The sequence below is a fragment of the Polypterus senegalus genome, chromosome 6 (assembly GCF_016835505.1).
Source record: "Polypterus senegalus isolate Bchr_013 chromosome 6, ASM1683550v1, whole genome shotgun sequence".
Classification (NCBI taxonomy): domain Eukaryota; kingdom Metazoa; phylum Chordata; class Cladistia; order Polypteriformes; family Polypteridae; genus Polypterus; species Polypterus senegalus.
The window spans coordinates 17,865,852-18,076,241 of record NC_053159.1 but is presented as its reverse complement, the minus strand read 5'-3'; the positions used below and the strand labels follow the sequence as shown (position 1 = coordinate 18,076,241).

At 41.3% G+C, this 210,390-nt stretch overlaps 3 protein-coding genes across 9 annotated transcripts in view; 1 reads left to right on the top strand and 2 right to left on the bottom strand.

Annotated features, from left to right (window-relative positions):
* Positions 1-9,914: 9,914 nt before the first annotated feature.
* On the top strand, positions 9,915-59,620 carry mfap2 (microfibril associated protein 2). The gene is made up of 9 exons (XM_039755449.1): positions 9,915-10,024; positions 40,601-40,694; positions 45,307-45,381; positions 45,599-45,634; positions 48,251-48,358; positions 51,986-52,024; positions 55,859-55,946; positions 56,535-56,608; positions 58,496-59,620. The coding sequence occupies exons 2-9, from the start codon at positions 40,658-40,660 to the stop codon at positions 58,597-58,599; spliced, it is 561 nt and encodes a 186-aa protein (XP_039611383.1). The 5' UTR covers positions 9,915-10,024; positions 40,601-40,657; the 3' UTR covers positions 58,600-59,620.
* An 8,172-nt stretch (positions 59,621-67,792) lies between these two features.
* On the bottom strand, positions 67,793-201,259 carry LOC120530814 (rootletin-like). Of its 7 annotated transcripts, none has more exons than XM_039755448.1 (37): positions 201,233-201,259; positions 174,464-174,605; positions 167,575-167,720; positions 139,317-139,508; positions 137,777-137,860; positions 136,835-136,935; positions 132,836-133,001; positions 127,716-127,822; positions 127,221-127,448; positions 126,988-127,084; positions 125,140-125,244; positions 123,303-123,524; positions 122,303-122,502; positions 121,751-121,933; positions 119,491-119,635; positions 118,786-118,932; positions 115,292-115,522; positions 115,022-115,215; positions 113,731-113,858; positions 110,533-110,702; positions 107,124-107,303; positions 105,951-106,085; positions 105,495-105,638; positions 103,707-103,945; positions 103,367-103,526; positions 98,309-98,476; positions 97,824-98,208; positions 97,044-97,222; positions 91,705-91,825; positions 88,847-89,010; positions 84,438-84,653; positions 82,842-83,066; positions 79,773-79,922; positions 79,248-79,448; positions 76,524-76,655; positions 72,055-72,234; positions 67,793-70,280 (listed from the first exon to the last, which is right to left on the bottom strand). In XM_039755448.1, exons 3-37 carry the CDS (start codon positions 167,707-167,709, stop codon positions 70,194-70,196), a joined length of 5,901 nt encoding a protein of 1,966 aa, XP_039611382.1. In that variant the 5' UTR covers positions 167,710-167,720; positions 174,464-174,605; positions 201,233-201,259; the 3' UTR covers positions 67,793-70,193. The 7 variants fall into 7 exon arrangements, with proteins under 7 accessions (XP_039611382.1, XP_039611376.1, XP_039611381.1 ...); XM_039755442.1 differs by lacking the exon at positions 201,233-201,259 and adding an exon at positions 185,984-187,152; XM_039755447.1 differs by lacking the exon at positions 201,233-201,259 and adding an exon at positions 187,058-187,152.
* A 6,436-nt stretch (positions 201,260-207,695) lies between these two features.
* Positions 207,696-210,390, bottom strand: part of necap2 (NECAP endocytosis associated 2) — a 15,339-nt gene continuing 12,644 nt past the window's right edge. The window contains exon 7 of the mRNA XM_039755440.1: positions 207,696-210,270. Coding sequence (XP_039611374.1) covers positions 210,225-210,270 — 46 coding nt within the window. The 3' untranslated portion in view covers positions 207,696-210,224. The remainder of the gene's footprint in view (positions 210,271-210,390) is intronic.

Below are 210,390 nucleotides of genomic sequence, written 5' to 3'. Positions count from 1 at the left end.
TTTTCTAAATATAAAAAACTGAAATACGACATTGACATAAGTATTCAGACCCATTACTCTGTAGCTCGCTGATGAACCTTTGACAGCAATCACAACTTGGAGTCTTCTTGGGTTAAACGTGACATGCTCCACAAACCTGGATCTGGTGGTTCTCTGGGATTCTTCTCTACAGATGCCCTCAAGCTCTGTCAGGTTGGATGGAGACCATCAGTGGACAGCTGTTTTTAGGTCTCTCTAGAGATGTTCAATTGGATCCAAGTCCAGGCTGTGGCTGTGCATCTCATCAACATGTCCCTAAGCCACTCCTGTGTTGTCTTATCTTTGTGCTTAGAGTCATTCTTCAGTTGGAAGGTGAACCTTTGGCCCATTTTGAGGTCCAGAGCAAACTAGAGCAGGTTTTCATTGAGGTAACCTCTGTATTTTGCTCCGTTCACTTTACTATTTATCCAGTCACTAATTCTTACAGCATGATTTTGCTACCAATATATTTCATTGTTGGAATGGTATTGCACAGGTGCCTGGTTTCTTCCACAGATGATGCTAATCTTGGATTCACCAGACCTGTTCTGATAAAGTAGGAGTCTACGGTGACCAATCCTGGACAGCAGTAAACAATTTTAAAGAATCTCACGTTATTCGTGTCATATAATCCATAGGTCAAGTCATCCATTCGTATGCTTACAATGTTCCAAGCACATGTATTTTTGCTAAAATATTGTTAAGATAAAACACTTCTGAAAAATACCCTCCTAAACAAAAAATAGATCGTGCAGAGATGTGAAGGGCCATTTGAACCGAAGACCTGTGTCCTATCGTTACATTTTATATATTAATAGTAGTGAGCCACAACTAAATTATTTAGCCGCAGTCTATGAAACTGCACGAATGAATTGAGCTTCTGCTTGTCGAAGCAGCTCAGTTGTACACAAGTATGAAGAGTAGTCTCTTCCTGATGATGTTTTCACTCGCATTTATGAAACTCATTTCTCACTGCACTTTGCAATTCTGCCACAACAAAAAGAACAACAATGTATTTCTTGTATAGACCAAATTCACACAAAGAATGCCTCCATTGGCTTTAACGGCTCAAATCCTTGACTCCCTAAGAAGAGAAGAAAAAACTAAGAAGAAAAACTCTGGTTAGGGGGATAAGGAAATAGAAGAAATCTTGGGGAAAGCAGCTCACAGAGAGACCCCATTGCAGGTAGATTGGGCATGCAGTGGTTGCCAAAAAATGGGGTAAATACAAAACACAAACAGAGCGCAATTAATCCTCTTCACAGAGGAAGATGGCCAATCTTATCGTGGCCAGCTTAGAAATGCAATACAATAATACAAACCACTTTGTTCTTGCAGAGCACTCCACACCACGTGCAGACACAGAGCATCATGACATCTCTCAAGGCAAGATGCAAGAATAGATTACACCAATCACTACATACAGAACTATCACATACATGGTTACAGATTTTGTTAAAATTCATCAAAAACAAAGTAGAAACTAATTAACATACAAACAAAATCTGTCCATTAGCTAATTGTGGAATCACTGACAGATTGTAGAAAAGGAGTCGCAGATACCACATGAAGTAGAAAGTTAACCAATGAATAAGCTGAAACTGGGCATGACTCCTGACCAATGAATGGGGTGAGGAGGCGGATCTATTCAAATTCTCGCCTGTGTTTGAGCTTGTTTCACTTTTCTTTGTTGAGAGCATTTTCTGGAAGTGGTTTATTTAACAATATTTTAGTAAAAATGCATTTGTTTGGGACATTGGGAGCTGACGACTGGATCACTTTAAATATGGATTACACTACACGAGTAATTTGAGATTTTTTTTTTTCTTCATTGACGTTTTGGTATTTCTGTTGTTTGGAATTGGTCACCGTAGATGCTGTTATCTCCAGTCTTCATGAAAACATGAGATTCATTTTTTTCTTGACCATCACTGCAAACTACATTGGTTAAGTGACATTTCTGGGAATAACGTTCCTTTAACATCCAGGTCTTTTGCTTCAGATCAGATCAGGTTGGGGAGCATGCACTGGCATAGCGCATTGCTGCCCCCACCACACAACGAAATAGCTCGGGATCCTGGTTAGTAACCCCCAAGGCAGACACGTAGTCCAGTACCACTCCCTAGAAATGGCCATCTGTCTGCTTCAGCTAGGTGTTGTGTGGGTGTCCCTTTGGCCTGGTTCAGCCACTTAGGTCCTCAGCAGTGGGGGTCCTTTGAGCTGTATCACCCTCAGGGAATCGCACCTCATAGTTGTACTGATGCTCCCTCGCAATGCAGGTAATGTGCCTCATTCGGGAATCCATGAGTAACCGCTCATTCGACACAAAGTCAAACCCAAGGATTCTCCAAAGAGACACAGCACTGAAGGAGTCCAGTTTTCATCTCCAGTCACTGGATAGCATCCAGGTCTCGCAACCATGTAGCAAGACAGGAAGCACCAGGATTCTAAAGACTTCGTCCTTTTGCAGAGATATCAAGAGCGCCACACACCCCTTTCCAGTGACCTCATGACCCAATTGCTCTCCCAATCTGTCTACTGACTTCATTGGAAGAGTCACCAGAGACATGACTGTCACTGCCGAGGTAAGTAAGCCTCTCGACGAGGTCGACACGCTCTCCACAAATAGACACACTGCTGATGGCTGTGCCCAAGAGATCATTAAAGGCCTGGATCTTGGTTTTTATCAGAACACTCACAAGCCCAGACACTCAGACTTCTCTCTCGAGAGCCCAGATCAGAGCCTCCATTGACTCCGCGAAGATCACAGCATCGCCCGCAAAGTCAGGATCGGTAAATCTTTCTTCTCCGCCTTTTAGCTAAGATATATAGCAGTGTCTGTTGCTTCGGGTGACATCATAAAATTCTAATTCCGTGAACGTACAAAATTTCATATTGGAATTCCCCTTTTGTATCTTCTTGCACAGTAAAAAAAATACATTTTCCAAGTCCCATTTGTGGCTCATTATAGCTTACATTTTAAACACGATTGTTGCAACTTTTAAAAATATTGACTTCTTTTCATGTTGCCTATTGCTAAATGTTTTCAGAACGATCAATATTTTTAAATATCAAATTTATCTTAATTCAAATAATTATTTTTTTCCTAATAACAGCACCCCCTTTTTTTGGCAGCTGTTTTCACGTAAACGGTGACTGCAATATAGATTGTATTATTTTATAGAGTGGAGATTATAAATTATCCTAATTCTCCAAACTGTCCTAAAGTTTGTGAAATCACCAGTTTTGTGATGGAAACTGATGTTTTGAACGAGAACACCTCAAATTATCACACCTGACGCTGGTTCTACTTGAAAGTGCCCATTTCTGTTTTACATGTGTGTTGTATTCGTTGATTAATTGTGGACTGCATAGTGCGTTTGGTGAAAAATACGATGTGAAGATTCGGGAAGTGCTAATGTTAAGAAAACATTCAGAACGAGTATTTATGTGCAAGAGCATTAAGTGCATGTCCATGCATAACGTGTGTGGAAGGGAGTGCGTTTTCCTGTATTGTTGCTTATGTGATTACATACAGTGTGAGCAACATTTCATTTGTATGTGACCTTGTGAGTGTCTAGGAGTGTTTGGTATTCATGCGGCATTGAGTGAGACGCTGTGCACACACAGTAAGTGCGTAAGTGATGTACGTCCTTGTGCACAAATGAAGAGGGCAATTAATTGTTTCATGTTTTTTGAAAATGCTTTTATTCGGATATTGGAATCAATTAATTGTGGTCATCTTATGAGCAAAGTGGGCCAATGACATCTACTAGGAAAGGCTGAGAGGCTCTCATGTCCAGTATTGGGGCCCAGGGAGACAATTTCAGTTCAATGTGTTCTTGTGTAGTATTCTTCTGAGAAGACAGAACTTGTCTGTATCTATCTTTCCTGACACTATTTATCTATTTCCTCTGTAGAAACATTTATATTCTCTTCAATTTTCAATCCCTGGATTTATTTGTGTGAGAAATTAATTAAGCCTATACAATAAATAAAAGTATTTTTCCAAAACCATATAGTCACCTGAATTATTTTTGTGCTGTCAAAGATGCATTTTCTTTGTTCAATGAGAAGGAGTATTGCGTGGTAGCACAGCGGCTGATGGTGCTGATTGCTGATTCCACAATGTCTGAAGTATCACAATGTTTTGTTCTCTGGGTATACTAGTGTCCTGCTAAGAACGTGCGTGGTAGGCTGACAGGTGACTGCTTAGTGGCGCGGTATTGTGTGTAATTACAGAGAAGGAAACATCAAGCCAGCAAGCAGCCACTGATGCCGTGAACCCATGCAGACATCACCATCATCCATACAGTAGATGGAGCTGAGCAGCCTGCTAGTGCCTTTAAAACAAGTAGTGCTGCAGTGGGTGAAGGTTTTTATTTCTGGGTAGTTTTTGATACCTACTACTTTAATCCCTACTATGAAGTAATCATCTGATTTCATTGAAAGGCTTGGCCTGTCTGTTACTTAGATGACCGGCAATGCAAGATTTTGCTTCCCTGCATACTGTCCTAACTATGTGTGAATTCAGACGAACAAGCAGATGATTGAGAACTGGCCCAGCCGTGCATCAACATTATGAGCAGTTGGTCCACTGGATGCATTTACATTTCAGCAGATTCATTGGTGGTTTGCTGCTATTCCTTTTTTTTCCCCTAAAATTGATCTTGACAATTAATATGAGGCTCCTTTTCAAAATTCATTACCTGCCCCCATCTTATTTCAATGGTTAAAGGACAAGTGTGGCATTTATCAGGTCAAAGTTATTTCTTCATGTACATGGTATATATGAATTTGCCATGTGAAATTCTGTTCTAGAGTAAAATGTTTTCTATAAATTAAAAAAAAAAAAATCTGCCCTGGAATTTTATAATGAAATGCATTGTGCACTAAGCACCACCAGAAAAATAAAGTTGAAAAACGTAACCATTTTCCAAGCCAAGAAAGTTATCAAATATTGATCTGTGTCTTGAGGTTACTTGTCGTTTTCAAAAGTTTGAAAGTTTGAAATTTTATTTTTAAACCTTCTTGGAGTGCCTCTTAGAGGGCTGGGACCACCAGAAATAAATATAAAAAATGTTATCATTACGAGGTGGTTGAAGCTCACTTCGCTTTTCCACGTCGTGTCTCTGCCGCTCACATTGAGAAGTGGGGGGCTTAACGCACCCCAAGGAGACGCAGCCACTCCTCCGAAACCCCCTCTTAAACGGTGATACAATGGGATACAGTTATTTATTTTTCACCTCCTCTTTGCTCGATCAGCTGCTGTCTTGCTGCTGTGCTGAGTGATCTGCGTCTCATACGGCGCTTTGAACATTTAAATGTCTGTACAGCAGCTGTCCTACTCTTTGTATTTTATTTCCGGCCGTGATCAAATCTTTTGGCACAAAGTCTCATCTCGCGAGACGTGAGTTCTTGATATTTTTTACTTTATAATTTAAAAACGGAATAAGAATCTGAAAATCTAGCAAATCACATTAAAGTTTGATTAAACCCTGAAAAGAATGATACCAAACATATATATGTAATTTTTAAAATAAGCCCGATTTAAAGTGTGACATAAAAATGTCACCGTTACCCTTTTAGAATTAGGATTTTATATATATACTAGCAAAATACCTGCGCTTCGCAACGGAGAAGAAGTGTGTTAAAGAAGTTATGAAAAAGAAAAGGAAACATTTTAAAAATAACGTAACATTTGCTTTCTATTCGCTTGCATAAGCACAGTCCTTCACCAGCAATTATTTAATGTTAGCTCATAACCGGCACTTAACAGTTTCTGTCGCACTTTTGCTGAGTTTGTGCCATACACGTCCTCTCATTAAACTTTTATCTTGCGAATATCGTATTCGTCGTAGGCATGACAAACGCCAGTGGCAGCGTGTCTATAAACTTAATTTAAACTTTAGGTTTACACCGTGCTTTGTTTCCGCAGTAGCTGCACTTATGAATATACTTGTATGCGTCACTCGCTTCATATTCTTTTGCTGCCTTCTCAATTGTGTAATGCGTTTTTTCTTCATCGCTCTTTGGAGCTCTTCCTTGTTCTCTGCGTACTGCATACAGTCAGTTCACGTGAGCCGCTCGGAGTACATGCATCGAAGGGTCTCAACTGTGCTTGTGCTATCTCGTGCGATGTCCATGGCATTATTTAATGTTAGCTAAGACCTGGCACTTAAACGTTTGTCTCGCACTTTCGCAGAGTTTGTGCCAAACACCACCCTGACCATCTCATCTTCTGCTGCATAAGCACAGTCCTTCACTCGCGAATATTTAGCGGCAGAGTGTTCCTATTGGATTGCCGCTAAAGACAGGCCTTATATGGGCAGGCACTCAATCACATGGAACGTGTGACGATGAGGGACGCAACTCCGCCTCACATGGCGACCGAGTTGCAGGCTATGGCCATATATATGTACGTAATTAGGTTCCAGTAATGACCGTTACGTGTAGAATTTCGAAATGAAACCTGCCAAACTTTTGTAAGTAAGCTGTAAGGAATGAGCCTGCCAAATTTCAGCCATCCACCTACACGGGAAGTTGGAGAATTAGTGATGAATCAGTCAGTGAGTCAGTGAGGGCTTTGCCTTTTATTAGTATAGCTATAAAGAGAGTAGATATTCATGATCAGCAGCCTCAAAATATAAAATGACACTCCACAAGCTTTTTTATTACTGACACCTATTTTTCCTATGTTTTACTGTTTTACTTTGACTGTTTGTATCAAAACTTCAGGTCCTTGTGATCATTTTTGGAGAAAACACCTACAGTACGAGTTTACTGTTTATCATAAGTGTGTAGTTTCCTTCACAAAATATGGTCCAAAAATAGGGGGGTGTTCAGGTCTATAGGGTGTGAGATAATCAGCCCTGACACAACCAGACGGACACCGGCAGTTCTTAAAAAACACACACGTTAATTACAATTTGTCCCCAAAGTCCAAATCCCGCACACACACACAGTGCTTCCAACACCACAACACCCTTCCTCGGGCCTTTTAATGGCCGTGGGCCACCTTTCCTCTCCTCATTGGAGCTCCGTCCTCCTCCAGCTCTTCGACTGTAGGAAGGCGGGCCCTTTTATGTTCACCCAGATGTGCTCCAGGTGCTTGTTGATGACCTTCCGGTGGCACTTCCTAGTGTGGCGAAAGTGCCGCACGAGCACCCGGAAGCACTCCGGGCATCCCTGGAAGGTCCTTCCTCCACCTGCCCAGGTGTGGCGGAAGTGCAGATCTCCCGGGCTCCACAATGCTCGGGGTGCTCCCTGGTGGCGGTCACGGGCCCCATTGAGTTTGAGCCTCCTTGCTCTGTCCCCGTGGTCCCCTCCTTATCCAGAGTGGTTGCACTGTCGCGGCCCGGGGGACATACAAAATGCCTCCCGGTCCTTCCAGGCATCCCTGCTGGGTCTGGCCCCCAGCCTCCTGCCACAAGATCCATGATGGGAAAACACAAAAAACTTGATGTCTTGCATAACTACACATCAAGATGAGTTGAACGGTATAGATATGTGGCAGTTTTCTCGTGTTCCCTCCCAAGTGAGGACACGCCGCAGGTAAAAACTGAAGTGATTTCAAAGCACTCAGAAGTACTAGGGTGATACTGTGTTAGCCATTATGGATGCAATGAGACGTCAAGCGAAATAATACCTTTTTATTGGCTAACTGAACAGATTACAACATGCAAGCTCATTCTTCAGGCAAGATGAAGAAAGCTTGCATATATTGCATATAATCTGTTCAGTTAGCCAATAAAATTAGTCATTTTTCTTGACTTCTTATTGCAAAGCATTCATAAGTAATTCTTATGGGGGGAAAAAAAGAGAAATAAGCATAAGGGTGGCTTGGTGCCAGGGGACTAGGCCTAACACTCTCATCAGGCCACTGTCTGTGTGGAGTTTACACGTTCACCCTGTGTCTGCATTTTTTTTTTTTTGGGTGCCCCCCCCCATAATGCAGATGTGTGGTTTTGGTTAATTGTGTGTGTGAGTGGGCTGGTGACCCATCCAGGGTTTGCTCTTTCTTTTTCTTACTCAAATAAGTCTGAGGGCATCACAGGTTTCTGTATCGTGACAGCCCCTAGACAGGAAACCTGACCATCACAGGGCTCATTTTTACACACACCTCCACCCGCACTCGCTTATTAGCCAAAGGTGCTTCATTTGGTACATTTGGACCAAAAAAAAACAAGCAGCCACAGGTAGAAAATGCAAACTCTACACATGAATGGCTGCCATGGGATGTGAGCCTACAGTAGAGTCGTCAGAACAGTAAGACGATTTGGCCATTCGGCCTAACATGCTTCACCAACTATTGAACTCATTTCTCCAACATAACACCAAGTCGAGATCTGAAGGTTCTCCAAGTCCTTCTCTCCACCACACTTTTAATTTATTCCAAGTTACCGTCGTTCTCTGTGTGAGGAAAAACTTTCTAAAAGTTTTGCAAAATTTGCCTTTAACAAGTCCTCATCTCTGCCCATGAGTTTTAGTTGAACAACTTATTTTATAAAGCCAACAGCTGAGATCCACTGCACTAATTTCTTTCATAATTTTAACAGCTTTAGTCTCGGCCCTAGATTTCTGAAGCAGCAGCTGTACTGCAACATACTATGTTAGGTTGGGTGAGGTTAGGTTATGAGCTGGAGATGTTGCAATCTGGATGAAGGAGCACAATCTCCATCTCATCCTGGCAAAGACAGACACCTTGTTGTTAATCTCAGCTCGTGAGTCTGTTCAGCACACCACCTCTCTTCAGCTCGGCTCATTACCATTAAGTCTGCAACTTCTGGGCAGTGACCGACGACCAGCTGTCCTTCAATGACTATGTTGCAATGGTTTCTTGGACTTGTTGGTTCACTCTATACAACATTCGCAAGATCAGAACATATCTGACCAAACATGCAGCACAACTCCTGGTCCAGGCTTTGGTCTTGTTACGTTTGGATCACTGCAGCTCTTTATTAGCAGGACTACTGTCATGTCCTACCAAGCCACTGCCAATAATTCAAAATGCAGCGGCCTTGTCTGTGTTCCACCAGCAGAGACGGGCACACGTCAACTCCTGTTTTCAGATCACTACACTGGCTCCCTCTAAAAGCATGTATTGAGTTCAAATCCTTCATGTTTGCTTAAAGAGTAGTCGATGGATCAGCTCCTATGTACAGTATACTGTATATGGAGGCACTATGCTGCTTTTCACGTGCCATACTCAGGTCTGTGGATGAAGGGCGTCTGCTGACACCACAACTGAGTAACATCAAATCTCAATTCAGACTCTCCTTGTGTGTAACTCAGCTGCAGGAATGAGCTGCCCACCTCGATCTGAACTTCCCACTTTCTCAATGTGTTTAAAAATGGAAGAGTCTCCAGTTCTTTTAATATCTAATTCATAATAACTGTGTTAGATTCCTGTAACCAAAGAAGTGCAACTCGATCACATTTTGTTCTGAAGTTTTCACTTATGATGGTCAAATTGTAACGGGTCCTGTAACTGTTGTTCTTATACAGTCCCCCAGACTAATATTTATTTGATTAATTTATTTGGGTTAAAGCGTCTGCCAAGCAAATACATGTACATGTTACGTGTTATACATGTTAGATGTGTGCCCAACAATACAATGGCACTCTTTCAGTACAATGTGCGCAATGCCCGTCTCAGTGACTCTGAAGTGGATTAATCGGGCTTGAAAACAGATGAATGGACTGAAGTTAACGGCTGGGAACATCTCGGGCAACTCATGCGAGGCTAACGCGGCACAGCGCATCCGCACGCATCGTTCTAGACTCGAAGGCGCGTACGTGCGCTAGGACCCAGAGGAACAGCTGCGGAGCAGAACTGCGAGAGGGATCCGTCGGTAGAAGTCCTCTCTCTCTCTCTCTCGCTCACTCTCGCTCGCTCTTTCGCTCTCTCTCTCTCTCTCTTCCCCTTCACTTTAACATTTTGATTTTCTACCGGCCCAGGAGTTCGCATCGAAGTGTCGGAAGGCGCAACCTTAGCTAAAGTCAGGTAAGAAAATTTGCTTGCTTATTAAGATAAATGAAATCCTGAAATAGAGGATGCCGGGGAAACATTTAAAAGTAACAAAAGTTAGTAATCAGTTTGATTTTTTCAAGTAAGTTCAACTCGCATTTTTTCAATATTTAAATATATTATAAATAAATATAATAAAAAGCATGGATCGAGCTACCCACTGTTGCGATCTGTTATCTATCTATCTATCAGAATGATATGTCGATCACATGGCTGATTGATTGGTTTATTGATTGATTGATTGACACATATCCACAGGATCGATTAGATGTTTTCACTGGGAATCAAAAGATAAACCAATCTCATTGACTACCATCATATTGTATCCATTCTAAGGTAATTTTAAGCGTCCCTCATATAGAGTAAATATGCAAGTTTACAATTGTGTCATGATACAAAAAGTATAAAAGCAAGCAATAATTAAATGCATAAGCAAACATCTATTTTTATATACGAGAAGTAAGAAGACCACCCCAATTTTTTTTAGGAAATATGCAATTATTAAAATAGGGTAAATTAAGTAATAATCGATTTTTCTAAGTCAAGAATGTTTGGAGTCATAAAAATGTACAATTTCACTTTTTTAGATTTGTGTATTTTCCGTTGATGATCTGCTTCTGCCCCTAATCGTTTACTTATCTTATTACTAGAGTCGCGAGTGGCGCAAACTCACTCGTGGTCTTATCTGCTTTCCTGCAGGGTGCCTTTACAAGGTTTGTATGAGAACTCATAGAAAGAGTCCTGAGAGCAAAATTGAATAGTTAAAAGTCACGACAATTAAATTTATTTGAGCAGTGTAGTTTCACAGTATCGGACCGTTAGCAGCAGTGAATTAAATGCAACTCGTGTGAAGTGTGAAGAGCCGTACAGCGTTTGCGAACGGTGATGTAGCGAATATAAACGAATAGCGCGATGAGACAGCATGGGGATATGAAAACTACATATAAACAATTATATGAATAAGTAATCTTTTTTAATATGTGTGTAGCGCACCTTTTGCACGGACACTTTCCGTGTTCTAAAGGGTCGACTTGGCCTCGGTGGCTTCTGTTACGTGTAGCTGCACGTCTCAGAGTTCCAGATATTAACGATCCTGGCTTGGGGTTAGCGGGGGAGTCCTAAGTTCTGAGATGACAGACAAAAAGTAGTAAATTCTGTGATGCAACAGGCATTCCTTCGAAAAAAAAAAAAAAAAGTTTTTTAAGTAAAGTCCCGGCTGGGAATGGGGGTATCGCTGCCCGTGCTTACTTTCGGGAAGGTGCCCCTTTAAATTCTTTGTCCTGCTGCAACACCCAGACAGGATGATTGTCCAGATGAAGTGGGGGGGGGAGGGGTAATGACTCCCAGATGTGTATTGTAAAAACATATGGTTGCCTATAGCGTTGCACGCATGCGCAGAGTGGGATGTCTGTTCTACATTACACTCCCCAGGAGCGGAAATAGACTGCAGGGGCAACATTTATGAGAGATGATTGCGGATTATTTTAATTGTGAGCTCAACTTTATTTCATACTTTTTTCCATGCCAAATGTTCAAATGAGCAGGTTTTCCTTCGAGGGTCTTGCGCCTCCCACCACTGGTGGATTGTGCCCAGGAGTCTTATTATCTCCACATTATTTCCTGTAACTCACAGCAGACAAGTGGAGATCAGTAACAGATAGAGATACGATCTGACGGATGAGTGGGTGGCTTCTTGTGTGCTTTGTCTGCGTCTCCGGGATCTGCAAGTACCTATGACTGAAGTGTAAAAAAAATCATATGACGAAAGGGAGGATTTGATATGTGGACTCCACAGCTCCAGGTATCTTGCCAAAAAAAAAGTCAAGTCAGGGTACACCCAAAAGTAAAATACAATGCCTTGAGGCGCTTGGGTATAAATGTGTTACTGTATGCGTATTTAATGCTAAAGAATCAGAAATAGGTAACTGAAGAAAATCAAAATGTTACTTAAAAGTGCACCCATGTTGTAGGTTAAAATGGCCAGCGAGTAAATAAGCTTTCCCTTTACAAAGTATTCTCATATATACTGGTTCTTTAAGGGCACTTTAATGGGTTGTGAGGTTCCATTGCTTGATAAAGAACCATTCCCTTCTTTCTAGGAAGAGATGTTTGCATATGAAATCCTTTCTTTGGACTTTGAAAACGTTCCTAATATGGGGGTGAAATAGAAATCTTTAATGGCCACTTAGCAGGCCACAGCAGAGCTAGAAAACCTGAGCTTAGATGATGTTATTGTATGCAGCAAAATCCTTTATAGTCCGTTATTATCTGTTCATGGCTATTACTGGAGCTCGTTACAAAATTAAATAAAGACATTTTTTTTCTGGAATGTTCATGTGGATGGTTGCTTTGGTAACCAAAAATGGTCCCCCACCTCCATGGCAGCGTTTCCCGATCTGTGAGCCGTAGCAGCATTACAGGTGGACCACGGCCGACCCTGGGAAAAATCGCCACCCCGACGACTGCACTCAATTCACAGCGCCAGCATTGCAGGTGGTTTGCGGAGGTCGTCGACCACGGTTCTGATGATCGTGCTGGAGTCACCAAGGAGGAGAAGCATTGAGGAGCGCACTCAGTTCATCTCACACTCCAGCGATCAAGCGGGAATCGCACGCTTTGATGATTGCGCTCGATTCACTGACTGAGGGGACCACCTCACTCACTCTCCTCGCTCAGACGATTGCGTTAAATTCACAGTAGGTGAACAAGAGCGGCGTTTGGGGGGTGGCAAGTGGGGCGACCAACCCAGACCCCGCGCCTAAGGGGGCCCGCTTTTGAGGTCTGCATGTCCCGTTCGAGCTGATCTGTCGAGTTATATTCTCCAGTGTGTGTGTATATAATATAATATAGAAGCAGTGGAACTTCGGTTTGCGAGTAACTTGGTTTACGAGTGTTTTGCAAGACGAGCTAAATTTTTTTTATAAATTTTGACTTGATAAACGAGCGATGTCTTGCAGTACAAGTATGGATACACTTTGTCTGCTGAGCGTCATGTGATCACAACTGAGCTGATGGTTCTTCTCTCTCGGGCTCTTTCTCTCCTTATCTTTCCTTATCTTGCTCGCGTCTCTCTCTCTCTCTCTCTCTCTTTATCACGCTCGCTCGCGTCTCTCTCTCTCTCTCTCTCTCTCTCTCTCTCTCTCTCTCTCTCTCTCTCTCTCTCTCTCTCTCTCTCTCTCTCTCTCTCTTGAGGGCAATCGTCTCCTATTCTCCGTCTGAGTCTGTGTGCCTCACTCACAGTCAACATCCATACGAGCGTATACTGTTTACTACAGCATTGTGACTGTGTGTGTGTGTGCGCGCACGCGCGCATGTGTGTGCTGTGAAGTGCGAGTCCCCGTCTTGCACCCCAAAACACGAAGCTGAGTCTCAGTACTTTAACTACACCTGCACGCTCCTGTCGTCCTTTTGGGTGGAATCCCACAAGAGTTTAGAAACTCACTCACACCAGCCATGATTCTTTTTAAAGGTAAAGTGCAGGTTAATTTGTTTTATGTAGTTTTACTTTATATTTTGTATTCATCATTTTTATATGAATAGTTTTGGGTTGTGGAACGAATCATCCTAGTTTCCATTAATTGTTATGGGGAAATTCACTTTGATATACAGTACGAGTGCTTTGGACTGTGAGCACGTTTCCGGAACGAATTATGCTCGCAAACCGAGGTTCCACTGTATATATAATATTTGAGATGCTTCTATGAGTAACCCTTTTAAAATCCCCCTTCAAGGTCAAATTCCGTACATCTTCGTCTTTTGAAAACATTCCATAATCCACCGTCATCGCTCGAAAAGGGTCGCCAGTATAATCCCTACCAAAAATAGGTATACTGTAGCCCATTGGTCACTGGTTTCCTGAATATCGAGACTCAGAGTATACTTGCAATTTGGGTACGTTTTCTAGAAGAGGCCCTGCTAATTTCTGCATGATACCGCATCGCATTTCGTAATGTCATGGTACTGTCCTGAATTATGAATTGCACTTTTTTTTTTTTTATAGATTATATTGGTATATTTTGATAAAGTCTGCGTGTTATCTTGCAAAAATTTAGCTGAATACTGTAATGAGAAATTATTAAATTTGCGGGCAAGTTTATACAGTCCACACGTATACCGGTAACACCACTAAGGCCGCCTGTGGCCGTGAACACACTGGCATTTGAGAAACTGGGTGAGGACACCACAGAGGTAGGGAAACACTGTCTTGTGGCATCGCTCTGAAAGTCCACTTTGGCACCTTTATTTTTAAGAATGTAAGTAAATATAAAACCCGCGTAATTTAATAAAAAAAAAAAAATTAATAAAAATAGTAAATAAGAGGGATACAAAAATATCTGTGCATGTCCTGAAACCATTTTGTCAAATTCAAAGTTGCCAAGAACCAACCCTGGACATGATGGCAATCCAGCACATGGCACAGTCTCAGTTTACTGGGATGGTAAACTTTGAGTGCTGGTGTTTGGGATGTTGAAGTAAAATAAAAGCTGAGTTGTTCTTCTGTGTCACATCACACTGCAGCCACACGCCTGGAGTTGTTTGTAGCATGTAACAAAGGTGAGCAAATTATTATAATACGGCTAGTTTACCGCTCTTCTTGCTACACATTTTCGTCCACATTTGTCCCTCACATTTTCTGCTTTTTTGCCGACTTCCAAATCGGAAAGTGAATTGAAATGCGCCAATCAGAGATGCTGGGGTCTTCGTAGGGTTTGTGTTGGCGTGATGTCTAGTTATATTTTTTGAGGAAATTCATGTCAGGCTACACCATAAGCGACATAAATGAGTGCACACCTACAGCATAAGCTCGAAACAGAAGTATAAATCAGCCATTTGATCTTAAAGACAGTGACCAGGACATGAACCCAGAATTCTAAGTGTGGGTGTGAAGTCAGTCAGGTGTAAAAACTCTTTAATTAAGGCAAACCGAAACAAAAAAATGTACCTCCAAAGTAACAACATTTTAAAAATTATAGGTTGGGTGTTATGCGTCTGCGTTCTAATAGCTAATTTCATATAAAGGTTCAGTCTTTGCCAATGAGTCATAAATGTGACCTGAAGAAGCTGCCAAATGTGCAAGTATTCTGAATGATTAGCTATGGCTGCAATTTACCCATAAAGCCCCCTGAAAGAGTAGGAGAAGGTGTTATTATTTTAATTACAAAGGCTGTTTCCTGCCCGTGACTCACAATGTGAGTGTAATATCGTGTAAAATAATAATAATGACTTTATTTACAGTATATAGCACAAAGTGCTTCACATTGAACGTTCATACCAGAACAATTAAAATAAGTCAACATAACCTCAGAGGTTTGTAACAATGCTTTGGTAAAATAAAACATACAAAAGATTTATAGTTAAGAACCTAAAACCTCTTCTTCCTCTTCATCTTTTCCCATGGCTCTGTTGGTGTTGATGCGCTTCATCAGCCTTCTCCAAACAGCTCAGTCCTGCACCTCTTCGCCAGTCAAGCCCTCTTCATTCAGATCTTCTTTGCCTTTTTCCATCCACCTTTGCTTTGGCCTCCATTGCTTCTTCTTCTTCCCATGGACTTCCATTCCCATCAGTCATTTGCCGACATATTCCTTGTCTCTCCTCCCTCAGATGTCCATACCACTTCAACTTACTTTCCTGCATTTTCTTAGATATCTATCTCACTGTTTTTCAGTCTCTCTTTGAAACTTCTCAACATTTGCATCTCCGCCATATCTAATTTCTTCTCCTGCGCTCCCCTTACTGCCCAGATCTCAGTTCCATACATCATTGCAGATCTTACCAGTGTCTTATAAAACTTAACATTAACCCTTTCCTTGATTCTTCAGTCACACAATACTGCGCTTGCATCTAATTCTCCATCTTGGGCTACCATTTTTTCTTCTTCTTCCACTTCTCTGTAGGATTGATGTGCCAGATCAACCTTCTCCAAACAGCTCGGTCCTGCATCTCCTCCCCAGTCAAGTACTTTTCCTTCAAATCTTCTATGACTTTATCCATCCACCTCTGCTTTGGCCTCCCTCATTTCCTCTTCCCCTGGACTTCCATTCCTATCAGTCATTTGCCGACATACAGTGGTGTGAAAAACTATTTGCCCCCTTCCTGATTTCTTATTCTTTTGCATGTTTGTCACACAAAATGTTTCTGATCATCAAACACATTTAACCATTAGTCAAATATAACAAAAGTAAACACAAAATGCAGCTTTTAAATGATGGTTTTTATTATTTAGGGAGAAAAAATCCAAACCTACATGGCCCTGTGTGAAAAAGTAATTGCCCCCTTATTAAAAAATAACCTAACTGTGGTGTATCACACCTGAGTTCAATTTCCTGATTACTGCCACACCTGTTTCAATCAAGAAATCACTTAAATAGGAGCTGCCTGACACAGAGAAGTAGACCAAAAGCACCTCAAAAGCTAGACATCATGCCAAGATCCAAAGAAATTCAGGAACAAATGAGAACAGAAGTTATTGAGATCTATCAGTCTGGTAAAGGTTATAAAGCCATTTCTAAAGCTTTGGGACTCCAGCGAACCACAGTGAGAGCCATTATCCACAAATGGCAAAAACATGGAACAGTGGTGAACCTTCCCAGGAGTGGCCGGCCGACCAAAATTACCCCAAGAGTGCAGAGACGACTCATCCGAGAGGTCACAAAAGACCCCAGGACAACGTCTAAAGAACTGCAGGCCTCACTTGCCTCAATTAAGGTCAGTGTTCACGACTCCACCATAAGAAAGAGACTGGGCAAAAATGGCCTGCATGGCAGATTTCCAAGACCCAAACCACTGTTAAGCAAAAGAACATTAGGGCTCGTCTCAATTTTGCTAAGAAACATCTCAATGATTGCCAAGACTTTGGGAAAATACCTTGTGGACTGATGAGACAAAAGTTGAACTTTTGGAAGGCAAATGTCCCGTTACATCTGGCGTAAAAGGAACACAGCATTTCAGAAAAAGAACATCATACCAACAGTAAAATATGGTGGTGGTAGTGTGATGGTCTGGGGTTGTTTTGCTGCTTCAGGGCCTGGAAGGCTTGCTGTGATAGATGGAACCATGAATTCTAATGTCTACCAAAAAATCCTGAAGGAGAATGTCCGGCCATCTGTTCGTCAACTCAAGCTGAAGCAATCTTGGGTGCTGCAACAGGACAATGACCCAAAACACACCAGCAAATCCACCTCTGAATGGCTGAAGAAAAACAAAATGAAGACTTTGGAGTGGCCTAGTCAAAGTCCTGACCTGAATCCAATTGAGATGCTATGGCATGACCTTAAAAAGTCGGTTCATGCTAGAAAACCCTCAAATAAAGCTGAATTACAACAATTCTGCAAAGATGAGTGGGCCAAAATTCCTCCAGAGCGCTGTAAAAGACTCATTGCAAGTTATCGCAAACGCTTGATTGCAGCTATTGCTGCTAAGGGTGGCCCAAAAAGTTATTAGGTTCAGGGGGCAATTACTTTTTCGCACAGGGCCATGTAGGTTTGGATTTTTTTTTTCTCCCTAAATAATAAAAACCATCATTTAAAAACTGCATTTTGTGTTTACTTGTGTTATATTTGACTAATGGTTAAATGTGTTTGATGATCAGAAACATTTTGTGTGACAAACATGCAAAAGAATAAGAAATCAGGAAGGGGGCAAATAGTTTTTCACACCACTGTATTCCTTGTCTCTCCTCCCTCACATGTCCATACCACTTCAACTTACTTTACTGCATTTTCTTAGATACCTATCTCACTTTTGTTGTACCTCTGATGGTCTCATTTCTTACTCTGTCTCTCTTTGTAACTTCTCAACATTTGCATCTCTGCCATATCTAATTTCTTCTCCTGCACTCCCTTTACTGTCCAGATCTCAGCTCCATACATCATTGCAGGTCTTACCAGTGTCTTAAAAAGCTTACCTTTAACCCTTGCCTTGATTCTTCAGTCACACAATATTGCGCTTGCATCTAATTCTTCATCTTGGACTACCATTTTTTCTTCTTCTTCTTCTTCCACTTCTATGTAGGATTGATGTTCCTGATCAACCTTCTCCAAACAGCTCGGTCCTGCATCTCCTCCCCAGTCAAGTACTTTTCCTTCAAACCTTCTATGACTTTATCCATCCACCTCTGCTTTGGCCTCCCTCACTTCCTCTTCCCCTGGACTTCCATTCCCATCACTCTACTGCCCACATATTCCTTGTCTCTCCTCGTCACATGTCCACTCCACTTCCTGTACTTTCTTAGATGTCTCTTGCACTTTTGTTGTTCCCCTGATTGTCTCATTTCTTCTTCCGTCCTTTTTTTGTAATTTCACAGATCCATCTCCACATTCTCATGTCTGCCATAACCAACTTCTTCTCCTGCACTCCCTTTACTGCTCAGATCTCAGCTCCATCCATCATTGCTGGCCTTATCCCTGTCTTAAAAACCTGACCCTTTAACCTTCACCTTAATTCTTCAATCACTCAATACTCCTGATACCTTCTTCCAATTGTTTCATCCACACTGCACTCTGTCAGTTATCTCTGCATCTATGAACCAAAGGCTAAATCAGTGGTTCTCAAACTGTGGGGTGGGACCCCCTAGGGGGACGCAAAGTAACAAAAAGGGGGCGCGAAGATGTGGAAAAAAAAGAAAACAAGAATCAAAAATATGAAAAATACATCTATTGAAACCAATACAAATGAACTTAAACTACATTCTGATACTAGAAAAATAAATATAGAGTTAGATAAATATCGATAAAAGTTAAGTAGGTATAATAATATGCATCTATGCTATATCATTAACTAAAAAAGAACAAATTGGTATTAGTGGGCTCCTTTCAAAAAAACATTAGGGGGCGCGATTAAAAGTGTTATGAAAACTCGGGTCACAAATACGTAAAGGTTGAGAAACGCTGGGCTAAATGATAAAAGTTTGTCTTTAAATAGGATGTAAAAGTTGCTTCTGACTCAGCTGATCTAATGCCCAGTGGTAAGCTGTTCCAAAGTCACAGAAAACGCTTTATCACCTTTCGTCTTTTATCCGGACTTTGGAACAGCCAATAGAGCTGGACTAGGCCATCTTAGTGGTCTCGTTGCTTAATAAGGTATTATAAATGCTAAATCATGCAAAGCCTTAAAAGTAATCAATAAAATTTGAAAATGCATTCTAAGTTGAACTGGAAGCCAGTGGAGTGACGCCAATACTGAAGTAAAGTGATCACTGAACCCACGCAAGAGAAGAACAGTTTAACGTAGCAGACGAAGCATTTTAGTAATCAAGACGAGATGTTAAGGGTCGGTGTCTGAATCAGAGGTTTTTTGCTCTGTACAGATGTTGACAAATTTGTTTGTACCCTTAGAGCTCATTGAAAATGTGATGCTTGCCCCCCAAAAAAGTGATTAAATGAAACACAGTTGTCCCCTGTAGACCTGCATGCCATTGATATGTCTCTCTATTATAAAAAAAAAATCTTGGGGGGGGCAGACTAGGGAGACGAGACGTGATCTTCTCAGAAGACAATTTGAATTCCCGTGAGAGACACTTCAACTTGCTCCCAGCCCTTAAAATAATGACAAGTGACAAGCAAAACACGCAGCTCACAGCAGATGATCTGACCACTTCTCCTTGCATGCGTTCAGCCACCATAACCCTCTTTTATAGCAACGCGAGCAGCAAAGACATGAAGTGGCAAAAAGGACAGCAGCTGTACAGGCTTAAAAATGATCGATGGGCAGTGCGACAGCAACTGCCCCCCCCTTCACAACGCGAGCAGCGTAATACATCCTGCAAGAAAGAGATTTAACCACACCTGGGGCCGGAAATAAAGGACAAGTATTGTTTTTACAACTTCACGGGAGACAAGGCAGTGAGCCATCATTTCAAACAAGTCCACGGACATCTAATCTAGCAGTTGTTGGATTGCTTTTGGCAGAAACGCATCATGTGCTCCCAGCTCTTAAAACAACGACATGCGACAAGCAGAACAGGCAGCTCACCAGCAGCAGAAAGACAGCAGATGATCCGACGGTATCTCCTTAGCATGCGTTCAGCCACCCTAACCCCCTTCACAACGCGAGCAGCAGAGACACGAAGTGGCAAAAAGGACAGCGGCTGTACAGGCTTTAAAATGATTGACGCTGCCCCCCCTTCACAACGCGAGCAGCGTTATATGTCCAGCAAGAAACCGGTGTAACCATGCCCGGGGCCAGAAATAAAGGACAAGTATTGTTTTTACAACGTCACGCGAGACAAGGCAGTGAGCTATCATTTCAAACAAGTCCACGGACATCTAATCTAGCAGTTGTTGGATTGCTTTTGGCAGAAACGCATCATGTGCTCCCAGCTCTTAAAACAACGACATGCGACAAGCAGAACAGGCAGCTCACCAGCAGCAGAAAGGCAGCACATGATCCAACAGCATCTCCTTAGCATGCGTTCAGCCTTCCACCCTTTCACAACGCGAGCAGCGTTATGCGTCCTGCGAGATAGAGATGTAACCACGCACGGGGCCGGAAGTAAAGGACAAATATTGTTTTTACATAAGTTTTTAAAGTAAAAGTGAAAATAATGCATTTGTAACAATTTCCATGAAAATAACAATCTCTTTAAATTGTACATCCGGTAAACCAAACACGGAGGTGGGCGAGCGAAGCGAGCAGGTGACGGAGCCCCCTAGTCATCAAGTAAAATAAAGCCAGTGTGAATAGAGGTGAAGTGCTGCTTATTTTACAAAGATATTCTAAAATGGCCTGGACACACTTGTTGGTACCCCAAGAAAAGACCCTAAATAATTGGATCCAAGTGATTTTTTTTAAACTAACCATTTTCTTGAAATCAATCAATCAATCAATCAACATTTATTTATATAGCACATATTCATACAAAAAAATGTAGCTCAAAGTGCTTTACAAAATGAATAGAAAAATAAAAGACACAATAAAAGATAAACATAAGTCAACATTAATTAACATAGAATAAGAGTAAGGTCCGATGGCCAGGGTGGACAGAAAAAACAAAAAAAAACTCCAAAGGCTGGAGAAAAAAATAAATCTGTAGGGGTTCCAGACCAAGAGACCGACCAGTCCCCTCTGAGCAATCTACCTAACATAAATGAAACAGTCCTCTTTGTATTTAGCGTTTTCATGGAAGGACCTGATGATGATGGTCACATAGACTTCTGGCTTTCAGTCCATCAATGTTGGAGCATCATGATGCTTTGAGTAGGTGGTGGTGGCGCAGGCCTCCACCACAAAGAAACCGGAAAAAGAAACAGAAGAGAGAGTAGGGGTCAGTACGGATTTTAGAGCCACCATGAATAGTTATTATAAGGAAATTGAACATATAGAGTATCAGGATTAAGTTAAAGTGATGTTATAAAAAGGCCATGTTAAAGTAATGTGTTTTCAGCAGTGTTTTAAAGTGCTCTACTGTATTTGCCTGGCGAATTCCTATTGGCAGGCTATTCCAGATTTTGGGTGCATAACAGCAGAAGGCCGCCTCACCACTTCTTTTAAGTTTAGCTTTTGGAATTATAAGGAGACACTCATTTGAAGATCTAAGGTTACGATTTGGAATATAACGTGTCAGGCATTCCGATATATAAGATGGAGCGAGATTATTTAAGGCTTTATAAACCATAAGCAGTATTTTAAAGTCAATCCTGAATGACATAGGTAACCAGTGTAGTGACATCAAAACTCAAAACATCAAAACTGAAATAGAATCACAAATGTTTCCACTAATGTCATCACTCTGCTGTTCGGTATCGTCATGGGTCCTACACCGAACATGGACCAGGGAAAGCAAAGGAGAGAGTTTGTCTGAGGAGATCAGAAAGAAAATGACAGTCAAGCATGTGAAAGGCAAAAGATAGAAGACCACCTCCAAGTAGCTTGATGTTCCTGTGACGACAGTTGCAAATATTATGAAGAGGTTTAAGATCCACGGGACTGTAGACAACTTCCCTGGACTTGGCTGCAACAGGAAAATCAACCTCGGAACGGGCAGAAGGATACTGAGAATGGCAGGCAAAAAGCCAAGGACAACTTCCAAAGAGATGCAAGCTGAACTCCGTAGGTCAAGGTTCACAAGCATCTGATCACTTTTTGAGTGACAGTGGGCTCAATAGAAGAAGACCCAGGATGACTCCACTGTTGAAAGAAAAACATAAAAAAAAGCCAGATTGGAATTTGCTAAAATGTATATTGACAAACCACAGGGCTTCTGAGGGGAATGTCCTTTGGACAGAGGAGACAAATCTGTGCCAAGTCACATCAGCTCCATGTCCACAGATGAAAAAAATGAAGCTTTCAAAGAAAAGAACACCATAGCTACCGAGAAACATGGAGGAGGCTCAGTTATGTTTATGGGGCCACTTTGCTGCGTCAGGCAAGGGGTGGCTCGAGTCTGTGCAGAGAACAATGAAATCTCAAGACCATCGAGAAATCCTGATACCACGTTTGCTCAGTTTGCCCAGGTGGCCAGTTCACAGAAGACATCTTCCATTTAAAAGTTATGGGGGCTGCTCTGCCCTTGGGAACCTTCAGTGCTGCAGGAATTTCTTCCAGCCTTCCCCAGATCAGTGGCTTGACTCAATACTGTCTCTAAGTTCTGCAGGAAGTTCTTTCAACCTCATTACTTGTTTTTTGCTCACCTGTGGGAACGTCTATAGGTAGCTGTGTGCCTTAATTAATCAGCTCAATCAGCTGAGAGTGCAACCCCAGCAGGGCCAGTCTGAGGACCTCACTAAGTCATCCAGTCGATAGCAGTGACAGGCATTGTGTACAAAGGGCAGGGACTTTATCAGGGTGAGCTTATGATCTGCACTCACTGGGAATTCCTTGTTCCTTGTTCGGTCCCCATCACTAGCGGGGTTCAATGGCTTAGCTATGCCTCTCGATGTTGGTGGGCATTGCCCATTCTGCTAGGCTTTAGTAGCAGCTCCAGGTTATGGCCTGTTAACACACGTTGATCCATTCAGTGTAACACACATGCAGCCCCAGACGTGTAAGGGCATCACAGACCTGTCATTGGTCAAGCTTACGTTTCACTGCTGCTCAATTGGACACTTGGAATTTCTTTTTCAGTTGCACGTGGCCACAAATACAACCCCCCTGATGCCCGTCCCTAACCCATCTCACGGCCTGCAGTGAGGTCCTTATCTTCAAATGGATAAGATTAAACCATAGGTGTTGCAAAACGATGTTACACTTTTATAATAGTGGATAAGCGACTCTGTGGAAATTGAATCATCGGATAGCAAGGATTTACTTTAAGAATCTCACTGTGACAGTGATGGCGTTATACACCTGTACTTGATGTTTGACAGTCCAGGGCCTCATCCACTAGGTGACACTACCATAAGTAGATAGATACAATTATTAATTTATTAGACTTATAGATACTTTATTAATTTATTATACTTATAGATACTTTATTAATCCCAATGGGAAATTCACATATAAAATATTAAATATTTAATATAAATAGCCTTTTTAGATTACTTTGTTACTTTTATCCAAGTTAACTTACAAATTATAGACACAGACTACAACTGTTTCTCTATTTCGATGCCAGTAAGCTGAACATGCATCACAGGTAAATTAGTCAGTCAATCAGTCAGTCAGTCTTTGTCCAACCCGCTATATCCCAACACAGGGTCACAGGGACAGGTAAATTAATGGAAGGAATTATTAAGGATAAGACTGAGCAACACATGCAAGAAGTTTTACTCAACGGTCAGCATGGGGTCAGAAGAGGGAGGTCGTGTTTTATTAAATTGCTGGGATTTTATGAGGAAGCAACAAGAGGATACAATCAGAGTGGAGATTATGATTATTTATCTGTATTTTCATAAAGCATTTGATGAGGTGCCACATGAGAAGTTGGGGATCAAACTAAAAGAAGTGAGAGTTCAGGGTGTGGTGGGTAGGTGGGTGCAGAATTGGCTCAGACACAGAAAACAGATGATGTGAGGAACCTTATTAGTATTGGCTAACTCAAAGAGTGGGGTCCAGCAGGGGTCAGTAGTGGGGGTACTATTATTTTTAATCTACTGTATATAAATAATTTAGGTAGGAATATACGTATAAAAAAAGGTGGTAAAGTTTGCAGATGATACTAAACTGGGTGGGCTTTCAAATAATTGAGAATCAGTTGAATTATCACAGAGAGATTTGGACAGAAGACAGACTTGGGCAGATTTGTGGCCAATGACATTTAATGTTAGTAAAGGTAAAGTATTATAGTTAGAGAGTAAAAATGTGAGGTTTGAATACACAGTGAGAGGTCTGAAAATCAAAAGTACACCTCATGAAAAGGATTTAGGAGTCGTAGAGGACTCAACACGATCAACTGCCAGACAGTGTTCAGAAGCCATGAAGAAGGCTAACAGAATTTTAGGATATATAGCACCTTGATGTGTGGAGTACAAGTCACAGGAGGTTCTGCTCATGCTTTATAACACACTGGTGAGGCCTCATCTGGAGTACTGGGTGCAGTTTGGGTCTCCAGGCTACAAAAAGGACATAACAACACTAGAAGAAGGTCCAGAGAAGAGCAACGAGGGCTGATTTAGGACTAAGATGTATAAACTATGAGGAGAAATTGAAGGAGCTGAGCCTGTTCAGTTTAAGCAAAAGAAGATGAAGAAGTTACCTACCTCCATCCAACCATCCATCCATTTTCTAACCCGCTGAATCCGAATACAGGGTCACGGGGGTCTGCTGGAGCCAATCCCAGCCAACACAGGGCACAAGGCAGGAACCAATCCTGGGCAGGGTGCCAACCCACCGCAGGACACACACAAACACACCAAGCACACACTAGGGCCAATTTAGAATCGCCAATCCACCTAACCTGCATGTCTTTGGATTGTGGGAGGAAACCGGAGCGCCCAGAGGTAACCCACGCAGACACGGGGAGAACATGCAAACTCCACGCAGGGAGGACCCAGGAAGTGAACCCGGGTCTCCTAACTGCGAGGCAGCAGCGCTACCACTGTGCCACCGTGCCGCCCAGTTACCTACCTGAAGTGTTTAAAATTATGAAGGGAATTAGTCCAGTGGGCCGAGACTGTGATTTTAAATGAGTTCATCAAGAACATGGAGACACAGTTGGAAACTTGTGAAGGGTAAATTTCACACAAACATTAGGAAGTTTTTCTTCACTCAGAGAACCACAGACACATGGAATAAGTGACCAAGTAGCGCGGTAGGCAGGATTACTTTAGGGACTTTCAAAACTCGTCTTGATGTTATTTTAGAATAATTAAGTGGATAGTGGTGGGCTTTGTCAGGCTGAATGGCCTCTTCTTGTCTAATGCTTTAATGTTCTAAAGTCATCTGATTGGCAGTTTAAGTGACTCACTTGGGCCACCACAGAAAACTGAACTGGTGACCGTGTGTTTTACAGTCTCTGTAATATTGCACTGCAGTGATCCCTCCTCGATCGCGGGAGTTGCGTTCCAGAACCCCCCACGAAAGGTGAAAATCCTCAAAGTAAAAACCGTATGTTCATATGGTTATTTTTATATATTTTAAGCCCTTATAAACTCTCCCACACTCTTATGAACCTTTCCAGCACAGTTATACAGTATAAACCCTTTGTATTCTCTTAGATATTAGGTAAGATTCGTTGAAATTATGTATGTAAACTCACTGTTTATATACAGTAAAACCTAAATATTATTTTAAAATATATCGAGCGTCTCCGATATCACATATGTTCCAGCCATTACGATAGACAGGCCACCAGCAATAAATATGTGCAATGCAAGAAAAATTGTATACAGTAAAATGTGTGTACAGTGACACTAGGCGTACGTAAATGTACTAAGTACGTAGAAAATTAGTTATGGGTACTCACCAACTATGACACAATGACTTTTCCGATAACGATGAGTTTAATTTTAACAAAGGAGAGTGTTACAGCTCTTCTAAAGGAGCCTCTTCAGGGGACTGTGTAGCACTGCCGTTATCTTCTGGAGTTTTTATTTTCTCCACTGAAGGCGTACTAGGCGGTGTTTTACAGGTAAGGAACATCGTGATGAGCAGTTGCTGGCGCGGCTTTTTCATTTGTGTAAAAAGGTTTTTATACACTTCTGTGGCATCGTCAAGAGCATTTCAAAATTCCAAAGAACGAATCATTTGCGGGTCCCATTCTTCAACCGATATCTGGAGATCCTTTACTATTTGTAGAATGGTCACGAGACGCTTGAGAGTTAGGCTGGCATCTTCTTCCTGTGCTGGGTCCTCTTGTTCCTTATCTTCCTCGCTCGCTGACTTGGTCATTTCGGCCAAATCTTCATTGCTCAGCTTCTCGGAGTGGGCATCGAGCAGCTCATTGACGAAACTTAACTCTTTACACAGTGAGACGAGAATTCCTGGTTAATGCAAAGCAGAATTGAATTCTGCGTTCCGTCGCTGAGCCAATCAGCACCCAGGAACTTAACCGCGTGCTCTGATTGGGTAGCTTCTCGCTTCTTAGCCATCCGCTAATAGCGTCCTTTGTATGAAATCAACTGAGGAAGCTTGTAACAGAAGTAAAAAGATCCATTGTCCACAGAAACCCGCGAACCAGCGAAAAATCTGCGATATATATTTAAATATGCTGTGGTAGATAGGGGGCGCTCTCGCTCCCTTGAACCCCTGTCCACGACTCCAGACACCAGGTAAAAGTCCAAATATTGACTTTATTAAATCTCCACAGTGCACCAAGCACCCTCTCCTCCACAATACTCATATACTAATCACAATAATAAATCACAATCCTCCAGCTCCCAGACGCATTGCCACCCTTCCACCCGTCTGGGAGCTCCCACAGTCCTTTTATCTCTCCTGACCCGGAAGTGTTCCTAATCCCCAGTCCATGTGACTCTCAACCACTTCCGGATCAGGTACAAGTTCTTTTCTTCACCCCGGAAGCACGTCATTCCTCTTGTCCACGTGTGCTTCCAGGGCGTAGGGAAAATATCCATTGCTCCTCCCTGCAGCGTCCCCTAGTGGCCCCCATGGCATCCAGCAGGGCTGTGCATAAAAACTCCATTGTCCATGATGCCCTACTGGTCTTCTGGGGACCTCCATGCTGCAAGGAGGGCTCCACCTGGCAGCTTGGGGGTATTGGCCGGGATAAACGGCCGGCCATCCTCCACAATGCTTACATATAAAATCCACGATAGAGTGAAGCCAGGAAAGTCGAAGAGCGATATAGCGGGGGATTACTGCATATTTAAATGGTTGTCGCACCTTTTATCCAAAGTGACTTATAAATCACAATCCTGTGGGCCCATTCTTTCCCTTTTGTACAGTGGTAGCCCTAACTGGTTAAAGCAGCTTGCTCAGTGTCTTGCGGGGAATCATTGGTGGGAGCTGAATCAGCATCCTTTTGCTTTACAGTCCAACTCCATATCTATTACATTTATTTAATACCACAGTGACTTACAAGTCACAAGCACTAAGAATGATTCTTTGTACATCTCCACCATGATCACTGTCAAGCTCAGTAGCTCCCTTAGGGACTGGATGATGGGACTGAACATTCTTTTTCTTTACCGTTCAATGCCACTAGGGGGCCACACTTGCCCGAAAAAGTGCCATTGAATAGCATGAACCTCGGTAGTGAGGGGGGTCACCTCAGTGTTGCTCCTAGCAGCAGCACAGTGGTGTGTGGAAGTGTGGCACGGTGCCATCTGTCAGATGCTGCCTCACGTCTCAGAGCCTCACTGCACTTTGGTTCCTCCGTGAAAACCTGAAGGGAGATTTTTCATGACATTTATGTTTGTATCATAGGTGGGTATTTTATTTAGTTTTTTAGAAGATGTTTTCAAGCAAATCTCAAGTGCATGGCATGTTAGTGCAAACCTTTAAGTGGTATCAAAAGCTACAGTGATGATTATTCCTTATTACTGTCCTTAAAAAGTAAAGCATGGTAGCTAACACTCAGTTGAACGTGGCACTGCTGTCAATTTATTTATATTTTTCTGTTTTTCTTCAGGACAGCCATATAATTCCACTTCACACTGTAGAAATTCAAAGAACTGGAAAATGGCAAATATTATCCCGTTATTATAAAAAAAGGTGATCAGGCAGATCCAAGTGACTATAGGCCAGTAAGCTTAACGTGCATCACGGGAAAATTTAATGGAAGGAATTATTAAGAATAAGATTGAGCAACGCATGGAGTTTTACTGAACAGTCAATATGGGTTCAAATGAGGGAGGTCGAGTATTTTACTAACATGCTGGAATTCTATGAGGAAGCAACAAAAGGATGTGATCAAAGTGATGTGTGTGAGATTATTTATTTTGATTTTCAGAAGGTTTTTGATAAAGAACCACTTAAAAAGATTAGTAATCAAAAGTGGCAGTTCAGGGAGTTCAGTCTGCAGGTAGGTACAAAAAAAGCAAAGAACATTTGTAAAGATCCAACGCACCCCAGCCATAGCATTTGTACTCCTCTGCCCTGTGCCAGGCACGCCAGATCCTTGCATGCCCACACTACCAGGCTGAAGAACAGTGTTTACCCCAAAGCAATCTGCCTATTAAATGAACAACGATCACTGCCCCTTCCTATAACAGAGACCACCAGTGATTGAACTGAACATCTGCATCAACCACATATAGTCACACACTTACACGTCACCCATGTGGAGCTCAGGACCATTACATTGACTGTAATCTTCACTGTGACTTCATTTATCTAGTTATGCTTACATATTTACCTTTAGTTTTACTCTTTGTATGTTTGGAACTGTTAATAGTAACTCTCTGTGGTGGGCTGGCGCCCTGCCCGAGGTTTGTTTCCTGCCTTGTGCCCTGTGTTGGCTCCAGCAGACCCCCGTGACCCTGTAGTTAGGATATAGCGGGTTGGATAATGGATGGATGGATGTAACTGTGCTTCTCATAGTTTAATGATTGCTAGTTTACTGTCTACGCTTATATACTTTCATCTAAGCCATCTATAGGCTTGCTCTAAACGATACTTCATGGTATTGTACAGTGGCAATTAAGGCATCTTGCATCTTCCATCATGCAATTGGCTCAGACACAGGGAGAAGAGGGTGATGGTGTGAGGAACCTCATCAGAATTGTCTGATAAGTGTGGTGTCCAGCAAGGGTCAGTGCTGGGTCCGCTGCGATTTTTAATATATATAAATGATTTGGATAGGAATAGAAATAACGAGCTGGTTAAGTTTGCAGATGATTTCAGGCTCCGTTGAATCATCACAGAGGGACTTGGACAGCAGACAGGCTTGGGCAGATTTGGTGGACGATGAAATTTAATGTCAGGAAATGTAATGACGGAAGTAAAAATGGAAGGTCTGAAACTTATGACTGGGAGTTATAAGGCACCTTCCCACCACAGGAGCTATTTACTGGAACCAGAGACTTTTCAGAAACTCAGGAACATTTCTAGCATTCCCACCACAGGTACTTGGGCCATTTATAGTATTTTTTGTTCAGCTAGGAACTATTGTGGGTGAAGCTCGAGCGATGAATTGTGTTGATTGGTTGACCACAAACACTTGCACCATCTTACAAATCAGTTAGTAGTTTGGACTTTGGAGAGTTATCAGTAAAGAGGGAGCACCACACTCTTCATAGTGGGCAGTACCACACACATCAATAATCTCCACATTGAAGTCACAATCACTTTAAAGCAATAAGGTGGGGAGGACCACCTGTGATCTCACTTTGCATGTCACGTATTTTGCGTAAAGGTTACAATCCCTGTTGTGGGAATGCAACCCATGAAGGTGGCCAGGGACCATAAGTGGCCTAAGCACTACAGCGTATAGGAACTCATTGGTTCCTGAAAAAAAAGTTCCTGTGTTGGGAAAGTGCCTGTAGTCAACTTATCCAGATAATTCATAGGAGCCATTAACAAGACTAATAGGATGTTGGGTTATCTATCACGATGTGTGGAGCACAAGTCCAAGGAGGTTCTGCTGAAGCTTTATAATGCATTGGTGAGGCCCCATCTGGAGTACTGAGTGCAGTTTTCATCTCCAGACTACAAAAAAGACATAGCAGCACTAGAGAAAGTCCAGAGAAAAGTGAAGAGGCTTATTTTAGGACGGAGATACGTGAGCTACAAGGGAAAACTGAAGGAGCTGAGCCTTTTCAGTTAAAAAGGGGACATGATTGAAGTGTTGAAATAATTATGATGAGAATCTGTCCAATGGATCCAGGCTGTTACTTTAAAATGAGTTCATCGAGAACACGGGGGGCACACTTAGAAACTTGCTAAGAGTAAATTTTGCCGAAATGTTAGAAAGCTTTTCTTCACACAGAGAATCACAGGCACATGGAATAAATGAGCAAATTGAGTAAATGACTTTAGGAACCTTCAGCTTAATATTGTTTTAGTGAAATGTGGTGGATCGGATTGGCAGGCTTTGTTGGGTTGAATGGTCTTTTTCTTGTCAAAATGTTTTTATTCTCATCTTGGGATTATTATGGGTGTTTGTACCTTAAACCTAAATAAAATATTGACTGATTCCATTCACTTTCACCAGAGCGAGTTGTGCATGTTTATGAAACCTTCAAGACACTCAGCTCCTTCTACTGCAGTATGGTATCATCTCCTTGTCCTCCGCCCCAGTGCCTTCACCCACATTATGCCAATTCTTATGTTTCTTTGCTTGGCATTGATGGAGAGCTGCATCTTTCATGTCCGCTTCATCCTTTTGCCCTTATGTATTGTGTCCTATCATCCCTGTAACCACAAAATAAGCCAGTAAGAGTGCAGTGCACCTGAGGGTGTTGACCTGCCGGTTTTAAAGCAAGTTTAGGAAATGGATGGGTGGATAGAAATGGGACTGCTGTGAAGCAACTGTTGCACATATGGACTATGCAGGTCATATATGGGTTTGGGTTTATCTAACGTAGAATAGTGTGGGCTCTATAGCCCACCTTTCTATGAGGTGCCCCAAGTGACAGATTCTTGCATGGAAAATATAGCCCCCTAGTGGCTAAAGCATGGGGCTTTAAACCATGACTGACTTTTATTTCCAAAATATATCACTTGTCACTTGCATGATCACATCAACTGCCAGAACTCTAGTTTTACTTACAAGGAAGCAGTTGTCCTGGGAGCTTGGGATTTATTAAGTGGCTTTAGATAACAAAAAACATAAGCTAAATAAATGTCAGCCTTCAGGTTGATGATGTTGGGTGAATCTATCATCTTTAGCTGTACTGTATATAGCAAGGCATTGATTCTATCCAGTGTCTTTAAAAAGGTGCAATTAAGGGTCAAGCCACTTGGGGGCAGCATTGAAAAAGCAGCATCAATGACCGTATTTATCAAATGTCTCGGATAGAAAAATGGTCTTAGCCAGCTCAAATATATAGTGATGCAAATTCGGCCCTTCTCTTAGCAGTAAGAGTTATGGCATTTTATCAATTTTGCTAATTTAGCAAACTCCTCATAACTTCACCAGGACTTAGGAGAACTCGTGAACTGCCTGAAGTTGCTAGGATCTGCCAGACGATGGCGTTCAGGAAGAGATCGGCATGCAAATGTTTTGGAAAAGCTGGTCAATGATGAACTTATAAAAAGATACCAATCTGACAAGAGATGGAATAACATTCAAAACAAATCTTGTAAGTCATGTGATTGCTCTGTCTACACAGACAAGCCATGAGCTGTGAGACGGAGTGAAATTAAAGTTGGTAATGTTACTTTTTTTCGCCACAGGGAAAATGAAGTTTTGCAATTGCAATAATTTGGGTGAGTGACAATGAACTGTTTCTCGAATTTTGCCCCAGACTTTGAACGCCCTTACAACGTGTGAGGTAATATGCAGATTTACACATTTCTCCACCACTCCGTGTAAGGTAACGGTGTAGCAGTCACACCTGTCAGAGTCTGCGATTTATGTTTTTTATGGTGGGGACTCCAGGAACACACTCAGCCTCGACTCGGCGTGTACACACTCACTCACAGAGACACAGTTAGAGGCCCAATGAATCGATAAATAATACTGAAATGTAGTAATCAAATGAAGGAATAAAGAACATTCAATATAACAAAAAACACAAATGTAAGAACCCTCCCCACGTTCCCCGATGGCGATAACAAATCAAAAGACAACACAACAAATAAAAAATGATGTCCCAACCAGTCCAATGTGTCAGAGGCAGACGATGGAAGACGAGTGAAAAGTCCTGTGAACGGTTCACTGTAATCAATGTGAAGTTTGTCCTAACGGTTTCCTGATGTGGCGTGGGATGAAGTTATTGGGAGCGCTCCCTCTGATGAAGACGTATTCACACATCCAGACAGGAACAGTCATCCAAGATAATCAACCAGTAATCCAAATGGGTGTGAACAGCGTCTGAATAGACGGACGGATGATCGTGATCTCAATCTTCTTCCCAGCAGCCCCTGCGCCCTCCGAAGCCGTCCAATAGTGTTATACCGCAGGGGACACTTAGAAGTGTAGTACCCTCTAAAGTAGTGCTGCTATAATGGTAAAGCAAGCTGCCTTCATGCAAATCATTGATTTTTCTGGAGTTGTTAGTGTGATTGATGACATGCATATTGTCAAGATGGGGTCACAAAGTTGCACAGGAAACTGGAAAAGGGGTCAGGGTTCCAAGGTACACAATTTTTATTGCTGTACTGGCAGGTACAAACACAATACCTTTTTCAGAAGGGGATTAACAACAGCAGAAAAGCACACCGGTTACAGCTTTCAAAAGTGGCGGTCCAGCTCCCCTCTTCAGGTCAAAAGAACACAAAGTCCCCCTAATCAAGTGGGTTCAATGGCTTGGAGGCAGCGACTGGAGCAGACGCAGTCTGAGGGATGGAGGATAGGAGAGTGAGCTGTTAGGTTGCCTGGGGCTGGTCTTTAAAATGTTCAAAACCTGGTGCTACCTGCAGCTGACCCTGCAAAGGGGACGGGTAAGAGTGTGTTTGTTTCTCATTGAATACTGTGTAAGAGGGAGTTTCTGAAGGGCAGCTGTATTTCTTTGCCTTAGGTTTACTGTTTAACAGAGAGACAGCTCTCAGTTAAGAGCGTAAGAGTGTGCAGCTGGTGGCGCTAAGCAGGAGAAAAAACGGATCAGGGGAGCTACTGAACTGCACAAGAACGACGGTTGCCATCATTATGGCCAGCTTAACCGTCGGTGACACTGGCCACAATATAAAGTTCAATGCCTCAAGTGCAGATGAGCATGCACATGTCAATTGCAAATGATATTATAGTATCAAAACGCAGCTGGTCATGGGTGCACACTATTATTCTTGATTTTGTTGTGAAGTGGCAAGAATTATGTGCCATGTAGCGCAATATCCTGCCTTAGTTTTCTTCTTCCTTTTCTCCTACTGTGAATATTATTATTATGGTCAAGTGTGGAACAACAAGTAAAGGTGATCAATATTAGGGTGCCAATCTTGTCATCCCCGTTTAATCATCCGTAAACCTAAAGCATTATAGATGCTCTGTGGCGTGAAATATAAATCAAATGGGCCAAAATAAAGGGCCATTAGGCTTTGTTACAGTGTTCCTTCTGTTAGTCACAATATAGGAGCTCCATCTTGCGGTGTGCTTTGCTCACAGAGTGACGCCTCCTTCTGGCGACCCTGTGATTTATTGGTAGGAGACCAGAAGGGGTGGAGTCAGTTGCCCTTACTGGGTGTCTGCTCTGCACTGTGGAGGGAATGGAAGAGGACATGATTAGTGCCAGCACCCCCTCTCTACCCTGAGTGGCATTACGTAACTCAGAGGAGCCTGGAGGGTGATCCACTGATGCTTTGAAAACCTTGTGGTGCAACCTTGCAGAAAAATGTAAAATATCATCATGAGTGCCATTTTGTGGCTTGGGGTTCCGTGAAATCATGACGTCTTTGTTTCTCAAATGTGAACTCTTACTCCTAGTGGGTACAGGACTCTACATATCTCTCTCATATCCTACTCTGTGGTACAACAAATTCTAGTCAGACTTTACGTGTAGTTCCTAGGAGTAATTCTGAGATTACTGATAAGATATGGGAGCTCTGGTCAATTACAGCAAAGTCATTGAGTTGTGTAACTTGGTAGAGGTAAAAGGGGTATTAGGGAAGTGGTGTATGCCACTTTAATTTGGACAGATCCCATGTAGGTGATGACGAGATGGTGGTCAGGGTGCGGCTGTGGTGCCCTGTTCTTTGCTCTACCCTAGTGTGTGCTAATGAGAAATTCCACAATGGACAGTTAAGTGAGGGATGCCATCGTAACCTGTTGATGCCAGGCTTATGAAGCCTGCTAGGATCTCTCCTTCATAATGAAGTCGAGTCTGTCCTTGACTGACCCTTCAGTGACCTCTGTTTATGTCTTCACAAATAGTCTGGTCACTTTTATGTCATTCCCTTCTCTCATTCAGTCCATTCACACTTTAGTAAAGGAAGCGAAAGATGAATTTTCAGCCCTCCCTTGGAGTTGCTTTGTTTCTGGGTGAATGGGGAGGGGCATTTGGAAGAATTGAGGGCCATTTGTGAGATGCTTTCTAGGAAATGTTGGCTGCTTCTATTGTTCACATGTGAGGGCACACAAAGCCTGGCCAGCCAGGCACAGATTTTAAAGAATAAACTGTAAAAAAGACAAGTGTCTGGCAATTCTTGCTCCTCGGACTTCCTGGCTGGGTAGACACTTCAGGACACTGCCATCCTCTTGACCCTTCTAACACAAAAGCTCTAAAATGCTGTGCCGCTGGAATACCATCATCGCCCCCCACCACTTCCTTTTCACGCACCCAGCCCTTTTTTTGGGCCTCAGCCGAGATCTTGTCCGAGCCAGACTGTGGGCCAGTCTGCCATTCCCCTCTCTGACTTTGTAGATGCCAAGATCAACAGGACCCGCCCTAGCCTTAGCAGCACTTGCTCGCCACGCAATAACCGTGCACTTTGGCAGCTGGAAAGCTGACAGGGGTTGGCGGGGGTCTGTCTCGGAATGTGGTCTCTCACTGTCTGCTTTTTACATTTAAATTAAAGAAAAGCAGGGAGGCGGGCCGAGGGGGAACACGTCTGAGGACTGCGGGCCTGTCGCATTCTTTCTAACAAGCACTTGTCCCAGCTGATGGCTTGGTGCAGGTGGGCAGACTTCTCTGTCAGTGAAATACTTGAGAGAGTTCAGTCCAATCTGAGGGGCTGACTTAGTGGAGTTGGGGTTCAGTTTGGTGTGCTGGGATCCAGACAGTTGTGTCCTCTGTGCCCCATGGAAACCAAGGAAAAGAAAAGTCAGCAGGTATGGAAAATGAGAGTAGGAGTTTAGCTTGACTCTGGGCATCAGAAGAAAATGTTTTAAAGAAAATCTGCTTCTTCTTCTTCTTCTTCTTGGCTGCTCCCATTTAGGAATCATCCGTCTCCATCTATTCCTCTCTTTGACGTAATTTTCTGCCACACCGACTGACTTCATGTTCTCCCTCACCACATCCATAAATCTCCTCTTTTGGCCTTCCTCTTTTCGTCTTGCCTGGCAGTTCCATCCTCAACATTCTTTTCTTGTTGTACCCGTCATCTCTCCTCTGCACGTGCTCAAACCATCTCAGTCACACCTCTCTCACTTGGTCACCATACTGTCATACCTGTGTTGACCCTCTAATACACTCATTCCTAATCTTGTCTACCCTTGTTACTCTGAATGAAAATCGGATCATCTTCAACTCTGCCTTTTCCAGCTCTTCCTCCTGTCTTTTCGTCAGTGCCACCATCTCCAAACCATACAACATAGCTGGTCTCACTACCATTTTATAGACCTTTCCTTTCATTTTTGCAAGTATTCTTCTATTGTAAACCACTCCTGTCACTCTTCTCCACCCAGTGCACCCTGCTGCACTCTCTTCTTCACCTCTCTGCTGCACTCTCCATTGCTTTAAACTGTCGAACCCAAGTATTTGAATTTGTCCACCTTCAGCACCTCTGCTCCTTGCACCACATTCCCTCTCATTCACACTCAGGTACTCCATCTTACTCCTACTGACCCTCATTCCCCTTCTCTCCAATGCATATCTCCACCTCTCCAGGTTCACCTCAACCTGCTGTTCGCTCTCACTACAGATCACAATGTCATTCATGAACATCATAGTACACTGACAATGAGAGAAAATAAAAAGCCAATTTGGCTGTGATCCATTCAGGAGCTCAGTAATGCAATGCAACTGAAGCTTAATGATTCATCTGCACGTTGTAATGGGTGTGTCGGCAGTGGAGACAGACAGACAGACAGAAACACACATAGAACATTGCAGCTACTGGGCTCCACACATTTGAGAAGTGCCGATGTTTGCTATGATATCTTTCTGTCATTTTTAAGTATTTCATCACAATATGAAATAATAACATCACAAATTGTTTAGATAAGCATTGTGGTCTATGGATATATGACATGTTTAAATGCTGTGGCTGTGTTTGCATATCCGATTACACACTAATGTTACATTTCTTCAGTTATTCATTCAGACTTGCAGTCAGAAGGTGGGTGTTGTGCTTTACTGGTGTTGTTGGGCAGATTTGTTCATTCAGGTGTTTTGAGCACTGAAATCTGCATCTCCTGTAGCTCTCCATTATCAGCTCTCTTAACGGGAGTCCTTCTGAGGGACTGTGACACACCGTTTACTTCAAATGCATAGTCTGTAGTTCATATTTTCACAAGCATAGCTGCCGATTCTTTCAAGCTTACATCGAGTCCTTCATTATTGTCGTAATGGTGAACAACAGAGAGCGCACATGGCACCTATGACAACGCATCATTCACGTCTACCAATTGTCCATTAAAGCCGTTGAATGCCAATATATAATCTGATGCTACAGAAAGGTTTATCCCTTGCATCAGGTTATGTTTATTTTTAAATAGTGCAAAGTGCTCTCCACACTCGCGGCACATTTATATTCCTAACAGGTTTTAGGAGACTTTTCAACTGTTCATTGTAATCAGAAGCTCGCTGTCTGTCGGACCAGAGCACTGCTGATCATTTCAGTTCAAAATCCCCACCCCTACTTTGAGCTCCGCCTTCAGGAGGCATTCGATTGGTTTAGAAATGTGTCACTCAGAGAGCCGTCTGAGTGTTCCTACCCACTTTTAAGCAAAATTTACTCATGGTTGCCTCCAGAGGTACAGTGGAACCTCGGGTCATGAACACGTACAAATCGAGTTACGACCAAAAAGTTCGCCAAACTTTTGCATCTGTTCACGACCACACACTCGGGTGACGAACAAGCCTTCGGTTTGTACGCACCAATGATTTCCGCACGTGTTCAGTCTCTCCCTGTACATTGTTCTCGGTCAGATGTGCGTGCATTCGCTGTGAACTCTTTGTGCTCTATTTCGTGTGCTTTCACATTCATTTTGCAATTAACCATGGCTTCTAAGCAAGTGAAGAGTGGTACTGTTGGTGAGAAGAAAGGTTAGAAGAGAACTGAAATCGAATTAAACAAAGAAATCATTGAATAGTATGAGTGTGGTGTTTGTGTTACTGATCTTGCCGCCGAGTACAAGAAGTCAAAATCTACAATTTCGACTATTCTAAATCAGAAAGAGGCCATTAAAGCAGCTGATGTTGCAAAAGGAGTTACAGTGTTAACCAAGCAGAGGCCTCAAGTGCCGGAAGAGGTGGAAAAACTGTTGCTAGTGCGGTTGAAGAAGAAGCAACTTGCAGGGGATAGCGTAAGCGAGGCAATTTTATGTGAGAAAGCCAGGAAGATTTATGGCGATTTGCTGCAAGGTTAGTTTTCTTGGTTGTTTATGGTTAGTTTTTGTATAAATTAAGGATTTTTCAAATTTTCATTTTTTTCCCTGTGCTTAAAACTCATTAAAAAAAAGAAGTGTTTACAGCGAGCGGTTCGTAAGTCTGTAGCGTGAACTCTTGCAATGTTAGTTTTCTCTGTTGTTCAAGGTTTTCTCAGTGTTATTCAATGTTTTTACATTTAGTTTACTATTACACTGTGCGTTCTATGGTATAATTAACTATTATTTTTGTGCTTAAAAATCTTTAAAAAAATATATTTACATACAGTTCGTATTGTCTGGAATGGATTAATTATATTTACATACAATCCTATGGGGGAAATTAGTTCAGGTCGCGACCAAATCGGGTTGCGACCAGAGTTTTGGAACGAATTACAGTTGTGACCCGAGGTTCCACTGTATAATATATTATGTCTAGCTTCAGCAAGACTAGAACAAGCCAGGCTTTAGATGTGCACTTCACTGAATGGACCAATGTGTGTCTATCTGGCGCTGACAAGTGGGAGTAAGCAATTGCACTGGGGCTTGTAACCGTTTCCCACAAACAAGCAATTCCCAGTAAGTACAGGTCATAAGCTCATACTGATTACGTCCCGGCACTTTGTGCACACCACCTGCTCCTGCTATGGATTGGATGGTTTAGTGAGGTCCTTAGATCGGCCCCAAGCAGTTACTTGAGGCCGTAAGCGGAGCACCTAGAAGTTGATTGAACTTGACAGTAGAGGACGTAAAATTCGTAACAAGGGGCAAATGTTGGATGGCTGGTGCATCTGCCTGACTCTACCTCTCCCCTTGCCTGTTCCCCCGCCCGAGCCAGTGTCTCAGCAGAACCTAACCCCATTATCCCCGTACAATCAATGCTTTGGTTATCTGTCATTTTTGTATCATCGGGTTTTTCAGGACCGTAGCATCCACAGATAATAAGAATTGACTGTATCTGTAATTCATTTTAAGATATCTTAAATGCACTCTGAGATATCTCTAAATACCACAGTGTCATCATAAAGAGGGTGAATGCTTATGAGATCAGTTATTTAGTGTTATACACTTGCAGTTAATTTAGTGCGCTTTGCTGAGATCTGTATTCAGCTTGATATAAAAGGTCTTTTTTGTTGATCAGTGTCAAAAAAGACAAATTCAATCCACTCTAATTCAGTGTTGTTTAAAAATAAAATGTGAAAACTGCCAAGAGAGTGAAGACTTCTGTATGCCCTGTATATATATATGAAGGCCAGTCCGGTGGCACATCGTTAAGGCCTGGGCATATTGTGCATGTGTTTTATTTAAGTTATGTTTTATGGTTGAGACAGCAGTTAGCACCATGCCTACACTCTGTGGAAGTACAAACTCCAGCCTGGCCACTAAATCCTATTGACAAGCATATTATTTTAGCTTGGCGGTCTAAATTGACCGGGAGGGCAGCACAGTGGCTTAATGGTTAGCTGCACTCCAGGGGTCTCATCCTGGACCCTCTCTCTGTAGGGAGTTTGCTTGTTCTCCGTGTGTTTCTGTGATTTTCTTCAGGTGCTCCATTTCCTGACCTCTCACATATATACAATTTACATTAAATAGAGTGGTATGTGCATAAAAGTGGTCCGCAATGGACTGGTGTCCCATCTCTGGCTAACTCATGTCTTGCACCCATTAAGTTCTTTATAATAGAATTAACTTACAATAGAACTAGCTGTGTAAGCTCGTGCTGTAAAAAGCCGGGACTCCTAGAAACTATTGAAATGGTCAGAAAAAAAAACTGAAATGCAGAGCTGGAGGTTTCATTCTGCAGACGTGCTCGTCCCCCCTTGTCTATTAGTGGCTAAGCGAGTTTCTCTCTCGTTTGTCTTTCCTCGGCGGTTTCACTTTGGCAATGAAGTCGCTTTCTTTCAGCTTCATGCTGTAGCCTTGTACTTTTTTCGTCTTCCGACTCGTTAACTTGGGGCCAGCTTGCCGGCTCTTTGAGCTTCAGGCTGTAGCCTTGCTCTTCCAGGCCAGACAGACAGACAGACTTCCACGCGTAGACGTTTATATTTGAGATGGGCAGGTGGTATTAGAAAATGGATGGAAGGAATCCTAATTTACAGCAAATGTTACACTAGACTGCAGACAATTATCTCAAATGGATGTTAATATCAGGGAGGCATGGTGCTGAAGTGGTAGTAATGTTACTGTAAGGAGAATGGGGTTTATGTCCTGGGTGCTCCCAGTGTGGAGTTTGCATGTTCTCTCTGTGTTATCGTGGGTTTTTTCTGAGTCCTCCAGTTTCCTCCCACAGTCCAAAGACAGGCATATTAGGTGAACTGGTGATGTTAAGTTGGCTCTAGTGTGTGCAACCGTACTGTTGTGGACTGGTGCCCTGTCCTGGGATTGTTTCTCCCTTCTGCCAGGTGCTTGCTGGGATATGAGCAGGATAAGCAGGTTTCAAAATGGATAGATGGATATTAACAGCAATTGTAAGGTGACAATTTGGCTCAAATAGTGTCATTGAAGGAAACGCAACCAATGAAAATATCTTATGCCACAAACTCTCAGGATGTTTCAGGGATGTAAGCCACAAACTCCAGGAAAGCCTTCTAGTAGTCTCAAGGGAGCAGCCAAAGGGTACCAAACCAATAGAGAAGATAGGACCATGAAGAGAAAGAGATTTGTGGCCTTCACCCCAAATGAATGCTTTTCTTAAATGTAACAGTTACTGCCAGCTAGCAGTCGTGCTGACGGAGGCCTCACTGAACCTCACAGTGAACACCTCCAGCTCTGTTAGGCTATGTGGATGAGGGCACCAATGTTGTAGATTCACCCATTTAGGTGGTCGTGGAATTGAGAGGTCCCCACACAAAATCTCTTGTCTGTCTATGCAGAGAAACAGAAGAGCTCTCCTCGCCTACCTCCACCGAGACCCAGCTGAAGCCAGCGCCATGGTCTCTCTCTGCATCTTCCTGCTCTCCTTCCCTGGTGAGTAACACATTGTTATGTTTAGAGATTGGACTTGTCTGCAGTGTTTGGAAGATGTTTTTTCATGCTGGGCTTTCTTTACGCTGGGTCTGAGTTTGATCATTTCATCTTCAGGTGTCTTAGTGCAAATGGCCGTGGCTTACTGCATAGTTACTGATACATTTCAACCAGGGTTTGTTCCCAGACTTATGTTTATTTTCTTTTTATTATTATTTCTGTTATTTTTGAATAATTATTTTTCATGTGTTTATTGTTGTTAGTTAAGATTGTTTTATTTATTCAATATGTACATTTCATTTTCATCTCATTTCTGAAACCACTTTTCTTCATGAGGGTCACAGTCATGTAAGCTGAACCCAGTCTTCCCTGTCTCCAGGTGCACACATTTTCTAGCTCTGCCAGACCAGAGATGTAATCCCTCCAGCATGTCCTGGGTCTGCTGCTGGGTCTCTGCCCAGTGGGACCTGCCTGGAGCAACTGTGGGTGGGAGCCTTCCAGCACAGTTTCATTATGCCAAGCTCAGACAACCTCAGTTGGCTCTACCTGATCCAGAGGAACAGCAACTCTACGCTGAGACCCTCCAAAATTGCAGAACTGGCACTTCTATTTGCTGTCTCAATTCCCCAGGTCACAGGTGTCGAACTCCAGGCCTGGAGGGCCGCAGTGGCTGCAGGTTTTCATTGTTACCCTTTTCCTAATCAGTGGCCAGTTTTCAATACTAATTAACTCCTTTTCCATCCATCTGTCCATTATCCAACCCGCTATATACTAGCTACAGGGTCACAGGGGTCTGCTGGAGCCAATCCCAGCCAACACAGGGCGCAAGGCAGGAAACAAACCCCGGGCAGGGTGCCAGCCCAACTGCAGTAACTCCTTTTCCCTTCATTTTAATATCCCTGTTTTTAAGGATTCGGTCCTCTGAATTAAATATTTTCATAATTAAATGTTAACCAAACAGAAATGAGACATGAAACGAGCTGACAGATGAACAGCTAAACAGGGGCTTCAAACTCCATTCAATTTCACTCCAACCAGTTTCTTAATGAGAAGGCAATTTTTGCTGTTAATTAAACCCATTATTTAATTCCACAGCCTGTTTTTGCTCTCGTTCTGCCCCAACAGGCATTTCCAAAACTGTTGATTTTTCTCTTTTTTGTAAGAACAACGTCAAAATGTTTTGGTGACTTGAGAGTTCAACTTTACTGAGACCTTCACCCTTCTTTATTTCCACATATTGTGTGATGGGTGCAGGTTAGCTGGTCGTGTGGCAGCTCGTTTTGTGTCTCATTATTGTTTGGCTGCTACATAAGGAAAAAGAAACAAAGGGCCCTGAGTCAAGTTCATTAAAATTAAGGCAAGGGTTAGAATGAAAACCTGCAGCCACTGCGGCCCTCCAGGACTGGAGTTCGACACCCCTGCCCTAGGTGATGAGGGGATGTGGGGCGGCACGGTGGCGCAGTGGTAGCGCTGCTGCCTCGCAGTTAGGAGAACTGGGTTAGCTTCCCAGGTCCTGCCTGCATGGAGTTTGCATGTTCTCCCCCGTGTCTCCGTGGGTTTCCTCCCACAGTCCAAAGACAGTCAGGTTAGGTGCATTGGCGATCCTAAATTGTCCCTAGTGTGTGCTTGGTGTATGGGTGGATGTGTGTGTGCGCCCTGCCCGGGGTTTGTTCCTGCCTTGCTCCCTGTGCTGGCTGGGATTGGATCCAACAGACCCCCGTGACCCTGTAGTTAGGATATAGTGGGTTGGACAATGAATGGATGGGTGGATGACAGGATGTAGATTGACCAGTAAAATGTGAAATTTTATCTTTAGACTCAACTCCTGCTTCATCACCATGGACAGGTGCAGCACCCACAGAACAGCTGGCACCACTCTAACCCAATACAATTTAATCCACTTGTGCATTTTTGTTTGCCTATGTACTTTGTGTTCTGTGGGTGGAACCCTAAGAGGCTGGGCCAACGTGACATCACAGTTAAAGAACCTCCCTCCACCTGTATAATTCATCTTAGGAAGCAAGTCTCACAGAGGTTCATTGATTTTCTGGTTTTGTGAATTTTTGCTTTCTCTTTGAATCTTGCCACATTGCCTTGTTAGCCTTCAGTTGTCTTTTTAGAAAAAAATCCCTTTTTGCCTATTATATGACAGTTCACTTGGCGACTAGGATAGGGTTTAATGTGGATGGGTGGACTGTAGTGGCCATGCTATGCAGAAAAAGTTGGGGCTGCCACAGGGAGAGATCAGCTGACGTCACCATGAAAAGCTCCACTCACTGCATTCACTAGTGTATTGCTGCGTTTCAAAGATTTGCATTGTGGTGTATTGCAAACCCGGAGCATCTGGCTCAGAAGCGATTTCCTTGTAGTGTGAACTAAAAGAGTAACTTCATTAGTGAGCCGTGCAGAGGCCATACTTGAATACTATGAGCGGAGCACTTTCTCGTGAGGTCACCTGATCTCTCTCTGTGTCATCTCCCAACTTTTCTGCACCGGCGTCACCACTACACTTTTGTTATTCTTTGTTGGATTTTCTGATTATTTTACATTTGCTTTTATTTATTTTACATTCATATTTTATTTTAAATTAACATTTATTTAGAAATAGTAATGTTTTTTCTCCATTTTTTTCATAAAGTGATATAGGTTTTGAGATATGTTACTGTAATGTATGTAAGTTCTAATAATAATAATAATGCATTTTTATAATTTATATTCTCTATTTATTGAACTTAGGGGCGGGTTTTCCCAATGCTACAGCTGTAGTCCCGCCCCATTGCTGTTTAATAACCGACATTCTAAGTAATGGCTGTCTTGACTTTGTGGTTATTCCTTTCTTTTTTGGCTCTTCTTTAGATTTTAAATTTTGCTTACTGCAAGTGCTTTTTTGATTATTCTTTGGTTAATGGGCTTTATTTTTTAATATTAATTTCTGGATTATGGATTAAATTTGTTTGATTTCAGATTTGTCTTTTGGGTATACTGTTTTTTTTTTTTACTTCTCTGCCATTGCTTTAGTTCATACTTTTTAAATTTTGTTAATAAATATATACATGAAAAGGAACACTGCTTTTGTTATTTTGAGCCATAGGCTTTACTATTCCTCTCAGGAAGCTCTGAGATTTTCAAACTTTAAAAGCCTTAGCCTCCTTGGGGTCTAGATAACGTGTACCCATTATAAGGACACTATGATTAGGAGCCTCTTTGGTACTCCCAGCAAGTGTTTAATTTCTACAAGATGATCCTTGATAACCTATGGTCAGAAATTGCACCTGAAAGCTATAGGAGAGAAGTGCTTCTTAAGATCTGCTTCTCAAATCCTGCTTCTGACTCACTAAGGGATTCCCAGGTGACCCCTGGAAGGCAACAATGGCAAAAGATCCACATGAGAACTTCTTGCAAGTCGTTGATGAGGCTTGGGTGAGGATTTCATCCATGGCTTGCTAGATAGAATCATGTAGAGAAAAACTCTGACTAGCCTTGATCTGCCATGTGCATAGACTGGAGGCATTCACTGTTATACTGTAGTGTACTTATATATAAAGGAGATAAACATTGTCCACTAGATTGTAGAATACTGTAAGGTAATAAAGCTTCATACTTCACGTGTGAGTTCCAAACAACAGTGTGTGAACACTCCACTCCAGAAGGTGGCAGTAGATTTAGTTTACATTTGTCACAGTTTATGCCAACTGCCAAGTTTAATTAATGAGAACAACAGCGACAATGGTAGAACTGAACACAGAGGAAGAGAAAGAAGAAATGGCAATGATTTTTGATGCTCTTCAGCAAGTCTGTCATCAAAGGACCTAATGACAACACACTTGAGACTGAGTGTATTTAGCAGGACCCCATAACTCTGCCACTTAATTAATGTGAACAATCATTAGCAGAACTGGCAGCAAGTCCACATAGGAGGGCTGAACGGCGCACAGTTTTCCTTCCTGTTTTGTCATTTTGCTCATTCAAGCCAATGGTGTCTCATGCAAACGTATTGAAGATGATGTGCTGGAGAAGTCAATTAAAACCTCAATGAAGGTATCTTGGTGGTGTTTCATAATTTCCACTAGGGCTTTTCTATGGTGTCTGGCCAAGGGCTTCCAGTGGTCTTTTCTAAATGTCTAGGTGGTAGGTCTCCTGTGCACTTTTTTTGTTTGGATGAAGAGCAACTGAGGTATGTATTTGGATGTCCAGGTGGGCTCCTCTTGTGACATATTAATATTTTCCATCCAGTGTCCTCTTTTGATGCATTTATAATATCCAGCTGGGAGACTCCTGTGGCATTTTAAGAATGTCCAGATGGAGATATCTTGTGGCTTTAGTACAGGACCACGAAGACCCCAGGACTTCTAATTCAGTTCCATCCTCTGCTCACTGTGTGTTACTTGGCAGGCCATTTGACCTGTCTGGGCTCCATTTGTGGAATATCAATGTAAAAATAACCTATGATGTCAGACATTTCTAGTTGCTCTTCATGTCATATTTACACCAACAAGACCATGTCTGTGTGTCTTCTCTGTACATTTTGGGCAATGGAAAGTAAATTCTACTGAGATTTGACTCTGGTGATAATAATTAAAACCTGATTTTCATTTTTTCCACCCTTTCTTCATAGCCCTGATCATAGCTCAGCAATATGGAGTGGGTGATGAATTCTATAGCACCCTGAATGGCTACGGACAGTTTGGAGGTGGGTATTCATCTTAGTGTGTTTCTGGTTGTGAGTTGACAATGTAGGGTAGAAAGTGATCAGGCTGGGTTGATTTCCATTAACTTCTGTGTGGTGTGGTGGGTTCATCTTAGGTCCTTTTCAAATTGTGCTGATTTTTCAACTGTTTGATGAGATTTCTCATTAGCTCTCAAGAAATTCTGCTTATTCACTTTGCTCATCCATTTTGTTTTCATAGGTGAAGACGAATACAGTCCAGAGCCTGATTATCAAGGTAATGTGAAATTGACATTTGAACTTAAAGATACAGAGTTGCGATTGTCACTATAAGATGGAGGGCTGTGGGCCAAAATGTGTGTGTGAGTGCTGTGAATTAAACCCAAAAACGAGAGAAAAACCATCAGAATCCCTGGCCACACAACACTTCAATTTATTAAGATTTTAAGAGAAATGAAACTAAACAATAATTCAAAATGAAAAAATTAAAGAATCTAAATTCGAAAATAATAAATCAAAATGAAAATTGAAGCAATTCAAAACCAGAAATTGGTAACAGTCCAAATGTGAAGATCTATGGGTATATTCACACTAGGCCCGTTTGTTGTGTACCGTGCCAAAGTGTGATTGTCGCCCCCTCCCTACTCCCCCGCTGGCCTGCACTCACACTGCGCGTTAAGTCTTCTGGGCCCGGGCACACTTTCGTCATGACCATGCGACTTCGTGTTAAGCCAAAACAAGATCAGAACACGGAGTGATAGCATGCATGTCAAAATGATTTTCCTTATTTTGTGGTTGTTTTGGAGTTGTGTAGGGCAGCATAATGTTCTACCTTCTTACAAATTTATTGAGTGTGCAGTGTAGAGTTTTATTTTTAATCAAGCTGCATGTACGAGAAGATGTTTACCTTGAAAAATGATGTTAAGGGAGGAATTTGCAGCTTTTCTTCACAACTACAATCCACGTTCGTATGTAAGGTGAGAATAAAAACTTGTTTTTAACTCAAAATATATTGAATGAAATGAGAATTGCACTGTCTGACTTGTCGTATCATTTTATGTCATTTCTGTTTTCCGTGCTTGGGCACATTTAGCAATCACACTATTCCTGAATGCTACTGAACCGTGCTCGGGCCCAACTCTTTCAAGCAGGCCGGGGCACAGTATGGTTGGCTCAGCATGGAGAGATCCCACTATTCAAATGAACTAGACTTTGCGGGGTTACTGTCCATGTGGACAGACATACTCAGGCATGGAATGCGTGAATACACCCTTAAATTACAAGCTGGAATTCCAAGAAAAGGAAGAAAAGCTGAAATCAAATGATCAAAAGACCACTAAATTCATAACAGGGATAAAAACACAGAAAGGGGGCAGAGAAGACTCTTAGAGAAAACTGAAATCAACACACTCAGTCAGTAGCCGCCGGGGGCTTAAAGGTACTGAAGCCAAGGACGATTAGAGCAATGAGGACCGGGACCTAAGTACAGTTTTCATCCACGAACGAAACAATAGAAAATCACACAATAAAGGGATTAAGGGGGAATTAACAAAACTAATAATCAAATAAATGATTAAACATTAAAAAACAATTAACAGAAGCAGTTATGATGTATCCACTAATATGCCTATGCTCAGTGTAAACAAAAGGCAATGTCATATGTGTTTTTGGCCATTTTAGTGTGGACAGAGATACATTAGTAAATGATCTGAAAACACATTGAGTGATGGAAGAGATTGTTTTTGTTCAAAAATGCTGTAGTAGTTTGCACATAATAATAGTTTGACAAGACAGTGGAATAAGCCTCCACTTAATAAGCTCAAAAAGAGGCGGCGTCTTCCAAAAACCCACACAGAAGGCCAGACCAACCCCATTTCTGGTTTGGGCCCCAGGAACAGGCCTCACCCTAGGCAGCCTAACTCCAAACTTAACAGGCAGGCTTTCCAGCCTGCACAAGCCTAAAATTGAGCTTAGCGTTATTAAACTGAAATTGATTTTTGTAATTGGAAACAGGGAAAACTGTAAATTGTCAGACTCATAAATCAAAGCAAAGTTTTTTTTTTTAATATTTTATGATTTATTATGAATATTTTATAGGATTGCAAAAATTAAGACAGCAGCAAAATACGAAAGAAAGTAAGAAACCTTAAAGCAAACAAAAATAAATAATCACTAAACTAAGACAGTACCTTTTAAACAAGAGCCAGGGTCAAAAATCCAGGAAATCTAAAAACCAAAAAAGATGAGCAAACAAGAAAACATGAGTGCTGAAGCTGCTGTGAGAATTGCACCTTCTTCATTTATCCTGCTGGAGCAGCTGCCTAAATCAGGTGGCCCCTCCTCCTTGGGGTTCAACATTCAGGAGACAGGTCAGATGACATAAATGAATACATATAATGTTAACATAGTACAGAGAGAGAGCGAGAGAGAGTTTAGGAGCCCACGCTGATACAGCGCATTGCCGCACCCACCACATGACGAACCAACTCAGGATCCCAGATTAGGACCAGAGTGCAGCCATACAACGGGTGGCACCTCAGCCCCACACTAGTTCAGATGGAGTGGAACCAGTGTGAGGCCAGGATTATAAATTAATTAACAAAATATCAATAAAATTATAATATTACATAAATATAACAAAGACAGAGCAAGACCAAAAACCAAATGAAAAACAAATATTTAAATGATAGCTAAAAGATTAAATCAACTTGAGCCAGGTCAACAACTCTGCCTGTACCGTGCCAAAGACAAGATTTAGTCAGCTGTGTGCATCATGTGCTGCTTGTAGGGCACTTCATGTCATGGCTGTCTTTGAAGGAGCCAGACTGGCATTATCTCAAAACCACCAGCTCACTGTTTAGTTTCTTTTTTCTTTCCTAATGTTTTTGGACAGAGCAATTCCATGCTACCGAGTTGCAAGAAACCCTTAAACACGCTGAGCAGAGCCAGGTCCGCGCGGAGGAGCAACAGCAGCAACAGGAGACGGTCTTTCCAGTGGAAGGTCAGTTTGATGTTTTCCTTTTCTAAGACTTTTTGAAGTTTTTGGTAGCACTAATGTGTGTAAGTTTATACACTACTGTACTGGCCAAAAGTTTTAGAACACCTTAATTTTTCCAGTTTTTCTTCAAATGTAATCAGTTGAAATGCTATGAATGACCTAAAATGGCAAAAGGGTAAGCAGTAAATTGCCAGAGGTTTAAATTTAAAGTATAGCAAATTTAGGTTAGCAAAAACTGAAAAAAGTATATTTCAGAATATTACAAATGGGCCTTTTTCAGGCAATTAAATAAATGAAGCCCAGCAAATTGAAGCAAGCAATTTGTACAGGTGTCCCAACTTCTGTTGATTACTTAAAAGCCCTCTGTCTGTCTTAAAACAGAGTTGGGTCAGTCTGTGTTACTGCACCCTCTGAAGTCCTACTTGAACAATATTCCAGTAATAATGGCAAGAAAACAACAATTAACAAATTAAATGAGACAGAGCATTGCTACCCTTAGAAGTGTAGGGCTTTCATTTACAGAAATTGCCAAAAAAAATCAAAGTGTCTGTGAATCCAGCGGTGTGTCCTACACAATCCAAAGGCAATTGGAAACTAGAAAAACTCTGATAGGACGAGATCTGACCGAGTCAGAGTCACAAGCCAATCAGATGACATGTTTCTGAGGGTCACCAGCTGGTATGATCACAGGCGCCTCACAGCACAACAACTTCAAGCACAGCTTAACAGTGCAGGTCGACAAAAGGAAATGTCAGCGTCTACTGTGAAGAGGTGACTTGCAGGTTTGACAGGGCGAGCGTCAGGAAGAAAGTCATTCTGTAAAGGACACGATATGGCCTGGAAATACCAGCTGTGGACTACAGCAGACTGGAGAAAAATCTTATGGACCATGTGGTATAGCGGGTCCGCGGCTTGAAAAAAATAAGTGCCAAGCTTTAAATCCATAGAGCCGTGTTGCTCTCCATGGGTACGATTGCACAACCGCGGGGAGTTAATGAGGTAATTGGAGTGAGTCACACCTGCACGTGTAGGTGCGATCATTCTCAATTGCTTCATTGGCTTTCTGCATCGTGTGATTAAGGCGCTGCGCCCACGGAGACGTTGGGTGTATATATACAGGCCGGCACAAAGGAAAGGGGATAGATGGATGGATTGAGAAATCTGGATGGACAGAGGAAAAGAAGAAAGCAGGAGGTTAAAGGGCATGAATGGTAGTTTTGAAGTTGCGATCTGGCCACCTGGAAGGAGGAAATAGCACAAGCTGGGGCCCCGCGCAGGAGTGTTAGTTGGTTGTGCCCTAGAGGCTAGTTCGTTCCACCGAATGTTTGGGTGGAATGGGGAGAGCAAGGCAGGTGTCCTCCTGATGGATATGAGTAGCGACTATGAGAGCGCGAAGGAAGAAGGGAGGAGTGCCGACCTCGGACGGTCTGACTGTGATGCCGGTAGGCAGCCAAGAAGGAGGTTGGCCGAAAGGATCTTGTGGCTGTTGGGTCTCTGCCGGCTACTCGAGAAATGGGAATGGGTGAGCCGGGGAGAATGATGAGATGGAGATGTGCTGAGATCAGGAGGAGAGAGACTGCATTTTAACTTCTGATTTTAACCTTGGATTTTTAAGAATCATTTATTTATTGATTTATCCCGACTGTTTGGACACAGCTGTTTGTTTGTAATAAAAGCACTTTGGCACTTTTTGGAAATATCCCCTGGCTTCATTTGAGAATTGTCCTCATATGACAGCTCATCTCGGTGACATTACCGACGGTATTGGGTTCAAGAGCTCCCAGAAGTCGGAACCCGCATTGTCACAGACCATCCATCCATCCATATTACAACCCGCTTCCTAACTATGGGGTCATGGGGGTCTGCTGGAGCCAATCCCAGCCAACACAGGGCACAAGGCAGGAAACAAACCCTGGGCAGGGCGCCAGCCCACCGCAGCCGTCACAGACCAGTGAATCCAAATTTAAAATCTTCGGTTCATCACTCTGGGTGTTTGTACACCGTCAAGTTGGTGAAAGAATGGTCCCTCAGTGTGCGACACTAACTGTCAACCACGGTGGAGGAAGAGTGATGGTCTGAGGTTCTTCTGATGGAGGCAGAGTTGGTGACTGGCACAAAGTGACTGGCATTCTGAATCAAAAGAGTTACCACAGTTTGTTATATCAGCAAAAGGTGCAGGCTACTTTAATTAGTCAAAAATTTGAATAAAGGTTTGTACACTTAATGATTCTTTGACTTATTTTTTTTATTTGCTATTCTTTATTTGCTCTATGCTTCGATTTCATGAAACATTAAGACACTGAACTGCATGCATTTGCATAAATAGTGAAAAAACTGAGGCGTTCTAAAACCAGTTGTGCACTGGGGGAGTAGGAGAGGGGGCCAAAAATTCCCATAATCTGTCAATAACACAGGAGTAAGGTGTAGATCTCGAATTTGCCTCTGGACATTGTATGCCTCAAATCTGGTTAATCAGTCCACAAAGTGGCATCGTGTTGAGTTGTTTGAGTGCGTATTTGTAGCATTTATTCTACAATTGTGTGCGTCACTTGGGCGATTTAAATTTTTTTCTTCAAGCCTCCATGGCTGGATTCAAGAGAGAATGGACAAACTCGCTCATAAAAGAGTTTGTTCCCTGTTAATCAGAGACTTTACATTGAACAAGTGAGGCAATGATGGAAAAGCATCCAGAAAAAATGTCTGCAGAAATGACGTATCCAAAACTCGGTTTTACATCACGACAGCACACATGCACATACCACATTGTCGAAGAGTTTTTGCTTTGCACACTCTGTATTCTCCAGATCTTGCTCCCTGTTAATTAAATTAAAAAAATAAAAATTGAGACTGAAAGGAAGAAGATTTGCTGTTGTGGAAAGAATACTGGAAATTCTGCAGGTTTGAGACACGGTAACAAAAAGTGAGTACGGGCAATATTAACAGGAATGGGAGAAACTCTGGAACAAGTGGATTGCATCTCAAGGAGAGGATTTTGTTTTATAATAAAGCTCTTTTTTAACAGCTCTGGCAATTGCTGCCTCACTCCCTTGTGTATATATACATATACATTTTATGTATGTTAATATAGTATATTTAATCCAAAAATTAATGAGTGTAAGCCTCTAAAAAGGTAAGCGGACTTACCTGAAATGGAATTCACGTGTCTGCCATGTATTGATTCCAGCACCTGCTGAGCTCGCTGCTCCTAATTCATGTTTGGCTCTTTTTAGTGGTGACGATCTCATGATAAACTGAGGTTTTGTGTTTCAACCCTATGGCTTTTCTGTTTGATTTAACTCCATAAGCCCTCCTTAGTATGGGTGGCTTTAACTTTTCTCATCATGAATGAAATCAAAAATGATGTCCTACTGCCCATGAACCCTGCTTCTCCTCACGACTCATGCCTTCCTCAGGAAAACCTGCAGTCAACACATCACCTGCTCCTCCTACCCTTGAAAGTGAAATCGCCACTTGAGAAGTCCTTTGACCGCCTTCCCTAAACATTTTGTACCCGGCTCCTCTACGTAAAGGGCTGTTGTGAAAAGCAGCTGAGGACTGTTTGGCCTTGTGATTGTTTCATTTGAAGTAACTTTTTTCTCTTTTTAATTCTCTTCTTTTCATGTCCTTCAGATGACCATACAACAGAACCTACTGAGCCAGGACCTTTGGGTAAGTGGCCTTGATGTGTTCACAGAAATAAAACAAGCGGAGGGTGGGTTGCAATGGTATCCACTACTGCAGACTGGGTGTTTGCAGGAGAAAATCAGGGATTTCGTTGTTTTCATTTCTCCAACATATTGTAAGCTTCACACACTGCTTCCCTTCACCCTTACTTGGTCTATCCCAGAATATCACAAATGTGTTTAAGTTAAAAAAAATGTTTTGATATTGACTTTCCAGTGGTCGAAGTGGGGACAAAAAACAAGACATACTGAACTGTCAGCTCTGGTTAGTCCATACTTGTGTGTGTGTATAAATTTTATATATATATATATATATATATATATATATATATATATATATATACACACTCACCTAAAGGATTATTAGGAATACCTGTTCAATTTGTCATTAATGCAATTATCTAATCAACCAATCACATGGCAGTTGCTTCAATTCATTTAGGGGTGTGGTCCTGGTCAAGACAATCTCCTGAACTCCAAACTGAATGTCAGAATGGGAAAGAAAGGTGATTTAAGCAATTTTGAGCGTGGCATGGTTGTTGGTGCCAGATGGGCCGGTCTGAGTATTTCACAATCTGCTCAGTTACTGGGATTTTCACGCACAACCATTTCTAGGGTTTACAAAGAATGGTGTGAAAAGGGAAAAACATCCAGTATGCGGCAGTCCTGTGGGCAAAAATGCCTTGTTAATGCTAGAGGTCAGAGGAGAATGGGCCGACTGATTCAAGCTGATAGAAGAGCAACTTTTACTGAAATAACCTCTCGTTACAACCGAGGTATGCAGCAAAGCATTTGTGAAGCCACAACACGCACACCCTTGAGGCAGACGGGTACCACTCATCTCCACTACAAATAGGAAAAAGAGGCTACAATTTGCACGAGCTCACCAAAATTGGACAGTTGAAGACTGGAAAAATGTTGCCTGGTCTGATGAGTCTCCATTTCTGTTGAGACATTCAAATGGTAGAGTCAGAATTTGGCGTAAACAGAATGAGAACATGGATCCATCATGCTTTGTTACCACTGCACTGTGCAGGCTGGTGGTGGTGGTATAATGGTGTGGGGGATGTTTTCTTGGCACACTTTAGGCCCCTTAGTGCCAATTGGGCATCGTTGAAATGCCACGGGCTACCTGAGCATTGTTTCTGACCGTGTCCATCCCTTCATGACCACCATGTACCCATCCTCTGATGGCTACTTCCAGCAGGATAATGCACCATGTCACAAAGCTCGAATCATTTCAAATTGGTTTCTTGAACATGACAATGAGTTCACTGTACTAAAATGGCCCCCACAGTCACCAGATCTCAACCCAATAGAGCATCTTTGGGATGTGGTGGAACGGGAGCTTCGTGCCCTGGATGTGCATCCCACAAATCTCCATCAACTGCAAGATGCTATCCTATCAATATGGGCCAACATTTCTAAAGAATGCTTTCAGCACCTTGTTGAATCAATGCCACGTAGAATTAAGGCAGTTCTGAAGGCAAAAGGGGGTCAAACACCGTATTAGTATGGTGTTCCTAATAATCCTTACAAACAAAGGAGATTTCTGAGGACCTCACAAAAAGAGTTGTTGATGCTCATCAGGCTGGAAAAGGTTACAAAACCATCTCTAAAGAGTTTGGACTCCTCCAACCCACAGTCAGACAGATTGTGTACAAATGGAGGAAATTCAAGACCATTCTTACCCTCCCCAGGAGTGGTCGACCAACAAAGATCACTCCAAGAGCAAGGCGTGTAATAGTCGGCGAGGTCACAAAGAACCCCAGGGTAACTTCTAAGCAACTGAAGGCCTCTCTCACATTGGCTAATGTTCATGTTCATGAGTCCACCATCAGGAGAACACCGAACAACAATGGTGTGCATGGCAGGGTTGCAAGGAGAACGCCACTGCTCTCCAAAAAAAAACATAGCTGCTTGTCTGCAGTTTGCTAAAGATAACGTGGACAAACCAGAAAGCTATTGGAAGAATTTTTTTTTGGACGGATGAGACCAAAATAGAACTTTTTGGTTTAAATGAAAAGCGTTATGTTTGGAGAAAGGAAAACACTGCATTCCAGAATAAGAACCTTATCCCATCTGTGAATCGTGGTGGTGGTAGTGTCATGGTTTGGGCCAGTTTTGCTGCATCAGGGCCAGGATGGCTTGCTTTCATTGATGGAACAATGAATTCTGAATTATATCATAGAATTCTAAAGGAAAATGTCAGGACATCTGTCCATGAACTGAATCTCAAGAGAAGGTGGGTCATGCAGCAAGACAACAACCCTAAGCACACAAGTCGTTCTACCAAAGAATGGCTAAAGAAGAATAAAGTTAAAGTTTTGGAATGGCCAAGTCAAAGTCCTGACCTTAATCCAATGGAAATGTTGTGGAAGGACCTGAAGCGAGCAGTTCATGTGAGGAAACCCACCAACATCCCAGAGTTGAAGCTCTTCTGTACGGAGGAATGGGCTACAATTCCTCCAAGCCGGTGTGCAGGAATGATCAAAAATTACCAGAAACGTTTAGTTGCAGTTATTACTGCAGAGGGGGGATCACACCAGATACTGAAAGCAAAGGTTCACATACTTGTAATATGTAATATTCGTTCATTTTCATTAATAAATAAATGACCAAGTATGATATTTTGGTCTCATTTGTTTAACTGGTTTCTCTTTATCTACTTTTAGAACTTGAGTGAAAATCTGATGATGTTTTAGGTCATATTTATGCAGAAATATAGAAAATTCTAAAGGGTTCACAAACTTTCAAGCACAACTGTATGTATGTATTTATACTGTATATATACACACACAGAGTGTCTTCTATAATGTTTGGGACAAACGTTCATTGTGTTTATAAGCACAAATCAGGCATGATTAAAGTGCACATTGTAGATTTTCATTTAAAGGGCTTTGCATACATTTTAGTCACACCATATAGACATGACAACACTTTTTCTACAGGGTCCCCCATTTTAGGGCACAAAGATGTTTGGGACACACCAATATCATGTCTTTTATGGCATCTGTGGCTCCATTAAGCTATCAGACACTGAAAGGAAAAGGGAAAGATTGTAGAAAGATGCATTTTAACATGAACCATGAATGGCAGCCTTATTGGGAATGGTTACTGCACTGAGTGACACAAAAGGAGGCTTTGGCTGAATGGGAAGTCTCATATTCTTGGATTCTGTACCCAGTGGCGTCTCCAGCATAGCACAAAGTTGTGAGGTGATTTGACTTAGGCACACACACGAAGCACAAAGACAAGACACACCTGGGCTGAGGGACTTTAAACGAGTAGTTGGCTGTATTTGTTGTGGCAGTGAATTGTGGAGAGCACTCACACTCAAGGCCCATTTGGAGTATAGAGTCACACAGCCTTGCCTGAATGTTCGCTGTATGACTACAGCAATACCACATGAACTGCACGCTGGAGAGTAAATGCTAACATTAATTTTATTTTAATTTTTTTCATTTTTATTACTATTTAATTTAATATTGTTTCTTTGTATCAGTATACTGCTGCTGGATTATGTGAATTTCCCCTTGGGATTAATAAAGTATCTATCTATCTATCTATCTATCTATCTATCTATCTATCTATCTATCTATCTATCTATCTATCTATTATATAGTGCCTTTCATATCTATATCTATCTATCTATCTATCTATCTATCTATCTATCTATCTATCTATCTATCTATCTATCTATCTATCTATCTGCTGTTCTTTTCATATAATACATTCTTTCTTTCCTCAAGGTGGGCTTTTGCCTGCACACCAACATTTTTGTATTTTTTGTTGACACAAGATTTGCTCTTTGTTTCAGATTGCAGAGAGGAGCAGTACCCATGCACTCGTCTGTATTCTGTCCACAAGCCTTGCCGTCAGTGTATTAAGAGCCTTTGCTTTTACAAGTAAGTGACTCTGATAAGGGACAATGTGTTGGCATAGCTGTCGGTGGTTGGGGGTTTCACTTGACAGCATGCCCATGTTCAGGTCTGAATGTAAATACTGTATCTCAATCATAATATTCTCTGAACAGAACATATTACTTAGTCAGTATGCTTCAGTGTATTTGTACTACTGAACTCTGGAATGGATAATTTTAGCTTTTCATTTTCTCTCAGGATCAAGTCTTTTGCTCAGTTCCTTTTGCTATCACTCCAAATTTCCGTACTTATTTTACAGAACTGTCAAATATACGAGGAGAGTTGGGACACTGCAACCCCAAACGTTTAGGATTGCAGGAATTTTTATGTTTATAGGAGGAAGTCCTGTGAGCGGAGCCTTTTCAGTGGCAGATTTTGCTGTTTTTACTGAGTTGTCCCCAGAAATGTGTTCTCATTTGAGAATCAAGTCTGATCCTGCGAGACCATCAAAATAGGGAGAATTCAAAATGGATGAAAATGATTCCAAGGTGTTAAATATCTCAGATTCATAACATTAAATGTAAAACAGCGTACTGTATTCCTGTCTCAGTCATGCCTCTTTTTACTTGATAGCTTGCGGAGAGTCTACGTGATCAACAAGGAGGTGTGTGTCCGCACGGTCTGCGCCCACGAGGAGCTGCTCAGAGGTAAAGTCCTGCTTGTAAATGAAGACTGTAGCATTAGAAGGTTGACTACAGAGAATTTCACATACCGTATATACTCTCGCATAAGTCGGAAACTTGAAAAATTGATCATAAAATCAGACCCGACTTACTGTATATGCCTGTTCAGAAATACGACACATTTTTTTTTTTACATCTTTTTGCTTCCTCCAATCTCACCATCAGTTTCTCAGACACGTCGAATTTTGTTGCAGCAGCGCAGTTACCAATTTCTTTCGCCACTTCAATGACTTTTAATTTAAACCAGCTTCATATTGTCTTCTGATCAAACGCTCCATCGTAGATAAGGGAATGCTCTTACAATAAAGGTTCATGAGGGTGTGAAATACAAAAACACAAAATAGTTCAAACATCGCTTCAGAATTGTTCTGGTATTACCTTGTGGGCACGTATGCACAATACATACTGGTGGTTAATATACGTGGTTACTCTCTCAGGTGGGCGTTAGCTTATCATTATCTCTTGGACCAATAGCGTGAGGTTTGCACATTCAACTTATACAACCGACATTATAAAATACCAGAAATTATAAAATCAAGCCTCGACTTATCCGCGGGAGAACTTAAATATACTGTAGTGACCCGGCAGCCAGCGCTGGCGGTGTGATGCATTGTGGGTAATTTATGTAAAAGCATTGTGGGTAATTTATGTAAAAGCTTATTGTTGTGTTAAATTAACAAGGTAATCGAATTGTTTGTCCTGATGTAATTGTTGTATGTGTTTGTGCTCAACTGGTGGGGTGGGTTTGGGTTATTGCCGTCCGGGGTTGTTAAATTGTAAATAGTTACCATCAATGAGAAAGATGGCTTCGTTAATGACCTTGGCAATGGCTATGCAATGAGTTTGAGCTTTGTTTTCTGACTATCTGCTCTAATAAAGAGATACAACAGGACAGAGCTGTGTATTGCTAAGATTTCATCTAAGCAATTATTGCCGAGACACTCGGAGTCGTGCGGTGTATGGGACACGAGTGCTCGCTACTTAACTCTTTGAGGGCTGAATATTTTCTCCAAAAAACTCGGTTTTCTGAAAGCACCCAATGCACTGGTTTCACACACAAATCAACATAAAACATCTGTTGCTGTTGGCACCTGTTTGGCATCTCTGGCAGCAGTGGCTGTGCAGGAATGCACGGTGGGCCGGCTACCTCTCTGTCTTTGCACAGCAGGCGGATGACGATGGCAGTCGCAGTGTGGTCCTCCTAGGCGAACACTGCTGTAGGCGTATCTGCTACACGAACGTGTCCAGCACCACAATTAGCTGGGGGCCGATAGGCTGATGCTGGTACCTCACTTTTGTTTTCCATCTCCAGATCACTTGCATCAAACTCAGAGTCCAAAAAGTCAGAGCAATAATACATAAAACGTCCATGGAGTATTTTGTGTTAGTCTTGCCAGATGTCGCTGCCATTTTCGAGGCTGTTTGCTCTTCACTACTCTTGGACGTGCAGGGAGTTGAGGTCAAATCAACAAGGCTACATAACTTTCTTTCAAGCAAAGAGAGTGGAACTAAAACATAAGGGAGAGTTTTGTCGCAGTTTACAGCCGATTACCGTCCTCTACCCCTGAAATTAGACAAAAGTCAACATCAGCCCTGAAAGAGTTAAAGAGCTGGGTACAGCTGCGTGCATAACGCTGGCAGTCCGCTAGCCGACAGCTTGGGAGAAGTGCACGGCAGAATTCGGCTCTAAAAACTTTAAGACTCAACCACGGGTCGCTACCATACGATACATGAAATTAGGAAAGATTTAAATTTTCAGACAAGTCCAAGACCGGGGGAGTAAAGTTCTTTAATATTAAGATGACCGTTACGACAGCCCTGACTGACAACTCTCTTTTTTTTATTTTACAGCTGATTTATGCCGTGACCAGTTCTCTAAGTGCAGTGTAATGGCGCACACCGGCATGTGTGGAGCTCTGGGGTCCTCCTGCGCCAAGAGCTGTGGTGGTTGCTGAGTGAGACAACACACAACTCCTCTTCTCTAAGGCTGGTCCCCTCACATCCTCCTTTATCGTGTGTCTGGATTCCACCCCTGGAACCCATCTCAAGATAGCATTGTTTAGTCATTTTAGGAGAAATTTGTAACTCTCATAATGTTAGCTTTCATCTTTGTTTCAACTCTTCTGCTTCAGGATCTTGCAGAGTCACAAATTCAGGGGCTTCAAATATTGTTCCATAATCTAAGAACACTCTTAGATGTAAATTCTTGAAACTTCTTTCCATAATGCACTGCAATTTAAATCCATGCTAATGTTGGTCCAACTTGATTTTTCTTGCTTTCCTACATGGAAATTTCCTCTCTTCCACTATATAGCTGTATCAGGTTACGGTTGGGTGAACCTATTTTATATAGAATTTTATATATACTGTATGAATATACAAATTCAATGTCAGTGGTGCTAAAAATATTCGTACGAAAGTACGTTTCGTTTGGAAAAATGCACATAATTTTTTTTTTCTACTTTATTCTGTATGGTAACATTTTTATATCTTCTTCCTTGGAGCTGAGCCTCCAGTTGGTACGGTGAAGATATTTTTAAAATTGTTTTTAGATTTGAGTAGCGCTTTGGAGATTTGTTTTTTGTATAACTACTGCTTTGTAAAATCTTTGGTTGTGCACATATAGGTGTGAGTGTGTGAGAGTGTGTTTTTGTATGTCTGCAAATGTATATATTTTAAGACCAATTTAAAATGCTTTTTGCTTCTTTCTTTATGCTAAGAATGATGACCCAGTAGAGCTAGACCAAACGGCATTAGTTTGAAGTCGGCATTCATTTACGTGCCTTCAAGGAATTTCAGTTTGGAAAATGCAATTCTGGTAAATAAATATGAGCCAAGGCTGAACACGGCTGTTCGCTCAGAGTGCATGTGTGCCTGTTTTTTTACTCTTCAACAGCTTGCCCACCATGGCACTTAGAACAGTATCCTTTCCCATGTTGTACTTAGCCAATTTATTAAATTTCTCTTTTAACTCCTTTGGGTTTCTTGCTGTTTCAGTTTATTCTGCTCGAAGGATATTCCACGTTTTGGCTTTTTATTTTCAAACAGGCCATTTGCTGTATTTGGCGTCACAGCCGTTTCCTGCCTAATCTTTAGGGCTCTGGTTGCTGAAGACCCGGAATTGAATTAAAGAAAATGTTGTGTTCTGCTATGATATACTATATCTTTATATTCATTTTTTTAAAAGCAATTAGCTTTCTTAATGAGTCTTCCAACAACAAATTAATTCAAAACCTTGAGTGATTTGGCCTGCTTTCTCAATATTCTGTTGTTGAGTGTTTTTTTTATTTTTCCCTTAGTGAGAAGTCAAGCAAAATGACACCTTTTATTGACTAACTAAAAATATGCAAGCTTTCGAGTTAACTCGGGTCCCTTCTTCAGGCAAGTTGTAATATAGAAACTATAGTAACCTGTGCTTATATAGACACCAGGACAAATAAAAACATTAGAAAACCTTTAAGTGAGACATCTTAAATGTAAAAAATGAATAGACCTCTTCAGGCTAAGATTCATTAAGAAAGAGAGGAGAACAATGTGTAGTCAAGATCTTTGGATAAGATAACTGTCCAACAAAGACCTTTGAAGTTTCTGATGAGTTTTTCCATACAATGCGGGTCTGTAGATTGTCTATGTCAGTCAGAGAGATGCAAACAATCCTCATATCTGCCGTAAAACTCTTGTCTCTATTCAAACCATGTTGTCTTCTTCTTCTTTCAGCTGCTTCTGTTAGGGGTCGCCACAGTGGATCATCTTCTTGCATATCTTTCTGTCCTCTGCATCTTGTTCTGTTATACTCATCCTCTGCATGTCCTCTCTCACCACATCCATAAACCTTCTCTTAGGCCTTCCTCTTCTCCTCTGATCTGGCAGCTCTATCCTTAGCATCCTTCTCCCAATATACCCAGCATCTCACCTCTGCACCTGTCCATACCAACACAATCTCGCCTCTCTGACTTTGTCTCCCAACCGTCCAACTTGAGCTGACCCTCTATTGTCCTCGTTTCTAATTCTGTCCACCGTCGTCACACCCAATGCAAATCTTAGCATCTTTAACTCTGCCACCTCCAGTTCTGTCTCCTACTTTCTGGTCAGTGCCACCGTCTCCAAACCATATAACATAGCTGGTCTCACTGCTGTCCTGTAGACCTTCCTGTTCACTCTTGCTGATACACATTTGTCACAAATCACTCCTGACACTCTTCTCCACCCATTCCACCCTGCCTGCACTCTCTTCTGCACTTCTCTTCACAATCCCCATTACTCTGTACTGTTGATCCCAAGTATTTAAACTCACAAAACTCTATTCCAACCGTGTAAAATTTTAGCATGAACTGAACAATGAACTACACAGTGGATTCTCAAAGCTTTCAGCACCCTCCACTTTTTTCACATTTCGTTATATTGCAGCCTTGTGCTAAAATCATTTAAATTCATTTTTTCCTAATCAAACTCAGTACCCCCAGAATGAGAAGCAAAAACTGGATTTTAGAATTATTTTCAAATTTATTAAAAATCGAAAACTGAACTTTCTTATTGACACAAGTTTTCCGACTCTTTGTTATGATGTTTGATGTTTCTCATTCTATTGGTCGCTTAGATGTTTCTACACCTTGTTTGAAGTCCACCTGTGGTCAATTCAATTGAGTGGACATGATTAGGAAAGACGCACATGTATCTGTCTATAGAAGGTCCTACATTTCAGTAAAAAGCAAGCCATTAGGCCGAAGGAACTGTCTGCAGAGCTTAGAGACAGGATTGTGTCGAGGCCTGTGATGGTGTGGGATGGCTCCACTATCCCTGTTGTTTTCAGGGATCCTCTTGAACCCGTCACTGTCGATAACATAACCGCGATGAGCTGGGCAAATGAGGTCACATACATAGCAAGGGGTAGGTGTAACATTGCTTTTATGTAAAATCCAACAGTCAAAAACAGTGTTCAAAGAAATAGTACAGTCATTAAATAAATATTCCAATAAAAAATAGTGATTGTGGAGATTAAAAATTAGTCCAATAAATGAAACGAAAATTAAAACCTGGCAAGGATCTTCTCTTTAAAGTCACAGCCCCCAGTGCTTTCCTTTAAAACGGACATCTCCTCAGCTTACCCCCAAATGGGACCTTGCATCCAAGAAGATGCCTAACTGACAGATCAGCCAACCTTCTCCGCCAGGTTAGAGTCCCTGTAGTCCATGGCTTCCAGCAGGACAACACGCCAAGCCACGTTGGTCCCAGGCTCTGGCCCCTACAGCCATCTGCGGCCTCGGCAGGACACCACACTGAGCCTCTGAGTCCTGCTGTCAGACTTGTGTCTCTGTGGTCCATGGCTGCCATGTAGGATGTCTCATTGAGCCTTCTGTTACCCTTGCAGCACCAGCTGCATTTCTCCCAGACTTATACAATGGAACAATGCGTCACTGCAGTTCCCTGATCGCTCAGATGGAATGGCCTCCTTCAGCTGTTGAGTGTCGACCACACGCTCCCCTAGGGACTTTCTGCAGGCTGTCTGCCATCTCTCTCGCTTGCACCAGCTCTTTCCACATCCTGCTTTCGTCCCTATCTTCTTTAACGTCCATCTCCATTCTTTTCTTGTTCTTTCATTCTCCTTTGTTTTGACCGTCTTCTTAAATGCCTCTGTGGACTCAACACTCTCATGTGCCGGTGTGCTCCGTCTCAAATGCTCCACCAACCTCCTGTAGCCGCATGAGCACACACACCCCCACAGAGTTAGAGCCGGCTATTTAATTAATTATTTATTTATTTAAAGGCTGACTTCTACTGCTTAGCTGCAGACCCTCTGTTCCACAAAGGCCAGATTGGGGGACATCTGCAGAAAAATCCTGCAGCATTGAAGATTCCCAGAGTGGACAATTGCTTACATGATTCTTTAATGGAAGAAGTTTGGAACAACCAAGCCTGACCAAACTAAGCAATCGTAGGGGAAAGGCCATGGATAAGAGAGACATAGGGAACATGCAGGCAGACAGACATTCGAATTTGTTCCTCCACCTGTGGTCATCATGATTAGGAAGGGCACACACCTGCCTATAGAAGGTCCTAAAACTGAGCAAAAACCAAGCCATGAGGTTGAAGGAATTGCCCGCATAACTTAGAGCAGCGTTTCTCAACCTTTAAGTATTTGCAACCCGAGTTTTCATAACAGTTTTAATCGCACCCCCCCCAACATTTTTTTGAAATGTAGATGCATATTTTATTATAACTACTTAACTTTTATCGACATTTATCTAACTCTATATTTATTGTTCTAGTATGAGAATGTAATTTAAGTTGTTAAGTTAAGTTGTTTTGGTTTCAGCAGAAGTTTTTCTTCATATTTTTGATTCTTGTTTTCTTTTTTTCACATCTTCATGCCCCCCTTTTTGTTACTTTGCGCCCCCCTAGGGGGGCACCGCCCCACAGGTTGAGAACCACTGACTTAGAGACAGGATTGTGTGGAGGTTCAGATCTGGGGACAGCTACAGAAAAATCCTGCAGCACTGAAGGTTACCAAGAGCTACAGTGGCCTTTCTATAAAGATACAGATGTGAAAAAATTTGTTGGTACCCATCCATGAAGAAGAACCCACAATCGTCTTTGAATAACTTGAAACTGACTAAAGTAATTGACACACATTGTGTATTGTGTATTTAACAAAAATCACACTTTGCTTTAGAAATTTGATTCAACAGAATATTTCAAATAATAACATAAATGAAAATGGCCTGGACTTAAATCAGGGGTCCCAAACTCCGGTCCTGGAGGGCCCCAGTGGCTGTAGATTTTCATTTTAACCCTTTTTCCTAATTAGTGCACTGTTTTGTTGCTAATTAACTTTTTTTGAATTCATTTTAATTGACATGTTTTTTTAAAATTTGTTCCTCTGAATTGCTTCATTTCTTTCCTTAAATGGCACCCAAACAAAAATGAAATGTGTAATGAGTGAGCCAACAGAAGACCAACTAAGTCAGCGTCTCAAACTCCAGTTGCTTAATTAGGCGCTGAGTTTTGTTAATTAAACCCGTTCTTTAATTCCATGGCTTGTTGCTACTCTCATTGTGCAATGGCAGACATTTCCGAAATTGTTGATTTTCTCTTTTCTAAGTGCACTGTTAAAATGTTTTGTCAACCTGAGCAGATCAACATTCCTGACACCTTCACCTTTTATTTTCAGATATTGTATGATGGACACCAGCTATTTTGGCTCATGTTGTATGTCATTATTGTTTGGCTGCTAATTAAGAAGAAAAAAAACAATTAAGAGGTCTTCAAGAGCAAGTCAAATAAAATGAACTCAGAAGAAGTTAATTAGGAGCAAAAACAGGTCACTAATTAAGCAAAGGGTTAGAATGAAAACCTGCTGCCACTGGGGCCCTCCAGAACCGGAGTTGGGGCCCCTGACCTTTATAATGGGACCCTTAAACTACTGTTTTGTTGCACAACCCTTAGAGTTTGTAATCACTGCAAACAAGCAACTTCTGGGGCTCTCCATGAGACTTCTGCACCTGTCGACAGGTCGTGTGGCCCACCCGTCATGAGCAAACTGCTCCAGCTGTGTCAGCTTTGGAGGGAGTCTTCTCCAGACTTCATGTTTCAGTTCTTTCCATAGGTGTTTGGTTGGATTCACAGAAGGCCACTTCAGAACAGTCCCTTGTTTTGTTCTCAGCCATTCTTGGGTGCTTTTCACTGTGTGCTTTGGCTCCTTATCCTGTTGGAGGATCCACGACCTGCGACTGAGACAGAGCTTTCTGACACTCGGCAGGACAGTTCGCTCCAGAATGTCTTGATGGTGTTGAGATTTCATTGTTCACTGCAGAGAATCAAGACCCCCCCATGCCAGACACAGCAAAGGTTCCCCAAAACATAATCAAGCCTCCTCCATGTTTCTCAGTAGCTATGGTATTCTTTTCTTTGAAAACTTTATTGTTTCATCTGTTGACATAGAGTTGATGTGACTTGCCAAGAAGCTTCAGTTGTGTCCCGTCCGTCTAAAAGACAGTCTCCCAGAAGCATTGTGGCTTGTCAATATGCAGTTTATGAAATTCCAGTCTGGCTTTTCTATGTTTGTGTTTCCACAGTGGAGACCTCCTGAGCCCAGTGTTACTCAAAAAGTGACAGAGTATGTAGTCAGACACTGATGGACCTTGACCTTGGAGTTCAGCCTGTATATTTTTGGAAGTAGTCCTTGGCTTTTTGTCTACCATTCTCTCTATCCTTCTGCCTGTTCTGGGGTTAATTTTCCACTTCATGACCATGTCCATGGAGGTTGTCTAAAGTTCCATGGACCTTAAATATCTTTGTAATATTTGCAACTGTTGTCAAAGGAACATCAAGCTGCTTGGAGATGGCCTTCTAGCAATTACCTTTCACATGTTTGTCTATCATTTTTTTTCTGATCTCCTCAGACAAACTCTTTCGTTTGCTTTCTCTGGTCCATGTTCAGTGTGGGACCCATGATGATGCCAAACAGCAGAGTGATGACTTTCCTCCATTGAAATCAGTGGAATGACTGATTGCACGAATGGAGAAATGTGTGATACTAATTCAAGAAAACAACTAGTTTGAAAAATCACTCAAATCTAATTATCTATTCTTGGGGTCCCAACAAATGTGTCAAGGCCATTTTAGAATATATCTGTAGAAGAAGCAACACAATCTCTTTTCAGACTGGCTTTGCTTTATTCAGTGACATCTCAGAGGCATGCAGGTATACAGGGGACAAATGTGTTTCATTTAATCACTTTTCAGGGGACACCAAATTTGTCCAAGTCTGTAAATAAAAAAAGTCATATTTGACCAGATAAAGTCCATTTCATGTCATATTATCGTTAATAATATTATTTTCCAACCCTGTTTGACCACACCTATGATCCTCTTAGCAGCTTAAAAAAAAAAAAGGACAACGCAAAAATGGTTCAGATCTGAAAGTTAGGATTTATTTTTTATATTAAGATCAGCAGAGTAAATAGAAAAGTAAAAAAGCACACATTTCTATGTAGAAAGAAAGAGAAGAGGGACATTCACATACTTTTAGACATGATTGTGTTTAAGACGCTATTAAAAAAGACAAGCGAGTCACCGGGTGAGCAAATGAATACAGTGAAAGAGTGCGGTCTCATCGATATAAGGATGGCAAAAAAAGAACAATGCCCTGAAGCCCCAAAAGTACAGCAGCACCACAGGGGCTTTGATAGAAACGGCCGCCACTTTTTGAAATGTCAGCAGTTGTTTCCTTGTCAGTTAGACATAAATTCTGCAAATTATTTCATTCATTTTTGAACTGTTTGTACTTACTGTCCTTTTCATTTTACAAGCTGGCTGTGAGACAGCCCAGCCGTCACCTTTCAGCTTACTTACGTTCTCTGGTTGTGATGTGTAAACATAATTAAACACATATATCTTTAAAAATGTAGTGATCCCTTACTGGTATATTTTCCAAGACAAAATAGCAGTTTGGTGACAGTGACACTGTTAGTAAGCGTTTAGATGATTGGTTAGCAAAGCTATATGTTCTGATTCAAATTGTATTTTAGTTCTTATATGTACACACACAAATATTCATTCTAATAATTGCTTGTATTACAGCAAATTTCTCATCCCAAACTTTATCCCATAAAACATTTAAATTTTGGTCCAAACAGCAATTTTCTATTGCCTCTAATAAATGACTACAGCACATGTGACATAATATATCCTCTTAACATTTGTTGCTGACAATTCACAACTAGAGCTACAATAATATGAGTAAGCTTTTGGTATTCAGTTGTCATTTTGGGCCATCTGTTCATCCATTCATCCATCTCTTGAATTCAGTTTCTCAATGAATGGCTTGATGAAGAGTTATGGCCTCTCTCATTGAGGGCGTGACAGGAGCTAACCCTGACATGGGATGCACAATTTTAAAAAGCTGAATTGAATCGGTCATTCTCTATGTTCTTCTATTGGTTATCAGAATCCACTTATTTAAATACACAACTGCTAGAGTCGGGAGCCTTTCTTGGCAGCCCTGGGTACAAGACATTCACATTCACTGAGTTTAGAGTCTCCAATAAATTTAACGTGCACATCTGTGGGATGAGGGGGAGACCGGCTGCACCAGGAGACACACCTGTGCAGGAACACAAGGAGAATCAAAGTCCACACAGTCAGTGACCGGACTGGGATTTGAAATCGGGACTTTTTGGCTAAGAGGTCGTGGCATTACACAATGCATTGCCTCAATTATTTAAACCTTATTTCATTTTTTGACTAAATAAGGTGTCTTTAATCAGTGTGCAGTGACAACACAGAAAAACAAGCTGTGTGAATATCATTTGGGGTATTGTTAGAAAATATAAATCTATTTATCTAGAATTAATTTACATCAAGAAAAATAAACATTGTATTGTCTTCTTTTACCAAAAATATTTTACAATTTCCCCATTAGTAACTAATTACTAAAAGGCAATGAATGGCACATGCAAATGTTTCTCAACCACTGGGTCATAGTGTGCCAGCGGTGGGTCGTGAGTCGCATTGGGTTGTGAAGTTGGTTACAGTAGGTCGGCACACACACGATTGCTTTCAATCATAAGACCCCCCTTCCTGCAGCCTGGTCTGACAATCATACTCAATCCCCCCAACCCCACTATGACACTTATGATCAATTCATTCATTGGGAAAACCCCCTCCCTCCTTGGTATCAGTTGTCTTTAGTTCAGTAGTTTGTAAGGAAAAGACAGAAAGTAAACACATTCATGGCGCTAAGTGGGTTTACTAAGAAAGGTGAGCTGGCATTCTCTCTTCCTAAATATACTATATTCTGCATCAACAGTATGTGCACACACACATCTCTATATATAAATATATATATAGTGTGCATACTGTATATACATACATAAGCTTATAAATGTATACATATATACCGTATATATACATACACTTATACATTCATACATATACATCTGTGCATGTATATATACACTGTGAATATATATATATATATATATATATATATATATATATATACACACACAAACAAAATATATGTACTGTATGTTTATCTATATATATATATATTTAAATATATATATATATTTATATATATATTTTATATATATATTTATATATAGATATATATATAGATAAACATACAGTACAGTACATATATTTTGTTTGTCTGTGTATCTATCTATCTATCTAAATATATATATATATATATATATATATGGAGGAGACACTGGATTGATGTCCTGGCTGGAATGGGGGTCACTTCCTTTCCCAGATAGAACTATAAAATAGACAGACTGGAGAGACAACCTTCCTGGACTGAATGCAGGGCATACAGTAGTTATTCTCAGTGGGTTAACTAGCCTGACACATCAGATGGAGTGCCTGTTAGAAACCCACCCAAGCATGGGAAAAAAATACAAACTGCACACAGCTGTGCATGAATTTGGCCCATTGTCAGCGGTATTTCTAAATTTTGCTTTTTGGAATACCGGGAGTATTGGCATGAGTATTTGAAGACAGCTGGCACATACCAAGTGTTCTCACAACCTCTTAATGGTTAGTTTAGTAGGGGGGCCCAAAAAGAGAACTTTTATATGTTCAAGGGGAACACCACCCCAATCCTTCATGATCTTCATGCTTTCAGTTTATCCATCTCTAAAATTCTTTTGAGCTTAAGTAGCTTAAACACCTGGAGTATCCCCTCTTCCACTTCAAGCACTGGCACACATCACACCTACCTGGGGTCCAAGTGAAATGTGGCCAGAATGCCAACTCCCACCATGCACTGCTGTATCTTTGTTTCCCTGTTGTTCTCTCTTGGCTGCTCTCCCTCATTCACAATCATTTTACAGTGTATAGGTTGATATCACCTAATTAATCAGATTTTTGGAATTTAGGAATATAGTGGCAAAAGCCCATTGTAGGGCACTACAAAACAAGTCAGATTTTTGAACCAGTCTCCAGAGAAAAGCACTACATACGTGGACACTAAATCTTCCTTTTATATAGCACCTTTCACAAAATGCAACACCACATGGGACTTTAAAAAGAAGTGCTTGAATTGAATAACACCATACGAAAGGAAGTATTTTAAAAGAGACAAGTGAATGTAGACCTGTCCCAAATTTCATTTCTCAAGTGGGTGCAAAAGCATTTTAAAGCTGCAAAAGCAGCAGCTGACACATTGGACGCGAGATGTGACACTCATAGAGTCACGTGCTAAGGTGACAGCAGAATCAACACCTTTGTCACATTTCTAAATGCTCATATATATCTTATCGATCAGATATCACTCCCTATTGGGAGACATTTTAATAAAATACGACCGTTTTTTTGAATCTAACAATTTGTGCTAAAATTATTTTTGAGTTAAAAATTCTCCAAACAAAGCCACTTTTACATTAGTCAGAGTTTAAAAAAGAAAGTCACGGTCTTCATGATGGCTGTAAATATAAAAACATCTAATACTAAAAAAATTTATAAAACCCCTAAAAATGATTTAAAACGTTAGAAATAGCTGCTCAAAATGGACGGTGTTCTTGCTGGTTTTCACAGTTTAGGTAAACTTTAGCACCAAAGACTAAAATATTTAACTTTTTATGATATTGTTGTTCTATAAATAATGGTAAAAATATTCTATTTTTGTTTAAAGCACACACACACCAGATTAGTGATCATAAACCCCATTAATTTAGACCACCACACACCCCCTGCCCATTTAGTTTAAAGTTCTAATCCGCTGCCTTTTGTCCTCTTCATGGTGTACGTCACCTTGTACCTCCATTGCTCCATTTTCCTGAGGTGTATTCCAGATGTGTTTGGGGTGGGCACTGGGGGGTGGTTATCGCCAAAGTCTTCACTTGCGGCCAAAGATCGTCTTCGGTGTTGCTGGCCAGTGCACCCCATGGAATTATTCAGAGTTTGTTCATAATGCTGGCCACAGAGTTTATAATTAGAAGGACAAATAATTTATAAAATATTTCAACAGATGATCCATCACTCAGTGCTTACTAATGCCACATAAAAGGCACTATATGAAAGAGATCGAGCAATTGGCATGCCTGCTGCAGGTCACTGTCCTTCTACATTGAAAATCCAATATAAAACCAGCAGGCTGCTTCTTTCTTCCTCTTATGCATCAATAAGAACTGACAAGCCAATAGCATGAGAGCCTCGTCAGTGAGGCCACACCCACATTATAATGTAAGCCTGCCATGCCTCTTGCCATTAGCTCTCATGGACTTGACTTGATTTTGGTAATAGGGAGCACTTCAAAAAGGGGCCATTCTAAGCTGATCTTAATGTTGCACAAAATCACAGGGTAGCAGAACATAGAGGTGCTTGAGGAGGTGGGCACAACAAAAGAAACAGAAGGCTACAGTGATATGAGGCAAGCAGATGGGGGCTTGTGGATATTGAGGGGAGTACTGGAGGACCTCATGAAAAGAAGCAGGAAGAAGAGAAAGAGGCAGCAGCAGCATGAGGCACCTGAGAGTTACTGCTGTGGTCTGCAATGCTTGGAAGTCTTTCGCCTTACTCGCGAGCAACAGTTGGCACTGTGGGCTCAATTACCGGACAAGATGGAGGAGTGAGAGTAAAGAGGCTGGCGCCGTCGCAGTTCCTGTTGAAGCTGCTCCTTCAATGTAGAGACCTGCAGACACAAAGAAAAAAAGAATGAGAGGAAAACACAGAACGCTTGGAGTGCGAGCAACATCTGCAGCCCACGGGGTTTAGTCTGTACGTAAACTTCTTGTGGTGGTAGATGACCAGCTGTCCTTCAAATACCACGTTGCTATGGTCTCTCTGACTTGTAGATCCACTTTACACAACATCCAAAACATCTGACTGAATCTGACAGCGTATACAGCACAACTCCTGGTTTAGGCTTTGGTCTTGCCCTGTCTGGACTAATGTCAGCTCTCTACCTGCAGGAATACCAGCATATGCTACCAAGCCAGTCCAGATGATTCGTGGTGTTCAATCAGACGAGGCAGGCACATGTCACTCCTCTCTTAAGATCACTGTGACATGCATTAAGTTCAAATCCTTGATGCTTGCCTACAGAGAGTAGTTAATGGGTCAGCACCCATGTTTATAGGAGACCTTTGTCAGGTCCTCTGCTCCTTCTTGGCCACTTAAGCTCACTGATGAACAGTGTCTGGTGATGCCACCACTGTGTGACATCAAATCTCAGTCCAGATCCTTTTCACGTGTAGCTCCTACTGTAGCTCAGGGGTGGCGAACTCCAGGCCTAGAGTGCCGTAGTGGCTGCAGGTTTTCATTCTTACCATCTTCTTAATTAGTGACCAGTTTTTGCTGCTGATTACTTCTTTTAATTAACTTGACTCGGGCCCCATAGTTGTTTCTTTTTCTTTAATTAGCAGCCAAACAATAATGAGACACAAAACAAGCCACCGCATGACCAGCTCCCCTCTGCCCATTACACAATATCTGAAATTAAAGAGAGGTGAGGGTCTTGGTAAGGTTGATCTCTCAGGTCACCAAAACATTTTCTTAGAAAGAACAGAAAAACAACAGTTTTGGAAATGTGTACTGTGGCAGAATGAGAGCAGCAACAAGTCATGGAATGAAATAGCAGGTATAATTAACAGCAAGAATTGGCTTCTCATTAAGAAAGTGATTGGAGTGAAATTGGTTGGAGTTTGAAGCCCCAGTTTAGCTGGTCATCTGTTAGCTCATTTCACATCTCATTTCTGCTTGGCTGTCATTTAATGATGAGAGGATTCAATTCAGAGGGCTGAACTCTTCTAACAGGGCTATTAAAGTGATGGGGAAAAAGTTAATTAGCAGTAAAAACTGGTCACTGATTAGGAAAAGGGTTAGAATGAAAACCTGTAGCCACTGCGGCCCTCCAGGCCTGGAGTTCACCACCCCTGTCCTAGCTGGTAGAACGAGCTGCCCACCTCCACTGGAAACTCTGACTCCCTCAATGTGATTAAGAAGTGATGAAGACCCTCTTGTTTGGTGAGTTTCTGTCTAGCTTACATCAGCCTTTAGGTTTTTGTAACTTTGGAATTGTAACTAGCTGGCATTTTGTTCTGATCTCTTCACTTGTGGTGATCAATTTTGTACCCTTGTCTTGTAGCACTTGTTCCCAAACAGTCGCTCGGACTGATATTTACTCAATTATATTGACCTCTTTTGTAAGTTGCTTTAGATTAAACTTAGAGTCTGCTAAGCAAATAAATGTAAATGACAACAAGGAATAATAGAAAATTGCTGAGGAGAGAGATGATTCAGGAAACACCAGATGGCAACACCTCGTCACAACCAGGGTGGCAGTCCTCTGAACTTTCTAGACGAGTCTCACTATAGCACATGATAACCGAATAGCTAAGCTGTAACAACACTTTAGTGCCTCCCATGTCTTATATTTTGAGAAATACATGGACAGAAGGACAGACCTGCTCTTCCAGCCCCTTGACCCGCTGCCGGTGGGCTCGCTCTCTCGCCTCCAATGTCCTCTCTGCCTGTAGCTGAGCTGCCCGCAGCCTCTCAGCCTCCTGTTGCATCTCCTGTCGATGTCTCAGCACGGCCTCGCCCAGGCCTTGGGACTGTGACTGCTGCATTTCGTCAAGCTGGGCCTAGGAGAAACAACAGAAAACCCTGAGACGCCATTCATGGGTTGCTGAAAGCCAACATAATGTTGTCTGTGTCTCAAGCACATTAAAAGGGGAATGGAAACTTTGCAGTATTGGAACAGAGTTGGCCAGGGTGGGTGACAAGAGGATGGTGCGAAGTTCCATTTTAATTTCGTAATGATGATATGACAAAGCATGCATTTAGAAAAAAGTGTTTTACAAGGTGCCAGGCCAGAACCAGCCATAGATTTAAAAAAACCTCAGAGAAAGATAAGATCTTGTTACACCAGATCAAAATCCCTTATAAAAACCAAAAACTAGGGACCTGTACATGCATGCTGGTAACATGGAAAGACAAAAAAAATCATACTTGATGTTTCCCAAGGGCTGCAGCGAGAAGCTGACCTAGCAGCAGATTGAAGGATAGAAGTCATGTCTAAACAGGATTGGTCAAAGACCACAAGGCCTGAACATGGTGGAGAAGTAAGTCCTACACTGCAATGTCCTATTGGCCCAAGATGTACATCAAGGAAACACGGGAATGGCATACATTTAGAGCCTAAAGGAGAAACCAAGGAGTCCTTATCATTCCATCCATGCAAAGACCCTGCTTGATCAGACACCATTCAGCTCACAAAGACGAAGAGCCACCATGTAGTCTAAGCACATTGAGTGCCTACATGCCTGGCAAGAAGAGCTGCTATCCATCCAGATTAAATCTGATATGATTTGTCACGCTCATTACTTTGCTTCTGGTTTAGACACATTTGGAATGTTAAGTTACACCAAATATCCAAAAGCTTTTGGACACTTGACCATCACACCTATATAAGCTTGTTGGACATCCCATTGTAAAACCATGGGCATTAATAGGGAGCTGGCACTGCTTTTGCTATAACTGCCTCCACTCTTCTAGAAAGGCTTTACACAAGATTTTGGAACGTGTCTGTGGGAAATTGTGCCCACTCAGCCAAAAGAGCATTTATGAAGTCAAGTGCTGATGTAGGTCTAGACGTCTTGGCTCACCTTGTCTTTCCAATTCAAGGTGTTCAGTAGGATTGAGAACAGGGATCTGTGCAGGCCCCTCCAGTTCCACTATGATGTCTTTATGGACCTGGCTTTGTGCACAGGGGCACAGACATGCTTGAACACAAAAGGGCCTTTGCCAAACTGTTGCCAAACTGATGGAATTGTACAATCATCTAAAATGTTTTTGTATGCTGTAGCCTTAATAGTACCCTTTACTGGAACCAAGGGACTTCACCCTGCCATTGTCACTCCTCCACTAAAATTTACAGTAGGCACCAAGCAGTCCAGAAGATAGCATGCTCCTGGTATCCACCAAACCAGGATTCGTCCATTAGACTGCCAGATAGTGAAGCATGATTCATCACTCCACAGAACATGTTTCCACCACTCCAGAGGCTAATGGTGGTGTGCTTTACACCACACCAGCCAACTCTTGGTATTGCGCAAAGTGACCTTAGGCTTGTTCAGCTGCTTGGCTATGGAAACCCATTTCATGAAGCTCCCGACACACAGTTCCTGTGCTGATGTCGCTTGAGGCGGTTTTGAACTCTCTGGTGAGTGATACCACAGAAGTGAGATGATGTTTACATGTGATGTGCTTCATGCCTCGCTCTGTGAGTGGCTGAGCTGTTGTTGCTCCTTGACGCATTCACTTCACAATAACAGCACTTACAGTTGACCAGGACAGATCTAGCAGAGCGGAAATGTCACAAATTGACTTATGTCAAAGGTGGCACCCTAAGACAGCGCCATGTTTAAAGTAACTAAGCTCATCAGTATGACCCAATGTTTGTCAATGGAGATAAACCAAAGATCCCAAAGTATTTGAAGTCCTCTCATTGACTCACTTTCAAAGCCATGCCTGTGAGTAATCATCATCAAGTGACCAAAAAGTCCAAAAGGGGGAAATATGGAGAATCATGTGCACTGACTACCATGAAACAGAAGGGTTGGGAGTTACAAGATGGCTGATAGACAGGTGCAGGATGGATTCTTGGATTACTTTATGGTATTTACATCGTGCATAAAGACACCCAGTTTGGATCCAATTCCAGAACAGCTCTCATCAGGGCAAAATCTCAGATTCTCCAGCCAGCGAGTAGGCCTTGCAAGGAAAGCGACTCCATCTCACAAGCATATAGTTAATGAATTAAATGAATAAAAGAAATATTAACTAAAATCCCTGGAGCAGAAACCGGCAAGGCTTTTAATTTGAGACATCTGGATACAATAATGTTATTGAGAATTGAAGTTGGCAGGAAGCCAGGTGGTTTGGCTGTTAAGAGGACATGATTTAATTAGAAACAAAGATCCCAAAACAAACAAAATGGAGAGAAGCTGTCGTGTGAGTTAGAACATACAGTACAAATGACTACCAGGCCCAAAGTCCTAAAGCAACTTTTCTAGATTACAGTGTAGACAAACACACAGAGAAGACAAAGTGTTAGAGAAGGTACAAAGGAGTAAATGTCAACTTCTGAAACATAAAAACACACTACCTCTGTAACGAGAAATCTTAACCTCAACTAATCCTCGTACAGCAAGCAATGAACCCATCCATCCATCCATTTTCTAACCCGCTGAATCCGAACACAGGGTCACGGGGGTCTGCTGGAGCCAATCCCAGCCAACACAGGGCACAAGGCAGGAAACAATCCTGGGCAGGGTGCCAACCCACCACAGGACACACTCAAACACACCCACACACCAAGCACACACTAGGGCCAATTTAGAATCGCCAATCCACCTAACCTGCATGTCTTTGGACTGTGGGAGGAAACCGGAGCGCCCGGAGGAAACCCACGCAGACACGGGGAGAACATGCAAACTCCACGCAGGGAGGTCCCGGGAAGCGAACCTGGGTCTCCTAACTGCGAGGCAGCAGCGCTACCACTGCGCCACCGTGCCGCCCTGCAATGAACCTCATGTGGTTAATTTTTTCTCCATTCTTTTAAATTCTATATGTGTAATGGTTAAGTGTGTTAAGTTGCTTTTTAAATTCTTTTTTTGTTTTGTAAAATGTATACAAGTATATAAACTTATAATCGCATAAAAAAATGATTAGTTTAAATCACGGGTATCGAACAGTGGCTGCAGGTTTTCATTCTAACCATCTTCTTAACTATTGACCAGTTTTGGCTGCTAATGAACTTTTTTTGCCTTAATTTTACTTAAATTGACTCAGGCCCCTTTGTTGTTTCTTTTTCCTTAATTATCAGCCAAACAATATTGAGACACAAAACAAGCCACCGCATGACCAGCTCATCTGTGCCCATCACACAATATTTGAAAATAAAGAAAGGTGAAGGTCTCAGTAAGGCTGATCTCTCAGGTCACCTAAACCGTTTTACAATGTTCTTAGAAAAAACAGAAAATCAACAGTTTTGGAAATGCCTGCTGTGGCAGAATGAGAGCAGCAATAGGCCATGGAATTAAATAACGGGTTTAATTAACAGCAAGAATCGATTAATCATTAAGAAAGTGATTGGAGTGAAAGTGGTTGGAGTTTGAAGCCCTAATTTAGCTGGTCATCTGTTGGCTCGTTTCACGTCTCATTTCTGTTTGGCTGTCATTTAATGAAGAGAAGAATCAATTCAAAGCACTGAATCCTTACAAACATGGCAATTAAAATGAAGGGAAAAAGAATTTAATTAGCAGTGCAAACTGGTCACTGATTAGGAAAAGGGTTAGAATGAGAGCCTGCAGCCGCTGCAGCACTCCAGGCTTGGAGTTTGACACCTCTGTTTTAAATGTACAGTACAGTATGTATTAACGATGCGTCTAAATCTGTTTTGCATAACGTTAAAGATCTCGTCTATCTCTTTAAAATGCAATAGTAGGATGTGATTATGTGAAAAAGATTTAAAATTACATGTTGAAGAGGGAACCATAATATTCATGGATTTCAGTTTTCATATTGACACGCAGACCATGGTTGTTTGTATATAAAATCACATGTCTGAAAATCTGTTTTTTTCAATTTAGTGTTATTTTTGGAAATGTGTTAAAAAGGGGTTAAATTACAGCAAACGTTAGTTAGTGAGTCATCTTAATATAGGTTGGGAAGAACTAAATCCAAAAAGCAGCTATGGTAAATACAATATAATAAAGTAACAATCATGAACAGCTACAATTCTTATAAAATCTTATATTGGTTTAACAGAACAACACAATATGGGAAAGCAATCAATATAAGAACTGAAGAAAGAAGGCACCTCTCAGCACCATGGATGATATTTTTGCCTAGGAAGGTCGCCCCCTACCTGCAGCAACTGAATCTGACGCTGAGCATCCATGAGTTCCTGCTCCACCGAGTTGAGTGACCGGTCCAGGCGGCCTTTTTCAGCAGATAGGCGCATGGTGCTCTCTTCTGTCTTCAGCTTCTCGCGCTCCACCTGTAGAATATCAAGTGCCCTCATGTTAAATGTATTCTTATTAGGTTGCATGATTGTATCTTACAACAACCCCAAACCAGAAAAAGTTTGGACGGTATGGAAAAAAAAAAAAAAAAAACACTGACTCTTAAATTGACTTTGTCTTTTTCATTGCAGACAGTATGAACCCAAGATATTTCATGTTTTGTGTGGTCAATTTCAGTTCACTTGTGAATATACATCCATTCCTGCATTTCAGGCCTTCCAAAAAAAGTCGGGATGGGGGGCAAACTAGAGCCATTAATAAGGTAAAATAATGAAATAATGATGCGATTTCAAACAGGCGATGTCAACAGGTGATTGTAATCGTGAGTTTGTATCCACGAAAGGCTGAGACTTTGAGGAGCAAAGATAGGCAGAGGATCTCCAGGTTGTCAACATCTGTGACACAAAATGGTTGAAATATTTCAAAACAATGTTCCTCAAAGGAATTTGCATATTTCTCCCTCTTCAGTGCATAATATCATTAAACGATTCAAGGAATCTGGAGGAATTTCAGTGAGTAAAGGTCAATTACACAAGCCTAAGCTGAACACCTGTGATTCTGATCCCTCAGACGGCACTGCATCATCAATAGCTGATATAACCACTTGGGCAAGGGATGACTGGCAAACCTTTGTTAACTCTTTCAGGGTGGATGTCGACTTTTGTCGAAAGAAGAAGAAGTTTTACTTGGACTATCTTTGCTAGAAGGAAAGTTAACTTCATTGGTTTTGACCGAGATTCCCTGAGAGGAGAAAACACATCTGCCGAGAGATCGAAGTGAATACGTAAAGCAAAATACTCTGTGGAAGACATTTTGCATATTATTGCTGAATTAGACTCTGAATTGTCAGACTGCAATTTTGTTATCGAAAACAAATGTGAGATATCAGCATCAGCTGATTGGTCCCCAGCTGATCGTGTTGCTGAACAGGTTTGTGTAGCCAACGTACCTACGGTAACAATGACAAGAGGTACAAACCAGATTGCGATGCACTGAGACTGCGACCACCACCTGTCATGTGAAGACAGCCTGGTGGGCAGCCAACCGCGCATCCCTGATTTACTGGTGGGCACAGCACGCAGCTTCAGACATTTTATGTTGATTTCTGGGTGAAACCGTAGCTGTGTGGGATTTTCGGTAAACTGTGTTATTCGAAAAACAAAATATTTAGCCCTTAAAGAGTTAAGCACCACAATACGGAGTTACATTCAAAAATGCCGCTTCAAACTTTACTGTGCAAATAAATGTTAACCATGTCCAGAAGTGGCATCAACTTCTCTGGGCTCATAGGCATCTGTCATTGACCATCACACAATGGAAATGTGTATTGTGGTCAGACAAATCAGTATTCCAGATCTTTTTTGGAAGAAATGAACGCTGTGTTCTCCGGACCAAAGACACAAAGGACAATCCAAACTGTTACCAGCAACAAGTCCAAAAGCCGGGGTCTGTCATGGCATGGGGTAGCATCAGTGCCCTTGGCGAAGACCATTTATACTTCTGTGAATGCAGCATTAATGCAGAAAAGTACATTGAGATTTTAGAGCAACATATGCTGCCTTCTAGATGACATCTTTTCAGGCGACATTCATGCATTTTTCAACAAGACAGCGCAAAACCACATTCTGCACACGTTACAAAGGCATGGCTATGGACAAAGAGGATCTGGGTCCTGGACTGGCCTGCTTACGGTCCTGACCTGTCTCTAGTAGAGAATGTGTGGAGAATTTTAAAACAAAAAATGCGACAAAATGACCCCGTACTGTTGCACACCTTAAGACGTGTTTGCAGGAAGAACGGGAGAAAATAAAACCTGAAACGCTTCATCGCTTGGTATTCTCAGTGCCAAAACATCTTTGAAGTGTTCTGAGAAGGATTGGTGACATTAAAAAGTGGTGAATACTTTATCGTCCCACCTTTTTTAGGCATCTGTTGTAGGCCTGAAATGCAGGAATGGGTGTATATTAACAAATGAAATGAAGTTGACCAAACAGACCATGAAATACCTTTGTTCCATACCGTCTGCAATGAAATAAAAATCAAAGGAAATTTAAGAATCACTACTTTTTTTGTTTTTTTTAATTTGCATTTTCCATATTTTCCCAGATTTTTCTAATTTGGGACTATATTAACTTAAAAGAAAAAGACTTGACATTACTCATATAAAGCTGTGTACAATGATAGCAGCCTCTATAATGCAGCCTGACATATAAGGCAAGGCATGAAAACATAAAGAAAATAGGAAATATTTAATCAGCTCCAGTGAGAACTGGGGTTACAACAACAGAATGCAGAACACGCTCAAAAAGTCCACTTTATGGTGCATGGTTTTAGTTCCAGTCTTCACACTGCCTCAAAAATAATTACGTTACAACACAAACGCCCCAAACAACAAATACATTACCAAATCACAGCTTAATATTTACAAATTATGGAGCATGATGACATCATAATTATTGTCCCATTTCAGCCAAAATTACAGTCCACACTTAAGTCTACAAGCTATCGTTTACGCATTTGCCGGTGCCGTCACTTTTCTGCACAGGTTCCTTTCGAAAAGACCTCACCTTATCCAGAGTGTTGCGGAGAGCAGTCTTGTCCTTCTCCAGTCGCATGGCAGCTCTTTCAGCCTCCCTCTTTTCGCTTTCCAGCTGCACCACGGCTCTCTGAAGGCTGCGCAGCCGCTCTTGCGACAAGGTTCGATCTGTTTGCAGCTTTTCCAGGCTGCGGAATGCAGTCTCCTCCGACTCCACGCGCTGTCTCAGCAGCTACGAGATGGGGAAAGAGGATGAGTAGGAGAATGGGAGGAAGTAGGACCTTCAAGAAAATATCCATACATTTCATCTTAAACCTCATAAGGAATATTCTGCCACACAAGTTTACACAAGTTGAACCTTGATATTATGAGAAGCAGTTTGTTCATGATCATAGCGTGCATGACCAGTGGGATTTGAAGCTGCTCCCTTGTCATTGTTCAGTTTCAAAGCCACATTTTCTCTACGTCTAGCTGCTATTTTAATCTGCATATTCATTTAGGTTAATATTATTGTGTAAAGGTGGAGTGACGTACTCTAAACAATTAATTTACCGACCTCCTGTTGCTGGTGGAGTTGCCCCTCCAGCTCAGCTCGCTTCAGCTCCTCTTCCCCCAAGTCAGCTTGCAGGGCCTGCATCCGCTCCATTATTGTCGCCATGCTCTTCTTACTCTCCGCAAGGGCTGATTTTGCCCCTTCCAGCCTCTCCTAAACGGTCACCAAAACATAGCAGGATATCAAAATTAAAAGCAGTGGTCCATAATGACCTGGGTATTGGCAATGCATCCCAAACAAGCCACATGTTTTTCAGCAGCCATACTATCTGCACTTCAGAAGAGGTCATCCAACCTGAAGCTGAGCATTTTCGGGTCTAGCCTGTACTTGGACGAGAGACCATTTAGAAAAAGCTTGGGTTGCTGCTGGAAGAGGTGTTGGTGAGGCCAGCAGGGGGAGCTTACCCTGTGGTCTTAATGTGGATCCCAATGCCCCAGTGCAGTGATGGGAACACTATGATGCACAAATAAGGTGCCGTTCTTCAGATGTAAAACTGAGGATCTGATTCTCTGTAGTCAAAAAGAACAGGGTGTATCCTGATGTTCTGACTAAATTCCCCACCACAGCTTGATTATCCTGGTCCCCTAATCAACCCCTGTCTCTAACTGGCTCTCTCTCACCACTTCACCACCTAATAGCTAATGTATGGTGAGCAAAAATGGCTGACGTCACATCATCCAAGTGGATGCTGCACACTGCTTGTGGTTGAGGTGGACTCCTCTCTATGTAAAGTACTTTAAGTGTCTTGAAAAAATGCTAAATAAATGCAATGTCTTCTTCTTATTGTTAAATTGACAGATCATCCATATAAAGTAGATCCATAACCTCTACCTATTCTATAGCATCTGCCAACAGAGGTTTCTTGAATTTTTCAGCATGCTCAGTACAGTCGTGGCCAAACGTTTTGAGAATGACACAAGTATTGGTTTTCACAAAGTTTTCTGCTTCAGTGTTTTTAGATTTTTTGTCAGATGTTTCTATGTTATATACTGAAGTAGAATTACAACCATTTCAGAAGTTTCAAAGGCTTTTATTGACAATTGCATTCAGTTTATGCAAAGAGTCCATATTTGCAGCACTGGCCCTTCTTTCTTTTTCAAGACCTCTGCAATTCTCCCTGGCATGCTGACTGTCCATCAAATTCTGGGCCCAATCCTGACTGATGGCAGTCCATTCTTGCATAATTAGACTTGGTGGGCTTTTTTTTTTAATGCACCTGTCTCTTGAGGATTGACCACAAGTTCTGAATAGGATTAAGGTCTGGGGAGTGTCCTGGCCATGGACCCTAAATTTCGATGTTTTGTTCCCTGAGCCACTTAGTTATCACTTTTGCCTGGGAGAAGTTTCTCTCGGAGGATGTTCTGGTACTATTCTTTATTCATGGCTCAGGATCAGGACACCACCAGTGCAGAGCTTGCTCAGGTATGGCAGCAGGTAGGTGGGAGTGACTCAAAGACTTTTGGAGGATGGCCTGGTGGGTGTCAAGAAGGGCCACAAAGAAGCCAAGAAAAACATCAGGGACAGACTGATAATCTACAAAAGGTACAGGGATTAGATTGCTGAGGGAAAGTCATTTTCTCTGATGAATCCCCTTTCTGATTGTTAGGGGTATCCACAGAAGAAAAGGTGAGCGCTACCATCAGCCCTGTGTCATGCCAACAGTAAAGCATCCTGAGGCCATTCATGTGTGGGGTTGTTTCTTCTCAGCCGATGCAGTGGGCTCACTCACAATTTTGCCTAAGAACACATCCATGAATAAAGAATGGGACCAAAACATCCTCTGAGGGCAACTTCTCCCAACCATCCAAGAACAGCTTGGTGACCAACTATGCCTTTTCCAGCATGATAAGGTAAAAGTGAGAATTAAGTGGCTCAGGGAACAAAACATCGAAATTTTGGGTCCATGGCCATGAAACTCTTCAGACCTTAATCCCATTGAGAACTTGTGGTCAATCCTCAAGAGTCGGGTGGACAAACAAAAACCCACCAATTCTGACAAACTCCAAGCATTGATGATGCAAGAATGGGCTGCCATGAGTCAGGATTGAGCCCAGAAGTTGATTGACAGCCTGCCAGGGTGAATTGCAGAGGTCTTGGAAAAAGAAAGAAGGGCCAGCGCTGCAAATATGGACTCTTTGCATAAACTGAATGCAATTGTCAATAAAAGCCTTTGAAACTTCTGAAATGCTTGTAATTCTACTTCAGTATATAACATAGAAACATCTGACAAAAAGACCTAAAAACACTGAAGCAGCAAATGTTGTGAAAACCAATACTTGTGTCATTCTCAAAACTTTTGGCAACGACTGTAGTTGCCCTGCAAGCAGTTGGCATTTTCACCTAAATTTCCAATGGCTACATCAGACTCTACGAATTTTCAAATTCTGTGTGTTACCTGTTGGTTCAATGGTGCAGGGTTCTTTGAATAGGGAACAGGTTGTGTCATTATGACCCCAAGATGCCAAAGTTTTGAATGCAGCAGAGTGGGCACAAAGGCAAGACATAGGAGCTTTGTGGATTCAGATGTGCGTGACAGAGAGGATCACTACAAGGTGGCCACAGGTTGGCACGTCCATGACACAGTATGTGGCCTTCAATCAACATGAGTGTGTGTGGAGAAGGGACAGGGGGACGTGACACAGAATGTGGCTGTAACAGTGAGGATGTTTGCCCAGGCAGTGATTTGCAGGCTTGTTTTTGTGAATTAAAATTAAATATACACCCAGTTGTCATTTATATAAAAAGCTACAAAACGGGATGGGGGCATTGAATGAAGTGGGTGGGCCTAGGCCTACACGGGCCCAATACTAGCACCACACCTGTCTCTAGTTATATGGTAACTTCAATTAGGACTGTTGGGCCCAGTGCTGCACCAGAGACCACAAGCAATCGACTCATCCTCAGTCACCACTTCACACAAAATCATCTTGTATCAAGACATCCATTATAACTCTGATGCCACCTTATATGCCTTTTCTGCTTCAATAGGGTTTCTATATGTTGTTCTTGTGGCTTTTTCAGGAAAAAGCAAAACAAAACAAACAAACAACCATTTCCATGAAAAGTTCTGACCTGTAGCAGCCGGCGCTCCTGTTCACTGTTGCTCAGGGCCTTCTGCAGGGCCAACACACGCTCTTGGGCCGAGGCCTGGCTGGCAGCATTCTCTGCCATGCTGCCGCTCAGGCTTTGCAGTCGCTCCTTTAGTGAAGCTTCAGCCTCCTCTGCTTTGGCCAAGGCCAGGTGCAGTCGGTCCACTTCCAGTCGAAGAGCACCAGCCTTCATCTCACTTTCTGACACCTGCGGGGGGGGCAGAGTACTTTATAGAACACCAACTATGTAGTGCCATGTTTTCTTTTTTATCAGTCAGAATGAGAAAGTTCCTGTCACCCCTTATCACACCAATTCAGTGGCTTCTACTTAAGCTAAATGATATACAGTATGTGACTAAAAGTATGTGGACAGCTCTCCAAATAATTGAGCTCAGGTGTTTTATTGTTAACATTTATATCAAATCAAACACACAGCCATGCAATCCCCATTGACAAACAGAGCTTAATGACTTTAAATGTGGCAAATGTGTGTTCATAGGAAGTCACCTTTGCCAAAAGTCAGTACATGAAATTTCTGCTCTGCTAGATCTGCCACCGTCATCTGTAAGTGCTATTACTGTGAGGTGGGAGCTTCTAGGAGCAACAACAGCCCACCCATCAAGTGGTAGACCACACAAAAGTGCATGGCATGTAAAAATCGCTTCTCTTCTGTGGCATCACTCACTACAGAGGTCTAAAAGTGCCCCTGGATGCAACATCAGCACAAGAATTGTGTGTTGGAAACTTCATGACATGTTTTTCCAGGGCCAAAGCAGCTTCTCATAAGCCTAAGCTCAATTGTGCAATTGCCAAGTATCAGCTGGAGTTTAGTGCAGTGGAAATGTGTGCTCTGGAGTGATAAATCACACTCTACCACCTGGCAGTCTGATGGATAAATCTGTCACGCTGCCTTCTGGATTGCAGAGTGACCACTGTAAAGTTTGGTTGAGGAGAGCTAATGTTCTGGAACTGTTTAAAGGGTTTTGGTGAGGCCCCTTGGTTGCAGTGTAGGGTACTGACAATGCAACGTCATATAATGACGACTGTGTGCTTCCAACTTTGTGGCAACTAACTGGGGAAGGTCCTTTTTTGTCCCAGCATGACAAACTCCACAAAGACATGGAAGACCTCAAGTGATCCGTACAAAACCCTGACCTCTTATTGAACACCTTCGGAGTGAACTTCAACACCAACTGTGAGTCAGGCGCTTCTTGTCCAACATCAGTACCTAACTATTCAAATGCTCTTTTGGCTGACTGGGCACAAATTCTCAAAAACACACTTCAAATTCTTGTGGAAAGCCTTGCCAGGAGAGTGAAGACCTCCATAGACCACAAAGGTGGGACCAACTCATTATTAGTTTTGGAATGGAACGTCCAACAAGCTCTAATAGGTGAGATGGCTGAGTGATCACAAACCTTTGGCCATATAGTTTTAAGTCTGACAACAACAGCACAACGGGGTTGTTCCATTAGTTGCTAAACACTGAATTGTTATATTATCTGGAGGCTCAGAGACATTTCAGTCCACCATCTAAATAGAGTTGATGCCAACTGATCTCTGCCTCCTGGAGACTCACCTGCCGCTGCAGGTTATCAATGCGGTCTTGTGCAGCCTGAATTTCTGTCTCTTTGTCTCCCAGGCTAAGCTTCATACGCTGCAGCTCGCCTTCCAGAGTTCTCCGGGACAGCTCCAGCTTGGTGCCTCGGCTTTCTGCGTCTTCCAGTGCCTCCTTCAACTTCCGCCTTTCAGCATCCAGCCTTGCCTCAATGGCTTTGAGCTTGTTAAGCTTCTCCTGAAAAACAGAAATAGTGAAGTGAGGAGCTAAGCTGTTACAGTTGCAACATCAGGTGTTTAGATAATCTTTACTGTTCAATAGACAGACAGACAGACAGACAGACACTTTATTAATCCCAAGGGGAAATTCTTTCAAAGAATGCTTTCAAATTTTGTTTAAATCCTGATTTTCTTTTCAAAGGTAGTGTATTCAAAGAGGGCAACAAGCAGAAAAAAAAGGTGAACTACTATTAGAAACTCCAACCCTTTTTAGTTTCATTGAAACATACCATAAATGACCTCTTATTAGTTTATTTAATGTATGGCCCTGTACAATGATAAGTCATGAGGAAGAGCGCTAAATAAGGCAAAGCTTCTTCTTATGATTGAATAAAATTTCTCTTGATGGCTCTGTTAGGATGCGTATTATAAAAGGCACCATTAAAAGCAAAGCCTATCATCCCCTTTTAACATGTTGGCTTTTTATGGCTTCACTTTTTCATTGTGCTGGTTATTATGGGAAGCATATGAGATAAAGTTAATTTCTTTGCTTTGGTTATGTTACTCTTAATTATTCTGTAAAGCAGTTTATGATCTAGCTCATTTTGAAAGATAAAATTTCACTTTAAGGTTATTCTACTTGTATTTAAAATGCTCTTGGAAAATCCTTGGAAGGACTTTGTGAGCAGAGTTGTGCTAAAGTCACTATATAAGGTAAAGCCTATTCCATTTTTGTTTAATACTGCACTTGGTTTTTCTATAGCAGTGGTCTCAAACTCCAGGGGCCTCATGTATAAACGGTGCGTACGCACAGAAATGTTGTGTAAGAACTTTTCTACGTTCAAATCGCGATGTATAAAACCTACACTTGGCGTAAAGCCACGCACTTTTCCACTTTTCCTGTACAGACCTTGCGGCTCAGAAACAGTTTAATCCCAAGAACTTTAAATGCAGCCAATCAAGTGCTCCTTGTAGAGGGGACTGGGCGGTCTCGTGGTCTGGAACCCCTACAGATTTTATTTTTTTCTCCAGCCTTTGGAGTTTTTTTTTTTTTCTGTCCAGCCTGGCCATCGGACCTTACTCTTATTCTATGTTTATTAATGTTGACTTATGTTTATTTTTCATTGTGTCTTCTATTTTTCTATTCATTTTGTAAAGCACTTTGAGCTACATTTTTTTGTATGAATATGTGCTATATAAATAAATGTTGATTGATTGTTGATTGATTGTAGAACGGTTTGTACTTATAAGTACAATCACCCCACTGTAAACTTGCACTACAGTTATAATATCGCACAACCTGAGCCACTTTATAAAGCGCGTATTTACATATGATGACGATATCATTTTTAAGATGAAATGCAGCAAAATATGTTTGTTAAATTATACAGATAAAACTTTAACTTCATTTAAATAATCTATATTCTTCACTGGGAGTGTCGTTAAGGATAGAATAATTAAACATGTACTACAAAGATATTTCAATGTTCTTTAAACGCGTTTTGAAGAATCGCTAAGCTTACAGATGGCTTAACGTCTATTACAGAGCTGATTGTATGGCGATCGGTTACTTGGGGAAAGAAAAGCACTGACTGCAGTGACGGCTACGCCAATATGTATTGAATATAAAACAGAAAGAGAAAATAACAACACAGCTAAAAACGCAGCAACAAATTTCGGCAAAAGTTAAATGCTTGTGTCATGAGCACGAGGCGGCTACGCAGTGTCTGCAACGGACGTGGCCATCCACCGTGCATGACATTGGCGGGCGAAGGAGCCACCGATTCTTCCTCTGCCCAGTGCCACCAAAAGCCTAGAGCCGCCCCTGAGTACTGCTGCAATAAATTATTTCATCAAAGTGAAACACATGTTTAATAACGTGCTTTAACTCCTATCATCATGAAAATGACATCACGTATACATCTCAGTATTTTAGTTATTCAGAGAGCTGTAATATCACGAATGTAATGGACTCTGTGTCCAGTTGGAGGAAGAGAGCCGGTTTAAGAAGCAAGTAGTGATTCACACACATAGAGCACATACAAGTAGAAAATCAAATACAAAACAAAGCATTTAACGTGCTACTTTAATTACGATGTGATTTGAGAAACTGGTTAATTAAACGATTTTAAGATGAAGTTTATGATGTTCTACTTTAATGACAAAATAAACTACATGATTAAAGTGGAAATGTCGAGATTGAAGTTGACATTTCGTGCTTTTTCCCCACCGTGTGCCTTTTTTCTCTGTACCCTAATAAGCTTTCATATGACACTCAGACAGTGGGCTTCTCCAACACGCTATGTCACTCGATCAACTTCCTTTTGTTGATTATACCACGGTTTATTTGAACAAATAGTATGTTTTTCCTTTGCCTCCACTTGGTATTCGCTGAAATTCTTATATTTTCCCCGTGCTTTTCCCATTGTCTGTTCACAGAAGGCTGCGCTTAAGGGCGATTTATATTATTTTGTATATTCAAAGAGGCGTAATTCTGGGAGGAGTTGGGGCGTTACAAAATGCGCGTGCACGAGCGTTAGTTTTCACGCTGATCGGGATTTATGTAGCGGAAGAACGTGGAAGTTGGAGTACGCACAGATTCCTGCATCTGGATTTTTCTGTGCGTAAACACATTTCGGCTTTTGTGCTTACGCCATGTTATATTGCGAGTTCTACGCACGGCGTTATACATGAGGCCCCAGGCATTTTACCCACAATTCCTGTTTAAAATATCCTAGTTTGTGTATGCAAAGAAAGCAATACAGCCGATTCCTGTTAATCGGACCACATCAGGACGTGATCATTTTGGTCCTAATAACCGGCTGGTCCGATTACATGAACATGCCCTATACATGTGCAAACCAAGAAGGGACGTGCTAGAAGTAACATTAAAATGTCATTATGACTTTTATTCTGCTGCACACGCGTATAGCGAACGTACAAACAAGAACTATGTACATGTACGGTTGCTTAAAACTTTGTTTATTGAAAAAGAAATCTCCAAATTCTTCGAAACGATCTACACGACACTCAGCATGCGAAGCACAATAAAAAAGGTTACATTGCCTAATTCCAGTCAACGTTTGAAGAACTTGTCTAGTGTGATCTGACGCATTCTGTTTACGCACTGCACTTGTTTACTCTCGATTTCATGTCGCCGGCTACTGGGCGGTCCGTTTTAGGAAAGAAAGGGCAGACATGTTCACCCCCACTGGTTTGCACTTGGTACAAATTTCCCGACTTCCTGACCTTTGATAAAAGCATAAATTCTCCTGGGGAGCCCAGGGATCTTTCCGATGTCGCTGACCCGCTTTACATCCGCTTTCAGCGGGCGACTTGTGGCTTCTTTTTCTTATTCTCTGTCACGTTCTTTGGTCCAATTAAACGGAATTTTGGTCCAAATAAGCGAATAATATTAGGCTTATATAATATGATCTATTTTGGTTCTTTAGGATTCGGTCCGAATAAGCGGCTGGTCCGATTAACCGGTGGTCCAATTAACCGGAATCAACAGTATTACCATTGAATCAATGCACAGCTTCAGTTTTTCCAGCAAGAGACAGATTAAGGAGAACTTTTTTAGCATACCAAGAGCAAATGTGAAGAATGGAGTCAAGTTGCAGATTTCGTTGAACAACAGAGAGTGACATTTGCAGAGTTTTAACACAAATTAATTTGAGAGGTGCTTATTCTTTGAACTAAATCAACCTTTAGAAATGCATTCAAAGCCCAGTGTTACAGTCCTACTGTCATGTTGATCATATAATTTTATTATGCTTGATTTGTATCACTTATACTATGCTAGTTTAGGGATAATAATAATTATTATTATTATAGTTGTCATTTTTGGATTATTATTTATCTTGTAGCCTATAATTTTTTGCCCCCTGCAATGTTTAAGACAAGACAGCGTGCCTGACTGTTTCCCAGAATTCAGTTGCACCTTGCCCAGGGAAGTTCCCTAATTTGTGTCCAAAATGGCCAGCAATGCTGCAAATATTAGAAGAAATGGGCTCAGAAACTGAAAGAATAACTGATTCTGTATAGCATTCTGAGAGTCCTTCCAATGAAAGCACTAAATAAAATATCCACTATCTGGAAAATCATTTATTAATGCTTTTATAAAAAGTCGAGGATGCTAGCTGTAAAAGATGAACAGATTTAAGATACACAATCACAATTCTAACTCTTTCTACCATTAAGTCTTTTTACCTGTGTGTTGCGCCGCTCGGTCTCAGCTGACTGGACACTCCGCTCCAAAGTGGTCACCTTCTCTAGAAGGGTCTTACGCTCCCGTTCTCCACGACGGATTGATTCTTCTTGCAACATGAGGGCGGTCTGGGCAGAGCTGAGTTTACCTTCGGCTCCTCGTTTCACTAAAGAAGTCAATCAAATAATCTTTCAGCCACTTGTCGGAGAAACAAATGGTGTACCCATACAATGAGAAAAATGCCACTAAACCTTTGTGGAGTGTCTACATGCACAACAGGGAGGCCATTTTATGACTTGGATAAGTTTTCTCGCACAAACACTTCAACTGTCAGATTGCACAGCCATTGTCTCAGCAAAACTCTGGAAAATAATTCTTTCGTCCAGCAGGCTGTTGGCTTGTTTTCAAAAGAACCTGGGGACTCCTACTGTAATTCAAAGTCAAGATGGAGCCATGTCACCATGTCAATCAAGTGATTCATCTAATGGTTCAGTTTTAGTTTGTTCTACATCTGGCTGTACAGCTTTTTGTTTACATGCCGTTGTGCGTTTTTTGGATGAAGGCTCTGCCCCACTCATGAATATTGATGAGCAACCATAGAGTGACAGAACACGTAGAAAAAATCATGATTTGTTTTGCTGTATGATGTTATTTCATCCACAACATGGCAGCAGAATAGTGTCCCAAATGTTATTTGTCTTAACACTCCATATTTCATCAAAACAGATTATCTTGAGAAGTACTCGGGGTTAACCATTCTTACATAGAATTTCAAGACACTCCCAAGGTTAACACCAAGGAAGTCAACCACTGATCAGCATTACCTTTCATTCCAAATGGATGAGTTATCTCACTTTCTTTGTACACCAACTCCTGTTCCTGGTTCATATTTAGTTTGCTTTATTTCTGTATTTGTACCATTTGACTTATTGTATTACTACATTCCTGCTTATTATGTCATCTGAGGAATAGCGCTGAAATTCATTTAACAATTATGAAATCCAAAATTCATTTAAGAGTTTTTGACGCTTTAAAATTTTTTTTGGGATGTGGAAACAAGGAATTCAACTCCCCAAGGCCTCGCTCACGCTTTCAGTTTACCTGTGTTCTTTTCTGCCACTGGGTAAAGCACAAGTGAAATCAATTCAATTTCTACCTCTCGTTCACATCACCATGGAGGTGTGATGTAGGCTTTTTTGAAAATTTGAAATGCTGCATATTTTCCACATAAACATACACTAAAACATCATCCAGTCTCATGGTTCCTCACATCAGTGCAATGCTGATGATACACATCTGTAAATGTTGTTCCCTCCAGAGGACCACAAAGTATGAGCTACAATATCTGCATGTCTCACTGATATTGCAGTATAGGTGTAGGAGCACCATAAGCAACTCAACCTGACAAAGACGGACCTTCTTGTTACCATAGCCATAGCACTGTTCAGCTTGGCTCATTACCGCCAACACCCACCAAGTCAGCATGCAACCATTGGGTGAAGATTGATGACCACCTGTCCTCCACAGTCCAAGCTTCAACAGCTGCTTAGTCTTACAGATTTGCAATTTGCAGCACAACTCTTGGTCCAAGCTTTGGTCTGGACTACTGCAACTCTCCCCTGGCACAGGTTCCTGCATGTGCTACCAAGCAGCTGATAGAAAATGCAGTGGCACATTTGGAGTTCAACCAGCCAAGATGGGAGCGTATCACTTCTCTCTTCAACTCACTGCACTGGCTCCCTGTAGCAGCACACATTCAAATCAGGTTTTGGTCTTGTCACATCTGAACTACTGAAGTTCTCTGTTGGCAGGAATCCTGGCATGTGCCATCAAGCCAGAGCAAATGATTCAAAAAGCATTGGCATGCCTGGTGTTCAATCAGCCGAGGCAGGCACATGTCACTCCCCTCTTAAGATCACTAACATGCATTAAGTTCAAATCCTTGATGCTTGTCTATAGAGCAGTCAATGGCTCAGGACCTGTACATATGGAAGTCCTCTGCTTCCTCTTGCAACTCGGGTTTGCTGATGAATGGTGTCTGGTGATGCCACCTCTGCGTGGCATCAAATCTCAATCCAGACTCTGTTCATGTGTAGCTCCTAACTGGTGGGATGAACTGCAGATTCCCTCACGATTTTTAATAAGCACTTGAAGACTGGCTTTGATAATGGCTTTGTTAGGTTCTTGTAAACAAGGACGTATGTATAACTAGCTTGTATTTTGTAATAACTCAAGAGCTTCAGTTTTTTCATTTAAAAAAAGTTGAACCATTTACATCTGTAAGTATCAGACTTTGTTTCCAAATGCACTTAAGGTTTGGAGGGCTTCATGCTTTTGGTAGGTAGTATCACACTGCAAATAAGGCACAACAGCCATTGCTCTCTATGTTTTACCGTAAAAGTGAACCTATACCTCAGAAAATCTGGATTGTATGTTCTTGTAACATTCCTGTTTGGTTTTGAATTTCAGGATGAATCTTGAAATGGAATTGGAAGAGTTCAAAATAGGTGATACTATGAAGTGTTTGAGGAGCGTGTCCATGTTGTTTGGCTTTCTTAATGAATGAAGCATGCGGTGTAAATCAAGTTGTCATGTTCTTGGAAAACTGCACTTATGTCAGATGTTTCTATTCCCCAGTATAATGAAGCAAAATGTCCCTTTGGATGGGTGCAAAACTGAAATCTACAATCAGTAGCCCCCTAAACATTAAAGCAATGGCTAATTAATTAATTCAATTATTTTTTTTTAAACTTAAGCTAGGTTGTCCAATGACCCACGAATTGAGAAACAATGCATTACATCAATTCTTTGTAAAGAAATGAACAAGAATCCTGCTCTTAAAAGACAAGTGGAAGCTCACCTTCTTCACATTCGGCTAGCGACTTCTGGAGGTGCTGCACTCTCAGCTGAGTTCCGTCTCGGTCAGCCTCCATCTCACCAAGCTGTCTGATTAGAGTCCCATTCTGAGTGCGAGCTTCATCCTGCACGACAAGAAAAGAACCCAAACCCACAGGTTAGAATTTAATGGGGTAAATCAGTACAAAATCCAGGTTCCAGCATAGACATATATAGATAGACGCCGCATTCACTGTGTTGCCCAGTCGACACGATAAGTCAGCGCGTCCGCCATATTGCGAGTGGTAAAAGTGCCATTTAAACCAATACAGGTAGACGTGGAAACCGGGTTTTCTGATGAAAAAACAATAACGTTTAAAACAGTATCGTTTACATACAACAGATTTTGGCAAATCGTTTACATGAAATTATTTATATCCATTTATACACTAATAATAGCAATTATTAAATAAGAATTATTATTATTATTATTATTATTATTATTATTATTATTATTATTATTATTATTAAATAATTCCACCTATATAAGTAGCATTTCTCGGACTGCCTTCTTCCATCTCCAAAAAAGTTCTAGACTTCGTCCTGTTCTTACACAACACAGTACTGAAGTATCGGTTAATGCCCGAGTCACCTCACGTATAGATTACTGTAATGCTATTCTATCTGGCATCTCACAAAAACGTATCCATCGCTTACAACTTCTTCAAAATTCTGCTGCCAGGATAATAACCTGCTGTTCTAAATCCACTGAACATATCACACCGATTCTCTCTCAACTTCACTGGCTCCCTGTTCACTACTGAATACAATACTAAATACCGCTCTGAACGTTTAAAGCTCTCCACCGCCTACCTCGCTGATCTCCTACAGACTGACACTCCCTCTCGCTCACTCAGATCCTCATCTGCAGCTCGACTTTCTGTACCGCACATCAGACTCAGTGCTATGGGAGCTCGAGCGTCTCTCATTGTGCTCCTCGACTCGGGAATTTTCTTCCCTCTCATATACGTCAGCTCGATTCAATAACACAACTGCCCTCAAAACTTATCTTTTCAAACTGGCATACCAATTGTGAATTTTGCACTTTTACTGCCAGTTATCTTTGTTTGTTTGCTAATTATTGCTTTTTGGTTTATTATTCTCTTATTTTAATTTTACTAATGTTGTTTAATTTTATTGTAAGGTGACCTTGAGTGCTAAGATTATAAAACGTGATTTTCTAATGGCCAAATATAACGAAAACAATTGTTCAGCCTTACGTATGAAATGTAATCCCCCGGGATCTGGTTTGGAGCGTACAGCGGTTTGTACAATCTCAAGCAGCACATGCGTGAGGCATCTTTACCTATTACTTCACTCCACAGCAGTGCCACTCGCAATATGGCAGCAACATTGACGTACGATGCTGCTGGTCATGCGGCGTCTAGTAATTCTATGTCTATGGGTTCCAGTACCTCAGATGATTCACTTCCGTGTCCCGCCCCTTTGATGTTGTCACTTACTATATGGGCTATTAAAGCCGCCATTTTACCACCAAGGAATCAGTTCTGTTTTGGACTCAGTATTGTGAACATCTCTGTCAATTTCAAAATCTTTTACAGCCAGGGATATTATACAGGTGGCTGCCCCAAGCCTTTTTATGATGTCTGGTTTATCACAACTGACAAAAACATTCTTGTCCTCGATCATCCACCCAATTCGCCTGATTTAGCTCCCTGCGATTTTTACTTGTTCCCAAAAATCAAAAGTGACCTGAAGGGAACACATTTTTCTGCAATGTGTGAAGTGAAGACAAAAATGGCAAGCCTGGTGAAGAGCCTGAAGCAAGAAGAATTTCCAGAACTGTTTCAATCAATGGAAGATATGTATGGAGCGGTGTAGAGATCGTTAGGGGGAGTATAAAGAAGGTGACAATGTGTAGAATACTGTAATTCATCAATAAATATATTTATTTTACCAACCCTGTATTTTTGAGTCTCACCTCGTACATTGTGGTGCTTGCGAGTGCCAACCCAATTCCTGGTCATTTTACTGCTCTGTTAGGCTCATTATCTTTGGAATAATCTCATGCTTTAGTCACACTAGTTGCTGAATGTGTGACTTGGCTGGCTCGCCATTTTTATGGCTCCCCTGTAGCTGGTGCTGAAGTAACTCATTTGAATCATGGAATGCCTGCTAATATTCATGACACGGCACTGATGTCATCATTGGCTGATGCAAAATCCAGCTCTGTTACAAAGCACTCACTTTGAGTGTTTAGCCATGCTAGCCACCTTTCCCAACTCCTTGCAGTGGCACACAGATTCTTCAAAATGGGAAGATGGTCATGCAACTGTTAACAAGGGCATAGTGGCACGGCTGTTGAGTGTTGTGCAGCCAAGTGACTCAGCAGGGTTGTTGCATGCTCTGTTTTCATGTGGTGCAGCACTGTCATCTGATGCTGCCCTTCTAGGTGGTGATCTGCCCATTATATATGGGCAGGTGAAGCCTCCTTGTGTGGAGCTGCAGTGGCCTCTTGGCTATCTACCTTCCTGAATTGACACAGCTGTCCATGTTTTAGGTCCTGGATAACAGCTTCAAAACTCTCCATTAACAGCTCAAAAGAGGCCAGCAAGTCCATTTTTGGTGCTGGATGCTTTACTGAGTCGGAACATAGCTCTTCTATTTATCCCACTCTTAACACCAATGTAGCACAGTGCAGAGTTTAGTTTTTTTTTTTTTTAAGTAAAAAATAATATTCATACACAGCATATAGCACTACATTAATGCATACTAACAGATAGTACTTTCTTAATAGTTAACTTTCATTCAAATTATTTAAAATGTTCAAATGTGGCTGTGGCTCAAATGAACAGAACACAGCTGCTAAACTGAATGTCTTGCCTAAAGACAATGTGGTTCATGAAAATGGCCAGTAGAGGTCACCAAAACACTATAAATATTACATTAAGGCAGGTCCAGCGCAACAGTTACGAGGTAAATGAATCCTGAAGAACTCAAAGACAAACTCATAGACATGGAGTGGAGGGATATACATAACAAATAATATGAATATAAAGATAACAAATAGATGGGCGGATAGTGTGTCATTAACTCAGATACCCCAAACACTGATCTTTTTTTTTCTCAATTTAGTTGTAAGAAACACACTTTAACAAGAACACCTGAAAATCACGGGCAAACTCAAAAGATGACCAACATTAAGTTACAGAGAGATGTAAGATGAAATCAGAGGCCAGATATTTGAAAGGGACTATATAAGACAGAGAGATAGGTAATGAAAGATACTATACTGTATAATTTGACTAATAGTGCTTGCTGATTAAGGATAGATAGATAGATAGATAGATAGATAGATAGATAGATAGATAGATAGATAGATAGAAAAGGCAGTATATACTGTCATATTCTGCTAATAAAGACGTTTAGAAAGACAGATAGGAAAGAGATTTAATAATCTGAATAGTTTTTGCACTGCTGCCTTGCAGAGAGGACACCTGGGTTTGTGTCCTGGCTCTTCTCTGTGTCGAGTTTGCATGTTCTCCCCGTGTCCAGTTTTCTCCCACAGTCCAAAGACATGCAGGTTAGGTGGCTTGATGATACTTGATGATACTTAATTGGCCCTAGTGTGTGCTTGGTGTGTGTGTGTGTTTGCCCTGTGACAGAGTGGCTCCCTGTTCAGAGTTTATTGCTGCCTTGCACCCTATGCTGGCTGGGATGGGCTTCAGTGTGACCTTTGACCCTGTTCAGGACTAAGCGCATTAGACAATGACTGATTGACTTTATACTTTGATTAGTAATACTTATTGCTTAAGGTGCCAGAGACTAGCAGTGTTTTACATGCAAGTAAGAATTTCACAGCACAATTTCACAACAAAGAGATGTCCAAACCTCAAAGTCTACTTTACAGCAAACTGAGACAATTCAGATTTCTTTTCTTGAAATTAGGAAATAGTCAGATCTTATCTCTCTTACATGCATTACTAATTTTCATAATTTTCTTACACTTACTGATTAAATTATTAGGAACACCTGTGTACCTGCTTATCCATGAAATGATCTAATCAGCCAATCACGTGGCAGCAACACAATGCATAAAATCAAGTAGATACAGGTGAGGAGCTTCATTTAATGTTCACATCAAACAACAAAATAGTGATTTCAACTAAGACATGATGGGCTGGTCTGAGTGTTTCTGTAACTGTTGATCTCCTGGAAGTTTCATGCCCAACATTATCTCTAGAGTTTACTCAGAATAGTTCAAAAAAGCAAAAAAACATTTAGTGAGTGACAGTTCTGCAGATGGAAATCCCTCATTGATAAGAGAGGTATGAGGAGAATTGCCAGACTGGTTCAAGCTGACAGAAAGGCTACAGTAGCTCAGAGAACCAATCTGCACAACTGTGGTGGGCAGAAAAAAATCTCAGAATGCAGAACACATTGAACCAGGAGGCAGCTGGACTACAACAGCATAAGACCATGTTGGGTTTCACTGCTGTCAGCCAAGAACAGAAAACTGAAGCTGCAGTGGGCACAGGCTCATGAAAACTGGACAGTTAAAGACTGGAAAAACATAGCCAGATCTGATCAACTTCCATTTCTGCTTAGGAACACAGATGGTAGGCTCAGAATTTGGCATCATCTCCATGAATCCATGCACACAATCGCCTTGTGTCAACAGCCTAGGCTGGTGGTGGTGGTGGTGGTGTTGTGATGGTGTAGGGAATGTTTTCTTAGTACTGTTCAGGTCTGTCAATACCAATCATTTATCATTTGGATGCCACGGCCCATGCGAGTATTGTTACTGTACATGTGCATCCCTTCAGGGACACAATTTAGCCATCTTCTCATGGCTGCTTCCAGCATGATAATGCACCATGTCACAAAGCAAAACTGGTTTCATGAACATGACAATGGGATTAGTGTTCTTCAGTGGCCTTCCCAGTTACCAGATCTGAACCCAATAGAATACCTTTGGGATGTGTTAGAACAGGAGCATGAATGTACAGCTAATAAATCTGCGGAAACTGTGTGACGCACTCATGTCGACATGGACCATAATCTCAAAGGAATGTTTCTAACATCTTGTAGAATCTGTGCCATGAAGAACTGAGGCTGTTCTGACAGTCAAAGGAGGCCCAACCCAGTATTAGGACAGAGGTCCTAATAATTTGTTCAGTGAGTTTATCTCTCCTAGATGGATTCCCATATAATCTCTTATTTTGAAGAGGAAACTCACTGAATTACTGGACCTTATGAGTAATATGAAAGAAGAGAACTGAGAGGGGAGCTGCATAGTTAAAATGGCACTTGGACCGTAAAGAAAAGATTCTGTTTGCTCACCCTGTCCCGCTGTGCATCTCTCAACTCCTGCAGGAATTCACGAAGCGAACTGCGCACCACTTCTGGGTCAAGTTCTGGGAACGGCGTGTCGGTGCGGTCTGGAGAGGTGGGCCTGGACAGAGGCCTTTGTTCCGGTGTTCCTGTACGAGAAAAGGCACCTGATCTGCTGTCATCTAGTCCTGTATGCAAGACAAAATTGAGGGATAGTGAGGGAGAAACATTGGGTTGTTTGTGTTATTTCATTTTCTCCAAAAAATGGAATTCAGTGGATCAGGAGTCATTGGAAACACCTGAACTCAGTTTAGTGTGAATGTTGTTCAAGAACGAGACAGATGGTGGGATTGCAAAGAAGTCTCGAAGATGTAAACTATGAAGTGCTTCACCAAACTCAGACCTGAGCTCCACCAACGTGGGCACTGGCTTGTAACCTTACCTGAACTTCATGGAGTGGTCCTAAACAACATCTACAGTACATTATATTATGGTAGGATGCTTGAAAGACAAGTTAAAGACAGTAGAAGAAAAGAAAAACACCAACATCTGCTGTCAGTAATAATGGATGCAGTTGTGCTGGCAAAGAAGATGGGACTCTGCCAGGCCATGGTAAGCTATATTTTGTATAGTTATTTTTCTCCCAAAGTTTATAGTGCCTAATCTAGTCCAGACTAGTGGAAATGACATACTGTAAGTGCAGAGAGAACCCTACTCTGGACTGTCTTGCCCATCAGTGTTTTGAAATCTTGTTTTTATTCAATTGTGGTCACCAATTCATTTACTTACCTTTTGGTGGAGAAAGCGAGCGTCGAGGTGAGTGTCCTCGGCCCCGGACAGCAGGGCTGTTCCCTCGACCGCGCCCTGCAATGCCTAAAGTGCGACTCAGGGCAGAGTGAAGGCTACCCAGCTTGAATTCCAGCTCACGTTTCTGTCCATCAAGTCGCGCCATCTCTGCCTCTAGCCCTGCCGTCTGGCCCTGAGCGGCACTCAGTGCTAGAGTCAGCTCGCTAAGCTCAGCACGCGACTGTTCGGCTCGCAGCTCCAAACTTCGAATGTGGTCCTGTAGCCTCTTTTCGCTGCTGTGGGATTCCTCAAGCCGAGCCTGTAGATCCCGCTCACGAGAGCGCCAATCCACCTCAAGGTCAGTTAACTTACGCTGTAGATTAGACACCTTTAGAGAGAGGCAAGAAGTTATCATGGGGCAAAAGAGTGACACTGACCAGAAAGACTGAAAAGACAGAATGGGAGAAATTAACAGTCCTCCAGTATACCTCTTTTCGGGCGCTATCCCGGAGAGCCTCTGTTTCCATAATCCTCTGCTTTAGTCCAAATGACTCTCTCCGTGTTTCCTCCTCCTTCTGTTCATCAAGGGAGACTCTGGCCTGAAGTTCTGCCACCTCCCGGCTCTTCTGCTCCTTTTCACTGTCAAGAAGCTTCACCTGTTAACACAAAAGCAAAATGGTACTTATGGGCTTATCCACTAGCAGACTGCACTGCCTTTGTTATGAACTAGGAGCCACAAAGCACTTCCAAAAATTCCCACTAGGGAGGGAAATCCTGTCAAAAACTCCAGCTGGATACAAAAAGGGCCATGAAGATACGACAAAGAGTGATGGATGCTAGGCTGAGAGGAGAGGTGGCAATCTATGAGCAGCAATATGGCTTCATGCCTGGAAAGAGTACTACAGATCCAATGTTTGCTTTAAGTGTTGATAGAGAAATACAGAGGAGATCTGAAGGAATCGCATTGCGTGTTTGTGGACTTAGAGAAAGCATATAAGAGGGTGCCAAAAGAGGAGTTATGGTACTGTATGAGGAAGTGGGGAATAGCAAAGAAGTATGTGAGGGTGGTGCAGGACATGTACAGTATGAGGACAATGTGACAACAGTGAGGTGTGAAGTAGGAGTGACAGTCTGGCTCAAGGCAAGAGTGGGTTTACATCAAGGATCGGCTCTGAGCCCTTTCTGGTTTGCAATGATGATGGGCAGATTGACAGATGAGACAAGACAGAAGTCTCCGTGGACTATGATGTTCGCAGATGATATTGTAATCTGTAGTGAGAGTAGACAGCAAGCAGAGATGAACCTGGAGAGGTGGAGGTATGCACTAGAGAGAAGGGGAATGAGAGTCAGTAGGAGTAAGAAGGAGTACATGTGCAATAATGAGAAGGAAGGTTGTGGAAGAGTGTGACTGAAAGGAGCAGAGGTGGTGAAGGTAGACAAATTTAAATACTTGAGTTCAACAGTCCAAAGCAAAGGAGAGTGTGCCAGTGAGGTGAAGAAGATGGTGCAGGAAGGGTGGACTAGTTGGAGAAGAGTGACAGGAGTGATTGGTGATAGAAGAGTATCTGCAAGCATGAAAGGGAAGGTCTATAAAATGGTAGTGAGATCAGCTACATTGTATGGTTTGGAGATGGTGGGGCTGATGAAAAGACAGGAGGCAGAGCTAGAAGTGGCCGAGTTGAAGATGCTATGATTTTCACTTGGAGTAATGAGGGTAGATATTATTAGGAATGAGTAAATTAGCGGGATAACACACATACAACAGTTTGGTGACCAAGTGAGAGAAGCAAAATTGATATGGCTTGGCACGTGAAAAGAAAAGATGAGAGGTACAGCAGAAAAAGAATGTTGAGTATGGAACCGCCAGGCAAGAGTTAAAGAGGTAGGCCAAAGAGGAGGTTTATGGATGTGGTGAGGGAGGACATGAAGGCAGTCAGTGTGGCAGAAAATATAAAAGATGGGAATAGATGGAGATGGATGATCTGCTGTGGAGACCCCTAAATGGCAACAGCAGAAAGAAGAAAAAGATACGAAAAGGACTATGTAGAATCTTAATACAATAAAATGGTTGTTTTCCACAAACTGCCTTCAGGTACAAGAGAAAGCTCTGTGGAACACAAAAGACAAAAAATGGAATTGCCTGTAACACAAAGGAAATGCAAAAAAAACCACAAGACCCAAAACGTATTCCAAGAGCAGAAGGTGAAAAAAAATATCCAGAATTGTACAAAAAGCACAATGCACAGTGAAAGATATACAAACTCATCCGCTCCAGAGTGCTTTCACAATGAACCACCAGGAACTGCAGGAGACCCTCCAGAGATATAGGGCAGAGAGTAGTTCCTGGCAGTGATTAACAGGTTGCCCCACCTCTTGGGGAACCACCCACAAAAATCATAGAACATAACACAGGCAAAGAAAATACAGTAGATGATTAACAAAAGTAACATTAGCATAAATAAATGGCTCAACAAAGAACAAATAGGACATAAAACAAGACCTTGAACCCCACCAAAGGGAAGAACACCAGCTGAGATACAATAGCCATGACCTTACTCTTGGGACAACATAACTCCTAAAGGGTTTAGTCAGGGCAACATAAGTCCCTTACATCACCTAAAGGATGTATACAAATGAGTATAAGACTGTTCAGCACTTTGACAATTAAGAGATTTTGGCTAGCAATGCAAAATTTTTAGTCCCCAGGAAGTAGATGAGATGGTGCACCACAACTGATCTGGAAACTATATGGTCTCAGATCTTTTACCGAACAGGTTGTACAAGGCTTCTCTGAACGACAGGGATGAATTTCATGCTTATGAGCTTGACTGATAATGATGTTTTATTAATATTTTATTAAATTGCTTTGTGCCCACCTCTACCATAACCTATCGTCTATGGGGAAGGAGCAAAAGCTTTAGATTCGTCAAAAATTTTGATCTCTGGTTTTCGACAGATCTCGATGGTTTAGGGCCCCAATACCAAAAACTTTGATATTTCGATGATGGGTGTGTTTTTGACTGTATGTGTGTCTGTGTGTCACAATTTCCTGAGGACAGTCTATAACTAAAACGGGTGGATGGATAAATACGAAACTCAAAATTTAAGCCTGTTATGAGATGACGATGTGCTGATGAGTTTCCGTGTTAAATTGTGCAAGAGAAAGAGGCACTCTAGAGGAACCCTCAAATACCGTAATTTTGCAATTAATTAGAATTCTTCTCGTCAATTGCTATTGTAATGAGCTATTTTATGATCAGAAAGATTAGCATCAGAGCGGAAAATAATTACTGAAATGTTATAGAATAGTTCAGATAACTTGGTTCCTAGGGTGCAAAGCCTATTGACTCTCACATCTGATTTTTTTTTCTTATTGCACATACTTTCAAAGTGAAAAACATCATCTCACATTACTAGCATAGATAAGAACAGTCGTCAAATGAGCCAGGCTGTCTCATATACAAGTGTATTTATTGGGCTAATTGGGGAACTGCTTTCTTTAAAAGACTGGGAGTCTTCTTTACCTTAGAATGAAATCAGCAACTAAGAAATGGATCCACCTGGGAATGTTAACTAAAGTCTTGTTGTTTCTAATGGGACTGCATGAAGACTTAACCACCCAGGTTATATGATTCTGTGTAGCACTTAGCACTTGCTGTTATCGGCATTGATGCAAATAAATATAGTTTGTGAGTGAAAACTTAAAACCAGTCTCTCTGTCTGACTGCTACTAGTGGACTAGGAGGTTAGATTGATCATTCCTTGTTTAACTGTGGTACATAAAGGGCACAAGGGTTTCCTTTGTGAAGTTCTCTACTGGCTGTAAATGGGGCTGAGATAAAGTTTTCAAAGTAAAGAAGACCTAATTTAGGGAGCAGCCTGCCACACGGGTCTCAAGGGTGAAACATGCGGGGTACCAGTGAAACAGAAAGGAGGTCACAGGTGACAGTTACATAACTGGTTTTGACATTTCTTCTTACCCACCATCTGAAAATGGAGCTAAAAGGTTAGTTGGTACCTTTTGCGTTAGGTGCATGCCATAGATCAGGGGAGGGCAAAGTCATTCCTGGAGGGCCGCAGTGGCTGCGGGTTTTTGTTCCAACCCAGTTGCTTAATTAGAAAGCAATCCTTGCCAATAATTACATTTCATGGCTTGTTAGTGCTTTAACTCTGCTATGTCAAGTCATTCTCATATCCTAGATTTTTTTTCCATTCTAAGGATATCGTCCAAATACTTTGAAGTGTAAAACGGATGGGTAATTCTCAATCCTTCACTTTTTTCTCTTCTCTTTCCTTCCAAGTATTTAATTAAACCAAATAGTGCACGATAAATACACACAGGTGTAAAGGGTAACAAGCTAAATGGAGAAATGCTGGTTTCTTTTGTCATTTGCATCTAATTGCTAATAAGGAGCAATTAAAAACCGAGAATGCAGCTGTTTAAGACTTAAATAAGCAATAAGGGTTCAAAATCTTAATGAGGGAGATAATTAAAATTAAGCAGAAGTGTCACTTGAGCAATAACTGCTTCTTTTTAAGCAATTGGGTTGGAACAAAAACCTGCAGCCACTGCGGCCCTCCAGGAATGACTTTGCCCACCCCTGCCATAGAAGATCTAGTGACACGATAAAACACAAGTCCTTGGCTCTTATCTATGCCAGGGTTTTACACCTGCAATGGAAAGTAACAGGATATTGTGGCGGAAGGTTTTGTGGGAAATCGGTTAAATCTTAATAAACACGAGCACTGTATTAGGAAACTCATGGAGGACAATCATCCTGTTAGAAGTAAAATTCAAACCAAAAATGATATTACAGCTGAAAGGGTTGTGAATTTCTACAAATGTGATGTGGTCAATCAGAGGCAGCAAAGTAGCCTATAATTTGAAATTAATCACCATCAGGATAATGACTCAGTGAGTGAATGTTTTTAATGTAAAGGACCATCCAGCAAATACATGTAGTCAAGAGGCAAGCTGAGGTTGGAATTGAAAATTAATCCTACTGTTCAAACAAACTTGAAACGCATCAAAAATCAATAGTCAGAAGCAAGAGATTAAAAAAAAAACCAAAATGGTTCTGAAATATGTGAACGCAAAGTGCATCCTTAGAAAACTTTGGAGATGTTCAGAGCAACCCTTAAACCATTGCTCCAAAGGCACAGATTTCCACAAAATTGTGGAAAATTACTATGATAATAAGAGATACCAAAATCATCGAAATGGCGGCACCCATAAAAACAAAGATGGTATTGTGGTATAACCGGTAAAAGATTGAATTTTCTTAATTTACACTAAAATCAAAAGCTAAAATCATAATCCATGAGTTCTGAAACCCCAAGATTAATGTATAGATTATGTAAATTCACACAGAAAACCTCACAAAAAAATGAATGAAGGTTACAGATCCCAACACCCATGTAGTTTCTGAATGAGACAATTAGGCTAATGAAGATGACCTGCTAATATGGAGCGGTCTTTTTGGCTGCACCCTGTGACACGATTAGAGAAGAACCATTCCCACATTTACTTGCTCCCCAGTCCTCACCTGCCTCCTCAGCTCTTGAAGCTCCCGGCGTGCCTCCAGTCTTGACTTTTCCACCTCCCGAAGATTGGCCCTCAGCTCCCCAATCTCTCGCTCACAAGCAGCCCGACTCTCCTCCAGTATGGAGAGCTTCTGCTCATTCTCTTCATTGTGCAGCTTTATACTGAAAATCGAAGCAGAGACACCAAGTTATTTTTCAGCTGGGCAAACCTCTAAATTGGGGTATTATGTGGTTTAACAACCACACCAAGTTGTTTAAAGAACACTTTAAATCCAGAAATTTCCTTGGGAAAGGCATCTTCATGAATGGATAATACATTTTCAAATGTGGACTCATTCTCACCTGATCCTCTCGCTCTCAGCTTTCTTGACAGAGTCCCGCAGCTCAGTGTTGGACGTGTACAAGGCCTCTCTCTCCTTCTCCTGGTCGCTCAGATTTCTTCTCAGTTCAAGGATCTCTTTGCGTAGTGTCTCTTGGCCATCCTGAGATTCACGCAGGCGCCGCTGGGTTTCAAGAAGCTCCCGTCGCACACCATCCCGTGCTTCCTCAGCTACTCTCACAGCTGTACGAGCTTCATCAACCTGGCAGTGGAGTGAAGGAGCATGAATGGAGAACCAAAATAACGTACACTCTCCGGTCCGTCCATTCACTACTCCTAATGGGCAAAGGAAATGGTGCCTGGACAAAGTGCTACCTCATTAAATGGTATAGAATCAGTAAAGCTACTGTATGTTAAAACATAAACCTAACCCATAACCATTCAGAGTACCTCATAGCTTAGATTGCGTACCTTTAAAATTGTGCGTGACTTGATCGGGGACCTGATATGTGCTTCCAATAGAAAGTAAAAACTTGACCAGGGTCTGGTGACTTTAAATTGCAGGTTTATGAAAAGGAAGATAAAAGGGTGCTACTGTTTCTGGGTGCTACCTACAGATATGTTTATTTGTAACATTGTGGGATTGGCAAAGCTGGCAAACCTGCCTCAAGTTGTTCCTCCTCTAGCATCTGAGCGTAAAAAGCAAGCTGTGGTCTAAAATAAACTGTTGAACTGAAAATAAGAATAATATTCAAATTGCATTACTAAACTTTATAACTTATTCTGCTGTGTACAACATAACGAATTCTTGGGCTGTAAACATTCTGAAAGAGTCCGAACTTTATTTTGAGAACATGAAAACTGAGTGAAGGATGATGAAGTAATGGCCAGTTAAATCAAAATAGCAGAAAATGTTAAAAATGAGAGTTGTATGTCAGATTCATTATAAATGCAATCACTTTAAAAGTGTATGAGCTGCGTTTATATTGGGCCATGTTATGAGAAACAGCACTGCTACACTGAATTTTATATTTATACTGTATATACATTCACAGCATGTGGGCGGAATATGATTAACGTTTGTTTTAAATAAATTTCTCATTTCCTTGAGCTCTGTTAGTTACATTTTGTATGAGAATGTAGGTTTTCTACAATTTTAGCATAATGTTTCTGACTGAAAATCATTTATCATTTATATATTTTTCCCGTCGACCATTATTTTTTCGGGCATCGCTTTTTTGAGTTGTACATCCCTTGAAGCATTACTGTGACGGGATAAAATGTTGGCACCTTCTACTTCCCAATCATTCAAGTTTGAGGATTAACCTAAAGAATGTGCTGTGTGATTGATGTTATCATTCGTTGTTAGTGCTTTTGAACTTGTTCTGGCTTCGTTGTCAATTATTGGTTTAGTGCGGCGATTTTGCTTTTATTTTTTGACATTTCTTCTCCTGTACCATTTACATTATCATTATGAAGTCTGCCCTTTCCTTTGGTAGACAAAACAGTAGCAAATCACAGCAAGTGGCCATGTGAACCAAAAAAAAAAAAATCCATCAAAGTTGTCTGGTTATCCTTGGATGACTCGGAACGTCTAGTCCTCAAGCCACAGGGGGCAGCAATTCCATTTAGGAATTTTATTCTTTATGTATATTTTATTTTTTCCATTTTATGTATAAGTGTGCCCTGTGAAGGACTGGTGCCTTCTCCACGGTTGTAGAATGGAGGTCAGTGATGCCCTACACAAGATGGTTGGACAGGTCATTACTTTGAACTCCTGACGCCCTAAGCTCCTTCCCCTGAATCCTTACCTCTCGGAGAGCAGCTTCTCTCTGGCGGACCAGCTCCTTGTTTTGCTCATGTAGACTTTTCACCTCCCGTTCATGTGCTGTCACTGCATCCTCAAACTGAGCCCGGAACTCACGGAGCTCTGATGTCAAAGCATTCACTGTATTCTGTTAAACACAAGGAGATAATGCTGACTCGTAGGTTGGAATCCTAAATACCATAACATACAATTATAAAGACAGCAATTCTTCAACCACATCAGGTTTACAAACTGAAACAATGAAAACAGGTATGGTCACAATTTTTAGTGTGCATCCAGGAGAGGTAACTGCTTGAGCCAAGCTTGGCTTCATGTTCTAAGAAACACAGAATGAAGAGCTTTGGAGGAAGAATAGATGTGATATCTTAAGGGAGTTCAATCAGAGAGCACCTTCCACGTATACACTCTGCCAAAAACGTTTAGGCATATTAGCACTTACACGCTCCTGTTCCTGGCGGCTCTGATGGTCTCGTTTCACCCTCTCCAGCTCCATGTTGGCGTTAGCTAGCTCATGCTGGATGCTGGTCAGTTTTTCAGATAGTATGGTTTTCTCAGATTCCTTCAGGGAAAGAGCCTACAAAAAAATAAAATAAATAATAATAAAAGCATAAATCGAGCAGATCAGAGGAAGCCAGATGGGTACTTCATAATTGCGCTCTCCTCTTCTGACTTCTGTTCTGCTCCTTAGTTCTTATATAAAGTTGATCTTTGTAGGCCTGTGATCCTCTCACCTGATATCTCCCTATTGCATAACCTCCACAGTGACATCTTAGTGCCTTAGAACAAGTGCCCCCAGACACCCCCATCTCAGATCAGACTTATTAGTTAAAATCTAATACATAAAGATGAATGTGTGTTTCATTGTCCGATATGCACATCCAAATTTCTGAACTCACCTCCAGCAATTTTTGCACAGATTCCTCATGTGTACAGGGAATGACCACGGACAATGTATCATTCCGAAATCTGATGGCACCTGACGATCTCCTTAGGAGACATTTTTTATCACTTGGCATAAGTATTCAGAGTTGCTCACTCATGATGGGATTTGTCAGTGGGATCAAAAGTTTTCTCCCTGGGTAATTTATTTAGTGACCTCATCTGCGCTTTATTGCACCCTAGCCAGCACCAAGTACCCTACTAGTGGACTATAAGTAGCATAAGACATGTCTGTCCATTGTACTCCTCTTTGGGCAGAAATTACATTAATTACTCTGCCACCCGGAGACTTGTTTTAGTATCTCCTATTTCTACACCCAGCTGGGTTCTCTGCAGTACATGATAGAGGCATGTATAGTACAAAGTAATTCTTTCTCATATTAAGATCCAATAAGGCACCCTCATGATGTGTCAGTCCAGAACCTCCTGTGTCAGTTATGGTCTCCTCAATAAACTTACCCAATCTTACAGAATATGTACTCAGTCAGCTAGAACACATGTACATATGCTGTCCATTGCTCTCTGCATCATGTCCTTCTAGTAACTCAACCTTAACTTCTTGCTCAATGCTCTTAAGACCTTTCACTGAAGATTGGGCTTCTTACGTCTAGGATCTTTTTTAATATAGAATATTACTATGGAATCGCCATGGATTGGGGCACATGTACCATACCTGCTGTTTCTCGCTCTCAGCCATGAGCAGGCTTTGGTCTCTATCCTGCTGCAGGGCAGCAATGTCCTCCCTCAACTCCTCCTTCTCTGTCTCGTGCCGGGAAGCTGCCTCATCACGTTCCATTGTCAGTCTGTGCAAGATCTCGTCACGTTCGGCCTCCAGTGCGAGTCTTATAGCCTCCTGAAATTAAAGCATGAGCAGTTTACCTGGACGTGCCTTAAACAAATTCTGCAATATGAGAACAGTTTTCATCCAACTGGAAGTTTTATCTAAAGAATCATCTTAATGACAAAGGTATATGCAGTATTTCTGTAAATGCAGCATAGGTAGGTTATGGCTCTCACAATTAGTCAGTAATGGATTTTACAGTTCTGGACTGTAACCACTAGAGGGCCACATGGCATGGACAGTGTTGTGTAACATCTTCAAACAAACGAGGGATGGAAATGCAGATACTATAGGCAGATAGGTAGAAAGATGTGAAACACAGGATATATTAGACAGACAGACAGACAGACAAACAGATAGATATAAAAGGCACTACATCATAGATAGATAGATAGATAGATAGATAGATAGATAGATAGATAGATAGATAGATAGATAGATAGATAGATAGATAGATAGATAGGGCACTATATAGTGTCATATGCTGCTAATGAAGTTGTTTAGAAAGACAGATAGGAAAGAGATTAAATAATCTGATTCGTTTTTGCACTGCTGCCTTGCAGAGAGGACACCTGGGTTTGTGTCCTGGGTCCTCTCTGTGTGGAGTTTGCATGCTCTCCCTGTGTCCAGTTTCCTCCCACAGTCCAAAGACTTGCCGGTTAGGTGGCTCAATGATACTTGATGATACTTAATTGGCCCTAGTATGTGTTTGGTGTGTGTGTGTGTGCGTGTGTTCGTCCTGTGACAGAATGGCTCCCTTTTCAGGGTTTATTCCTGCCTTGCACCCTATGCTGGCTGGGATGTGCTCCAGTGTGCCGTTTGACCCTGTTCAGGACTAAGCACGTTAGACCATTACTGACTGACATTATACTTTTATTAGTAATTGATTAGTAATTAGAAAGGCATTATATAATAGATGGACATGAAAGGTGTCATATGATTGATAGATAGATAGATAGATAGATAGATAGATAGATATGAAAGGTGCTATATATTAAATAAATAGATAGATAGATAGATAGATAAATAGATAGATAGATAGATAGATAGATAGATATGAAAGGTGCTATATATTAAATAGATAGATAGATAGATAGATAGATAGATAGATAGATAGATAGATAGATAGATAGATAGATAGATAGATATGAAAGGTGCTATATAATAGATAGATAGATAGATAGATAGATAGATAGATAGATAGATAGATAGATAGATAGATATGAAAGGTGCTATATAATAAATAGATAGATAGATAGATAGATAGATAGATAGATAGATAGATAGATAGATAGATAGATATGGGGCCTGTTTAGCAGGGTTGATAGATTCATGAGTATCCATGTCTGCATTTAAACTACTGGTGCTGTAAGCGCTAAGTACACTTATACTTCATCCATTAATTTTAGACTGCAAAACTTAGGAGGTATGTAAATTGTGAAATGTTTTTGCATTCTACCGTTAACATACTAATGCTGTTAATATGTACTCAGTGAAGACCTCTATGCAAGAATAAATTGAATAGAAAAAATGAAATGCTGTCTCTTTAAATCTAAACTGAACTAAAGTAGATGCCATTTTTTTCTCAAGAGCAGCAATTACAAATTATAATTTAGCAATGTCTACAAAGAAATATAAAGGCAAATTATAATTTAGCAACATCTACAAAAATATTTGTAATGTTTTTAACTATTTCTCCACACTTCTTACTGCCACCACACACTTATTTCCATTTTCCCTTGTAGCCTTGTGGGTTAAACTTAATTTACCATACTAATCTCAAATGAAAAAGTAAAGGGAAAACAGAAGAACGTTTGTGGAGTCAGTTATGTGCCCATAGCATCCCAAAGAGCTATTTTCTAACAGCCATCATGACTGAGTTTGGCCTCTATGAGAAGAATTCTATGAAGCTTTACAAAACTGAAACATCTGAATTTCAGGCATTAAATGTCTTGTAAACATTTAGCATGTTAGGTTCTTTTATCTCATCTAGAGTGGTGATGGGGGACATAAGCTTTTCTCCACCAATGTTGCTTTTCATTATTTTTAATAATTAATCAGCAAATAGCAAAATTCCATTATTAGCACACCACAGCCAGTATTTAATTAGAAGGCATGCTTTAATTGACATTCAAGTGTGAGAAAAAATTAATCTTGAACGCTCTGCCCTATACCAGCTTCATATTGGAAATAATACTCCTTTGAAACAAAACATAGTAAGCAGTGAGAACTGGAACAGTTCATCACGTTTATTAATTTTGTTTTTATTAATTTCCATTTTAAATATCTAACTATGCATAACTTGGGTAGATCCAGCCTTAGAATCTAGCTATGATGAGAGGCCACCATAAATAGACAGAAAGATAAAATATGTCTATCTATCTATCTATCTATCTATCTATCTATCTATCTGTCTATCTATCTATCATATAGTGCCTTTCATATCTATCTATCTATCTATCTATCTATCTATCTATCTATCTATCTATCTATCTATCTATCTATCTATCTATCTATTATAGTGCCTTTCATATCTATCTATCTATCTATCGATCTATCTATCTATCTATCTATCTATCTATCTATCTATCTATCTCTCTCTCTCAGAAATTTCAGTTTCATATACACAATGAAAACTCAGAAAGCAACTTTATGCTTCTAATAAAAATTTGACTAATTTGCATTACAGGAAGACAGGGAAGAAAAATTCAAAGCATCCATCCGTCCATTTTCTAACCTGGTTATCCAGAGCTGTGGGGAGATGGTGCCTATGATTTATTTCTGAGTTATCAAACTCAGCACCCTGAGATGACCTCGTAAAGGCAACCTATAAAAAATCCGTACAATGAGGTTCAAACCAGCTAAGAATTGCTTTAACTGTGTTATTAGAAGTCAACTCCAACTCCTTCAGTAATCATAAACAAAGTAGTATAATTCACGGATGAAAATGAATGAAGATGAAAATTAATATTTACTAATTTCACTAAGTATTAATGGCTATTATTTACGAGTTTTCAATAAATAATATACTTCATATTTCTCGGCCCCTAATGACTGTGATATTGGGGGTGTTTGAGTGGAACCTGCAATGACGTGTCTAATGGTACTGGGACAGGCAAAGGCCGTCTGTGACCCTAAAATGCATTAGGTAGGTTTGATCTGTGCTCTGAAGAGTAAAATCTGTAGAAAATCATGTAGCAAAGAATAAGCAGGAGCAAAAGATATGGAAAAAGGATTTGACCTTCTCATGAGTCAGCCGGTCCACGTCCTCCTGCTGGGCTGTCAACGCTGACCGCATAGCGAGCTGGGATTCCTGCTCTGTCTGGTTCAACTTCTGGGCCAGTAGTTCTTTGTCCCTTTCCAGTTTCACCAGTTCCACTTCCACCTCAGCACGCACTCTTTTTGCCTCCGCTGTAAAAAGGAAAAGGTCAAATTTAGTGAAAGCCCTCCAAAAATTAACAAGTTGATGTCAGCTCCTCGAGAGCTTTCAGGGAATTTGTGTCATGGTAAGCTTTGGGAAACTGGAAGTTATTCAGACCTCTCTTAAAATTATGCACCAACACGCAAAATATAAATGGAGAAATGGAGGTGGCATTCTGGTGTGTTGAGTAGCACTGCTAACCTCATAATAAGTGGACTAATGTTACAGTCTGGTCAGTTACCACACCGTGTGAAGGCATTCACCGCAGACACAATTTGACGCTGAGGATGACCCAACAGTTCCAAAGTTTGTGCTGCTTTTCAGTAGTGAAGGAACACCACTGTCATCACCTCACACCCAAATGGAGAGCAAATAAATTCTCCTAAGCCTCAGAAACTTTCCCTTATGCCAGAGTGAAGGTGACCTACACTGATAATGACACATATTCATTGTGTTACAGATAATCAACCATTTGCCATGCAGTGTTATTTACGTGCTTGAATGTAAAAGAACCAAACCTGCTGGAGAACGACGAGGCCTCATTACCGACAGGAATGCTCTCTTCCTGCAGGTCATCACTATTCTTTCAGTGGAGCAGAATTAGTTGATGCTCTAACTATGTAGTGCAGGAAATAAGACTAGCTGAACTACACCTCTAAGATCGCTTGAAATCTGAGTAATCAATGCACCCCTCTAATCATTTTTAATTGATCCATGAGTTGTCCATTCAGACTGGTATAATACACACCTGATCCCACCCTTGCTGTCAGTTTCCTCTCAGCATCACTTGTAAAACTGACCACTCTGATTGCCAAACTGTTTACCTTGGAAAATGCAGAGGTGATCACTACCAGACTGGCTTGGTTTAGCAACTCCAGCCTAGTTGTGTTTTGTTTTAGTTTTTCTCGACGTGTGCATCGATTTATCATTATTTTCCATTCATCCATTGCCTGACATGCAAAGCTATCAATCATTAGCATTCTGGCTATAAACCTCGTTCACATGGGTCAAGTGGGTTCAAGAAAGTCACTACCTCACTGCTGTAGCCATGTTGCATTTAACGTCAGACAACAGACTAGGCCAACGAGACTAATTTTTCTTATATTTTTACCATTATTTGGTATTCTTATCATCATTTTTGATTTTTTGAACTCTTCTTCTAACATTTCCTTCCAGTTTTTAAACTGGACAGGCACACAGGCACTTGTCCCTTTATTGAACCTATTTGTCTAAACCGGTGATTCCCAATGTGGGGCGCACGGCCCATTGAGGGGCAATTTGATTTTTTAGGGGGTAATTCAGGAATTTAGGTACGTTAAAAATTTATAAAATGAAAAACCAGAAATTCACTGTTAAAAAATATTAGAAAAGATAAACAAATAATTTTAATTTTTATTTTTTATAGAAACATTTATATCCTCTTTAATAAAACCCCTGTGTGTGTCCAGGTGTCCGTGTGTGTGTCTTCTGGTGAAGTGCGCATGCACGGGCCGCACGTGTTCAGTCTTTCCCTGTGCAGAGAGAGAGAGAGAGACACACACACACAAGAGTGTGTGCGAGAGAGACACACACACAGGTGTGTGTGTGAGAGAGAGAGAGACACACACACAGGCACGAGAGAGAGACACACACACACACAGGCGTGTGAGAGAGACACACACACACAGGCGCACGAGAGACACACACACACAGGCGCGTGAGAGAGAGACTCACACACACAGGCATGAGAGAGAGAGAGACACACACACACAGGCGCGTGAGAGAGAGACACACACACACAGGCGTGCAAGAGACACACACAAACACAGGCGCGCGACAGAGACGCACGCACACACACACACAGGCGCGCGGGGTGCATTGTTCCAATGTTATTTTCCTTGGTTGTTTATTAAATTACAGATTTTTCAAATGTTCATTTTTTGGTCGTGAGCCGAGGTTCCACTGTATTACTGTCAGAGAAAATTACAGGCATTTCACGGAAATACAAATCAGTATTACTGAGAGAGAAAAGTAAAGGCACACAATACAGGGACGCATATTACAGCCACATACAAGGTCCCTAGCCATTTAATATAGACTGTTCATACAAATGTTTATGCACTACTGTTCTAGCGCCCGTTATTGTACGTGTTTAATGTCTAGTATTTATATAAACATAGAAGGGATGGTGAAGATCCCTTTAATTTACGATTTTACAACCGGCTTGGGTTTTTCTACCGTTTTTACCATTAAAATAATATGAATTATAACAATGATTATAAAATTTTGCAACATAACAAAAATATAAAATGATCAAAATATTACAGAAAAAGCTGTCATTAAAGTTATTTTATATTTATGAATATCACATCTCTTATATGTTTTCAAAACTGCATTTTTATATTACTTCATATTATATTATTTTTATTAACAATTTCTTGGTGATTTCTTTGTCAGTACTTCAACTATCCTTCCCCTGTTTTGTTTCCATGTTCTTTGGAAGCTTGTTTTGACCAAATTAATGACATTATGGGCTTCCTCCACGTGAGTAGGAGTTCACATTTTTAATAGGTAATAATAAGAATAAGGTATACGTTGGGGGACATCATGATTTTAGAGAGGCCTAGGTGGGGCATGGCCAAAAAAAGGTTGGGAACCACTGGCCTAGACTGTCCAAAATAAATCAAGTTGAGACACACTAAAGCCCTGCGCTTCACCACACTACTTGGTAATTTATCTCATGTGTCTATGGTTCTATACATGAAGAAATGCTTTCTTATATTAGTGAAGAGTGAAACAGGCACGTTTCAAATGGAATAGTTTTGCAAAATTGACACTAAAATTAATCGTGCTGGTGATTTCCCAATTGCAAAATTTGAAATCTACTAAAGAATCTTTTGGGGTTTTAAGGTGTTTTTTTTGGGGGGTAGAAAACAAGGAATATATAAAGTTCCGTCAACACACCGTGTTAACCTGTGCTCAATTCTGTGGCTGCGTGTAGCACACTGGTAAAATCCGAGTGCATTCGGTCACCCTTACCTTGCAGCCCCTCCTTGGCTAGCACAAGTGTTTGGTTCTCAGTCTCCAGTTGTTCCTTCCTCGATTCAGTCTGGGACAGTTGCTGCTGAACTTCAAAAAGGCTGGTTTCTAAGGCTTCCCTCTCAGATCTGAAAAAAAACAAGTAGGCAGAAGGGGCACCAAATCAGCTTGTAGCTCAGCAATCGGCCAGTTGGCGAACAAATGGGATACAATTGGCAAAAACCCGTAAGAAAAAAGGAAGATAATGACACAAAATGGCAACACAATATTGATTGAAAATTTTTAGAATCATTTCTTTAAGGGGTAGATTTTGGGCATGGGTTCATATCCTGGCCCAGGCACTATTGGTGAGAATTTCTTCCTATGTGATACAGCTTTTTTCTCTAAGTATTCTGGTTATCTTTGCAAAGCTCAAAAGATGTGTATTGGAATAATTTGAAACTGTAAATTATGGAGACTGTCCTCTCTGAGTGGGAGATGAGTTACTGCCTTAAGTGAAGGAGTTTGAGTACTTTGGGGTGTTTGTTTATGAGTGAGAGGAAAAGGGATGGTGAAATTGACAGATGGATAGGAGCGGAGAGTTCAGTTATGCGATTGCTAAACCAGTCTCTGGGGTGGTGAAGGAAGAACGGAGTCAAAAGGCAAAGCTCTCGATTTAATAGTCAACCTGCGTCCCTACCCTCAGCTATGGCCATGAGCTTTGGTTAATGTCTGAGAAAATGAGATTGAGGGTACAAGCGGCCTAAAATGAACTTTCTCCGCAGAGTGGTTGGGATCTCCCATACAAATAGGGTAAAGAAGCACAGACATTTGAGAGAGACTCGGAGTAGATTCTCTGACTCTTCGTATAGAGAGGTGCCATTTGAGGTGGTTCGGACATCAAATATGGATGCGCCCCTGTGTAGATTTTATGGGCACAGCCAGCTGGGAGGAGACCCCAGGGAAGACGCATGGCTCACTGGGAGGATTATAACCTCCCAGTTAGCCTGGGAATGCCTTGGGATCCTACATTATGAGTTGGCAAGTGTGTCTGGGAAAACGAATGTGTGGGCCTCATTGCTAAGACTGTTGAATAAGCAGTGGAAAATAAAAGAATGAATAAATGAAAGGAAACTGCAAATTGGCTATTTATGAGTACATGGTGGTTGGTGTATTCAAGGTTTTATTACACCCAGGATACAGGCAATTCTTCCAGAAATCACTTTGACGTGTCAAACATAAACTGAATTAAGCAGGTTTGGTACTGGATAAATAAATCGTTTTTCAGTGATCCCTCTTCAGGGTTGCCTACCTGAATGCAGCCACCTCCTCAGCCAGACCCCGGTTCTCTCTCTCTGAAGAAGACAGCTGCACCATTAGACTCGCCTTCTCTTTTGTCAAGTCCTCTTTCTCCTTTGCAACTCGCACTAAAACCTCTCCTTGCCGATCAATCTCACGCTGAGCCTGGGACAGATCCTCGACCAGAGACAGCTTCTGCCTAGCAAGCTAAATGCAAAACATGATGTCATTGCAAGAAGGCGTCGCGGCGCGCAAGTCTAACGTGAAAAACACGACCACCCACCTGCGTGATCTGCTCCTGCAGCTCAGCCCGCTCTCCACGCAGAGTGTGCAGCCTCTCCTCCAGGGCCTCGCGGCTCTGCTCAACATCCTGTAGCGACTGATCCAGACCATGGCGAGCAGTGTCCAGGTCAAGCTTCTCTTGCTCCAGTCGGACAAGCTCATCCCGGATCGAGGCTTTCTCCTGCTCTACCTCTCGTTTCTGCCCTAGTAGGACAGTCTTCTCTTCCTCCAACTGCAAACAGATTTTGAGGTGGTTTATGAACTTTGGTATCTGAATATTGGTCTGGTTTGCCTTAAATACAAGGTTCCTGTGTATCTCAAGTTTCATACTTGGAGGTAAGTGAAATAATGGCAAACAGATAAGGGCTGTTCAAAACATTCCGTTATTTCAATGTTTAACTCAGTACTCAGGCCTGCTACTCTGAAGTCAAGTACTTAAAATGGTATCTGGAAATTAAAGGAAATAAAAAATTAAAGATTAAAGGAATCTGGATATTAAAGGAATACTCCTCCCAAAAATATTTTTTAAAATGTTACTTGTCACATGTAGTTTGTAGTGGTGGCCAAGAAAAATATTAAATCTCATGTTTTCATGGAGAAATTGAATATTCCAACTCAGTGAGGTCGAAAGGTGACCAACGCTGTTGTGGATGAAGAATGAGATTTAGGGGTAATATAGTTAATGCACATAAAGTGTTTTAGTATGCTCTCTACATTACAATATAACATCTATCTTAGAAGTTGTGTACAAGGGTTAATAAATGTCAGAAACTTGTTCAAGCATATCAGGAAGCCATATAATGTTCAAGTGAACAAGAAAAAACATCATGTAGCCAGTAAGACTTGACAGATGCCACACACACAGGAACTCAAGAAGTATTAAAAAAGTATTGTAAGGACCAACAATGTAGTAGAAATGGGACTTTTATTTTGGGGTGTGTAAGCGGTTTAATGTTGTCTGTGAAAACAAACAAAGTAACCAATCCCTTTTAACCAATCATGGGTAAATATTCAGATGGAGCAAGCTACAAAACCAATCGGAGTAAATGTCAGGGTTAATTCAACACTGTTATGTAAATTCAATTGTCTATAAATATGAGCCAGTAACTCTACTTATTGACAATTCCATCATGGGATGCTGCAATGGAGTGTATCCCTCTTCATAAGGAGAAATAAAAGATGCAATGGATGAGCTTCCTCCTGCCTGGTTCTTCAGGTTGCTTATTAAAATATATATACTTTCATTATGTAAAGCACTTTGAGCTACTTTTTGTATGAAAATGTGCTATATAAATAAATGTTGTTGTTGTTATTTATGGTAACAAATTCTACTACATGATACAGTGACAAACAATGTGAAAAAAGTCCATGGAAGAAAGAAAAAAATTCTCATGTAACTCACATTGCATAATTCAAATGTCCAATATCTATTTGTATCGTCAAAATGTACGAAATGCATGCATTTATGGCTAAAATATTTAACAGCAGTTACTTCCTAAAAACTCTGCATTAAATGTAAGCAAGGAAGACACCATTTCCATAATGCTGTGTGTATGAATTGAAGATAATAATAATACATTTTATTTATATAGCACCTTTCCCATGCTCAAGACGCTTAATCTGCATCTCTTCCTGATTCAGTGGTGAAGAAACCTCTGCAAGTGTTGCACATCACGCTCTCATTTTGGCAGAGAATATCAGGTGGTAGATTGTGTCAGTCAGGCTGATCATTATCCCTAGCCACCGATGAATCGACAGACAACAGAGACATGGCACCACCTTCTGCCACCTCCAGCCCCCTACATGTGCCTACTGTTCCACACTGAAACATATCCCCTCAAAATTTTGTGCATGTGTGGATGTGCCAGCATGTGGCATCATTGGCACCAGCCAGTTATTTTAAAATGGAAGAATCAAAGCATTCCCTTCTTTGAACTTGCCTTTAGTTAAAGGAAGGCAAAGAAATACATATTTGTAAAATATTCATCTTAAGCTAAGCCAAAGTGAAAACAGTTAGGTTGGCTTGGAAATGCTGGGCTTACGTATAAGTAGAAATAACCTCATTCTAAAGCTACTACTTTCACTTAATGGGGCACTACCTGATTCTGGTGAATTAAAGGCTCCAAATTCAATGAGAGGTAGGGTGGGATGACAGGTTCTCTTCTTACCCGTCTTGGGGGCCATAAAGATGGAGGAGTATAAGGGATGGATGGAAGTATTTCTCGAGACAGGGGTTCAACATTGTTTTACACAGGAGGCTTGCATGAAAGGACAAAATAATCAATGGACAGCCATCCTGTCCGGATTGCATAATCCCCCCTTGTCTAGCTGGGTGGCCGCATGGAGGAGGCTCAACACCATGGATGGCTGGGGATACTGACCTGGAAGGGTGCTGCTCCCTGTTTCAGTTGGGAGGCAGGAATAGTTCATGAACATAGGGAGGGTGCCTCACCCATATTCTAGGTGGCACTGCTCCACTTTTGTGGTACTTATAGTCCTGAAGGGCAGCCACATTGGGTTCCCTGGGTGCCACCATAGGGCACTGCTGGGAGAGGACTTCCTCACTTTATGGAAATTCTGCCTGACCTGGAGGCAGTTCCTGAGTGTAATGTTCTGATGCCCAAAGTACTCCGGCATAAAACCAGCCACTCCATCCTACACAAGAAAAGGACAATTCTTGACTCAGAAGAAGTGGACATATGAAGGAAGGAGAAGAAAAAGAAAGGAATTTGTGTTTGTGTGAAACTAAGATTTGTAAGAAGGTATTCTGTTAAATAAACAAGCCTTTAGAATCTGTGACTGGTCTTTATGTCCAGTTGTGTCTGGGGTTTGGGGCTCTGCTAAAACCCCTACAGGGGGTATTTTATTACTGGTGTCCTACTCTCCATTATTTGACACTATAGATATGAAAGGACAGCTGTATGTCCTCCAAGTAATAGAGCAGGATGTTTGTTTCTTGTATGACTGAAACAAATTTATAGATGAGGGTGCATAAAATGAATGGCGTAGTCATCCCTACCCGAACCAAACCCCATCTTCCTGAAAACAACTCCTGAGAACGTCCAGGGTCATTCATCTTTCACCTTCTACTTTCATGATATTTAAATCTTTAATTCTTTTTTTGCCATAAACAACTTCTTATGAATTTGTCATTTTTCACATACCCCAACTTACTCCCCAGTGACACACATAGAGTTTTGGGTGTCAGAGCGCAGAGTCAGATACTTGTACAGCACTCCTGGAGCAATTGCAGGTTAAGGGCGCTTTTTCAAGGGCCCAATGGAATAGCATTTCTTCTGTCACTGCCAGTATTTGAACTGGCAACCTTCGAGTTACCAGCCCAAACCCTTACGGCAGAAAGCATTTAACCTCCACTTCAAGGACAACTCCCTACTAACTACACTTGTGTCCTCTAGGCAGTTATAGCCAAACCTTCAATCTTGGGCACTCCTTAGCCCACCCAAGCCACACCACCGGTGCTGTTAAGATTCATACCTGAATGATTATCTTGTTCAATTGGACCTTGTCTTGGGCCAGCCCTTCATTGAGTGAGCTCATCTTGGCCAATGAATCCCGCAGTTTGGACTCCTCTGTCTTGAGCCTGTTGAGCGCCAGAGTCAGCTCTGCAGTGTTTGTTTCTGCCTGAAAATTTAAGGTAAGTTATGGCCACTTAAAAGTTGTTCAATCATTCAATTTTTTATAAAGCACCATCACATGGCACTTTCAGGGTAATAATATTATAAAAAGACACTCTCCAGTTTAACAGCTGATAAGTATAGTATTAAGAATAAACATAAACATGCCTGATACAACCCTTATTAGTGACCTCATTAGTGTACCCGACAGCTTTTACACTGGAAGAATTCAGAGCAGCATACAAATCCAAGCTAGCTGACCAAAGACTATAAAGAAATTCTTAACACAGTCAGATTAGTTAATTACGAGCTTGGTTTTCATTCAAGTTTGAAAGCGCGGTAAATAAAGGATGTGTGCAGGAGTTCTCCTCAGCCGTGTGTGCTTGTATTAAAGAGTCAGTAATGGAGGTTTTCAAAGAATTATTATAAATTTTAGCTTTCGTCATCCTCAAACACTCTCCCATCCCTGGCTGTCACATTCTTTCTAATGGATCAAATGAAAAAAATCTCTTCCACTCAAAGGTTCATAAAGAACAAGGAAGTTATAATCAAATCTTTAGATTACCCTAGACAGAGCTTCAGACAGTCCTGCCTTCTCCGTTTCCGAAACCTCCTTGTCCAATGTCTGTTTCTGCAGAGACTCCTTGACCAGAGCAAGCTCCTTTTTGAGGGCTGAGTGGCGCGTCTCACTCTGCTCCAGCTGCTTCTGCCTGAAAGAAGAAGGTTGGTTGTCTTTGAATTAAAGAACTCCCCGAAAGAACCTGTCATATTTTCCATTGCTATGATTATGAACTTGATAATGAGATCACAAATTGGTTTGTGAAGGACCCCGCTAACTCATAATTTCTTATCTGCTTCAGAAGAACTTTCATTTGTTCTCTAGTAGTCACTCTGTTCTTCACCATCTTGTCACTCCTTTCTGGAAGCCTATACATGTGTTCTCTGCTCAACTCTGGAACCCTCATTGTGCCTTTCCCATTCGACTTTCTCTAAGCTCTCATATTTTGGGAGTATCTGTTTCTTTTTCCTCTTAACTGCAGTCCATTCTCTCAGCTAACCCCATTTATCTTTGAAACTCTTCTCGCATTTCCCCCATTATATTACTCCTAGTGCTCATCCAGAATCTATAGGTATTTCTTTTCATGTTTCTTATTGACTTGGCTTTTCTCTTAGGTTCTACATGGCTTTGCCTCTTACATTTATTTCAATGCTCATCTTATTTCCTATATATCTATTGATTCTTCTTTAACATTATTGGAATTATTGCCATATACCATAATTATTCCTCTGACAGAATCAAAGAGTGCCACTCATCTAGAGATCTCCAGGTGCTTCTTTTCATGCTTCTTATTGACTTTTTCTCTTAGGACCTCCATGTCTTCCTCAAAGTTTCAATGCTTATCTTCTTTCCTATATATCTATTGATGCTTCTCTAACTTTATTGGAATTATCGCCATATACCATAATTATTCCTCCCTCAGAATCAAAGAGTGACATTCATCTAGAGATCTCTCTCTGTGTTTCTTTTTATGCTTCTAATTGACTTGACTTTTCTTTTAGGTCCTCCATGTCTTCCTCTCTTACATTTGTTTGTCTTTCTCGAAGTCTCAATGCTCATCTTCTTTCCTATTTACCTACTTTTAATTCCAATAAAGTTAGAGAAGCATTGCCATATACTGTAATTATTCCTCCAGCTGAATCAAAGAGTGATACTTGCCCAGAGATCTCAAGGTCTTTCTTTCCTTGCTTTCTAATTTACTTGACTTTTCTCTTTGATTCTTCATGTCTTCATCCCTTACATTTGTTTGTCTGTCTCAAACTCGCACTGCATGTCTTTTTTTCCCTATTTATCTACAATTATTTTTTTAACTTTATTGGAATTACCGCCTCATAATGATTCCTCCAGCTGAATAAGACCTTGTGCCACTCTTTAAAGATCTCCCCACGCCTTGACATGTTCCATGCACTCTTCTCTGAAGGCCACCTCTCTGTTATATTTTTGTGTATAACACTTGTAGTTCTATCTCAAACCTCCTCTCTGGAGGTCTCTTAATGGAAATCCCCTGAAGTCTCTATTTGTGCATAACACTACCTCCCTGCTGTTTAACTGTTTCATTCTTCTCTAGTGACCAAGGCGTGTCTACATGTTTCACTGGTATCTTAATTTTGACCTTTTTGACTTTCAAACACCTTTGTATGGAGGTGTCTGGATATCCTAATCACATTTTCAAATTCAGTTCCCTCCCTTACTCATTCCTCCAATACATGTTTTTTTTTTTTTAATTGTGCTACTCATCTTAACCTAATTCCTACCTGCAGGCGAGAGGTCTTTTTTTGTGTTCCCCCCTCACATTTCCAGTTCATTGTCTCATACGTCTCATTGTTCTATAAGTTTACTTTATCGTCTTCTTTCTCAGCTACTCTGCCTTTTGTCTTAATGTCTCTCAAGATGCTACTTCCAGTGATGACCCTCAGTTCTTTAGAGGTCTTTCCATGTGTTAGTCTCTTTGGCCTGTACCCTTACAATTCTGTAGAGATTCCTTACCCCCACATAGTTCAGTTCAGCTTATTTTTGTGTAGCATTTCTCACTGACTTCACACTCAGCAGCTTCACAACTAAACTTTATAAATTGCTAAATACATATTTCATACACAAAAACAGTAAAAAGCAAAACTGAAACAGTTCCAACATAAATGGAAACTAACAGTATATGTGTCTATGAACATTATTGCTGGGCTAAGCCTCTGGCCAGTAGTCTTCTCAGACCACTACCTCTTATCTTGAGGTCTCTCCATGTCTTCTTCTCTAACACTCCTTGGCTTACCCTCTTTCACATTCAGCTCTGGCTCGCTCTCGCTCTTTCAGTGCCTCCTCCTTCTCGTCAATCTGGATGTCTCGCTCTCGCTGCAGTGCCGCCTGGGCCAGCTGGAGCTTATCACACTCCTGTTGCAATGTTTCCACTTGCTTCTGTAAGCCCTGCACCGTCTTTTCCAGATTCGCCTTCTCGCTATGAGAAACAAAAAATGACACAATCTCACATCAGCAATTCACTCTTTGTCTTCCTCCGTTATGGAAGGTCCCCTGCTTCCAGAAGTTCTCATTGAGGAAGTCAGTGATGCCAAGACAACTTACAAGAGAACTACAAGCAGAGCATTCAGCAGATGTGTCATAGATAAGTGAAGAACGATAAGGAGAAAGGTCAATGAGCTAACATCTAGCTTTACAATACCTTTGTAGTCTTCAAGTACGGACACAATGTTTGGAAAATTAGGGTAACCAGTGAAATTAGTAAAAACCCTCTTTGCATGAATTCTTGGAATTTACTCTCTTTCAATGAGACATTCTCTACCATCAAGCTTTGCTCCTCTTTCTCTACCTGCCCATGTGTTCAGCTGAAGACTTCAACCTGCCCACATCCCTCTGAGCCTGGTCCTTGGCACGGTCAGAATTCTCCATCTCATCTTTCAGCTGGTGGATTCGCTGCTCCAGAGTCTGTCTATCTGCTTCTCGCTCTGCTAGTTGTCGTCTCAGTGACACTATCAGCTCCTGGGCTCCCTCATAACGTCCTCGTAGCTCCTGTGGAGAAGATAAAAAAGATAAAATAAAAGGCTGGAACTCAAGTCTGTTTTGGCCTTAGATAAGTTCCAGGAATAAACAGACTGGAAGAGTGAATCATTATAGTATATTTAGGGTAAACGTCTTGTCACACACGTGCGCATGGGAGGCAGCTGAAGGGCTTACAAAGGGATAATTCCATGCTAGACTGGGCGGTGGCAGACCAACCACTCCTAGATTCGATGACGGCACTTCCAGTTCTGGGCCCCTATGGCATCATTTCCGGTTTCAGGCCCCAATGATGTCACTTCCAGTTCCTGCCCTGATGACATCACTTCTGGTTTTGGCCCCAATGATGTCACTTCCAGTTCCTGCCCCGATGATGTCACTTCCCCTACCCGGCTTTAAAAGCCCCATGTTTGCCTGTCTGTACTGTTTTGTGTTGGACTTGGAGTCTGTAAAGATTTTTTTGAACCACAAACTTCTGTATTGACAGCCTATCTCAAAGTACAGTATATGGGCGGCTGCCCCCAAACCTTTCTGTGTTGTGTAGAATCCTTTCACAGTCTTTAAGATAAATTGTCAGAAAGGCAAAAACTGACAAGCCAAATGTTGATCTCATCCTTAGAAATAGACAGTAGAAGTGATCTCGTCTGTGTCTAAAACTTCCATATTGCCACAAATGATCATCAGATATCTGTCTTGATACAAATTTAGCCACCTAAATGGCTTTGTCAGCACTGGACAAAACTGCTAAGAGGACATTTACCAATGAGGACTCTGAAAGATATATGCAAGGACCTCACCCTCATTCAGTTTACCTGCATTTGGATCTGTCTCTTAGACAGGGCCGCACGTACTGCGTCTACCGTCGGGTTGGCTGCTCCTGCAAACAGTACACGACGTGGGGAGACTGAGCGGCGTGGTGAAATTCCTCGGCGAGGCGACGGTGAACGGACTGTGGAGGATCTGGCCATGATGACTGAATCTGCATCTCCCTCAGCAACCGCCTCTGTGCCTCCATCAGAGTCTGCCAGAGCAGCCTAAAAACAGACATGGAGAGAAAGACAATTAAAATAATGAAAAGGCTTCGTGGGCTGCAGAAGGGACATTTACTAATTTTGTGCATAATATGGTAGATTCGGAAAGTACTCAAACCCCTTCATTGTTTGGTAGATTGAATTTTAAATGGATAAATGTGCCATTTTTGAACATCAATCTACTGTCAGTAACACATAATGACAAAGTGAAAAAATGTTTTCAGAAAGGTTAGCAACTTTATTAAAAAATCAAAAACTGGAGTCTCTTAATTCCTATTGGCATTCCGACCCTTTGATTTGGCACTCCACACTTTGCTCAGGTCCATCCTGTGTGCTTTAATTCTCCTTGATGTGTGTCTAGAACCTGTGGCAAACTGAAATGATTGGACAGAATTTAGAATGGCACACACATGCCTGTGTATAGAAGTTCCCACAATTCATACTGTATGTCAGGACAACAACCAAGCTATAAAATCCAAGGAACTCTCTGTAGACTTCTGTGATCAAATTATGGAGAAGCATAGATCAAGGCAATGGGATACAACAATTTATAAAGTTTGGAACCACCAGGACTCTTCCTAGAGTTGACTGTCTGTTAGGGAGAGGTCAATTTAACAAAGCTTCAAAAGTTTTCAACCGAGATGGGAGAACCTGTCAGAAAGATAAAAATCTCAGCAGTTCTCCATCAATCAGGTGTTTATGGTAGAGTGGCTAGACCAAGGTCACTCTTGAGTAAAAGGTATGTGAAAGTTTAAAGGATTCTGTCACTTGAGGAAAATGATTCCCTGGTCTGATTAGACCAAAACCGAACTCATTGGGCACAACTTCAAGCATATGTCTGGTGAAGACCTGGCACTGCTCATCACCTGCCTAATATCATCCCTACGGTGAAGCACAGTGGTGGCATCATCACACTATGGAGGTGCTCCTCAGTGTCAGGGACAGGGAGACTGGATAGAACTGAAAGAAGGATGAATGCACCCAAAAGCAGAAATGTCTGCTCCAGAGTGAGCATAACCTCTCACTGGGTTGATAGTTCACTTTTCAGCATGACCATGACCTGAATTATACATTCAAGACAATGCTGAGGTAACTTTGAGACATCTTATTCTGAGTGTCCTTGAGTGGTCCAGTCAAAGCCCAGACACTTCCAATCCAATCTAATGGAGATTGAGAGGATCTACCAGGGAGAATGGGATAAATTGTCCAAATCCAGGTGTGCTAAGATTGTACAGACTTACCCAAGAAGACCTGAAGGTAAAATTACTGCCAAAGGAACTTCTACTAAGTGTTGAATTAAAGGTATGAATACTTAAATGAATAAGAGATTTCAGTTTTTTATATTTTTAATAAATTTGCAAACATATCTGAAAACATTTTGTCATTATGGGTTATTCAGGGTAGATTGATGATCAAAAACGACAAACGTATCCATTTAAAATTAAATTTACAACAATTAAAAGAGAGAGTGAAGAGGCCTGAATACTTTCTGAATGCACTGTATATTTGTACATTTTCATTTTCCCCCAGTCTTCCCTGTTTATATGTGAGTGTCACCCACTTTCCTTGAATAATGGCAGCTGGACTTTTATTTGTGCTCAGCATGCACATACTATACCTGCATCACTTCATGAAGAGTCTGCTGCAGGAGGTCATTCTCCGTTCTCAGGGCCTCCATCTCCTCCACCTCCTTGTCAGCCTGCTGCTGGCATTGACTAGTCTCCTAGACATGGCAAGAATTGAAAGATGTAGTGCCATGGATTTTAAATGTTATATCTTATATTTTAGTTTATTTTTTGCTCACACAAACAAAAATGTACTTAATCTTGCAAGGACAGTTAACAAATTTGATCACTTTAAAACAAATATTTTGCTCAAATGAACAGGATAAATTTAACACTTAAGAAGAATCCTGTTTTCCTAAATTGTACCCGAGTCGATCACAGTAACATCAGTTTAAACGGAGAAGACATCCACGAGAGGCCTGAACATGTATTGATTATTTTATCACACGTGAAGAAATGAGCACCTAGGACTAAAATTGGTTTACAGCTTGGGAAAAGAAGACATGCTGATTCCTCAGGCTGTATGGATTATTTTATAACCTGCGAACAGAAGTATATTCTTGGGACTAAGAATTACTAAATTGGTTTACAGCCTGGGAAAGGAAGACATGTTACGTGGAATCTTATGATAAATGTGCCTCATGTGAAAGGCAACATCAGAAGAAGAAGAAACAGCAATGACAAGGCGATGCCAGAAGAGGGTGAGAAATGTTCAACCATTTTCATCTGATCTTCAGCTAAAGCATTTCAAGAATATCGATTGCTAAATAAATGCCGCCCTGGGACATCATCTTTGACATCCTTGACTTTTCGCGAGACTATATATATCCAGACTTTGCTATCCACATTTTCTTTAATGCTTTTCCTTACAGGTATTATTGTTCTTAAATAAATGCCACACTGCTTTTAACTTTTTATACTTTGTCTTCATATCTAGAGTGATTGAAGTAATAAGGTAAATATTTAGAGCACCTGGAGCAGTAAGGAAGTGCTCTGTGATCCGAATTGTGAGGTTTAACAGGCTGAGGATGAAGAGCTCTGTCCAGCAATGAACAGTGCGTTCAAGTAAGACATTCATTAGTTGATACCGGTGGCACGGTGGCGCAGTGGGTAGCGCTACCGCCTTTCAGTTACGAGACCCGGGTTCGCTTCCTGGGTCCTCCCTGCACAGAGTCCAAAGACATGCAGGTTAGGTGCATTGGCGATCCTAAATTGTCCCTAGTGTGTGTGTGCCCTGCGGTGGGTTGGTGCCCTGCCCGGGGTTTGTTTCCTGCCTTGCACCCTGTGCTGGCTGGGATCCAGCAGACCCCCGTGACCCTGTAATTAGGATAAAGTGGGTTGGATGATGGATGGATAAATGGCCTATAGCCAAGGATGCTGAGCCTTTGTATGTTTGATATATATATATATATATATATATATATATATATATATATATATATATATATATATATATATATATATATATATATATATATATATATATTCTTAGAGACCAAATGTAATATTTAGGTCTGAGATATACCTAAGACATTGTATGTTGTTGTAAGTCTCTACAGTGCTAGAGAGTGTCACGTCATTCATATGGTACTTATGTGGTACAAGTACTAGAGAGTGGTGCATAAGTCATTCATATTGCACTTTTGTGGTTAGGGTCTGTGTGTATGCGTATATCTATGTATGTGTGAGTTAAGATCAACGTGGTAGTGAACCTGATGAGTACACTTATCCCTGAAGAAAATAAGTAAAGGGTAAGTGGAGGGGACTATCACGAAAATGGTGAAGTGTGTGTAATTAGGATAGGCTTTTTCAAATTGACCATCCTACCCACAACACGTACATTACATGACACTTAAGTCTCTACTTCACAGACTGCTGCTGCCTCGAATCCTCATACTAACCAATGCCTCCAGCCTTTGGCTGAGAGAAGTGCTAGCTCGCTCCTTTTCTTCATTCTGGGTCTTCAGCCGTTCGGCTTCCAGCATCAGCCCTGTCAGCCTGAAAGAGATAGAATGAACTTTAATGATGGATTTTTTTTTTTTGTTTTTAAATATTTCCACTCATGCTACAAACGTGACGGCACACCTACACTTATTGATGTCAATAGAAACACATTTACAAATGTAACGTTTACCTGGCATTAAGCTCTGCCTTCTCGGTATCACATTTGGCTTGCATCTGGATCATGTCCCGCACCTTGTCACGTAGTTGCTCCTCTAGCTGGACTATTTGTGCTGTGTGTTTCTCTAGTGCCAGGGCTGATGAACTCTCGTTAGTACGCAGGTTGACGCCCAGGTTGAGACAGGAGGCATGAGCGTTGCGGGTGACTTTGGCCATCTCATTTCGCACTTCAGAGAGATCCCTATAGGAAGCAGAATTATCGATTTGATACCACTCCTTCTGAATATTTTAATGTTGAAGCAGCATCAATCCAGTCATCCTGAATTAAAATGGCATGGAAGCACAGGAATGGTCCTATTTTAAATGGCAAACACCCGAGTGAACAAGGTCACATTGCTAATAGGTCATGATCCTTATGACTATAAATACCATAATGCTATGAAGGTCAGGGTCTGAATGCCACTTCAACCCTCTCCCCAACACAGCAAACATTCTTCACAGCACTCACCTCTCTGTAGCACTCTTGAGCTCACAGACATAACGGCGAAATCCCACCACTTGTCTCCAAAGGGCCAGCAGACGGCTATGCTCACTACTGAAATAATTATGGAAGGACTGTAGAGAGGAAGAGAGAAACAACATTGAAAATATTCAGTCATACTATCATGAGTCACATTAATCACAAAAACCTTGGCATACAAGATTAAACAGCTTTAGGTCAGCTGGACACTTAAATATTCAGACTATAATGTTCTAGAAGTTCCACTCATTTGTCAAATGTGAGCTACTTTGGAACATCAGATCCCATTCAGAAGCGTCAGTAGATCGTAATTAGATATGAAATTACTTCTCTCTATTATAAAAGAAAATCTTGAGACGAGACTTTTGCCAAGAGATTTTTTCAAGTCCCGCCCTCCTCTCAACCATTGTCAACCACGCTGACAGTCCTCTCACCTCTCATTCGTGTGAATGCTTTTGTCTGACACAGTTCCTGCGTCTCAGCTCTTATAAATTTTAACGTTTTCCTAACTTTAAGTTCCCAATAAAAGAAGACTTATTATGTCCAAATCTTATTGAAGAATTTCATCCCGAAGGGTTATCAACAGAAGAAATGAGTATACGGGCAATCATGGCACATAGAAAAGATGAAGTCAAACGAATTAACACGAAAATTGACGATCGGTTACACTGCAAATTGGTTAAATGCGAATCAATAGACTGTGCTGAAACAGTTGTTGGTGATGTAGCGGAAGATGAAAACATCAACTTACAATATCACGAAGAATACCTACAACCGTTAACACTGTCTGGTCTTCCTTCTTTCTACAATAATTCATGTGGTGGATGTATCGTAATGTTACTGCGTAATTTATGTCTGAGTGATGGACAATGCAATACGAAAAGATTAGTTGTATTCAAAAGTAGTCAAACAATTCTGATATGTAAAATTTTAACAGGCGACAAGTAAGGTAATGTAGTACATCTTGAGCGGATAACATTAGACACCAAAGGAGAGTTTGATATGCCATTCGTATTAAAACTTTTACAGTTTCAAGTTAGAATAGCTTTTGCTATGACAATTAATACATCACAGGGACAAACATTCAAAAAAGCTGGTTTATTTATTAGAGAGAAAGAAACGATATTCACTCACAGGCAATTATACGTTGCGTTGTCATATTGTAAGTTCAAACACAGAATCAAAATTCAATGTGATATTGACGAAACGTTAATTCAAAAAACAGGTTTTACTGAAGTTTTACAGTAAAAGTGTAAGTTTAAAAAGTATTTGCATGTCAATGTCAAAGCCAAACAGAACAAAATGTATAATGCAACGAATACCTGTAACGCAACATGAAACATAATTTTCTTTCAATTTATTACGTTTTACTATTTTTTACTATGGTTAATTACTAAGTTCTATTATGCATATGTAACAATTCCATGAAAATGACAATCTGTTTAAATGGTACAACCGCATCCCTATACGCGAGCGGCAGATCTGCGAAGTGGCTTTTGCGTAGCGCCCACCCGGGGGTTGGTGAGTGAAGCGAGCAGGGGGCAGAGCCCCCTAGTTTCTATAAATAACAAAAGATTCAGCAGGCCTGGAGGTCTTACTTTATAACAAGCCAGTTGACGTGAGGATGGACCTTTAAACAATTGTCTGGTGCGATTTGCTTTCCTATTTTACATACACTGTAAAAAAATAAATCTTGCATGTGTGAAAAATAATAATAAAAAATAGCTAACTATACGCAAAATAATCATTACCTTAATTAATAAAAATGGGTTTTACCCTTTTCTTGATTATTTTAATTCTAATTCAATAAAAAAATGAAGAAAAATGTTAACTTATTATTTTTCTTAAAATGTAAACATTTTTTATAACTTATTCTAAGTAAAAAAAATATACTGTGAATTGAACACATTTAAGTTAAGTTAAATTTAATGACAGGGCACTTCCTCTCAACTCGAAATGTAATGACACGGCACTTCCTCTCACATCGATTTCTTGGTCTTTACAACAACGCATTCAGCTGTAACGCTTATCCATAATAAGAGCTATTTTACTACGAATGTGTAAGTATAAAGCTTATTAATTCCGTAATGAATAAGTAGTATTTCATCTCATATAGTTACAGATGTAAGCATTTGTTGTTTTCACGAAAACTTTCCCTTCATGTGGGAAACATGGCGGGCAAGGTAGCGTCTTTCTAACAACTTACCTCGTTGGTTTGCTTTAAAAAGCAAGCACATTTCTCGGATAGTTACGTATGTTCCTATGTTTTTTTTATCGTTTAAAACTTTTATTTTACACAGAAAAAGAAAATGACACTTTGAGATAAGTTTGAGAACGGTATGGCGTTTGTCCTAAACTACGACCTGTAAAGACGTTGGCCTAACCGTCACGGTATTATTTGACCTCTTATTTAATTAGTGTTCTACAGAGGCCATGTATTTTCTGGTTAATTTTTAACACGGATTTATTTAGCGATGTTTGATTTCCTATGTCCTATTATTTTATTTCAGGGTTTTCGCTATCGCATACTGAAAAGTAGTGAAAAGGCGGCCATTCATTTAAGAGGACATGTTGGCGTAAATGCAGGAAGTGTTTAAAGAGCGGTGCCTGCTGCAGGATTTCACTCTCTGTTTCCTTCCCGTTTACCACTCCTTCCTGGGACATTATTTGATTGAGATATACTTTTTGAAGAAAGTTTAACAAAAGAAAAGACAATTTTCATTGACATTTGAATGTCAGTAATTCAGTAAAAATTATCCTCAGACATTTGATTTAATTTTCCTTTGAAAATATAACTCCGTTGTTGTGACTATGTCTGTATGTTCAAATAAATAAAGATATATGGATTTTTAGCATGTATTTGTTAAGTCATTACTGTCCAGCGTTGCATACTCACTTTTTTTGAGTACTTTAATTCAAATGAAAATCGGAGTAAAACGAAACCATTTTTGCCACTACTTATATTTAATCAAACTCATTTATTTTAGGTAAATTTGAGTTAATTAATAAATTATGTTTACTCAATAGTGCAGTATATTAAATCTACTCAAAAATATTGCTTGTAATTTGTTGCCTTATTTTTTTTAGTAATTTTAATGCAGTATTTTTTACAGTGTACACTTACTGAGAAAATTATTAGGAACGCCTGAACACCTGATTATCCATACAATTATCAAATCGTCCAATCTTGTGGCAGCAATGCAATGCATAAAATCATGCAGATACATGTCCGGTGTTTTAGTTAATGTTCTCATCAAAAACCAGAACAGGAGAAAAAGGGCATCTCGGTGATTTTTACTGTTGGTTGATTGTTGGTGTCAGATGGGCTGGTTTGAATATATTTGCTGATCTCCTGGGATTTTCCCACACAACAGCCTCTCGAGTTCAAATGGATGGAGATTTGTGCTGTGACCATCGCTCAGGTGCAGTTCAGTAGTTCCCCCTCCATTTTTCCTCCTGCATAGCACTGCCAGCTGCATGCTCTTACGCTCTTAACTATAAGCTGTCTTTCTATTAAACAGTAAAACTATGGCGAAGAAACACACCTGCCCTTCCAAAACTCTTTCTTAAACAGTATTTCAATGAGAAACACACTCTTCCCCATCCCCTTTGTGGGATCAGCTGCAGGCTTGTAGGCTTATCATGCGACATGCTTCTCGCATGAGGTATACGACATTTAAAAGACAGAGTCACGGCCAACCTAACGGCTCCCTCAGACTGCGTCTGCTCCAGTCACTGCTTCCGAGCTGTTGAACCCGCTTGATGAGGAGGACTTTGTGCTCGTTTGACCTGGAGACGGGTGCTGGACCGCTATGTTTGACAGCTGCAACCGGTGTGCTTTTCTGCTGTTGACAAACCCCTTCTGAATAAGGTCTTGTGTTTTTATCTGCCACTTCAGCAATAAAAATTTTGTTCCTTGGAAACCCATTCCCATTTCTTGTCTCCTATGCAACTTTGTGAACCAAGCTTGACAGTGTTTATTATAAAAAGCAGCGCTATTGTGCTGGAAGATTTTCTTTGAAAGCTTAAATGTGGTGCAGCCTGTTCTGAGACTTTCTGACCATGATTCCACTCTCATGTGTCAACTGGCCACCAAGACTTGTACAGATTAATCTCCAGAACACAATTCTAACCAACAGGGTGCAGTAAACTACTCAGAATTTTCCATAAGAACCAAAACACTTGTGTCAACCTGGCACCATCACCTGAGCAGAGTTTTTTTCCTCATAAAAACACATTAACTTCTATATTGTATAGTACCTGGTTGTGATGTTAGACAATGACATCACCCTTTGAGACTACAGCTACAGTGCTGAGAACATACATTTACAAGTTGCACTGAATCAGATGACTATTCATTTGATTTAGAAGATGGTGTCAAATTTTGGAGACATTGTGAGGAGGAAATGAGGTCTCTCACCTCCACTGTTGGCATACCATACATTAAAACCTTAGAATAGGAATTTCAAAGGGAAGTTGGCTTTGTCAACATATAGGCCATGCCACATTAGATGACTTTTCCAATGATTTTCAGGTGTAATCTTCCTTTGTATAATATTAGTGAGATGGAAGCAGTAAGTAGTGTGCTCCTGTGAAGGCCAGTCATGTAATGTGACATAGCTAGTGATTCGCTCCAACTACTTTTGTTTCAAACAGGCTTGATTTCGTTCTTTAGCTGTAGGTGTGAGCGGTGAAAACCAATGAATGCTCATCTCAAAGTATAATGCATATAATGCAGCAGCGAGGAATAAGGAAGGCAGGTGTTTTGGACCTCACAAACAGAATAAAAGATCATCCGTCTAAAGTCTCGATAGAATGGGAAAAAAAGGGCAGAGACTGTGGCTGAAGTCACTGTACCTGTTAACCTCTCGCACAGCACTGACTTCATCAGGCTGCATGTTATTGGCTGTCACAAAAAGGGACAAGCATGACTCGGCTAGGTGGCTGGTATGCAGTCACTAAATTTCAACAAGTCCAGCAATATTCAGTTGTGTAAAGTGATATGGTTCAGTGATGAGATCAGAGAGGCAGTCAGCAAATCTGACATACCCCTCGACTAGAAGTCGCGTAATGTGACATCGACTTAACTGAATAATAGAAAATCGTACCTCCTCCTCTCGTCTCCAGTCAGATTCTCTTTGTTCCAGCTCCTCCCGAGCCTTGGTCCAGTCTACGGTGAGCTTGCGGATATCTTCACTCAAACCCTGATTAGCCACATTGGCCTGGTCAAGCTGCTCTCTCAACATGGCATTCACTTGGGCTAGGCTGGCACTTCTGGTAAGAGTCAACAAACTAGCGATAAGTGGCATTCAGGACTCATCCATGCAGCGTTAGTCTCTTGCCCTTGTATTCCAAGGAAACGCCTGAAGTAATTCCATCTTGTTAATCAGTACCACTAAAGAAATGTAATCAGCTTTCGGTACTCCACAGCTGCACAATGACAAAGAGCCAGGAGATACCGAGCTTCCATACATAGATAGGTCCGAAAGTATTTGGACAGTGATTACAATTTTCATAATTTTAGCTCTGTGCGACACTTCAATGGATATGTAAAGAAGCAATCGGGATGAGATTGAAGTGTATACTTGCAGTTTTAATTTAAGGTGTTTACCAACATTGTACGAGCCATTTAGAAAAGACAGACATTTATATATGGTTACCCCATTTTAAGGCAGCTCAAAAGTATTTGGACAAACTAACATAACCTATATACATATATACTGTATAAAAGTCAATGTATGCATGTGTGTATGTATGTATGTTCCAGCATCACTTCCGAACAGCTGGAGCGATTTTCATGAAACTTGCTACACATGTTTCTCATTGGTCGACTAAAAATACTGTAGGGTGAAATCAACCCTAACCCACCACCTTCTGGGTAGGTTATCTTGTGGTCTTGTATGCATTTTATCATCCAGTTGACACTCGGAACAATTGTGGAGATTCGGTCTTGTATGTCTGTTATCATCCACTTGACCCTCACAACGTTTGGACAATCATTGAAAATTGCTGGAATCAATTTGGAATCAGCCTGTTTCTCACATGGACAACTTTATGTGGCATGTTCAAGGGTAGGAAGTCCTAAGAACCTTTATATATTAGCTAAAGATGGAAAATCTAAAAACATTATATATAACAAGGCACTTCAGTAAACAATACAAGCACATTAGTGACTCTTCATTGTTTGTTAGTTTTTTTTTTTATTTTTAAAGTAGTGTTTTTTTATTATATTCTTCTAAAACAATTAAGAAAAAAAAACACACTTTATTTTCCTCCAGGACACTGCCGGGTATTTCAGCTAGTCATGAATATAATCATCAGTTTCAATAATTGGTTGAATATCCTTAACAGTCAACGGCTGCCTGAAGTCGAAACCCATGGCCATCTCCAAGTGCAGGATGTCCACCTTAGTGATGCTTTGTCAGGCCTCTACTGCAGCTGTCTTCAGTTGTTGCTTGTTTGTTGGACTTTCTGCCTTCACTTTTGTCTTCAGCAAATGAAACGCATGTCCAGTTGGGTTGAGGCCACTGGATTGACTTGGCCATTGAAGAATCTTCCACTACTTTGCGTTGAAAATCACTTGGTTTGCTGTCGCAGTATGTTTTGACTCAATGTCCATCTGTACTGTGAATCGTCATCCTATCAGTTTTGCAGCATTTGTCTGAATCTCAGTAGACAATATAGCATCATGTACACTTCGGAATTTATCCTGCTACTTCTGCCAGCAGTCTCATCATCAATAAACACCAGTGACTCACTTCTATTGGCAGTCACACATGTCCATGCTATAACATGGCTTCCGCCATGTTTCACAGATGATGTGGTATTCATCGGATTGTCAGCATTTCCTTTTTTTCTCCATACTCTTCTCTATCCATCATTCTGGTACATATTGATCTTAATTTCATTTGTCCAAAGAAAATTGTTCTAAAACTGGACTGTTTTTTTCTTAAATAATTTCTGGCAAAGTCTAATCTCTCCTTCCTAAGCTTGAGGTTTACCAGTGGTTTACACCTTGTGGTAAAGCCTTCTGTCTTTACTTTCATGAAGTCTTCTCTTGATTGGAGACTTTGGCAATGATGGGTCTCCCCTCACAGAGAGTGTTCTTGGTTTGGCTAAACGTCGTGAATTGGTTTTTCTTCACCAACAAAAGAATTCTGTGATCATCCAGCACAGTTGTCTTCCATGGTTGTCCACAGTGGCGGTTTTTCATATGGGCGACATCGTGGGCATCAGCCAAAAAAAAAATTTTTTTTTTTTGTGCACGCTCCTATGCTGCCCCGACATCATGCCAGCGCTTTTTTGGGATTGCATGGGCACCAATCGGATTTCTATTGCCCATTTGCAGGGAGTAAGGGCGCCCTCTATTTGCGAGATGCGCCTGCTGCCTGCCGCTTGCCGCACAGGGAGGAGAGGGGCGAGGTGGCTGGCTGGCATCTAATAACCAGCTCGCAAAATAAAACAAAATAAGAACAAACACACACACAAAAGCACCAGACATTATGATATAGACTTATAATTTTCTAAATTCTATCACACCCATATATGCGGGAAGTGAGCGCGGGGGCCCTCGTGCGCCTGCTTGCTGCTGCTGTGCTGAAGTCTCACACACAACCTGTCGAAAGGGGAAGGGGGCGGGGTGCTTCCAAATAAAGCACATTTCATTCATAATATTGTCAATCCAAGCTCATTATATCACAATTAATTTTTCCTGGGTTGTGCGAAATCGCAGAAATCATTAGATGGGCACTCCTTGCACGAGCAGCATAGAGCAGAGTACAGCAAACTGGAAGAACAGGTTAGTAAATTCGCCATAATTGGAGTGCACATTACAGGCTTTAAAACGGTAAAATATCCATCCATCCATTATCCAGCCTGCTATATCCTAACTACAGGGTCAGTCAATGAGATTTTGAACATGTTGATAAAATGATTTGAGTTAGTAAGAGTTTTTTTGTATGGATGTATACGTTTGCGTGCTAACTTACTAATGCAAATGACTTGCGTAGTGGAGAGTGGTAGGCAGGGAAAGTTAACCCGAAATAATAAACTGTTTTCGCCCAGGGTACCAAACAGGCTAGGACCGCCCCTGGTTCTCCAGGCCTTCTGGTGTTGCTGTGCTCACTGGGGTGTTCCTTCTCCTTAAGAATGTACCAGAAGGTTGATTTGACCACTCCTGGTGTTTTACTGCTGTCCCTCTAAAGGGTTTGATTAGTTTTCTCTGCCTAATGATGGCTTGTTTTTACTTGCACGGACAGCTCTTTGGACCTCATAATGATTGTTAGTAGCAACAGTTTCCAAAGGTAAATGTTGGAATCAACTCCAGATTTTCTACCTGCTTAACAGTTAATGAAATAATGAGGGACCGGCCCACACCTGGCTATGAAACAGCTTGTAAGTCCATCCATCCATCCATTTTCTAACCTGCTGAATCCGAATACAGGGTCACGGGGGTCTGCTGGAGCCAATCCCAGCCAACACAGGGCACAAGGCAGGAACCAATCCTGGGTAGGGTGCCAACCCACCGCAGGACACACACACAAACACACCCACACACCAAGCACACACTAGGGCCAATTTAGAATCACCAATCCACCTAACCAGCATGTCTTTGGACTGTGGGAGGAAACCCACGCAGACACGGGGAGAACATGCAAACTCCACGCAGGAAGGACCCAGGAAGCGAACCCGGGTCTCCTAACTGCGAGGAAGCAGCGCTACCACTGCGCCACCGTGCCGCCCAGCTTGTAAGTCAAATGTCCAAATACCTTTGAACCCCTGAAAATGGGGGGAGCATGTATAAAAATGGCTGTCATTCCTAAATGGCTCATACTTTTTTCTGTTAAACGCTTAGAATTAATACTGAAAGCCTACACTCCAACCATGTAGTCGTTTAATCATTTCAAATCCATTGTGTTGGTGTATATAGCCCAAAATATATATTGTCCAAATACTTATGGACCTAACTGTACTTCCATAATAAGACAAGTTTAAATAACTGTGTAAGTACTATGAAAATGGAGTATAGGCTTAAAGGCTTAAATATATATTAGCTCAATGGCTCTTCTTCCCAGGGATTTGATACTACTCAAAAGATGACACCCTACCTCTGCTGCTCCTCCTCCAAGCGGATAAGAGCGTTCTCCAAGTCATTAGTGTGCTCCTCTTCATCGGCTCGCAGACGCCCTGTCGAGATATCCAGTCGACCCTGCCATGAGAGAAAGTGGCCATCACTTAAGGTCTTATATTCGTCAAAAATGACTGGTCTTTAAGTCTGCAAACATGAACACCACCCATTCATTTCCTCTTACTGGACTAGTAGAAAGAGTTATGGTCTGCTTACATTTAGACTGCTTGTTCACTGTTTTAAAAATGGGAGATCCATTTGGAGATCAATAAAGTATTATTCATCTATCTATCTGGCATACTTTTAAAACATTTCTTAAATGTAAAAATATACAGTGCCTTGTGATGGATGGTGTGCAGGGGTGGGTGTTCTGGTCAGGATAGGGCTCGGTTCCTTACCTGGATGGAAGGCCAGCCCTTCAGTGGCAAGAGAAAAAGGGCAAAGATCATCCTGCCTCAGCCATGAAACAGGCAGAAGATGCCAGTGCGACAGTGGGTATAGTTGGACCAAAGGACAATACCTGTCCAGGAAGCCAGTGTAATGGAAGGTGGTGGGAGACAACACGGCAGGATTACATGCTCCCCCAACAAGCTAGGTGGCAGCCTCCCTGGGTGACGATACTTATATGGACACCAGCAAGGGACATTGGGAACTGTTGTCCCATTGGGCAGCCTTGTCGGGTTCCATGGGTGCCGCCATTGGGAGCTACAGGGATTTATCATATCTACTTTATGGGGCTTCCGATTGACCTGGAAGTACTTCCATCAGGCTCTCTTATTGTATTTGACTTATTGGTTTTATAATAAACTAACCATCCTGATTCTAATCTGGTTTGCCCTGATGTGTCTTCTGGGTACAGGGTTGATTCTACAGGCACCCTGCACAGTCACATCTTCCTTAACTTTCCATCACATATACTCACTGATAGCCGCTGTTGGTCCAGCTCTGTAGATTTTTCCATAAGAGTCTGTTCAAGATCTCCACACTTCTTCTTGTACTGAAGGACCTAATGAGGGGAGAATAACTGAAAATAACTGAAAATAGCACCAACTTTAGCAAAAGTACTGAAGAAGGTAAGGCTAGGTCCACAGGTGGCCAAATACACAAAGCACTTATCAGTAAATGCCCTAAGGTTTTGGAACGTGCAGAATTAATTTGTGCGCATATGTTATGTTTTTGTTTTAATTTTGAAGCTTATCATGATTGTCTGCCGCCATTTTGTACAGCTGTTTGGACAGGAGGTGCCTCCATCTTGTGTGTTTCTGTATGGCCATGGTCATGTTGATGATGATGTGTGGGCTTCATTTAGAGTTCAACTTTTTGTATTTGTAAGTGAAATTCTATAATGCATATAGTTCGTTCAAAACAATTTAGTAACCATCTTAGAATTCTGGTTAGGGGTTTGGGGCTCTGGCATTTTCTTTATTGTTTGTCTACCTTCAACCCTTCTTTGTTCTTCTACAACAACAGCATTTATTTATATGGCACATTTTCATACAAATGATGTAGCTCAAAGTGCTTTACATGATGAAGAAAAGAGAAATAAAAGACAAAGTAAGAATTAGAATAAGACAACACTAATTAACATAGAATAAGAGTAAGGTCTGATGGCCAGGGAGGACAGAAAAACCAAAAAAAAAAACTCCAGATGGCTGGAGAGAAAAAATAAAATCTGCAGGGGTACCAGACCACGAGACCACCCAGCCCCCTCTAGGTCATCTCCTAGTCCATTCCTTATTTTGCCTTCAAGCCAGGGCCGTCTTAATGTATGGGCACGCTGGGCAGTTGCCTGGAGGCCCCATGCTAATCTATCTATCTATCTATCTAATCTATGCATGTTGTGACTTGCTGTCCATAAATAAATGCTATACTACACTAAACTATAAATCTTTATTATTGTGTTACAAGTGGACATTGGCATTTGCCTCTGATTTAGTATCATGGTCACCTCTGCCTACTTCACGTGCAGGTATGTGTCTGGATCTCACACACTACATCACCTAAAAGCGTATCTGTTAACGTCACTTCAACACTTCATTAATAATAAATAATTCATAGATATTTCATACCGTGCCATCTCCGTCTGTATGGTTTACCAATTGAGTGTCATTTTTGTGTTTTTCAAGGCTCATGTTATATCGTTCAAATGTTTGTGTTGATTTATCTTTGCTGTACAGCGTGTTATTTAATGTTTAAACACTGATTTTGTTGGAAGTACCAATACAAAAAATATATGTTTAATTTTAGCGACCATTTACATCTTTATTCCTGTGAGTGTTTTGCAGGTAGGGGCCCCAGTGCACTGCTTTGCCCGGGGGGCCTACAATGCTATTAAGATGGCCCTGCTTCAAGCTTGACAAAATCCATCTCGGCATTATGGCCCTCATAAGTGAGTTGGTGGCTAACCCCACTCCCGCTCTTATTTCTCTTATGCTGACTCCTGGTCTAACCTCTGGTCCTACCTTGGCCTGTAGTTTCTGCACAAGCTGGGCCTGCCTCTGCTGGCCCTCCTGGTAAGCCTGGAGCTTCCGCTTGTAGGCAGCCTGCTCTTCATCCAGCCGACGCCGCAGGTCCATGTTCTGCTGGGTCAAGCTGCGTGACTCCGTGGAGTCGCGGTCCCTCTCACCCGTCTCCTCCTGCAGAGCCTGTTCCAGCTGCAAACGTTACAAAAATTGACCGGTATTAAAAGGGGTCCAATTTCATCAGAATGCACCAACAAGAGCCAACAGTAGAAGAGCCAAATGTTGATTATTTGATTTTTACAATTCACTTAAGCTCCAGACATACAGAAAATCAAAAAGACACCACCCTGCCGGTAAACACCAAGGAAGGGGGACAGATAAGCCAGTTTTCTCACTGATTTCTTGCTTCCTGAGTGTAAGATACAGGATGATATGACTAGGAAGCAATCAGAAATGGAGCTACATTCCAAAGAGCTAATTTGGAAGGATCATACAATTAGAAGTCATTGCATATTTCTAAAGAGGTCACACATCAAGCAGTCAACTGCTGGGAAGACCAGTAAAAACAGAAAGGAACCAGAAGAAGCGACACTGTCAAAACGAATAAACAAAGATCGAGATGGCAGACTCGGACAATAAGAAGCTAACATCCAAAATACTAGACAGACGTCAAGGAAATATGCCTAATGTGCTCATAACCAAAGAGAATAAACTTTTAAATTGCAAAGGTTTCTGGCAGTACATCCGCAACTCCGGACTAAAACAGGATGTAAGTGGCCACCTTTAAAAGTTGCAAAAGTGACTTCAGATGCCAGAAATATCAACAACAAAACAGAACAACAAAAACTAACAAAAGAGCAGCACCTGCACAAAACAAAAAAGATACAAAGTAAACGTTTTAACAATAGAAAATATGGCTTGAGCATAAAACCTGACGTTCAATACAGATACCTGATTGTTCCACACCTATCCTGGGCAGAAAGAAGCAAACAAAAAAATCAAGGGAAAATAAAAAAAAAATATTTATGAATCTTCAAACAACTGATAACCTAACCACCTAGCCAAAGTAAAAAGAGGGACATGTGAGACAGAGATGAGAGGAGAGGAGAGGAGAGGCGCAGAAAATGTCATCAATAAAGAGGAAAGGTTACAGGAAAAAAACAACTGAAATCACGTCAAGATGGCGCAGCAACCTTTAAAAAAAACAGATGTGTATGAGCAACTACAGAAGAGTGTAGAAGAAGTCAGGTCAGCACCCTGTTTACCGTGACAACTTACAATGGGGGGCACAAACCGGGACAGTTCAACAGGACACACAATTTAACAGAAGATTTAAATGGTTAATTAAGCAGCAAATAGATAGATAGATAGATAGATAGATAGATAGATAGATAGATAGATAGATAGATAGATAGATAGATAGATAGATATGAATGGCATAGATAGATAGATAGATAGATAGATAGATAGATAGATAGATAGATAGATAGATAGATAGATAGATAGATAGATAGATAGATAGATAGATAGATAGATAGATAGATATGAAAGGCACTATATATTAGATTAATAATGTGCTATATAAGGTAGATAGATATTAATTTTAGTATAGATAGATAGATAGATAGATAGATAGATACATAGATAGATAATTTGACCTGCAAGGGGCAATTAAAGCTTTACAGAAGCTAAAGAAAAATAGAATTATTTTAATAAAAAACAACCCTCCGAAACACACGCAAGTGTTATAATGAGTTATTTTCTTTTCATTTTCATGCCTTCTCCATGTGTTTTGGGTAGATGTTTGAACATGGATTCTGGATTTCTGAACCCTGAGGAATATGAATTTGACATTGGTTTTATAAAATTCGCAATCGTTAAAAAGTTCTTATGCAGTCTTATCACAACGCCATTATTGTTTGTTTATTAGGCGCTGCCTTACGTTCAGTTACCGTTGGTCATTTGCCATGGTGATGCACATCGACAGACCCCGAGGGTTGTACGGCACGTGATGTCATCTGGAGCGCCGGCGTAATGGTTGGCTCAAGAGTTTCAGGAGCATCAAATATTTCTGGTAGCTATTGATGTCCTGATTTTTTTATCATAGCAAATTTTATTTCCTGGCTTTAGACTTTGATTTCTGGGTTAGCATGGTGATTTTTTTTACAATTGGTTGGCCATCTTTTTGATGTTTGACCTCTGCCCATCTGAGACCACATCTTTTCTGCTGATCCCATTCTTAAATTTTCACTGCTTTGCCTTGAGTCAGTACAATACGAACTTCTGACTTGGACAATGATGAGAGATAGGTTGCCATCTAACAACAAGTGGGAGTGAGACTGTGGTTTGCCTTTAAAGATAGTGGATTCTTCAAATTAGTAAGTTAAAGAATTTGTGTTTCTAAAAGAATTTAGGGCTTGACACCTACTTTGATTAAAATGAGTTTGGGGTTGGATTAACGTTTAGGTGCAAATTCAAGTACCTTCACATTTTTAACTCTATGCTTAGTTTTTTGACTCTTCCATCTACCAGTTCTTTTGCTTCCCGCCTATACTTTCATGGTAGAATACAACTGTAATGGTGAAGGTTAGGTTATACGTTTAGGAGCGTGGCATTAATATACGATGTTAAACAAGATGACACCATAGTTAAGAGACTTCTCTTTGACGTTATTCCTTGTAGCTGAATGTTGCGAATGACCTAAACTGTTTCATGCTTTATTTTGTAAGGATGTCATCTTTTATGGCGTTATTTCAGTGCCACTATTCTGAGCGCACGTAAAAAAAGATTGCAAGTGCAAGTGTTGCATTTTGAAGAGAAATTTATTTTGAGCGTACAAAAGCTGAATTTGAGTGAACAAAATTCATTGCTGCGTGCAAAAAATGTATTTCAGTGTTTGCGCTTATCCATATACACACACACAATAGCACCCCTCTCGCTCAGTTTTTTCATTTGCGCTTGCTCGCAATGTGTTGCTAGCGCTCACAACATTCTCTGCTGCAAGCGCTCAACTCTCTGTACACCGTTATAAGTGTGCCACAAAACCAACCAATCACAGACTTGGTTTCAAAAATTCTGATTGGCTCTTACGGTCTCCAATCAGCTCGCTAGCTGCTGCATTCCGGAAACAGTCCGAAATGTAGCTAAATCCAGCTAAACTCAATTAAACCCCAATTTGCGGATAACATCTTTAATTATTTTATTTTAAAATATATTATTTGTTAAGACTATCGTTGGTGTAGTATAATGTAGTTGCATTACAACATACATTCATACACACATACTGCATTCAGTATTCGACGACATAAAAGAGAGCTACTCAAATATAATTTGGAGAGTCAGTTGGCATGGTTGTATAATGCAACTACATTATACTACACCAACGATAGTCTTAACAAATAATATATTTTAAAATAAAATAATTAAAGATGTTATCCAAATTGGGGTTTAATTGAGTTTAGTTGATTTAGCTACATTTCGGACTGTTTCCGGAATGCAGCAGCTAGCGAGCTGATTGGAGACCGTAAGAGCCAATCAGAATTTTTGAAACCAAGTCTGTGATTGGTTGGTTTTGTGGCACACTTATAACGGTGTACAGAGAGTTGAGCGCGAGCAGAGAATGTTGTGAGCTTAGCAACACATTGCAGCAAGCGCAAATGAAAAAACTGAGCGAGAGTGGGTGCTATTGTGTGTGTGTATATGGATAAGTGCAAACACTGAAATACATTTTTTGCACGCAGCAATGAATTTTGTTCACTCAAATTCAGCTTTTGTACGCCAAAATAAATTTCTCTTCAAAATGCAACACTTGCACTTGCAATCTTTTTTTACGTGCGCTCAATATTTTTTACGTGTGCTCAGAATAGTGGCACTGAAATAACGCCATAATCTTTAAACACATGTGAAGTGGAGTTAATTAGTGATCAAGAAATGAACAAAAGTTTAGTTAGGACTACAGCCTAACTTTGTTCAAACGTTCTTAATTTGTGCTAAGGCTCAGCCAGTGACAGGCAGGATGATAAGCAGAAGTATTGAGGTCTGGGCGGCCTGTGCTTTTATCTCAGTCAGTATACTGTACTACTTTAATTACAATTTAACAGAAGATGCTATGTGTAGATGCCCTGAAGGGGCTGTAAGTGTGGTCGGTGTCCAGCCAGTTCTAGTGAGTCACTTCTGACAAAAGTGCAAGACCAGCTTTTGATTCCAGTTCATCCCTGGGTGGAAGCAACACCAGACAGTCCATTGAAAGGCAAACACACTCACCCATATTGGGTCAATTTAGGGTTGTCGAGCAACAGAACCCACACCAACAAAAGAGTGCCAACTCCACACAGATGGTTACTAGACGAAATGATTTTTGCCCAGTCTTTATAAATCATAAGGCAGCAGAACTCACTAACATGACATTGTGCCTCCCAATCCATTTGTCATAATGGATGATTATTTTGGTCCTTGTATTTACATTGACATGTAATGTGAAGAGCAACTGATACCATAACTGAATATGCATATCATGCAAAATCTGAATACTCTGTTAAAACTGAGGGCTATATATATATATATATATATATATATATATATATTGATATGTATATACTCTACATTGATATCAATAGTCTTTAACTCATATTAACAAAAATAATTTCAATAAAATCATAAAAGGAACAGGTCAATATCACATGCATGCTCTTCTGATGGCTGCCTTACCTGTCCCTCATCTGCCCCTCCACCCCACCAGCAGAGAGGCTGCGCCAGCTTCCAGATTACAAAAACAGAAAAATCAGAGAATGAGTTCAGAAATACAAGCAGAGAGAAGATCAGACATTTTAAGTGCAAAGTTTAGGCAAGGACACAGCAAATAACAGAAAAACCCTTTAGCAATTGCTTTTGGAAAAACATCCCACATCCTGCCTACTCCTAACGAACCATAATGGTTATTGTAAAATGTATTATTTATTATGTAATAAATATTCTGTCTGTACTGGTTAAGACATTTAAAAGAGTTGATGGCATTCAGCTGCACATTTCTTCTAAAGCTAAATGATGATTTAGGTGTGAGTATGAGGGGGAAACCAAAAATTCTTCAAATTGCAAAGAAGACAATAAAACTTAGAGTGGTTCCCTTATAGGTACTGTCAGAATACTCCCCTTGAGATATGATATCCCTGGCCCCAGTGCTTCTTCCATTCCTGGAAACATTTCCGCTACTCATCTTTTGTTACCATATCTCGAGTTCCCTGCAAATTTTTTTTGACTAAAACGTCACAGGCAGCGAGATGTGGTGAATACAGAAGGTGTGAAGCAACAACTAATATTGTTTTTGGTCCAAGACTCTGACTGGTAGTTCGATGCATGCAGGTGCTCTGTCATGGTGCAAAATCCACTTTTGTGTGCGCCGCTGTGTCCAACGTTCTGTTCTTAATGGTTTTCCCGCAGGCGTCACAGCAATTCGGTGTAAAGTTGCTCTTTATTTACAGGTTTGTTAATGGCGAAGAATGCGTTCATCATTGCCTTGGTGTTCGATATGACCGGACATGCTTTTTTCGGACTGTAGAAAAAAAAACAATTTGGCAAAATCACGCGCACGATTGTAGAGTAAATGTCCGAAATACACATCTCGATCAGCTCAGCACAATGCCACTTGGTGGACTGATTAATAAGACTGTAAGCACACAATACCTAACAGCACAATCGATAACTACACCCGTCTCCCGTTCTATTAAACAATTCCAGGAATTTTTAGGTCCCCCTCATACTTATGCAATCAATCATTTTTCGTTTTATAGTTGTAATTAATTTAGACCACTTTGCAGAGATCTGCATTCGCTTTGACATGACTTTGTTTTTCTTCTGCTGATAAAACAACAATTTAAATCCACTTTGGTTCAATATTGTGTAACAATAAAATGTGAAAACACATTCCAAGAGGGTGAAGACATTTTATCCATCCATCCATTTTCCAACCCGCTGAATCCGAACACAGGGTCACGGGGGTCTGCTGGAGCCAATCCCAGCCAACACAGGGCACAAGGCAGGAACCAATCCTAGGCAGGGTACCAATCAACCGCAGGACACGCACAAACACACCAAGCACACACTAGGGCCAAGTTAGAATCACCAGTCCACCTGACCTGCATGTCTTTGGACTGTGGGAGGAAACCCATGCAGACACGGGGAGAACATGCAAACTCCACGCAGGGAGGACCCGGGAAGCGAACCTGGGTCTCCTAACTAACTGCGAGGCAGCAGCACTACCACTGCACCACCGTGCCGCCAAGACTTTTTATATGCACTGTAATTATCTTTGTTACGAAACAACCAATTCCAGAAATCCAAAACATTCCTAGAATACGTACGAGTCAAAATAAATAATTACAATAATCAATAAAAAAAAAATCTGTTCTTCAGGACACTATATTTTCGATAATTACTCATAGACAAAAACTCACAGGCACTACCATTAATAAGTAATAATTAGAAGAAAAAGAACAGAAATTCCGTATCCAACCAAAGCTTCCAAATCTTCTCAGCCATTGTAAATGTGTTGCATCAGGCCAAGGCTACATCTCACTATTATTCTCAAAATGACTATAATAGCTTGTTATCTGGCTACTTTATACATAAATGGCTAATAAATGAAGAACAAAAAATATAATCAGAATAGCATCCAACGCCTTCCCACACTTCATTAACAATTGCAATTACTAAAAAAGGCAATGTGATTTTCCAGCTAGACTTGCATAGCTATAAAATTTTAATACCCTGCCCAGCCGTAAATAATTAAAATCAATATAGAATTCCAGTGACACCATTTGGAATATTTCAATTTTCACTGTAATATTTAATTTAAAAAAATTGCTATTATCAGTTGATTTGCTTTAATCCACATACCCAGAATATAAGTAATTACAATTATTTACATAAATTAAGACCAATTTTATTTTAAAAAAATTATAAAGAAAATCCACAACCCATATTCCATCATTAAAGAATTTTCAAAACGAGTTGACATGAGCCATCCTCCATCTCCCGTTTCCGTTTCAACTACAGAATCTGAACCCAGCAGGAAACACACAGTTCAAGGAGAGAGATCAGTCTAGAGAGGATAACAGTTCATTTCAGGGAAGACATACATAATCACACATATATTGGGGTTATTCTGCATTATAAGCCAATATGGCAGCATGCATTTATACCTATGCAAGTACTAGATCATCATGCTGGACATTTTGTAGGCATCTCAGCGAAACTAAATGATGGATTAGCTTCAAAGATCTCTTAGACCTAAAGATGAACACAAAGCTGATATAAAGTGTATTAGTAACTGGCAGGCTACCATACTTCAGAACCATGTTTCTTACAATGAAAGCTTACTGTATAACAATAAATTAAAAACTTAGAAAATAACACAAAATTAAACCTTCAAACCCCTTCTACAAAAGATGACAACATAGAAGGGATAATTGGATTGATTTGCACAATGCAAGTAAAAAATTCTGTAGGCCCAGAGAAATAATGAATGGTGAGCAGCTACTACAGAATGGTGTAGTAGGTAGGATAAAGCAGTACTTTGCACAGGTTGTAAAACACTTGCTGCCACAATGAAGACAAGCCAACTTAAATCATTTCAGACACATAACACACACTGCCTAAGGCCATCCTAAATACCCACATCTGCATTTGTAACTCCGTCCTTCCCTTTCAGCTTCAGAAACTCCTCCAGCTGCAACAGAACGACAGACAGACTCATCAGATGTTGGCTTGGTGCATCAAGGTGGGTTTTTTGATTCTGCAACTGGCCAGGTCATTAATTCAGAGTTTGTTTGATATACTGAGACATCACTCTCACAGTGCTGTGGGCTCAAAATGAAACTAATTAATTAATTAAGTAGTTTCAAACTATACATAAGGTGAGCATTCTTTTGAATACAGTTTTATATTCTCTAATGTACCCCCACCCTACTTTGTTGGCTCCTACTATAACTGAGTTAAGACCATTGCCTAAAATACCAGCCTTTCTGCATGTTGCTTTTGTGTTGCGTCACCCTGATACACAAAGATGACCTTCAGTCACTTGTAACTTAGTCACTGTCATCCATCATGAACCCAATAAAATAGGCCTCTCACACACCTCTTGTAATGAGTATGGGAGGGTTTGTACTATCGTCTTTGTGAGGCTCTAGTTTTGGCTGATTGACAAGACAACTAAGAACATTAACAGAACATCTTTAAGTGAGTCTCACAGTGTTGGCCCATCAGCCCTATGACAAAACCTCATTTCTGCCACTTGTACTTGTGATCTCATTCTTTTGATCATTACCCACAGCTTAAGATCAAAGTTAAGGACAAGGATAAAGATCGTCCCATCTGGTAAACCGAATGTTTCGATTTTAGAGTAAGATCCTGCTTCACCAACATGGACAGTGGTGTAGCACCTACAGAACAGTTGCCATCTCAGCAATCTGCTTCACAATCTCTCATTCCCTTTTTCCATCACTCGTGAGCAAGATCCTGACATGCAGGAACTCCTCTACTAAGAACAGTTGTTCTCCCTCTCACCCAGAAAGAGCAATCCGCTCTTTTCTGAGAAAGAACCATGACCATCTCATTTGGAGATGCTGTTTTAGTGGGAAAGGCTCAGCAATTCTAAAGCATCTCGGAGTAGAGTTGCTGCTTCTCCAGATCGAAAGGAGCAGGTTAAGGAGGTTTGGGCATGTTGTAAAGAAGCCCCCTGGGTGGCTACTCTAGTGCTGCTCCAGATACATCCCACTGGGCAAGGACCCTATGGCAGACCCAGAACACGGCAGAATGGAATTCCCCATTAAGAACTGACATTTGTGGCCTGGGGACAGGAAAGTCTGAGCTCACCTACTTGGCCAAATGTCACAGCAAACCTCAACAGGAAAAGCAGTTTCAGAAAGTGAGATGAGATAAATCAGAAAATCTAAATGGATCTAAATAAGGAGAAATCAGAAATCTTAGTGATTGGCAAAAATGAATATAATGAGGGTATTAGAAATAAATTTGATCCATTAGGTTTAAAAGTCAAGACAGACGTAAAGAATTTAGGGGTAATTATTGACTTTGACCTAAATTTTAAATCACATATTAATCAGATTAGTAGGACAGCATTTTTTCACTTAAGAAATATAACAAAACTTAGGTCCCTTATAACTTTGCAAGATGCTACAAATGAGTTCACGCTTTTGTTTTTAGTTGACTAGGTTACTGTAACGCACTCCTCTCAGGACCACCCAAGAAAGACATCAATCGATTACGAGTGCAGAACGCAGCTGCCAGAATCGTAACTAGAAAAAGAAAATCGGAGCACATCACACGAGTTTTGAAGTCACAACATTGGTTAGCCGTGTCATTTAGAATGGACTTTAAAATACTTCTTATGGTTTACATCCTTCAATAATCTCGCTCAGTCCTATATTTCAGAATGCCTCTCACCTTACACTTCAAATCATAACCTTAGATCTTCAAATGAGGGTCTGCTTAGAATTCCAAGAGCTAAACTTAAAAGAAGTGGTGAGGCGGCCTTCTGCTGTTAGGCACCTAAAATCTGGAATAGCTGACCGATAGAAATTCACCAGGCTGATACGGTGGAGCACCTTAAAAAAACTGCTAAAAACTCATTATTTGAACATGGCTTTCTCATCGCTTCATTTTAGTGTAACCCTGATATTCTGTATATGCATTTAATTATCATTTTTTTTCATGGCTCCGCAATCCGTACTAACCCCCAACTACTTTCTCTGCTGTTCTTTTTCCGGCTTTCCATGGTGGTGATCTGCACCACCACCACCACCTGATCAGGTCACCATACAGTCCCCTACATTGATGGATTGAAGGCCAGAGGTTCACGTGACCATCACCATCAAATTCTTCCATGTGAAGCCTGAAAACCATGAGGACTGATTGAGATCATTTATGTTAGGTAGTATGCCTAGAGGTGGTTGGGTGGTCTCGTGGCTTTTCTTCAGCCATTTGGAGTATTATTTTTGTCCTCCCTGGCCATCGAACCTTACTTTATTTTTCGTTAATTAGTATTGCCTAATTTTATTTTTACATTTTTTCTTTCTTTATCTTGTATAGCTCTTTGAGCTACATCATTTGTATGAAAATGTGCTATAGAAATAAATGTTGTTGTTGTTGAGATAAGTGAAACTCAGAAAGACTGTTAATATTGGTAATGATCTTGTTTAATCCTTTGCATGAAGCCCCAACTATCTGAATACATTCTTGATTATCAAGGCCTGGAGAGTGGAAACATGTTGACTGATGGCCGGACAAGCAAGGGAGAACTTCCCTGTACTTTGTACATGTGACAATACAACTACTCATCAGCCTCTAAGGTTACTACTAGATGGTCTCTCATATTTGAGACTAGCAAGTACGTACCAGTCTCGTCTCTTCCTAGATTTGTCTTTAAATGTTTTTTAGGCAGTGTGGTCTAATGGCATTGACTAGCTTACGTTCCCTTCAGCAAGTCTCTTAACCTAGCAGTACTATACAAAAGTCTTTGGCACGTAAATTGGGAATACTTTCAAAAATGAAGCCATGAATACTTTCTATGACTCAATAAACTTCCCAGTAATTGCAATAAACAGAATAAACATCAATGAAATCAATCTTTGGTGTGTCCACCCATTGTCTTCTCTTCAGCCCACTGTCATGCTATTTTTGAAGGTTCTCGAGTGGTAAGTGGTTCCACTGCAGACTTTGGCTGTCTTCTGTGTAATCCACGACTGGCTGGAAAATGTGGAGCTCAGGACTCTGTGCTGGTCGTACCATCTGTTGCAGGATTCCCTGTTCCTCTTTTTGTTGTAAAAACTTTAGTTGTGTGTTTGAGGTTACAGTCATGCTGCAGAATGACACCAGGATGCGATCAGACACCTCCATGATGGTATTGCATAATGGATAAAAATCTCCCTGTGAAGGGACCATTACTTTTGATCAAACAACCTTCTCTGTTTGTGGAAATGCAACCCCAAATCTGGAGGGAACCTTCAGTGTTGCCAGATGACAATCATCCTTGTACCATTCTCCGGCCCTTCTGCAGACACATTGTCTTCTGTTCAAGCTTTGACTCATCAATCCAGAGCACTTACTGCCACATTTCTGCACCCCAGTCCTTGTGTTTTAATTCTTAAGTTTGGCTTTGTTTCCTCTTTGGAGTTAGTTGCAACTCTTCTGTGAAGACCACTTCTGTAGATGGGTGTACCACAGTCCCAGTGGTTTCTTCCAGTTCTAAGTGGTACTATTCATCTTCCAATTTCAATAGGAATATTTCTTGTTTACTGCACTCTACTTCTGTAGCTGACTGCTGTGTTTCCTCGCCTGTTCGTTTTGTGCTTCTGCAGAAGAGCCTGGAGAGCACATCTGGAAACACCTGTCTGCTTGGGAGAGACCTTGATGATGCAGGACGACCACCTTCTGCATTGTGCTCACTTCTGCCGTGGTGTAAGATTTGCAAGTTAAACCATCACTTCTACCACTACCTGCCATTTTTAGTTCAATTGTCTCTTGGCCAGTTTCATTCCCTCTACATGACTGTTTCAGTTTATTGATCATTAGTATCTCAAACAAACACTGGGCTAGAGGCCTTCAAAGATCTCATGTTTTTTTTAACTGGAAAGTGCTCTGCTACTATGATAGTTTCTTTCTTTAAGGACATTCAAATATCTTATTGCATTGCAAAGGAATGTTTGGAACTGTAAGATCCGCTCTTTTCTATTGACACACGAATGCAGATGATATAAAAAAACGTGCATTAAAATACAAACAATACAAATATTTTTGTGAACTGTCTAACATACCTAGGACCTTTGCACAATACTGTATGTGTGTGTATGAACACCATAGCAGTGTACAGGTACAGTACCTAGGGATGTTCACTAATGAAAGGTACTATGAAAAGTAAAGCTTGTTTGTGCGCTGCTAGTGTCCCTCTCATGAGGCCAGGACACAAAATGACTACGTAAAATGTTAAACGGTACGCTATAAAATGTTCTTTCTGCTGACTTAGGCACCCCAGTGTATTCTCAAAGAGAGTTTCAGGAGCTGACAAGTTCTTATTACTACACAACACACAGCTTAGCACCGGAACATACTTATGCTTCAATGCAATAATTCTATAGTTAAATACAAACTGAATTGGTTTCCTAGCAACCCCCCCAGCCCCTCAGTATCATTTCTACATGCAGCAGTGCTGTCTCAGGCTATTGCTACTTGCCCGCTCCACCCTCTTCTTCACATAGAACCCAGCTTTTGCTATTTCTGCCTCGTCCTCCTCTGTAGCATCCTCCTTATTCGGTTCAGTTGGTTCAGAGGCCTGCTCTTCCAACACAGCCTCTTCATCCATTCCTGGTTAGACGGAAGTTCCTGTTCAGATGTTAAATCCTTTGCTTCTCATCCTAAACCCCTTCAGATTCAAGTGCGTAGATGAGCCGATCGCATGCGGATTTTCACTGATGTTGAGCGCCTCGTTCTCTTTCTCTCTCTCGTTCACTCGCTCTCTGCCTCGCTCGATCTCTCTCTCTCTCTCTCTTGCTCACTTGCTCACTCACTCATGGTCATTCCTGTAGCCTCCACAATTATCTACTTTTACAAACAGCAGTTGCAGGCTCCCGCTGAGAATAAACCTGTAATTCCCAAAGCCTGAGCAAAAGCACTATATGAAAACAACAAAATCAAGGCAGCATAGAGATAGAAGTCACAGGCTAAACAATCCAGGATGCACCCCACAGGCCAAGACTGGAGCAGTAAACAATCAGCTAGCAAAAAATTTAGGATGACAGAAACTCCAAGTTTAATAATTTGTAATGCATGTGCACCAGAGGGACACCTTCAAGGCTCATTTAAGGTATGTGGTACCATCATGGAATGGGAGGATGCATTGTTGCTAACAGTCTTGTGTACTTTTAATCCTTCACAGTGCTGAGAAACTGCCCCTGGAGAACAATGGAGCCAGAGAAGCCCCGCCCCTTCCAATCTGGGGCGATATCCTCCAGAAGGTGGTGTCTCATTTGGAGCCGAGCTGCTTTAAGACAGACAGAGGGTTTTGAAGTAATCAACAGAGGTTGGGACACCTGTGCAAATTTGTTGCTTCAAATTGCAAGGCCTCATTTACTTTAATTGCTGCAGACAACCTGTAGGTTGTAACCTAATAGTTGTTCCCTGAAGAAGGCCCATTTGTAATGTTCTGATATTTCATTTTTTTAGTTTTTGATAAACTAAACTTTAAATTTAAACTTCTAGCAGTTTACTCTTACCTTTTCACCATTTTAGGTCATTCATTGTATTTCAACTAATTCAGTTTGAAGAAAAACTGGAAAAACTGAAGTGATCTAAACCTGGTAGTGTACTTTATTAATCCCCAATGGGAAATTGTCTTCACACCTGACCTGTGGAGGTCAGAGCGCAGGGTCAGCCGTTGTACAGCACCCTTGGAGCAATTTTCAGGTTAAGGGACTTGCTCAAGGCCTAGCGGAGGAAGATCCCTGTTGGCAGTAACGGGATTTTAACCGGCTAACCCTAACCCAGTTTGAAAGGATCAAAGGAGTGATTCCTACCGCTACTGTTTCTTCAGTCTTCAACTTACACTAGAGTTCAAATATTTTCTGGAATTTTTTTTGCTTTTGATAGAAATTTATGCTTTTTTGTTAAGGTAAAGTTAAATTGATCTAAAAATACATCCAAGACATTATAATGTTGCAAATAGCCATTACTGATTTATAATTTATCACTCACATAAAAGAATAAATAGAAATAAAACATGAACAAGAAAGAATTTAAAGGAAAAGATAAAAAAAAAAAACTAGAACAAAAAAGAAGAATCATTAACTCAAAAAACAAGTCAAAATAATACAAAATCAAATTCTAAAACCAATAGATAAGAGTGAAGATTGAAGAACAGAAAAACCACCGTATTGCAGTGGACTCGCACCACGAGCCATCTCAGTTTTCAGATCTGAACGGTGGTAACTGCCATTGTTCACTGACAAACCTGTAACACCGTGATTGCAATGGCTGTCAGAAGCAGTCTCTTCTCAGCTTGAGCTAACAGAAAACCCCCCAACCTTGGTCAAGCAGGTACGCCTTTTGAACGCTGCGAGCGAAGCTCTTCCTGGTGACATCAGCTGAGCCCCGCATCATACTACGCAATGCCACTATCTCAGTATTGGAGCAAGAATTTTATATAAGAGTAGACCTTAAAGGTATCTTAGCTCATCCTTAACTCATTATCTTTAAATGCTAAATAGTTATTAGAGAAACATTTGCAATTGTATTGTGTTCAGAAAAGCAAAGACAATTTTCTTTCCTTGGGTTGCATCATACAAGGTAAAGTTCATAAATGTTCAAAACAAAATAGCTTCTCAAGAAAAACATCAGTCTGTTGTAGTTTTGCAAAATGAAGGTCATTCCATGTGATGGATTGCCAAAAAAACTGTAGATTTCATAAAAAGGTGTCTATTACTGTCTTGGCTGAACGGGATCTAAGCAGGATAGAAGAAGAACAGGAAGGTCCAGATGCACAACTGCATAAGAGAACAAGAACATCAGCGTGTAGTGTGAGAAACAAAGGCCTCACAGGTGCTCAATCGGCTTGTTCTTTAAATAAACACCAAATACCAGTTTCATTTCTTAGCCAGGATTTGTTTCCTGGATTACTTTTTATTTTTCTTTTGGATGTCTTCTTTGTTCATTTACTTTCATGTATTTACTGCATGTATGTCTTTTTTCACTTTCTGTGTTGTCATAATTTGGTTTCTATGTATATAAGTGCGTTCTCCCATATTCCTTGCATTTTGTGCGTGATACCCCAAGGAGTGGCACCATCGCTCCACTCACTGCTCACGGGACCACCCCCAGCATTTAAATTCAGGCTGGGACACAAGTCCCTTAGCTGTTCATTGAGTGAGTTTTTGGAGAATTTTATTAGTGTTGCATTTTTTTTTTGGTGATTTTCTTCTCTATTTTTGGATATTCTCCTGAATATGAACTGGGATTTGGTTTCCGTTTAGCAAACCCTTTCTTGCCTTTTCTGCTTCTTGCGTTTTTACCAAATACATATTTTTCTTACTTATAAAAGATTCAAAGTTTGAATCGCCTCAGAGTTTTTACGGTTCTTCTCCTTAGGAGGTATTTTTTGGTGTTTTTAGAGCATTCTCAAACTTTAAAAGCCTAAGCCCCATGTTTTGGGGAATGGACAGGACAGAAACACCTTTTTCTCCTAGGGTCAGGCTTGCCTGGGTGAGACCTACATTGGGGCAGGCCAGATGTTGGCCTGTTTTTGTAAAGGTCCTACCTGTTTTGCTATTTTGTGGTGTCAATATCGCAACAATACCAGTGCCATCTGTAACATTGGAAGCAACAGGCTATACTTGTTCAAAAGAAGAGAGGATTAGATTATGGATTTCTGGGTGATTCCAAATGTTTGCTCATTTTAACCTTTTTTTTTTTCTTATTTGTCAGTGTCATTTATGGCTAATTCTTTGAAACTTCACCTCTAAGGCCAGCATTCTGGAATCGTTCGTCTCTTTTAACTCTTTTGGGGCCAATTATTTTTATTACCTTTTGTCCCAGGGCGGAATATTTTTCCAAAAACCTCAGTTTTCTAAAAAGCACACAAAGCAATGGTTTCATGCATAAATCAACATAAAATACTTATTTATGACAAATGTCACTCTTTTTAAAGGTTCCAGGAGCCCCTAAAGTAGGCATATTCACATACTTATTATATACTTGTTTGTCCCATCACCAATAAGCCGAAAGGCACTTTCTGGTAAAAAAAACGTCTTGAAGTAGTCGAGTGGCTGTTAATCTGTTGTGTCCACCAGCAGGATATGTCGTTTGGTGAAGTCCAATTGCCAGCTCGTCTCCCACAGATCGATGTCTGTGTTGTCTTCCTACAGTGAACATTTTCAGTGGCACGTCAGCTGCACAAGCATGTCCAGCACTACCATTAGCTGATGAAAGCACCTCACTTTCGTTTTCGAACTCCAGATCACTTGTATCAAAATCGGAGTTCGCTAAGTCAGAGTCCGATTCAGCAATGAGATGCAAAAAATAAATAATAAGCACAGAGTATTATCGCTTTGTGCATTTGCTTTGCTCTGTCGCCCGATGTCGATTCCAATCTAGATGTTGCTTACTCTACGCTATTCATGAACATGTCAAGTCAACGAGTCTAACAGTCCTCCAAGCAAAGAGGGTCTGCCTATGAGTTTTATCAACATTTACAGCTTTCTTTCGCCCTCTGCCCCCAACATCCATTCTCAACCCCTTGTGTCGACAAAAGTAGACATTTGCCCTAAAAGAGTTAATTAACATTTCAGTAACCAATTAGCATTTAAACATGACTTAAAAAATCATGATGAGCTCATTCTCAGTTTAAGCAAAAGGAGATTAAAAGGACACATGACTGAAGTGTTTAAAATTATGAATGGAATTAGTCCAGAGGATCGGGACGGTGACTTTAAAATGAATTCAACAAGAACACGGGTACACAGTTGGAAACAAGTTAAGAGCAAATTTTGCACAAACATTAGGAATCCATTATTCTGGGTTCAAGTCCTGCACCTGACAGGATTTTCTAGGATTCCAATTTTCATCCAACATACCCAAAAATGTGCATAGTTGATAAATCGGCAGTTACAAATTGGACTAATATAGGGCACAAGGTAACGAACAGAAAGGGCACCAGTCCATAGCAGGGCAACCATACACACCAATGACCAAGGAGTCTTACTTTTGTGTCATGCAAAATAATGGAAACAATAATAATAAATAAATTATAAAAGTGCCTATAAGAAAATAACATACTAAACAACAGCCAGCATGGGTTTATGAGAAGAAGATTTTGCCAAATCAATCTTTTAGATGTTTTTTTTTTTAATAAGCAACTGCAATAATTGACAAAAGCAAAGCATACAACATAATTTACTTAGAATTTCAAAAAGCCTTTAGCTCAGTTCAACACTGAAGACTGAAGAAGCTGCAGGCATCAGAGAGTGACCTACAAAACTGGACCACAAGTTGGTTAACTGGTAGTAGACAAAGAGTTCGGAGAAGAGGAGATGTTACACATGGAATGAGGTCATCAGTGGAGTCCCTCAGGGGTCTGTCCTTATACTGTTACTTTGTCTGATTTACAATAATGACATACATTTCAGTATAGTTGATAAACTTAGGAAATCTGCAGATGATACTGAAATTAGAGCAATGGCAGACCCTGAGGAGACAGGGTCAAGCTTCAGAAACCAGGTGAACGTTTGGAAAGTGCAGTTTGATTTAGAAAAGTGCTAAGTGCTACATGTGGGCAAAAGAAACATCAGTTATCAATACAAGATGGGAGACACTGACCTGCAGGAAGCAACCTTTGAAAAGAATTTATGGGTTTGTGTTGACACAATATATTTATCAACTACGTAATGCACAGAGGCAAATAAAATGTCAGGTTAGATCTTAAAAAGTGTTGACTATAAATCAGGGGACATTGTGCTCAGACTATGTAATGCACTAGACAGACATCATCTGAAGTGTTGTGTGTAGTTCTGGTCACCACAGTACAAGAAAGACAAAGCAGCACATGAAGCCGTGCAGAGAAGAACAACCAAGTGCATCATGGGACTGAAGGACATGTGACAGACTCAGTTCAGTCTCGAGCAGAGAAAACTGCGTGGGGACCTCATCCAAGTCCTCAAAATCCTCAAAGGCATTAACAAAGCAGATCCAGCAGATTACTTTCAGCTTAACGGTGAATCACATATTCGTGGACATCAGTTGAACTGAAGGGGAAGTGCATTTAAACCTGAAACCAGGAAGCACTTCTGGGAATCCTGAACAAATTACCGAGACATGGAGTTGAAGCAGAAGACTTGACAACCTTTAAGAAGAATCAGAATGAGATATTGGGGCAGCTTAGATATTTGCTAAACAAACAGGATGGATGGACTGAACGGTCTCCTCTCATTTGTCAAATGTATGTTCTTACGTACTGTATAATCAAAAATTCAAGCAAATACATATTTGCTTATATTGTTCAGACTCTAATGTACTTTTCTTGCCAAATAACAAATAATTATGCACACAGATGCAACTCTTATAGTTTGAAATGCTCTGCCACTCAAATGGATTCGATACCGGGTAACGTACTTTGATTCCCACCATAACCTTTCTGAATATTTCTGAAACACTTTGGGGAAAATTGAAAGGCTCTGTATAAATAAAATACATTATTGTAATTATAATTTTTATTAAAAGCCCACATAAATACATAGAGAACATGCAAAAAAAAACAAAAAAAAAACACAGATCACACCCAGACCTGAACTCGGTTTCCTTGAGTGATGAAAACTCAATCCCTAAAAGCCAAATCAAACAATTTGATGTCAACGCCAATGAAACACAAGGGCTTTTTGTTGGCACTTCTGTTTCCCAACACGATTAAAGAGATCTGGTATATTCCAAGTGAATGTGTACTTCATTCCATCGTCTACTTTGATCAGCCTTGGGAGATGTTCTTGATAATGGGTCACATGAATTAAGACACACTGCAGAAATGTAAAGATCTATGCATGTGGACCAATACGAATTATACTTTTCCTAACCAAATGATAAATCACCTTTTAGCAATTGAATGCATGTAATTTTTATTTTGAAACACCATTGATACTCAGTCAGCTTATAGATGGCAGGCAAGGACGGAGGAGGGCAATGTTTAGCTATTTTTTTATCTTAAGTTTGGCTGGTGGGATATTGTGTGTGACCCCCAATTAATCCTCTTCCCCCACTCACTGCAATACACACATGCCATTGAGTTGCCTGCCTCAAGAAAACCTGCGCCATTCAAAGGTTTATCATCTCTAAGGGCAACAGTAGCCACGGCAACCTGCTGCTTCGCTAATTCCACACAAGTCTCTATAACAACAGGGCAGGCAGCAGGAGACTTTTCTTCTTTGCCCTCACTCGGATGAATAGTGTTAGAATGGAGAGGCAGTCGAGTGGTCTTCCACAAAACAATTCCCTATCATGGGCCTCTTTGTAACAAAACCAGAGACTCACTGAGGTGCCTTCCTTCCTGTAACATATGGTCAGACCTAGCTTACTAAGATATGCCTTCTTTCAATCCATCTGACCCAGACTCATTTTGATGATCTTCTCTTCCTAAAATATCTGAGGATACTAGCCTTCTAATATACAGCGGATTCAGAAAGTTTAGAGGCCCCTTCACTTTCTGCACACTTTATTGGGTTGTAGACTTATTTTAAAGGGATACATGTGCTATTGTTGCCAATAAACTTATACTCAGTAACCCATAATGACTAAGAGAAAACATGTCCTCAGAAAATAATATGTATTATTAGGCAAAGTGCCATGAACATGGGAAAGGTGCTATATAAATAAAATATATTATTAGATAAAGGCGAAAGGTGCTATATAAATCAAATGTATTACAGTGATCCCTCGCTATATCGCGCTTCGACTTTTGCGGCTTCACTCCATCGCAGATTTTAAATGTAAGCATATCTAAATATATATCACAGATTTTTTGCTGGTTCCCGGATTTCTGCGGACAAATGTGTCTTTTAATTTATGGTACATGCTTCCTCAGTTTGTTTGTCCAGTTGATTTCATACAAGGGACGCTATTGGCGGATGACTTAGAAGCTACCCAATCAGAGCACGTATTACATATTGAACAAAACTCCTCAATGATATACGATGTGCTTCCCGCGCGGTGCTTGTTTGCTTCTCTCTATCTTTCTCACTCTCTCTGCCTGACGGAGGGGGTGTAAGCAGAGGGGCTGTTTGCCTAGAGGATATGGACGCTCCTCTACAAAATGCCGCTTTATCGCAGTGCTTCGGCATACTTAAAAGCCCAAAAGCACGTATTCATTTTTTGATTGTTTGCTTTTCTCTCTCTCTCTGACATTCTCTGCTCCTGACACGCATTCTTTGAAGAGGAAGATATGTTTGCATTCTTTTAATTGTGAGAAAGAACTGTCATCTCTGTCTTGTCATGGAGCACAGTTTAAACTTTCGACTAAAGGGTGTTATTTCATGTCTAGATGGCTCTAATAATGTTAACAGTGTGGGAGAGTTTATAAGGGCTTAAAATATATAAATATATCTATACAAACATATGGTTTCTACTTCGCGGATTTTCATCTATCGCGGGGGGTTCTGGAACACAACCCCCACGATCGAGGAGGGATTACTGTATTAGGTAAAGCACCTAGAGCATGGGAAAGGCACTATATAAATAACATATATTATTAGTTAAAGTGCTTTGAGAACAGTAAAGGCACTATATAAATAAAATATATTATTAGGTAAGCTGTCTTGAGCATGGCAAAGGAGCTATATAAATAAAATATACTATTAGGTACCAGTACTGCCGCACTGCACGATATCGTGCAGTGAATACACTTGACTTGAGCATTCCTAGTTTTCATTCTCTTTTTCTGTACGTTTACAATTCGTTTGCTCAGAGGTTGATGCGCTTGCTGCTTCCTGAGCAGCTCGTCTTTTCTCCACCCTAGCGGCCCGCTTCTTCTTTTCTTTTGTCAGCATCTCTTCGCATTAAACCTGATTAATGTAGTGTTTGTGTTGCAATTACTTTTAGTACATTCTCTTTAATTTTTCACTTAAGCTGGAACTTAAGTCTTCAACCTGCCTCAAGAATGATTTAAGATATGAAGAGGTAGGGGAAGTGAAGGCGAGATGATGAGAACGGCGCCCGTATGCACGCACCGCATGGCCGCCCTGCTCTCTGCTGCCGATAGTTGATTCTACAATAAAACAAAAAATAAAAAGAGGAAAAACCTTGGAGGTCAATCATCACCCCGAAAGCAGAAAGTAGACATCACATAGTATAAGTGTACCAAATTTCAGGTCAATAGACCCCCGTGACCCTATTCGGATTCAGCGGGTTAGATAATGGATGGATGGATGGATAGTTCAAACAAGGTGAGTTTAAATCCTGGACAGACAAAGAACAGCCACGGTAGTGCATTATATATAAAGAAATTGTCTTGAGAATGGGAAAGATATTAAATAAATAAAATATATTATTAGATAAAATGCCTTGATCATGTGAAAGGTGCTATATAAATCAAATGTATTATTAGGTAAAGCACCTAGAGCATGGGAAAGGCACTATAAAAATAACATATATTATTAGTTAAAGTGCCTTGAGGACAAGAAAGACACTATATAAATAAAATATATTATTAGGTAAAGTGCCATGAGTATGGGAAAGGTGCTATATAAATAAAATGTATTATTATTATTATTATTATTATTATCATTAGTTAGTGTATTGTTAAGGTAAGCTACCCAAATTCAGGGTGTTCCTAAGACACGTAATAACTTACTTCATGAGGTAGAAAAACATAATAAACAAGAACGGTTGCACCAGATGCTTGAAATAGTATTATGTGTGCTTCAATATAATTGTTTAAAGTCTAAATAGTCTTGAGTATAATAGACATTTGTTATTATGTACCCTCTGGTAGAAGTCCATAGAGGCCTCATAAAGGATCAAAAATCAAAAGTGACAGCATATTCATAATCACTGATTCTGAAATAATCCAAATAATATCCCACATGCTTATGTTTAAAATTGGTCATTTTTAATGTTCTTAGAGGGCTAAGACAACTGGTAAAGAATCAGATATCAAAAATATTCTCATATGTTGATCAGTAATCTCAAAATACCACAAAACAACAGTCCACATGCCTATATTACTGAGTCACATTTTTTTCAGAATTTTGTGAAAACAAGTAACTTGCTAATCCCATTAAGGAGTGAACCCCCGGGGTCGGCTCATGTGGTCTGCATTACTTCAAGTCTCTCCGATTGTTTTTGCTAAGCACACCTGCTGGTTTACTCTTCATCATAAGGGTGTCATTTCCTGCACTAAATGTGGTCCAAAAATGATCTAGATGAGGGTTTTCGGGTCTAGAGGGCCAAAAACAGGAGGAAACCACCAAAAGCTTGACGTCCTTGCATAAGTAGATATCAAAACGAGATGAATTTTTTTTTTTAAAAAGCAGTGAGTCAGGAGACACCGGACAAAGGATTCATAACTAATTCTTATGAACACAAAAATCAAAAGCTGAAACCTCCCCTTCACAGAAGTCTTCAGACCCTTTGCTGTGGCACTCCAAACTGTTCTCAGGCTCATCTTGGTTGCTCTCTGTCTCCTCGAGATGTGTCTAGACCATTGTCGGACAACCGGTGTGCGCAGTGGAATTTTCTAGGGGCACCGCGAAAACTTTTGTAAAATATTTAAAATTGCTTGTTTTTTTGAACTTTTGGTTGATTAAAAAGATAATGTTTAAAAAAAATATACTTTATGTTGGAAAAACAGATAACAGTTAATCAGATTGTTGAATAAACGAATGTATTTATTTTGAATGCAAGTTCAAATTTTCGCTATTCACCATTCATCATAATATCAACACCAGCGGTGTCAAAAACACATCTCGTGAGACTTAAAAAGTCTCGTTGTTAGAAGATCTCGCTCACTGTACGGATAGAAGAAGGCGGAGCAAATATAGAACGAGAAAATGCGAACGCTACATTTCGGGATCTTGCCGACGAGAGAGTATCGCTGTAGCTGCAGCTCTCACCACTTAATCGTCTGAGTATTACTATGGAAAAATTAACCTTCTTTTCGCTCTGACACCGCTGATCAACACAGTAAACTTTTTGAAACTCAGTGACCTTTTCCAGTTCTTTGTGGTGAAAAACATTTTGTTGTGATGCAAGCATTCGATACTTCCTTGTAATTTAATTCTCAACGATTATCACTTGCTTTTTAATTTACGGTAATTTTAATGAAACTTTATCTAGAAAAATTCATACATAGTTTATTGTTGTCGTGACTTAATTTATGGGCAGTCCCCCAGGTGTGCCGCGAAAGAAAAGTTTTGGACTTTGTGCGCCGCAACTCGAAAAATGTTGCCTTTCATTGGTCTAGACCTTGATTGGCGTCCACCTGCGCCAAACTGACTTGACTGGACATCATTTAGAAAGGCACATGTGTTCACACTGCATGTCAGGACAAAAACCAAGCCATGAAGTTCAAAGAACCCTCTGTAGGCCACCAAAATCAAATTGTGTTGAGGAATAGATTAGGGCTTTGAGTGTCCCCAGGGTCAAAGTGGCCTGAAAAGTTGTGAAAAATGAAGAAATGTGTAACTTTTGTAGATTTGGCCACTTGGCCAAAATATGAAGAAGGTCCTTGGTCAGTGAAGTGACTGGGAACCCAATGGTCACTCTAGCAGAGTTTCTGCGGATATGGGAGAAACTGTCAGAAAGATGACCATCTCCACCAATCAGACATTTATTGTAGAGTGGCTAAATGGAAGCCACTCTTGAATAAAAGGCATATGACAGTTTAAAGGACTCTGAGGGCATGAGAAAAACAGACACTTTGGTTTGATGAGACATAACTCCAAGCACTATGTGCAGCAAAGACCAGACACTGATCATCACCTACCTAATACCATCCCTATGGTAAAACATGGTGGTGGCAGTGTTATACTGTAGGGTGCTTTTCAGTGGCAGGGAATGGAAGACTGGTCAGAATGAAGTCAAATACAGAGAGGTCCTTGAAGACCACCTACTCCGGAGTGGGTTGACGGTTCAGCCCAACGATGACTTAAAGCATACAGCTAAGACAACAAAGAAGTGGCTTTGGGATACGCCTGTGACTGTCCTAAAGAGGGTCAGTCAAAGCCCAGACTTCAACCCCAAAGCACATGTTTGGAGAGACCTCACAATGGCATCCAATCTAATGGAGCCTGAGAGGATCTGCCAGGAAGAATTACTGTCTATAAATTGGACAAAGCCCGGTTTACAAAGCTTGTAGAGACTTACCAAGAAGACTTGCAGCGGGAATCGCTGTCAAAGGGGCTTCGACAAAGTACTGAGTTAAGGGTCTGAGTACATCAATGAATGAGAGATTTCAGTTTTGGAGTTTTAATAAAGTCGCAGACATTTCCGAAAACAGGGGCGGCATGGTGGCTGCCTCACAGTTAGGAGAGCTCCAGCTTCCTCCCACGGTCCTAAGACATCATGTTAGGTGAACTGACGATGTTAAATTGGCCTTAGTGTGTGTTTGGTGTTTGGGTGTATATGTGAGTGTGTTCACCCTACGATCGACTGGCATCCTGGTCAGGGTTTGCTCCTGTCTGTTAAAGTCTGGGATAGGCTACAGCCACTCCAGCAGCACTGGTCTGGATTAAGCAGGTTAGCAAATGACATGACAATGACACTTTCTGAAAACATATTTTCACTTTGTCATTATGGGTTAATGAGTATAGTTTGATAGGCAAAAATGGCAAATGGATCTGTTTAAAATTCAATGTACACCTCAATAAAGTGTGCAGAAAGTGAAGGGGTCTACCTGTTTTCTGAATCCATCGTATATATTTGCTATAAAATGGCAGCCCTGCACCATAACACCATTGACCGAAAAAAAAAAAAAAATCAAAGCCTGGTCTCTGAGTGGATGAAAGCAGAAAAAATTATTATAGAAGAGTTTAAGTCACCCACTATTAGAAGAATTCCTTCAAAATTTCAAAACACTTCAATGAGAGACGCCGTTACCTCACATCACTAACCTCTCGTGACGTTTTTCTCAGAGAGTTAATCCAACAGAAGGTAGCCTAGGGGTCAGGGGCTTTATTTCTGAGGACACGGTCATGTTTTCTAGTAAATGTGCTGCCCACATTACCTTAACCTTGACCAGTAGGTCACTGGTAGTTGTGTCGCGTAGGCGTCTGTGAATGCAGAAAGCTGTGATACGCACATGTCAGCATGCTTAAGACGACTTGGGGACTTAAGACAGCTCATGCACTCTGCCATCATCCAGCTTGTCATTGTATTATGAAGCCCAAAAGTCAGCACACACGCCTGCTTCACTAAATCGAAAAAAAAAAAATAATACAGTACATACTGCTGAAAGGTACATTAAAAATGGCTCAAAAATCTACAGTATCCTACAAGGGTATTGCATAGCCACCTCAAGTGAATAATGTGTTCAGACAACACAAGGAAGATGTTGCTATGAAAAGCTGCCTACCAGATTACTGGGACCAACAAGAAACTCCATTAGCAAGCAACAAAATTCTTGGAAAGAAGACAATCCCTTAAAAGAATACCCCACTCAGAAATATTTTTTATATGTTTCGTACCCCATGTAGTTTCTAGCAAACATTTTTAATTTCATGTTTTCATGCACAATGGAAATTTTAAAAAAATGTATGACATAATACAAGGCAGTGCCGATCAATGTGTCGATGTGTTGCCTAATCCAAGTGTCGGTTATCGAGTCCTGTGCACAAAATGTGCAAAAACAAATGCATTTTCTGTTGAAATATTGCTAAATCAGCACACATCAGAAACAGGTAACACAAGTCACATGGCATTGACTTTTTAAATTGAAGCTCCACCTCTCCCCCTCCATCATTGGTCAAGAATCTCGCCTTCAAGCAATGCCTCAATCTGGACACCTGTGTCCCCTGCAATGAATTTGGGTGCACATTTTCATCTCCTGGTCCCTGTTTAACTCACAATAATCCTCATAGACAATGTGTCTCATAACATGGGAGATAACATCTCATATACAAATCACGGGGTCTATACCCAACAACTGTCCATTGGACAAGCAGACCCGCTCAAAAATCATGGGCTCTGTGGACAGCCAAACCTCTAAACGAATTCTGAATTTCACTAGCTGTGCTGCCCGTTTAAGACGGGTCGAGATCTAAGGAATCAACATGGACCTCAGCGTTAATGTTTGCAGTGCACCATTTGTTGGAATGTATTTTGTGATGCATGTAGTAATAAAATGCACTGAATTTGACATTTCAACAGAGGGGTCATCAAAAACATTTGTAGTAATAAAATGGACAGTCTAAGACAGGTTGAAATCTAAATAATTAATGAAGACCTCAACAATACCATTTGCAGTACACCATGCAATGAGTATGATTCTGTTACGCGCCATTTGACATGGGACTCATAAAAGCAATGTTAAAGTTTGTGATGCGTCATCTGTTGAAGTAACAAATGCAATTCATATGACTCTATTATATGCCATTTGAAATGGAATTCGTAAAAGTAGTGTTAATGTTTGTGATGCGCCATCCATTGGAATGACAATCAATCAATCAATCAACATTTATTTATATAGCACATATTCATACAAAAAAATGTAGCTCAAAGTGCTTTACAAAATGAATAGAAAAATAGAAGACACAATAAAAAATAAACATAAGTCAACATTAATTAACATAGAATAAGTAAGGTCCGATGGCCAGGGTGGACAGAAAAAACAAAAAAAAACTCCAAAGGCTGGAGAAAAAAATAAAATCTGTAGGGGTTCCAGACCACGAGACCGCCCAGTCCCCTCTGGGCAATCTACCTAACATAAGTCAAACAGTCCTCTTTGTATTTAGGGTTTTCATGGAAGGACCTGATGATGATGGTCACGTAGACTTCTGGCTTTCAGTCCATGAATGTTGGTGCATCATGATGGTTTGAGTAGGTGGTGGTGGCGCAGGCCGTGCAATGCATATGTCTCTGTTACATGCCATTTGGCATGGGATTCATAAAAGCAGTGTTAATGTTTGTGATGCAGTAGCCGGACAGACACACAGACACTTATATTTATTAATATGAATAGGCAGACTGTCTAAACATAAAGAATGGGACCAATGGAAAACAAAGCGCACTACATGAGGGTCCATAAATGTCAAAACCAACCCACATGCCATAAGTTCCATTCCAGCCAGACCCCTAGACAAACCATATGTCCTATGAGGAGTAACCATAAGAGCAAAACTAGCCTTTTGCCACAAATGTTTTATCACCAATTAAACTCCAACGGAACTTGTTGCTATTTGGTAAACGCGGACAGAAGGAAAATACCTGAATCCAGATGGCAGGATTAAAACAAAAACTCCACAATTTAATCGTTTGAAGAAAGCAGGGCTCAGGTTATGAATGAGTGAATGTAGCCAAAGCAACATGGGGAAAATGCCAACAGACGTTTAGTGTTTCCACAAAACAAGAAAAGTCGAAATAATTATGCAAGGTTCATCAGAGCAGGCAAGTCTCCACATGCCAGCCATGCCTACTTCTGAAAACGACAGCCATAGCACCAAGCCAGTGACCCAAGCTCAGAAATCCTCCCCTGCTGTGACACCCTGCAGGTTCAGGGCTTCTAAATTAAAGTCCTTCAGGTTATTCAGGGATCACTCTTGCCCTTCTTTCACTATGAGATGTTAATGAAATGTGCTACTGGCTGGCACACTGGTACCACGTTTAGTGTTGTTGCCTCACGGATCCACCATTCTAGGTTTAGGAGTTTTTCTAGTCATTGGGCATGGCAGAATTGTCGATTATGCAGCTGCTGTTCTTGTCAGTACACACCTGAAAATCGCTGGGTGTGTCATATTTCACAACTGTGTGCCGATCGTACAGCACAGCAGTGCTTGACCCTTATTGCGACAGCCAATAACGTGCTGCCTGACGGAGCTGGCGTTGTACAAAGGGTTAACAGCTACAGTGAGTTCGGACACAATCTCTGCTCTTTTCATTCTTTTTATCCATTTTGTCAGCATGTATAAAACACAAGACAACAGATAGACAAGCTTCTCTTCTGTTTGTGAGGTCCAAAACACCTGCATTTCTAAGTCTTCATTGTTGTGATATATGCATTGTACTTCTTGATAAGTAGCCATTGCCTGTCAGCTCTTAACATACACACAGCTCACCCCTACAACTACTACAAGACACAATCAGACTTATTTCATTATGTCAGAGTGAGTTGCTGGGTGTACCACATTGCACGACTGCCTTCGTGGCGGCCAACTGCCGACTACCTCGGACTCTCTAAGGTTATGTAAATGAAGGCAACATCTAAAAATTGCCAGAAGAGTTGCCTAATGTGAAATTACCTTAACTCAAATAAATTAATTTGTATACTGAATAAGCCCTCTGAAATGATTTTCAGAAGGATTACAAGGTAGCTTCATCAAGAACAGAACAGAAAACTGGCTTCCAGAGCACATAACCACAATGTTGTGCTCCCTCTGCTGTATGGGAGGCTGCATTACATGCTTAACCTCGATTAATGCTCTTTACACAACAGGCTTCCCAAAAATTCACAAAGTCAGAGAAGAAAAAAATGACACCCTCGGGAAGACTGACAGCAGGGTCCACTCACCCTTTCGCTAATCGCGCTGTACTTGATCGCCAGCTCATCACGGTCAGCCCGGCTCTGGGCCAGAAGGTCTTCTACCCGTGATAGCTCCTGCTGAAGGATCCGATTCTCCTCTTGAAGTGACAAAACGGACGCCATGGCTGTGGGGGCTGTAAGCAAACATAAGAAGTAAGTGGCAAGGCATTGGGCTTAGAAGGCTAAGCAAATTTTAATTCACTTTACATTGTCTTCTTCCAACATTCTCCAGCCTAACACGATTTTCTCCTGCCTTTGTTCTTATTATATCATTATTCCCTTTGATACTCCCTCCAGCCATTTAACTTAACGTATCATTTGACTTTATCAATCCATTATCCAACCCGCTATATCATAACTTCAGGGTCACGGGGGTCTGCTGGAGCCAATCCCAGCCTACACAGGGCACAAGGCAGGAAACAAACCCCGGGCAGGACACCAGCCCACCGCAGGGCGCACACACACACAAGCACTAGGGACAATTTAGAATCACCAATGCACCTAACCTCCATGTCTTTGGACCATGGAAGGAAACCGGAGCACCCGGAGGAAACCCACGCAGTCATGGGGAGAACATGCAAACTCCACGAAGGGAGGACCCAGGAAGCAAACCTTACTGCGAGGCAGCAGCGCTACCCACTGCGCCACCGTGCCGCCCTCATTTGACTTTAGAATTGGCTAAATCGTTTAGTCAATGATGGCAGTTCTGTTCAGTATTAATAACTGGCCTATGTATATACCAACAGGTAAGCTGATTTGCGTTTTCATTTAAATAAAACAAAGTTCTTCATTTGAATATATTCTTGTTTTAATGGTGTTGTGTTGTATGTTGGTCAGACATGTAAGTAAGAATGTCACTGGACTCTTTACACATGACATTAGGTGCTTTCCCTCTTTTTCAAGAACCAGACACTTTTAGAGGGTCCCAAATTTTTGTAGCATTTCCACAATGGGAACTCGGGTCATTTGTAGCTCCTGGCAGGAGTCCCCAAGCCACGCTAGTCCCAAAAAAAGTACTTTCAAAAATGCCCACTAGAGGGGGGAAACTGTCAAACCCAGCAAGAAAGAAAGGCAAACACAGAACTTTAACAAAATCAAAATGGTGTATGGTCCACAAAAGTGCTCTGTCAAACAATGACGCTCCAAAAAGCACAAAAGGCATAAAGGATGTGCCTAAACAATAAGGCAATCCCAAGCACACACAGTCCAATAAATCACAGATCCAAAGCGAGGGCACAAGGTCAGAAATCCAAATAGATCAGAAAGCACAGCAGAAACATAGAAAATCACCAGAATGAACCACCGGGAACTGTGGGAGACCCTCTGAATTTAAAAGGCCGGAGGACAATTTCTGCAGGTGATTGACAGGAGGGCCGACGTCTTGAGGGACCACCCATAAAACACATGGAACAAAACCAAGGCATTTATACACAGAAATGAAAAACAAAGAATACAAATAAACACAAGCAATATAAATTTAATCATATGTATCAAAAATGGACAAAAAAAGACATAAAATAAAGATCTGAACCCCAGTCAGGAATGGAATCCTGGCTGAAACAGAACAGCCTATAGCTCCTCGGCAAGTACTTTTCATCCAACCAGCAATTATTGTGGGAGGGGCTCAGGGAGATGGATTGTGCCGATTGGTTGACCATAACCACTGGTGCCACCTTACAAATCTGTTAGAAGTTTAGACATTTGAGCGTTATCAGTATGCAATACAGCAAAATGGACAGATAAAAATTCAGGAGTGTGTTCGGGGAGGATGATATTCAAAAGGAATTGGAGTCCGAATCTAAAATGATAAACATTGTGTCAAATTTGGCTGAACTGGGAATTCACAACAACACAAGACAGCATCGTGAGCAATTCGGACGTGAGCATCAGTAGGCTTAACACCCTAGGAACCAAGTTGCCCGAATTATTCTCTAACATTTCAGTAAATTATTTACCGGTCTGATGCTGATATTTCTGATCATAAAATAGGTCATTACGATAGAAATGGACGAGAAGAATTCATAATTAATTGCAGAATTACAGTATTTGAGGGCTCCTCTCCAGTGCCTCTTTCTCTTGCACGATTCGGCTCAAAAACGAATAAGCACATCATCGTCATCTCAGAACAGGCTTAAGTTTTCAGTTTGGTATTGTACCGTCTAGCCATTTTAGCTCAAGACCTTCCTCAAGAAACGCTGACCCACTGACACAGACAGACCCACACCCATCATCAAGATATCAATAATTTTCTTTATCAGAGAAATTTCTGATGAATCTAAAGGTTTCGCTGCTCCCCCATAGGCGATAGATTATGATGGGGGAGAGCACAAAGCAAACATTAAAACAAGACTACGAAGAAAAATGAAAGACTGTAACAGTAAAGTGGTTCTGACAGAAAAACCAACAAATGGTTTTGCATGCTAGATGCCATTCTTGGTCACAGACCAGCATACTCTGGAAACGTTGGAACGAAAGGTTCAGTGACCAGGCTTTTGGAGTCCATCGTAGATAGAACGTCAGGTGACACCTCTGGATACATCATCTACTGTGTGTATTTGTAAACGTAATATGTGCCACGTTAGAGTGTTATTATTATGATTCTGTAATGCACTGACTGTAGCTTAATGTACAGTATCTCACAAAAGTGAGTGCACCCCTCACATGTTTGTAAATATTTTATCATATCTTTTCATGGGACAACACTGAAGATATGACTCTTTGATACAATGTAAAGTAGTCCGTGTACAGCTTGCATAACAGTGTAAATTTGCTGTCCCGTCAAAATAACTCAACACACAGCCATTAATGTCTAAACCGCTGGCAATAAAAGTGAGTACAGCCCTAAGTGAAAAATGTCCAAATTGTGCCCAAAGTGTCAATATTTTGTGTGGCCACCATTATTTTCCAGGACTGGGCATGGAGTTCACTAGAGCTTCACAGGTTGCCACTGGAATCCTCTTCCACTCCTCCATGACGACATCACGGAGCTGGTGGATTTTAGAGACCTTGCGCTCCTCCACCTTCCATTTGAGGATGCCCTACAGATGTTCAATAGGGTTTAGGTCTGGAGACATTTTTGGCCAGTCCAGCACCATTACCCTCAGTTTCTTTAGCAAGGCAGTGGTCGTCTTGGAGGTGTGTTTGGGGTCGTTATCATGTTGGAATACTGACCTGCGGCCCAGTTTCCGAAGGGAAGAGATCACGCTCTGCTTCAGTATGTCACAGTACATGTTGGCATTCATGGTTCCCTCAGTGAACGGTAGCTCCCCAGTGCCGGCAGCACTAACGCAGCCACTAAACCATGACACTCCCACCACCATGCTTGACTGTAGGCAAGACACACTTGTCTTTGTACTCCTCACCTGGTTGCCACCACACACGCTTGACACCATCTGAACCAAATAAGTTTATCTTGGTCTCATCAGACCACAGGACATGGTTCCAGTAATCCACGTCCGTAGTCTGCTTGTCTTCAGCAAACTGCTTGCAGGCTTTCTTGTGCATCATCTTTAGAAGAGGCTTCCTTCTGGGACGACAGCCATGCAGACCAATTTGATGCCGGGTGCGGTGGGCGTATGGTCTGAGCACTGACAGGCTGACCTCCCACCCCTTCAACCTTTGCAGCAATGCTGGCAGCACTCATACATCTATTTTCAAAAGACAACCTTTGGATATGACGCTGAGCATGTGCACTCCACTTCTTTGGTCGACCATGACGAGGCCTCTTCTGAGTGGAACCTGTCCTGTTAAACCGCCGCATGGTCTTGGCCACCGTGCTGCAGCTCAGTTTCAGGGTGCTGGCAATCTTCTTATAGCCTCGGCCATCTTTATGTAGAGTAACAATTCTTTTTTTCAGATCCTCAGAGAGTTCTTTTCCATGAGGTGCCATGTTGAACTTCCAGTGACCAGTATGAGAGAGAGAGTGTGAGAGCGATAACAGCAAATTTAACACACCTGAGACCTTATAACACTAACGAGTCACATGACACCAGGAAGGGAAAATGGCTAATTGGGCACAATTTGGACATTTTTCACTTAGGAGTGTACTCACTTTTGTCGCCAACGGTTTAGACATTAATGGCTGTGTGTGGAGTTATTTTGAGGGGACACTGTGATACAAGCTGCACACGGACTACTTTACATTGTATCAAAGTGCCATATCTTCAGTGTTGTCCTATGAAAAGATATGATAAAATATTTACAAAAATTTGAGGGGTGTACTCACTTTTGTGAGATATTGTATGTGTGTGTGTATCTTAATCCACATGGTCAGACTCACTACAGCTTCTTCTGTACTCGTCTGTACGTGATTCATTATTAATTTTGGATGAGAAATTTCTGTGAGAGTTTACACAGGTACTGCTAGTGTAGGATGGGTGCTAAAATTTTGAGTTTGGTGTCGATACCAGCTTTCAGATCTCAGTACCGGTCCCAAATCAGTTCTAAAGCAGATACTGTATTACTCCAAAAAGCGCCACCTTACTCCAGCCTCCATGTCACATCGAAGCAATCAGGGTGGTGGTCCCCTGTAAACTCCCAATCGCACCACATCATTCTTCATAGCCGTGTCAAAGCAGTGACAGAAATGGAGTCAACTATTTAACCTGCAACCCACCTTTGCACATCACATATTTGGCATAAAGGTTACGGGTCCTGTTGTGCGGTGGAAACGGAACCCACAAAACTGGCCAGGGACCACAAGTGGTCCAGGGCCTAACATCGTACAGGAACTCATCGGTTCCCAAAAATAAGTTTCCGCCACACACTAACACTACTACTATTACTACTAATTAGTGATTTCTATTTTTCTCCTGAATATCTCTTAACATTTTTTCCTCACAGGACATTCAATTGGTGAGTTAACACTGGCTGAGATTATACCGGCTTTTCCCAAGAAGTACAGTGGTGTGAAAAACTATTTGCCCCCTTCCTGATTTCTTATTCTTTTGCATGTTTGTCACACAAAATGTTTCTGATCATCAAACACATTAAACCATTAGTCAAATATAACACAAGTAAACACAAAATGCAGTTTTTAAAATGATGGTTTTTATTATTTAGGGAGAAAAAAAAATCCAAACCTACATGGCCCTGTGTGAAAAAGTAATTGCCCCCTTGTTCAAAAATCACCTAACTGTGGTGTATCACACCTGAGTTCAATTTCCGTAGCCACCCCAGGCCTGATTACTGCCACACCTGTTTCAATCAAGAAATCACTTCAATAGGAGCTGCCTGACACAGAGAAGTAGACCAAAAGCACCTCAAAAGCTAGACATCATGCCAAGATCCAAAGAAATTCAGGAACAAATGAGAACAGAAGTCATTGAGATCTATCAGTCTGGTAAAGGTTATAAAGCCATTTCTAAAGCTTTGGGACTCCAGTGAACCACAGCGAGAGCCATTATCCACAAATGGCAAAAACATGGAACAGTGGTGAACCTTCCCAGGAGTGGCCGGCCGACCAAAATTACCCCAAGAGCGCAGAGGCGACTCATCCGAGAGGTCACAAAAGACCCCAGGACAACGTCTAAAGAACTGCAGGCCTCACTTGCCTCAATTAAGGTCAGTGTTCACGACTCCACCATAAGAAAGAGACTGGGCAAAAACGGCCTGTATGGCAGATTTCCAAGACGCAAACCACTGTTAAGCAAAAAGAACATTAGGGCTCGTCTCAATTTTGCTAAGAAACATCTCAATGATTGCCAAGACTTTTGGGAAAATACCTTGTGGACTGATGAGACAAAAGTTGAACTTTTGGAAGGCAAATGCCGTTACATCTGGCGTAAAAGGAACACAGCATTTCAGAAAAAGAACATCATACCAACAGTAAAATATGGTGGTGGTAGTGTGATGGTCTGGGGTTGTTTTGCTGCTTCAGGACCTGGAAGGCTTGCTGTGATAGATGGAACCATGAATTCTACTGTCTACCAAAAATCCTGAAGGAGAATGTCCGGCCATCTGTTCGTCAACTCAAGCTGAAGCGATCTTGGGTGCTGCAACAGGACAATGACCCAAAACACACCAGCAAATCCACCTCTGAATGGTTGAAGAAAACCAAAATGAAGACTTTGGAGTGGCCTAGTCAAAGTCCTGACCTGAATCCAATTGAGATGCTATGGCATGACCTTAAAAAGGCGGTTCATGCTAGAAAACCCTCAAATAAAGCTGAATTACAACAATTCTGCAAAGATGAGTGGGCCAAAATTCCTCCAGAGCTGTAAAGACTCATTGCAAGTTATCGCAAACGCTTGATTGCAGTTATTGCTGCTAAGGGTGGCCCAACCAGTTATTAGGTTCAGGGGGCAATTACTTTTCACACAGGGCCATGTAGGTTTGGATTTTTTTTTTCTCCCTAAATAATAAAAACCATCATTTAAAAACTGCATTTTGTGTTTACTTGTGTTATATTTGACTAATGGTTAAGTGTGTTTGATGGTCAGAAACATTTTGTGTGAAAAAACATGCAAAAGAATAAGAAATCAGGAAGGGGGCAAATAGTTTTTCACACCACTGTATAAGATTTAATCGGTCTTGGAACACAATTAAGTTTGGCTTATTTTAACTGTACCATTTTTCGATTTCTTCACCTTTGTAACTAAATAAATGTGAAAAGATCTCAAGGCGGAACCATTTAAAACTAAACCCAGTTCCTCAGGACTCAGTGGTCTGCTGTTTTCTCATATGTCTCGGCCCGATTTCCTTCAGTTTCTTCTCAATGTGAAAATTTTAGTTTAAATTTGTGTCCACTTATGATCTCAACTAATACTAAAACTATTACCACATCTAAAGAACTGTTATTCCCTTCAGTCATCTTTTCTTGTCTCCCATTTAATAGCTAAAAAAGAGAAAGGAATAAAAAAAAAAAAAAAACGCTCACAGGGTTCAGCAAGGTCAGTCAGATTCCTGGTGACAATCTCTCTGATCCGAGCAGGGAGCCGAGTTGGCGGCAAATCGTCCGACTCTCCTCTCAAGGTGAGGCTCTTCTCATCACCGGAAGACAACACGCTTTCCTCCAGCCTCTGGGAGAGAAGAAAATGAAGAGGCAGATGTGAAAGGATGTCAAGTGTACTACAAAGTCTCCTGCACAGAAAAGCAAGCGACGGTTTCCTAAAGGAATAATTGGAGGAGAACAGGTGAATGGGTAAGCGGAGGAAACGTGAAAGAAATGGGAGTGAAGCAAAGCACTCGAGACCACCACCCCTGAGCTTGCTGTATCCACACAGAAAGCCAAACTATGAAGGATAGATATAGGAGACACAGGTCTGCCAGCCATTCATCCATCTGTCCACGTCCTGATCCCACTTGATTAAATTCAGAGTCTTGAAGAGGTAGAAACAATCATGGCAGTCGGCAAGAAGCAACCTTGGACAAATGCAGCAGATTCACTTTCTGCACACTTTATTGTGTTGTGCATTTAATTCTAAAATGGCCATTTTTGCCCATCAATCTACAGTTAATAGCCCATAATGACAAAGTGAAAAAATGTTTCCAGAACAATCTGCAAATTTATTAAAAATCAAAATTTGGAATCTCTCCTTTATATCAGTGCCTACTCTAAACTGGCCAGGAGGAATGAGCGAGTGAGTATGGGCCAGTGATTAGATACCAATACTGAATCAGGCCTAAAATTCAGACTTTGGTGTTGATGCCAGCTTTCGGAACTCAGTGCCAGGTACCAATTCATTACCAAAGCAAGTAACAGATAATTCCTCATACATCCAGCCGGGATCACAGCAGCCTCCTCTTGGAGTCTCAAGTGTGTTTATGTTAATGGATCCGTTCAAAGACGAGGGTGCTTCATGGGGGAACAGGATTGGCAGCTGTGGGTGCCGTAATAATCAACTACACAAGATGCTTGGAAACTATCTGTTTTATTTCAAAACATTACAATATACATCAATAAATCATTTTTTAAGAAATTATTAAAGATTCAACCATAACCTCATTTATTTGGAATTCAAAACATCCACGTATCCAAAGGGCGACCCTACAAAGACCTAAGGCAGAAGGTGGCATGGCTCTACCTAACTTTCAGTTTTATTACTGGGCAGCAAATACACAAACTATAAATAGATGAACATACACAGGCTTGGTCCACATTAGAAATAAAATCCTGCAGTACGTCTTTATATTCCTTGCTTTGTATCACAAGAAGTACAAGACGTCATTGCCAACATACTAACAACCCAAATGTGCTTCAGTCACTCGGAATATGGAACCAATGGAGGAAGCACTTCAAGATAGAGAAGCTTTTAACTGTGGCACCTCTGCACGAGGACCACCTTTTCCCACCCTCTCAAACGTATGTAGTTTTTAATGTCCTTAAAAACATTTGGGATTAAATCACTTAGAGATCTGTACATAGACAATGTCTTTGCATCCTACAAACAATTACACTCCAAATTTAACTTTCCAGCAACACATTTCTTTCACTATCGTCAAATTAGAAACTTTGCTAAACAAATCCTGCCCAATTTTTCTCACCTCCCACCTACCTCTATGCCAGAAAAAATACTGATCAGTCGTGAGGACTCAGACAGCGTCTCCGTAATATATGAAAACATTTTACGGTCCCTCCCTTTCAAAGATCCAACAGTACAGTGAGAAAAGGATCTCTCACTCAACATCTCAGAAAGGGAATGGAAGGCAGCAATGCAGAGAATTGACCCGAGCGCCATATGTGCAAAGCATGCAATTATTCAACTTAAAATGATCTATCGAGCACATCTGTCCCGTTTAAATTTGTCCAAAATGTTTCCAGGGTAAGATCCAACCTGCGAACTTTGCAATCGAGCTCCAGCCTCACTGGGCCACATGTTTTGGGCCTGCGCCAAATTAACATCATTCTGGACCAGAATCTTCAAATGCCTTTTAGACCGCCTTGTTGTCACAATCCCTCCTAACCCATTAACAGCTGTGTTTGGTGGGCTCACAGAGGGGCTTAAAGTGGAGAAGGATAAACAAACTGTAATTGCTCTTACTTCACTATTGGCACGTAAACTTATCTTGCTAATTTGGAAGAATCCTAACTCTCCCATTTTATGTCAGTGGGTAAAGATGAAAGATGCCTCACGCCTGGACAAACTTGTTAAGAAGGCAGGCTCCATTGTAGGATTAAAGTTGGACAGTTTAACATCTGTGGCAGAGCGACGGGCGCTAAGCAAACTCCTGTCAATCATGAAGAATCCACTGCATCCACTGAACAGGATCATCTCCAGGCAGAGGAGTAGCTTCAGTGACAGACTTTTGTCACCGTCCTGCTCCACTGACAGACTGAGGAGACCCCACACTATGCGACTCTTCAATTCCACCCGGGGGAGTAAATGCAAACATTAATTTTATTTTAATTCTTTTCATTTTTATTACTATTTAATATTGTTTCTTTGTATCAGTATACTGCTGCTGGATTATGTGAATTTCCCCTTGGGATTAATAAAGTATCTATCTATCTATCTAACTGATTTTATATTCTATTTGTAATTGGAAAAAATCGAATTCTCACTTAGAGGATCTTTACTAAAACCTGGCAGAATATAATCAATAACATTTTAGAATAAGCATTTTAATTGAGGAAGCAGATTCTCTCCCCTCTTTTTTTTTTACTCTATTAATTTTTATTCATTTTTTACTTTGACTATTTACCGTATATACTTGAGGATAAGTTCAGACTTGATTTTACAGTATGATTTCCGGTATTTTATAATGTTGGCCGCATAAGTCAGATGCGGAAAACTCACACTATTGGTCCAAGAGATTATGACATGCTAACGCCCACCTGAGAGAGTAACCACGGAGCACACGGTCTTTTTGTTCTATGTATTGTGCCTACGTGACCACACGGTAATACCCGAACTATTCCGAAGTGACGTTTGCACTGATGTGTGTTTTTTGTATCTCACACCCTCATACACCTTTATCGTAAGAGTATCTCTTATCTACGATGGAGCGTTCGATCAGAAGAAAATATGAAGCTGGTTTTAAATTAAACGCCGTTGAAGTAGCGAAAGAAATTGGTAACTGTGCTGATCCAACAAAATTCGATGCGCCTGAAAAACTGATGCGAGATTGGAGGAGGCAAGAAGATGTATAAAAAAAAAAAAAAGTGTCACATTTTTGAACGGGTGTATAAGTTGGGTTCTGATTCTGATTCAGGTTTCAAGACCCGACTTATACGTGAGCATATACGGTACTTATTTGTACTAGCTAAACTTTAACTCTGCTGGCCTAGCTATCTTTCGCATGGGTGGGGGTTGATTTGTTTCGAACAAAGTCTTGTTAAACTTGACTTATTTGTATGGAATGTTATGTGATTTTAATAAAAACAAAATCCAAAAAAAAAAATTGGGCTTTTCACTACCAGTATATTGCACAACCCTACTAGCCTTGTGACTGATCCTGTTGCACAGGCTCTCTGAGACATTTATAGAATCTAACAATTATGGTGAGGAAACTAAAAGACTTGGAGATGATGTACGTAGGCAAAAGATGTGGTCAGGGTAAACCAAGAGTCAAAACAGTAAAGGTCAGAAATGACTAGTTAACCAGAAACCAACAAGCAAGACGTTAATCAAGATCAGAAGTCAGGGTGAAACGCAAAAGAAGCAGAAAACCAGCACTAGGACCTACTCGTATTATACACCAATCAGCCACAACATTCAAACCACCCGCCTAATATTATGTAGGTCCCCTCTTGTGAAGCCAAAACAGCTCTGACTCATTAAGGTATGGACTCCACAAGACCTCTGAAGGTGTCCTGTGGCATCTGGCACCAAGAAATTAGCAGCAGATCCTTTAAAAGTCCAGCAAGTTACGAGGTGGGCCCTTCATAGCTCGGACTTGTTTTACCAGCATTTCCCACAGATGCTCGATTGGTTTGAGTTCTGGGAAATTTGGTGGCCAAGTCAACACCTTGAACTCTTTGTCACATTCCTCCAACCTTTCCTCAAAATTTTTTGCAGTGTGGCAGGGTACATTATCATGCTGAGAGAGGCAACTTCCATCAGGGTATACAGTTACCATGAAGGGGTGTGTGCGTGGTGTGCAGCAATCTTTAGGTAGGTGGCATGTGTCAAAGTAACACCCACATGAATGCCAGGGCTCAAGGTTTCCAGCAGAACTTTGACCAGAGCATCACGGTTTAGATCTGACTCAGATAGTGCATCCTGTTGGTGTCTCTTTTCCAGGTAAGCTGTGCACACACAACCGACCATCCACATGAACTAAAAGAAAACGTCTTTCATCAGACCAGGCCAGCTTCTCCCATTGCTCCATGGTCCAGTTCTGACGCGTAGTTGCCCATTGTAAACACATTCAGCAGTAGACAAGAGTCAGCATGGGCGCTCTGGCCAATCTGCAAGTACTGTGATGCACTGTGTGTCCTGACACCTCTCTCTCTCATGGCCAGCATTATGTTTTTCAGTAGTCTGTGCCCCAGTAGCTGTTCTGTGGGATTGGACCAGGTGAACTAGCCTTTGCTCCTCACACACATCAATGACCCTTGGGCACCCATGACCTGCTCACCGGTTGTCCTTCTTTGGACCACTTTTGGTAGATACTAACCACTGCATACTGGGAACACCCCACTAGACTTGCCATTTTGGAGAGGCTCTGACCCAGTCATCACAATTTGGCCCTTGTTCAAGTCACTCAAATCCTGACGCTTGCTCAGCTTGCCTGCTTCCAAAACAACACCTTCAAGAACCGACTGTTCACTTGCTGCCATTATATCCAGGCCCTTGACAGGAGCCATTGTAATGAGATAATCAACGTTATTCACTTCATAGGTCGGTGGTGTTAACGTTGTGGCTGATGGACGCAACTGAAAGTAACTAATACTTGAGAGGCACAGATTCATCCAATGAGGACTAGACTGTGGCTGTATTTATAGGGTCACATCCAGTAAGCAATGTGACAGAAGCGGTGACAGAATGGGCACATAATATGTAGGCAAAGTAAAACAATCAAGGAGGATTTTCACTGAAAGATGGAAATGGCCTCAATCTGAGAAATGAGTTAGAATTAAGAAAAAAAAAAAGCAGACATGGTGACCCCCGTGGGCAGTGCCGTGAGAACACCAATGTATCACATCAATGACTAAACACCATGAAGGGGCTACAGACATGGAACTTCTTGGGACTCGTTAAGCTGCTGTGCCGGCATCCGTGCTCTAGTGCAAGGGTCTCCAACTCCATTCCTGGAGTGCTACTCTAACTGCGGGTTTTCATTCGGACCCTTTTTCCTTATTAGTGACCAGTTTTTGCTGCTAATTAACTTTTTTTCCCTTCATTTTAATTGACTTGATTTTTTATCATTCAGTCCTCTGAATTGCTGAATGGCACCTAAACAAGAAGAGATCTGAAGGGAGCCAGCAGATGATCAGCTAAATTGGGAATACATACGCCAAACAATGTCACTCCAACCGGTTTCTTAATAAGAAGCCAATTCTTGTTGTTAATTAAACCTGTTATTAAATTCCATTGATCATTTTTGCTCTTATTCTACCACAGAAGACATTTACAAAACTGGTGATTTTCTTTTTTCTAAGAACACCATCAAATGTTTTGCAGACCAGAGCAGATCAACACTACTGAGACCTTCACCATTCTTCATTTTCAGCTATTTTTTGATGGACACAGGTTAGCTGGTCATGTGATGACTTGTTTTGTATCTTATTATTGTATGGCCGCTAACTAAGGAAAAAAGAAATACAGTGCAGAATTCTGAGGAAAGAAATTAATTTAATCCATTTTGGAATAAGGCTGTAACATAACAAAATGTGGGAAAAGTGATGCGCTGTGAATACTTTATGGATGCACTGCAATTAAAGGGCCCGAGTCCTAAATAGTACGCTAATTAAAATGAAGGAATAAGAAGTTAATTCACAGCAAAAACTGGCCACTAATTAAGTAAAGGGTTAGAATGAAAACTTGCAGCCCTCCAGGAATGGAGATGGAGACCCCTGCTCTAGTGAAGGTGCAATGCTGTGGTCCAACTCCTTTTAATTCAGCTTGTTTTGTATAGCGCACTTCAGTGAGTGCCGACGCTGGTGCTGTAACAAGTTCTCAGGTAAATGCAATAACAAACTGGACAAATTTACTACCTACACAATGAAGACACGTAAACACACAGATTGGCTGAAAAAGACAGAAAACAATGTCATTTGAGACTGAATAACATAAATGGAACCCAGCAACATCTGTCCATTAATGGATTGTAGCAATAAAAAATTTGCAATGGAGGAGAAGAATACAAGAACTCCCGTCAGCAGCATCAAGGTAGAAAATGAACCTCAGGGGCAGAGGGGTCCACAGTTGGTTAGACGTGCCTTGAGTATGGAAAAGGTGTTGTATAAATAAAATGTATTATTATATTATTAATATCAAAAACTAGGTCAGACACAGTCACAGTCCAGGAGGCCATGGTCAACTGGCCACCCACTCCTTTCTGGACTTTCCGTACACACGTCACACAATTCCTTTTCAGCTAAATGAGAAACTAAACACTAAACCTTGTTAGTTTCCCCTTGGGATTAATAATGTATCAATCTATCTATCTAAACACGTCCTGTTGTGGATTTCAACAAGATAATGTTAGAATCATTGACCACTCCAGTGTAATTGCGTGATCTGTGATGGACCAGCAGCCCATCTGGGACTGACTTATAAGGACCTTGTTAAGTTAAAGAATTGAAAAAAGACACAAACTCACAAACACACTCATAGACCAGTACAAGGCTTGTTCGTCCTTCCATTTACTGGACATGCACAATCAAATTTTGGGGCTCAAGGAGCTGAAGCCTGTTTTGGCAGCACTGGCATAAAACAATGACCCCTAGCCTTTGATGGGACGACAATTAAGATTTCTGTTTAATCTCCTTTGCCAAGACTGTCATGTATGGACATTAATATAATAATAATAATAATAATAATAATAATAATAATGGACCTGTGATTCCCTGGGTTGTTTCCTGACTTGTGCCCAGGCTGCCAGGATAGGCTCTGGCCCACTGAGATGATTAATTAGATTAATCTATTGATTGATTGCAGTATTTGTACTTTATTTTTTTAATATCTGCTGCTGTGTGTACCTGATAAAATCCCTCTTGGGATTAATAACGTTTATTTGATCTGATCGAATCTAAGTGGCTTTGACAATGGAGTTCTCTAATATTAAGGGTGTTTGTTGCTCTTACATTCGATCTGACGATGGATACTCGCAAAACAGCACATGTACCTCATCCCGCCAGCACGAGCACAGACAGCCCACCGTGTGGATCCTGGACTGTTCCACCCACTACACTTCACTTCACTTTGGACTTGGACAGCGCTGTCCTGCTTTTGCCCCACTAACGTCTGATGGATATTCGCATTAACGTGTCGAGCATTAAACGGTCTAAACGACTCATTGCTTATTCATTTGGGATCAGCACGCTGCCTTCCTCTGACCTCCAGGTGGACTAATGACCCGGGAGATCGGGCTGCCGTCACAACCCACCTGGATGACCGCTTCCAGCCTGAGCTCTCCACCGACCTTCGCGCGCATTTCCTCCGAGGAGTTCATTGAAGCTTCGGTCTGCTCGGGTCCGTAAACCCACTCACAGGTCCAAAGTTCCTTTTCGCAGCTCTCCTGATGTCACCATTTCACAAGAAGTTATCGGATGGACTTCAAGCTTTTGATTTCGTTTTAGCAATCGATGTAAAAGAGCTCGTGTTCTGGCGCTCTGCGCACTTTGTTGGGATTAGCATTTAAATCCTATCATCCCGGGAGTCGAGCTGACCGCCGCTTAGATGGGGGTTTGGATTTGGGGCGGGTAAGAGGCGTGTCATCGCCCGGGCCACGCCCACACACAGAGCCCAAGTGTTTCCAGAATTCTGGTGCACAGCCGTGAAAGGAGAGAGACTTCCAAAGATGCAAAGATTTCAGTCTTCATCGGCGCAGCACGACTAACAAGAAGCACCCAAGTCAGCGCAGTTAAACAGAAAATACACAAGGCATTTTACAGGGAAAAGAACTGTAATAAAATATTGAATGACCGGGGTTTCTGTCCCGCATGGACAGAGCTTCATTGCATTAACATTTAGGAGGACGGCAAGCATACTAAAATAATCCAAGCAGATATAAGAATTACATATTACTTTAGGAAGAGTTAGGAAAATGCGGTATTTGTAAATAAACACATTTGCGTTGTTGAGAATGAAATCGGAGCTACTGCAACAAGTACAGTATAATGCAAAGCTGAGGAGAGTCGGTGTATAATGTGTGGAGGGCAGGTGCAGCCATCGAGATAAAGGAGTACACTGGGTCAGCAGTGGCTGCCACTTCTAAATAACGTGCATTAAAAGGACTGTGAGGCCGAGGGTCTTGTGAGCAGCTGGTGCAAAGAATAAATAGACACTTCACTCGGAGCGCTAGAACACTTCATGTAACCCCTTCATCCATCCATCCTAGTCAAAACATTAAAAAGAAAATCCACAAATTCGCTCCGCCCTCCGAATTTTCCAGGTACAGCTGAAAATAAGAATAATGAAAGGTGGTATCAACACTAAAAGTCCTAACAATAAGCAAGTAATAACATAACTAGCGCAGACACAGTGCTTTGTAATTATAACCAAAAGAATCACTTAAATGGCACCCTGCCGTGTTTATGATTGGGTTCCTTTTTTAGGTTTATTCTGTAACGGCAAGGTGCATTGAAACGCTATGATTTAATGAAAAAAGCCGGTCATTTAAATTCAGTACCTGAACGGTGTGTCATTTCTGATGTTTCAGTTTCAATACTGAGCCCTGTGACGAGCGCTATGTAATGCATGAATTTTAAAGCCGCTTTCTAAATTAAGTACCATTTGTAATTTTACTTTGATTTACTTAAACAGATGGACGTTGGCTCAAAAGATTAAAAAAACGACGTTATAATTATGTAATCGATCATTTAATGCACACAGAGATACATTTTGGGATAGATTAGGGTAGTCCCCCGGGGCCGGATATGATTCCCAAATAACAATACACATCTTGGGACAACCCCTTAAAAAGTGTGTAGTGAACAGCAGCGAAATCCGCCGCTGCGAAGGCTCCACCCACAGAGCTTCTTCCTAAAACACTTACCCCCCTCAGTTTCTCCAATCCGTGTGTTTTAAACCAGCGCAGAGGCTTCAGGGAGAGAACAAAAGATACTGAACAAAAGACTTGACACCGAGAGAAAATAAAAAAGTTGAAATTGCTGTTGTCCATTCAAGGAGCTCAGTAGCACAAGGGAATTGAAGCTTCATAATTATTTTGCATGTTGTAATGAGTGCTGTGGTAATGGTGACAGACACACACACACGTGGACCACCGCAGCTACTGGGCTCCGCACATTTGACAAGTGTATCTGTTTGCTATGACGTCTTTTCAGGGCCATCTTAACGTATGGGCACAATGGGCACCTGGGAGCATAGGGGTCCTCCATGTTTCTGTTGGCTAAGTATGTAGTTGTTTTGCTATCAAAAGAGGGGTCCCAGTGCACTCCTTTGCCTGGGGGCCTATGGTGCTGTTAAGATGGCCCCGGGTCACTCTGTCAGTTTAACTATTTCATTCGCATATGACAACAACAGCGAATGGAGTTCAGATACGCATTGTGGCCTATGGATATACGACATGTTAACACGCTGCGACTATTTTGTCACGGCATCGTGTACATTTCCAATTAGACAGTAATATTAAATTTTATTTAGTTATTTGTTTAGACGTGCAGTCAGAAGGAGGATGTTGTGCAGCTGTGTCTGTGCATTTACTGGTTTCGTTCATCATATTTATTGACTTGGGTGTTTTCAACACTGAAATCTGCAGTTCCTGTTGCTCTTTGCGATCAGGTGTCTTAACGGCAGTCCTTCTGACACAGTGTGACACACCGTTTACTTGAAATACACATTTTGCATTTCATATATTCATGAACACAGCTACCAATTCTTTCAAGCTTACATCGACTCCTACACTATCATTATAATAGTCCCTCACACACATATGGACCCTATTCACACGGACCTGCTTCAAGTTAGCGACCGACCCAACACACGCATCTTCGGGATGGGACAGGAAAATGGGGCACCCCGAGTACAAGCTAACCTTCTGCTTCGGATTAGGACGCGTACAAGAAAACAGAAACAGAAAATGTCATGGCATGACTGGCCCTGACTTTGCTTTACATATTTCATGTGATGGCATTTTCAAGTAATTTCAACAAAAATATGTCAATAATACTATTTAAAAAGCATTTAAAATGAGGCTGCTAAATTAATAAAATTCAGAATAAAAAAAAGCCACATTTAAACTTTGAAAGACATACAATTCATAACTAGATAGATAAAAGGCACTATATAATGAATTGATAGACAGTTAAAACACAATATAATTAGACTTAAAAAGTAATTTATTTGAAGTCAGTTTTTTCAATAAACAATGAAGAAACTTTTAATTACAGTATTATATTTAATCTGTGAAATGGAACACAATTTTTGCTTTAAAACTGACATTTGATCATATTTTCAGTTAAAAATATTTACATTTCAATTCATTTTATTGTCATTATGACTTACATAACATTGAAAAGTTTTTATTGCTTGCCCCACAAATTAAAAAACATGCAGAAACAATGCAGTATAGTATGTATGTAGTAATACTGAACAAAGCACTGCTAATTTTAAAAGCAATAATAAATATATACCCATAACAAAAAAGCATTAAAATAGGGAGATAGATAGATAGATAGATAGATAGATAGATAGATAGATAGATAGATAGATAGATAGATAGATAGATAGATAGATAGATAGATAGATGCACAGCAATACGATCGTAAGCACACGGTATCTATAGGAACCGGACACGTCAGTTGCTATGGTTACTAACAAATCTTTTCCTCGACTCTCCACTTCAGAGCCTTGCTGCCGAATAACTCAATCAGCTCTGAACATAACATAATGAGCTACAAATATGATTGTTCATTATGGACCTAGAAATGCCGATCATTTTTAATTATCATCAAAATGCAGCGACAATAATTCATAATTCAATGTCCTGTTAATAAGAATTGTCCGACTGGATTGCATCATAGAAAATCTGTTCATTTTACACTCCCATTAAACGTTTTCTGCACTCATTATTTTATTAGTGGACTCCGGGAAACATAAGACAAGAACCAGCACCGGACTGCCTCCAGTAAACATTTAATTATCTGGTTTTCTAAACCAGTTTCTACTTACATGCAATTGACAGGCACGAGTTACACTTTGCAGTGATTTTAAAATCAGTTTTGTCCGTCATAAATACTAAAAACTGTGTTTTCAAAGCATTGTACACCAGAAAAATAGGAAAACATTCTAAAGACTGCAAAAAAGATTGCACAAGAAATCGTCCCCACCATAAACCAGCGCTCCTTAAGAGTCTGCGTCGTTTCCCATTTTGTGAAAGGAGGGCAGTCGCCCCCGAGCCTTTAACACGTAGATTATATTTTCACATGCCGCCCTCTCGTGGTGATTTGGTTAACGGCATTGGCCTTCTTTATTTAGAAGCCTGTCACACCGATGCAAGGAGAACTTCGTGTTGTAAGAGTGAGAGCAACTGCAAATCAGCGGGGTGCATACATACTGTATATAATACAATGCATATTAATTTTTGTAGGTTTCCTCGGACTTACGCATATAAGTGACCTGCCTCTCCTAAGTCTGTCGGTCTGTCTAACATGTCATTACCAGGACGCAGAACTGTTATACGCAACTATGTCCTTATACCTCCACACTTGAGACATCCAGGTGGAGTGCAGCACCTGAGCTCAAGTGCGTTTCACTTTCACATTTAGGGTCCCGACCCTCCCTGCTGCAGCCATTAGCGATCAGACTGCGACTGATGCGTTTGAATGGGCGCAGAAACGGAGAAAGTTCTGTATCGTCAAGTTTCTCGTCTCCGGATTTAAAAACCGCTTTTCCATAAACGTGCAAGTGCTGCTGAATTGGGTGGGATGGAGGCCACATTCAAAGTGTGGCACAAATGGCAGTTCGAGAGGAGGAGTTCCTGTTTCGCCCAAACAAAGGAAACTTTTGTAACAATGCAAGTCGTCTCGGGGCATCGCTGAGAAGCCTCGTCATCTGCCCTTCTTGTAAAGTGTTGAGTCTGAAGCCGCGTGACGCCGGCTGGGCGGCAGTCGCACCCATAGATCGGTGCAGCAGCAGCTGTGACGAATCCGGCATTCGCTTTTCCGCTACACGATTTAGGAAGAAGCCGTTCTGTCGATGATCAAGTCAAGGGCCGGTTTAGCAAGGGACTGCGTGCATCTGCCCTGTGAGAGACTGCAGACGCGGTGCTCCCTCATTAGCCCCTTTTTCGCCCTTCTCTACGTTCACTTCCAGGCGCAATCACTGACAGCCTCCCCTGCCTGCTAGTTCCGTGTCCGCCGTCTTATGTGAGAGGAGAGAGAAGGGAAAAAAAGCAGCCCTACCTGTCTGCCGGGTCGTTCCCACCCCCACCATTAGCGCCACAAATGTTTGGGGAGATTCGCTGCTCCCACCCGGATTTTGCCGCCGTCACTTTTTAAAACAAAACTCCACATCGCTAGCAGAGTCGCAGGAGAGCACGCCCACTAGGGTGGAGAGTGGGAGTCTGGCAGGGCTAACCAGCTCCAAGAGGGTGGGCTTTGGATAACTTGCATGGTACAAAGGAGGAGGAGCTCGCTACTGGAACACAAGTCCACATGCACGGTGCGTCAGGATACTGGATGAGCGCCATCAAAGCTCTTCAGGAAAAAGCACGTACTGCTATCTACACCATCAGGAAGGAATACTGTCACCTTTTTTTTATCAGTATGCTGCTGCTGGAGTATGTGAATTTACCCTTGGAATTAATAAAGTATCTATCTATCTATCTATCTATCTATCTATCTATCTATCTATCTATCTATCTATCTATCTATCTATCTATTTATCTATCTATTTATCTATCTAAAGTCACCAGTGAGGACCTGAAGATTTCTGATCGTGAGATCTCACCATCCCGCCTTTATGCAAGTGAGGTTTGGGGCCAGATGACATACCCGGTCTACAGCAGGAAAGAGGGGGTCCTCGGGAAAGCCTGCTCCAGAAGTTTACAGCAAGTGGGGTCTCCTGGGAAGCCTGCACTAGAAGTTTACAGCAGGTGAGAGTAAGAGCGGCGTTTAGGGGTGGCAAGTGGGGCGACTGCCCCAGGCACCGCTCTTTAAGGGTCCCGTTCGAGCGGATTTGTCACGTTATATTTTCCATTATATAGAGAGAAGCCCTATATATGAGATGCTTCTAAGAGGAACCCTTTTAATGTCCTTCTTCATCGTCAAATTCCATACATGTACGTCTTTGAAAAAAATCCATAGTCCGAATATTAATGCACAAAAACATGTATCGCTAATGATAACCGGCTGACATGACATCAACATGAGTTATGACTATGACATCCTGCATATCGAGGCTCAGATTATACTTGCCATTTGGGTACGTTTTCTAGAAGTGGCCCTGCTGATTTCCATATGACACCGCATCGCATGTCGTGCTACTGTCATGAATTATGAATTGTACTTTTTAAATATATTATATCGCAATATTTTGTTGTCTTGCAAAAAATTAGCTGAATAGTGTAATGAGAAAATGCGGTGTATGCTAACATAGTTTTTTTCTTTTTTATTAAATTCGCGCTAAAGTTTGTACAGTCCACACATACCGGTAACTGCGTTTGACGTAACCGGCCGCGCACACTCCTAAGGCCGCTCTCTGTGTGAGAGAGAGGGTCCCCTGGGGAGCCTGCACCAGAAGTTTACAGAAGGTGAGAAAGGGACTGGGGAGCCTACACCAGACGTTCTTCCAACACGTCCTCCAGCTGCACAGGAGAGCCACCAACAATGCTTTATCCCACTGCTGCTCAGAGCCCTGAAATATTGGGACCACATGTGAAACAGTAGCCCAGATTTCTACTGCTTCTCTCCACTACAATGCCAGGAATCAAATATGACATCCTGTGCCATCACCTCCCTGGCACAGCCCCTCAGAGCACTGAACCACAGCAGTGCCATGGAAAAGATTTAGATAGCAGCATTGGAAAAGCTGAAGATGAAAACAAAACACGTGACACCCCCTAATTGTTGAGTGTCAGCCCAGGTGTCCGCCAGGCTGGGGTTCAAATTCACATTTTAGTTGTTTCTTCTTCTTTTATTCATGAGTTATATTTCTTCATCGTTTGCATTATTCATTGTTTTTGATCGTGTCTATGTATATACGCTGCCTTTGATATGTCCCATGTGTTCTGTGGGTGGTTCCTTCAAGAGGCGGGTCCACCTGCCAATCACTGCCAGGAACTACCCTCCATCCTATAAATATGGAGAGCCTCCCACAATTCCTGGTGGTTTATTTCAAATGGACTAGGGCGTCAGGAGTCCAATGTGACATTGTGTGCCATCACCACCCTGGCAAAGCCCCTCAGAGCACTGAACACACCAGTGGCGTCGTGGAAAAGCTTCAGATGATAACAAAACACGCTATACCACCTAATTGTTAAACCGTTTTAGGTCTGTTTTGTTCATTTTTGTTTCTTTTATTTATGTTAGTGTTAGTTTTGTTGATCACTTGTATTATTCCTTATCGTTGATTGTGTCAATGTAAGTTCCATGTGTTTTGTGGGAGGGGCCACCTGCCATTCATTACCAGAACCTACCGTCCACTTTACAAATTCAGGGGGTCTTCCAAAGTTCTGTTCATTTTGAATGCACTAATGAGTCTTGGTGAGTTCTTGTGTTTTTGCTGCGTCCAGTGATCTACTGAATTGTTTTCCTCTGCTCTGTTGTTTGACTTTGCCTTCAGATTCTGTTTATGGACTTGGTTTGCTTGGATTGCCTTGCATTTTTAGGCAACTCCATTTTGCCATTGTGCTCTTCAGAGCTTCATCGTATTATAGAGTACTAGCCAGCCCGTGGCGTACCATATGAGGCATAATCAGGCCGGTTTTTTAATGATTTTTAAGCACAGGGAGAAAATTAACATTTGAAAAATCGGTAATGTAATAAATCAGCGAGAAAAGCAACAAACCAACACACAATCGTCCGTGACTGAAAACTGGCGGACCGCCATCGCTCATGTGCCCACCTCCAATTCGTCACTTGAGTCGTTGTCATCTTTGCACAGTCCAGATGCACCTGTGACTCACGTAGACTTTCCGTGTTCCTGCAGGAGCACCTAAGAAGACGCATGTTTCTCACGGATGCAAATTGCTGTATGTAGCATGTAAAACAGCTTGCTATGGTGCACGCAGTTGTGCGTCGTAACCGAAAACTCGGTTTTTAAACACTGCTTACTTCATTGTGTTTTAACCTTAGTTGTAAAGGACTGTTGTAAGGATCCAATGGGATACCCCTCGCAAACTGTTTTACACGCTGCATATGGCGATCCACCTCCGACGTGGCTCCTTCCTGCGTGCGCCATAGGTGTCTTACCTGTTGGAGGGTTAGTGAATCCACGCCCCTTCCGGCGTGTTTTCCATGGGTGTCTTGCCTTAGTGAATTATATATATATAGAGAGATATTTTGTAAAGAATAAAACCTTTTTATTTTTATGCAGTTTCTGTGTTTGCCCATTTGGCTAGCCAGGGTTTTGTAGGTATATTCCCCCTCTAGTGGCCACTATTGGAAGTGTGTTTGCAGCTTTTTGGGAGTTATGCGCTTTGGCATTTCAAGTCTTAACACCAATGGAGACAAGAAGAACGCATTTTAAAAATTCTAGTTCTACAATAGCACTTTGTTGGGTTCTCTGGATCCTTGTACTAACCTTACTCAACAAAGATCCATTCATTCTGGGATATGAAACTGGTTCTCTGGGATTTGACAAAGTAACTAATATGTGGGCAAAACACAAATCTTTAGTGCCGTGTTTCCCTACTGGTGGGATGCAGCCAACCTCAGATGAAATGTCACCCAACCTGATCAATGGTCATGCTCGATTCACAGCAGCAGCATTGCATTGCGTCTTGTATGATCATGATTGATTCACCAAGGATCAGCCCCCAAAATCACACTCCCCATTCTCAGGTGATTGTGCTAAACTCACAGAGGTGGACTGTGAACACGGAGGACATGCAGACACATTGGCATGTGAAAAATCGGGTCGTGACACCACAAAGGTTGGAAAACAGCTTTAGTGTATAGCAGGCAACCTAGCAGGATAAGAGATCCAGAAGAACTGAGCTTCACCTGAGTAATGGTGTGCAATGACAGTCCTGCTATTTCTGGCTATTTCCTGGCATTTCACAAATCTATTATCTATTTAAGGCTATTTATGGAATCTGTTATGGATCTGAATAGGGGGTTCTTTCTGGAACCTTCATGTGGATGGTACTTTGGAGATACTGAAATGGTTCTCCTATAGCCTCACACCCAAGAACTTCTCTGGCAACTTTACTTTTAAGAGTGTGCAGCTACAAAACAAACTGGAATGTTACCATCAGTCACCTTCATGCCATAGCTGTGCACAATAAAAGACCCCAAGGACAGACAAATACTGAGCCTGTACAGACTGAGCTGCCACAATATGGCAGTAGAAACTGCTCACCATCATCAAACATGGAGGAGTAGGCAGGACAAACGGCTGAGCAGTGCGACTTATGACAGGTGGAAGATGAAGAACACTTCCTTCTGCAATACCCCACATACAGGGCAGTGAAGGACTCCGGCTTTACCACATTGACAGAACTGATCCCAGAGCTTCCAGCACTGAACAACACAAGCAAACTGGCCATTCTTCTGGGGAAGGTGCCCAGACAGCAGACAAACCAGAAGGGTACATTGCTGTCTGGCAGAGACTGAGAGAAGAAAACAAAGTGGGGCCAGAATAGGATGAATCATCTATTTATGTAGGCATTTATTTTTTGATTTTATTTATATTAGGGGGCTCTGCCATCTGCTTGTTTCACTTGCCAACCACCAGGGGTAGGCACTAGGCATCAGGGCACTCCTCTGTTAGAGACGTGATTGTATTTAAAGAGAGGGTGCATAGAAGAGTGTGCAGGGCACAGGAGGAAGATGATTTGGTCCTCAGTTCAGGGCCATCTTAACATATAGGCACGCTGGGCAGTTACCCGGGGGCCCCACGACCATAGAGAACCCATGCTAATCTATGTATGTTGTGAGCTGGTGTGAATAAATAAATACTATAGTATACTAAACTATAAATATGTGCTATTGTGTTACAAGGGGACATTGGCATTCGCCTCTGATTTAGTATCACGGTCACCTCTGAAGCCTCACGTGCAGGTATGTGTACGGATCTCACACACTACATCACGTAAGAGCGTATCAGTTAACGTCACTTCAACTCAATTCTCTGCAAAGAAATTTCACAAATGGTTTTGTTGAACACTTCATTAATAATAAATAATTCATAGATATTTCCTACTGTGCCGTCTCCGTCTGTATGGTTTACCAATTGAGTATCATTTATATATTTTTCAAGGCTCATGTTATATTGTTCAAACGTTTGTGTTGATTAATCTTTGCTCTACAGCATGTTATTTAATGTTTAAACACTGATTTTGTTGGAAGTACCAATACAATAAATATATGTTTAATTTTATCGACCATTTACAATTTTATTCTTGTGAGTGGTTGTGTAGGTATACTGTAGGGGTCTCAGTGTACTGCTTTTCCCGGGGGTCCTATAATGCTATTAAGAGGACCCTGCCTTAGTTACTGTATTATTGGTAGAAAAATCAGTTCTTGAGTATTTCGCTACAACTGTCTATTTTGGACACTAATGAATAATAAAACATAGTAAAAAAGTACAAGTAAATTACACGAAAGCCTCATCAGAACCAATATTATGAATGACTTTATCCTCTAACTTGCATTCTATAAACGTTGCTTTTTTTGCATTTCTGTTTGCGTATTGTTCTGGACCCGGGTTCGCTTCCCGAGTCCTCCCTGCATGGAGTTTGCATGTTCTCCCCGTGTCTGTGTGGGTTTCCTCCGGGTGCTCCGGTTTCCTCCCACAGCCCAAAGACATGCAGGCTAGGTGCATTGGCGATCCTAAATTGTTCCTAGTGTGTGCTTGGTGTGTGTGTGTGCCCTGTGGTGGGCTGGCGCCCTGCCCGAGGTTTGTTTCCTGCCTTGCACCCTGTATTGCCTTGCAGACCCCCGTGACCCTATAGTTAGAATATAGTGGGTTGGATAAGGGATGGATATTGTTCTGGATATTTTTCTCTTTTTTTCATTGATTGAACGATTCTCTTTGTTCTTGATTTTTATTCAGTGCAGCTCTGTTTTTGTTCATTTTCTTTTCTGATGTTTTTTTTATCAGCACTTGCTGCCCTTTTCTACCACATACTAAAAGTCACCATTCTTGAATAGAGCATGTGCTTTTCTGCCCTGCCATCACAACCGACCGAGTTGAAGGGCGAGTTAGCACTGTGAGTGTCACGGGGTGGGATGGAGAGAGGATGTGCGCAGTACGAGTAACGATTGGGCGAGCAGTGTGGAGGGGCGTGGCCAAGGCTGAGTAACGCGGACAGAACGGATAACTTTTTTAATATAATACTGTAGAGATACTTATGTATAAGTGATGGTAAAAGGGTGCTAATGTGTCTCAGGACTCATCTGATGGTAATTTCACTCCAGGTCGAGGGTTAGTGCTGTCACCTAACGCCTCCACTTTCCTTTTGCCTTTAGATTGGAAGATCGACAGCCTAAGGAGCAGTGGCCTTACTGCCGGTTCCAGCGACATAATCTCACGCGATCCTAAACGAGCCGCCACCAGCACACTGGATTAGTCAGTGGACTTGCGTCTGGAAAGACGTATAACAATGGCATCAATCACTGATTTCTTTTGTGAAAACTTATTAAAGAAACACTATACAGCAGGGGTCTCCAACCGTTTTTCCCCTGAGAGCTACTTTTACAAAATGAAAATGGCCGAAAGCTACTTATGTTTTCTAACATTTCTTCTCATAGCTTATTTCAACCCAAACAAACTGAATAAGCTTGTTTTTCCTGAACATTTACAAAATGTTGGTGTCCACAAGTCACATTTTGCGTTAAAACATCACAAAACAAAATATTTAGTTCACCTGCAAGTGCATGTTGTATGTATGTATGCATTTTCTAGTGTATCTCACACTATTGAATTAAAAAATGAATGCTGTCAAAACAAAACAATGCAATTCCAAATACACAGATATGACTTATTCATTTGTCATTTTGTTACATGTCACTGTGTCACTTCACACGAGTATTCACATTTCCAGTTGCAGGTATGATTCTTCTCACTCACTCGCCAGCTACAAGTCGTGTTCTTTAAACTCCGCTTAGCTAGCGAACGAGAGAACAATTGAATTCAACTTTGTTTGATATTTAAAATAAAGTGTTACTTAGGTCTTGATGAGTTTGAATCCGGATATTCTCTTAAGTGTATGCCACATTGAAAAGATGAATTGCAATTCAGATTGTGGATCGTGATATGATTTTTTGGAAGGATCGTCCGTCCCTAATTTGACTAATCAAGCTTTCAAATTTATGTAATATTCATTGAGCCACTTGGAAAGGGTTGGCGAATTACCGGTAGCTCGCGAGCGACGTGTTGGAGACCCCTGCTATACCGGGTTCACCTGTGGTGCCTCAACCCTTCATTTTGTATCTCTATTTTCATTTACAATATATGCTGTATATACAGATCCTTTTTAATTACTGTTATTGTTACCCTTTTACATTACTCATTATCTTATATTCCCTTTATGTTTTGAGCCAGAGCACTAAAACTGTGTCTCCTTTGGCAAAACATGATAATTGTCATGATAATAAGGTTCCTTTGAAATTAATTAAATTAAACCGTAGATGAGACACACACACAAACACATTCAGAGGATTGATGTGCAAGTATTTGTGTGAAAGACCCACACTGACCACTAGGGGCAGAAGTGTATGGTGAACATCTCTTTTGAATAAATTATCATAACGATTCATGGTGGCTCCAAAATCCGTACTAACCCCTGCTCTCTCTTCTGTTCTTTTTCCGGTTTTCTGGGGTGGCGACCTGCGCCACCACCACCTGATCAAAGCACAGTGATGTCCCTACATTGATGGATTAAAGGCCAGAAGTCCATATGACGGTCACCATCAAGTCCTTCCATGAGAACCCTGAATACAAGGAGGACTGATCATTGATGTTAGGTAGAATGCCTAGAGGGGGTTGGGTGGTCTCGTGGCCTCAGAGCCCCTGCAGATTTGATTTTTTTCTCCAGTCGTCTTGAGTTTTTTTTTGTTTTGTTTTGTTTTTCTGTCCTCCCTGGCCATTGGGCCTTACATTTATTCTGTGTTAATTGGTGTTGTCTTATTTTAATTCTTACTTTGTCCTTTTTTCTCTTTCTTCATCATGTAAAGCACTTTGAGCTAAATTATTTGTATGAAAATAATAATCAATCAATCAATCAATCAATCAACATTTATTTATATAGCACATATTCATACAAAAAAATGTAGCTCAAAGTGCTTTACAAAATGAATAGAAAAATAGAAGACACAATAAAAAATAAACATAAGTCAACATTAATTAACATAGAATAAGAGTAAGGTCCGATGGCCAGGGTGGACAGAAAAAACAAAAAAAAAAACTCCAAAGGCTGGGGAAAAGAGACCGCCCAGTCCCCTCTGGTTAGCACTAACGCTGTTTATTCCAAGTATGCATCTCTGCAGTTAGACTACCATCTCCCACTGGAGCCATCTCCGCTTACTTGGATCTCCAGGATGAAGGCTTCAGGCTGCAGAGATCACACTTGGATTTTAAGGGCTGTTGTGTAGGTAGTGGTGTGAAAGACTCACACTGACCACTAGGCGGCAGAAGTGTATGGGTGAACATCTCTTAGCACTAATGTTGTTTATTCCAGGTATGCATCTCTGCAGTTAGACTACCATCTCCCACTGGAGCCATCTTCGCTTACTTGGATCTCCAGGATGAAGGCTTCAGGCTGCAGAGATCCATACTTGGATGTTAAGGGCTGCTGTGTAGGTAGTGGTGTGAAAGACTCACACTGACCACTAGGCGGCAGAAGTGTATGGGTGAACATCTCTTAGCACTAATGTTGTTTATTCCAGGTATGCATCTCTGCAGTTAGACTACCATCTCCCACTGGAGCCATCTTCGCTTACTTGGATCTCCAGGATGAAGGCTTCAGGCTGCAGAGATCCATACTTGGATTTTAAGAGCTGCTGTGCAGGTATTTGTGTGAAAGAACCACACCGACCACTAGGGGGCAGCAGTGTATTGGTGGGGCAGGATGGAGTCATCTCAGCATTACTGTAGTTTATTCCCAGTACTCGTAAGTGTCTCTGCAGGCTGGAGCCTCCACCCTGGAGCACCAAGTACCTGGAGTTGACGTACTGGACAGTCGTCATTATTTACGTCAGATGAATCATAATCACTCTTAAAAGCAATGTAACTGCCAAGAGCTCTGGAGGTCTGCAGCTCGACTCTACTGGCGCCCATTATGGACTTGGATTTGTAGGGCTGCAGTGCCGGCATTTGTGTGACATACCCACACTGAACACTAGGGGGCAGAAGTGTCCTGTCGGGACAGGATGACTCTGTTGCTTCACTCGGCATCTTTTGGCCTGTCTTTAAAAACGCCGACTAGTTGACTAATTCAAGGTCCGAATTCCCATTCAGAACGGCACTGGCTTGGTGGAAAGGCGGAGTGGCGTGGAAGGCGTGATTTTAGTGGCGGCGTGTTTGCCCTGATCCGTTTTGTTGACAACGCGACTTTGTTCCCAGCGGCAACAGCGGCGACAATTCGTCCTTTGACTCGATTACCTGGAACAGGGAAACAATGAATACGTGGTGAAGTGAATGTAACCGGCGTCCCAAACACAAGGGACTTTCCCTCAGGCGACAGAATGTGCACGCAGAGAGCCGATCAACGACCCAGGCGCGTCTCTTGGAGCAGATTCGTTGGGCATTTGTTCACCTTCATTTTTATACAGCGCCCTTTATTCGCCGTCTCATTTCGAAAGCAGTTTGGTATGTAGAGAACATCCATTGATGTGCGAGTTCAGATTAAGTGACTCGATTAAAGACTCGTTCACTATAAACCCTCTTAGCCTCTTAAAACAATGCTTTAAATGGCCCTTCCCTGGGGGGTTTGATTCCTCGTCGCTCCATTTCTTGACAAAGAACCACTTCATTCAGGGAAAGAGCACCTTGAATATGAAATCGGTTATTTGGACTTTGAAACGGGTTCCTATGTGAACAAATCAGAAATCTAGCAAGATACAAACAAACAGAAAACCCGAGCGCGGCCTGTGGGAGTCAATTAAAAAAAGAACAAATCAGGAATCCATTGGGACTTCACAAATCTGTTATCCATGCCTGGCCATTTGTGGAACCTGCTATGGATTTAAACTAAAAGGTTCTTTTTGGAATCTTCTTGTGGATGGTCGTTTTTGGGGACTGAGTATGGCATCACTGTGAAGAGCCAATTTGGCACTTTTATTTTTAACAGTGCATGCAATTGCTTTCATGTAAACTAAACTTTTATATTCAAAGAGGATGATGAAGGCTATGATAATTATGAATTAGCAGCTCTCTCCTTTTTGGATCATGCATGTATTAACTCTTTCAAACTATACCTAATCATTTAAGAATCACAGAGTCTAATATGACAGCATCAGGTCCAGACCTAAGTGGGATACTGAATATGGACACAGACCAGGCTAGTTAAGAAGTTTCAATCAACCTAAAACCTAAGTAGCACTCCCATATGGGCATCACATGTGATCCATATGGGACCCCTCATACTGTGCACCCAAGGACCATAAGGGGCCCATATGAGTAAATATTGCTACATGTGTACTGGGAGTGAGAAAGAAAAAAACAAAACAGGACAATTTGGAGGTCTCCAAGGACTATGTTGGGAACCCCTGGTCTAGATAACATGTGTCTAAGCTTAAAGCAATCATGAAATATTAGCTTACACTTTTATCCAAAGGGACTTACAACATTCAATACAATTGGTTACATTTTTTGGTTTTCCAACTAGAGCGCAGTCAGGCAAAGTGACTTGCTTGTGGTCACATATGCTGTGGGATTTCAATCTTCAACCTCAGGGTGTGAAGTCCAAAGCATCGACCACACTGTCAGTCTTAAACCATGAATTTATTAAAAGAACATCAGCATGTGTGACCCCTTAACCCAGGTAGGAAGCCCATAAAGGCACCAAATTTGTTTCATATGAGCCAAAATGCAACTCCCATATCAGTGTCCAACATAGGGCCCGTTAAATTGTGCACCCATTTTTTACAACGTAACTTTTTGAGTTTGGGGGTCCCCAGGGATTCTTTTAAAATTAGGAACTTGTTGGAGTTTCACTAATCAGTTTTCATCTGTTCAAGGTTAATTGTGCAATCCGTGAGATGTCTAAAGTGAAGATACTTTCAGGAACCTTCATATGGGTGCTTTTTTTTATGGACCCAAAATGGTTCCTTTGTGGCGTCACTCTGACAAACCATTTGGCGCCTTTGGATTCATTTCGTGGTGACTGTTGATCTTAACTGCGCGTTTCTTTCAAAATTAAACATAAAAATGCTGTGTCGAAAGGGGATTACATTTTTTGGATGAGGTGGGTTCAGCACCAACGAGCATACCTAAAACTGCAGTCATATACCAATACTGTGTCTGGATATGGATTTGAACCCCAGTTGTAGCACTGTCTTTGTAGAATTTTCACCTACTCGCCTTCTATGTGTGTTGTCTCATCGCCCACCCCAAATCCTTGCAGCATTCGGTTAATCGGCATATTCAGATGATCCGTGCATGAATGAGAGAGTGTGCGGGAGCGGAGCTGTGATGCACTGGCGCTCAGGCAGATGTCGGGTCCTGCCTCGTGTCCAGTCTAAGGGGCTATAAACTCGATTAAGCAGGTTTGAAAATGGATGAGTGGATTTCGATAACGATGATATTGATATGCTCAGAAAAGGCTGTGAACATCAAAAGCCGATTACTCCAGGTAGCTAAGGCTGCCAGTTGCTAATTTTGCAGTTGATGCTTTTAAACATCCATCCATTTATCCATCTTTCAAATCAACTTCATCGAGGGTAGGGTGGCGGGGAGGGTGGGGTCTATCCCGGCAAGCATAGGGCACAAGGCAGGAACAACCCAGTGCGACAGTTCATCTCAAGCTAGACACACACACAAGTTACAAATTATCATCGCCAATCTATGACCTGCGTGTCCTTGGACTTTAACAGGAAACCGATGCACTAAGAAGAAACCGAAACAGACCTGCATGTGCGCACTTTGGTGGCACCGATCGCTGACTGTGCTACCGTGTCGCCTGCAACATAAACGTCTAATACACGTCGATAAGTAGTGAATTTTGGGAACACACATTGGCAAAAAAAGTCTGGGAACTCGCAACAGTGCCACGTCCAACTTCATCTCCCATACAATCCAAAGCGATTTTGTAATATGAATTACTTTAAAATCATAAGCGCTAAAACCAGACCCGCATTGTGCTGTAGAGCGCGCGACCCCTTAACTACATATAAACGGCGCCCCAAATTTATGGATCAGCTCAGGTTGTAATCGCTATTTCGATTTTTTTGGGATGAGGCCGCTCCGTGCCGCCTCCTGGCAAGATGCCTAAATCCATCCAAAGTCACCAACCAAGCCTAATTCCGACGTGCCTCCAAGTCCTCCGGACTCTTCACTCGTGTTTAAGACTGTCCCGTCAAGTTCGTGTCTCATATTTGGGCCAGTATAAATTTAAATGAACGTGTGTCCTGCGATAAAATGTCCTGCAACTCAGGGATGGTCCTCGACCTGTCTCGGATATTGCATTGATACGCTCTGGATCTCCAGGCATCTTTTAATTCACTGAGAAAAAGTGTAGAAAGTTGGGTGATAAAATCAGGTTAACGACAGACTACGACCCTGTTGTAAGTTACCGTATGTCGTCTAATATGAAGATCAGAAAAAAAAAAAAAAACCGCAGCCTTCAAATTCGCGTGTCCTGCAAATTGTACACCAGGGCGAGGCTCCTCAAGTTCAAGGTCACCGCACACATCGCCGTTCATGTAAGTACCGCAGACTTTACGGTGCCTGGGACCCCGAGCTTTCATTAACGACGCGCAAACAGTATTACCAGACTTCAGTGACAGGGTTTGGGGGATTCCAGTCAGTGTCCAGAACACCCGCCCCTTCAGTTACATAAACGTGACCCTTCTGTTGTACAATCACAGACATTACACAGAGGGTCGCCGTATAACTAATGGCGAGTGCCCTCCAGACACCATGGCTCAATTAGGTCATCGAGGTCTAATGCTGACTAGCCACTATGGACGACCAAGTGGAGTGGGCGACCTAACCACCCGAATGGGCTATAAAGGGACTTCGCCCGGCACTGCGGGAAGAGGAATTCCAACAACTTGGTCCCCTAATTAAATTAATTTTATATTTAAACTGCTCACAAATCAGATCTCTATCGACAAACTGTTGATACAGACATGCACCTTTGTCCAGTCAGATATTCTAAAAGCTGTTTTCTAAGTCAGCGTTTTTGCAACCCGAGTTTTCATAACAGTTTTAATCGCGCCCCCCTAACGTTTTTATGAAAGGAACCCACTAATACCAATTTGTTCTTTTTAAATTAATGATATATCATAGATGCATATTTTATTATACCTACTTAACTTTTATCGACATTTATCTAACTCTATATTTAGGCCTCGCAGTTAGGAGACCTGGGTTCGCTTCCCGGGTCCTCCCTCCGTGGAGTTCGCATGTTCTCCCCGTGTCTGCGTGGGTTTCCTCCGAGTGCTCCAGTTTCCTCCCACAGTCCAAAGACATGCTGGCGCCCTGCCCGGGGTTTCTTTCCTGCCTTGCGCCCTGTGTTGGCTGGGATTGGAACCAGCAGACCCCCCGTGACCCTGTTTTAGAATATAGCGGGCTGGATAATGGATGGATGGATAGTATCAGAATGTAGTTTAAGTTCATTTGTTTTGGTTTCAATCGATGTATTTTCCATATTTTTTATTCTTGTTTTCTTTTTTTCACATCTTCGCGCCCCCCTAGGCGCCCCACAGTTTGAGAACCACTGTTCTAAGTGATGGTGCATGCGAATCTTTCGTCCAAGCAGAGGCTCGAAGAGGTGCAGGACCTTTCAGACTCTTCGCTTAAAGACCTTCACTGTCGCAATGCAGAACATTTCTCAGGGATGGAGATTTGCAGCCAAGGGTTCAAGGCAGGAGCCGGCCGATGGCACATTGTGGGGGAGCCTCTAAAGGAAAACCATCAGAAGGTGGTCAAACTGAACCGACGTCAAAAGATATCTCAGGTGGCATCCCGTCCTCTTGCTGTGTGTTTTGAGATTTCTGTCAGTGTTGAAAATAATCAGACATTCGTTCATATGTGAAGACAAGCGTAATTATGCGTTACAAAAGGAGTCATTGTCCACTTGAACGGTTTCATTTTAACGCAGCCCTAACCTTCTAATCTCGTTGGACAATGCAACATATGAAAATTAATAAAGTTAAATAATTTCAAGACATGCTCGTTTATATACTTACGAAGAAACAGCACACTTTTAAAAAGTTCAATTTCCCGACCTCGGCATTGAAAGCACTTACCAGCTGTTCGGAGGTCTCCTCGCGGCTCTGTCTCTTTCCTATCTGATCGACTTTGAGTCAAGATCTTCAAGTTCTTTGGCTTCCTTCCTTTATTGTTTCTTGCTAAGTAACCAAGCATAGTATCGAAGGCTAGTAAATTAAACCATGCCCCTTTCTCCCCCCGCAATCCGTCACAATACCTATATACGGTACAAGCCATATCACTTCCACAAATCAGACAATGCGTTAAACAAACGCGTCGGCCGCTGCAAACAGACCTGATAGCTTTGCTTGGAAGCAGAGGGGTTGCCTCGGAGATCTTTGCCTTTTCGACCTCACCTGTGTAGCAGTACAACACCACATCTCGGATTTTTATACATCAGCTGGTTATGCACGAGTTTACGGGTTTTACCGGTTTTCTCTACGACACTGTGCTTATTAGAGAAAATGTACAGCGCGTAACTCCGTAGGTAATTCATATTTATAAATCTGTTATGAGACAATGCCCAGTGATGAGCGCTACATAAAAACAAACTCTGAGGAGAACTGAAGAATGGGCATATCATATTATATTCAATCTGGAATTAAAAATAAATCGGGAGTGGTCTCCCCTAGCCTTTCTGGCATACTCAGACATGGGGATAGATATTTGAGGAGTAAACCGCAAGACTATATTTTTTATATCATGTACATTAAAGAACCATCAACAACAAATCAAATTAATAATATATTGAACAATTATTATAAACGTAAAGTTGAATAAATTGAACTCTGCAGCTGCATGAATAAATAAGTACCACTTCCGGTTAGGGGAAATAGCTCAAAAGTTGATAGTAATCTACGTTTTGTAGGCCTACTTAAAACTTGCATGCAAAATTTGGTTGACCTATGTGACTGAAAGCGTACTCAAGTTATCGTATTTACACACACATACACACAGAAATTGTATTTTCGGATTCGATAACTTTTTGAACGATTACAATACTTTCCCAGTAGGAGAAAGTAAAAATTATCGAGTGCCTAAGCCAGAGCCGCTCAGTCCACCGAATGGCGCCGTTTATATAACTCAAGTGGTGCGCGCTCCGTACTTTTCCGTTACGCCCGCGCGGTAGAAACTGACGAGCTCAGTTTTTAATAAGTAAAAGGTGTGAGCTTAGGGTACCGAAGACACCCCAAAGGACCTCGAAGTCTAATAATACTGAAAAGTGCGTTATAGAAACCAAGGGGCGCCGTTAATATAACTAAAGCAGCGCGTATACATATAAATAATAAAAATAATAATCTCGCTCCATCTCCTATATCGGAATGTCTGACATCTTATATTCCAAATCGTAACCTTAGATCTTCAAATGAAGGTCTGCTTAGAATTCCAAGAGCTAAACTTAAAAGAAGTGGTGAGACGGGTGGCCTTCTGCTGTTTGGTGCGCCTAAAATCTGGAACAGCCTGCCAATAGGAATTCACCAGGCTAATATGGTGGATCACTTTAAAAAACTGCTAAAAACACATTACTTTAACATGGCTTTCTCATAACTTCATTTTAATTTAATCCTGATGTTCTGTATATTCAATTAATTATCATAACTATTCATGGTGGCTCCAAATTCCGTACTAACCCCTACTCTCTCTTCTGTTCTTTTCCCGGTTTTCTGTGGTGGCGACCTGCGCCACTACCAGCTAATCAAAGTACCGTGATGTTCCTACATTGATGGGTTAAATGCCAGAAGTCCACATGACCGTCATCATCAAGTCCTTCCATGAGAACCCTGAACACAATGAGGACTGATCATTTATGTTAGGGAGAATGCCTAGAGGGGAATGGGCGGTCTCGTGGTCTGGAGTTTTTTTTTTTGTTGTTTTTTCTTTCCTCCCTGGCCATCGGACCTTATTCTTATTCTATACTAATGAGTTTTGTCTTATTTTAATTCTTTTTTTTCTCCTTTTCTTCATCATGTAAAGCACTTTCAGCTATATTATTTGTATGAAAATGTGCAATATAAATAAATGTTGTTGTTGTTGCTGTGGACCTTTCCGCACTCCCACCCTTCCGTCCAAGCTCCGGACACCGAGGGGCGCCATTTTTCCAACTAAACGTGCGCGCCTTCTGCCGCCTACAGGGCTCCAATAGGGACTGACCCACACAACAAACACAAGTCATATGGTAACTCCTGTTTTATTTCGCTTAGTTTTAATTAAAACCGGAGTGGCGGAGTGGTTGGCGCTGCTGCCTCCTGTGTCCGATGTTCGAACCCACAGCCTGTGGTGCTCCGAGTTGAGTTTCGCAAACACCTCACTGCAATGAGTTTGGAAGCATTTGCAGGAACTTGAGCAGATCAGTTGTGTCTATACACCTCAGAATTGATTGTGCAAAGGCCGTGAGCAGTTTTATCTTGAATGAAGAGAAGTGGGTCAGGACCTGTGGCAGCCATACATGCCCAAGCCGTAACACCCTCACCGTCATGTTTAACAGATGAGGTGGTCTGCTTTAGATCTCATGCAGTTCCTTGTCATCTCCACACCTTGTTCTTGTTGTCACTCTGATCAATTTCATCCTTGTCTGTCCATAAGACCTTTTTTTAGAATTCTGCAGGCTCTTTTAAGTGCTTTTTACAAAGGACTATACTCTGGCCATCCTGTTCTTGTGGCTGACTTGCGATTTGCATCTTGCAGTGTGTCCTCTGTATTTGTTCATGAAGTCTTCTGTTGATAATCGTCGCTGTTTGTGGAGTGTCGGACATGCGTTTGGGGGCTTTTTCTTTACTACAGTGAGGACTCTTCTGTCATCAATAGTGGGGGTCTTCCTTGGCCTACCACTTTCGCTCTGTGGTTACTGAGCTCACCAGTGTGTTGTGACAGTTGAATTGGGTCAGTGATTCCCAAACTCAGTCCTGGGGACCCCTGGTGGCTGCCTGTTTATATTCCAGCCACGTTCTGTTTTTAATTGGACTCCTAGCCTCATTAAATGTGCGGTTATTTCCCAGTTTGTTTTGGGGGTCAATGATGAAATTACAAAATTGAGTGTGATAATACATTTTACTAAAAAATGAAACACAGTTATATGTGGATATTTTTTTTTTACTTTTGTTCATCCTGATTTCTGCATTTCTATTATTGACTAATTAGTGGGGGTTACAGTGGTAGCGTTGCCGCCTCCCAGTAAGGAGGCCTGGGCTTGCTTTCCAGGTTCTCCTGCGTGGAATTTGCATGTTCTCCCCGTGTCTGCGGTGGTTTCCTCCCACAGTCCAAAGACATGCAGGTTAGGTGCATTGGTGATTCTAAATTGTCCCTATTGTGAACTTGGGGTGTGTGTGTGTGCGCGTGTGACCTTCACCCTTCTTTATTTCCACATATTGTGTGATGGGTGCAGGTTAGCTGGTCGTGTGGCAGCTCGTTTTGTGTCTCATTATAGTTTAGCTGCTACATAAGGAAAAAGAAACAAAGGGCCCTGAGTCAAGTTAATTAAAATTAAGGCAAGGGTTAGAATGAAAACCTGCAGCCACTGCAGCCCTCCAGGACCGGAGTTCGACACCCCTGCCTATAGGTGATGTGGGGCGGCACGGTGGCGCAGTGGGTAGCACTGCGGCCTCGCAGTTGGGAGACCTGGGTTCGCTTCCCGGGTTCTCCCCGTGTCTGCGTGGGTTTACTCCGAGTGCTCCAGTTTCCTCCCACAGTCCAAAGACATGCTGGCACCCTGCCCGGGGTTTGTTTCCTGCTTGCGCCCTGTGTTGGCTGGGATTGGCACCAGCAGACCCCTGTGACCCTGTAGTTAGGATTTAGTTTCTACCCCCGTGACCCTGTAGTTAGGATTTAGTTTCTATCGCTTCATTATTACGTTGAGTAACACATCACAACTCAGGGACCCACCCATTAGAATCTCCCTGTGTGCGTAAATATTACATACAGTGGCCTGAAAAAGTATTCAACCTCCTAGACAAAGTTGAAGTTTTCTGTAATATTTTTCTTTCAAAATACATCTTTAGTTTCATACTGTTACATATAAATAAGGGCCTCTTGGACATTAATTTTTCACTACAAAATCCTGAAAATCAAATTATGCTGCGACGATAAAGAACCTATCAGTGAAATCTGCTGTTGAATAAGTATTTGACCCCTAAGAGCTTGGAGACTGTATGATTGTTAACAATGCAATAAGGGTAATGAAAACAGGCGTAAACAATCAAGCAATGAATTGTCTAGCTTGTTGACTGGTCTAGAAGTGATTATTTAGGGCAGTTCTTAGGAACTTACAACTGAGAAATCAGTACAAGTGGCTTATTTGATGAAACCTCAAAATCTGACAAAAAATGAAGACAAGGGAACTTGAATGACTCGAGAATCACTGTGATTAAGAAGTTTAAAGATGGAAACGGTGCCAAGAAGATTGCCAAGCTCTTTGGCCTCAATGTGTCTCCACTGTGAAGGCCATCATAGTGAAGTGGAAGACAACTGGAAGCAAAGTGTACCTACCGGTCTAGTTCAGGCCGCCCTGTTAAAATAACAAAGAAAATGTCAAGAAAACTAGTTGAAGAAGTAAGAGCAAATCCTAAGGTGACTCTCAGTGACCTGCAAAGCTCAGTATCTGCAGCTGGAGTGGATGCGCACAAGACTACAATATCAAAGGTTTTGCACAGAGGGAGGCTTGCATGGCAGAGTTGCCAGGAAAAAGCCACTACTAAAAAAAATGTCACTAACTGTTAAATGTGAAACTGTTAATTCACTAACAGACATCTTGACAAGAGTCCTGCATTCTGGAGACATATACTTTGGTCTGATGAGAGCAAAATGCAACATTTTGGCCTCAACACAAAGGTGTTTGTCTGGCGGATGGAAGGGACTGCCAATGAATGAGCTGGCAAACACCATACCTACCATCAAGCATGGTGGGGGGAGCATCATGCTTTGAAGCTACTTCTCTAGGGCAGGCACTGGGTTCCTTGTCCACATTGAAGGAAGAATGGATAGTAAGAAGTATATCCAGATTTTGGAAGAAAACCTTCAAACATAAGCCATGAAACTGGGACTTGAACGACGCTAACACTCTCAGCAGGACAATGACCCAAAACACTGGGCAAAAGGAACCAAAGCATGGTTTGACAAAAAGAAGATCCAGGTTTTGCAGTGGCCTAGCCAGTGTCCGGATCAGAATCTGATTGAAAATTTGTGATGTGATCTCAAAATTGCAGTTCACAAATGAAAACCTTCAAACTTTGCCCAGTTGGAGCAGTTCTGCAAGAAAGAATGGGAAAAATTGCCTCTATTCAGATGTGCTAACCTTGTAGACGGCTATCCAAAGTGACTGCAAGTAGTTATTTACTGCAAAGGGTGCTGCTACTAAGTATTGACTGTGTGTCATGTGAAGGGGTCAATTACTTTTTCAACAGTTCACCAAGCTCTAAATGTTTCAAAACATGTACACAGAGAAATAAGAATTCACTGTGAGACTCTGCATTTGTGATTTTTATAGGTTGAAATGATGCAAGATGGAAATATGGTGGCTTTCCAGAGGGGGTCGAATACTTTTTCAAACCCACTGTTATCTACATGCACTATATTGTCACATCCCAAAGATGCTGGCAATTCCAAATTGTCCCTGTTGTGGGAGTGTGTATCAGTGGACTCTATGATGTACTGGTGCCCTGTGCACAATTCCTTGTACCTAAAGCCACTGGGAAATGTTAAAGCTCCCCGTGACAATCAACTAGATTAAGTGGTTTTGAGACTGTTATGGTAAATATGTTGTCATGGGTGGCCGGGACGCCTCTGCCTTGGATGGACTGGGGGAGCAAGTGTGGACAGAGCATCACCTCCCCTGGAACGCTAAATGGCAAACTCCATGGATGGCAGAGATACCTCAGACTCCCACAGGGCTTCATGGGAATTGGAGTTTGTTACAGCCCTGTTGGGTCAAGGGGTGCCACCAGGATGTGCTGCCACCATCCCCGACCCTGTATGGGCGGTTCTTCCGCCACACCTGAAAGTGGGTCAACAAGCACCTGGAGCACTTCTGGGTGGCGTATATAAGGGACCAGCAGACACTACTCCGGGAGCGAGAGTCGGGAGGAGAGAAGTGGAGGAGATAAAGAAGAGAAAAGAATTGTGTGGGTTTGTGCTTTATTTATGCCTATGGGAAACGGGAAAGGCGTTGCCCACAGGCGAAGAAAAATAAAACATTTATTTGTTTTGTAAGTGTGCCTTCCGTGTCTGTCTGTGTTGGGTCAGGCGTTGATATAGCGCCTTTGTTACAACGTTCACACATTCACAAATTTATATCTTCACTTGCTCCACACTTGAATATCCTCATTTGTATGTTATTGACGAGGAAACAAAAGTGAGCAAGAATTCAACAACACAGGCAGCACAGGATAAGTAAAACCAAAATGCAATTTTCTGGAAGAAATGCTCTGCTGCACGTCTGCCAGGTGCATGGAAGAAGGTGCTGACAAGAGGGGGCGTTTTTGAGTACAAAACGTTCGGGGCTGTGCAGAATACAGGATAGACAAATAGACCAACTTTATTTACAAATCATTGTTATTACATTCAGGTGCTGGTAAAAGATTATAAAAGGCACATTGTGAACAATTAAAAACAAAGCTAAAATGCATAAAAATGACCTCAAATGTTGCTGCCAACCCAACAGATATCGTCCCTTTAAAGAAAACACTTGTTAACAAGCAAAGCAACAGTTTATAAGCATTTACAAATTTTCGATAATAACACATTTCAGGAGAAACTAAAACTCATCTAGATCCCAGTTCCACCTCAGTTTTCCCTGCACATATAAAATGTAAAAAAAAAAAAAAAAAGGTTTTATAAGAACAGCAAACTTACTAAAAAGCCTTTGATTGGTAAATGATGTGCTTACAATTTACAGTCCTGTCAAGGACTTGAATTTTCTTGGTGGGTTCAAATATATTGTGTAATCTTCCAAAGTACAGAATGGCAGCATGCACTATGGGCCAACACAATAGTGTGGAGGCTTTCAAAGGACATGATCGACAAGAGACCAAGCAAGGCTTGAAAAGTCATCTCTCAACCAATTACTGGCAGCCTCACTCCAGAAACTCACACAAGCTTAATGGGCAAACAGAAACAGGTATTCTTGACCTTCACCATAAACAAAGGTGCTAATAGTAGAGAAGCAGATAGCAGATGCACACAGACAATAATTTTAAAAACGTCTAGAGAAAAAGGAGTACAAGATTATAAAACACTGCAGTGCAAAGATGCTGAACAAAGAAAAAAGGCACCATTGTATACTGTCCCAGTGTTCAAAATCATATTGACTTAAAAGTTCCTACTATTACATTTACATCCTCTAATATATTCTTGAATGACACAAGGACCAGTTTGCCCCCAATAAAATCAGAATCTGCAGAGTGAGAACATGCGATTTAAAAGACAAATGTTGATTCCGGATTCAAAAATACAAGTCTGTGTGTTGCATCTATGATGCACAGTTGCCAAGTCATACATCTAACTTGCCAATAAAATAAGGTGTGGTATAAAACAGTAAGCGGCTACTTCGCAAACTGAGGAAGAGTTTCTAACTGTTAAAAAACTCTCAACTGTGACTACCATTTCAATCAAGTGCCAACATGTGCTTAAATTGGAAAATCTAAAGAATTTACTGGAGATAGCTAGGGATTTTGAAAAAAAAACCAGTTTTCTGCAAAATGCTCTCTTTCTCAGTGTCTTATCTCCTGACAATCAAGCTGTGCTCTTCTTCCTAAAATCTGAAGGTTTGTCATTTGCTTGTGTTTAAGTGTAAACGTCTGTGAGATGACGAGGACGCATGGCACAAACTCTCTGCCTAATTTTTACAGGGAGATAAACAATACACAAATCCTTAGGCAATTGTGAGATACCAAGTAATGGCCATGTTTACTTTCCACTCAAATTCCCTTTGTTGTAATGTAAATATCTCGTGCCTGATGTCAAAAGCAACTTGTCTAATAATTTAAAGAAACCAGAATCCAGACACTGCAATTAGTACTTCAGCTGAAGAGATTTAAATTCACGTTGAGCTCAATAATTATAAATGATGTGCCAAAGCAAACAGCAGCAAAGCATTATATAGAACTCTAATAAAATGGGGCAAACAAGCCTATGACGTGTTCTTCTGAGTCACTGTGACTTGATGTGGCTGAGGAAGACGTGTTAATGGGGCATGACATAGGAAATGCAGCCAACATTTCCCTGTGTTACACAACCATAGCAGCGGTAACTGACAGGCTTGGCACTGTCAACAGGTGGAGTGGAATCAGTTGCAAGATGCCGCCGACTGCTAAAGTGCAAAATGGAGACAACCTACAGATTTGACTCTAACTGAGCAACTGAAAAGCTTTAAGTACTGGTGTCAAATAAAAATTAACTTTAATGTGAAGGCTCTCTCTAAGGAGTGGCAAAAACAAACTTAAACCCTTGCTTTCAAGATTATTTTTCTTGATCAGGTCCTGGTCAAAGTACAGCTGGCATCCAAACTAAAGAACAGGCCCAAAACTCCTTGTCAGGGTTGAGTGTTTCACAGTTTCAGTACTGAAGCAAAATGAAACCTGTTAAACTTCACACTGACAAAGGAAGCTGGATCAAATTCCAAAAAGTCAACACGTATAAGGCACTAAGGTTACAGTCGGTCCATTTTTTAAGTTCTTCTAGAAAGGAAGTCAGCAAGGTCAAGTGAAAGTCAGTATAATCCACAAATAGCAGGGATAAAAGATTATGTAGTCATTAATAAAACTGAAAACAATGACCCCTCAGTAGACCGGGACTGAAAACCAATAATTAAAGTTTCACATGGACAGGTTTAGACATTTTGGTTTAGCTTAGTTCTAGTTTTGATAATGAAAAAAAAAAAATTAAAAATGTTAAGTGAGAAACATCCTTTGCATTTCAAGGTCCTTCTTGCATATTCACCAACAGTTCCTCGGTATTCTTGGTAGTGAAAATGCCAGTCCCACAGCAAACAGGCACCACAATCTTTGGAATGTCAAGGAGAAAACTGCAACCCAAAGTGGGTTAAAACTGAACCCATTCTGAACCCTGAGACACCCGCTTTTCAGAGCTAAAAGAGAAATAATTGATAATAAAATGTTAACAAAATCATATAAACAATTCAAGATTATGGCAATGTATGTTTAAAACTGAACCAAAAATCTAACCGACTACACAAAACAATGAATCA

Bases quoted from the DNA above. Each gene is read 5' to 3' on its own strand.
- mfap2 (XM_039755449.1), top strand. From the start codon at position 40,658: ATGGTCTCTCTCTGCATCTTCCTGCTCTCCTTCCCTG. The intron at 45,635-48,250 runs GTAATGTGAAAT...GTTTTTGGACAG, and splicing joins TCCAGAGCCTGATTATCAAG to AGCAATTCCATGCTACCGAG. The intron at 55,947-56,534 runs GTAAGTGACTCT...TTTACTTGATAG, and splicing joins AAGAGCCTTTGCTTTTACAA to CTTGCGGAGAGTCTACGTGA.
- LOC120530814 (XM_039755441.1), bottom strand. From the start codon at position 182,145: ATGAACTCCTCGGAGGAAATGCGCGCGAAGGTCGGTGGAGAGCTCAGG. The intron at 127,085-127,220 runs GTAAACGTTACA...TATCTCTTTCAG, and splicing joins AAGGCAGAGCTTAATGCCAG to GCTGACAGGGCTGATGCTGG. The intron at 97,223-97,823 runs GTAAGTAAATGA...TCTTGCATACAG, and splicing joins CTCGCTTTCTCCACCAAAAG to GACTAGATGACAGCAGATCA.